Below are 286330 nucleotides of genomic sequence, written 5' to 3' on the forward strand. Positions count from 1 at the left end.
GAGCTATGGAAATCCTGGTGGGCCCAGACCTGGGAAACAATATAGTCTGGATTTGCCAGAGCCTGGCAGAACTGTGAAGAAGAAAGGTTGTGTAAACTGGAGGCTCACCCTGGGCACTGGGGTCCTGAAGGGACAACTTTACCCTCTGGAGAATAAGTTGGATCAGTAAATCTGAGTCAGGACCTACGGGACACTCTGTATTTGTCTCCAATGTGAGGGAAGCCTTCCCTCCGCCGGGGAGAATGGGAGTCTTAGAAGGAATAGCCACATGGTGTGAAATCACTGTTTATTGGCTGTGATTCCCTCAGAGAGAACATGTGAGGCCTCTGACATGCAGGAGGTGCAGGCACAAGGACAGACAGACAGGTAACACATGGGCTATACTAAGCGCTGCGGCCCGGTGCCCCATGCGCTAGGAACAGGATGCAGGGTTAACTCAAGAGAAGGCCATCTGCTCAGAGCTGGCTTTTCAGTTCATGAAAACCAGCCAGAGGTGCAGAGAGAGGCCCAAGTGAGCAAGGTATTGTGGGCCGAGCATGCTTCATCTCTTTGGGCAGAGGGCGTTCTGATTAGTATTGCAGTCTAATTGTTATGGCTTCTCTAAAGAGCTATGTAAGGTCATGAAGGTCAATGCCAAGCCACACACCTGGCCCAAAACTCATGGACACTTAATGCAGTTTTAATGTGGACAGGAAGGGTCGGGAAGACCAGGCTGGCCTTTCTGTCAAGATAAAACTTATCAAATACAGACCTCAATTACCTGAGATTCAACATATTATGATGTAAATTAAACAAATATGAAGAACAATGGCTGCTGGCTGGGCAAAGGGGAGTAGCTGGGTCATATTGCCCTTGGGCCACGCACAGAACAAAACACCACAGCCCGAGCCCAGGAGCTTGCATTTGCGGGCCACTGTCAGCCCTTCAAAGGGGGAATAGTGGAGAGGGTGGGACACGAATCCTGTGGCCCACTGTCTGTTTTGCACATGGATCCCCAGAACCCTGGGCTTTCAGGGAGTGGGGTATTTTGAAGGTAGGTGTCTAGTGGTAAAGCCAGGAGTTCCTTAGGAGACTGCCTGTCCTCCATGAAGAGAACAGGAGGCCACCAGGGAGAGATGGGACTCTGGAAAGTGTGCATTACAGAGGATGTCAAGGGACCCACCCATACGCAATCTATTGCTTTGTTTCCCCTGGCTGTGGCATTCTTAAGAAGCCAAACCTTGCAGAGCAACAGAGAAAGAGACAGCTGGACAAAATATGCAAGGGCCGCCGGTGAAGACTGGGGTGTTACCGCACAGACAGGAAGACAGAGTGAATGGTCCAGCAGGTCCAACAAGTCTAGAAACTGGGGCAATGGGCTCAGGGAAGGGCTGGGGCCCCCAGGCACCCACAGCTCATTCCCCAAGTCCCACCCCACTATGGCTGTGCTCCTGAGTTTAGGCCCTGACTGGTGGCCACCCACGGAGGGATGGCACCCCAGGGGTGGTCAGGGCTGGCCCTCGGGGCCTGACCTTGGGCAGGCTCAGTGGGAATGGTGAACTCAAGATTAGTAAGGAGGGGTCCAACCACCCAAAGGCAAGGATGCACAGCATAGGGGCCTGAGGGTCACACCCTTGCCTGGTGGGGTCAATGATGGCAGTGCGGGGAGGGGTGGCCAGAGGCTCCCGAGGCGCGAGGGGGGCATGGGCAGGACAGATCTAGGACTATGGCTTATTTTTGCAGGGGGGAGGACTGCATCTGCTCCCAACATCCCTTGTAGGGGGGGCTCCGAGGGGGTCTGTACAGTGGGCGGGGCTCCTGGCGCTGACACAGTATCATTATTTCTTGAACATGTCCTGCAGTGGCCCAGGCAGGTACTTGATGACAGTGTCCAGGATGCTCTCATCTTCCTCCTCCGGCTCATCCCCACAGCCTGGTGGGATAGCCTTTTTGGGTCGAGTCAGACTGCCTTCTGAGTTGGCTTCCATGGCTGCCTGGGCCTCTGCCTCACGCTCCTCCTTCTTCTTGATGCCATACTGTGAAGGAAAGGGTAGTCAAGACAGGGCTTGCATACTTCTCTCCCCAGCCTCCAGTCTGGGTGGCATTGATGCAACACCCAGAGAGGTCAGGTCTTTTCTACACTGGAGAAACCAACCAGGGACCCCAAAAGGTGTACTCATGGCTGAGGAAGACTCCAGCTGAGTCCCAGGCTTGTCCTATTCACCAGGGCTCCAGAAGTGATCCCACCCAGGTTTTGGAAGACCACATAGAAAATGGGACAATTAAGAGGTGCTGGAAGAACACCTGGGGTGGCTGGAGAGATGGCTCAGCAGTTATGAGCACTTGCTGCTCTTCTGGACCTGAGTTTTGATCCCCAGCACCAGTGTCAGGCATTTCATAACTATCTGTAACTGCAGCTCTAAGGAATTTGAAGTCTCTGACCCCTTTAAGTACCTGCATTTACCTATGTACCTACACATACCTACAATGTAGACACATAACCCTACACATAATTAAAAACAATAAAAATAAATACTAAATATTTTTTTGTTTTGGTTTTTCGAGACAGGGTTTCTCTGTGTAGCTTTGTGCCTTTCCTGGGACTCACTTGGTAGCCCAGGCTAGCCTCGAACTCACAGAGATCCACCTGCCTCTGCCTGCCACCACCGCCTGGCAAAATACTAAATATTAAAGAATAAAAGAATTTGGGTATGCTACAAGGGAGGAACTGGAGTAGCAGGAGGATGGGGAAAAACACAAATCATACTTTGTTTATAATGGCATCTAACATATTATATAATAATTTAAAAAAACAAAAACATTTAAAAAAGGTGCATGAGACTACAGAGGTAAGAAGAAGCTGCTCACTAGGGTTCCCTGGTGGAGACTATCCTGGGACCCCAACCACCCACACCCACACCCACATCACTAATCCTGGCTCAATTTCCAGTCCCTTTTACTGCGGACCACTCTTCCTGAAAGCCTGAAAGCATGTAAACCCTACAAACGCACACCTTTGTTTCTCCTGCTTATAAGGGAACACAGCCACTCCTGACTTATCTATTTCCCCACCAGCCTCTACCCAAAAAAATCATATAGTCTGTTTCCAGATGGGGATCTGCCTGGTGCTCATCCTCTACTAAAGGCACTTTTATTCTCTCCTGGTGGATTCCACTGTGGCGGAGGAAACAGCCAAATTCAGTCAAGACCAGAGGACACCAAGTAATAAAGGGAGCTCATTTCTTCTCCTTTGATCATCCCTTCAACCTTAACAGAACTGAGAATATAGGCCTTGATGACCAGTAAAGCATGGCAGAGAACATCATTTTCCCCAGTACCTTCCAGTACAAGACAGAGAAGTGATAGGTCAGCTTGCATGAAAGGCAAACAGCACATGAAAGACCCTCCCCACAGCTTCAACCTGGCATGGGTCCTAATGCAGGCCACCTACTGGGAAAACCTTACCCACACAGGCAGAGCCCCTGTGGTACAGAAGAGGAGCATGTGGCTCAGAGTTCTATGGGGTAGTATGTGAGCCAGAAGAAACATCTCCAGAAACAAGGTCAGGTCATAGCAACTTCCAGCCAGGGCAAGAGCAGCAGGCATAGGCCAAGTGAGGTCTATGGGCAATCTGAGAGGCTGAGCTGCCTAAGGCTACACTTGGGAACAAGTGTGTGATCAGAGGCATGTGTAACTATTGCTTTGGTTCATTTTTCCTGAAGGCTAGTCTGTCCACTGAAGTTCAAGGTCATTTTGAGGCTACAACCACTTTGAGCTCTATCTTAGGGAAAGCCATGGTTATTCTGCCAGAGAATGCCATCCAGGCTACACCCCATAGCTAGACTCCACTGGAGTGGCCTGTTACGATCTTCTGGATTCCACTGATAAATGCCAGCTTAACCCAGGCCAGGTATTCATTATGTCAGGTGTGCAGAAGCATCAGTCCAAGGGCAGGACCACAGGAGGTGTCAGTCAGGTGTATTAGAAAGCACACTCCAGGTAGCTTCCAGGGCCAGGTGAAGACTGCGGACTGGGTAAAGAAGGTCTGATATATGGGAGGTAACAGAAGACCTAAGAACATTGTTAAGAAAAAGCCTATAGTGGCTATCAGTGGTAAGAGCCAGTAGCTCTAGCTGGCATGTGCCTGCACACCTTCCATCATCATACAGGCTGAGAGAGCCTAAGTGAGTGCAGAAATGTGGGGGCTAAAACATGCCAGTGCTACACCTGGGCCTGTCTCTTTACCAGAAGGAAAGTTCTGTCTCAATAGTTCACTGAGGGTGGCTGGAAGTGGGCACAAATCAGGTAGTACATGTGAAAACCTGAAGGTGTGTGTGCAAATCTTGCTGGGTGCACAAACAAGTGGCAGAAATATAATTTGGATGGTGGGTCAGCAAATCAAGTACCTGCTTAGATGACTTCCCCCCAATGAATATGGATACTTCTCCAGGAAACACCCCACCTCTTAAGACAATCCTGAATGGCCATGCCCAGTTCTTTACATAGGTTATCTGGGGTCTCACATCATATGGATATGAAAATTGGCCCCATTCTCAGTCTCTTCCCTTCCCCCTGTCCCTGAAGAGCCTTGGAACATCATTCAGCCTTTCAACTTCTGACCTAGGGTACACATAGCCTAGGGAAGGTTGGGGATCCAGTTCTAGTGAGTAGCAGGTGTGGTGGTATTGTGTTCCCCAAAATATTGTGCACCCTAATAAACTTATCTGGGGTCAGAGACAGAACAGCCACTAGATACAAAGGCTAGAAAATGGTGGCACTCACACCTTTAATCCTAGCATTCCAGAGGCAGAAATCCCTCTGGATCTCTGTTAGTTCAAGGCCACGTTGGAAACAGCCAGGCATGGTGACTCACGCCTTTAATCCCAAGAAGTGATGGCAAAAACAGAAAGATATATAAGGCGTGAAGACCAGTAACTAGAAGCATTTGGCTGGTTAAGCTTTTAGGTTTTGAGCAGCACAGTTCAGCTGAGATCCATTCGGATATGAGGACACAGAGGCTTCCAGTCTGAGGAAACAAGATCAGCTGAGAAGTTAGCTGTGGCTTGTTCTGTCTCTCTGATCTTCCAATGTTCACCCCAATACTTGGCTCCAGGTTTGTTTTATTAATAAACACTCTTTAAGATTCATGCTACAAGCAGGACCTGACCAGTGAGGGCTTAAAAGTCATACCGACGGCAGAATTTATTCCTTATGGGAATCTGGGAAGGTGGAGCACCAGCAGCAAACACCCAAGAGTCAGGACTGTTAGAGTCTGGGGTGGCCAAGCAGTGATGCAGCAGCAAGTGGGTGTCTGGAAGCATGACAGCCCTGTACCACCCTGTCCAGTCCAGGCTGAGCGAGGATGGAGCCCAGATTGTCTGGGTATGCCTGGGGCTTTGACTCCAACTTTCTCCTCTTGGGTCTACCCTTCTCGTTTGTACCAGTGGGCTCTATTTTCAGGGGTTCATTTGAATGTTCTCCATTTCTTTTCAATAATCAGCCTGGAACAGGCTGTTGAACTTTCTAAAGCAATAGTTCTTGACCTTCTAATGCTCCTAATGCTATGACCCTTTATTACAGTTCTTCATGTTGTGGTGACCCCCAACAATAAAATTATTTTAATTGCTACTTCATAACTAATTTTGCTACTGTTATGCATTGTAATGTAAATATCTGTGTTTTCTGATAGTCTTAAGTGACCTCTGTGAAAGGGTCATTCGACCCCCAAAGGGGTTGCGACTGACAGGTTGGGAACTGATGTTCTGAAGAATGAATTTCTTCACAATTTCCAGGAAAATATGTGAAAACAGAGAAGTGGAGAAGGTACCCTGTAGGGTCTTCCTTGAATCTTTTTTTTTTTTATAAAAACTGTGAGAGCCTATGTGGGTGGGATGGTATCTGGCAGGGACTTCCTGGGGGGGAACTGAGCCAGGCACAGGACTCCTCTGTATCCAAAACCCAGACCCACCCCTGGACTTTCCAGAGCCACTGCATACCTAGGCATCTAGCATAGCACCCCACCCAAAACTTGCTCTGCCCTTCTTGGATAGCTATTCCCTCTAAGCTCTACCTAGGGAGGGACCTCTGTGACTCAGCTCTCTCTTGCTTCTCTGTCCCTCCCTCTAAACTGTTTCTCTCTCAGAATTACTGTCTGTTTGTCTAACTCTCTATCTCTCTATTTCTCATGTCCATCCTCTTCCTTCCATATTACAGTTAATTTAGGGGTCTGCCACCATGTTGCTCACATGATCAATAGCACATCTTGCTAACCACGATCAGTAACTCACTGGCTATGGAAGGTAGGGTCAAAGCAAAATGAGCAGGCACTTTCTATAGGACCCAGGAAACTGTCCAGTGGCAGTGCTCCAAGGCTGGTGTCAGGTGCATAGCCCAGACCCCATAAATAGCACACTGCACCAAGTGTGGGGTGAGGGTATGTTGGGGCCTTGAGGGCAGAACATAGGTGGAGAGGGGAGGCCAGCCACCCATTTGGCTCAATGTACCCAGACAACTAATGGCTATCTTCCTCTACCCACCTTTAGGGAAAGCTTTCCTTTCCCATGAGTCCCAAAGATCTGCCCCAACCACTGACATGTCAACAGAGAACCTGATGTGGATGCACAGGCAGGAAAGGGGCCTAGAACCTGGGCGGTCCACTCTCCAGCCTAGCATCTCACCAAGTTCAGGACTGGAGGATTATGTGACCCACTTCCTGCTTCTCACCCACCCAAGCCTGCTAAGCCACCCCACAAAGCCAGGAAGGATCTAGATGACATGTTCTCATGGCCTGGAGCCTTTCTTCTGTGTGGGCAATAACTGTCTCCACTGTGCACCTGGCCTGTAAGCAGAGGTCACACAATGTCTACCATGGCTCTGCCCTCCCCAGCAAGTAGAGGCACAGGACAGGAGCCAGGGCTCCACTGCGGTGTCTTCCCACCTGGCTTCTAGCATCAGTTGCACACTTTGGCAACCACTTTGTCAGGGTTCTGCCCAGCCTTCATTAGTGTATGAGCTACAGTAAAGACTGAGGGAGGAGTGAGCAGAGGCCATCCTCTTGAAAGATGAGGCTGTACATGGGTCTCAATTCAGTATTCCACATGGGGCCTCAGTTATTCTACCATGAATAGGCACAGTGCTCTCTGGCTGCTCCACCCATGGGAGACAGTCAGAAGCACCCTTCTGAGAACAGGGAGGCTGCCACCCATCCACCATGTGTGAGTCTAGGAAGCAAAGGTAAAGGGAAACCTCTGGCCCTGATTTTCCTGACCCACCAAGACTTCCTGCTCAACCAATCCTCATTCCTCTCTCAGAACCTTCTTCTGGGCAGGGGCCAAAACTTCAGGAGAGCAACCATTTCTGACATGAGCCTTCAGAATGACCCCCATCCAGATGTGAATATATATAGCCCCACAACAGTCCAGTTTCCAAGGTTTTAATCCCTAAATAAGGAGTAAAAGGGGAGCTGTTAGTCGATGCCGAGGAAGGGGGCTGCTGTTCCTGGTGGGGTCACTATCACCTACAGCTCCTCCCAGAACCGACAGCTGCCCACCTTGTCTCGTATGCCCTGCCGCATGACCTCACGTTCTGCCTCCATCTTGGCATACTTCGCTTTGCGCTCCTCCTCCGCCTGCCGCAGCGCTTCCTGCCGCTCCTCTTCCTTCTTGGCAGCATCAGGGTCCTTCTCCTCATCACCCCCAAGCATTTTCCCCATGTCCTTGGTGGCCCCTAGGAACAACAGCAGAGGTCAGGCAGTAGCATTCACAGTTCCCAGAGTTTCTGCTGGCCATGGGTCCAGTGCTGCCCACCCTTTGAGGGAAACAGTGGATGTGCTGGCTTCTGTGTGTGCACTCACTTGTAAATGTATGTGTGAGTGGTTGTGTTGTAGTTGCATGTTCATATCTGTGTATCTTTTTATGTGTGTATGACCATGTTACTGCATATATGTGTTTGAGAGCACTGATGTGTCTGCTCACTCATGTGCTCCTGAGAGGCAGGCGTGTGTCTTCCCTGAGGCTTGTGTCTGGCAGAGGCTTGGGCACTGGAAAGTGGTGGAAGGAAAATCCAGATGTGCAGATACATGGACAGATGTCTGGTGGGCAGTACTGGTCACTAAAGTAGGCAACAGGCGTGCACCCATGACCCAGACTGCAGACACTGCCTGTCTTCAGCACCAAGGCCCTAATTGCCCCCAAGCTAGGCACCACTTTTCTCATGAGTTCCTGAGTCACAGGCCCTACAGAAACCACCCCAAATGCCTTAGTTTAGCCCATAGGACAGAGGCTGTAATTACATTCTAAAGAACGGCCCAATGTGTGATCCTCAGGCAGTTGCACTCAGATACCGTGTCCCCCGGGATGGGGACCTGGCAAGCCACGTAAGACCTCAGCGTGGGTGCTGGTTCGCTGGTTTTTGTGTCTCTGGAGTACCTGCCAACCCTATGCACCATGACAAGCAAGAGCAAAGCCAGCTGTCCTCTCTCCCCTGCATGATGTCCTCAAGATATTTTGGCTGCCTGAAACTCTACCACAGGTGATAGGGTGTGAAGAGACTGAAGACATTGCTGCTGCTTTCAGGTGGAGACAAGAGAATCAACTTGAAATAGGCATTTGCTGACAGAACAGATCTTGAATCTTACTGAAAATTATGAGCTTCTTGGTCAGTTTTCAGCATCATCTAGAAACTTGCAAAGGAGATTCTGAGTCAGTGACTCAAGGAAAGTTTTCCAGGTAACTCACTGGAACCTCTCTGCACAGCTGTCTCTAGCAGGTGTTGGGGCAGGCAAGGACAAACCTTGCAATCCCGACTGCTTTCATGTAAATTTTATTCCCTACTAGAACAAGCTAATTTACACTTACGTGAGAGAGACCTATAATTATTTCTCCCTCCGAGAAGGTGCTGGCATTCTAAAGCAGATAGAACTGAATCTGGTGTCTATTCCTAGAGCAGTGGTTCTTAACCTGTGGGTCACCAACAGGGGTGACCTTTTACAGGGGTCGCTAAGACCATCGCAAAACACAGATATTTACATTACAATTCATAACAGTAGTAAAATTACAGTTATGAAGTAGCAATGAACACAATTTTATGGTTGTGGGTCACTACAACATGGGGAACTGGTATGTACTGAAGGTTCGCAGCATTAGGAAGGTTGAGAACCATTGCCCTAGAGGAAGATGAACAGTGGCTGGAGTGTAACAGTGAGGGCTGTGTGGCTTGTAGCTGCCTATTTAGGCCTGTCCCACATCCCACCCATCACATAAACTGCAATCTCTATTTTACTGAATGCTATCTATGCGCTACTATGGAGCTGTGTGCCTGTTGGGCCTTCCCTAGACCTTCCTATATGCCAGAGATTCATGGCTGGGCTCTGGGCTCTGAAGGAAGATCTATTTTTTTTTTTTTTTTTTTTTTTTTTTTTTGGTTTTTCGAGACAGGGTTTCTCTGTGTAGCTTTGCGCCTCCCTGGAACTCACTTGGTAGCCCAGGCTGGCCTCGAACTCACAGAGATCCGCCTGGCTCTGCCTCCCAAGTGCTAGGATTAAAGGCGTGTGCCACCACCGCCCAGCCTTGGAAGATCTATTTTTGCTATGAGCCTTCAGACTGTGGAGGCAGCTCTGGAAGGCTGGGTGACCCCAGGCTGTGATGCAGCACATAGTGACATTCACACATCCATATTGACAAATGCATGTGGGTACACACATACATGGATGAGAAAGGTTTTAACAAGTAGAGATTGGCTATACAAGTGCTGGATACAATGTACAAACAGCAGCACATACTGGTGGGAATGCAGATGGCACAGGAGTTGGAGGACAGTGGGTCAATGTCAGTTTGTTCTCTCTCTGCCTTTTTCCTCCCAGCACCTCACTCATGCTAGACAAGCACTCTGCCATCGAACTGTTAGTTTCTCACAGTGTTAAATACACCCATAATGTGATTCAAAAAAGTATAGTCCCAAGTATTTACCCAACAGAGATAAAACAAGGTCACATGAATTCTGGGACAAAAACATTACGGCAGTTTTATCTGTAATAGTAAAAATCAAAATAACTGATCTGTCCATCAGCAGGCAAATGGGCAAGTAAACCATGGAACCTGCAGGTCAGGAGCAGAGTGCTGCTCAACAGTGAAAAGAAGCAGACCATTGGTTGACACACCCAATAGCATGGAAGAAGCTCAGAATCTTTGTTGCTGGATGAAAAAAAAAAGCCAGAAATAAATTAAATGATTTTTATTTAAGTAAATGCAAGTGTGGCCTGATCGATGATGAGAAGGCAACTTTGGTATTGTCTGGGGTGGCAACAGCCTTGGCCCCGTGGGAGTTTGTTGATCACTTCCTGTAGGAGTTGTGTATGTATTTCCTAAACACCAGCCACACCACAATTCAAACGAGTATACAATCTAAAAGACTAAAACTGGAGGTGGTAGAGACCATGTTTCCTGGTCCTGATCTAATCAAACTATCTGTTCTAAACAGAGGATCAAATTTATAGCCACAGAGGCTCAAATGTTAGAAACAAACCTGTAGTTTGCCTTTCAACTGAAGTGGACATTAAAACTGAAGGTGTAAAAACTTTGATAACAGTGAAAAGCAGACACCCTGCAGTTGTTCTCTGGCTTTTAGTGAGTCACAGGCCCCTGCATGCACCTGGTAGTATTTACACAGGGCCTTAGCAAATCCCCCCAGAAGCTGCAGAGAAAGTCTGGACAGTTTCAGTGTAGACAAAGGGATTTTTATTTCCCAAAATCTTCACTCCATGATTTGATTAGCCTAATCTAACAGACTATATGTCTAAAAATAAGCTCTATGACTAAAACTGTTTTGAAAGAATAATTATAGCCTTTAATCATAAAGAAGGAAAAATAAAGTGGAGGGGCTTCATAATCATTCTAAGAAAAAAAAATTAATCCTAGGCGGGTGGTGGCGGCACACGACTTTAATCCCAGCATGTAGGAACTCAGGAGGCAGAAGCAGGTGGATCTCTGAGTTTGAGGTCAGCTTGGTCTACAGAGCGAGTTCCAGGACAGCTAGGACTATACACAGAAACTCTGACTTTAAAAGAAAAAAGAAAAAAAGAAAAAAAATCCAATGTAATATTTTGAGAGATGATCCATAGAGAGAATCAGAACTTATATGGAAAACGAAGAACAGCAGTGAGAAAGTGCTCATATCACGATGAAGCTGCATATCAGATAGCTGCATTGATGTTTTTAACACAGCTTTGGAGGCTCTGTTTCATGAGAAAAATTATAATGTGTATGGCATCCTAAGAAGACACAGTGCTCTCTGTCTCTCCACTTCTCTTGCTGTTGATGCCATACTCTCTAAAACACTCAGGATGTTCCAGCAAAAACTGACCAGAGTTAACTATATAGAAGGATGGTAAGGGATGACATTTACCTAAAGTCAATAGTTTTGCCCCCAAACTGTCCATGCCAGCTGGACCCACATAGGGGAGAACTTGCATTTACAATTATGGAAACAAACTGTTTTTTACAAAGAAATCTTTAGAAACATAAGGTTTTTGAAAGACGTACCAGCTCCCTGCTGGAAAAACTTCTGTGAAGATGGTGGCACCACCGTAGCATGCAATTTTATGCTGTTTGGATGGAATCTCTGACTTAAACTTTGGGGTATCTTTAAATTCTTGATAAATTTATGGCAGAATGAATGTCCAATAATGAAAATACCAAGCCTGAAATAGTGATGCATCCCTGCAATCTTAGAACTTGAGAGGTGGAGGCAGGAGGTTCATGAATTTAAGGCCAATCTTAACTAAATAGTGAGTTGGAGGCCAGTCTGAGCTACATGAGACCCTGGATCAAAGCAAAAGAAAACAAAACAAAAAGGAGTGAAAATACAGAGTCCTGGAGAGTTCCAGGGTGGTCATGTTGTAGATGCTTTTAATGTCTTTGTTTCCATGCTGGGGAGGGGCACAGTTAGTTCTTGGAGAAAGAGGATTAATGGCAGAAGCTTGGGAAAGCAGCCAGACAGTATGCACATCCTCCTCCCTAGCCCTCTCACTCCAGTCATGTCAGAAATGGCCCTTTGTTGGGACATGGGTCCATAGATGTTCACTATCTCAACACAAGGCTAGAGACAAGGGTTGCCTTAGGCATATGGCCATATAACCAGGGAACATCTGGGGCTACAGTGCACTTGGAGATGTGGAACACCCAGGAGAGGACCATCAGTATCCTAGAAAAGGTTGAGAGGCTGCCTAATGCACTATAATAGGTCTGCTATGTGCAGAAAAGTACATCACAGACTCCATTTTTGGAAAGCAAGGAGAAAACCTGATGGACAGCCGGGCATTGTGGTGCACACCTTTAATCCCAGCACTTAGGAGGCAGAGGCAGGAGGATCTCTGTGAGTTTTAGGCCAGCTGCATGCACGCACACACCAAAACCTGACTGACAAAGATACTCATGGTTTCATAGTTCTTTGAGGATGAAAAATTACCAGAGGCTGCATGTCATCCTCCCCCTAATCCTCAGCCCTAGGAAAGCTGTAGGGAATGTTCACTAAGATCCACCAAATGACAGTCTCCACTACACTGAGATATCTTGCAACATACCGAAGCTACGCCCAAATTCCCAAATTATGTGTAATTTTACTTTGTTAAGGTTAAAACCTTCCTTTTTGAAAAAAAATGGGGAAGTGCTGTGGGATGTTCTGTATGGCAAATGTGTTGCTGATTAGTCAATAAATAAAACACTGATTGGCCATTGGCTAGGCAGGAAGTGTAGGCGGGACAAGGAGGAGAATAAAGCTGGGAAGTGGAAGGCTGAGTCAGAGAGACACTGCCAGCCGCCATGATGACAAACAGCATGTGAAGATGCCGGTAAGCCACGAGCTATGTGGCAAGGTATAGATTTATGGAAATGGATTAATTTAAGCTGTAAGAACAGTTAGCAAGAAGCCTACCACGGCCATACAGTTTGTAAGCAATATAAGTCTCTGTGTTTACTTGGTCGGGTCTGAGTGGCTGTGGGACTGGCAGGTGAGAGAGATTTGTCCTGACTGTGGGCCAGGCAGGAAAACTCTAGCAACAATACCTGTTAGAACAGGAAACAGGAAGTATTGGTAAAGATGTGGGGAAAGTGAAACCTTGTGCTGGGAATGTGTAGTGATCCAGCCCATGGAAGACAGTTTGATCGGTCCTCAAAAGGCCAAGCACTGACTGGGACTGAAGAGACAGATTAACAGTTAAGAGCACTGTCTGCTCTTACAGAGGACCTGGTTTCCCAGCACCGGCATGGCAGCTCACAACTGCCTGTAACTCTAGTTCCATGGGATCCAATGCTCTCTTCTGGTCTCTAAGGGCACTGCACATACATGGTATATATATACACTTGCAGGCAAAACACTTACATATACATATATAATAAAAAGAACAAATACAGAATTACCACGAGACCTAGTAATTCCACTTCTGAGTACATACATAAACGTGTTGAAAGCAAGAACTCAAGTAGATATTTCCACCCCTAGTCTGAGCAGCATCATTCCCAACAGCCAGGAGGGAAAGCAGCAAGCATCAGTCCACAGGTGAATGGAGAAAGAAAAAAGTGGATCTGTCCTCACCTTACATATTGTTCAACCTTAAAAGGAAGGAAGTTTTGACACAAGAGAATATGGAGAAACCCTGGGGACATTTTACTGAGTGAAATGCACCAGCCACAAAGGACAGCTGCTGTGAAGCCCTCAGAGGACTCAGATCCATGGAGCAGAAAATAGAAAGTAGTTTGGGGGCTGGGAGGCATAGGGAGCTAAGTGTTTCCCTGAGACAATTTCAGCTTGGAAAGATGAGTACATTCCAGAAGTAGAGGTGACAGCTGAACAATAGTGTCATGTGTTTAAGGCCACTGCTTTGTGCACCTAAAATTAATTAAAATAGTGAAACTCATATATATTATTATAATAAAAAGAGAAATATAATTTTAAATTACTTATAATTCCATCTCCCTGGTAGGTTTCCCAAAGCATACATGAGGCTGGTACCAATTTTTCCAAAGCATGACTGGTAATGACATCACCTGTGCTATGAGGGCTGTGCAAATGTGACCTCCCTAGCAGCAGATGGACTGTGGATATTAGAAGAATATAGTCACTGCCAACATGGAAACTAGAGGTAATGGGGTCATGATATTGGTCCTAGAAAGCAGCTGGCTTGCAAACTCCTGAACATGGTTCCTAAACCCATGAGGGTTTGCAGGATGAGGTATGCCTCTACCTCAGTCCTCCACAGCAAAGAGAACAAGCAAGCCAAAACAGAAAGGAAATTAAAATGTTCAACCATGGGCAGGAGCGATGGCTCCATGGGTAAGAGTACTTGTTGTGCAAGTATGAGGACCTGAGTTTACATCCTGGCACCAATGTAATAAAAGCATGTGAGAGGTGGAGACAGGAGGATTGTTCGGACTTGCTGGAAGCCAGCCTAGCACCAGGTACAGTGAGAACTGCTGTTTAAAAGGAATTAAGTGGCAATCATACAGCTGAACACTCAGCATCCTTCTTTGGCCTCTTCCCACACATACACATATGCCGACACACTCACACACACTAATAAGCAAGTAATAACCAAATAATACATTGTATTTTCTATCCTCATACATAGGAAATCTTGAATGAAATCCATACCTCAAAATAATATACTTATTATAAAAAGCTGAGAATAATGTCTAGGAATTCACAGATGGGATCTTTCAAACATTTAAAAAACAGATAATTCCCATGATATTTAGAATGTTCTTGGAAAAAAGAAGGAAATCCTCTGGGTGATTTTTATTAAATTAGCATAAAAGCAATGCCAGAAGTCATGTTGAAGGAAATGGAAGAATGGAAAGAGGGAAGGAAGAAGAAAGAGAGGAGGAAGGAGGGAGGGAAGAAAGGAGGGAGAGAAGGAAGAGAGAGAGAGAGAGAGAGAGAGAGAGAGAGAGAGAGAGAGAGAGAGAGAGAGAGAGAGAACTAGAGCTTCCAGAAGACTAGGAACCAGCACATGGGCCAGAATAATATTCAGCCAAAGGGAAACTGGTATCTGTCATTTTCTAGATAAACATATAGGAAAGCACAACCTAAGTTCAGTAGAGCTCATTTGCAGAATGTAGAGATGCCCTAGCACCAAAACATCCGTCGTAACTCATATGCCACCCAGAGGCACAGTGGCCATCATGTAACTGTGTCATAAGGTGCGGTTCTGAGTATTTGTGTATTCCCAGAACCTTCCTCTTTCCTTCCCCCACAAACAAGCCAATGGGTTCCTATGTCCTTGGGGTAGCTATAGCTTCCATCCCCTTTAGAGAGGGCCTAGAATAATAGGAACTTGCATCATGTCTGACTACTGGCCTGCCTCCTTCTTCTTGCTTTGCAAACATGTGGCTGAAAGGTGGAGTCTACATACATAGCCACAACATGACCACGGCAAAAAAAAAAAGCATGGGGGGGGGGGGGAAATGTGCCCTGCCACATTGAACCCACTACTAAAGCACAATGGGGGCTTATCAGAATATATAATCTATGAAGCCAAAGACAGGCTTCTGGTAGCCATAGTGCCCACCCTAGCACCCAGATGACCTCATCTTCTTTCCCACAGAAATTGTTTTGTGTTCTCTGGAATTTTAGATCAGTAGAGCCCCACAGTATATAATAGGGGGCTGTCCGGGCTACTAAGTACAATGCTTCTATATGGATAGCTTACTGTATGGTCACACTGTGGAGTAACTTGTCCATTCATAGCCTGCTGGTACACACAGAGAACTGCCTGGGCCTTAGAGACAAGCTTGTGTACTGGTCACTTACCCAGGTACATCCTGAAAGTGACTGACAAACTGTTTAGCAAATTTAGATTCCAGTTGGAAGAAATGGTCAGATCCTGCTAAGGTAGTTCTGTCCCTTACACTTGAATTATGGCAGATATGAACATGTAGCAGGAATCTTAACTGGTCTTATAGTTCTCTGCTGAGGGAGACAGCAGCGGCAGTGAAGGGTAAGGTTTTTAGCTCTTAGCTATTGCTCTGACCTCTTGGGCTTTTTAACTCTGCAATCGGCTCTGTGTTTCTTATTTAAAAAGATGATTACATCTTCATGAACATGGGTCCCCATATAGTTCAATACTGACTTGGTGGCCCTTTTGACTGTAGCCAACCCTGTAGGTGACAGGTGGTGCCTTACTGCAGCTTGTATTTATATTTCACTTCTGATGAATAATTTCGAGTATTATTCATGTGCTTGCTGGTCATTCCTGTATTTGCTTTGGGTGAATATCAATTCAAAGTCTTCCTTCTCTTCCTCCTTCCTTCCTCTCCTTTCTTTTGAGACAGGGTCTTGCTCTGTACCTGGGATTAACCTGGAATTCCTTCTGTAGATAAGGCTGGCCTTAAACTCACAATTCTCTTGCCTCCACCTCCCAAATTCTGGGATTACAGTTGTGCCCAGGATACTTGGCCAAAAGTATATTTTCAGAGTCAGTGAGACAACTCATCTGGTTAAGGCTTTTGCAGCCACGCTTGATGACCTAAATCTAATCCTGGGACCTACGTGGTAGGAGAGAATTGACTCCTGACTCCTGCAAAGTGTTCTCTGACTTCAACAAACGCACCATGACATATGTTCATACACACACACACACACACACACACACACACACACACACACACACACAAACAAACACACACTAAAATGTAATAAAAAAATTTAAGTGTGTGTGTGTTTTTAAAAATAAACCTTTTAAGATGGGTGGTGGTGGCGCACACATTTATCTCAGCACTCTGGGGGCAGGTGGAGCTCTGAGTTCTAGGCCAGCCTAGAAAGTGTGAGTTCCAGGACAGTCAGGAATACACAGAAAAAATCCTGTCTCAAAAACCACCACCACCACCACCCAATCAATCTATCAATAATAAACTTTTTAGCAGTGCTCAGAATTGAACTTAGAGTCTCATACAATGCTAGGCATACTCTGTCACTGAGCTATACTCCAATGCCTAACAAATGTTTTGAGAACAATTTAAATTTACAGAATTTACAAAGGAAAACAGAACAGAGTTCCTGGAAGCTGCACCCAACCTCCTGGGTAACTGATGTCTTCTAGCTGTCAAGCACACGACTCAGAGTGAGCCAACCCAGGGATACTGTATCTAAAATCTGTCTTCTGCTCAGATTTCCTGGGTTTGTGTGCTGTTTGTTTGTTTGTTTGTTTGAAGAAGGGTCTTTATATGTAGCTGTGACTGGTCTAGAACTTGCTAGATAAAGTAGGGTGGCCTTGAACTCACAAAGATCTACCTGTCTCTGCCTCCTGGGTACTGGCATTAAAGATATATGATGCCATGCCCAGGCTTTTTCCTGGGTTTTTAACTTCTTCTCTGTTCAGGGATCCTAGCCAAAATTTGATATGACAGTCGTCATATCTCTCTGGGCTCTGCTGGGCCATGCTAGTGTCTCAGACTTGCATTGGTCCTGATGACCTTGATTTGAGCTTTTTGAGAACTCAGTTGGGACTCTTGGATGTTTTTCCTCGTACTTAGGTGGAACTATGGATTTGGGGTACAAGAGATACTTTTTGTTATACCACAGTGAGTATTCCCAGCAGACACACTCTGCAATGCTGCTGTTAACCCTGGCCTCCTGGTTGAGGCGCTCTTCTACAGTCAAGGTCACGGTCTACAGCACTCACTGTGCAATGCAGACCTAAGGGTCACACTGGCTTTGATGTTTATTCTTGCTTTTTCCTTTTTATTCTTTATTATTTTAGTTTAGAATTTTCCTTTCTTCTTCTCCTTCTCCTTCTCCTTCTCCTTCTTCTTCTTCTTCTTCTTCTTCTTCTTCTTCTTCTTCTTCTTCTTCTTCTTCTTCTTCTTCTTCTTCTTCTTCTTCTTCTCCTTCTTCTTTTTTCCTTCTCCTCTTCCTCCCCCTCTTCTCTTCTTCTTGAGACAGGGTCTCACTATGTAGCAAGGCTGGCTTGGAACTTTCAGTCCTCCTACCCCTGTTTCCTATGCTGTACTCACAGATGTGCACCATCACATCCAGCTATATTCTGAATCTCCATACACATTTAGAATCCTGTATGGAGTCTGTTTTTAAATTGGATTGGTAATCTTATTATTATTGAATAGTAAGATTTCTTTATATTCCACATACAAGTTCTTTATCTGAAATATATTTTTGATTTTTGGTTCTTTGTTTTTGTTTTAGTATTTTATTTTTAAGACAAGGTCTCCTGTAGCCCAAGATGGACTTAAACTACCAATCTTCCTGCCTCAGCCTCTTGAGTGCTAGGATTACAAGCATGTTCTACCACACTCAGTCAATGTGAATCTTATCAATATTCCATCCCACTCTACAGCATACTTTTTATTTATTTTTTTTTCGAGACAGGGTTTCTCTGTGTAGCTTTGCGCCTTTCCTGGAACTCGCTTTGGAGACCAGGCTGGCCTCGAACTCACAGAGATCCGCCTGGCTCTGCCTCCCAAGTGCTGGGATTAAAGTCGTGTGCCACCACCGCCCGGCACTTTTTAATTTTTTAATGCAGTCTTTTAAAAAAGATTTTTTTTGAGACAAGGTTTCTTTGTGTAGCTTTGGAGCTTGTCCTAGAACTCGCTCTGTAGACCGGGCTGGCCTCGAACTCACAGAAATTCACCTGCCTCTGCCTCCCCAGTGCTGGGATTAAAGGTGTGGGCCACCACCGCCCAGCTCTAGCTTCTCTTCTAATAGTTTCATGATGGACATTTCCTTCTAAACACTGCTTTAGTCAGATATGGTGGTGTACTCAGAGGATGAGGCAGGATGATTGTGAATTCTAGACCAGCTTGGACTAGGGAGATCATCTCAAAATACCAGGGAATGTTTAATTTTTCCAGTTTCTTACATGCTGTCTACATAACTATATCCTTCTAGAGTATAGTTAGCAAGTATACTTTTCTCCTATTCTGTCTTTTTACTCTGCTGATAGTTTCCTTTCCTGTGCAGAGGCATTTTAATTTCATATGATAATACCATTTATTCATTTGTCAATTATGCTTTTTTGTTCTTTGTTTGTTTTTTGTTCTCCGAGACAGGGTTTCTCTGTGTAGCCCTGGCTGTCCTGAAACTTGCTCTGTAGACCAGGCTGGCCTTGAACTCACAGAGATCTGCCTGCCTCTGTCTCCTGACTGCTGGGGTTAAAGGTGTGCACCACTACTGCTCAGCTTTTTTGTTGTTCTTTAAGAATACTTTGTTGATTTTACTGCAACAGGTAAATGGGCTGGAAAATAGCTAGAGTGCTACCTGTCTGATCTGCCAATTCTTAGGATGATTTCTTGTGCTATCAGAGTCCTTTTCAGAAAATTCATGCCTATGCCTATGCTGCTCCTCAACAAATGAATGGACAAATAAAACTATGGAATTCCATTTAGTCAGTCATAAGGAAAAAAATCCCTAGTGAAATAATTCAGACTCAAAGAAATAAATATTGAATATTCTCTCTCATATTCCAATCCTAGATTTTACTTTTTATCTGTGTCTGTCTATATATATGTATGTGTGTAGGTCATAAAACTATAAAGTGGACTATGAGAGGGAAAAAACAGGTCTGAAGATGGAGAAAGAGCAACAGAGTATACTTGATGTGAAAGCAGAAAGGTTATTGCATGGAAGAAAGGCAATGTGGGTTGGGGATAGATGGGTGGAGGAAAACAATGAGGAAGGGTGACCAACAAAAACAAAATATGCATGAAAATGCCATTACTTTGGATGCTAAACAAAGAAAACAAAACAAATACAAAGGCAGTTCCAAGGCACTGGGGACACGGGTGAAATGTGGAGCTACAGACACAGCTGAGGGAATGTTTGTGTCCTTGTGGGGGTGCGAATGAATGGCCCCCATTGGATCATATGTTTGAATACTTGGTCCCCAACTTGGGGAACTTTTGGGAAACACTAGGTTTGGATGTGTTGGAGGAGGTGTGCCACTGGGGGTGGGACTTGAGGTTTCAAAAGCCCATGCCATTTCCAGTTGTTTCTCTCTCTGCCTCCTACTTGCAGATAAGGATATAAGCTCACAGTTACTGCTCCAGAGCTCTGTCTACCTGCTCCCTTGGTCATAGTGTCTCTTCACAGCAGTAGAGCAGTAACTAACATAGTCCTGAAAGAAGAGCCCTCACTCACTTCAGAGTCATCATTCAGTCATGTATGTTCTGAAAGAACTGTAGTTCCATAAAGGCGTAGGAGCACACCAGCCAGCTCACCATACATAACCAATGGAAAGCTCAGAGTTCCACACATGTGATCCAGACACCAATCAGTAGAACACAAACATGAAGTCTCCAATCAGAAAAGAAAGTATTAAATGGATGTTAGAGACACAGCAAGACACAGAAGCCAAATACAACACCACACAGCGAAGCCCGTGGGCAGCAACCAGAGACACCTGCCTTCCTGTGTGTCCTTTAACTGTACCAACCTGGTACTACCCTTAAGCAAATGTGAGGTGACCCACACTCCAGAGCTCTTGGAAACTAAAGGTACAAGTACAGAAGATAAAAACTTACTTGAAAGGTTAGAAGATGAAATGTTGGAAATATCCCAGAAAACAGAATAAAAGCTATAGCAATGAACAACAACAACAACAAACAAAACAGAAGGAAGGCCGGGCGGTGGTGGCACACGCCTTTAATCCCAGCACTCGGGAGGCTGAGGCAGGTGGATCTTTGTGAGTTCGAGGCCAGCCTGGCCTACAGAATGAGTTCCAGGAAAGGCATAAAGCTACACAGAGAAACCCTGTCTCAAAAAACCAAAAAAAAAAACAAAACCCAGAAGGAAACAGGGTGGAGTTTAGGGCTGAGTTTTTAGTGCCAGAGAAGGAAAAGGGAGAGAAAAACAAACAAGCAACAGGAAAAAATTTCCAGGAACTGAACATCACACCAGCAGGATGAATGAAACAAGACCCATAGAAATTTCTTAACTCCCAGAAATTCCTGGTACTGAAACCAGAGAGGAAATCCTAAAAGCCTGTGCAGCAGGCTGGAAGCAGACAGATAATGAGTTTACCTAAGACTTCATAAGCTGGACCACCAACAAAAAAATGCCTTGAAGTGTACATGGGAAATTCATTCAAATCTGGAATTTTATACCCAGCCGAACTGTCTCTAATGAGGGAGAGCAAAGATACCCCCTCATCTCCTTGCAGTATTCTCAGAAAGGCCCCAGTGTCCCTACTGAGTAGCTGTCTAGAAATCTACCAATGCAGACAGAAGGGAAGGCTCCAAGGAGAGAAACATGCCAAGCAGTGTATCTGTCGTGGTCACATGGTGACCTGACACATGGTGCTCAGGGCTGCTGGTGGGAGAGTAAAGGACCAAGTGAAAAATGAAACATTAACTACAGAACAAACAAAAGGCTTTGTAAGAAACATAGCACAGTCTTGTTTAGCGCCTCACTGAGCAAAGCTTACAGTTTGTGATGACTCCCCAGGAGCACAGTGCCATATGTTGTAAAGGAAAACCAGAGGTGACAGCTGATCCAGGTAAGTATCTACTTAGAGGTGGCCTGCAGACACCTCCCAAGAAGGTAGCTGCAGAAACATAAATGACACTGTCTCCTCTGGTTAGCTAAAATTGTCACTGACTTCACAGGTCATAAATCTAAAGGACACTGGATTGGAGAAGCTGTTGACTCAGTGCACTGCCTGTGACCCCCCCAGGCCTTTGTCAGGAAGGATACTGCTTCTGAAGCTGGAAGCTTAGGCTACACTCCTTCTGTATCTTAAACAAGTTGAGTGTTTGCCTAAGCCAGCCTACCATGCACAGTTCCTGAATATTCGCCATCCACAGGTGAATGGGTACTCCCAGGAGGGAAACAAGACCAGATTCACATATTGAGAGTAGTGACCAACCCTACTGAGACCAGAGTCCTATTATGGACCTTCCCAGACTTCAGTACCTACCTGTTCATTTGTATCTTTTATAGGTGGTAGAAAGATGTCTCAGCAATTAGAATCATTGGCTGCTCTTGCAGAGGACCTGTATTCAGTTCCTAGTACCCACATGGCAGCTCACAATCATCTGTAATTTTAGTACCAAAGGATCTAATGCTCTCTTCTGGCCTTCATGGACACCAGGCATATATGTGATGCACACACATATGCGGGAGTCAGTTTTTCACATTTCTTCTTCATAGTTGCCTATATTGTTTTGTTACTCTATTTTGATAAGACAATATACTTTTCTTTTAAGAAATAAACTTATTGGCTGTATGTAGTGGTGCATGTCTTTAATCCCAGCACTTGGGAAACAGAGGAAAACAGATCTCTGAGTTCAAGGCTAGCCTTGTCAGCCAAGTCTACATAGTGAGACCTTGTCTCAAAAACAAACAAAGAGGAGCTGGAGAGATGGCTCAGAGGTTAAGAGCACTGGCTGCTCTTCCAGAGGTCCTGAGTTCAATTCCCCACGTGGTGCCTCACAGCCATCTACAGTGAGATCTGGTGCCGTCTTCTGACATGCAGGAAGAACACTATACATAATAAATAAGTCTTGTTTTGTTTTTGGTTTTTTGAGACAGGGTTTCTCTGTGTAGTTTTTGTGCCTGTCCTGGATCTCGCTCTGTAGACCAGGCTGGCCTTGAACTCATAGAGATCCACCTGCCTCCGCCTCCAGAGTGCTAGGATTAAAGGCGTGCGCCACCACCGCCCGGCTAATAAATAAATCATAAAAAACAACAACAAAAACCAAAGCAAAATAAAACAAAACAAATTTAAAGAAATAAATTTATTAGTATCACAAAATCAGATGTGAACATCAAAAATGCTTTTGTGTATGAAGAAAACAGAATGTTAGCTCAACCCTCTACATCTAGATCAAAAGACCAAAAAACCAGGAAAGGATAAGAAAGAATGAAAATACACAGGGAAGTCCTGCATCTGGGAAGTGGAGGCAGAAGGATCCTGAGCTGGGCCAGCCTGGCCTACTACATCATAGTGAGACCTTGTCTTTGTTGGGCAGGGGTTAGGGAAGTAAGTGGGGAAATTTTTGAACATGATGTAATTATTATGTACTACGTACATGTGTGAAAACATAGAAGTGCAACTGTAAATATGCAAAATTACTAAAATATATTTTTAAAAGTACATGGAACCCCTATAGTTGCCTTGGCAAGGACTTGATGATTTCTGACTCAAGCAGATGGGGCTGAAATAATGTTATTCATTTTTTGAAACAGTCTCTCACTATGTTGCTCTTGCTAACTTAGAACTTGGTATGTAGATCAGGCAGGCCTGGAACTCATAGAGATCCACTGGCTTCTACCTCTCACTGGGCCTCAGTTACTGGGATTAAAAGTGTGCTACCATACCCAGCTATTTTGTTTTGTTTTTACATATTTATTTAATCAGGGTATATGTGCGTGTGCGTGTGCATGTGCGTGTGCATGTGCGTGTGCGTGTGCATGTGCGTGTGTGTTTACACATGAGACTGTGTGATATTGTGGGTGTGGAGGTCAGTGGATAACTTTTGAGAATCGGTTTTCTTCTTCCCCTATGTAGGAACCCAGGGATTGAACCCAGGTCATCAGGCTTGGGAGCAAGCACCACTTCCCACTGGTCTACCTCACTGACCCTGAAATAATGTATTTAAAGGGCATGTGCAAAAGTTTTTTGCTTATCTGTTTTTGGTTTTGAGACAGGGTCTCTCACTGTATCCCTGAATGGACTGGAGCTTGCTGTGTTGACGAGGCTGGCCAGCAGCAGTCTTCCTGCTCTGCCTCCAAGGTATGTAGAAGGTTTTTTAAAAGATTTTATTCTCCATATTAAAATGAAATAATGAAACCTAAAGGATGTACCTCTAAAGGTTAGGGTGACAGAGGTCAGGTCCAATACACTGCAATGACATCACTAGTGGGCGCTGGCACTGCCTAGAGAACAGGCCCTGGAGGAACAGCGGCAAAACTGGCTCCAGTGTTTCTGGGTTTTGTTTGTAACTCATATATTTATTGGGTTTTGTCATTTGTTTTTTATTATTTCTTTTATTTTTGAGATTATAATATAATTACATCATTTCTCCTTTCCCTTTCCTCCCTCCAAACCCTCCCATACCCCTTCCTGCTCTCTTTCAAATTCATGGCCTTCTTTTTCATTAATTGTTATTACATGCACACATGTATATATATATATGCATTCCTAATGTAGTCTGTTCAGTCTGTGTAATGTTATTTGTATGTATGTTTTCAGGGATGACCACTGGTTTTAGATGACCAATTGGAGTTCTTCCCTGGAGAAGACTGTTTCTCCCACTCTCAGAACTCCTTAGTTGCCTGTAATGTTGAAGCCTGGCAATCTCCCCATCCTCTTTGACATGTCTATTGTTGTCCTCAGCTGGAGGTTTTCAAATAAAGCCACAGGAATGCCAGGCCAACTAGACAATGGCATTGGTAAATACAAGAAAAAAAATCAAAGTGGACTTCTAGGCAAAAACTAGAGGATGATTGGCATGATTTTATATTATCCATTAGAGTTTTAAAGTAAAGATGAAACATACTGTGCTGGTTTTAGTTTTTGTCAACTTGACATGAATTAGTTACCTGGGAAGAGAGAACTTCAACTGAGGAATAGTTTCCTCAGATTTGCTGAAGAAAGTCTGTGTAGGCGTTTTCCTGATTAGTGATTGATATGGGAGAGCCAGAGCTACTGTAGGCTGTGCCAACCCTGGGCAGATAGATGGTTCTGGGTTTTATAAGAAAACAAGCTGAACAATTTATGGAGAGCAAACTGGTAAACAGCACTCCTCAGGGTCTTTGCCTCAGTTCCTGCCTCCGAGTTCCTGCTTGAGTTCCTGTCCTGATTTCCTTTAATGATGGACTATAAACTGCAAGCTGAAATAAACCTTTTCATTTCTAAGTTGCTTTTAGTCATGGTGTTTATTACAGTGGAAAAACTAAACCATGACAGTCATTTCTCTCTACACAGTGACCAACTCGAGTTAGGGATGCTGTACGAAGTGACCCTCTGCCTCCAGCCACTGCAATTCTAGTTGAATCCCATTCCACAACAGGGCTTCCCCTTCCCTCTTGGCTTCTTTCTGGGACTATCCATTCATCATACATTCTATCCCCACTCCTATGGTACACAGGAGAGGGGGTAGCACATTCAGTACCCGGTAAGGCAGAACTTTTTATCCTTTCTGGTCAATGAATAAACTTTTTTTAGAGGCAGGACTCCAAGGTTCTGGCCTGAGATGCTTGCTGAACATGTCTCCAACTCCTACCCCTCAGTCCACTGGGGATGAGCAATGTTTTAATGTCACAGAAACTTGGCTTTCTGCTCTTATTCTTACTTCTGTGGACATATCCCATGTTTCTCTTGAGTATTCAAGATCTGGTCTGGGGCTGGGTGGTGGTGGCACATGCCTTTAATCCCAACACTCAGGAAGCAGAGGTAAGCAATTCTCTGTGAGTTCAAGGCCAGCCTGGTCTACAGAGTGAGATCCAGGACAGGCACCAAAACTACACAGAGAAACCCTGTCTAGAAAAAAACAAAAAAAACAAAAACAAAAACAAAAAAAATGATCTGTTCTGAAGCCCCTGATTCCATCATGCTATGTCTTCAAGTCAGAGAGGCAAAGAGGCCCTGGGAAGGTATCTATGAGCTGGACTTTGCCCTGACCTGGTCACCTACTTGAGCACAATATTCAGGCATTTGGCCTCATTGGTTCCTTATGGCTTTGCCTTTGGGAAGCAGATTCAGGGTCTTCCCAGGGCCAGTTTTCATTCCAGGCCTGTCCCTAGCCTTGTGTCATAGAAGTCAGCATCTACATCCCATGTCCTGGGCTAGATAGAATGAACATACTGACTTGGTTTCTGCACTGCTTCCTTTGATTGGGACCTGAGACATCAAAGACTGCTCTCTGTACTACCCCTTTCATGGTTCTATAAGCCTTTATAAGCTGGCTGGAGCTCACATGGTTGCCTTACTGGCTAGACCCTTTGTGGAGGCTGGAAAGGCCTGCTATGGGTACTACCACCCTTTCCTATGGAGCAAAGTGTCAAGCAGACAGCAATATCTGATCTTCGCTTTTGGGGAAGGACAAATAGAGAGGAAACAGAGATTAGATGAAGTCACCAATTAGTAAATTCAAAGAGTCGGGCTCTGTGGCAGATGGCCCAGCCACCAGTCTTGAATGTGATTGTAATCCTGGCCCTCTACTCAGTCATTCTGCCAGTCACTAGGAACTGATCCAATCCACTGCCTCTGCCATGTGCTCTCCTCAAAGGACCAGAGGTGACAGTGACGTTGACCTCTGTTGAGGAAGACAAGGGTCAGGGATAGTGAGGAAAGACCCAAGGAAGGGGTCTGGGAGAGTCTCCATCCAGCTTAGCAGCCAGAGTCTGGCATTTACATCAGGTGCAGTCACCTCAGAAATGTCAGTCTGAGACAAAGGCCAGAAGCAGCTGCTGCAGACAGCAGGGCACCGGCCTCCCTTAGAGCCTGTGCTCCAGTGGCTGCTTGATTGACTACTCCTCCACCTCTGGACCTCAGTCTACACCAGCACTGGACACCAACTCCCAGTAGCAATGCTCAGCACCAGTACCCAACGCTTAGCACTAGCTGAGTGCCCCTGACTTCAGAGTCCACCTCTCTTCCCATGGAACCACGGGCTGTCCTCATTCTCCTGAGCTGCTGGTCCTGCAAAAATGAAACAAGAAGCCCTGGGACCTTAGGGACAAAGAGTGGTGGTGTTCACCTTAATCCAGGAGATGGTAAAAGATTTGCTTAGCAGTGCCACTGAGTATTCTTAAGACCACTGGCTGATAAATGAGGATGACATTAGAAACTAAATTATGTGGAGCAAAAGCAGGTTAGGAAAAGCCTCTGGAGAGATGGTGGGACCAACTGGGTACTTTCCTGTCCTCCATCCAGAGTCTTCTTCCTCCAGGGATCTCTTAGGCACACAGGCTGCTCCAAGAATTCCCTGGCTAATAGTGGGAAATCTCAAACTCTGGGTTTCAGAAGAGCAGAGTGTTTACCTCTCTCTACCCACCCTATGGTGGCAGACAGAAGGGAGTCAAAGAAGAGGGTACCCTGTGGGAGAGGTGCCAGGAGAGGAGCCTGCAAAGCTGCCTCTTCTTTCTTGATGACTTTTCCAGCTTGGGTTGGGCTTTGCTAGACTAGTTAGCATCAGGCAGCATGGACTTGGCCCTACTCTGAAGCTCCTATTCTAGTTAACCTCCAGCACTAGATGGCCTGTCACAGCTAGTTCTGCAGTGAGCAACATTAGCAAAGGTTTCTGAGAACTAGTGTCCATTAGGGCTGTGAAATGTACCTTGAGACTCAGCCAAGATCTCTTGCCAACCAACAGGTCAGAACATGAATGGCAATCAGTGAAGTGCTCAGTATCCTCTTCAATCCCAGTCAGGACTAAGGCATTTTCAGTTGATCTACAGCCTAATCAACCAGGAGTATCCTCTCCTAAGGAAAGAGCTGCCTTTCAAGGTTTAGGGAGAGAAGCTGTTTCCCTGAAGTGTCCTTCTAGCCACTGAGAGTTATGGGGCGCAAGCTGAATCCGCCGCCATGCATTGCACTAGTGTCTTCTGAGTGCACAGGAGTGTGGGTATTTTGTCCTCAAGTGTTTGCTAGCTGCCTGCTCTACTGGGTAAGTCAGGAAATGGGGAATTCTATCTATGAAGGGCTTAGCAGGTTAGCAGGCCTGGCATCAAGACTGCCCAGCCAAGCACTGAGAGCTATCCACTCAAGCCCTACCCTGGTTTGGAGTTCATGTGTCTACACTGGCCCTCATCTTTGTAGCTGCTTCAGCCAGTGGTGCCCAGTGGAAAGCTTCCACAAGATTCCATAGAAACATCTGCCAACCAGATGAAGGGCTGTTGCTTAGTTTCTGCCCAGGGTAAAGGAGTGATGCCAGAATAGCAACAGCCGCTTCAAAACTGAGGAGCAGGGTAAGTGTAGATGGGCAAAAAGACAAGGGCAGCAGCAGGTCCTGATGGCATTGCTGAGCCACCTCATAACTCTTTGCCACCCTGACTCCAGCTGCTCTCCTTCTGGCCATCTGGTACTTCATCATGAGACACCTCTCCAGAGCTTCACCTGCAGCCCAGCTCAGTGGCAACCCCATTATCCTCTCAATACAGGAAACCCTGAATGTCTATCTGTGTCCCATACCACCAAGACCAGCAATAGTTTGGGGAACTCGATACACAGAACTCTTGAGACCAGATTCTGACAAAAGCAGGGACAGTGGGAGTGGGTGGAGTCAGCCTCACCTAGAACCGCAGGGTGCCAGACCCAGAGTGGGCTCATCATAAGATACTATTCACACTAAGTCACCCCAGGTCACTGGAACTGCCCAGGTGGAGGAGGGTGGAGAGGCCCTGCTGTCTTGGGTTTGCTCTTAGGACCCATAATGAGGATGTCCCAAGAGTCTCTTGCTACCATCCATGTGCTTATTGCCCCATAGGCCTTTACACAATTCCTTTTCTGAGACTAGAACATGTTACTAGCACATAGGGTGTTATACTGAGAATAATGCGAAAACAAGCAATAATTTGCATCATTTTGGCCAAAATAGCCACTTCTATCTAATTTAGCTGGTAAGAGCCCACACCTAGCATATCACTCCCACAGCTGCCTGATCTCCTCCAAGGATAACTATATATCTGGGCTCTTTGCTGCTTCCTACACTAAGCATTCTAGACAACCTTGAATCACAGACCTGTACAGAGATGGCTTCAGATGTGTCACATTCAGAGGTGACAGCAGAGGTGCTGATCACTGTCTCCTTCTCTCAGTGACTGAGCACTGGCAGTGGTTCATTTAGGGTTGGAGTATCTTGGTAAGTTCTGGAGTGGTCCAAGGCTACAAGGATATTCTTTTGGTATGAATGGGTGTATCAACAGGGGACACTATCTTCCATGATTTGGCCCTAAATGAATGTTTCCTCAATTCTACCTGGCTGGTACAGGGACTCCCAGTCATGCTTTTGTTTGTCATGAAGTAGGAATTTGGTATCTGCTTGCAGGGAGAGAAAAGGATGAGAGGCAATAGGCTGTGCCCAGCTTGTCCTGACAAGGTCTCTAGCCAAGGCTACAGTTGTCTAAACCATTCTCTAAGGGTCTGTAGGATGCTCTGTGAGTCAGGAGGCAGCCATAGGAGCAAAGGGCAGTGAGAGAAGGGGTGATAAGGGACAAAGAACAGTATTGCCCGCAGCAGTGGCTCAGCCTCCAGACCTGAGCTGCAGGTGTGGCACTTCCTGGCATTTCAGTGGTTACTGAGCAAAGACAAGTGCCAGCTGGTGGCGGTCCTGTCTTCAAAATGCCTGGCTCAGACTCCTAGAGGCACATTGGGGCAAAGAAGGCCAGACCCTGCAATTATCAATTTCAGGTGCAAGAATCCCAGGGCCCAGTACCTGGTGTCAGCCTGGACAGGCACAGTGGTGCAGAGGTCATAAAGAGGCTGGGGTGGGGGGCGTCATGGCAAGGCAAGGCAAGTGAGGTGAGGAGGGTGGGAGAAACCGATAGAGAAAGCTGTACTGGTGAGACATGACGCTGGACATTTGCAGCAGACAAAATAGCTGATGGAAGATGGAAAAGACACCCTCCTTGCTCACACTCTCCAGGCTTGCTTATCTCTTCACAAACCATACCCTGGACACTTCTCCACCTGGCCAAAGCCAGTGCACCAGACCTTCATCTGAAATCTTCCTTTTCTCATGTAGCAGGGGCTCCAAGGGCTCTGTCCTGCTCCCAAGTTACCTCATGGTCTCCAGAGAGGATGCTACAGATGGCACTAGAATAGAGAGCCTCTGGAAAGCACCTCTCAGCTTGACTGAGCCCAACTGGACCACTGGAATTGCACACACAACAGAATCCAGGCATCCACATAGCATTTATAGGAAATACCTGAAACTATCTAGAACTTCACAACTATCCAAGGTGAATTTATCTTTGACCTGAAAGTCTGTGAATTTCGGGAGATTACTTACTGTTCCATGGTATTCACACACAAGCCTTGGTTTCTCTGAGTCTCATTTCTAGGATGCCACTGTGGCCCAGACTTGCCTCTTAGGAGGCATTAGGGACATGCCAAAGGGAACAGAGGATGCCAGTAAAGTGCTACAGGCCTTACATGAGTCTTCAAAGTATGGGCTACTGCTCCTGACAGGCATGGGCCTAGAATGGCCAGGCAATGACAAAGTCATGCACCACATCCACATCTAGCCAGATCCCAGACCTGCCCTTCTTTGGTCTAGGGCCTTGTGAAGCAACAGATCGCAAGTTCCTGGACCTGAAACCCTAAGTAGACATGGCCTAGTAAAAGAGCCATACGTCTGTTTCTGGGCTATTATTTTCTTCACTGTCACCTCTTTCTGGGGACTCCCTGGCCCTTTGGCCTGCCAGTTTCTCTATATCTGGGGCTTGATCTGTATCTTGGGCTCTTTGTTGCCTTTTGACCCTTACCTGGAACTCATTCCTCCCTTCCAACCATCTATGTTTGGCTTCATTTTGCTCACACACAACTTAAGACACCAAAGGTGACATACACTAGAGAGAGAGAGGAGCTTGAGGCCCATGACAAGACTGAAAGTGAGCATAGGGAAGACACTACTAGCTCCACCAAACATTGTAGGAGCTACATTCCTATCTCCACAGAATGAATGCAGAGCAAATATGGGGTGGTTTTGATAATGTTCAGCCTAGTACGTGGCTGCTACCCTGTAGCCCTCTGTCTGCTGGTTATCCCCCACACTGCCAGCTTTCACAGCACCCCAAGAAGCACACCCTGTCCCTGGTACAGGAGAAACTTTGGGCTGGCATAGAACAAAGAGGGAATCCAGGCTGGCAATTACCCAGCTAATTTCAGCTATGTAGACAGCCAAATCAGATATTTCAGTTTATTTAAAAGCCCACCTCAGGGCCTGAATTAGCCACCTAATTAATTATCTGTAGCAGCCTGGGACTGTCTGAGTATAACACAGGTCCCTTCTGATGCAGGATGCTGGCTTGTCCCTGAATCCTGTCCTGGTGATGTAATCATTATAATTAGATTCAACCTGAGTCTACCTCAGTCATGAACTCTCAGCAAGCACACTGGGTCTACTTTTCATCACATATGAGTGAAGTCATAGACACCCTCTGGGAGATGCCTATCCCTGCAGACCTCTCTCTTTCCTGGCCCTGAGGCCCCAACCAGCTTCCTCTCTGTAAGCGGTCCCCCTCCCTTCTCCATACCAGTAAAGGATGCCTAACGCGTTCCAGCTGAGACCTACACCAGTCAAGAGGTTCCCCTGCAGGCAACAAGGACTCTCCAATAGTAGAATTGGTGAACTCTTGGCATTGAGGGTGCCGGGGCACCCCGAGCAGGCAGCTCTAAACAGACATGACCAACCTGCCCTGCTGAAACTCATTCAGGTCAAATGGATGGCAAACCCTCAGCTCACTGTTTAGCACCTCCTGGCCAAGAGCTCAGCCCACTGTTCTCTACCAGCCTCTAGTCCTACTGCTGATGGTTACAAAGATGGCTCTGGGCCAAGTGGGGACAGGACTACCTTCAAACAGTGGCTGCCTTCACTCAACAATACAAAAGGGGCCATATTTTCTCTGCAGAAGGGGATTTGGTTACACAGCTATCTTTTCTTGTCCTTTGAACAGTACTGCCTCTTACCTGGGTGAAGCCCATAGGTCCCAGTGCTGCCGTTGTGATCACCCCAATCTTGTTTGTTAACCTGATCCGGGTGCACCTTTTGTTCCCAGAACTGCCACAGTGAGGGCTGTCCCCAAGCTTCCTTGGGGCATCTGCCTTGATCCACGCTGCTTAGCTCTTGATTTGCCTGATGATGACCAGTGGGATTTATTGGACCATGGCAATGGGAGCACAGGGCCATCTTACACAGCATATCCTCCCACATCTTGTCTTCAATCTCAAGGCTTGAGTTCCCAAGGCATTCAAAAGTACTGGACTGGGGCACTGCCCTGGGCTTATTCGGATGATGAGCAAACATCTATAGAGGCTGTGTGTGAGGTCAGAGTGGTCATGCAGCCATGTGTTTATGTGCCACTGCAGTGGTGGAGACATGTCTCTGAGTATCCTGTCTGTGTATCCATAGTGGCCCAACCCCATGTCCCCCTCCCTGCCCACCTCCTACCTCCCAGGGCTTGTTTCATCACGAACTCCATGATGATGGCTTGGTTCCTCAGGAGTCACTCCGGGGTCAGATCTCACATTCAAGTGTGGTCAGAATCTTCTGCCTAGAGAGAGCAGGTGGTCACAGGTACCCTGACCAGGCTTTCCTCAGACCCTCATCTACTCTTTGCTTCCTTCCCCAGTACCCTGAAAATCCAGCGTGCGAGGCTTTGCCCCCATACCCAGACCAGGATGGCAGCGTCCAGAGCCCAGCCAATGCAACAGTTATCTTGCTGCTTCTGGGGTTTCTGAAGGAAGCTTTTAGATGCCACTGCAGCTCACAACTTGGGGCCACCAATTATGGGAGTCTGGCACCAGCCTCCTCAAGCGGGGGCGGAGCCCAGGGGGCGTTTGAAGGTCAATGCTCTACTGTGGCGCCCAGGTTCTGGCTGCTCAGCTTCCTTTGTAGTTCTGGAGCTGTGGGGCAGGGGTCCCTCTGGAGAAGGATTGGGGAGAGAAATCCATGAATGTTGCCCCTCAGGAAATGTCCTTATGACTTCTGACTAGTATCAACTATATCTGTCTCTAGGGAGACTCTGGAGGCCCCAAATGGGCCCAGAGCAGAACTGGCCCCGGATCGGAGAGATGGCAGCGTCCCAGTCTTCCAGTGGGAGTGGAGGCATATTGCCCCCACCTGCCTCTGCATGGGGTAGGATGACCCAAGCCAAAATGTCCAGAATGTGCCAGCAGCATTTGGGAAGGTGTTTCTGTAATGCCAACAGCTGCAGAGACATCCCTCTTGGTAGGGTCTTTCCTGCCAGGGAACCTAGTGCTGGGGATCCAATGTTTCACAGGTTTCCCTTTGCGGAATGAGACCCCAAGGAACTATAGAGGGATGCCAGGCAAGGATAGTGTCCCAGAAGCTAGAGGTTCAGGGGTGCTTTTGCCGCAAAACCAATTGCCTTCTAAACTTCTCTGTCCTCCGGGAGTCGGGGGATGGGGTCTCCGCAGGGCCAGCCGCAGAGAGGTTAGGACGCTGCGGAGATTCCGCAAAGACCGAGGCGTCCAGTTCTCTCGCGGCCGCCGCACCCTTTGCATTGCGGGCGGGCGAGGTGCCCGGCCCGAGCGCGGCCTCGGGCCGGAGCGCGCCTCTCAAAGGAGAAAAAGACGCCAATGGGAGAGGGAACCAAGGGCCGCTTCAGCACCTCGCATTGGACAGCGCCCTCAAGGCTGAGCAACCTTGAGGAAAACCGGGGGCTGAGAAACGAGGAACCAAGAAAGAGCCAGGGAACCCAGGAGATGGGGAGGAGACCCAGGGCTAGAAAGCGGGGAGCCTGGAAGGGAAGCCCAGGAGTCGGGAGGAAGACTGGGCTGGGAAACGGAGAAGAGGGAGCCGGTTAAGGCCGGACCGGCTGCAAGGGCACCGGTTACCTTCCTGGGCGGACGATCAGCAGCAGCGCTCTCTGGGGCCGGCGGGGTCCATGTGGCGCTCTGTGCTGCTGCGGCGGCGGCTGAAGGGCACCGCGAGGAGGGCGCGTCACTCCGAGGCGCCCCCGCCCGCATCCCGCATGACGAGGAGGGCGGGGCGCGGCGGAGGGGGGGCAGCCGCGCCCCCGGTCCCCAGATCCTGGCCTGGCGCGCGCGACGGCTGCATAGGGGCCCCTCCTTGGTGAGGGCTACTCTTTCCACACCGGCTTGGAGACCCTCGAGAAGTCTTCGCTTACGGGCGCAAAGAGAACGCAGGGCTGGGGTCAGCACCCCTAATCTACCCACCGCGTTTTGCTTCTGACCCGGTTGCTTTCGGCTCTGCTCCTTTGCTGGCAGGGCAGGAGGAAGCGAGCAGAGCCCGAGACCCCCCGATAGCGCTGGATAGGCCCATACACCAAGCTTGTCCGGTGTGCAGATCCAAATGTGGCTTTGATGGGATAGAAACCCCAGCCAGTCAGGGACGCCTGAAGGTCACTGCGGACACGGCTGGGCGGGGGCTCCTCCGGGACAGCCGCAGCCCCGCCTCTAGGCCGCCCCTTCCCCGGAGCCAGGATTACAACCCTGCTGAGGAAGCACTGCAGAAGAACCCGGTTTGCCACAAGGTTGGCCTGGCATCTGTGCACGTATCCTGGGGGCTTCTGTGAGGCAATCGGCTCCGCAGAAGGATCCTGCGGGGACGCCTAAGCTGTTCTGGTTCTGGCTAGCCAAGGGTGACTCTTAGCCCGCAGGGGCTAGTGCTGATGGCCATTGTATTAACTGTTACTGTTCCTCCTGGCTGAGTCATTCCTCAGGATTAGGTAGATCTTGACCTTCATCCAATTCAGGGAGACTTCTCGCCTAATGAGTATGCTTCCCTCACCAACATCCCGAGGCTGCTTCAAGGTGCCTGGCAGTTTGAACTCACAGGGGTGGGGTCCATCACTGACTTGCTTTTATCAGTTCCTGTTTCTTTGACCTGGCAGATCCAAAGTAGAAGAGACCAGAAAGGGAGCTGGAGCTGAGAGAGGAAGAGAAAGTGTCAAGCCCCACACCTTCTAGCCCTCACTTCAGCCTGAGGGCCTTGAAGTTAGGGAACTCTGGGAGCCCCTCAATATGGTCTGTTACCATTGGTAAAAGTGCCTGCACTGCATCTAGGCTTATGCCAAGGAAGAGACCATTCAGGAAGTTGGGCCAGTGTGACTCACACTGGCCACAGAAGAGTTAAGTCTCCCAATGCACTTCCTACTGGCACTGTCCAACTCAGTTCACCCTCCTGGTAAGGTTGGTTGATGCCCCAGGTCTTGTGCAGGCCTAGGACTGGTGCCCTGTGGAATAGGGTCATCTGTAGACAGATTTGCCCAATCTGGCTCCTTCTGTGTTTTCAGAGTCTAGGGTAGCTAGCAAAATCAAGGGCCAGAGCAAGACAGACCCATCACTTTTCACTGGCTTTTCTTCTCTCCAGCACTCCACTAGATGGACCTGACTCTCTGGCAGTAATCCCATAGAAGACCCCAGGTTGACTTCCTGAGCCAGAGCAGACCAACCTCATCCATAGCCCATAGCCCCAGACCAGCTGAGGTTATTATAGCAAAGGACCCTAGGACTACCGGACTTCCACTTCTACTTCATCTCTGTTTCTCTCTGGCTCTCTCTTGTCTTCCTGTGTCTGCCTCTGTTTGTGTCTCTATCATCTCTATATTTGTGTTCTTGTCTTTATGTCTCTGTGTATCTCTATCTCCTTGTTTCTCTGTCCTAGCTTTTTTCCCCCTTTTAACTGTATGGGTATTTTGTCTGCATGTCTGTGTACCACATGTGCATCTGGTGCCCACAGGGGCCAGAAGAGGATGCTGGGACTGGAGTTACAGATAGTTGTGAATTACCATGTGAGCACTAGGAATGGAACCTGAGTCCTCTGAAAGTGCAGCCAGTGCTCTTAACTATTGAATCATCTCTCCAGCCCCCTAGTTTAATTTTGCATGTGTGTTGTTTTGGTTTTTTATTTATTTATTTTTTGGTTGTTGTTTTTTGAAATGGGTTCTCATGTGTTGCAGGCTGGCATTGAACTTGATATCTAGCCAATGGATGACCTTTATACTCCTGCCACCACCTTCTAAGTCCTGAGAGTACAGAGCAATGTCATGCCCAGACTCTGCTGATAGAAATAGGCAAGGATAATGACAGTCTCAGATTTGAGTGGCAGAACCCTGGGAGGTAGCAGCTGTTTGGGCCTGAGAAAGCTTTCAGGGCAGTGCTACCTCGGGGAAGAAGGCTCCATAACTGCTTGCCCATCTGGGGTGTGGACCATAGCTAAGGCTGGCTGCTACAAGCTACCTAGATTTCTGAACCTATGATAGGAAGGGTTAACATGACAAGGCCTGTGCCTAACCGACCATCCATTTTGCCACACCTGGAACAGACATGGCCTGAGAGCAAGTAGACCAGGATGGCCTCAAACTCACAGAGATCCTCCTGCTTCCACCTCCCAGCTGCTTGGAATTAAGGGTATATACCACCATTCCTGACATTCCTGACTGCTTCATTACTATTTTAATATTCTTATTTGGGATATCTCTATATAAAAGGAATATTGGAGCTGGAGAGATGGCTCAGCAGGTAAGAGAGATTTCAGCTCTTGCTGATAATTCAGTTCAGTCTACAGATCTCTAGCTGTACAGAGGATCCCAGGAACCTAGTGAGAAAGATTGGTCTGTTGAAGGTCCAGGAAGTGAAAGTTCCAGGGGTCCAGAGGACTTGTCTATTGGGACATGCAGGAGGCAGACAGTGACAGGAAAAGGGGGAAATGTATAGAAGGCCAGGTGAGGTAGTCATCATGGAGAAGCTACTGCTGGAGGAGCAGATTCCCACCAAGCGGTCAGTCATGAATATCATATGCATTTTTTCACAGATAAATGCTGGCTAAGAAACCTGGGACATAAGAGGGGCACCTTGCTCACTTGTCCACTTTACAGGTGCTTCAGAGGCTCCATCCATCAGAGAGCACAGAGTGTGAGGTCTGAAATGGCCACCTAAGGTTGGCAGGAAACTCCTCTGAAGGGTTCTCAAACAGGCCTGAGCATTGTAAACATGGTACTATCAGGTCTTGCCCTTACCATTTCCCTCTTTCCCTTGCTAAACCATTAGATTACATTCCTAAAGTTAGTCCTCAAGATTATTCCCTTATTTGGTCACTTCCTTATGCCTGACTAAAACTCCAAGGTCCAGCTATCAAAACACCAAGGTCCAGCAATCCAAATTCATATTTTGGCTACACTGGCTGACAGATCCAATCAGGATTTACCAACTCACCCTAACACAGACTCCCCTGCCCTCTTTCCCCTTAAAAACCCACTCTTGCCGGGCGGTGGTGGCGCACACCTTTAATCCCAGCACTCGGGAGGCAGAGCCAGGCGGATCTCTGTGAGTTCGAGGCCAGCCTGGACTACCAAGTGAGTTCCAGGAAAGGCACAAAGCTACACAGAGAAACCCTGTCTCGAAAAACCAAAAAAAAAAAAAGAAAAAAAAGAAAAAGAAAATCCACTCTTACAGAAACATCTTCTGTCTGTCTTTGTCTGATCCAGAGACAGCCCTCTCTTCCTCTGTACACACCCCATCCCTCCAGGGTAACAAATCTTCTTTGTGCTAAGAACTTGGTGTCTGGGTGTGTTCTGTACCAACTCTGAGGGTCCCCTTCTCTGCTCCACTTAGGCTCCCCTGCAATGTAGCTTGCTCCAGAGGATGGGAAGGAAGGGCTGCCCTGCTCCAGCCCCATTCTAGTTTCACTGGAAACCTCTGCAGATCCCCGTCTAGGGAGGCTATTCACCTGCCTAGACAGATCCTAAGAGGCAGGTACCCTCCCTGCTCTGGGCCCAGAAAGGATCCCAGAAGAACTTTAGGGTTCTTGGAGTCATCTTCAGTTCTGGTGTGAGGTCTAGCAGTAGAGGACTATGTGGGGAAAGTATCTCTGTCACATGACTGGTTCTGTTCAATGCATTGGTCCAGGAACTTTAAACACAAACTTAATAATTCAGTGCCCTGAATAATGCAGGCCTAGGGCTAGTACCATCTGTGAAGATACTTCTTGCTGGGTTCTGTGATTGTTCAAAAGAGCAACCCGTGAGAAGCAAGGTAGAGAATTGTAGTTTCTCATCTGAGCTGGGAGGCAGTCAGGGCTATGGGTGGAGGGGACTTTGGGTAGAGAGGGCTCTGCTGCCTCAGGGATCTCCATGGGCCTCCTGATACTGCTACCAATCCAGTGGCTGGTTAACAGAGTCCAGCTTCTGGGTCCTAGACGGCTAGATGTCAATGTCTGGGAATTTGTCCTCTGAGATCCCAGGATTAGAAGTAGGGGTGCTGCCCTTACTGGTGGCCTCTTGCCAAAGATCCTACTCTGGTTTCTGCTATTCCCAAATCATATACTTCTGAAACTGTCTAACTTTCAGAAGCATAGTAACAGTGGCTGGAGAGATGGCTCAGCAGTTAAGAGCACTGGCTGCTCTTCCAGTGGTCCTGAGTTCAATTCCCAGCACAATGTCCCAGTGGTGGCTCACAACCATCTATAATGGGATCTGAACCCCCTTTCTCTCTGATGACATCTTTGGTCATGCAGGCATACATGTAAATTACATAAAAATACATGAGTAAAGAAGCATGGTAGCTGCTACCAAGGCCAGAGCCTAGTCAGGGAGGCCTGGGGCTCCACTCCAGGCTTAGAGGCAGAACCTAGTCAGCAAACAGAAGGGACATCTAGCTGGGTGGTGTCCTGAAGCATCTCAAGTCTTTCTGCAGATGTGTGGTCTCAGTACCCTGGCACTTAACACCAGTGGTTACTTCTTCCAATCACCTGATAAACTTTAAGCTGCATACTAGAGACTTTCAAGGACATGGCTCCAAAGGCCTCCTTACAAAGTCCTCTAAGAAGTGTGACCTTCCTTTCCTCCACCCTGAAATACCTTGTCAGCTCAGCCTGTGAACTCAGGGACAGAGCACACAGACAGCTTACAGAAGAGCCACTTCTGTCCCTAGACAACTGAAGCTCACAGATATAGCTGAGTGGTTGCTGAGGATGTCAGTGTGGGGAACTAAGGCTGGATGGATCCAGGCAGCTCCTACCTTTCTGATGCCATGGAGGCCTGGAACAGCCAGCATGTTTTAGCATGATCTGTACCACACCCTACTCCCTTTTGTTCCCTGAGACCTGAACCCCAGTCCCAGGAAGATTCTGAGCTGAAGCAGGATTAAGAGTAGACACTGACACTTGCTGGTGGGGCAGGAAAGCCTGGAGGGTCTGATGCATGCTAAGGTTCCCTGTTCCTGACTGAGGTCTTATCCATTATAGCTAGAACACTTAGCCAGCCCTTTTCCCTACATTACCCACGACTGTCACTCTCTTAATATTTGGAATTTCCAACACTCCATTTCCTCCAGGCTCAGGGCTGACCTAAGCTCAACAGTTTGCCTAGGCAGTAAGGCTGGGTCTCTAGTTGCCCACCTGAGACTAGAGCTTTCAAGCTGCAGGGCAGAACCCTGAGCTGCTTAGCGCTTATCTTGGGGTGCAGTCAAGTAGCCTCCTTGAATGAGGTGATTGAGCTGGCTCTTGAAGAGTAGGCTTCAGGGAGACTCTCTCCAGATAGGATGTGGGGTGGTCTGACTACTGAGCCTGGAGAAGAGTCTGCCTGATGGTGACTTTAGATTGTTTTGGTGCTCCAGGCCAATCCCATAAAGATGCAGATGGGTAGCAGGGTAGGAGAGGTGAGCTAAGCCTTTTTGGAAGGCACATACTTCCTTCTGCTGCTTCTTCTCAGGTAACACACAGTTTGAGGTCATGTCACATGCACGTATTTCTGGACTGTCACATACCAGAGAAGCAGAGAGGGGAGCTATTTTGGCTCTGCAACAGCAGGACTCTCCACAGTCTGCTGCATTCAGATACTGATGCTCTGGCTCAGATCTGGCTCTTCATTGGTGCACATGGACATAGATCTCCTGACTATTGAGCCTCATGTTCATGGCATCAGTTTCTGGATCTAGGTCTTGTGTTGTATTTGGGGTGTGGCCAAGTCAAAGTTGGGATGAATGGGAGGTACAGAAAAGTAGCTTGCTTGGGCAAATGCAAAGGGTGCCTTCCCCAATGAAGGGAGGGCGTCCAATGTTGAGCCCCAGCAGCTCAGCAACTTTAAATTAGTCAGGTGTGAGTCTACAGTGCAGAAGCCAGGGAACAGCACCATCCTGAGCTTTCTTTCTTTTTCCTTGTCCCATAAAGCCAGTTGGTGGTTATCTCGGTATACCACTGACACCACAAAAAAGAATATGAAGCCGAGTTGGAGGAATATTTTTCAGTATTGGATATTAAGTTCTGTGAGGTAATCACTCTACAAACTGTATCCCCAAACTATGGAGTTGGTTAAGAAATTTTAACATAGATTAGCTTTCTAGTAACTGGGATTAATAAAAAGAAAGGTGCTGAGGGAAAGAATATACATCTAAGTGTGGGTGTGGACTTGTTAAGAGAAAGGCATGTTTAAGTGTCTATAATAGCTATACATACAGATAGATAATTTTGATGACTTCTGAAGTTATCACTAGGGGTGGCCAAGGAACCTGCCTCTTTTCATAAATGAGATCATATGGTGGTCCCTGAGGTACACTGGATATGATTATAGCTCATAAAGTAAAGGCATAAGTGACAAGAGTTGCTCAAGGGAATTGTTTTTATTATAAACAAAGTTTATAGTCTTATTTGGGAGATTTGCTAGTTTATAAAAGCTGCAAGTTTATATCTTGGAAATGTTACATACTATATTCTTAGGCATATAAGCATGGTTGTTATTACTTTAATTTTATTATTATAATTTATGTGTATGTATATGTGCCTGTTTGTCTGTATGTACACCCTGGAGGCCAGAAGAGGGCATTAGATCCCTGAAACTGCAGTTACAGTTGGTTGTGAGCTGCCTGATATAAGTTCTGGGAACTGAACCCAGATCCTCTGCAAGAGCAGCGAGTGCTATTAACAACTGAGCCATCTTAATAGTCACAGCCCTTTCATTATCTTTTTAATGAGACAGGGTGTCCTTAAGTAGTGTTGGCTGGCCTAGAACTTTCCATGTAGACCAGGTTGTCCTCAGACACAGAGATCCTCCTGCTTCCATCTTCCAAGTGCTGGGAATTAAGGGTATATACTACCACTTCTGGCTGCTTCATTACTATTTTAATATTCTTGTTTTAGATCTCTATATAAAAAAATATTGGGGTTGGAGCTATGGCTCAGCAGGTAAGAGAGATTGCTGCTCTTGCAGATGATCCAGATTCAGTTTTTGGTACCCACATAGGAGCTCACAAACATCTGTATCTCCAGGTCCAATGGATCTGATGCCCTACTTATATACATGCAGGAAAAGCACTCATACACATAATTTTTTAAAATTAAAAACAAAGTAAAAATATCATTGTCTTTATGTAGGCAAACTTTTGTTAATTGTCCTGGAATTCTTGACTCTCATTTCACAAGGATTTCAACCAGACTCCAGGGTAAAGTATTCCTTTTTACTTCTGTATCTTAGTTAGGGTTTCTTTTCTCTTCTCTTCTCTTCTCTTCTCTTCTCTTCTCTCCTCTCCTCTCCTCTCCTCTCCTCTCCTCTCCTCTCCTCTCCCCTCTCCTCCCCCCCCCTCTCTCTCCAGGGCTTCTTTATGTAACAGCCCTAGCTGTCCTGGAACTAGCTCTGTAGACAAGGCTGGCCTCAAACTCACAGAGATTCTCCTGCCTCTCTCTCCCAAGTGCTGGGATTAAAGGCATGCACTACCACCTCCAGGCTTTAGTTAGGGTTTCTATTGTTGTGAAGAGACAGCAACTCTTATAAAGGAAAAACTTTTAATTGGGGTGGCTTACAGTTTCAGAGGTTTAGTCCATTATCATCATGGTGGGACATGGCAGCATGCAGGCAGACATGGTGCTGGAGAAGAGCTGAGAGTTCTACATCTTGGTCGGCAGACAACAGGAAGTGAACTGTATCACTAGATGTAGCTTGAACATAGGAGACCTTAAAGCCCACCCCACAGTGACATACTTCTTTCAACAAGGCCATACCTACTCCAACAAAGTCACACCTCCTAATAGTGCCATGCCCTATGAGATTATGGGGACCATTTTCTTTCAAACTACCACATTCCACTCCCTGGCCCCCATAAGCTTATAACAATATCCTAATGCAAAATGCATTTAGCCCAATTTCAAAAGTCCCCAAAGTCTATCACAGTCTTAAAAATATTTTAAAGTCCAAAGTTCAAAATATTTTCTGAGATTCATGTAATCTCTTAATTGTAATCTCCTACAAAATCAAAACAAAAAAACAGATCACATACTTCCAACATTTAATGGCACAGGATATACACTACTGTATATATGCAGGGAAGGGAGCATAGTGAGGAAATACTGGACCAAAGCAAGACCAAAAGCCAGCTGGGCAAACTCTAAACTCTGCATCTTCATGTCTGATGTCAAAACATTCTTTAGATCGCCAATTCATTTCAGCTTTGTTGACTGCAACACACTTCTCTCTTTTTGGCTGGTTCCACTCCCTGTTAGCAGCTTTCCTTGGCAGGTATCCCATGGCTCTGGCATCTTCAACTTCTTAGGGTCTCCAAGGGAATCCAGGCTTCAACTTCACAGTTTCACACAATGTCTTCTCTGGGTTTCTATGCATGGATACCCCTGATACATACCTGGCCTCAGTGGTTTTCCTTAGTTGTAGAAGGTGATTCCATAACCCCTTTTTCCTACCCTTGACTCTAAAGCCAGAACCATGTGGATGAAGCTGCCAAGTCCTTGCTGGGGCTGAAACATGGCCCTCTCATTCAATTATAGCTTCATCAGCTTTCAGTTTTCCATGGTTTTTTTCACTGCCTAAGCTTGGCTGTCCTAAAATTGGATCTGTAGACTAGGCTGGCCTCAAACTCAGAGATCTGCCTGACTCTGCCTCTGGAGTGCTGAAATTGAAGGCCTGTACCACCATATCCAGCTCCAAGTTTTTCTTTAATTACTATTCACAAGTAGGAAACTTAGTTGGGTGGGATCTTCAGTCACCACTCCCTTTATTCCATTTCTTAATCTATTTATCTCCTTGAACACAGGATTTAGCTCCATTCCACTTCCTGGTATGTCTTTTCTCCTCAAATTGTACATTTTGAATTTTAGCTGCTCAGCTTGCTCCTTTTCATTATATATCTTTTTTTTTTTTTTTTTTTTTTTTTGGTTTTTCGAGACAGGGTTTCTCTATGTAGCTTTGCGCCTTTCCTGGAACTCACTTGGTAGTCCAGGCTGGCCTCGAACTCACAGAGATCCGCCTGGCTCTGCCTCCCGAGTGCTGGGATTAAAGGCGTGCGCCACCACCGCCTGGCCTCATTATATATCTTAATTAGAGTTAACACTAATAACTACATGGCAGAGTCTATACTAGGCTGTTTTGAGATTTCCTCTGCCAACAGAGTTAATTCAAATTTCTTCACTTTAGCCTCAGGCAGACTCTTTGGACAAGGGCAAATAGCAGCCATATTCTTCACCAAAATGTCACAAGAACAATCTCTAGGCAACATACTAAAATTATTTCCCTCTGAAACTCTTGAGCCAGACCTCACAATTAAAAATTTTCATTCTCCCACTAGTGATTAAAGCATTCCATGCTTTCTTAACCCAAAGTATCAAGGTCCAGATTCCTGCAAACAAAAACATTGTCAGGCCTATCACAGCAATACTCCAGCCCCTGGTACCAACTTCTATGTTAGTTAGGGTTTCTATTGCTGTAAAGAGAAACCATGACCATGCAGCTCTTGTGAAGGAAAACATTTAATTGGGGGCAGGTTTACAGTTTCAGAGGTGTAGTCCACTATCATTATGGTGGGACATGGCAGCATGCAGGCAGACATAGTGCTGGAGAAGGAGCTGAGAGTTCTACATCTTGATCTGTAGGCAACAGGAAGTAAACTGTGTCACTAGGTGTAGCTTGAGCATAGGAGATCTTAAAGCCCACCCTCACAGTGACACAGTTCTTCCAACTAAGCCATATCTACTCCAACAAAGCTAGACCTCCTAATTGTGCCACTCCCTATGAGCTTATGGGGGTCAATAGCATTCAAACTACCACACTGTGTTCCCTTTGTTTACCTCATCTTTCATCTTACCTCACAGAGATGTTTGAGGATCATAACCTTAGAGTGGATTGCTTGGGCCCTGCTCCTACTGGGGCACCCTCCCAGATGTAGAATAATACCCATCTGTCTCCAAAGTCCCTCTAGGAACCTTGGATGATTCAGTAAGGTGGTGGAGAAATTACCCAACACCAGTCTGCTAACTCCTCATTGCCATGGCAGAGCCCAGCTACTTTCTTGTTCTCATCTACCCTATCCACCAGCAAGTGTGACTCAAACCTGCCCATTCAGTCACTCATTCATTCATCAATTCACAGAGTCATACAATACATTGTAGGTGGAGTTTCTCTGTGTCCTGGCAGCTGGCTCCTAAATAACCACTCAGAGACTATTTAGTAATTATAAATACTTGGCCAATAGCTCAGGCTTGTTACTAGTTAACTTTCATTTTAAATTAACCCATATTTCTTATCTACCCTCTGTCATGTGGTGGTACCCGTTCATCTTGCTTCTCTCAGTGTCTCCTTGTGACTCTTTCCCTTCTTATTCCCAGCATTCTCTTAGTCTGGTTCTCCCCACCTCATCTTATCCTGCCTAGATACAGGCCAGTCAGCTTCTTTATTAAACCAATCACAGTGACATATATTCACACAGTGTAAAGGAATACTCCACAATACATTTGTGTCTTTTTCACAATTAGCCTATCCTTTTCAGTTTATTTTAGCAATCCTTAGAAAGCAGAAGGGAAATTTACCTGGTGAGGGCTTCATGTTGGGTTTTTACAGGGTAGGAGGTGAGAGGGAAAGGAGAGGCTGAGTACCTCCTACAATGAGCTGACTCTTCCCATATCACAGCATTGTTACTATGGGTCTAGAGCTCCAGGATCCAAACACCTCCCTCCAGACCTTCAAATGAGTTTCTAGCCACAATCTTTGGGGATGTTTTCAAGCTAAAGCAGGTACAGATGGGAATGGGTTCAGGAACCTTCCTATGGGTCATATCCTTGTAAGACATCAGTCCAGAACTAGGAGAATTTGAGGTCCTCCAACAGGTTCTGGCTTCAAGAAGGAAGGGGACAACCTGGACTAGGGCTCTACCCTACCCCACCCCTCTGCTATAAGCCCAGGCAAGCTGGACTTAAGACAAGTTCAAAATATCACTTGTCCACTGGCTTCTGGGAAACATACAGAGCAAAGAACTCAGACGATGTGAAATGAAATGCCTGAAATGGGTATTTCTGAGCTGGGGAAAGAGGCCAGGCCTATACCAGACTCTAGGCAGGGGAAAGATGTAAAGCTGTTTTCTGCTTGGAGCTAAAGACACTGTCATTCAGACCTGCTGCCATGGAAGTCATGCTACCTGAGGCTATTAGGATGTGTGGCTTTGTTGGAGTGGGTATGGCCTTGTTGAAGGAAACATGTCATTGTGGGGGTGGACTTTGAGGTTTCTTATGTTCAGGATACTTCCCAGTGAGTCAGTTGACTTTCCGTTGCCTGCAAGATGTAGGACTCGGTTACTCCAGCACCATGTTTGCCTGCACACCACCATGCCCTTCATCATGATAATGGACTGAACCTCTGAAATTGTAAGTGAGCCACCCAATTAAATGTATTCTTTATAGGAGTTGCCATGGTCATGGTGTCTCTTTACAGCAATAAAAACCTTTAGTAAGACAGATTGCCAGTCAACCTTAGGAGATGAGGAAGCCTGAATTCTCTAGTCCAGGGGCAATGTCCTTTCCATGTTCTTCCTGAGGACTCAGTTTACTTTCTAGTCACTTTGTTTTTCAGTCTACATCATGTGCAGAGTAAGGCTCAGTATCCTTAGCCTGAGAACTAGGACCCTAGGCTATTCCTACATTGTTGCTCCTAGAACATGGTTTTACTCTACACATCGTCTCTGTTGGGCTTTGTATGTAAATAAAAGAATGTGCAAATGTTAAGTCCAGCAGAGGATCCTCACAGTCTGGTGCTCAGCTGAACTGACATACTCATCAGGTGGGCCCAGACAGCAGCCTATCCCCTCTGCCCTGATTGGCATGGGTGGCACTCCTACCTGGAAACCATTATCACATCCATGCAAACTCGACTGATGGTAGGGTTAGGTCTGGGGTTTTGGGTTGAACCTTTTAGTCTCATTCAAAGGCCTGAGGATCACAGTGGTAGCCTCAGCCAACTGCCCTATGTGAGCCAGAGTCCCCTTCTGGCTAATATAAAGACAACCTCACTTGTTCCTCCTACACTTGGCAAGACCTCAGTGATGTTCTGGTATCCCTGTGCACTTGGCAGGGCTCATGCTCAGGGAGGTGGATTCCTTGAAGCTCAGCAAGGATGCTATGAAGGCTGGACACATCGAGATTGTACTGAGCATCAGACTCACTCATCCTTTTGTCATGAACTGGAGTTCTCTCTGGGCCCTGACCCTTAAGTGCTGTTTGTTGGAGGTGGCAGACCACCAATCAGAGCATTTGTGGCCCAAGACCCTGCCAACAGCTATTGGCCAATCTGCCTGAACTTAGACACCGTCAATGCTGGTACTAGAATCATGAGCTCTACCAGGTTGTGTATTGGCACAGAGATGTGGGATGTCTCAAGCCCAGGGAGGCTGTGAGCATCTTATAAAGGGCTGCTGGGTCTCTGTGGGGGCCAACCTGCATCACCTTTTAGTTCCCATGTTACCAGCTAGTCTGGATATACCCTACCCCACCTTGGGGCTTTTGCTGACTCTGCAATCTAGGCCACTTTCAGAGACCTTCCCACCAGGTATAGCTATCCATCTACTTTTTAGGTGGGCTTTCTGTTCATCCTTCTTGCCTGGAGGCCAGGGTCACAAAAGCAGCCCATACCTGCACCCTAGGTCCCTTAAAAGTAGTTCCCTTAAAATATGGGAGATTATCACTAATGAGGGTGTTTACAAAGTAACGTGAAAGCACTGGCTCTACCCAGCCATGTGCTAAGGCTTTGCTAGACAGGCCTTCAACCTAGAAATCAAAGACAGTTCTTAGCTGGCAATCAGGTAGGAGATTACACCATTCAGGAGTATCAAGAACTTAAGTGTCTGGGCTGTGATTTGTTATCTGTGTACTTTTCTCCACATGTGGGTGCTTCCAAAAACCCATGCATGAGCCCCAATCCCTTTTGGGTTCCAGTCCTCTTGGGTGGAACTTCCTTGTCTTGTCTTGCAGTCAGGATCTCTTTTCTGTTCCCTTCCTCATTCTGCAATGACCACAATCTACAACTCCGGAAGTCTGGGCAGATGACCTGTTTCCCCTTTGTTACAACTGTGGTTCATGCCCCAAATGAGGGCTTCCAAGGGTGAGGCCAGGCACTGTGGGGGACTTGGGTTTCCACCCATCCCCAGGAAGGGGAGGTGTTAAAACCAATAAACTGTTGGAAGAATTTGAAGTCCAACATTCAGGCCAGGGGTAAGAAAAGTTTGGGAGCACTCCACATTGTGGGGTTGGCAGAATGGGAGCTGGGTACACCAGGAGTGGAACAGAAATGCAGATGGACACAAGGCCTGGCACAACGAGGGAACCAGCCAAGTTCCCAATACTGTCCTGTCAGAAACTTCTTCATGGTTCCAAGGACCTCCAGAATCGACCTTTTCCCCACCACTGGAGGCTGTTTGCTACTCACTGGATCCCACTGACTGAGGCCACAAACCCTGGCTTCAGGTCTAGGGTAGCAATGACTACTTGGGTCTGTCTGGATATTCCCCAACACGATCAAGGAGCTCCATAGTGCCTGCCTGAGCCCCACCAAGTCCTGAACTGGGAATCCTGAGCAGCTTTGGCGTGAAAGATCTCTGCACCTATTCAGGCTGCTCATTATTTTTTAAAAGAGCTGAATACTAAAAATAGCAGCAGCACATAGAAAATGGGAGTCATTAAACAAGGGAATGACAGAATGAAGCTTACAGGGCCAGATTAAAGGGGGTGGTGGTTGGTGTCAAGCATTACCTATGGGGCAGGGTGGGCAGTGCCCCCACTCCCAACTTGGACTCTGGGCCTGCATTGAGCTAGGCTGACTGGCAAGGAGAGAGGGCTAGGTCTGCAGAACTGGGGCTCTGAGCACCAACTGATATGGTCATGGAAAAAGGGCCATCATGGTGTTCTGGGCAGCACTGGCAAACTTCTAGCTTCATGGAACTGGAGTCGGGTCCACTTGGCATCCACTCTGGTGGTGGTGTCTAGGATTCCCAACACTATTCTACTAGGACATCACGCTTGCTTCCAGGGTCCTGCGAGCAGTGACCACAGCTAAAAGAATAATATCTTCCCCTGCAGCAGACCCATGAATTGACTGAAGTGTATGACAGACCTGAAATGGAGCAGCTCATGTAACAAAGGACAACCTCTATAATGTACATGCACTTTAACTGGTCACTAGATTGGCAGGGAATGACCCCTATCCCAGTGGGATTAGACCTATTGCCTGCATCAACTAGCAGCCACCTGACCACCTCTTATCTGTTCTTGCTTTGTTAGCCCAGCCATATGCAAACCCTCATTTCTGCAAGTCAAGAGCAATGGACAGGTTCAGCAGCTAGTGGATCTGAAGCTTCAGCCAAACGTACACAAGATAACTTGTACCCTGGAAATGCCACTGGGACTCTCACAGACAAGTTCCCTTACATACACATCTGTTATAATCAAAGGGCTACCATGTTCTACAGGACTTGCATGTTTGTCTGGGTTCCAGCTGGCATCATATGGATTTAATGACTTACATTCTAGATAAAGAGGCCACACAGGGTTGAGGCAAGTGGTCTGTCAACAAGATGATTCCTTTGGGCCTCTGTTGACAGATGCTACTTACAGACCTCCAAAGGAAGGTGAATTAGTCATGTCTGGCTGAAGTCTCATAGCCCAGAAGCCCTGTAGTGAAGCCTATCTGCCTGTGATGGGGGCAGTTGAAGAAATTATGTTTAAATTCCCTGAATCATAATGCAAAGTTCTTGCTCACATCCTGCTCAGATCCAGGACAATCCAAGGGGAAGAGGAACCCTAGTCTTGAAGGCAGAAGGGGCTCTGAGATCTACATCTGTATGGATCCAATTGACACGACTGCAGTCGTGGTGAGGTGTCTCTGTCATGACTTTCCAAGTGAACCTGGTTAGCTTTCTCTGCACAGTTCCCCAACAAATTACAAACAGAACAGATCATCAGAGGGCTTTACAAGCAGACCCTCATAGCAGGAATGTGCCTAATTTTAACATTAACCTAAGATAAACCTGGGACATCCTGGTTTGGTCAGTGTCATCCTAATCAATACACACTTATATACTTTAGACCCAAATCCTGGGATCTGGGGATCTTGCTGCCTCCTTTCATTGAGTCTCCAATAAACAGCATTGCAGTCATGGCTGCCTGCCTGCCTGCGTGCTGGATTGTTCTGAAGCAGTGTTCCTCACTCCAAAATGCACTCTGACCATGGATGATTAGCCCAAGGGGTGACATCAAGCCACCCGATCCATGGCTGTGTCTTGCCTACACAGTGATGAAGGCTTAACATTGTGCTCATACCCATCCTAGCATTTCTTTTGTCAGTGACTTTTAGGCCTGGGCCACTGGCTTGAAGTTTCACTAGAGTCCTTAGAGAAGGAGTGAGATCCAGCCAGGAAATCAAGTGTTTGAGAGTAACATGGCCCAACTCTACAGCCCCTGGAAGGTGGAAGTATCTAACATCCCCCCAAGAACTCTAGTTATGAGCTGAGATGAAGAACAGCAGCATTTTGGAGGGTGGTGTAAGACTCGAGGCCCTGGGAAAGACTCAATACTTTGGACCAGGCTCCCTTCTGATCTGTTTCCAGAACTTTTTTTTTTTAGCAAAGTGTTCAGAGAAGATAGTATCAATGCTGGCCACAGTGGTCTTTGCAGCCAATTCTCGGTCAACTTCAAGATCCTATAATCCATCATGGGTAAAAAACTGAGGAACGTGGTGCATGCCTTTAATCCCAGCACTCGGGAGGCAGAGCCAGGCGGATCTCTGTGAGTTTGAGGCCAGCCTGGGCTACCAAGTGAGTTCCAGGACAGGCGCAAAGCTACACAGAGAAACCCTGTCTCGAAAAACCAAAAACAAACAAACAAACAAAAAAAAACTGAGGAACAAACAGGTTATCAGGTACCAGGTAAGAAGTGCTTTCCAAGCCAGAGACTGCACCAGCCATCAGAAAATAGTTTAATTATGTACAGATGATTGGCAAACTCATTAGAGTAGGGTGTAGATGTAACCCCAGATTTGAAGAAGTGACAGGAGAGCAGTGCCAGCGACATGTGCCTTTCAAGAGGTGACAGTCACCAGACACCACGTAAATCACAAACTGTGACAGCTGTGGAAGGGGTATAAATCAACACTTTTCCTCTGGGACAAGAAAAAGAAAAACAAAACAACAAACATCAGATCTGAGGAATGTTTTCTCTCCCAGCCATGGGATGGTATTTGTCCATGATGAATAGAGGATGGCTGGGAGTAGATGGTCCAAGGCCCTGGGGCTGTATCACCTGTTACACCTGCTATGGTCCCGTCTGTGCATTAGTCAGGCAAGCAGCACTTAGGCTTCATGAGCAGCTCCTGCAGCCATAGCCATCACCGGCCTCAGAAGAGGGGCCTCGAGCCCTGGTTCTCAAACTCAGACCATGCATCATTCAGCTCCATGAAGATCATCTTTGCATACTGCTCATATGGCTGCCCCGTGGCCTGCAGACAATAGAGGAAGAGCCAGACTGATCACTCAGCCCACTTCCCATCAGCTCCTTTCATGTGATACAGTCAGCAGGAAAAAAGCCCATAGAGGATGAAAGGCAGAGACAACCTAACCACAAGCACAGGGTCCAGGAGCCCAAGGCCTAGTATCCTGGGAACTGCCACACCATACACTTACCTTATCTGGATGCACTACCAGCACTGCACGGCGGTACTGCTTCTTCACCTGCTCTGGAGTCACCAAGTCAGCCATACTCACAGGTGTCCAGCGGCTCTCCCCATCCCACAATACTGTGTGCATTGTGGACAGCAGTGCACGAATGTTCCTCTCCTTGCCTTCAATCCACTCCAAAAGCTGCAGACACCAGTGTACACAAATCCTCAGGAAAGAGCTGTAATTTAGGAGACCTCCCTCCCTGCTGTGTGGAGTGTAGGGTGGGAAAAAATCAAGGTAAGCAGCAAAGCAAGTACTGAGGGATGTTCAGAGGCTGGAGAGGGTGGGTGCATCTTTTCAATGGTCCTGGTCCTCAAGGGAAAGACCACTGGTAAGCCTGGGGAGCAAGCTTCTGTGGAGGCCTCTTGAGAACATGGTTTGATACCTCTCTGTTTATCCCTATAAGAGAGCAGGGAAGCCATGGCTCCACCCTACTCCCTACCACCCAGAAGGGCCCCAACCTAGCCCTCTGTTGCAGCACTGGGCCCAACCCAGACCATACAGACCAGGTGGTTCAAGCTACAGCACCTTGTAGAGAGAAGGTACTGTGGACAGAACTGAGACCCTTTTCAGCCAGATACAAAGACAAGACCCTAATCCCTCAATATAGCCTCCTGATCCACGCACAAGGTTCAAAGAGGACAACTGGGTCCCTGGCAACCTTTCAGGTAGTTCTTAAGGGAATGGCCACACTGTGCCCTAAAGAACTGACCACCACACAAACTTAAAGAAATGGATGTATCTAAGATCTACAGTGGAACAACCGGACCATTGTGCCATAATGACTCTTTACTCCACAGTGAGTGCCCCAGGTCAGGACCAAAACCCAAACAAATTGCTGTCCTCAAAAGTCAAATGAGCACCAGGTGGTGGTGGTGCATGCCTTTAATCCCAGCACTCGGGAGGCAGAGGTAGGTGGATCTCTGTGAGTTCGAGGCCAGCCTGGTCTACAGAGTGAGTTCCAGGACAGGCACCAAAATGACACAGAGAAACCCTGTCTTGAAAAACCAAAACCAAAACCAAAACCAAACAAAACAAAAAAACAAACAAAAAAAGTCAAATGAGCAGGGTAGTGGTGGTGCACACCTTTAATCCCAGCATTTGGGAGGCAGAGCCAGGAGGATCTCTGAGAGTTTGTAGCCAACCTTATCTACAGAGTGAGTTCCAGGATAGGCGCAAAGCTACACAGAGAAACCCTGTCTTGAAAAACTAAAAAAAAAAAAGTCAAATAAACCTTGGTTTGGATGGGTACAGGTCTGAGCTATGTATGCCCTCTTGCCAGCTCAAGGCCAAGGTCAAGCATGACCCTGTGTGGTGCCTGCATCCCTCACTAATCCCCAGTGCCCATAAGCAGCACTGTGAAATGCAAACATTAAGTGTATATCAGATTGCCCAGGAGTATGGCTACATGGAGGTCCTGGTTCTGCCCTACCCCAGGAGCCCCCAAGTGCTAGGTCCATACACACAGCAAGTCTGACTGGAGAGACTAGACTTTGCAGTGTGACCTGGGCCCTCGGGGTACCCACCTTCAACTTGAATGGGTCTGTGTCTCTGGCAAGGTCCTGTTTTCGCATCTCAGCCATGGTCTTTGGTCCCTTCTTGTCAGACTTGGAGAAGCCTTGATTAGGCAGCAGATCTTCAAAATCATTTTCTGAGACCTTTGGCTTTTGGGCTGGGGTAAAAATAGATACTTTTTATAGACACTCTGCCTGCTTTTACCTTTCTCCTGATACCTGGATAGTAAAGAAGAAAAACATGGCCTCAGGGCCATCTGTTAAAGGCCACTGAGAATTGGGAGAAAGGCCAGGCCTGCAGAGATGCCTGAAGACACCAGCATACAAATCCAAATCTGCCTCAGTGAGCAGATAAAGCACTCTACCCACAAACCTGTAGGTAGTTGTATAAATCACCAGGCAGATGCAGGACTTACCAAAGCTGGGCACACGGACACCCCTCTCCTCTCGAGCCCCAATCACACTGAAGTGAGACCTTAGCTGTTCAGAGGCTCTGGGGGATGGCTTGGCCTGGGGGGTCCGTGAGGTTCCAGGGGCCGTGGAACGACTTGTCTGCCAGGAGCTGCTGCTTTTGGAGGCTGAGGTGGCAACAAAGCCTCCTGCAGGAAGTCCAGCAGGCAGGCCTGGGGAGACACCACAGGACACTTGTAAGTCACTTAGCCAATTTATGAGTTACTTCATCTGTGGCTGAGGACACTGAGTTGCTGGGACATATGCTCACAAAACAAACTGCTGTCACTTAGTTGATCTGTTCTACCCAGTAAGTAGAGGGTCCTGAGTAGCCAGGGATACACAAGTATTGTGTTGCTCAAGCACTTTCTGAATCAAGGCTAGATGCCAGGATAAGCTACATGCACACCTACAGGAGCTTGGTATCCCCATCTGTTGAATGTTCTAGAGGGCTGTCCCATTGTGTGGACACTTTCTCACAAAGCTTCTCAAATGTGTGGCTGATTCTTTAACTTTCTGTGAAATAACTGTGCTGTGGGATGTCCTGTATGTTGTGAATATATGTTGCTATGATTGATTGATAAATAAAACACTGATTGGCCTGTAGTCGGGCAGGAAGTATAGGATAGGCGGGACAAACAGAGAAGAGAGGCTGGGAGGTAGAAGTCTGGGAGAGACACCAGCCTGTTGTCCAGGGAGCAACATGTAAAGGCAACAGGTAAAGCCACGGAACACGTGGTGACATACAGATTAACAGAAATAGGCTGAGTTTAAGTGTAAGAGCTAGACAATGGTAGGCCTGAGCTAATGGCCGAGCAGTTTAATTAATATGAGCTTCTGAGCGATTATTTTATAAGTGGTTGTGGGGGTCCATGGGACTGGGCAGGACTGGAGAAAACTCCAGCATAACTGAATTTAGAGAAGTTGCAAGACTCATGTCAAGAAGTCTAAAGCACCTTTACATAATGTCCCCAGCCATGAAGTTCCCCTGTGATGGTTGTTATTTTGTCAATATCTAAAATCACCCAGGAGATGGCCTCTGGGCATATCTGTGGGGGATGATCCCCCGTCCCTGCTGCAAGATAGGGTTTCTCTGTATATTCCTGGCTGACTTGGAACTCTATGTAGACCAGGCTGGCCTCAAACTGAAAGATCTGCTTGCCTCTGCCCTCCAAGAGCTGGGATTAAAGGCATGCACCACCATGTCCAGCGTGGAGGATTATCTTAATGTTAATTGATGAGGGAAAATTAATTAATTGATTAATTGATACTAATTTATGTGGGAAAATCCATCTTAATTGTGGGTGAGATCAGTCCGTGAGCAGGGGATCCTGGGCTGTATGGAACAGAGAAGATAAGCTAAGTATCAGCATGCATACATTCATCTTTCTGTTTTCTGACTATAAATGTCATGTGATCAGCTGATTCAAACTCCTGCTGCCTTTTTATTGCCAAGAAAATTTCACAATATGAAAGGGACTGCTGTTTGCTTAACCTTCTTCCACAGAAGAACATCTATTCAGAGTTTATTCCCTTGGCTATTACAAACAGCTCTTCTCTGAACACTTGTTTGATTTTTGTAGAAAACATAAGCTCATTTCTCTGGAATAAACGCTGGGGTCCTATGGTGTTTGCATGTTCACTTTTGTAAGAAACAGACTAGCAGTGGCTGCATCATTTCACAACCTTACAAGTCTGTGTATATATAATAAACTCAGTTTCTATGATCCTTGGTGATGCATGGCTGCTGCCTAAATCTTCTAGCAGCTGATGACTCAACATTGTCTCATGTTCTCATTGGCATGCCAGAATTACTGCTGATGGAACCTTCATCCCTCTTCTCATTCCCCCACCAGATTACCTTTTGTTTTTCCATTACGGTAATGTATTTTATATAAGAGTATCCTTTGTCAAATAGTTTTTGAAAATGTTTTCTTTCCACATTTTGCTTGGTCTTTCCACAGTTGAAGGTCTCAGATCTGTGCTCTCTTCTGCTAGTGGAGCTGTTCTGCCTTACATTCTACCTGCAATAGGCTGTGAGGCTCAGGATATAGCCAAGCATCCTTTTCTTGTCTGTACAAGTCCAATGGTGGCTCTAGCTCCATCTGTTAAAACTTTCACACCTCTGTCTTCCCTGGGTGTATACTTGGGTCCTCTCTTCCAATTCATGCATGGTTGCCTGGCCTTTGCCAACACCAGTCTTGGTTTCTGTGGCCAGAGAGTGTACCTCAAAGTCACGGTGGAGCTTCTATACTACTTCCAATTATAACAAGCCCCAATCATCTGTTTTCTCAAATAAATGTGACAATGAACTTGGCTGATCTACAAAAATCCTTGCTGGAATTTTGGTAGCAATAACATTAGATCTACAGATCAATTAATAAAAGGCAAAGGGGCATCTTTGCTAAGCCAATCTTGTAGTGGGTAGCCATTCCAGCTTTGATCTGGAAGTTCCAACCCACACTGAGACTTCGGTAACTGTCACGCCTACAAGGCGGGGCCAAGGGAGGCGCCTGGAGACCCGAGATCTGGATGGGCCAGCGCTCGCTCTCTGTTCCAGGACCCTGGATGGTGGAGGTGGGCCAAGCAGAGCTCCAGAGAACACCGCTGGACTGTGATACACCTTCCCCAGACGCCGCGACCTACCTATCCCTTAACTTGTAAGTTACGCCATTAAATAAATCCCCTTTTAACTACGTGGAGTGGCCTTAATAATTTCACCAATACAATCTTCTGATCTACAAACATTTGGTGCCAATCTCAAGTGCCATGTTTGTACTGTAGTTTCACCACACTGGCACTATGTGTTTCCTTATGTTTATAGTTAAAAGCTCTTTTGCTGATATTTCTTGAGACAGGGTCTCATGTAGCCAAAGTTTGAACTTCTGATCCAACCCCAGCTTCCTGAGTGCTGGGACTACAGCTATAAATAAGTCTCTACCTATGCTTGGTCTGAAAGCTTCTTTGCAAAAATTGACTATAAATAGTGTTGTATAGCTGTATAATTTTGGTATCCTTGAGCTGTTCCTAGTAAACCTAACTACAACAGACTACTGTTTGGTGATCTTAGGTACTGTGAACTTACAACTATAAAGTTCTAAGCCTTGTAGATTTCCTCTGATCTGACAGGCAATTATGCTACCTGCAAACAGGAACAATTTTACTTTTTTCCTTCTATCATATGCAATTTCTACTTCTTTTTCTTGCCTCAAGTTGGTACTGGGTCTCCCAGTAAGTAGAATGTTATGGGGACATCTGTCTTGCTCCTGGGTTCAGAAGTCCTTCCCAATTTGTCATATCTGATAAAGTTTCTGTGTCTGCTCTGAAGACATCCTCATCATTTGCTGCTTTTTGTTGTTGTTTTTGTTTGTTTGTTTGTTGAGATTGGATTTCTCTGTATAATAGCCTTGGATGTTCTGGAATTCATTCTGTAGACCAGGCTGGCCTCGAACTCAAAGAGATTCGCCTGCCTCTGCCTCTTGAGTGCTGGGATTAAAGGTGTGCGCCACTACCACCTGGCTGCTGCTGGGTTTTAACAATTATCCTTTCAGAAGCACTGGTAGGAGCATGCCATTGTTCTTTGGCTTATAAACATGGTAGATGCTACTCATCGAGTCTGGAAAGGCAAATCAGACTAGTGCTCCTTGAATATGCCCCACTTGGTGGTAGTTACTGCCCTTTAATCCTTTGAAAAATTCTGTGCCCTAATGTTCTAAGGGTCTATGTCTGTTCTTGAGGGGATTGGCTTGAGGCTTTCTTTCCTAAATTGTCTGATTTGGCACTTGCACTTTGGAAAGTCAGTTTCCCCTCTTCTAAGCTTTCTAAGAGATTATGCGGAATTGGTCATATAAACATTTGGTAAAATTCTCCAGGGAACTCATTGGAGCCTGGGGATTTCACTTTTCTGAGGAATTTATTGTGAATTCATTCTTCATAGTGACAAACCATTCAAGTGCCCTGCTTTATGCTGAGAGTTTGGTTGGTAGTGGCTACCTGTAAGATATTTGCATATCTTGATGCTGCCAGCTTCCCAGCACTTGTTTTTATTCCTTCACCACTTACTGTATGTATATTTCTACTCGCAAGGCACTAGGTTTATGCAATTCATTTAAAATGGTAAAATATAATTAAGAAATACAGATTAACAGTCATCTATGAAAATCAAACTTATAGTCATGTTAATTAAGTTTTTTAGGTATACAAAGGTATATTTCAATTAGGTAGGTAATCTTCAAACACTTCAAAGACCTACAGAATATGGCATTTAAAACGTTTTAAGAACTTAGACTTTTCTGGCCAGTGAGACATGTCTGCTCCTGGAAGCACCAATTACTTAAAGGATGATGGGCATTGAAGAAACTCATTATGGAGTTTGTTTTCTTTGTGGCAAAAGTTAGCCACGGGGCGAAAAAGTATCCTTGCCTCGACTGCTTGACAGGATTCTGTATAAACTGGACATGCAGGACCCATAGGAAGGTGATCATTGAACTTTGCAAGGTGAGATGGTCCTTTAGGTTCCTGCTTCACAGAAGAAACTGCCAGACATTCTACAGGACACTGGGAGAAGTGACTGACAAACTTTGCCAGAATGGGCAGAACAGTCCTTAAAATTTCCTGCTTCAGCCAGGTGGTGGTGGCGCCCGCCTTTAATCCCAGCACTTGGGAGCAGAGCCAGGTGGATCTCTGTGAGTTTGAGGCCAGCCTGGGCTACCAAGTGAGTTCCAGCAAAGGCACAAAGCTACACAGAGAAACCCCGTCTTGAAAAACCAAAAAATAAATAAATAAATAAATAAATAAAATAAAATAAAATAAAAATTTCCTGCTTCACTGAAAGCTATGAGAGACTCTAGTCCTGTAGGTTAAAGATAGATGCCCCAATGTTACCCAATGTTACAGAGAAACTTTGGATGACTATCCAGACAGCCAGATGTCCCTATCATTTCTAGAATTATGGAAGTTGCTTGCAATGCACTTCCTGTTTACTTAGGTAATATAATATTCTTCTGAGGTCTTTGATGGAGTTGAAGATCAGATATAATTATAGTTTTCCTTGGTTATGATAAAAGGTAAATTAGATATGAAACTATAGACTCACAAAAATAGGATAGATGATAAGAGTATTTTAATTTTGCCAAATACAAATAGACTAGATATTGCAACTATAATTCTTGATTGATAACTGTTTTGTTATACATAGTTTTACTATGTTAAAGTTAAAACTTTTTGATTAGACACAAAAGGGGAAGTGCTGTGGGATGTCTTTTTTTTTTTTTTTTCCAAGACAGAGTTTCTCTGCGTAGCTTTGCGCCTTTCCTGGATCTCACTCTGTAGACCAGGCTGGGCTTGAACTCACAGAGATCCTCCTGGCTCTGCCTCCTGAGTACTGGGATTAAAGGTGTGCGCCCAGCAAGGGGATGTCTTTCTGTATGCTGTGAATATATGTATTGCTTCCATTGGCTAATAAATAAAGCAGCTTTGGCCTATGGCAAGGCAGCTTAGAGGCAGATGGGAAATCCAAGTGGAGATACAGAGAGAAGGGTGGAATCGAGAGACACCAGCCCACCACCAAAGGAGCAACAAGATGCCAGTAGACCAGTAATGCCACGGCCAAGTGGCAACATATAGATTAAGAGGAACGGGTTAATTTAAGATGAAAGAGCTAGCTAGCAAGAAGCTGAAGCCACAGGCCCTACAAGTTTGTAATTAATATAAGCCCCTGAGTGATTATTTTATAAGCATCTGTGAGACCACAGGTGGGAGAGATTCATCTGGTCCAGGCTACTGGGCAAGGCTGGACTGGAGGAACTTCCGACTACACTTTATAGACCCTGACCATTCCCAACACCAATGGCTTGTGCTATAGTTCCTTTTTGGTTAGTCTCAGTAAATTTGTTTACCACTATTTTCAAAGAAGTGGCATTTTATTTCATTGATTTGTTGTTGAGAAAGAATCTCATGTAGTTCAGGCTAGCCTTCAACTCATTTATGTAACCCAAAACAATTTTTTCTTTCTTTTCTTTTTCCTTTTTTCCCTCAAGAAAGGGTTTCTCTGTATAGCCCTGGCTGTCCCAGATCTCTCTCTGTAGACCAGTGCAGTCTCAAACTCAGAGATCCACTTGTTCCTGCCTCCTAAGTGCTGGGATAAAAGCCTAGCTAGTTCATCTTTTCTAGAGGATGTAACCTACACCCTCTAGCACCTCTAGCTGTTATGTCCCAGGTCCCTCTGTGATGTAAGATGTTTCATTCATTCAAAACACTGCTATTTCCTGGGCCTCCCCTCTAACACATGTGCCATTTAAAGCACTGTTTTCCTTTACCATCACTGATTTTCTGATTTCAATTTTATCTTGTTAAAGGAACCTGCACTTTGTGCTACCAAGTATAGCTGATGCCATACCCAGTACTCAGCAAAGCCTCACCAACTCTTGGACGGTTCCTACTTCCTGGACACACCATAACCATGGAGTTAGCTGGTGCACTCACTGTATGGCCATGAGGGTCATGCAGCAACGTATTTCCAGCAACTCCCAGTTTAGTCTTTCAGTCAGTGGGCATTCAGAATGGAAGCAGATACAAACTCCCTGGGTCTCTGGCCACAAGAGTAGTAGAAGGTGAAAATGAACCTTTTGGTACATAGGGTTGGCCCCTCATTACCTTGGAGGCTAGAGCTGAGATCACTGAGATCAGCAAATGGGTCTAGGCTCTGAGACTTGGTTTGGCTGGGGTGGGGACCCAGAGGGGTTGGGTGACTTCCAGAAGAGAAGAGGGTACCTGGAAAAAGGATAAAAGCCATTAGACTTGCACAGCATAGAATGAAACACAGTCTTCCAAAGTCCCTGATCCTCCCTTTCAATACCAAAGGCCCCACTCAAGGTTTGATAATTCTTTAAAAACACTGGGAGGAATACATTGAACAAACTTGGTAGAGCGGCTGGCTCCAGCATCCACATTGCTTCTCAGGGAAATCACTGAACATTTGGTACCAAGAACCAGAAAATGTCCTCACCGTTTTTAATTCATAGTACCACTTGCTATAATCTATCTAAAATTTAACTGTCCTTTATGATACAGTAATGTAAATTTGAGACTAGTCTAAGCATAAAATCTTGAAATAATTATTGCACAACTACTCAAAGTATTATCCAGTCATTAAAAATGATGACTATGGAGATGGATAGATGGCTTGGCGGTTAAGAGTGCTTGCTGAGTAAAGATATATGGATAAAAGGGTATACTGCATGACTCACTGTGTCACATTACAGCTTCCACTGACAAGATTTTTCTTTTCTTTTTTTCTCTTAAAATTTATTTTAATTTGGGGAGGGAGGTTGCAAGGGCAGAGGGCAGATATGAAGATACAGGGCGATGAATGGGATTGAGATGTGTGATGTGAAAGACACAAAAAGTAAATAAAAAGAAAGTTAAAAAAAAAAAGAGTGTTTGCTGTTCAATCATGAGGACCCAAGTTCAGATCCCAGCACCTATGTAATAACATAAAAATAATCTTCAAAGATGATAGTTATCTATATATAAAGAACAGGTGGGTATCTCTTGAGTTTGAGGCCAGCCTGATCTAATGAGTTCCTGGACAGCCAGAGCTACATAGTTAAGATCCTGTCTGAAAACAAAACAAAACTATTGTGGCTCAGCAGGTAAAAGTGCAATGTAAGCCTGATGACCTGAGATTGATCCCTGTGAAACAGCTAGATGTAGATATGTGCATCTGCAATCCTGGTACTTGGTGACATGGCAAGTAGAATCAGAATTGCTTAGAGGCTTGCAAGCCAGCAGGTGCAGCAGAAATTAGAGACCCTGCCTCATCAAGGTGGAAAGAAATGATTCCAAAAAGTTGTCCTCTGACCTCCAAATGTGTGCCATGGCATGCACATGTGCCACAGCAAGTGTAAATCCACACACACACACACAAATACACACATACAATAATAATGTATTATTGTATGGCATAGTGGATGTACAAGATGGCATAGTGGGTAAAGGCACTTGCTGTCAAGCCTGATGTCCTGAGTTCAATCACTCATGCATCACAATCCCTGGGGCCTGGACAGTGAAAGCAGAGAATGGAGTTATCCAAGCTGTCTTCTGACCTCTGCATGCCTGCCATGATAGGCACACTGCCATTCATAACCCCTTTCTATAAACACAATGTAAAAACCTTTTCAAAAAATTAAAAAAAATTTAAAAGAAAAAAGAAGCCGGGTGTGGTGGCACACATCTTTAATCCCAGCACTCGAGAGGCAAAGGCAGGTGGATCTCTGTGAGTTTGAGGCCAGCCTGGTCTACAGAGTGAGTTCCAGGAAAGGCTCCAAAGCTACACAGAAAAACCCTTTCTCAAAAACAAACAAACAAAGAAACAAACAAACAAAAAAACAAAAAACAAAAAACGAAAAGAAGAAAAAAGAATTCCCAATGTGAAATGGAAATGAAGAGCCAGGCAGTGGTGGCACACACCTTTAATCCCAGTACTCGGGAGGCAGAGGCAGGTGGATCTCTGAGTTCAAGGCTAGCCTGGTCTACACACAGAGTAACCATCTCAAAACGTCAAAAAGGGAGTAAAGAACATGAAATACTCCTGCATAAAACAAAAACAAAAAACCCACAACCAAAAGCATACACAATTACAGTCAGCCTCATTTGTAATACAAGAAAAATGGAACCTGAAAGCACCTACAAGGGCCAGCAAGTGGCTCAGCAAATGAAGACACCTGTTGCCAATCCTAATGACCTGCACCTGATCCCTAGAATTCATATGACAAGTCATTCATCCTGTCAAATCCTACAGATTGTCCTCTGATTTCCGCAAATGCATTGTGACATATGTGCCGAATCATACACACATTCAAATAAATGTACAACTTCTAAAAAATACATACTAAATTAGTAAAATGTTTTTAAATTTATAATCCAACTCTGATGAGAAACAAGATAGGAATTCTTGTTCCTGAGCAAATAAATTGAGGAAATAGTATTCAGAGGGGGGATGTGTATCAAAGACTTTGCAAACAGGACTGTGTTGGATCAGAATGTGCCAGCAAAATAGAACTGTAGGTGCACAAAAAGGTCAAATGAATATTCACAAATATGAACTACTCCTTGTAATCCATGTTATCAATAGGGCATATGCCAGCAGCCATGGCACACATGTGACAGCCTTTCTTAGGGTCCTTCAGAAGACACAGAAAACACAGGAAAAACATGAAGATACAACGTGGGCAAACAGGGTAATTGATTACACATAGGCAAGGAATTATGTTCCAAAACATATTTGCCTTCATGAAAAAGGAACAGCATGGAAGACCAGGTGTAGAGAAAAGGGGCTGGCTAAAGAAACCCACACTGACCCTGAGCCCAGAACTAGGGAAAGATGGCTCAGATAAGGCCAATGAAAGGAACAGTTTGGCTTAAATCAGAGCCATCTCTGCCCCTGGCCAACTGACTTGTAAAACCAACCAATCACAGTGCGAGACAGTAAAATCCTGGCCCTAGGGTTCAGGACCAGGGAAAGAAACACAGCCTGTATTTGGGACCTGAGCCAGAGAAATGAACCAAGGAAATATGCTCTGACTCTGAAACCAGTACCAAAGAAACACTCTTGGCCCCTAGAATCAGAGTCAGTGAATGAAATGTGCCCTGGCCTTAGAGGTGGTGTCAAAAAGCCAAGAAAAGCCAGTGAAAGAAACACTGTTCGCCCCTGAAATCAGGGCCATCTCTGTCCTAGCCCACAAAACTGGCCAATCTCTGGGCAGAAAAAAACTAACCAATCACAGTTAACTCTGCCCCCTGGACATTCTATATAAACCGCCCTGCCTGGTCAGTTGTGAGCTGTTCTCTCCACCATGGTAGAGGCAGTTACTCTCCTGGACTCCTTCTTCCCCAATAAATGTTTCTAAAAGGAGTTTTGGGTGTGAAGACCTTCATTCACTGGTGCACAGAAGAACCTTGCTGAGACGTCCCACACTGGACTGAGTAAGGGGAAGCTGAACAGAAGAACCTTGCAGAGATGTCCCATAGTGGACTGAACAAGTGGGAGCTGAAAAGTAACTTTTCTCCTGAGCCTGAGGAGATTTGCTACATTTTTGCAATTTCTTAGGCTGGAGAAGCAGAGCTCTGCTAAGAAGCCCCCTTAAGTGGGGGCTGAGCAAAGCTCAGTTGTAGCAGCTCTCCAAGAGAGAAGCAAGATTGCTATATCTTGTGGGGAGACCATCCCCCATTACACCAGGTACAGCCTGACTTTCCCCAACAGTCAGGATACACTTCCCTGCTGAAGCAGCTCCAGGCCTGACTTTCCTGAGAAGTCAGAAAAATTTCCCCTCTAAGGTTTGGCTGTCGCTTTGCAGCTCCAGCTGTCAGAGCTGTGCTAAACAGCTCCAGGTGTCCAGAACACCTCTAGGGCAGAGCTGCTCTGAACAGCTTGAGGTGTTCAGGATACCTGGCCCTCCAGGGTTGGGCTGCCTCTTTGCAGCTCTAGCCATCAGAGCTGTCCTAAGCAGCTCAAGGTGTTTCCTGACTCCCAGGTAGTCAGGACACCTCCCCCCAGAGTTGCAAAACTCACACTTTGGTACCAAAACCTGGGACCAAACCCACAAAGTTGCAACAAATTTACTTACACTAGGAGGACCAGACACTGCTGCCACTCAACAAAGGCTGAACAATTATAGAGTGTCTGTGTTGCCATTGAACACACATTGGCTGACTAGAATGTGCAGGAATCTGTAAGCAAGCCCTGCTTCATCCTCTTCTCAAAAGGGCATGGGGAGACTCCATGGCCACAGTTGTAACCATCTTGAATGCCCAGAAACAGTGGGGTTGGTGCTCATACCTTCTGGTACTGGCATGGAGGCTGGACCAGGCATAGCAGTGTCAGCCCAGGTATCCCATCCTCCTAGCAGATCTGGGTGGCTTGACGAACTTATCACCTTGTTGGGCTCGGCTGAGAGATCCCCTGGAAGGAGCCAGAGAAAAGCAAGGTTTGGTGTATGTGCCTTCTCACTTTACATGATTCTTGGGAACCTCTCTCATCCCTAGGCATGAGCAGAGGGCAACCTGCTGACCCAGCATACAACTTGAGGGACCAGTATGGCTAGGCAGTTGAGGCCATGCTTTGCTCAGACACCTAGTAGCTGATACTCTGAACTCACAGGATTGGTGATCAGAATTGGCTGGGCTCAGCCATCATCATATGGCTTCTTTTCTGATAGTCTTGAGCATGTAGCATATAGCCACTAAGCTAAGCAACAGAGGTCAGCAGGCAACATTTTCACAAGGGAGTAATGACAACACTTGTATGTTGCCTTTCTGAAAGGGCATTCAGAGTCTTTCTGCCTTTCTCTAAACCTGCCATACATAGCCCATGATGGGTAAGGTCCTTTACCCACAGCCATATTTACTCCCTGGAATCTAGAGCTCGTCCTTGTGTCCTTTGCTGGTCATGAACCCACCCTAGCACAGCACAGCCGTATGTCAAATTTTCTACCCGTAAGTCATTCAGGGCAGTCAGCTGTCCTCCAGAGCATACCCCAGACCATGTACTCTCTGCTAGGAAAAAGAACCAAGCTTTCTCTCCAAGATATGGCTAGAGTGACAGGCTGGCCTCTCCTTTCCCATCCCACAACTTTTGCCTAAATGGGCCATGCCTGCTGCTCTAACATGACCAGCCTTTATACATACTGTTGCCTCTTCCTAAAGTTGGACTTTTCTGTTCCCTAATTTGTCATTCCTACCTCCTGGTCCTCTCATTCCTAAAAGCTTCTGGCAGAAGTAGCTGTTCTAGTCACAGCCACAGCCCCAAACCAGAGAAACACTCACTAGCAAGGCCTGTAAACAGCAGTGGAACCTGTTCCAGATTTGAGGAGACAGCTTAAGGAGGTGAGAAAAAGACACCAATGTGTCCTGCCAGGCTTTGAGAAGCTCTAGGCTTTTGGAAAGTCACCAAGAGGTATGTTAGGCCTAGTGCACCAGAGCTGCAGTAGACAAAAGGCCTTTATGCCCATTGGTCTATCCCTGAGCCCTATCCCCAGGGGCCTGCAGGAAGTAGGAGCTCCGAGGCCTTTCTGGGCATAAGCTTGTGGCTTCTATGCAATATTTATCATGGCCATACTCACCCAGGGGCAGGAAGGTAGTGCTGCAGGATGGGGGTGGGGCACTGTGGGTGGATGGGAAGGGTGTTGAGGAAGCTACAGAGTCAGGGTTGAGAAGCTCTCCAAAAAGATCAGGCTTGGAGCAGGGTTGGGTGTCCGAGTTGGATGACAGTAGGAGCTGGTCAAATGGGTCCACTAGGAGACAGAGGCAGGGCAGAGACAAACATTATACCTTAGCCTGCATCTTGGGAGCCCTGTTGCCCTGCTCTCAGGCCTTTACTTTCCTCAACAATATGGACTCAGACCATCCAGCAGCACCCCCAAGGATACATTGCTCTCCTAATGACCCACAGCTTACGACTGTCCCATGGACACAACATCACCCCTGAAGCCAAAGCTGGCGGTCTTGGCTTGTGAGCTGAGACCAGTAGGAACTGATGCAGCTATACACAATTTCTCCAGAAGGCAGCTCCCTCCCTCCAGATGTCAATATAACAGTGATGAACCTTTTTCTATACAGCAGGAATGGTTAACCCTTGTTTATTACTATAAAGCCAATTTTCTGCATAACTGAAATGCATACCAGTGTCAGGGACTCTTTTTTGTAGGGTGCTCTGTACCCCAAGAAGAGAAACTGGGCTTGCCAGAAGCAGAGGAGCCTCACCACCAAGCAGGTCACCAGGAGGCCCCACTTGAACAGCATCAGATGATACAAGAAGGCAGCTCAACAGGTCAGTGTTGCTGGAGGGGACCCTGCAAGCCTGCAAGGGGGCAGTAGGCCCTGAGTCTCCCTCAGAGTGCAGGCCCAGGAGATCAACACCCTCTTCCTGCTGTGCAGGCTCCTGAGGGGCAGCCAGCATGCCCACATCAAATATTAAGTCTTGCTGTCTGGTCCCAGCTGCCAGCCTTGGTGTGTCTTCTCCAGACCCTGGCTCCTTCTCCTCTCTGGGGAATGGAGGTTCTTCTTCATCTGACACTTCACTTCCATCTCTGTCTGCAATCAGGACAGTCTGACTCTCCTTAAGAGAGGGATTGTCTGCACCAGACTCTGGTTCTTTTTCCTCTGTGGAAAGAAAACCATCGTTTGATTGACCTACATGCTAGGGTAGCTGTAAGAGGGCAGAACAAGCTGACATAACCAGAAGCCTCAGCAGGGCCCATGTTGCAACCATACAGCCAACACCAGGATCCTCATGCCCCACCCCAGTGGCCAACCTTGGGCCTCAGAGCACATGTCTTGAGGCTTGAAATTCACAGACCACTCTGGAGCCACAATACTGGCTTCTATCCAACAACAAAGAAGCCAAGATTCTAGGACTTTTCTCCCAGTCCCTCCCTGAGCCCAACGTCAAATAGGTCCACCTGCTAGCCTCTCCATCTCTATGGAGAGCCTTGGTAAACCACAACCTAGCAGGGGACATACCATAGCACTTCTTGGGGAAATGTCCTTTGCTGAGTGAGTGGTAGTGATATACCCTGGGATATGTCAAGGAGGTGAGTGGTCAAGGTGAAGATTCTAGGTGTTTAGTTGTAATTACTAGGCTATGAGACATGAAGAAGGGACTAAGATGCCCAGTAGAAACTGTAGGTAGTAAGAAATAAAGTAACTCCCAGATGGAGATGATCAACCACCATGGTTCAGTTTATCCCTCTACTGAGGCCCCTCCTCTGCTCCTTAAGAACCTCTGGGCCTGTTAATAAGACTATGAGTATAGAGACTAGGTCAGCAAATGACTTCAAGTCAATAATGAAATGAAGCTGATATCTCAGGCTTTGTGGGAATAAACTGTGTGTGTGTGTGTGTGTGTGTGTGTGTGTGTGTGTGTTTCTATCTTAAAAGAATATACAAACTGTTCTTAATTTAAGTGCCAGGCAATAGCGTTAAATGTGTAGCTCAATTGTAGAGGATTTGTCTGACATGCATGAGTCTGGAGTTTGATCCTCACTGACACAATTCCTCCCACAACAGGCCAATGTGTAGGGTCTGCAGTCCCTCTAAGGAGACCTCAATTCTGCTTGTCCCCATGAAGTTCACCCTAAGTATCTGATTTCAGCATATGGCCCTTGCAGAATGCTGCAACTGTGTAGTTAATAGAGCCTGATGCCAGAAATTAGTGGTGACAAGCAAGTTCAAGGGCATATGACAGACTAGACCCCATGGAAGAATGAAGGATTGGCTGTGCCCTATGCTTACCCTGCCAATCCAGCGTGTGAAGAAAGTGGTTGGTGTCCGTGCTGCTGCTCTGCGGTGAATCGGACTCTGTGATCTCAGCCTCTGGAGACCCTGCCTCAGCGTCATACTGAGCTGTAGAGCCCGGCTGCCGGGGTAGTTCTGGCTTCCCTGCCAGGAAAGGGCTGGCATCAGGCTACCTGTGCCAGGCACAACACTGGGCAAGGCACAGCCAGAGCAACACAGCAGGTAAGCCATAAGGATGTCTGTACCAGTTCCTTGAAAACAAGGTCTGGCTGAAAGTAGATTTCCACCATCCTTCTATTCAGATGCTGTGCCACACCCATGAACACACACAGCACACTCATTGAACATACCACACACATACACAAAGATGCAAACATATATTCCTTTTAAGAATACTTAATTATCTGCAGATTAAAAACACAAAATGTACAAATCCAGACCATAGAGAAGCTACAGGAAGCAGGTCAAGCCCAACCTGCTAAGGCACTCCATTTTCTGCAGGAACTAGGCTGACATAAACAGAGGAGACACCTATGCTGAGTGGAGAGTCATGCCCAAACCTATAGGTCTTAAAGCTGTCCCACTCTCAGTGTGGCATTTAAACTGTCATGCCCAGAGGATATGACCTGAGTCAGCTTATGTTACAAACCTAACTCTGGAGGAAATCCTTCCCAGTCACAGCTTCATGTTGACCCCAAAAGTAGATCCAAGGCTCATGTACTCAAGAGAGCAACACCTCACTCTAGAGCAGTGGTTCTCAACCTTCCTAATGCTGTGACCCTTTAAGAGTTCCTCATGTTGTGGTGACCCTGAATCACAAAACTATTTTTGTCCCTACTTTATAACTATAATTTTGCTGTTATGAATCGTAATGTAAATATTTCTGGAGATAGAGGTTTGCTAGAGGGGTCATGACCCACATGTTGAGAACAACTGCTCTAGCGTTTGTTTTTGCAGAGCAAGAGCATAGACTTCCTGCTGGGCCCATGTTAGGCCCAGGTATTTCATGTGGTTTATGAAACTATGAGAGGCCTCAGGATCATAGTGTCATGTGTCCCCCTTCCCTGGTACCATAGCTGCATCTTTATCCAACAGTGAGTTCCTGCTACCTTCTGTAGCACCTAGGTAAGCACAGAGCAGGTAGGGGTGCCCAAAGCAGGGAGAAAGGCACCTCTGTTCCTGTAAATCTTTCCTAGAAATGTAAGTCACTAGAACTGGGTCCTGAGCAAGTACACTGAGAGCCAGGGCACATCTTACCAAACTTAGACAGGATGTCCTGTTGCTCTTCCCTGCTGGAAAAGAGGATCTTGGGGTTTAGGCCCCTCAGGCTGGTATTCTCCCAAGGTGGAGCTTCTCGGCTGGGCCTGTCTCTAGGTTCCACCTCCACCTCCAGGTTCACCTGGAACAGATCTGGGTACTTCTCCTGAATGTCACAAGCATCCAGGTCATACCTACAGGTACCGAGAGGGAATGAGAAGTCCTTCAGCATCCACAGAAAGGATAAAAGACTGCTGGTGAGGCAGTGGACACATAACCATCCCTACCCGTGGGACATGGGCACTTATAGCAGGGCTGATGCACCCAGGATCACTGCCCAGCTCCACTAATGTCAGGGCAGGGTTTCCCTAGTTGTTAGTGTGGCAGACTATTGAGCTAGACTTCTGTGTTTCCCATGTCTATGGGAGGGTAGGTGCTCAGAATAAACATAGGATAGCTGCCATAGCATGACTCTAGGAAGACAGGCAGGCAAGCAGGCCCACAGCCCTGACCAGAGGCCCTAGGCCCCACTCCTCACCCGCAAGTAGACACATACTGCAGAAACTTCACTGGTTCAAATCAGGTACTCTGAAATCTTTTTTTTTTTTTTTTTTTTTTTTTTTTTTTGGTTTTTCGAGACAGGGTTTCTCTGTGTAGCTTTGCGCCTTTCCTGGAACTTGCTTTGGAGACCAGGCTGGCCTCGAACTCACAGAGATCCGCCTGGCTCTGCCTCCCGAGTGCTGGGATTAAAGGCGTGCGCCACCACCGCCCGGCTTACTCTGAAATCTTAAATAGATTTTTTTTTTTTAAAAATATGTCCATCTTGGCAAAAATCCGAACTAGATAATCATAAATCCAAGACTTCTGGGATTCAGTTATTAGAAGCTAGGAACAAGACTTGCTGAAGGTCCAGGGAGGCAACCTAGGCTGTGAGAAGAAGGACAGGCAGGAAGCAGGAAGCAGGAAACAGGAGGTCATAAGGTCTTCAGACTTCACAGGGACATGGGGAGCAAGGGATGTTGAGCCAGGCCACCTTGAAGGCAGCAACTTTAATCATTTTACAAACTGTCCCTATGTGGTAGCTCCATACTGCTTTAAGAAATTCTACATTCCGAACATCCCAGAGTCACAAACATATCCTGGTTTTACAACCTATTTGCTATGTAATATCTCTGTACATTATACTAAATTTTGTGCCTATCAATACCAATGCCATAGCCAACAAAATCTACGAAACACACACAGCAATGGCAACCCATTTTCAGGGATGTCCCTGGGTGCCGAGGGAGGCCATGTACTCCTGGTCCCAAGGTTTCTCTGAATCTGTTACTGTAGTTATCAATACCACTGTGTAAGGAAAGCTGGGGAGGAAAGAGTGGTAATCTGGGTGGCAAAGCAATGGTTCATTTTGTTTCTTACCATTATTAAATAAGCATGCAGGTAAGCCTGCAATGCTTAAGACCCCTAGTTTACTACTTCCTGCCTGGGATACAACCCTTTGCATACTGGAGAGCACAGGACAGAGCAAGGTGGCTCTGTGACAGGGGTTTTCCCTCCATATGTGTCTTTCAGTTGGGACATAACTCAGTAACTACATGGAGCTAGACAGAAACAGCTTACATGTAGCTGATGGCTACAGGGAGGAAAGGCCAAAACTTGCCATCAATGAGGATGGAGGGACAAGGCAGGAGAACCCACGGAGAGTGTTCTGTGTACTTGACAGATTCGGCCTCTAAGACAGGTTGATGACAGTTCTGGACGCAGCTCATTTCTTGCTTCCCTGCCCAACTGACCTTGAGAATGCCCAGCCTAGCTAGCAGGGCAGTGAGGGCACAATGAGGGTGTGTGAGTAGGGGGCTAGGAGCTGGTCTTCAAGACAGAGCTCACAGGCCCTGGAGGTTGGATACCAGTATGTCTAGGCTCCAATGGGAAATGAAGGGGATTCTCACACATGTAGTATATTGTAAATAAAAATCTGACTTGTGTCATGACTGTAGTATAATGCACTGAAACCCCCCTGGGACCCTCACTCAATCACAGGACACCTCAGATCTGTTGTGTATTCCACGACCAGACTGACCCACTCAGGCTGATCTGATGGTGTTGCTCCCAATTCTTTTCTACAGGTACAGTTCAGCTGCTCTGGAGAGCAGTCTGCTGTACATTTATGTATGCTTCTCTTGTCAACACCCTTGCCTTACTGCAGGCTTATGTAGTCAGTGTTCTGTGGTCTGAAGTCTCCCCCAAACTCAGGCAACAGTACCATGCACTGGATACCTCAAAGAAGAAAAATCAGTTTTGTTTTGTTTTTTTTTTTTAAAGTTTTTCGAGACAGGGTTTCTCTGTGTAGCTTTGCACCTTTCCTGGAACTCACTCTGTATACCAGGCTGGCCTTGAACTCACAGAGATCCGCCTGCCTCTGCCTCCTGAATGCTGCAATTAAAGGTGTGTGCCACCACCGCTCAGCTGAGAAATCAGTTTTTTTTCAGTTACTGAAGTTTAAAAAACTCGAGTCATTGTATAAAAGATCTATGTAACGATTTATTTACTGTTCTGCTTGCCAAGAAAAGAAATGACATCAAATGTAGTTCCTCCATTCTGTTAATGGGTGCCCACAAACACACGAACACTGGCCTTTCAGCACACCACACTGCTACTTTTCAAAGCACCTCGCCTTGGTCTGCATTAGCTGTTGCCAACAGTGACTAGATCTTTATCCTGTGTTTGTGTGGTAGGTACCATCCCACTACTTTTAGCCTTTTTAGTTTTCACATGTGTATTTCAAAAACATGGCTTTTGGGGTCTTTTTAGTTGGGTTGTTTGTTTAATCAACCTGGTAGCATCATCTTTCATGTGGCATATTTTGTACATCTGGAATCAGGCTGACACACTGGGGATAAGTTTGCTTATTTTCTGTCCATCTCCTCTAGTTCTGTTTCTTCATTTCTCTATTCTGATCTTACCTAAATTAATCATATTCTGTGTTCCATCTTTCTTCTCCTCTATCTTTATTAAACTTTTTATTGCGTTCTGTGGAATCATAACATACTTCATTGGCCTACAATTAGCAGCACATTGCTGACTTCCAGGCCTCAGAGGCTAATGAGAAAACATTTCATTGGTTATCTCTCCTGACTCTTTGGGGCTGCTGTCATGTATTTTACTACAAACAATTTTTTTTTTTTTTTAAAGACAGGGTCTCTCTATGCAGTCCTGGCTGTCCTGGAACTCACTTAGTAGATCAGGCTGGCCTTGAGTCCCCCTGCTTCTGCCTCCTGAATGCTGGGACTAAAGGTGTGTGCCAACATGCCCAGTTCCAAACAAATCTTTTTTTTTTTTTTTTTTTTTGGTTTTTCGAGACAGGGTTTCTCTGTGTAGCTTTGCGCCTTTCCTGGAACTCACTTGGTAGTCCAGGCTGGCCTCGAACTCACAGAGATCCACCTGGCTCTGCCTCCCGAGTGCTGGGATTAAAGGCGTGCGCCACCACCGCCCGGCCCAAACAAATCTTAAAGCCCATGATAACACATGATTTATTATGTTTTAGGTAGTCAACATACAATTAATTTTACCTATTAAAGGACCATCCCAATTTTCCTCATATCTTAATAGCTAGTTTCAGGCTTGCTTCTAGTTTGTTCTGTCTGCCCTTTGGTAATAAACTATCCCCCCCTATTTCCCTGAACACATTTGCTAAGTTAATCACCATCCAAAGGCACTTTCCCTAGATACATAATCCTCATACTTTTCTTCCATCACTCCTAAGATGTTACTGGATTGAATTCTGGCCTCTAGCCCTTCAGTTCACTGACAGATGTTAGTTAACCTTGTCACTATGACAATCATGACATCTGCCTACCATGTGCTTGTTATTGTCTGGCTTTTATCAATTTAACTGAGGTAGAGGTTTCTCTTCTTGTTATTAGAAAGCACTGTGTGGTATGCATAGACCTGACACCTCATTGGCTTAGATGTCTACTGATTTTCCAGGAGCTGAATCTGTTTCTTCTCCTTTGACCTCAGATCTGGCATTTATCTGTCTTTTCGGCCTTCCTTCATCTCCTCTGTGCTCAGTTTGAAGAATACATTCTTTACAATTCACTGTGCCTGTTCTGCTGCCAACACATTTCCCAAATTCTTCATGTCAGCTATGTTTTCAGTTCTAGAATTCACATCTGTCTTGTCTCCAGATTCCTGGTCTGCTGAAATCCTCCACTTTCCCCCCAATTTCTTTTTAAAAAATTCTTTATTATATTTTAATGTATTTATTTTGTATGGGTGTGTATGTACATGCACACGAGTTAGCCTGCAGGAGCTGGTTCTCTCCTTCCACCATTTGGGTCCTTGGAATCAAACTCAAGTCATCAGGCTTGGTAGCAAGTACCTTTACTTTCAGAACCATCTTGCTGGCCCTCCCTTTGATTTCCTGAATGTGTTGTCTTGATTCATTTTCTGCTACTGTAATAATATCATGATTGATTTAGAGAGAATAAAAGCTTATGCTTTTTATGGTTCTGAAGGCTGAGAGGTCTGAGACTGGTGGCTGTATCTTGCTGTGGGATGTTCTGTATGGCAAATGTGTTGCTGATTAGTCAATAAATAAAACACTGATTGGCCATTGGCTAGGCAGGAAGTGTAGGCGGGACAAGGAGGAGAATAAAGCTGGGAAGTGGAAGGCTGAGTCAGAGAGACACTGCCAGCCGCCACGATGACAAACAGCATATGAAGATGCCGGTAAGCCATGAGCCACGTGGCAAGGTATAGATTTATAGAAATGGATTAATTTAAGCTGTAAGAACAGTTAGCAAGAAGCCTGCCATGGCCATACAGTTTGTAACCAATATAAGTCTCTGTGTTTACTTGGTCAGGTCTGAGTGGCTGTGGGACTGGAAGGTGAGAGAGATTTGTCCTGACTATGGGCCAGGCAGGAAAACTCAAGCTACAGTATCTGGTGAGGGTTTCTTGGCTGGCAAAAGCTTTATAGAGTCCCTAGATGGCACTGGGCATCATATGGCCAGACAGAATGTCCTAGTCTAGCCCTTTCCTCTTATATAAAGCTAATGGACAGGGTACTACCTTCATGGCCTCATTTAATCTTAATAGCTTTCCAAAAGCCAGACCCCTCGCTCCCACATCATAGTCAGATGAAGTCCTCATCCTCTTAATAACTCTAAATGGGGATTAAATTCCAGCACGAATTTTGGTGGAGACATTCAAACCATAGCAATACTAATCAGAACTATTAAAAGTTCTTGTTCATTAACTCTAGTACCTGAATCATATAAATCTTTCACCTACATTTTCTTGGTTTTCAGTCATTTGGTCTTAAAAAAAAATTAACCATGCCTCCATTAGTGGCTGAAAATTACAGAAACCACTGTTTGTAAGAAAAAGAATGAGGCACCTGCAATCCCAGCACTTGTGAGAAAGAGGCAGGGGCATCGACATGAGTTCCAGGCTTGCCTGGGCTACATAGTTGGTATGAGCCTAAGCTACAGAGTAAGAGACCTTGCCTCAAACAAATAGAGTGAAGAATCAACATCAAAGAGACGCAAATGCAAGAGATTAGCAAACACACATATATACATGTAGTCTCTGGGGCTGTGACCTGTGGCAGACCAGGTCTAGTGCTTCCCGTGGGCGAGTGGAAAGAACAAGAACACAACAGGCAGGCGGCACAGCCCCTGCAACTTTCTGCTCCCTCCTGGAGCACTCACTTCCTTTCTGCCCAGGGCTGGTGAGTGTGCTCGATGGAGAAGAGAATCCATGAGCAAGACCCACACACCTGACTCTGAAAATACATCCTGATGCTTATAGGCTATACCAACAAGCTTGAAGTGGTAAGTGATGCCAGCTGCTCATCACAAGTTGGGAGCATGTTGCTAGAACTCAATATATACAGCAGTATTCCACAAGTCCTCTGTCAGTCTAAAGGGATATTACTCAGTAGTATGTGTTCATATATTTGTCTGTAAAAGCAAATCCTCAGTACCAGAGGAGCCCTGTACATAGAGCAAAGAATCAAAACATAAGAGTAAATTTTGCCAACTCACTGGTTATGTCACATCTAGATTTAACTAGCTAAACTCTAAAAAGAGATGCATAGGGTCAGTCTAAAGGGATATTACTCAGTAGTATGTGTTCATATATTTGTCTGTAAAAGCAAATCCTCAGTACCCAGAGGAGCCCTGTACATAGAGCAAAGAATCAAAACATAAGAGTAAATTTTGCCAACTCACTGGTTATGTCACATCTAGATTTAACTAGCTAAACTCTAAAAAGAGATGCATAGGGTCAGTCCAAAGGCATCAGGGTACAAAGTGGAAGGCACTTGGGCCCTTTGTAAAGTGTGAGGGGCAGAGCAGGCAAGGGCCTACATCCACTTTTACAATCAGCATCATCTGGCAGGCTTCTCAAATGCTAGAATTTTGTTTTTTTTGGACTGACCCATATGCATGTGTTCAGCTAGTGGTTCTGGGTACCTGTCCCTCTCCAACAGCAGCACAGTGCAACACCAACATACTTTGCAAATTTCACAGTGGTTGCGTTTCGAGGCACGAACCCAGTGTGGAACTGGATCTGGAACATTTTCATGGACGCCATCTACAAGAAGACCAGCAGGAGACCCATTGAGAGTGCATACTAATCCTGGATCAGCATTCTTCCCCAAGAACATAAGCTGCTAGATGAGGTCCAACAATCTGTTCTCACACACAACTCAAGGCACAGGACAGATAGGGGACGTCCAGATAGGGTAACACTATCTGGAGGCTGGTGCTCCCTGTCAAATGCTTGGTGAGAGAAGCATAAGGGTCAGAGCCTTGGAGAAGATGCCTGCATAAGGGTCAGAGCAGCTTGGGTTGAGGCAGGAGAGGTACCAATGCTAAGCACAACAGCTCTTCATGGAGACTACAGCCTATGTTCATGGGGGAAATTCTTGACGTTTCAGGCTAAAATTCCCTCTGGCCAGTGTCACACAGAGAGTATTGAGGACTGGCCCAAATACTTATGGAACAATAGCTTTCAGCTCACTGGATAGTAAGGTCAATCCAGAGGCTAAACACATAGTAAGCAGCTCCAGCAACACTCACCTTGGCCTGCAGCCTCCCTCCTAAAGTGGATCTGGCATGGTAAATGATGATGAGCACATCCCCTTGAACTGTTATGCCCAGGGGAATAACAGCCTTGCCATCCTCAATTTTAAACTCCCTGGAACACATTAAGAAGTCGGCTTATGTAAGTTAAAATAAATAAATAAAACAAGAGTTCTAAGAGTTTACCCAACACTTTCTCTAGCTGTTTGTGTAGATTATTGGCAGAATATTTATTCCAATAAGTCACCATTCTTTTTGTTTGTTTGCTCATTTTTCAAGACAGGGTTTCTCTATGTATCCCTAGTTATTCTGGAACTTGTTCTGTAGACCAGGCTGGCTTTGAACTCAGAGATCCACCTGCCTCTGCCTCCTAAGCACAAGAAGTCACTCTTGCACATACGCTCCTCTTCTCCACCCTCAGCCCAACATGCAGTCATCTGTACCTAGCACATGTCAACACAAAGGCAGTTTCTGCTCCAGAAGTCTGCAAGAGGAAACAAAATCGTCAAGGGGTGAGACATCCCAAATCTGTACTCACTTCATTCTGTCATATTCCTGGGATGTGGTGGTGATGCGCTCCTCCCCAACATAGACCTCACAGAATGGTCGGCAGCCGTTCCTCTGCTTGCTGAACAATGGCACAGGGGTCATGACAACAGATTTCACCAGCATTGGCTTGCTATGGGGTGTGATGGGCTCCTCTGCCACCATGTCACATATATATTCAATGTACCTAAGGCAGACATGCATTTGTCACCCAAGTATATGACGTGTCCTCAGTGGACAGACACATCAGACATTTTTTTCCCTTCTCAAATAAAGTATTTAATGCCATAAATCTCTCTTTGAAGGTTTTAGTTGCTCTTCAAAAATCTGTTACTACATTTTAAAAGTATTTTTAAGGGGCTGGAGAGATGGCTCAGTGGTTAAGAGCACTGACTGCTCTTCCAGAGGTCCTGAGTTCAATTCCCAGCAATCACATGGTGGCTCTTAACCATCTATAATGAGATCTGGTACCCTCTTCTGGCCTGCAGGGATACATACAGGCAGAACACCTGATCTTTAAAAAAAAAAAAGAAGTATTTTTAAATCCCTTGAGACTTCCTTTTTCATCCATGAGTTGTTTAGAAGAAGTTTCATTTTGAAATATTTAGGAATTCTTCTAGATTATGTTGCTGATTTCTAGTTTTATTAACCCTTAGGGCCTGAGGACATATTATTGTATGTATAATTTCAGTTTAATTTTCTTTTTTTAAAAACTTAGGGGCTAGAGAGATGATTAAGCAGTTAAGAGCACTTGTGCTCTTCAGAGGACCCTGAATTAATTCTGTTAATTCTCAACATCCACATCAGGCAGCTCACAATGACCTTTATTTCTAGTTCCAGAGGACTTTGAATACACACATACACACACACACACACACACACACACACACACACACACACACACACTCAAACACACTTATTTAACTAAAGGCTCAAATGAAGTTGCTTTAATGTTCCACATGCATTTGAAGGAAAAGTATCTTTGTATTTATGGTGAAATATTCTACAGCAGCCAGTCAGTGCTAGGGAGTCACTGATTTTGTGTGTACTTATTCTACTGACTACTGAGAGAAGAATGTTGGGAGTCAACCTTACTATAACATTTTTTTGTTTTAAAATTTATTTATTTTCATTTTATGTGTGCCAGTGTTTGTCTGCATGTCTACTGATCTATCCACCACTTGCATATCTGGTACCCTGAGAGGCCAGAAGAAGGTGTTGGATCCCCTGGGACTAGAGCTATATATATATATATATATATATGGTAGTGAGCCACCATGTGGGTGTTGAGAATTGAACCCAGGTCTTCTCTGAAAGAATAGCCAAGTGCTTTTAACTACTTAGCTATTTCTCCAGCATTACCATACTATAAATTTTGATTTATTTAAGAAAAAGGCCACATAGATCAGACTGGCCTCAAACTTCTTATGTAATTGAAGCTGGCTTTGAACTTCTTATCTTCTTGGCTCTAACTTCCAAGTACTGGGATTACAGATATGTGCCTCTAGGCCCAGCTTTGTTGTTGTTGTTGTTTTCCTCTTTTTTTGAGATAGAAGTTTGGTATGCAGTCCAGGCTGGCTTTAACTCTTGGTCCTCCTGGTCCTGCCTTTCTAATTCTGAGATGATAGGTGTACACCACCATGCTTGGCTTGAATCTATTTTGTCTACTGATGATAGAGCTTCTCTGACTTTCTTTTGGGGAGTGTTTCTATATGGGGCATTTTTGTGTCAGGCTCCCACTAATAGAATTTCCTCTGGCAGGGGAGGGGAATGAGAAGCAGCTATCTTCTTCAATCACATGGGTGAAGGGATCTTCCTGTAGACTTGTCTCAATTGCCCAGGAGTCAGGAAACTATAGTAGCAACAAAAAATCTAAGTCTGTGTTCATCTGATGGTTAGCACAAAGGCAAACGGAAATGGAGGCTGCCCACAACTGAGACGGGAAACAGAGCCAAACTGAAGGAGAAACAAGTTTTCCTGGATGTCACTGCACTTAAAATAACCTTTAGGCCTTGAATGGTAGAGCATGCCTTTAATGCCAGCATTTGGGAGGCAGAGGCAGAAGGTTCTTTTAAGAGTTTGAGGCCAGCCTGATCTACATAGCAAATTCCAAGCCAGCTAAGGTTACATAAAGAGACCATTCTCAAAAAAAAAAAAAAGTGTGTGCACACGTGGGCTTGGTGGTACATGCTTTTTATCCCAGCATTCAGGAGGCAGAAGGAGGTAGATAGATCTCTTGTGATTTCAAGGCCAGCCTGGTCTACATGTGAGTTCTAGGACAGCCAGGGCTATGTAGAGAACCTGTCTCAATTCCTCATTGGTGGCCAAAGTTTTCTGACAGTCTAATTCATGCTTTCCTTTCTTGCGAGTGGCTTCCTTCCCTCAGGCTCAGATTCTGTTTTCAGGATGAAGTAGGATGATATGCCAGGATGGTTTTCATATATCTTTTGTTTTTAGTTGTGCTTGTGTACTCAGAGATTCCTGGGCCTGTGGCTGTGGCTGCTGTGAATCCTGGAGATGCTTATGTATTCAGCGTTTCATTCTATACTTTCCCTTCCTTTGGGATTCACTTAGAGGTATGTTTGACCATTTGCAACAATCTGAGAGCTCTTGGGTTTCTGGTCTTTTGTTGGTTTTCCAGGTGAGCAACACCTGGTGATTTGTCTTTCAGATCACTGGTTTATTCCTCTGCTGGCCAGAATCTACCCAAGAGTGTGAGAGTCTCACACTACTTCTGTGCAGTTCTACTAATGTAGAATATCCCCGCCTCCCACAAAAACCCCTCACACACACAATCTTGTTTGCTTTCCTTGCTAGGGTCTTTGGAAGACTCATCAGCTATTTTAAATTTCCTTCTAAATTCCAACATGCTATTTGGTTCTGTTTATTTCCCTCAAGAGAGAAAGGGCTAGACACTGCATATGCTTTCCTCACCTTGCTTTCTGGAGACTGTGGAGAATAGTCATCAAGGAATGGATACTCTGTTAAAATACACCCAAGCTTTACCCATGCCCACTACAGTATTCTGGGTCTTCCCATGTGGTATTCAGACAAATATATCCCGACAACAAATGCAGTATCTCTTTAGTGCTCTTTAGATCTTGGGCAAGTTGATGGCATGAGGGCCCCAGTTTACAATGGGTGTGAAAAGGGCATAGTTGTGAAGTTGTTCCAGTGACTGTTAGGACAGGGTGGCACTATGTCATGGGGCCTCCAGGAGGCCCCAGGGTTCCTGATACACTCCCAAAGACACTGTCTTGTTTTATGCTCCATTCACCCTCTGCAGCTCTGTTGTCCACATCTCCGGCCCAGCAGGCCCCAACATGTGGGAAATAGAAGCACCAATGGCTAAGAGCTAAACATGCTGAAATCCTTCCAGCCTCCCCTAATAGATGCTAGAACAGGGACACAGATGTATAGCCACTCTCCTTATATGGCCTGAGGAACACATTGCAGTCATGATGTTCTACCCACCAGGCAGTGAGCAACTAAGGTGGGTCCCATTCCCAAGGGAATTATGTACCGTGGGAAGAGCACCTACTACTCCCACTGCCAAGATGTAGAACCCTTCTGGCATGGACCTTTGCCTCACACTAGCATCCATGTTGACTTTTTGTTTTATGCTCCACCCACCCTCAGCAGCTCTGCTGTCTATATCAAAGCCCACTCTTTTTCTCAGTAAGGAGGCTGATCCATGTCTTTCCAAGTACTCATTAAGACAGAGGACATTTATGATGGGCAGGGTCTCTCTAAAACCAGGACTTCCAAATGGAACTCTTGCTCTAGGGGAATGATGAATAATAAACACGAGTGGTCATAGCTAGCAAATGAAGTAGCCACATAGAAAATGGACATGTTGGCTTCTTAACCAGACATGACAACTCATGTCTATAATTTCAGCACTAGGGCAGCTAAGATAAAGAGACTAGCACAAGTTTGAGACCAGTCTGCCCTATATAATGAGTTCTAAGCTAGGCTGAGCTTCAGAGTGGGTCCCTGTGTCAAAAAACCAAAAAGAAAAAGTGAATTGCTTCCTTTGCACTGTAGGTGAATGACCTACTCTATGCCAACAGGAATGTCTGAGTGAGTCTTATATGTATTTTTGTGACCTCAGAGCAAGCAGGGTAACACTTTCAAAGTGTGAAGGTTCACAGTGCATTCCCAAATAACCTTCTAAGTCCATACAAGGCTGGATGGCTACACCAAGCTGGATGGCTACACCAAGTTCACACATTTACTGGAAAACCTGGTACCCAGGCACTCAACAGGAGGCTGCCATCACAAGTCACAAGCTATCACCGCTTGAGAGTTCCAGTTGAATGTCAACTGTGGTCTACACTTGCTGGGTACCTGTGGGCACAGGTCTGGGGCTGAGCTAGAAACCACAGTGACACTAACTTGGCCTGTGACAAACTAGAGTACCTGACTTCAGGTCCAACACAGTGAAGGCAGCACCAAAAAAACTGTAGGCATCACTGTCCCCAGCAAGAATCACCTGGTACCTTTTGTGGGATGGCCAAATGCCTGGTGGGCAGCGCTTCATGCTGAACATGTACACAGCAGCCTCTGCAGTGCTGAAGAGACGGCAGAAGCACAGGAATGCGCAGACTGCCACAGCAGATGCAGCTCTCCCGTCCTAGAATGAAGAAAGAAACAGAATTCCTTTACACATAGGGCCCATGCACAAAAAGGATGAGCGCTCACAGCAGTTCCTATAAACTTCCCAACTGTCTATGTGGCTAAGAGAAGGACCTCATATTGGGCTTGTTTAAAAACATATAAATATGCTTGGTGCAATGAGAATTCAGAGCCCAGAAGATAATGAAGAGTCAGTAACAAAGTACACAGGCTGGCCTCCCACTCAGGCTGGCCTGCTGGTCTCACCATGTTTAATCTCTTTTGGAGACCTCTTATCGACACCTTTCTCTTCATTTGTGTTACCAGGAACTGAACCCAGGGTCTCTTATATGCTATGTAAATACTGTATTACCAATACTCTTTTCACTTATTTTGAGACAGGGTCTTGTTAGGTTGTTTAGGCTGGCCTTTACCTTGTGATCCTTCTGCCTCAGCTTCCCAAGTAGCTGAGATTACAGGCCAGTATCACCAGGTTCATCTTACCATTGTTCTCACTGCAATATTTATTAGCAGTTGTACCAGATGTGATGTCACATGCTTTTAATCCTAGCACTTGGGAGGCAGAGGCAGGAAGATCTCTGTGAGTTAGAGGCCAGCTTGGTCTACATAGTGAGTTCCAGAACAACTAGGGGGTATGCAAAGATCCTGTCTCAAAAACCAAAACACAGCTGCAGTATGGCAGGGCTGAGCCCTAGTGTGCTTCCTGTTGGGTGCCACACTGCATGTTGGTTGTCCTAATCTTATCTCTTCACTCTGTGGTTAGGAAAACCTGAGGTAAAAACTCATTTATCTCAAGGTGCTTACCCCTCTCTCAGAGGAGTGGCTTCTTGCTGTTCAGATCACCAAAAGGGCCCTTATGGGTGCTTCTTATCCAATAGAAGCAGGAACCACCAGGGAGCCTGTGTCCATCAAGCCCAAAGCTGTAAGCATAGAGGTCTTCCTCTAGTCAGTGTTCCCCATAGTACTCAGAACCAGTGTTGCTTTGGCTTACTGTATGCAGCCAGCACAACTCACCATGCAGTGCACAACACAGACGTTCCTGTGGTCTTCCCGGAGCCAGGCATGCATGCTCCTGCATAGAGTGTACAAACCACGGAGATGTGGTGCCCGCCTGGCTGCCCAGCCACACTCAGAGACCTGTGGGGAGAGAGTCCACTCAGCTGAGTTTCTGCACCAGCCCCAATGAACCTGGGCTGGCATCGCCACATGTTTACCATGTCTCTGCCTATAAGATTGTCCCTTGTGTGTGTGGTTTTCTCAAGACAGGTTTCTTTTCTTTTCTTTTCTTTTTTTACACAGAGAAACCCCGTGTCTTAGGGCTCAACATCCTTAGTCATCAGAGAAATGCAAATCAAAATGACTCTGAAATACCACCTTACAGCTCTCAGAATGGCTATGATCAAAAACACTAATGACAGTCTATGTTGGAGAGGATGTGGATCAAAGGGAACACTACTCCACTGTTGGTGGGAATGCAAACTTGTAAAACCACTGTGGAAACCAGTATGGCGGTTTCTCAGAAAATTGGGAATCGATCTACCGCAAGACCCAGCCATACCACTCTTGGGCATATACCCAGGAATGCTCAATCATACCACAAAGATACATGCTCAACTATGTTCACAGCAGCATTATTCATAATAGCCAGAACCTGGAAACAACCTAGATGCTCGTCAACTGAAGAATGGATTAAGAAAATGTAGTACATATACACAATGGGGTACTACTCAGCAGAGAAAAACAAAGACAGGATGAAATTTGCAGGCAAATGGATGGAACTAGAAAATATCATCCTGAGTGAGGTAACCCAGACCCAGAAGGACAAACATGGTAGGTACTCACTTATAAGTGGATACTAGCTATAAAGCAAAGAACAATCAGACTGCAACCCACAGTTCCAGGGAGGCTACATAGCAGGGGGGACCCTAGGATGACTGTGGCTTATAATAAGTTTCGGTTTTACTCAAGACAGGTTTCTATGTATAACAGCCCAGTCTGTCCTGGAACTTGCTCTGTAGACCAGGCTGGCCTTGAATTCACAGAGATTCACCTGCCTCTGCCTCCTGAATGCTGGAATTAAAGGCATGCACAATCACCCCCTGGCAACATTGTCCTTTTTTAAACAGTTTTTTTTAACCAGTGTGTGTCCGTGTACACACACACACACACACACACACACACACACACACACACACACACACACACAAGTGCCACAGAGCATATGTACATGGAGGTTAACTAATAAGAGTTGGTTTTCTCCTTCTGCGGTGATATATTGTGTACCCTCATAAAGCTTGCCTGAGGATCAGAGGACAGAGCCAGCCACTAGATTAGACATAAGAGGCACAGTGGTGGCACACACCCTTAATCCCATCACTTGGGAGGCAGAGATCCAGTGAGTTCAAGGCCACACTGGAAACAGAGCCAGGCAGTGGTGGCACATGCCTTTAATCCTAGTACTGGGAAGCACACACAGCATTTAATCTCAGGAAGTGATGGCAGGGCTGAGAAAGGTATATAAGGTGTGAGGAAACAGGAACTAAAGCAGTTCAGCTGAGACCCTTTCGGGTGAGGACTCAGAGGCTTTCAGTCTGAGGGTTCGTGGAAACAGGATCGGCTGAGGCACTGGCGAGGTGAGGTTTGCTGTGGATTGCTCTGCTTCTCTGATCTTTCAGCTTTCATCCCAATATCTGGCTCCGGGTTTTTTATTATAAGACCATCTTAGATTTGAACAACATCAGGTTTAAGAGACTGAACTTCGTTGTCAGACTTGACAGCAGGCACCGTTATCTATTGAACCATCTCACTGGCCCCCCAGAACTGTCCTTTATGAATCATTCCACAAATGTGGTGGCCTAGGTCTCTGAGCATCTTTCTCAGCTGGGGTTCTCATGTGACATCCCTTTCTCAGCTGGGGTTCTCATGTGACATCCCTCTTGGCTATTCACATCTCATGTGAATCATCAGACTGATTCACTGATGCTGCAAAAAGAACTACCTTTCTTGTGCTTTGGGTCAGTTTACATATGTGAAAAGCCCTGTGTTCAATGTCACAAACTGGATTATATGACTGAACAGTCCTGGAAGCCAGGAGCAGTGAAGAGGAGGAAGGCATCCTACTTTCTTGGGAAGCAACAATCTTCCCAAGGTTTTTACCTCATAGAGTGTGTGTGTGTGTGTGTGTGTGTGTGTGTGTGTGTGTGTGTGCAGAGTTCCCTTCAAACTCTGGCTGATACCCAGCCCTGGCTACACCTCTAGCCCTAGCCTCCCTGGCAGCTGCCATGGTCTGCTCTTTGCAGCTGTCTGGCACTGTCCATAGCAGGCTAGTGCAGATCCTTCACTTAAAACTGCACTTCAGTGGGAAAAGAATGGCTCAAATCATAAAAAAAAAATAGTGGTCGGGCAGTGGTGGCGCACGCCTATAATCTCAGCACTCGGGGGGTAGAGGCAAGAGGATCTCTGTGAGTTCGAGGCCAGCCTGGACTACAGAGTGAGTTCCAGGAAAGGTGCAAAGCTACACAGAGAAACCCTGTCCTGAAAAACCAAAAAAAAAAAAAAAAAAAGTTCAAGGCCACTTACTCGATTGTGAAATTTGGAAGCCCGGTATATCCTTGGAGACAGGTTGTAGACAGCATAGTGTCCTGGATGCTTGGCATCCAGAAACAACCGTACATCTTCTATGTTGTTTTTGATTGCTGACTCCACACCTTCTGCTGGGAATGACATCACTGAAACAGAGCAGGCTCAAGTTAGCTGCTAAAGGATTGCCCACTTGGGCTGTGCTTGCCTCCCAGCACGGTAGCTAGCAAAACACAGGCTCTTCTCACCCTCGTTAAGTCTCAGCCTGTGCAGTAGGAGGTGTACAGACTTATAACACAGGAAATCTCACAAATCTAATCACAAACATCTGGGAAAACTTTTCAGGTAACCTGATACATATCATGGTCTATAAGGGTCTACATGGTCTACAATCAGCTTTTCTGATTTTTTTTTTTTTTGCCTAAATTATCTAGTTTTAAATGTGCATGGCCTGATCATTGTATTACTCAGTTTGTACCCTCAGAGTTCCAGTCATGCCAGAAGCTGGGCTGACACTGGCCTTGCCCTTTTCATAGGCCAGGAAATATGCTTGATACAAAACACCTACCCACCACCAATCTGGGTAGTCTCCAAGTCACACCTCAAATGAATCCATGGCTAGCAAAGAGGCAAAAGAGGCACCTCAGCTACCTCTACCAGCCCCTTGTCTAAGTCCCCTATAGATGTCTATTATCCAATTAGACATACCTGCAATCCTGGATGTGATGTAAGATATGTCCAGATCACCCTTTGCATAGCTGGAATGAAAAGAACACTCAATCACTACAGAAAACACTTGGCAGTTATATCATAAGAACTTTAAGTGGAGCCCAAGTCCTAGAATGCTGAGGTAACCTTGCTGGCAGGCTGTATTCCATGAGAAGTGTGTGTGTGTACATGTGCACAAGATCTTGTGTGTGACTTTGCTGTATGAGCTAACAACCAATGAGAAGTGGCATAAAACACCTGAAAGTGGGAGAGAGCAGCCCCAGAAGGGCTTTAACCATCTTTTCTTTCTAAAGTGTTCTCCAAGGCAAAAACATTGAGGGCTGACCCTGATAGTAACAAAGTCAAGGGTGCTGTAGACATCAGTCATTGATCCCACTGCTCGAGGGGGCTGGATAGGAACAGTGGTTGGCAACTTGAGGTGAGAACATACCCTGTGCCCTATACAAGCCTGAAAGGAGACAGCAGATACTTCTGGAGAGAAACAAAGACATCCCAAATGACTAAGATACATCACTGCTCATGGCTACCAAAAACCAAAAATCTCTTAGAAACCAATACCCTAAATTGGTTCACAAAACTGACAAAAATACAGATCAAATCCTAAGTGACTATGCAAGAACTTGATAAACTTATTCTACATACAATTCCTCTAAAAAAAAAAAACCCACTTATGCTGGAACAACCAAGATATCTTGGAAAGGAGAGAGGGGGGTAAATGGTGTTGCATAACTATTTTGAGTAGCACACTATAGCTGGGCAGTGAGGTCAGGATAGGAAAGTCAGAGGCAGTTGAGGAAGGCACACTTGGCATCAGCAGAGTCAACAAGGGGTCAATATAGAGGGTCAGGTGGAAGAAAGAACAGACATACACTATAAATTCACCGACATAAAACCTGATTATGACAATCTCAACAGTTTAAAATATCATTTGAATTTAAGACAGGCTAACTTAGGGTATAAAAGGCTCTCTGAGACAACAAACAGTATGTACTGAAGTACAGCTTTATCTGGTGCTGTGGATATCATTCTGTATAAATAAAACACTGATTGGCCAGTGGCCAGGCAGGAAGTATAGGCGGGACAAGGAGAGAGGAGAATTCTGGGAAGTGGAAGGCTGAGTCAGGGAGACACTGCCAGCCGCCACCATGACAAGCTGCATGTGAAGACGCCAGTAAGCCACGAGCCACGTGGCAAGGTATAGATTTATAGAAATGGATTAATTTAAGCTATAAGAACAGTTAGCAAGAAGCTTGCCACGGCCATACAGTTTGTAAGCAATGTAAGTCTCCTTTTTTACTTGGTTGGGTCTGAGCAGCTGTGGGACTAGCGGGTGAGAGAGACTTGTCCTGACTGTGGGCCAGGCAGGAAAACTCTAGCTACAATCTGGTACTTAAATTTTGGTGGGAAAAGGCAGTTAAACAAACAGGTCACAGATCAGAACTAACTAGTTCCAATCTGTTTCTTCACAAAAACAATTAATAACCCAATAGTAACCAAGATACCAGGTATCAGTGGTAGATGTTTTGATCCCAGTACTCTAGAGGCAGAGGTAGGCAAATTTCTGATCTCTGTAAATTCACAGGCAGCCTGGTCCACATAGTGAGTTTCAAATCAATCAGGGCTACAAAGGTAAACAGAGTGGAGGGTGCAAATATAATGCAGATGACAGCATAAAAATAACTTGGCTGACCCCTCAAGAGGGTAAAAAAGCCCCGGTATCAGGTCAGGTATAGGAAAGCACACTCAAGACACCTAGTGGTGTACAATGGGTACTGAGTATTAGTTAAGGCTCCACATACACTATACCCTAACCTCTAGCCTGTTTAGGGAAAAGTACAGGGGACTGGGCACAGGTTCAACGGTATACACATCAGGTTTGTATCTGACATAGATCAAGGTGGCCCAGATCTTGGTTTCTAAGGCATCAAGCAGCCTCAAGCAACTAAGAGAGCCTGAAGTGGTCACTTTTGCCACCTGTCACCACATTTGGACCTTTTCACATACGATAGAGCCAAAAAAATGAAGGCTATTTGCTGCTAATTTAAGTAAATTTAATAAACACAGGAGTTATGCAACTCTTATCAGTTATGTCTACTTTGTAGCCCACAGGTTACATGCAGCCAAAGATAGTTATGACTATAGCTCAACAAAAAAATCATATACTTACTTAAAACATGTGTTGTTGTTGTTTTAGTTTTAAAGTTTATTATAAATTCATAGTTGTGTGTGTGTGTGTGTATGTGAGAGAGAGAGAGAGAGAGAGAGAGAGAGAGAGAGAGAGAGAGAGAGAGAGAGAAGAGAGCGAGTGCGAGCACCATGCCATTTGAGATAGGCATAGAGGTCAGCAACATGGCAAACAAGCTGCTGTATGGTGGGGAGTGGAGCTTTAGAGAAATGAAAAGGCCCAAAGTACTAAATAAAGCTCTAGAAAACATCCAAAAGAAAAAAGAAAAAAAAAAAAAGGAAAAGTCATGCCTGAGTCTAGACTCAGAAAGGCAGACAGACCCAACAGAACCAAATGGTGATATTGGAGTGACTGCCTTACTAGACTTCGGAGTAAACAACTATTGGATTCTGTCATAAGACAGTCATCACTGGACTATCTGGATTACAGCCTAAAAATCAATATAATAAACTCTGTATAGAAATATATAGTATTCATTCTATTGGTTCTGTTCCCTTAAAGAACCCTAATATAGACAGAGATCATGTTACAATATCAAAAGTTTGGACATGCCTAGTGGTTTAAGCATACATTCCAGGCAGAAGGTATATGCGTATGTATGCTCACATATCCATATTTCTATAATGCAACACATCCACCACGTGTACTCCCTCACTGGCACATGGCACACACATGCAACTGTTAAGGCTATGAACATAAAACAGTCACGACAACAAAAAAATGAAAGGATATTTCAACAACTGCAGAAGTTGGGGACCGTAAGTAATATGATCCAATGGTGCTTACTACAGCGGCAGACATCCTTGGGCAGCAGGAGCATCCACACTAGTAAGAGCCAATGAGACTGCCTAAGCATCTCAGTCACAATTCCCTCCAGAAAAGCTGAAGGAGTAACCTTTAACACAGTACTGTGTTCTGGAATACTCACCAAGGCTCTTGGGCCATGATTTGACTTTCTTAAACATATATTCACATCCACTGTGGCCCAGGTCTCTCATAGTGACTAACTTCTAGTAACCAGAGTATGCTGGAAGGTGCCACTTTGCCCTGCAGTTGCTTCATCTATTTGGCACCAAAGAAAAATAGTGCCATCATGCCTGGTACTAGCGGAGCTAAGGAGATCCTGAGATGCTGCTGTTGCACAAAGCCAGTTCTGTTGGGGGTCCTATGGACAGGGGCCTCATGGTTAGGTTTTTTTTTTTTTTTTTTTTTTTTTTTTTTTTTTTTTTTTTTTTTTTTTTTTTTTTGTCAGCTTGACACAAGCTGGGATTATCTGTGAAGAGGAAATCTCAATTGGGAAAATCCCTCCATAAGACTGGCCTATGGGTAGGTGGTCCTGGGCTACATAAGAAAGCAGGCTGAGCAAGCCATAGAAAGAAAGCCGGTAAGCAGCATTCCTCCACGGCCTCTGCTTCAGTTTCTACCTCCAGAATTTCCTGCTTTAAGTTCCTATCTTGGCTTCCCTTGATGATGGACTGTAACCTATAAGCTGAAATAAACCCTTCCTTTCCAGATTGGTTTTGGTCAGTGTTTTATCACAGCAACAGAAGGCAAACAAACTAAGACAAGGTCCCAGGCTCAAGTCTGTATATGGCTCATCCTAACTGAGGGTGACAAAGTTAACACTGCCTTGGGGAATCTCCATACAGGCAAAGAACAGGATAGGACAGCCCTCACACTTACTTAGCCACAGACTGGATGACCTTGGAGGAAGTATCCTTGAGGTTGGTGAAGAGCCGTTCTGTCCCGCCCCGTAGGATGTCGAGAAACCCACCATAGGGCTGGTCATATTCTGCCAGAGCCAGAACTACAGGAAAGAGCCACAGTAGGTCAAGAGTATGTCCCCAAGAAGCCTCATTGCTTCCCCTGGTTCCCTCAAACCCACCAGTAAACTACCTTTCCCACTAGCAGGTGCTAGCCTGTTGTTTCCAGCCATTTCAGAGAACCAAGGAATGGCCAATATAGGCACAGAAGGCTATGTGAACAAGTCAGACCTAGTTTCTACCTGGAACTGCACCAACAATGAGACAGTCTCAAAAAAGTAACTGCAGGATATGATACCCTTTCTAGAGTGAGTGCAGGTGAAGTCCACAAAAGTGGACTCTGAGACCACAGAGTGACACCCTCAAAGTCTGTGGTGGTAGAGCTAACACAGATGCGACTTAGGCTCTGAACAGCCCCACAAACAGCCCACATAGCATGATGTAAAAGAAGATACCCTGCCCTAACCCTAACCATAACTGCACCACACATGCTGGGACAGAGTAAGAACCTCAAGTACCAGGACACTGGGGTGGCCAATCTTTGGAGACAAGAGCCTCCTCTCTAGGAAACAAAAATCTAGAGAAGGACTCAAGTTAGTCCTTGACATTGCAAAAAGGAGATTAGAAAATGGCTCATCCCACAGTCAGTCCATGATCGTATCTGTTTCAGAGTCCTCCTTTCCCTCATTGGTGCTCTTGAGGTGGCCATTCCACATGAGATGGAAAGCCACTGTTCTGTGGCTTGGTTCTCTCAAGTAGGTTCTCTCAAACCAGTAGGAATAACCCTCAACTCTTCCTATTGCACCCTAGTTCCTATGACTCCCATCTCTGCTCTTTCTCTCCTCCCAGTAGGCACCTCTAGTGCTCTGTGATCTTAAGGTATTATCTGCTAACCTTGTCTAAAGCAGGTTTGGCCTTGATACTCAATTTCTGGAAGGCACTCTGGGAGGTCTTCTCTTAAGAAGGGTCATTTCCATAGGCTTTGAACTATGCAGATGTCCAGGACACAGTATAACCTCCAGAGGAGCTAGAGACTATCATCAACCATGCCTGGAAGACTTATTTCATTATATCTTGAATGGCAGGTGAGTTAACCCTTGCTTTGTGAAGATATATATATTTTGTGAAGCTAATATAACTCCTATGGGACAGAGTTACCGGTGGCTCTAGGTTGGTTTCTTTTGGATCTTTCCCTGACAATCTTTCCCTTGGTTGATTTAAGACCAAATACCCTGTCAAATTCTGTATTCTACCCTGAGCACAATGGCTCAAAAGAACTATGAGTTCCTTGGAATGGTAGAGACAATTACCAATTGAAAATTCCCAAAGAACATGGTTTTGATATCTGCTCTGATGCATATTGGGTACCTGGTAAACAACCTGTGGGGAAAGACTAGTGGTTAGGCTGGAGCACTTACCTCCACTGTAACTGTTATTCACAGGGCCTCCAGGAGGGGGTGGTGCTCGAGAAGGTCCTGAGTTCCCATAGCCACCATTCTGCTCCAGCAGCTATAAGATTCAAAGGCATGGTGTCAGCTTCATACAAAAGCCAGAGTTAGTTTACACCTACACATAGCATTGTGCCCTCAGCTGATGAGCCAGCCTCTATCTGGTTTACTCTAACATGCAAGGATAGTAAGTTCCCAGAAGTCTTGGCAGGGGTAGAAATAAAACAAATAAAACTTCTATTTATAGCTCTAAAACAACATTCAGGGTAACCTAGAGAGTAACATCAGACAAATGTTAACACCCTTATACTATGACGACATATCCAAACCTTTATGGACATAGAATCTGTTCTTTCTACTTCATTTCCTCCCAATCTACTTGACCATCTTGAGTAGACATATCAGGTGTGCAGTCCAGAACCCTAATACCTGTGGTCCTAGTGCTGTGTGTGACTCTTCCAACAACTCCTTGGACCATGCTTGCATTATTCTTTTAACTCAGTCCACAGTGCATATTGTCTAAGGAGCTGGTTAGCCCACAGAAAGTGTTCATGGGCTCTATAAGCACTACAATCATAAAACTCTTGGTGTCTTCACTGGCCAGCAGTACTTCTGTCCTGACACACTATGAAGAACAAGGCCCATAGTCCTGCTTCCTACCTTCCAGTGGTCTCCAAGATAGCCACCAAATGCTTCTGCAAAAGCCCAAAGGTAACAGGAGAGGCCCCAGGTAGCCCTGCCACAGAGCAATCTCCCAATGCCTTTTTTGTCCCTCTGACCTATTTATTACCATCAACTTGATCAACCAAAGAAACTTGTCAAAAAGCATTCATATCATCAACCTGCCATCCTCAGAGCACCTGAATTCTTAAAACATATACTGTTCCTAGTTTTCCTACTCTCTAGTGTCAATAGAAAGGGTATTATCAGCAGGATCCCCTAAAGGAGTCACAGACCTCTTCTACCTACTACTTCCCTGAGGATCCCTATCCACAGATGGGGATTCAGACCAGTATCTCCACAAGTCCTCTCTTCCATGTTGTACCCTTTCCCTTCAGCAGCATAGACCTTAAACACCCTGATAACTAGAGCAGTATCAACAGACCCTGGGAAGTTCTGCTTCTAGGGGTGAAAGGACCAACAACAGGAAGCAGACAAAACTAGAACCAGACATTCAGTATCTGCAGAATGATTCAGAAGAGGCCTCACCTCAGGAATTAGCTAGATGGTAGGACAGCAGAATCTGGCCTGAGCCATGAGCTGTACACAGCAAAGTGGGCACAGATGTTGGATTCTTAGAGATGCCCGGGGACCTGCCTATACCCTGAAGGTGTGGGCTAGACTTATGGCTGCTTTAAGAAAGTCTCCTGAGCCGGGCGGTGGTGGCGCGCGCCTTTAATCCCAGCACTCGGAAGGCAGAGGCAGGCGGATCTCTGTGAGTTTGAGGTCAGCCTGGGCTACCAAGTGAGTTCCAGGAAAGGCGCAAAGCTACACAGAGAAACCGTCTTGAAAAACCAAAAAAAAAAAAAAAAAAAAGAAAGTCTTCTGGACCTCCATACCACAATATTTTCTTGGACTGCCTGCTTTTTGAAAGTGCAGAGCATAGGGTGCCTCAGTCCAACAGTCTGTAAGGCACAGCACTGCGAGCAACTATGTGCACTGGACCTGTGTTGAGCCTGGGGATGAATGCAACCACAAGGCCATGGTTGGGTGCATGCCCCCAGAAACTGTGAGATGTAGATAGTAACATCCAGAAAAAAAAACAAAACAAAACAAAACACACAAAAAAAACCCCAAACAAAGCCAAAACAAAACAAAAAAACAAAAACAACAACAACAAAAAAAAACCAGAAAAAAATAAACCAAACCAAAAAACCTACCAGATGGTATGATAAAGGAAATCTTTTGGCTCATCTAAGTGAGCAGGTCCAGAGTTCGAGACCATCTGAGCTAGGACCCACAGGGGTGCCTGTTGCGGTAACTATAAGCCTGTGAGGGTCTGTGATGTCAGTAAGATAGGATGAAGGTGTCTCAGGCTAATGCCAAGAATACACAATACCTTAAAGGTCTAGGCATGGACAGTTGAGCCTCACGATGTCCTTACCTCTGTGATGGGGGCCTTGGGGTTCACATTCCTGGCTGCTGCAATTTCTTGAAGTTGTTGGACCACTTCAGCAATGGACAGCCTCTCCTCCGGGTTGACCTTTAGCATGGCACCTAAGGCAAAACAACACCATGAATTAGCCCCATATCACCTACAGCCCTGGGCATCAGCTGGACAGCACCACCTGCTATTGCAAAGGTTACAGAACAAAGATCATATACTTTACCCGTAGTGCTGACTTCAGAAGCAAAGGAGAAAATGACAGAGTGACCACAAAAAATTAAACAAGTCTATCAGAAATGGCCACTTAGACTACCATAAGCTCACCAAAGGGGTGAGCAGGTGGCAGTTCCACGGAAAAGCCCCCACTAGAAAGTTGTCAGAACAGCAGCTATGGAGGCGAATGTGGGACCACATGGTCAATGAGTGAGTAGCACCTAAAACCCAACAGGGAAGCTCATCTCAAGTTTCTAAATCAGGCAAATTCATAACATGAACTTACGAATAAGGTCATGGAAGACTGTGTAACGAGTGTCATTCACAGGAATGGAGTACTTCCCGTTAACTATCCGAAGTTTTGCTCCATCCTCAAAAGGATGCTGCCGGAAACATAGTAGGTATAAGATACAGCCCAGCGCCTGTGTGGAAAAAATGGAGAGTAGAGTGTGAGGGACAGATTAAAGACTGAATGAGAATATTCAAGGAGAAAAGAGGTTGAATAAAAGGAGAATAGAGGGTGGGGGAGGGACTATGCAAGGAAAAAAATGGCACAGGCTGAACAGGGACCAGCAGGGAAAGGCTGAGCAGGGACCCAGGAGACAAGGTCATCAACAGAGGGGTACAAAAGAACTGCCCCTTCTTGGTGAACCTTGGAGGGCACCAAACAGGCTGCCGTTCTTTGTTGATTTGAATGAGTCACACATGGGTTACAACATAAAAACATGTCACTTTAGGGGCTGGAGAGGTGGTTGAATGGTTAAGAGCACATATTGCTCTTCCAAAACCCAAGTTTGGTCCCCTGCACCCATGTCTGGCACCTTACAACCACTTGTAATTCTAGTTCCAAGGAGATTTAATTGCTCTGGCCTCCTTAGGTACCAGCACTTACATGCACACAACTACCCTGAGACATACAAATACACACAATTTAAAATTTAAAAAGTCAACCTGGCAAGATGGGCCAGTGACAGCAATTCCTTCCATGGGAAGCTTCCTACTTCCTCCACAAAGAACTTTCTATGTTTCAGCAACAAGTCCTAAGCTCTTGCTATTCAAATCAAAAGGCTCCCATCAAAACTGCATGGTTCTATTCAAACACAGGTTTTATAGATGGGTAAGCACCCTGAGAACCTCACTATATAAGGCACAGCAGATGCCAAGAATTGAGCTCCATGTAGATAATTCCTACAAATTGGGCAGTGTGAAGGGCATAAAGGCAAGCTAGGGATTCCCACAGACCTGACCTCCTTTTATGGTTTGTTCTACTCATCACATCCAACAGTGTGAACAGGGGGTAACTGAAACACTGGGATTTTATCCCCAGGCAATAGCATATACAGAACACCTAGATGTGTCCAGATATGTGGTGAGAAACCCCCTAGGGTGGACCAGGAAATTAATGAAGATGTGTCTTCATTAGTGTGGTTAACTGACTCCTATAAACTTCAAATGTGTAAGGTAAGTCCTTGACAGTGTTTTGGGGGGAGGGTGCTGATAATGCCATCACTGTCCCTGTCTCTAGGGAAATGATGGCTCTGGTCACAACAAGGAGGGCCCAGTCACAACAAGGAAGGCCCAGCTCAGTGTGTAAACAGGGGCCATGTATGAAGTAATATATTTAGTCTTCTTCTATTTCCTACCATATAACTCCTTGAATTGCTGACTGTTGGTCATCTGTATGTAACTTCAGGATGGGGCATGTGGTCACCAGAATGATCAAGACAAAATCAAGATCAGAGGCCTCAACCTCTAAGAGGACAGAGGAAATGAGGGTTAAGCTGACTGACCCTGACCAAGGTGGTAATCAACCACGAGGTCTCCACAAAATGCAAATGTCAAGATTCATGGGAGCTCTTAGACAACTGAGCAGACAGAAGATTTTCGAGAGCGGTGCACCTTGGTGGAGTCGTGAGGCTCCCACCTATTCTCCTACAGGCTCTATGAATTCCTCCATCATATCAGTTATAATATTCTTTATAATAAACTAGGAAATGTATGTAAGTGTGTTCTTGAGTTTTATGAACTGTTCTAGGAAGCTAATCAAACCCCAGGAGGGATTTGTGGGAAGCCAGGCTTCTAGTCAGTCAGTTAGAAGCACAGGCAAAACAACTGTGACCGCTACTGGTGTCCAGAGGGGGTGGAGGTGGGCATGTTGGGCTGAGTCTAACCCTATGGTGGTCTGAAACCACATCTGGCAAATAGACAGCATCAAGTTGTGTGGTGGTATTTTATTTGTACTGAAATGTGATTTTAATTGTATGTTAATAAATAAAGTTGCCCAGGGGTCAGAGCTATTAGAGCCATAGCAAGTGCATGGCGGCGGTGGCACACGCCTTTAATCTCAATACCATAGAGGACCTGGAGGGCTGTACATACAGGCAGTGACGAGGCAGTCACGTGTTTGGGTTTACAACCAATGAGAAGGCAGAACAGCTAGACTATATAAAGACATACACACAGGAAGTAGGTCCCTTTCGGAGAGCTCTCTTGACTGAAGAGGATCGCTGAAGCAGGAAGGGTGAGGCTCTTAGCTCTGACCTCTTGGCTTTCTTCTCTGAATCGGCTCTGTGTTTCTTATTTAATAAGACAGTTGGTTACATCTACAAAGTTGTTAGCAATGTCTTGGTCTAAGAATGCCCCAGGGACATCCTTTTAGGAACTGACTGTTTACTGTACATGGGGACAGACCTGAGGTCATATAGGTCTCCCATGTCAACTGTACTAGTGTGAAAGAAAAGTGGATGCCTGTGGCAGATGAGGATGTAGTCCCAAAGAGGGTTCCTTGCAAGAGACATCCCTAGGTCTGGAATTCAAGACTCCAGAAGTAGAACAGGCACAGAAATTATCTGTTTTGCCATGTGATGCCTGTGCAGACTCAAAGTCATGCTGTTACTCCAACTGCTCAATTATTATTTTTGAAGATTTATTTTATTTTATGTGTATGAATGTTATGCTTGCATGTATTTCTGTGCACCATGTGTGTGCCTTCTGCCCTTGGAGGTCAGAAGAGGGCTTTAGATCACCTGGAACTGGAGTTATAGATGATTGTGAGTCAGCATATGGGCACTTGGAATCGAACCTGGGTCCTCTACAAGAGGAACAAGTGTTCTTAACCACTAAGCCATCTTTCTAGCTCCTCCTCTAATTGCTCTGTTAATTCACCTCTGGTAGGAGTCACAAATGAAACTTGAGAAAATGAAGGTGAAGAGCAGAGAAAAGAATAAGAGAAGGGAGCTGATGGGACATGAGAGCCTAAGAGAGACAGCTGCTAGAGGTCTCTGCAGCTCCTGCCATGACCTAACTGACCAGGCACCAGTACGAGAAGCACTCAGACCTCACCCAGATATCCTGCTTCTCTCCAATGGGGAAGTTGGAATACAGGTCTACAATTTCTGGCGTTCTGTACATGGGTGTGGTATTCCTCGTGATCTGAAAAAAAACAAAAAAAAAAAAACAAAAAACAAAGCAAAACAAATATTTCAGGGTAAGTTACACATAAGCATTATTTTTTTGTTTTACACAGAGGCCCTACAACTTTCTAAGGTCTCTACTGAAGGCTAACAGCAGTGACTTTTCCTCCCACTGTGTTCTGGAGGGACCTCTGGCCACTCATCTGGCCATGCAATGCTGTACCACCACTTTCCTTACAGAGATTGTAATCTCTCATGGTCACCCAGAATTGACTAAAAGAATCAAGTCCAAGTATTAACCCACTGGACTATTTTATTTCCTCAAGGGAACATGTTGTACCTAGCATGAGAAACCTCTTTTAGAGTGATCAAAGAGGCCATTTTACATGATGGGCATTACTCTAATGAGCAAATGGAGGTACTATATTAAAAGAAGCTTCCAGATGCGTTCTAGTGGGGGACATAAGCCTGTATAACCCAAGAAATAATGAATTCTGTCAGCTGGTCATAAATTTAAAAACAGAGTCAGGATCTCAGTCAGTAAAGTGCTTGTTGTACAAGAATCAGGGCCTGAGTTTGATCTCCAGAACATACATTTAAGAAAAGCTGGTATGGTGGAAAGAGCTTGTAGTCCCAGTGCTAGGGAAGTAGAGACAGATAAGATTTCTGGGGCTTGCTGGCTAGCCAGTTTAAACTAATCAGTGAGTTCTATGCCAGTGAGAGACCTTTTCTCAAACAACAAAGTGGATGCCTCCTAAAGAATAACTCCTGAACTTGTCCTCTGGTCTCCATACACATATGCAATACATGTGCACTCACAAATACATGAACACACGCAAAAGCATATTCACATATATACACATACAAAACTAAGACTCTGTAGACTCTCAGTGATATAACCTGTGGTGGTTTGAAAGAAAATGGCCCCCAAAGGGAGTGGTATTATTAAGAGGTGTGACCTTGCTGGAGTAAGTGTGGTCTTGTCGGAGGAAGTGTGTCACTGTGGAGGTGGGCTCTGAGGTCTCATATATGCTCAAGATACTGACTGCCCAGTGTCTCAGATCATTTCCTGTTGCTTTCAGATCAAGATGTAGCCAGCACATGTCTGCCTGCACACTGCCATGCCTCACCATAATAATAAATGGACTATAAGCCACTACCTCAATTAAATGTTTTCCTTTTTAAGAGTTGCTATGAGCCAGGCGAATCTCTGTGAGTTCCAGGCTAGCCTGGTCTACAGAGTGAGATCCAGGACAGGCACCAAAACTGCAGAGAAACCCTGTCTTGGGAAAAAGAAAAAAAAAAAGGGTTGCTGTGGTCATGGTGTCTCTTCACAGCAACAGAAACCCTAAGACACACCACATGGGAAATGGAAAATTCATAGCAAACTCACATACCAATCCCCAAAATATGATTCAAATAAAAGTAAGCCAATATGCTTTTCACACTGCAGAAAGGTACCAAGGCCTCAGACAGGCAATGACTTCTTAGACAGTGGAAGGTGCAAGCCAGTGGAAAGCCAACATGAGAAGCCTCTCTAAGGATGACAAGGAAATCTATGTAAGATACAGTTCCAACCACAGCCTGCAGAAAGGTGTAAAACACCATGGATCCAAGAGATGGAGAGAGATCAGATGAAGAGTGGACAAAAGGTCAGGCCAGAGGCAATGGAGTGTACTGTGGCCAACAAAGGGCCAACACCAAGCCACATAGTATGACCATATACTTTAGGTGTGAGATGTACTTTCACTAAAAACTTGATTTGATATACTTTAGAGCACTGACCCTTTGATCCAGCAAGCTCATTTCATTCCTCCCCAAGTATCCATTCTGAAAGTCCACCTGATACAAGGATACAAAGTGGTTGTTCATGTAGACCTGTTGATATCTACAGCATACTGAAAACAGCATGAGCAATAGAAACATAGATAAAGATACACACTGGGGATGCAAGCAGCTACAGAAACTGAGTAAACTGAGTAAACTAAGGCAGAGTCACTTCAGCAGCATCCAGGAATCGTAAAATAAACAAAAACCCAAAAAGAGCCCCATAAGACCAGAGAAAAGGGAGTAGCTAGCTCTGCCCAGCTCTGGATAAAGAGGCTTAGAAGGGAAAATACTAAATAAGGTATAAGAAGCTGTTGTGAAAAGGGGCATATGACAATTGCTCTGGAAATACTGTTAAGTAAACTCAAATATACTACAAATGAGTAAGGACCATACTAAGGAGAGAATAATCCCAGGAATGTCTGGACACTGTGTCTATTCAGCACACAGAACTTGGGAACAAAAGTTAAAACAAACCCAAACTTCCAGTAGATTCTTTAGTGCTGAGGGCACATGATCCTGAGGCTGACCAGGGAACAGTCAGACTGTAGACAGGATGGCTCTCACTCAAGACACATTTGGGTGGAGATGCTGTGCAGATCTGTAGTTGCCACTCTAAGAATGGATGTGCGCTCATTTGCACAGCTGCTTACACGGGATAAGTAAGTACATCTACTTGTTAGGCCCAGACATAGAGGCCCAGCAGTGACCAACACACTTGTGATCTGACCAGACTCTCTATTCCTTTCTGATTCCAAGGTAGCAAGGCTTCTCAGACAAGAAGCTGAGCCCAGAGCCAGAGCAAGGTAGGCATGTGGTCACCCAAAACCTCCTGTATTATAAAGATACAAGTGCTCCAAAATGATGGCTATCAGTCCATTTTCCATTGCTAATAACACAACACCACAGGCTGTGTAAACTAAGAGAAAGGAGGTTTGCTTTAATTTATGATTCTGGTCCAGAGCTTATATGTGGTAGCAGTCTTTTTTCTGGCACTGTCCCAAGGCAGCACAGGGTACCACATAGCAGACAGAAGTAATGTCCATGTATCTTCTGGTCTTTCTTTTTTAGAAAGCCACCAAAACTTAAACACTAGGCTCCATCCTGATGACCTTTTTAATCCTAATCCTTTCTAAAAGGGTCCACTTCTAAAAACCATAGTTGACTTAAGATTCCACACTATGAATACCCCACAATGAGGATTAAGTTCATTATAAGTCTGGAGAAAACAAACCACATTAAAACCATACCAGATGGTAAATGTGAAAAGAATCCAAGAGCCTTGTGAAGCAAATCTGGGACATTTTTCCACCAAAATAAAGACATACTGAATCGTGACCATGGGAAAAATGGTACCCAAGTCCTTACAAATAACAAATACACGAGCAGGTTCTGGGGCTCCCACTTCAGCGATGGGTAGAGTACTACAGTCAGTAGCAGACAGCAAAGATGGGTTAAGAAGAGTCATCACCACTGAAGGAGACTTGTAGGACACCAGAAGTTAGGAGGAATGAATCGAGCTCTACACACAATAGATGGGCACAATGAAGGGCTGCAGGACTATATCCATACATCACACATAGGCAGGACATTGGAAAAGGATAACTAAGCAAAAGGAACTGGACTGGATTGATGATCCAAATAAATACTGACCTGAATGGTTTTCACTCATATTGATGGTGGCTGACAACTCTGATACACTAAAATTGAATCATACACAGTTGACTATGTAGTGGGACAAACACTGAACAGCAAGGGCAGGGCTTTCTTCCTAAGCTCTGGCCAGAATTCTTCTTGGGCTTCAAACTCTTAACAGTAGTTGAGAATGAAGCCTCATACGGGACTTAGCATGATCTTTGCAAAGATGAGGACCCACTTGGTCTAATAAGCATGGCTCTGATGTGGTGACAGACCTCCAAGTAGCTCAGAAACCCTGCCTTTAATAAGGTCTGCATCATGTTAAGCAATAAACACAACTGTCCCTGACAGCATTGTGCCAGGTAGTTATATCTCTTCCTCCACAGATGCATCCCTAGGAAGCAAGTGTCCTCCCATGAAAGGCAATCTAGCCTTGTAGTAGCTTCATCTGGCAGCACCTGACAGGCTAGAAATGTAAGGCCATCTTTCAGAAACATGGTCCCTCACTATCCTTTACCTATCTTTACACTTTGGGACATTTATGCTGAGCACTGTGGCTATTCCTTTGCTCTGTATTGTTTTGTACATGCAATTCATGTAAATTCTATGAAATGCTAGTCATTGTGGAATTATATATGCATTTTGAGAATGCAGCCTCTCTGCAGGGACAGAAGCCAGCTGACCTAAGCTGTGGGTCTCTCAACAAAGAATATTTCTAAATAATTCTTTTAAACTAGGGATTAAAGTTAGAACCTTGCTTATGCTAAGCAAGTGTTCTTTCAGCCAAATCTTCAGCCCTCTAAATGACTTTTAAAAAATATTTCTAGGCTGAGCAATGGTGGCGCACGCCTTTAATCCCAGTACTTGGGAGGCAGAGCCAGGTGGATCTCTGTGAGTTTGAGGGCAGCCTGGTCTACAGACTGTGATCCAGGATAGGCACTAAAATTACACAGAGAAACCCTGTCTCGAAAAACCTTAAAAAAAAAAAAAAAAAAATTCTAAGTTTAGAATGACAGAAAAATTCTGGAGATAGCTGCACAATAATGTATCTTTTTCTTTTTCTTTTTTTTTTTTAAGATTTATTTATTATGTATACAGTGTTTTGCCTGCATGTATGCCTGTATACCTTGATATCCTCCCTATGCTAATTCCCTCCCAGGTTTCAACCTCCTGAATGCTTAAGGGAAGGTCCTTGTCTGTGTACCCTACATAATGGGTGTTAGCAGCTTAGAATCAAGATTGTAAAACATCGATAGCAAACTTCTGCCCTCCAGGGTTCTCCCATTGTGCTGTAAGCCTGTATTTAAGACTTCCTCCCAGTCGGGTGGCCCAGCACTCCGGAGGCAGAGGCAGGTGGATCTCTGTGAGTTCCAGGCCAGCCTGGGCTACAGAGTGAGTTCCAGGAAAGGCGCAAAGCTACACAGCAAAACCCTGTCTCGAAAAAACCAAAATTAAATAAATTAATTAATTAAAAAAAAAAAGATTTATTTATTATGTATACAGTGTTTTGCCTGCATGTATGCCTGCATACCAGAAGAGGGCACCAGATCTCATTATAGATGGTTATGAGCCACCATGTGGTTGCTGGGAATTGAACTCAGGACTTCTGGAAGAGCAGCCAGTGCTCCCAACCTCTGAGCCATCTCTTCAGTCCTAATGTATCTTAATGCCACTGAAATCTGACTTAAAATGTTAAAATAAAATTTGTTGTACATATTTAAGACAATTAAAAATAATTCTAAGAAATCAACAAGATGAAGACATTTAAAGGCAAGTTGATAAGAAGAACATGAGATCAAATGAATTCTCCATTCTGTTTAAATCTGTGGTCACAAACTAGCAGAATACAGCCAGGAAGAAGATGATGCTCCCAGGATACTGTACCAGGCAATCTGTTAAGAATCTTTATTTATAAAGCCATACTCAAGACTTGTACCTGAAGACTCAGAGGGGATATCAAGAGTATGCGAGGGAAAGGAACTGAGAAGCAGCTTCCTAAGAGTGCAGACTCAAATGCATGCCTCACCTCTTCCTCCACCATTGCTCGCTTCTGGGCGCTCCAGCTGTAGTCAGGATAATGGGAGATGGTTGTGGCACTGCCAAAGTCACACAGCTTAATGGTCCCCTGGTTACTAAGCAGTAAGTTTTCAACCTGCAAAATGCCAAAGGACAGTTCTTATGAACTTAGTGTGTACATGAAACCTAAACCTCAGCAAAGACAAACAGGAATATTAGATCAGTTCCTTAGAAAAACCCTCTGCACCAAGGTCCAGGTTGCTGGTTCCTAGGGGCCATTACAAAATTTCTTAAAGTTTAAAACCATCCACCCAGCAAACAGAAAACCTAATGAAGGACAATGAGCCTTCTGAAAAGTCAGAAGATAAAAGAATAAAATACACTACTTATATCTACATTAATTTAGGAATAAATCTAACAAAGACAGACAAAAGACTTCTCATGTAGAAGGCCTTAAAATATTTTTTTTTTTGGGTTGGCCAGAACTCACTATGTTGACCCAGACTGGCCCTGAACTCACAGAGATCTACCTGACTCTGCCCACATCCCTGCCCGCCCCCTACGCCCCAGATGCTGAGATTAAAGACAAGCACTACTACACCCAGTCAAATTTAAATCCATGACTCATAAAATTACATGCAATCCTAATTCCAGTCAATTGCTTTACTGGCATCCTATTCCTCCTTCTAGGTACTTTAAGTGTCCTATACATTCATCACAGTAGAGTGTCTCAACACAGGTCAGCCAGCCACCTACATTCCTAGTCTAGTTCTCTGCTGAGTCTATCAACTAGCCTGTCAAGGTTGAAGGGTATGTAATACCACAGGCTGGCAAAAGGAAGAACTATGGAGTTCGTGTGCCTCCAGAACACCCAGAGTTAGATGCCTGTACCCTCCAACCACAGAGGATACTTGCTCCATGGATGAGTCAGATGGGATTATTCTCAGGACACAGGCCAGCAGAATCAGCTACAAACAAGGGAAGTAAAACAGATGTGCCACATTGTCCACAGCAGAAGGATAAATAATGAGAAAGTCCCACAATGCATATTCTGTGAGATAAGGCTACACAGAAATACAGATGGATCTAAACATAATGCTGAGCAAAAAAACAGGTACAAAAGAATTCAAATGACACCCACCAGCACAGAAAACAAACTGTGTAGCATCAAGGAAACCAAGAACATGGTCACTGAAAGCAGGCAGTGGCTGCGGCAAAGTCAAATACATACACAAGAGGTATATAAGCAATTGAAGTGCCTGTTTCACAGGAAGAAGTGACTAGAGTAACCAGTTCTTAGGGCTCCTGAAGCAGAAGCTACAGGCTTCACCTGTGTAGACACCTCAGTAGGCAGGTGACCAATTCTCCACTAATTTTATTCTTTATATTCATCTTTTCTAACACACATCCACCTACCACCACCAACAATAACATCTACCACACTGTCTTCAAGCCTAAATAAATAAATATTAAATAAATAAATAAGCAAAGTATTTATTTTGTGTAAAGAGGTACATGCATGCTACAGCATATGTATGGAGGTTAGAGAACAACTTTTGAGAGCCAGTTCTCTCCTTTCCTCACATGGAGCCTGGGAATCAACTCCGAGTTGTTGGGGGTGGTGTTTAAATGAGAATGGCCCTATGGGCTCATATATTTGAATGCTTGGTCTCTAATGGTGGAACTGTTTTGGGAAGGGTTAGGAGGTGTGGCCTTTTTGGAGGAGGTGTATCACTGGGGATGGGCTTTGAGGTTTCAAAATTCTATGTTACTCCCAGTCTTCCCCCACTACCACCTCTGCCTCCAACTTGAGGACCAGGATGTAAGTAAGTTCTTGGTTTCTGTTCTAGCATCATGCTTGCCTGCCTGCGATCATGCTCTCCACCATGATGGTCATGGACTCACCCTCTGAAACTATAAACAACCCTCTCAACCAAATGTTTTCTTCTATAAGTTGCTTTGGTCATGGTGTCTCTTCACGGCAATAGGAAAGTAGCTAAGACATCAGGCTGGGTAGAAAATGCCTTTACCTGCTGAGCCACCTCACCAATCCAGTTTCAGATTTTTTTTTTAAAAAAGACACAACAGGGGAATAAACACTAGGCTATGGCAATATAACTTTAAAGGTTTTGTTCAATAATATACCAGGAATTCCAGTGAGCCAAATATATAAGCAAAGGCAAAATAGAGGGGGAGGGGAAACTGAAGAATAAGGTGCTGGTAGCTATAAATATTCAACTTCATTAATAACAGGAAAAAGTGAAATAAACTCATATGAGTATACTCCTAAGCCAGGCTACACAAGTTATATATAGCAATTCAGACAGGCAGGTGCCACCCTCAGCTAGGCTATAGTACATTCACACTGCCTACAGTTGGAGATACACAAGAGAAGCCTTTCCATGTAAGTGATTCCCCACCAAGGTCAGAACTGCACCTGGATGGCCACAATTCTGTGAGAAAAGGCAACTGAGAAGCTTAGAATGACTGGACAATAGCTGAGCAGAAAGCACTGGGCTCTGTCCAAGCATGAGGGGCACAAAGACTACTAGGGAGTTGTCTCAAGGTAGGAGAACAGAGTGTGAAGACATGCAGCCAGCAATGCAACCCAGCTGGTACCTTGAGATCCCTGTGGATGATGGGTGGTTTCTGCCTGTGCATGTGCTGCACTGCTCTGCATGTCTGGTAGAAGATCTTCAGAATGCTGTCGCAGGACAGAGGGCCTTTACATTCAACTCTCCTGAGAAACTCCACCAGCTGTCCTAAAGGAGACAAGTGAATTTAGTCACCCTGGGGTTGAGAATGCTATACTCCACTTGTTAACAGGTTTGATCTGTCTCTGTGTATGATAGTCCAGGCAGGAGTGGCATTTCTAAGGCCTTAGTCAGGGTGCAGACCCAATCTGTACCACTCTAGCCATTCCTTAAACTTCTGTAGGAAGGCAAATAAAAGGGGGTCCCTATAACTTTGGGTATAAAGACCACCCCTGTTCCAGGGAAGGTAGGAGCAGGGGATGGCTTGGGACATCCCTGGGACAAAACAAGAAGCAAAAACAATCACATGAGAAAGCTTTAAAGGCAGGGGGGAAAGTTCTAGCAGTTAGACAGAGGCAGTGACCAAGGTCACTGAAAGAATAATCACAAAGCAGAAGCTCTAGGCTCATATCCACAGCACAGCAGAGGCAGAACAGAAACCCTCACCCTCACCCTCAACCACAGTTCCTCACCACAGAACTATATCCTAGTAGTTGAGAATTACATCATGTTCTGCTGGTAGCTTCCTTCTGGCTCCTAACTCTTGCAGGATTAAACAAATTCCTGCTACCTCCATACTTGATTCTCAGAATCTATACAAACCCAAGCGAACAGTGGTCCTCCAAAAAAATAGGGACCCTGGTGAAACGGGCAGGCTCCCAGGGGCAGGGGTAGATATGTCCACCTAAGCTCTATGTCTGACTGATCATAATGTTAATTTTAACTGGCCCATTCAATGGTTCATTCTTGGTAAGAATTAAGAGATTTTTATTGTTTTGAGACAGGGTTTCAAAAACTTGCCACCCTCTTTAACTTTCTGAATGCTAGGATTATATGTATATGTCACTATAATAAGCCACAAGACTTTTAAAATTTATTTATTTGGGGGCTGGAGAGATGGTTCAACAGTTAAGAGCATGTATTGCTCTTGAAGAGGACTTGAGTTTGGTTCCTAGCATTCACATGGTGGTTCACAACCATCTATAACTCCAGTTCTAGGGGATCTGATATTCTCTTCTGACCATCATGGGCACTAGCACACATGTGGCACACATACACACAGGCAGGGAAATTGTCATACACACACATAAATTTTTAAAAAATATTTATTTTTATTTCATCTTTAAAACATTTAGTGTGGATATACATGACCATGCACACAGGGAGGCTGGAGGACGTTTTGGAAGTTGGCCTCTTTTTTCACCATGTGTGTGTGTCTTAAGGATTGAATTCAGATGGTCAAGTGTGGCAGCAGATGCCTTTACCCACTGAGTCACTTCACTGATGCTTAAGAATTTTATTTTTAAATTATGTGTGTGTGGGGATTGGTACATATGAGTGCAGGTGTCTCACTAAGGCCACAAGAAAGCACTGGATGCCTTGGAGTGAGAACTACAGTGGTTGTGAGCCACTTGACAAGAGTGCTGAGGTACAAACTGGGATCCTCTGCAAAGCATCAACACTCTTAACGGTGGAGCCATCTAACCTATACTTTTGAATTTTTTTTTTTTTGAAGCCTCCAATTTGCTTAGTAGCTAAGGATGACTTTGAACTTCTGATCCTTCTCTCTACCTCTTGAGTGCTGGGATCACAGGTGTGCATGCCTGTTTTTTTTTTTTTGCAGTGCTAGCAATCAAACCCAGGGATTCATGCATCCTAGGTAAGCACTCTACCAACTGAGTTACATCTTCAGTTTTAAAGTATTTTTACAAATAATCCACATGTGACAGAGCAGGAACTGTTAAAAAAAAAAGTAAAATTAAATTAAATTATACAATAAAATAAAAAATAAATAAAAAAAAAAAGACGCAAAGCTACACAGAGAAACCCTGTCTCGAAAAACCAAAAAAAAAAAAAAAAAAAGAAAAAAAGAAAAAGAAAACCTCTCTTACTTTACTCGGAGATAGTTTAGCCTATTCGTGATGAAGTACGGATTGAGGGCTTACAGTGGATGCAACAAAAGAGATCAACTTAAAAGGTCCATGGCTCAACCTAAGACTTCAAGACTGCCTTTAGTGAATTCTGCACTTGTTATCACACGGAGCGGGATTCCCCAACTTCTCAGAAGTTCAACAACTCTGCCCCAAATCCAGGCAAGCCCTGTCTAGCACAGAAGTGTTCACCTTTAAGCACCTGGCTGCTTATCTGTGTCCTCCCAAAGCATATTAGTTTGTCAGCTGTGCTGGTTAGTTCTTAGAAATTGTCTCCAATAGTTTAGCCCGTAGACAAGTCTGCAGGAACACTTATTTTTATTATTACATTTTGTATTCATCTATTTATTTTATATCCCAGCTGAAGCCCTACCCCCACCCCCACAATTCCTTCTTCTTCTGTCTCCATCCAGAAAAAGGCAGGTCTCCTATGAGCATCAATAAAATGTGGCATATCAAGTTGCATGTAGTAAGACTAAGCACCTCCCCACGTATTAAGGCTGGACAGTATAAGAAGAAGACCCAGTATGAAATTGGGTCCCAAAAACCAGTAAAAGAGTCACAGACAGCCCCTGTTCTGAGGGGACAATTTTTTAAATTAATGTTTGATCCAGTCCACTGTAGGTGGTGCCAACCCTGGGCAGATAGTCCTTGGTTATATAAGAAAGCAAACCAATAAGCAGCATTCCTCAATGGCTTGTGTGTCCAGTGCGGGGGGGCCCCCAGGTTCATGCCTTCAGTTACTATCCTGACTTCCTCAGTGATGGAATGTGCCCTTTCCTACTCAGGTTGCTTTTGGTCATGGTGTCTTATCAAATCAACAGAAACCTACTAGGATATCAGCTCACCCTGTTGTAACGACTTTGGATTACCAAAAAGGAAATGCAGATACTGCTGGTTCAGTGGGTTAAGTGCTTGCCACATAAGCATGAGGACCAGAGTTTCAATCCCTAGAATCCTAGTAAAAGTTGGGTGGGTGTGACAGCCTGCAAAAAATCCTAGTATATAGTGGGTAGAAATGAAATCTCTAGAATAAACTGAATCCTAGGTTCAGTGGCACTATTAGGAGGTGTGCCTTTGTTAGAGTGGGTATGGCCTTATTGGGGGAAGTGTGTTACTGTGGGGGCAGGCTTTGAGGTTTCCTATGCCCAGTGTTTCAGCTGACTTCCTGTTGCCAGCAAGATTTAGGACTCTTAGCTACTCTTCCAGCATGTCTGACTGCATGTCACCATGCTCCCCACCATGATGATAATGGACTGAACCTCTGAAACTGTAAGCAAAAAATAAATTTAAAAAAATAGATAAAAAATTAAATGTTTTCCTTATAAGAGTTGCCATGGTCATGGAGTCTCTTCATAGCAATAGAAACCCTAACTAAGACAGAAGTTGGTATAAGGGACTGGAATATTGTAACAGGCCTGACCATGTTTTTGTTTGGAGTAATATGGACTTTGGGACTGTGTATTAGAAAAGCAGTTGAACATTTTAATTGCTGCTTAATGGGCCATACTAGTAGGAGCATGGAAGACAGTGAGTGGTGCTGAGTATGATTTGATGAGCTGTGGGGTGCTCACTCAAGAGGTTTCAGAGGAAAAGAATTTTATATGTTGCCTAGAAATGGTTCGTGGTATTTTAGTGAAGAAAGTTGCTGCCTTTCACCCTTGTCTGAAGAGTCTGCCTAAGGCTGAAGTGAAGAATTTTAGATTATCTCTATTGGCAGAGGAAATCTCAAAACAGCCTAGTATAGATTCTGTGGTTATTCATGGTAACTCTAATGAAGATTTATAATGAAAAGGAGCAAGCTCAGCAGGTTAAATTACAAAATGTAAATTTTGAGGAGAAAAAAAGCACCAGGAAGTGGAACAGAGCTAAATTCTGTGTTCAAGGAGATGGAATAAAGGGAGTGGTGACCTTAAGGCAAGATCTCACCCAGCTAAATTTCCCACTGGTGAAAGGAACTAAAGAAAAGCTTAGAGCTGGGTGTGGTGGGGCACACCTTTAATCCCAGCACGAGAAAGGCAGAGGCTGGCAGATCTCTGAGTTTGAAACTAGCCTGGTTACAAGGCATGTTTCAGGACAGCCAAGCTTAGGCAGTGAAGGACAGAAAGCTAGTGAGGATGTAATTGAATAAGGGGGTCATGTGCCAGCCCCAGCAAGCAGCAGAACTTGGCAGCTTCAGTCACGTGGTTCTGGCTTTAGAGTTAAGGATAGAAAAAATGGTTATGGAATCTGCCTCTGAGCCTAAAGAAAGCCTCTAAGGCCAAGCATGTGTCAGGGGTCCCTATGTTTTGGAATGGGAATGTATAACCTGTGTTATTATATGTTGGAAGTTATGTGATCTGTTTTTTGATTTTATAGGGGATTACAGTTAAGAGATTGTATGAATCTCAGAAGAAACTTTGAACTTTTAAACATTGTTGAGACCGTGATAGACTATGGGGACTTCTGAAGTTGGACTAAAGGCATTTTGCATTATGATTCTGTTACAAGCTTCTGGGGGCCCAGGAGTGGAATGTGGTAGTTTGAATGTAATTGGCCCCCATAATCTCATAGGGAGTAGCACTATTAGGAGGTATGGCTTTGTTGGAGTGGGTATGGCCTTATTGGAGGAGCAAGTGTGTCACTGTGGAAGTGGGCCTTGAAGTTTCCTATGCTCCGGATACTGCCCATTGTCTCAGCTGACTTCCTGTTGGCTGCAAGATGCAGGACTCAGAAATACTACTCAAACACCACATCTACCCACATGCCACCATGTTATGATGGTGTTCCCTGTTATGATGATAATGGACTGAATCTCTGAAACTGTAATCAAGCCACCCCAATTAAATGTTTTCTTTATAAGAGTTGCTGTGGTCATAGTGTTTCTTCACAGTAATAAAAAAACTAACTAAGACACTTAGGATGAGCCCTTAATTGATTATCCAATACCAGTGGTCAGCCCTGCTTTTACTTTTTCAATGAGTATATGCTCTTTTGTAGCTGAATATAGCAGGAACAACAGGCATCCATGAAGACAAAATGTAGCAGACTGGACAAATCTGCCTCTTACACTGCCCAGCACAGGGACAGTGCTTCTCTGTATCCCAAGAGTTCTAAGCTGGAGACCATAACACTAGAGCTGGCACCTTCCTAGCTTGTAAAGAAATGGCCCAGAGTACCTAGTCCCAGTTTCCAGAATGGAGCTGCCAAAAAAACAAAAGTCAAAAGAAACAGACTCAGACGACTATAACTTAGGGAACCACGAAGGATTTTGTTGGAGGCTGGATGAGAGATTAGAAAGGCATCCGAGCTAATCACACACTGTATACTACATCCAAGATAAGTCAGATGTACAATTTAAGCCTGCAACTTTAACAGAAAAGGTCCCTGCTCTCAGACAATACATATAAAAAATAATTTCTGGTCTTGAGTGGGGAACAGTGACACAGGCCTGTAATCTCAGCTCTCACAAAGTCAAGGTAGAAAGACTGATTCAAGTTCCAAGCCAGCCTTGGCCAGAGTGAGCCTGCCTTAAACAAACAAACAAAACAAAACCACACACACACACACACACACACACACACACACACACACGCACACACACACGCACACACACACGCACACACACACGCACACGCACACGCACGTGCGCACACACACACACACACACACACACACACACACACACACACACACTTACTTCCTGGTCTTGATGTTTGCAGCTTGTCTTTAAAAGAGACAGAGAAGACAGAGACAGAGAAAGATAGAGAGAAGCAAGACTATTGAGAAAGATAAATCAACTATTAGAAAATGTTATAAACTGGCAAATCTAATGTATCTATCCACTGAACTTTTATGTTTTTATTAAATTTAAAACTTTAGAATGAAAAAGTTGAACAGAAACAGAGGAAGAATGGATGGGGGTATGGAGTGAACGTGGGAGGAGGGGATAGGAGGAGAGGAGGGAGGGGAAACTGTGGTCGGGATGTAAAATAAATGAATAAATTTAGTAAAAAAAAGTTGAGCACACAGAGTATCTGTGATATGTCAACTGAGATGCAGTTAATCCACCTTTCTCCCCTGATACAAGTTCTTAGCCCAGGCGGCTCCTGACTTTGTAGCCTCCTGTCCTCTATTCACAGTGGATGACTTTGCCAACAGGTAGACCAGGGTACTGGTAGACTGACAGGGACTAGTGGGGACCTGCAGACACATGAGGACAGAAGTGGGGGAAGCTGGAGGAGAATGCCCTGCCCCAGTAGAGGCTAACATCCCAGGGCTTCCAGCCCTGTGGAAACAGTCTGTACTGCACATTTAGTCTCTTGCTTTTGACAACTAAAAGACTGTATGTGACCTTCATGGATCCCCACCCTCTTCCACTCGGCAGAGGGGTCTTATTGGCTCATTTGTAGCTTCTAAACACACTACACCTCTTCCTATCAGCTAGACATTCCATTTTTGCTCCTTTTGCCAATCTATTCACTCACTGTCCACAGCTTTCTCCTCTGTCCTCATTTGTCTGCTATTGGTCTGCCCCCAGTCCAGCTATCACACCATAGTTTCTCATGATCACTGTGTAGGGACTGGTTCACAGGCAAGCAGTTTTCACATGGTTGGGATTCCCTCCATGGGCTTCCTGCCTCAGTCTCCCCTGCTGCTCCTTTGCGTCTTCTCTCCCAACACTCACTGCTCTAGTGGACACTAAGCAGCCACTTGTACCAGTTTTCCCTCAGCATAGGCACCACATACTCCAGACCACACTGGGAATGACATAGCATTTTGGAAGACATTCATCAGTAGAGCTCTGTGATTGAGTTTGCTATTTTTGAGTGGTCAATTCCACTTAATAGCCAGAGTGTGGAGTTCAACTCCTTATTGTTAGGATTACAGGAGTGCAATACCACATCCAGGAAGGGAGAGACTCAAGCATTATCCATAGTCACTCAATGCAACCATTCAGTCCCTAGAGATCTACCTGAGGTAGATCCTCTCGTCTGCCAGTGGATCAAAGAGTCTTCCTGATGCTTTCTTTGGTTTGACCTTGATAAGGCCACATGCCAACTAAGGGCCTCCTCCATCCCTCTTAAAACAAAGCATTATTTGCACTACCTAAGGACATGCCACTTATGCACCTCTGTTGATCCTTTCCAGTTTACATATGAGGACACTGAGGTTCCATTGCATACCTGCTCATCCTGTTTCAGGAGAAAGACATGATGAGACCCTGCTCTTCAGAATCTGTAGCCTAAGGTCAGGCATGGTAGCACATACCTTTAATCCCAGCTCTTGGGAGGCAGAAGTAGGTAGGTAGGTATCTGTGATTTCAAGTCTAGGCTGCTCTACATAGCAAGTTCCAGGCCAACCAGACCTACATAGTAAAACTGTCTCAAAATATACAAAGAACCTACAATCCATGAAGGACACACAAAAGCATATTCCAAACAACAAAAACACCAGTGTATAGTTGACTGGTTCTTTCAGTCAAGACTGATGTACTTTCAGAACATCTTGGGAGTATTGCTAAAACTATTCAAACATGTCAGAAAGCACTTAAACCTCAAGACACTTTACCTTTACAGAGCTCTGTAAGCAGGAGGAACTCAGCCTGCCCAGTATCCGATTCCTCTTTTCCTATGGATGCTGCAGAGCAGAACTGGACAATATTGGGGTGGCCGGAAAGTTTTTTCTGCATGTCTTGTTAAAGAATAATATGAATAAGTATGTCCACAACTCTGTGTACTTAAAAATAAACATTCACAAGTGTTAAGAAACCAAAATCATGATACTCAAATTGCCTTATGCCTCAGCACATATGGGGACCTGAATAGAATGATGAGGGAGGGGCAAGTAAGGATAGTCAGAAGGTGAATATTGTGGCAGGAAGCTAATGGAAATGCTAGATATGAGCAGGTCAGAGAGACAGGCAGAAGACCTCCAGGTTCCACAACAGGAAGGGGGTCAGAAGTGACTGTGTCCACTCAAAGTTCAGGCAGCCATTGGGCTATCAGATAGCAGAGCCTAAAAAGAAAAGCAAGAAAATTCTATCTGCAGTAAAGACTATGCCTTATCATGTGGTAGAAAAGAATAGCAAGAAAGGTCCTGCCATGTACCACATGTACAGGGGGAGGAGTGCAAGCAGGGCGCACACTGAGGCCCACCAAGATGGTAGCATCCATATAGCTCTTGCCTAGGTCATCAGAGAAGCAAAGTAGAACTCTCCTTGTGATAACTGACCCATCTGTTTGGCACGGAGACCTCAAAGGCTGGAACAGCAATCCACTTCCCAACACCTAGGAAACTTCCACTTCAACAATGAGAATGAGTAACAGAGAAAAATCCTTTGCATGAGAAATGTCTATAGGAAATCTGGTAAAAGCAAAAGGCTGATTTTTTAACTTATCACAGGAGTCTCCTAGTAACTGTGTCAAGCCTGATGGCAAGTTAGTGATGGCAATAACTCTCAGTCCCAGGAAAAGGATACCAAGAAGCAAACTTCCTGAATGATGGCTCTGTTCTTTTCCTCTTCATTGGATAATAATCTCTGTCAGGGAATAGCACACAAGAAGATTGAGGTCTGTTTACCTTCTGCTTAACAGATAAAACACTCTGGAGATTACAGGCAGTTTCTGGGGGACACTGAGTCTCAGGGAGCATACCATTTACCTGCATTTGAACATGTGATCTCACAGAAGCTTAGAAGACTTGAATGACCTTTATATTCCAAAGACCCAAGAAAAGGTAAAAATAGGACAGAATAAAACAAGAAAAACAAAGATATAGAGTATACACCTAGAAAAAATAGGTATACAATGTGGACTGCCAAAACCAGCCTTGGTCCAAGGGTCCACTGGTTATACCCCACCCTTGCCAGGAAAGGACCCCTCCTCTGCTTGCCTATCAAAGCAGAGCTGGGCCTACTGCTATGTCTAACGACAAAAAAAAAAAAAAAAAAAAAAATCAGAGCTGCCTAAGTGGGCATCAAGATCTAGAGACCCCTTCCCACCACATTACTTTAATCCTATTTACAGACATGCTGTGAATGTATCTGATAAGTGGCTTCTGAACTCCTCAAATTCCTGGCCCTTATTTTGACATGTGGAGCAGAATGGATGAAATCCAGAGGGTCACTCCCACTCCTCCCTCCAAACCAGACCAGCTCTCCAGGTCTCCAGGTAGGATAAGAAGCTACCAAGAGCCAGGTGGTGGTGGCACAAGCCTTTAATCCTAGCACTCGGGAGGCAGAGGCAGGCGGATCTCTGTGAGTTCGAGGCCAGCCTGGCCTATAAAGTGAGTTCCAGGAAAGCGCGTGCAAAGCTACACAGAGAAACCCTGTCTCTAAACCAAAAAGAAGCTACCAAGAGCATTCTCAATTTAAGCTGGAGTTGTGGGCATAAGGGTAAGCCCCAAGAACATGGAGAAGACAAGGATTAACAGACTGAAACTGACTGATACACATAGAATAGCAGAGATGCATCCTTGAAAATAGCCGAAGATATCTTTATAATAAACTAAAATTTCGTAAAATGACCATCATTAGTTATTACCTTTAATGCATACTCTCTGCCACTTCCCAGATCTTGAGCTTCATAAACAAATGCGAACCCTCCTGAAAAAAAAAATTGTCAGTCAGTGCTATGACTTAAACTTAGAAATACCTTTACAAACCAAATTTTGGCCATGGATAGTCATTGCTTCCTACAAAAGACTGCAGCCCAATTTCTATGTCATAGCCCTTTACACCTTCTGCTCAGAGATAGGTAGGGAAAGTGTAATTCAGATCAGCAAATAGAAAGAAACAGGAAATCTGCAAAACTGAAATCAAGTACCCTGAAAACAAATAAGTAAAACTGATGAATTCTGTCTGGGTTAGCAAACATCAAAGAAGGCTAATGCAAACAGAAAAAAATGTCAACACCCAGAGGAAGAAAGTAGATTATGTTGCCCTGACATTCAAAGAGAAAAAAACTGACCAATATCACTCATACAGATGGATCAAAGTACTCAGTAAGTTTGTGATGTTTTGGTTTTTTAAAACAGGGTCTTGCTATGTTGGCTCTGAATTTACATTCTCTCCCTCAGCCTCCCCAATTGCTTCATTTAAACTGACAGTCCCATCATAAAATTTAAAACTGTCAGCAAACCAGGACTAGAAAGAAACTTCCTCATCTTATAAAAAGAATCCCTAAAGGACCAATAGCAGCAGTGTTAGTGGTAAAATGAGAACAGGAAGAAGGTCAAGGTGCATATTCACATCACTGATACTCAATACTATATAAGAGCCTTTTGCTAACGCAATCAGACAAGAAAAAGAAAATCAAAGGCATCCAGATCACAAACGAAGTAAAGATGTTTTTATTTGCAGATTAAAGTAATCTTCTAAGTAGCAAATCTGGTAAAATCTCAAAAAGGAAAGAACAGGGAGCAAAGAGAGGAGGACGGAAGGGAAGAGAAGAAAACAGAAGAAAAAAGGCAGACTGGCAAGATGGCCCAGTAGATAAAGGAACTTCCCACCAAGCCTGACAACCCAAGCTCAGTTCCCAGAATCTGCAGGATGGAAAGAGAGAAGTGATTGCTGCAAGTCATTTCTGTGACATCCCTCTGCCCTCCCTGCAAGAAAGAGAAGGGAGAAACAAATGAACTATAACTAATTTAGGAAGGCTATAGGATACAAAAACAGGATACAAAAATCAGAGGCTGGAGAGATGGCTCAGCAGTTAAAAGCACTCTTGCTCTTGCAGAGGACCCAAGCAGCCACATGGGTGGTCATAACCTTCCTTAATTCCAGTTCCTGGAGATTGGATGCCCTCTTTTGACCTCCACAGGTACCATGGATGCACACAGTGCATACATACAGGCACAGTCATACACATAATATAAATTTTAAAAAAATCAGTGAAGACTTAGAACAAATTCCAAAATGAGTAGAAAGCTATCTGGCTTTATGGTTCTGCCTAACAACTTATTTCATACTCCAGCATTAATAAAAACTATGACAACAAAGCATGGTGTCCCATAAACTCCTCTGTGAAAAAAACCTGATATAAACTGATAGGAGAAATTTGCCTACAACGAGAATATTTATTCATTTACTTAGATACATAGCAATATATTTGACTATAGACATTTTTCTCAACCCCTCTTAGCATCCCATGATATAAGGTCATGCCCTGAGTCATCTTTCTGAACTTGAAGAATTGTGAAGCTAAGAGCCTTCCTTATATTCTTATAAGACAGCTTGAATCCCAATGGCCCATGGTCTACAGCCACCGTTCAGGAAACTCGTTTAAATAATCTATGTAAAATACTACAGATTTCTTACTGTCTCAATTCAGAAAAAAACTTAAAATACCACATTAAGTCTAAAAGGAAGAAATCTATGGCTTATAATTGCATTGGTTATTTTTATTTCTGTCTGGGCCAGAGAGCAGACAGAATGAGCTGCTTTTTACAGACAGTAGCTGCCCACACTTCCTGGTTTTTCATCCTGGGTTCTATGTGGCCTGGGCAAGCTTCTTACTTCACACAAATCTCCCTCTCCTGCCAATCAGGACCACCTCACACCAGAGACTGCCTCTTGCCCTCACCCCTGACCCTACAGCTATCTTCTGCTGGCCCTTTCTATAGAGGCAGTCCTCCCAGCTACCCTAGAATTCATATGGTTTATTCTACTGCCCCATCCCCAAGTTGCCTCTTCATTCTAGTATCTGAACATAAGTCTTATTTTGCATTCCATATGAAAGGAAACCAGGTCTGCCTCTTCTCTTCCTCTCTCCCTTCTCAGTTTATAGACTGAATCCAGGGCCTCATACATGTTAAGCAAGAGCTATATCACTAAGCTATATCCCCTGCCCTTTTCACTTTTTGAGACATCATCTTACAAACTTGCCCAGGTTGGTCTTGAATTCTACCTGTAGCTCAGGCAGACCTTGAAGTTGGAATTTTTCTGCCTCAGACTCCCAAGACACTAGGATTATAGGCCTGTGACATCACTCCAGGGCTGAATTTCTTAAAAAATGAAGGTAATTGCCTGGTATCTTTCAGAATGAACAAACCGATCTGGTATCATCTTTGTCATTGCAACATCACATATCATACACACTGTTAGTGGAGGTACTAAATCCATCTCTGAAGGGAAAAGCGCCAGAGGTCTTCTCACCAAATCACATTCAAATCTGTTTACATCCACAGTGGAGAATATATGTGGCAAAGCTTCTGTCTGCCCTACCATAGTAAAGAACGTTGAACAAGTTCCCTGCTCTCATTAAGCACAAATGGCACAGACAACCTCAGCGGGATGATTCTCCAATTCTGAGAGCTACTTCAGACTTGGGTCAGGCCACTTTTCTCCCTGAACCAATTTGGCAGAACATAACTATGTTTAGCAGGCAAACGTCACAGCTACTGAGACCTGGCACACTCCATGGTAATAATGGGAAAAAAGGGCACAGTGGCTGAAGGAATGGCTCAGAAGTGAAGAGTATTTGTTGCTCTTGTAAAGGAGAGGAGCAGCATTAGATTCCCAGCACCCACATGGAGGTTAACAACTGTCTATCCAGTTCTAGGAGATCCAAAGCTCTCTTCTGGCCTCAGCAGGCAACAAATACAGATGATGCCCAGAAATACAGGCAGGCACCCATGCACATAAAAAGAGAGAGAGGGAGGAAGAGGAGGGGAGGGGAGGGGAGGGGAGGGGAGGGGAGGGGAGGGGGGAGGGGGGGAGGGGGGAGGGGGGAGGGGGGAGGGGAGGGGAGGGGAGGGGAGGGGAGGGGAGGGGAGGGGAGGGGAGGGGAGGGGAGGGGAGAGGAGAGGAGAGAAGAGAAATCATAGAAGACAGAACAGGGTTCCACAATACTGATTACAGATCCTGTGTGAGGAACAGAGAGAATGTTCAGGAAGCTACAAACTAGACTGACTTCAAGACACATGACTGTGGCATTGTCTATCAAGCAGGTTCTTAAAGGTTACAGCTACTGGCTTTGCTTCCTGTAACTTATAAGAAGTCACATACAGAAAGATTCCAGAGGTGAGGCAAACACTAGGGCTGTAAGAGAAAACGAGACTACAAGGCCCCACTGTCTGTCCTCTCCCTCACCAAGCTGGGGGAATTGCTTATGGACTGTAGAGTTCCTCAGAACTCAGGAGCACAAGCACTGACATCCCTTGGTGCAACAGCAACCCTGGATATGATATAAAGAATAATAGCTTATGACCCCAGAGTGAGTGGACTCACCACTTGACTCAACCTTTCAACCTTTTGAACTTTTTTATAAGCCCCAGGCACAGCATTGGCCCCAGACAGAGGTGGTCCCTCCAGTTCCAGGCCTCCTTTACTGGACAACCACCTGCTAGCATGACTCTTATACTAACTCTACCCTCCAGGAAGTGTTTAACCCAGACGCGGCCTACATTCAGTAATCACCTCCGAAGGCCCTAACCTACAGGCCCCTGTGGTCACTCTGCCTTGCCAGGTCCCACTCCCACCTGACTCACACCCCAGCAGTGTCGCTCCACAGCGATGACCCGATCCACATTCTAGCAGTGACTATTCCCACTGACCCTGCCCACAGAGATGACTCTCCGAGGCCCTGAAATGACCCACACCGTAGTAATGATTCTCCGGGGCCCAGACTCGATTCATACCCTGGACACGATCCATCTAGCTGCCCCTGCCCAAAGCGGTGACCCTCATGCGCTCTGACTTGAACCACACCCCAGCAGCGACCCTCCCTGGCTGCTCCTGCCTCCCGCGGCCTGGCGACGCCTTACACCTCACCTTCTGCTAGGACCCGCCGCACCCGCAGACGCAGCTCGCCCAGTTCCACCGTCTGCCCCACGAAGTCACTCTGGTCACGGCTAGCAGCTCCGCCAAGAGAACCAGGGCCCGCCAGGAAGTCCAGCGCAGACTGCAGCAGTGACATGGCGACGGCCGCTCAGCGGCAGCGGGAGCCAGGCTCCGGCTCCGCACTGCCGGGTCAGCAGCTGCTGGAGAGCAACCCGGCCATCTTCCGCCCGCGCCGTGACGTGAACCCGAGAGCAAGTTGCGTCGCGACGCCGCGGCCCCACCCCGACGCAGCAAGCGGAAGGGCGCGTGTTTCCGCAGAGCCAGCAGGATGCGCAGGCGCACAGGCTGCAGCCCCATGGGTGTCAAGCTTCCGAGAGGTGCAGAGAGGGGCGGTCGCTATCTGGCCCTAACCTCGTCCCGTCGCTTCTGCTGGCCCGAGTCACGACTGCTTTCGCCGGGTCCAGCCTCCGTGGCTGGGGCGTCGCGGGACGTTGGGCGCGTGCAGCGGACCGTCCCAGAGCCCGCCGCTCGCGCCTGACGCCTCAAGGTAAAAGCGAGGCCTGGAGCCCACCCTAGGGTCGTAATGCCCGATTGGGGAGAGGAGGTTTGTCTATCAGACAAGCAGCCAGCCTGATCCACCGACACGCGTCCTTATGTTTTGGCCCACACAGGTATGGGGGAGGATGAACTAGTTGCTAACATTAAGACTGAAAAACGTTAAGTTTAAAAGAAAAAAAAAAAAAACAACTTCACAACGTGTGTAGAAAAATCACCTGGCAGTACTGGACCCAGAATCCTGTGTGATGTCAACCACCTAGAGCTGCCCACTTTAGGTGAGACAAAGTCATGGGGTTCCCACCCATCTCCTTACCTCTGTGGTTCCTGAAGCCACGTGAGGTTTTAGCCCCTTGTGTAGAGTATGTGTTGTGGGACTAAAAAGTTGATCTTCAAGCTCAAATCAACATCTTAATCTTCCCAGAATTGTATACTATTAAAGATACCTTTGGAAACTACCTGCTCTAAAAGTCAGGTAGAAAAGAAATGAAAGATGATCATTAGCCATAGTGAGGTAGGTAGTAGGTGACCAGCAGTTTCATGAAAATGGTGAAATGGAAGCTGTGGATCACACGTGGAGGAATAAAGTGATGAAGTGGAGATGGTACCTGGAGGTAACTGAGGGGTTTTATAGAGAAGAATGTGGGAGCTAAAAGGGCAGTGTGGTACTGACATGTCCGTAGATGGGAGCCATGAGCAGCCCAAAGGTAGTGAAAGTTAACCCTTCCTGGTATAGTAGAGAAGAGTACTGCCCTTTAGAATAGCAGGACAGTCAAGTCTATACCACTCGGGCATATTCCCAAGGAATGCTCAATCATACCACAAGGGCACATGCTCAGCTATGTTCATAGCAGCATTATTTGTAATAGCCAGAACCTGGAAACAACCTAGATGCCCTTCAACTAAAGAATGGATAATTTCTCATATTTTATAGATTATTTTTTATTTTCTTTTGAATCACAAAAGGTATTGTTGATGAAGCCCAACTTTAGTATTTATTTGCTTATGCTTTCTTTTTTTCTATAGATAGGGTCTCTCTACATAGCCCAGGCTGTCCTGGAACTCACTATATAGAACAAGCTGGCCTCAAACTTGAAGAGATCTGCCTGTGTCTTGTCTCCCAAGGGACTAAAGGTGTAGTCCATCATGCCCAGATTGTTGCTTATGCTTTTTAGTGCCATCTTTAGAAATCTTTGGCTGTAGCGATTTCCCCCAAACTTTCTTCTAAAAGTTTAATAGTTTTTAGCTGTTAAATTTAAATTTTTGCTCCATTTGAATTGATTTTGTTGTGGTTCTTTGGCATGTGGAAATTCAGTTGTCCCTACACTATTCGTTGAAAAGACCATTCTTTTCCCTATTAAATAATTTCTACTCCCTTGTCAAGAATCAAAAATCAGTTAACCATAGATGTTTGATTTTATTTCTGAACTTCGTATCTCTGTGCCAGCACTAGGAAAACATGAGTCTTTTTCTGCTTGTCAGTGGATGAGCCGATAGAGGTACCTTTTACACAGTGGAAGTATGACAGCAGTAAAAAGAAGTGTGTTGTGATGTTCTCAGGAACATGGTGAATCTCAGGTAGCAGAAGCCATACTAAAAAGGTCACATAGTATGTGCCTGAAGCACAAGACATTCTGGACATGGCAAAGTAGCAGTAAATAGCAGAAGCACTAGCATCCGTCACACCAGCATCTGCCAAGTGCTAAGGTCTAGCCATGGAAAGCTTGGAAGGGCTAACTGAGGATGGAGTACCCTTCAGTCTTTATCTTATGAGTATAGATGTTTTGCCTAAATGTGTGTCTGTGCACCATATGCATGCAGAGCCCACAGAGGCCAGAAGAGAGCATCAGAACTCCTGGTACCAGTTACAGATAGTTGTGAACTGCCATGTGGGTCCTGGGATTTGAGCCCTTGTCCTCTGAAAGAATAGCTAGTGCTTTTCAACCACTGAGCCATCTCTCTAATCCTTCAGTCTTGATGGTTGTGGTAACACAACTGTGTGTATTCCTCAGCAACTCAAGAGAACTGCACAGCAAAGGCATGGTTTGACTGCATAATCTAAAGCACTGATTCTCAACCTGTGGGTTGTGATCCCTTGGGAATTGTTGAACTACCCTTTCACAGGGGTCACCTAATACCATAGGAAAAATTCAAGTATTTACATTATGATTCATAATAATAGCAAAATTACAGTTATGAAGTAACAGTGAAAATAATTTTATGGTCGAGGGCCATTGTAATATGAGGAACTATATTAAAGAATCGCAGCATTAGGAAGGTTGAGAACCGCTGATTTAAAGAGTGAGCCTTAAAGAGATACAACAAAAAGCCATGTTGCTACCCAATTCCTGCCCTTGCCATCCAGGTAACCACCTGCTTATCCTGGAGCTAATAAATCTGTTCTTTGTGTTTTGTTTGTAATACATATTTTCATTGTCATGAACAAGGAAGATGACATAGAACTTACCTTTTTGCAACTGCTTTTTTTTCCTTCTCAGCATTTTGTTTTAATTATATCTCTGGATTCATATGTAGGGTCCTCACAACATTAATGGCTTAATAATAACACCTATTTTTTACTTTTTTGTTGTAACAAACCTTGATTTAGTGCAGATTCATCTGTGTCCCCTCAGATTCAGCTCCTCCCCTGTAAGGGTGTTCATTGCGCCTCTAGAGTTGTTACTAACTGCCAGTTCAAATATGACTCTTGTGGTTCCCTAATATATCAAAGTATCCTCCTCACATCCTAGCTAGCTCTTGACTGGGGATCTGTACCATTTTAATTGATACCTAATTGCTTTCAGTTGTGTTTCCTTGATTACTAGTAAAGGTGAATTTTTTTCTTTCTTTTGCAGTGCTGGAGATAGAACCCAGGACATCATATGTGTAAGGTAGGCTATCTCCCACTGAGCTGTACTCAGCCTGAATGCCTTATATATATTTGTTTGCAACTTATTTTTTTCCTATCTGAAAATTGCTAGTTGCCTTCTTTTATCCTCCTCCCCATTTTTTTATGTATCATCTTGGTGAAGGCTTGTGCTTGATTGCTAGAGGAGCATGCCACATTACCCCCTTGCCTCTGATTATGTGGTACCTGATGTTAGGTCAACAGCATCCTCTTCAGAGTACACCCAGTCAGTCATACTTTATGATAACCTTGTTTCATTACTAAAGGGCTTGTGCTTGTGACCACCCTTGCTAAAGCTTCACCTTTCAAGTATCCTGGCTCCTACTTTCCCATCCTCCCAGAGTGTACTGCTACTTTGTACTCTGACTATCCACCTTTCAACCTCATTTCCCCTAACTGTGCTGGTGACTCCATAGTCTCATCTCCTTTACAGCCTCCTTTCTCACCTCTGCTGCCTGAGGCTGTCCTTCCCATGTCTTTGGAAATGTGTCCCAAAGCAGGGTACATTTATGTTGTTGCGCTGATTGGCTTGCCCTCCTGGACCCAAGCATTAACTTCCCTTTTACAGTCTCAGGACCTGCCTTTGCTTTCCCAGTAACACTTCTGTACCCTGCTTGGGCATACTCCACCTTACCCCAGGTCACAGCTTCATCTTTCTGACCATCCTTGCCACACTCCTGTTCTGTCTCTCATGATTGCAAGTGGGGACTTGGAAAATACTTCCCAGTGGCCCACCCTTCCATATCCTGTAGCTGCTGAGTGGTTCTTAGTTTTTCTACCCCTGGGTCCAGTGTAGCATACAGGTGGATTTCAAGGCTGTACTTCAGGAACCCTTTGATCCTGGGGCACAAATATTTCTCCTCCCCAGAGAATGTTTCAGCTGACATCTCACTTGTTTACCCAGAATTGTTTCTGAAAAACTTAAAAACATCCCAGACCCTGTGAGCTAAGGTAGTAATAGCCCTCAGGGACATTACCTTTAGCCAGGAGATGTGCTCAGGCCTGACAAAGCAGCTTGTAGGGGAAACTTGGGGTTAGACTTCAGACCTTCATTGGTATCATGGTATCCTGAGCATCTACCCTGTATCAGTGCTTTCCCACTGAGAAGGAGAATGTATCACCCCAATCACAGAGCTCACTAATGAGTCTGATGGTAATACTCTTAGCCTGTGGCTGGAAATCTGAAGGAACTACCTTGTGAAGTGTCTCTTTCTTTGTCTCTATACCTAGCCCATGTCTCTACATTGAAATGGCTGAAGTCCACAGGGTTGGCCACCTGATCCCACTGATATGCTCAGAGCTACACTTATTCCCAGGCTGCTGTGACAACTCGGTGGCCCCACCATGTCCAGGCGTCAGGCCCAGGAGCAGGCAGTGGATTCTGAGGGAGACTCATCCCTATACAGGAGAGACGAGGAGGGGACCCAGAGCTCCCACCGCATGCTGGGCTTCAGTGATGCACTGCTATCCATCATCGCCACTGTCATGGTCAGTGTTGGGCCCACCTCAAACCCACCCCTGGTTTCTGCAGCAGCGTCAGATGCCCAAGCCTTTCATGAAGGTGGGGCTGCCCAGCAATAGTCAAGAACCCATAAACCTCTGCCTCTGAGGATCCACAGCCCAAGAAGTATCTCTTGGTTATTTTTGTCTTTGTTTCTTTAGATCCTGCCTGTGACCCACACAGAGATCTCACCAGAACAGGTAACAGGAGCAGACTGGTTTGTACAGTGGGCCAGTAAGAAAACCCAACCTGGACTTGGGGAGCCAACCCCCAGATCTGCAGGCAGCAGAGCCCAAGGCAGAGTATTTATTGAGAGGGCAGGACATTTGTGTTTCCTCCTGGCAGAATATGCACTTAGAGTAGGTGGTGGTGGTGGTGGTGGTGGTGGTGGGGCTGAAGCACAGGCTTCTGCAAGGGAGACTTTATTTGTAGCTAGGTGGACAGGTAGTGATATCCTCCACTGAGAGGAAAGGAAGCATGTCTACCCATCCAAACCATCCTGTGTGGGTAGCAGAGAGCTTTTTAAAAGCATTTCCATTTATATCCAACTTTATGGGATTTTTTTTTTTTCTGAGTCAATAACATGTAGTTCTTTAGTGAAGCAACTTTGAGACTTGGACAGCACTGAGGTGCCTTTCTTGGTTTCATCCATGTGATTGGCATGCCACCATACAAGCCTCAAGGAAACAGGTTGTATGTAGCTCTACCCAGCACAACAGTGAGGTGTGATTCTAGCCGTACCCGCAAGTTGAGGTAGATCATTGAGGAGGTCCCAGAACTACTGAGGTTTTTCTTTTGAACTATAGTTACAACACTGGTGTAGTGTTTTGATAAAAATTAAACTTTCAGAAACCTGAGCATCAGACCACACTTGTGCTGTGCTTAAAGCTGTTCTGATGAGAAAGTACCTGCTAGTGGCTGGTACATGGCAACCCCAGGCTAGGCAAGGCTATGTAGTGAGAACCTGTCTCAAAAAACCTAAATAAAATTAAAAAGCATAGTGAGCAGATATGGCTTAGTGGTAGAATGTTTGCCTAGCCTACATGAATGAAGCTGTAGTTTTAATCCCTGGTACTGAAATTTTTTAATTTTGTTTATTTTTTTTTTGTTTTTGTTTTTTTGAGACAGAGTTTGGGTAGCCTTGGCTGTCCTGGACTTGCTCTGTAGCCCAGGCTGGCCTCGAACTCATAGAGATCCTCCTGGCTCTGCCCCCCGAGTGCTGGGACTAAAGGCCTGTGGTACCATACCTGGCTTCTCAATTTTTAAAAAAGAAGACTTAACTTCCAGGCCTGTGGCATTGCTTGTGATCAATAGCTGCTCTGGAGGTTGAGGCAAAAGATTTCCAAGTTCAATGCCAGTATGGGCAACTTAGACCCTGTCTGAAAATAAAAAGAGGAGGCCAAGTGTGGGAATGCACGCCTTTAATCCCAGCACTTGGGAGGCAGAGACAGGTGGATTTCTGTGAATTCGAGGCCGGACAGGACAGCCAGGACTATGTAGTGAGACCCTGTCTCAAAAACAAACCAAAAAGCTGGGCATGGTGGTGCACGCCTTTAATCCCAGCACTCTCAGAGGCAGATGGATCTCTGTTAGTTCAAAGCCAACCTGGTCTACAAAGTGAGTTTCTTTGAGTATGTTTAAAAAGCATAAAGCTCCCCTCTCATGATTTCAGAGGTAAGAGTTCTGCCTTGATTGAGGTTTTTTTGTTAGTACTCTGGTCTCTGTTCTAGCCACAACCCCTTAAGTGGTGTCTATGGAAGACCCATTATGCTTGTAATCTCATTGGGAACTGTTAGAGGTGTCCCTGTCCATGACTGTGCTGGATCTAACCTTGCTATAGCCTAGATGTCTATATCCCTCCAGATTTCACATGTTGGAATTTAAACCCCAAAGTGAATACTTTAGAAGAAAATTAATGACCTTCTAGAAGGACTGGATGCCTTTTTTGCCCTTTGTATCCCTTATGCTGTGACTGTTGAGATGCTTAGACTCTCCCTGGACAGAAGACCTGCTCACAGCCAGGATTTTTTGCCACTTGAGGTGATGGTGTCAGCCTGTGACACCCAGGGAATCTATTGCTTTAGGAAAACTACCTGCAAAAGACATCTTTGAGGGTGGAGGTGGGACAAGTGTAGTAGAAGTAAGATTAGACTGGGAACAGACATAGACTGTGTACACTTTGAGCCTGGTGACCTTCTCACTACGCATTAGGGTAAGTCTTGTTGAAATGACCACTGTTGGGTCATATGTGTTACTTTGTTCTAATAGCAATGTTCTTTTCATACAGCAATTTGACAAAAGTATACAGAAACTTCTAGCTACTAGGATTGCAGTCTACCTGATGACATTTCTGATCGTAACTGTGGCATGGGCAGCACATACCAGGTAGGGAGTCAGACCTTTAACACAAGGTCTTCATTGTCATGATTTGTTCAGGGTAGGCAAAGGAGGGACAGGAGGTTTCCATAGGCAGAGCTGGGCATGTTGGTGTTGCATTCCTGGCTGCAGATCAGCATGATCAAAGGAAATACTCTTCAGAGAATGCTTAAGGTACAGAAAAATCCACAGATCCTAGTAAAGATTTCACTGCTCTGTGTGTGGGGGGGGGTGGGGGTGGGGGGTGGGAGATGAGTCTGTATCAACTAGCCTGCCTCTGCCTCTTAAGTGCTAGGATTAAAGGCATCCAGCTCACTGTTCTTTAAAAGCACATTTAAAAGTGCAGCAAAATGTTTCATGTTACACACTTGTTCCCAGCAAGGTTATGCTGATAGATGGCCTTTCTGTTTTAAGAATTGAAAGGCTTTATCTTTTTGGTCTCCCTTGTTTATGGGTGCCTGCCTGCAACTTTAGCCAACCTTCCCTATACCAGCATCATGATTCGTTCATCAGGGGCCACACCCACTGTGAAAAACATTAACAGAAGGGTTCTGAGGCCCAGGGAGGCCCTTCATAGATCTGTTCTGCATCCTGCTTTGGGTGCTCACTTGGTCTTAGTACCAGCATGTAGGCAGCAGAACTCCTGTTTCTAGAGTTGCAGCCCCTTCTATTTGGCTTATTAAGACTTCAGCTCAAATGAGCCTGTGTCACTGACATGAGCTAGAGGTAGCTTCTAGAGAGAGAATGGCAGTTCAGCTGAGTCCAGGCCAAGAGAAGGCCATGTGCTCAGAGTTGGATGGGTGGCAGCCTGAGCCACAGTCAAAGACTATTGGGGGCAACCCTATTGTAGGGCCCAGGCATTGGAGGAAGCTTTAGGATTCTTGGCAGCCTATGCTCATGTTTCCATGAAGGATGGTACTCCATTTTGTTTTCTATTTATATTGTAGTATCTCCATACAAAACCATCTCTCTGTTAAACAACGACTTCTAACAGGTGCAGTGTATGAAATCTTTGGGGAGAAAAATGAGAAAAGAATATTTCTTTCCTTCAAAATGGATTTTAGATATAATGCCTAAAAAACAAGTGTATTGTACAATAGAACTCTAGCTCCACATGCCCAGAGGCTGTTTCTCACTCATGAGACAGGTAGCTTATAGCCACCCTGCTAGTCCTGCCCTTAGCAGGACCTCCCTGGACAGTTAAAAGTCCCCTGCCTTTGTGCAGAAGTCTTCCTCGAGGCTTTCTACGAAAAGACTGTCTGCAAAAGATTTCTGCGTGTGTGTGTGTGTGTGTGTGTGTGTGTGTGTGTGTGTGTGTGTGTGTGAAAATCAGAGGATAACTTATAGGATTTGGGTCTCTCCTCACGCCATGTGGGTCTGGGGATCAAACTCAGGTTCTCAGGCTTAAAAAGCAACCTTTACCTACTAAGTCTTATCATCAGTCCCACTAGGTAGTATCTTAAATTTGATCAAAAGTGACATCTTTAATGATACTTTAACCAGAAAATACTGTGGGAGCTGCATTTTAATTTTAATATTATTGGAGCCATATTTGAATGATGGCCCATCTTCTCTTTTTCCTAACTTTAGATTGTTCCAGGTTGTTGGGAAAATAGATGATACACTTGCCTTGCTCAACCTGGTGAGTAATTGTTTTGAAAAATGAGTTTATGTATGATTTAGCCCTACTGAAAGGTAGGACAAGATATGGGTCCCCACAACCTGGATTTTGTCCATTCCTGGAAGCTCCTCAGATGGCCCATGGAGTCCTTCTGTCCAGGACAGAGGCACAGGCTTCTTGGGTATATCTCACCCCACAACTCCTATAGATACATTGCTGCCTTCCTGGAGTGCCCCTTACCCTCTAGGCTTTCTGATGACTGTGACCTCCTTCCTTTCCTTTCACTGCAGGCCTGTATGATGACCATCACCCTTCTACCCTACACAGTGAGTAAAGATCATCTCCCTGCATACACATCTCCCTTGAGCACATCTGTGTATGGTAGTCCTCAGAAATGCAGGTTCAAGACCTGGACTGCAAATTACAAAGAGGAGAGAGTTCCAGAGAACTAGCGGTTGGTGTGAGTAGAGGAAGGAGTTTAGGGCTGCTGGAGGCAGAGGCCACTGAGAGTGTCCCCGAAGCCCCTTGCTTCCACCTGCCTCTCTCCATAATTCCCACTAGCAGACGAACAAGCATTCAAAATTCTAATATAGATTGTTGGCCAAAGTATACAAGGCTATAATGCAGATAATTCAGATCTGAGGGATTTTTATATGATAGTGGCTTTCAAGGCCTGAAGCAGTGGGTGGCATTGCTCTGTTGGAGAGCTGAGTATACCCATGCCCAGCCCCATACCATTGTCCCCACACTAGGACAGTTTTCTTCTCGGTGCCCAGTACAGAGACGGGGAAGCTCATTATACACCACCTCAGAGCCTAGTTCTGATAGCCTTTTGGGGGTCTTGTGGGGGTTCTTTTGACAGTTTTCTCTAATGGTGACGTTCCCTGATGTGCCCCTGGGCATCTTCCTGTTCTGCATGTGTGTGATTGCCATTGGATCTGTGCAGGTAAGGACACAGGATATGGATGTGTGTTTGCCATTGGGTGTGCAAGCCTGATCTACATCTCAAGTAGCCCAGTCTTACCCATAAATGCACCTGGGATGTGGCATATCCAAGGCCTCACAGTCTCAGAGTAAAATGAGAGTCTACCCTCTTCTCGACCCCAGCTTCTCAGAACATCCTAGGATAGGAGGCTATCTAGGAGGGACCCTCTTGCTCCTAACCCCTAAAAATGTGTATGTTGGCTCAAGGGTTAACTGATGCTCTGTCTACCTGCTGATGCCCTATAGCTTGTTTTATTGTTTGTTTGTTTTTACCACAGGCACTAATTGTAGGGTATGCTTTCCACTTCCCACACCTGCTGAGTCCACAGATCCAGCACTCTACACACAGGGCCCAGTCCCGGCGGCATATCCTGCGCCTAGTCCTCCGTGGCCCAGCACTGTGTTTTGTTGCAGCTGTCTTTTCACTCTTCTTCTTTCCCTTGGTGAGCACTGGGAACCTCAGAGGAAGTCTTAGCACAGTTGAAAAAAAGCAAGGACAGCTAACAGGAGAAAGAACAGGCAATGCTGAAACAATGTTTTTTTTCAGAGCAGGCTATGGGAGCCAGCTTGAGCAGGGTCATCTTAAGTACTATGAAAGTACATTGAATTTTAAACCAAAGTATCCTAAGAATTTTGAGAAATAACAAATGCTAGTTATTTTAAATGTTTGGTAACAGGCATGAACATGGTCACACATGCATACAAACAAAAAAAATAATAATTAAATGTAATTAAAATTAAATAAGTAAAAATTAGTGAATGTTTGGTTAGCATTTCAAGAACATTCCAAGTTTTAAACAGGTGGACTAATGAAAGCCTGTGAGTGCTGCAGATGCCATCCTTAAAGCCTTGTGAGGGGATAAGGTTCTAGCTGAGTGGGTGGGATCCAGGGAACCCAGAGACTTTAAAACTGGAATAGAACAGAACAGTGTATGGGAAGCATCTAGCCAAGCAAACCTTGGCTGAAGAGTCACAGATGAAGTGTCTTTTCAAGTCCATTCCCATTAATTTCTTAGTTGGAATGCTTACCTTTTGTTGTTGAGCTGTTACTATTCTTTATGTATTCTGGATACTAAATTCTCAGAAAGTACATGACTGGTATCCATTTCTTCTTTATGATAGTCCTTCCTTTTGGGATTTTGCCCTTACACACAGTTAATTTCCATAAAGGACAGTTCTCTGAATTTTCCTTTGTTGCTCCTGTTGCCCCTCTATCTGTGGCAGAAGAGTGGGACCAGACTTGAGGTGTGAGCAGCCCCCGTTCCCAAGGAAACACCCTGACCTGTTATTTTTTCCTGCAGTCATATGTGCTGATGGTGACTGTCATCTTCCTCCCTCATATCAGCAAGGCTACCGCCTGGTGCAAAGACAAGCTCATGGGTAGGTGACCATGCACAGCACTGCAATAAGCATGTTGGAAGGTTCCACCGGATTTCAGGCTACTCCCAAGGACCACTGAGTGGGAACAAGGCATCAATGTGTGATGCCTTCTGGGCTCAGCCCAGTTCTGGTGGTGGGTTTACTGGGCCCTGGCTGCTTCCTGCCCCTTAAACATCTCTACATCATTTCCCCTCTTGGCCTGTATATTCCTGGCCCCTTGGAGAAGACGGCAGTGATAGCCACACTGGCCTGACAGTCTCTAACCTAGGCTAGTTCCTTCTCCTGGCATGTCCACAGGCCACAGGGAGTCTCCAGCTCACAATGTGGAGCCCTTCAGTATTGATCTGCATGCGCCCCTCAGCAAAGAACGGGTGGAAGCTTTCAGTGACGGTGTCTATGCCATCGTGGCCACACTCCTCATCCTGGACATCTGGTAAGGACCCTAATTCTGCTGCTTTGGCCCATCTTCCAGGTGGTAGTATGTCCTTGAGTGTTTTGTCCTTAGGAACTCCAGAAAAGTGTTACTCAGTACTAGCTTCCCCTTGGGTACTTGCAGATTTATGTAGGCCCCCTTCCCTAAAGGTCTCCCATCCGTTGCTCTCAACCTGAAAGCACAGGTGCTAGGCTACCTTGTGTTCTCTATCCCAGAAGTATTCAGGCAGCTCCCTCAGACCTTATCCACTTCCATACTTACTAGGACTGGCTCTTGTATATGGCCTAGCTCTGATACAATACTGTTGGAGCTCTAGTTGCGTGCTCACTTTTATTTCCAAGTGTCTCCTCTACCTCCACCCACCCACCCCCCTTTTTTAAAAGCCCCTTGCTCTCCTCTGGCCTATGTTTCCTCAGTCATATTCCATTGCATACTTATTTTATTAAATACGTTACAACTCTGGTTTTATATTCTGTATCTGACACTGATTCTCCTGATACTTTTGAGTAGGTTTTTCTACTATAATTTGTGAATTCTTATAAGCTAGAAGTAAATATTCATTAGTACCTGATTTCCTGAGTTCTTAGATTTAAAGAATATTCCAGAACAATCTCCTTTTGCTTCCATTCTGCGGCCAGGGCTGAAGGACTCAGCTAAGAAGCCATGGTTGGGGCAGGAAATCAAAGCCAAGAGAAGGCTGCCACTTCCTGCCTGGAGTCTTACTTCATATGACAGCCCTCAGGCTCTTGCCTGCCCCCACCCTATGTCCCTCTTTCTGGCTGATTTGGAGAAAGCAGTGGGTACTGGGGTGTCCTGACGTTCATGTCCAGGTGATGGGTTCCCATTCCTAGACTCTATGCTCCAACACAGCCTGCAAGATTCAGGATAGCTGTGGGGGCTCTCTTTCATAGGTATCCTACCCTCAGAAGGCTGGCCCTGGCCAATGAACCAGAACTATCTGTCAATTCCTGGCTGTCAGATAGAGCACCAGTTGGCAGAGAATATACAGGACTGGTTAAATTTGCATTTTGAGTGAAGAGTAACTGTTTAGTATGCAAAATATATGTAAGTAGCACATAGGGAACATTTGTGTGCTAAGATCATGTTATTAATCTCAAATTCATTTATGATGCTTGGTAGACCCCTCTGGTCCTGCCATCTTTGGGAGGCTATTACATATGTCATCTGTTCATACTTCCCAGTGAGGACAACGTTCCGGATCCCAAGGATGTGCAAGAGAAATTCAGTGGCAGCCTTGTGACTGCCCTGGGTGCATATGGGCCACAATTCCTGGCATACTTCGGCTCCTTTGCTACAGTGGGTCTGCTCTGGTTTGCCCATCATTCACTCTTCCTGCATGTCCGGAAGGCTACACAGACCATGGGGCTATTCAACATACTGTCACTGGCCTTTGTGGGTGGCCTCCCTCTGGCCTACCAGCAGACCTCAGCTTTTGCCCGACAGCCCCGCGATGAGCTTGAGCGTGTGCGTGTCAGCTGTGCCATCATCTTCTTGGCCAGCATCTTCCAGTTTGCCATCTGGACTGCAGCCCTGCTACACCAGACAGAAACACTGCAGCCAGCTGTGCAGTTTGGTGGGCAGGAGCATGCTTTCATGTTTGCCAAGCTTGCACTGTACCCCTGTGCCAGCCTGCTGGCCTTTGCTGCCACCTGCCTGCTGAGCCGGTTCAGCACAGCCATCTTCCACCTCATGCAGATTGCAGTGCCCTTTGCCTTCCTGCTGCTCCGTCTCCTTGTACGCCTTGCCCTGGCAGGCCTTCACGTCCTATGGGAACTCCGGCCAGAGCACCTTCAACCAGACCAGGGTGAACCTGAGGCACAGTCTCAGCTTTTGCCTGCCCCCTGCTAATGCCAAGGAAGCTACACCTGCCCATCCCAGGCATACTGTAAGGGGTCCTATGGAGATGGCTCAGTAGAAGTTTATTGTGACTCTGGGGCTATGGTTTTATTGGCCTGGATATTGTGTACATTGTGAAATGTCAAGATCTATTTCAAGAGTATGAACATTGTTCACATTTTGCAATGAGAGATTTCATGGGAACTAATTTTATTACTTTTACCTATTTATTTTCCTCTTCACTCCCTGTCCCCAACACTGCTAGGGGAATTTACCTGTCTGACTAACCTGAGTAAGATGCTAGGGGCTGTCACAGAGGTCTTGTTTGAGGCAGTTAGCACCTAGCCAAGATGAGAGGACCATCCCTTTTCCTTGCTCTGACCTGCATGTGGCCACACAGTCCACCCTTCTGCTCAGAACCTTTGGGCAGTTGAGTCTGGGCTAAGTCAGGCTGAGAAGTTGCTGTCTGGTTCACATCCTCACAAGTGCAGAGTTTCCCTGGTGGGACTGACAGTTTATCTGCCCATTCCTATACTAGTAGTTGGACAAAGACAAGAGGCAGCTACAGGACAGCACAATGTATTTGGCCCAGATATAAGTTAGATCACATTCAGGTAGTGATAAATTACACACAGAGACAGGACACACTCCACAAAGGGACAGTCTCACTTAAATACAGAGGACATGCTACACTGACCACAATTTACAAATAATTCCTATAGACTGAAATAAAAGTGAAAAACTACATTGCAGTTTCTTTTGAATGTGGAAAATGATGTAAACATGAGGAACATCTATACTGAGAACACAAATGGCTACCTAATGCACTTGTATGCAGTTTTGGCAGAAGCAGGTGAGGGAGTGGAACAATGGTCCTATGAAGCTGCCAGCCAGGTAGATCCCCTGGTCCACACCATAGCCACTTCTGAGAGTGGCACAGGCCCAGTGATAACAAACAGGAGAAGGATCTAGACCCATTTACTTGTTTGTGGGGTATCACAGGACACGTCCCACATAGGTCCTCCCCCATCAGGGCTGAGGCTGGCCTCCTGAACATCTTTAGCCACCCCGCCCCCAATTTTTTATCTTTTTACTTTTCAACAGGGGCTTTAGCTCTGTAGCCCAATTAGGTCTTAAATATGCTATTCTCTTGCTTTAGCCCCCAAGAAATGAATTACAGGCATGCACCACCAGGCTTAGCTAGACAGCTTATTTTTGGACATTATTCCTCTGGGGTCTGATGAATTTTTGGGTGATGGAAGAGACAGCTTTCTCTCATTCTGTGAACCTGATGCCCCAAGCAAGGCCTGGCCATCAGAGCTGCCTTGGTTTCTGTAGGAGCCAGAGCAGAAGCTCTACATCTACAAGGAAGGGCTGCAGGCTGGCAAACAGCATGTATATAAAGTGCTATAAGTTGAGTCTAAGGGAGTTTTAACCACTCCACAACAGCCGATGTTATTTACACATTTCTCAACCAGGTACCACCTGGCCCTGTTCTGATCCCTTCTGGACACAAGGTGCCCACTCCAGGGCTGAGGAGGGACACTCAGGGCCTGGCACATACTCCAGCTGTGACACATGAGTGGCACCTAAACTTAACTAGCCTCAGGTTAGACAAAGATTCCCCTTCCTTGGTACACCTTTTCAGCTTAGGGACACTAGCTGGATGAGACCTTGCAACTAATATCTTAAGCCCAAACTGCTGTCTGGTGATGAGCCCAGGGAACTTGAGGATGCCACACCTACCCAAAAGGGGCAGGAGGAACAAGCAGCATTCTGTATCTGCTAGGCCAGGGCCTAATAGGGCTAACTGTTTTGAAAGAAAACAAAATAAGATCAGAGGGCCCACCTGGATGGCCTGCATCCAGAAGTGTTGGGCCCAAGGGACTCTTTAAGAGAGATTTCAAAGGGAGGAGTGTGACTAACCAGACCAGCTCTACTTATACCAGTCTCGTGTGGAAGACAAACTAGCCAGAGCCTTGTGTCCCTGTCGTATAGACTGGTACTGTACCTGCTCTTAAGTTTGCAAAAGACAGTGGATAAGGATGAGGGATGGAAACATCCCAAGACCCATGAAGATGCTATGGTCAATGGTATAGCTAAGTCCATTTGTTGGCAAGCCAATGTGTGACTTGGAACAGAACCAAAGACGAGAAAGGCTGGGTGGTTGAGACCCTTCATCTTGGCTCCTCTATTAAGGATTGCCCTCAGGAGCAGGCAAGGTGTCCACTCGGGTATCCCTGATGGTGCCAGCCTTCCTGGGCTTCTGCTTGGCCTTCCTCAGCATGTGAACCTGTTCCAAGGCAGGGATGGAGGGTCAGAGGGCCAGAGTGACATTACAAGTGATAGCTCTGGGACCACTGGACCAGTGAATACTTCTTGGCTCCATTCCACAAAAGAGGGGCAATGGCTTCAAAGAGCAAGCTGCTTTCACCAGGGCTTCATGACACCTGGAGTCCCAGAAGGCCAAAGTTTAGACCCACCTGGCCTTAGCTATTGTACAGCATCAGCCTACATGGCTCTAACCTTGACCCATTTTACCTCTGTTCTCAGCCTTGCCAACATACCTTAGGGGCAGTAGCAGAGATGATCATGTGCCCTGGGGCCTGAACCCAGGGCTCACCATCCACTTGTACTGGAGTAGCCTTAAGGAGTGTAACACGGAAGTAGGAGCCCTGGGCAATGCGGATTCCAGAGCGCAGCCCACCCTGGACCTGGCCCTAGGCAAGACAAAAGCTGAGCTAGCTAGTGGGGCCCAAGGGGTATCACAGGGCCTGCCCACCAGCCCGCCAGTGAGTGCTCACCATGTGCACGACACCCGTTACACCCACCACCTCCAACAGCCCGTCGTCTATGCGTGGCTTCTCAAACCTGGAGTCGCTGTCAGAGCCCCACAGGTCAGCCCCCGAGCCCCAGCTGCCCCCAAAAGATGAAAATACAAAGTTAAGCACAGACCAGACACAGACCTAGCACCTGGCCCAAACTGCAGAATCTCTGAGAGCCCAGCCCCAGCACCTGGGGATGTTGATAAAGATGAGACCCTCAATGCTGGGTAGCTCCACCTCCTGCTGCTCCACCTGCAGCCGGATCTCCTTGTGTAGGCTTCGAGAGTGGCTGATCTTCTGCAGCCCAACCCGCACATACACACCCTTGTTGTGGAACCTGCCACAGGAGAGGTAGGCATTCTGCATTACCAGGTAAAAGCTGCTGGCTGCTCTAAGTGACCTGATCCCCCAGCCCTGCCCTACTAGTACCTGCTTGTGAATTTGCCAGGCTCCTCCTCACGTGCCTGGTGGAAGTCTAGGCTGAGTTCCGCATCGATACCAATGCCACAGTAGTTACTCATCTGAACAATCTGGAGACAGGGCATAACCAGGATGCTGGCCAGGCACTCCGGAGTGTCCAAAATTCTGCCAGCCATTCCCAAGTGTCCCAAATTGTGCCAGCCATCTCTAACTCGGTTGTCACCAGTACCCTTTCCTAGTAACCTCTCTGCTTAAATGTCACAGCACCCCCAGAGAGGGCAGAACCCCACAACCCCACAGGCTTCAGTCAGCAAGCTCTTGCTCTGCCTCAGGAGGAAAGACGCACTTCAGCAAAGGGGGAGTCAAATGTAAGATCCTTGCAGGTGCCACACTGGTACCTTGGGGGGCTCCGTGTCTACCACACTGTTCTCTGTACTATCAGTCTCATGAGCATCCAGCAGGATTGTCCAACGATCCATGAGCACAGCATCAGCCTCATCCACAGACACCAGCACAGAGAATGGGTCCTCACCACTATAGCCTGCCCCCCAACGGAGGACCCGACCAAGGTCATTCCCTAGGAGACAGGAAAGACAGCATAATCCACATACCACCATGAATCTCTAGCATAACCCACAGTGGGGACAGCCCTGAGACCCCATCCTTCAAGTTGATGGCTAAGCCCACCTGTACCCAGGGGCAGGATGGCCACAGATGGCTCTGGGCAGGCCAGATGGCGCCTTGTCTCTTCCAGGGCAGCGAGCACCCAGCCCACGGTGCCGTCTCCACCACACACCAGTACCCGAAAACAGGGCACCTGAGAGAAAAGGTGGAACCTGTGTGGGAGACAGTGTTCTGCCACTACCTCCTGGCTGCCCAGGCCAAGACCTAGCCATTCATTCTTGCCCTGGGCAGCCCTTTACTTTTCAGATGTCCATCTCTGGCCACATAGAGGACTTAATTATTCCAGCAGTCCCATTTGGAGTTCCTACTAGCTAGAGACAGGTAGGGGTTGCTTTTTTCACATGCCAGAAAACTCCAGACTCACCCAGGAAGAGGGCCCCCGTTGGTCAGCTCAAAGACCTGGTGTGGATTCAGCAGTTTCCGGAAACTGCAGAGCAGCTCTCGGCCCCTGAGGCCCCCACTCTTTGGGTTCACAAACACGAGGAGGGGGCAGCAGTCGGGAGGCAGCTTCGTGTGCTGAGAAGTGGGGGACTGAATTATGTTGGGGTCAAGGTCCCACATGGGAACTGCTAAGCCATGTCCAGCCTCAGATTCCAAGCCTACTAAGCCATAGCCAGTCCTTCCTGAGGCTAAGCAGGCCACATACTTATCTCCAACTCATTACTGACCTCTCATAGTGGATATGTCCTTGGCATTTGTGCTTAGTGCTCCAAGCAGCTATGGTGGTGCTCTCAAGGGAAAAGATATTCTAACATGTCAAGAGACCATTCCTACTCTCTTATCCATGAAACCACAGGCTCCTGTGGAAATCCATAGGTCCTACCAGTCACCACCAGCCAGCTGGAGTGATGCCTGGCCCTTTCAAAGCTACCAACATACCCCTTGGGACCCGGGGGCTTCCAGATCCTACCTGCCACATGGCAGCCAAAGGGCTCAGTTTACAGGGGTAATCACACATCTCTTGCTGGTCATGGGGACAAAGTCAGTCTTCCCATATAGAATGCCAAGAGACAGTCCCTAGACACAGTAGGCTGGTTCAGGTCCCTACAGTGGTTTTGGGTAACAGGAGACACACAAGCCAGGTACAGACAAAGGGTGGACAGCAGCACAGGAGCTACGTTATGCCTGACAAGGACATACTTGACATGGGGTACTCACTGGATAGGCAGAGCTGCCTGTACTCAACACTTACTCACTTGCCCCAGGGCAGGCAGCTGATAGGAAATAGAAACTATATGGCCTCATGCTTAACTGCCACAGAGCTAGTAATGACAATACCTAGTTAAACATACAGGGAGCCCTATATCTTTAGGCACTGGTAACAGCTACTTCCAGGGCAGGACCAGTGGGCTGGGGCAGGAGGGACCTGTAGGCACTGCCTAAGCCTGCCAGTCTCCCAAACTCATTCCACTTGAATTCTGTTCCTCCTAGACTTGAGTCTGAAGTCAAGATCAGGGTTCAGGATACAAGCAAGCCATGGACACCTGTGGGCACTTTGTGGAGACCAGGCATAAATCCTTCTGGTACTCCTCATACGCAATTCCACTGCTTTCTGCTGCCTTCTGGGTGCACCTCTTCCCAACCATTGCCAGGTCATAAGAGTGGTACCTGAAGTCAGGGAGCTCCACCTAGTAGCCAGAAATAACCCTAGCCACATGGCCACATGGGTAAATGTTGGGGCCAATATCATACTCAAAAGGATAGGGCCTGGCAGGATGTGGTCACAACACACTGCAGGCACATGGTCACAACACACTCCGGCTGTGATAATCCCTGCTGGTTAGAAGTTCACCATTCCTGATGTGAAACCAGCCTCGGTCCTTTTTTTTTTAAGATTTATTATGTATACAGTGTTCTGCCTGCATGTATGCCTGCATACCAGAAGAGGGCACCAGATCTCATTAAAGATGGTTATGAGCCACCATGTGTTTGCTGGGAATTGAACTCAGGACCTCTGGAAGAGCAGCCAGTGCTCTTAACCTCTGAGCCATCTCTCCAGCCCACCAGCCTTGGTCCTAAGCATCATGTCTCACTCGTTCAGAAACCTTGGACAAGCATGACCTCTCTGACCTCTGACCCTCTGATGTAAACCTTGTCAAGGTCAACCTTGTCCCTTTTGGGCTGTTGTAGGTAGGCCAAAGTGGCATGTACCAGCCATCTGGCAATGAGGAGATGGTCCTGAGGCATTAAACTGGTCTCAAAGTCCTGATCACTTACCAGCACATCTGGAAGCACCAGTGCAGTCAGTGGCCGGCCATGTACTGCTGTGTCCCTGGCCAGCATGTATAGCCGCTCAGCCTCCGCGAAGCAGGTGACATCCAGAATTACTGCGCCTGCCACAGGTGAGCCAAACCTCAGGGTAGGTGTCCTATGCACCCCATCCACAAGGTACTCAGTGAGGAGTCCTGTGTATCCTACCCCCAGGTGCCCAGAGAAGGGTTTATTGTGCATCCTACCCAAATGGTATTCAGGACAGGGTCTATGAAATCCACCCCCAAGATATCACACCCACAAAATCTCTCCTGTGTACCATGCCAACCAGGTGCCTAGGTAGAGCCTCCACTACAAGTACCAGCCCCAGCTCTGACCACAGCCAGCACATGTCATCTGACTATAAGTAGCATCCACAGTAAGGGGCCACTTACAGCAAAGTATTCAGGATCCAGCAGTGAGTAAAGAGGCTCATCTCCCTGACCAACCACTTACACCCAAATCTAGTACCATGAGCACTGCATGGTCTCTGAGTATCCTGGGTCACATGCCAAGAAGGATGGCAGTGCATCTGAAACCTTCCTTGCCCCGTAAAAGATGCTGGCTCACAAAGACAGGGACGGGGGACGGGGTGGGGGTACGACACACAGCTAAAATCTCAGCCATATTGTAACAAAAGCAACAGATGTGAACCAGGAAACAAAACCAAGGGATGATTCCAGGCATGTGGATATAGAGAAGACAGTAAAGAGCAGGCTCTTCCACCCGACTCCAGGAACATCCACCAGACATCAGCTCACCTTGTAAGGAGTAGACGTGACTCACAGACACCACAGCAGCTGCACAGACAGTTTGCAGTCAGAGTGGCATATTGAGGCCTGGGCCTGACCTCCCAATCTGGGGCCAGCCTCCCTTCTAAGGGCATCTACATCTAGAGCACAGCCCACCCAAGCAGCCCTGACCCATCCTTTGGGGTCAGCCCCCTGGGAACTGCCCATGCCCTTTTCCCAAACAAGGTCCCTGACTCCTGAATGTACTGGGATTCCCCCCAGAAGAAGTATAGACTAAATACTTTAGGAAACAAGGGGGGAGGACCAGAAGCCTCTCAGTGAGGGCTGTATTGGCTGGCCTGGGGTGGGAACTGAGCATGGGCTTCAGATGGTGCATGAGGAAGCAAGAGAACTTAGGTTTGGCACCATAGTCCCACTGCCCAGTCAGGACCCTCTCCCAGCCAGAGCCCTGGATAGCCCAAGGTCACACCTTTGGTGGCCATGGCCTCATGCAGCAGGTTGCTGTAATCCTGAGGGGACAAGCCAGGTGGCAGGCCACCCACGAACAGGGAGACATGTGGGGTCATGGCCCTGCTCTCAGCCACGTAGAACCGCGTCTGGCTCACCTGGCGCACAGATGTCTGTAGGAAGAATAGGAATGGGGAATGCTAGGCAGCATGGCAGCAGCACTTCTTCATCGCCTCACTTAGCTCTTGAGGAAACTAACTTGGATACTCTAACTAACATGAAGACTCAAGGCCTCCCAGCCACAAATAGGTGATATGTTATAGAGGGTACTGCCAGCCAGGGACATCAGCTGATGATTGGGGAGGGTATAGTATCTGAGAAGAAATGCCCCTCTGGAGGTGGCAAGTGAGTGGACAGCCTTGGTGGCATTCCTCTATAGGACATGGCTAAGGGCTGGCAGTTCCCTGGAAGTACTGTCTATACCCACTGACCTGTCGAATGTCCCAAAGTCGGTCTAGCAGAGGTTCCTCATCCATCAGCACTGTCCTTTGGACTGTAGGATTGAGGGACACAGCATGTCAGCACTAGGCTCCTCCCTTCTATAAACAGCTGCTCTGAGTCTCTGGGACATGCAAGTGAGTCTAGGTGGGACTGATCAGAAGGGCATGGTCTAGCCCCAATGTCCTAGTAGGCCTCCCAGAGCAGTAGGCCCAAGCCTACTACATAAAAGGATCTGAAAATGCAGCCCACTTACCTTGTCTGCTGCTCATGAGCACCTCAATCAGCTGGAATCTCTCCTGATCCTCAACCTATACAGCAAAACATCAGGCCTAGGACAGAACCCCCATATCCACAGGACATTCAGAGGAATAGTAGCCTAGCCCATTGGGCAGGTGACCTCAAAGTTGGATGCGAATGGACAGTGTACATACCTGTCGTCCAAGCAGTGGAAGGACCTCTTGAACCACAGACTGTGCTGTACTCTGTGAGTTCACACGGATGGACACATAGGCCACACCCACCCTGTGGGGGACAGACTCAAAGTATGGGCTTTGGGTCCTCACCCTAACCCTCCCTCATCAGATCTTGTGCTTTGAGTCTTACTTGAGCCAGCCAGGGTAGATCTTCAGGATCTCCTGGGCACGAGGCAGAGACCTGATGACCCAGGCCTCAGGCATGGAATCCCGGGGCCCAGAGCCTTTGTTAGCCTCTTCCTCAGTGGTCCTGGCCTTCCCCAGGGCCTGGGCATTGCCAGACAGTATGGTTAAGGGCAGTGCCTGCAGCTGGAAGTCTCTAGGGTCCTCGTTGATATAGTAGGCTCGAAGTGCTGCCTCCTGTAGAGGGTAGAGCCAAGTATGTGGGGCCAGGTGAACAGGGGACCTGTATGGAGGGCCAGGTTAAGGGAATAGGTGAGGGAGGCAGGTATGAGGAAGCCAACTGTGAAGGGGGCCAGATATGAAGGGCCAGGTAAGCAGAGGGCTCCAGGTATGGTAGTGTGCACCACACCTCTGTGCATAGGCTCACTCTTACCATCACCTCCTCATTCCTAGCCATGCGGGAAACTGTAACCAGGCGAAACTGATTTTTCCTCATGGAATCGTTGCCATCAAAGATCTTCAAGGTTTGTTTGGCTAGGCAAGAGGGAAGCAGCTGAGAATCTTGGGGGCCTGGAACTAGGCAGGACAGAGTGACAACTCAGTGGCATACTTACTGGATTCTGTTGCTGTCTGCATCTCTCTGCCTATGCCTGTGGCAGCACTTCCATCTAGGCCATCGTCTCCATCACCTGCAGGATAGACAAAGTCCTTATACTCAGTGCCTGGACCAGCCAGGGTATACCCCAGTCCCACCTCTATGCCTCACCAAGCTCTAAGGCCATCGTCTCAGGGATGCGGAAGCAGTGCATCTTGCTGAAGTTTCGGGATAACAGGCGCACACATGAAGGAGGCAATACCATGGAACGTAGACGCCCAAACGTACACTCAGGTGTGAGTGCTGTGGAGCACACTGAGTGGGCCTGGTAGGACAAAGGTATAAGTCTGGCACCCTGGGCAGAAAGCTGGCTATATCCATCAGGTTAAGCACCATCTAGATGGTGCACAAAGCCAGAGGTACTACTCCATAACTCAGAAAACAGTAGGATGTAGACAACTTGAAAGAAAGGGACTTCCCCCTCCTCCATCATACACCCTGTCATAGAGCCTACCCCTACCTGATGGCTTCAGCTGTCTTTTGTCCCACACCCAAGGCCCCATTCATCCCATTCCCATGCTCACCTGTACACCACACCACTCGCAGCGTACACCAGCTAGCACATCTGAGGAACCACAAGTCTTCCTACAGACCTCACATCGTGCACCAGAAGGCAGGTTCCCCTCCCGCCAGTGGTGGTGATATGTGTCCTGAGGATGGGGGGACAATCAGAAGCTCACCCAGCCTACCCCTACCAAACCTACCCCAGTACTTGTACTCACATAATCCTGCTGTCCATCCTGGTGGCACTGACGACAGTCGCTGCAGGCGAAGGGCACACACTCGGGGTGAACGTGCAGCTCACACACTGGGGGGTGGGCAAGGTTAGGGGCCTCTTGCCATACCCCTGCCCTCCTCACTGACCTCTCAGCTTGGGCTGGCTCCAACCCCAACCCCTGCCATCCTGAACCAGCTTCTTTTAGACTAATTGCTTCTTGCCTGGTAGACTCCTACCGTTGGAGCCCCCAAAATTAGCCTGAGCCTACTACCCATGCACTGACAAACCACAGGCAGAGGATGGCTGGGCTACCCAGAGCAGCAGAGATCAGGCCCCTTGATCGATGAGCTCAGTTCCAAGGGGACCACAGGCCCAATGGTACCTTCACAGCGGAGCGCAGGTACCTCCAGGCTCTTGCGGCAGACCACACAGAACTTGCGCTTGTAGAGCCCAAGGGAGCCAAAGCAGTGGGCTACAGGGACCTATAGGGGCAGAACAATCCTCAGATTTGGGCCTGCCTGGGCCTGCACCCTTATTCCTGGTAGCCTTGTGAACTGGCCCAGCATCTCCTGCTGGTAACTGCTTGGACAGAGGGGATCATCTCTCTTCCTCCTTCACCTTCACAAATCTGTAGCTCAGGTCCTGCTTGAGAGTGCCTACCTCAACCCAGCTATACTACCATGAGACCTGGACTGGAGCTAGCCTGACTGACTATGGACAGGCGAGTAGAGAAAAGGCTCTTTAACTTCACATCTGTAGTACTGTAAGCACAGGTAATGGAAGGCCACCTGACATCCATTCCTTACTCCACAGGCCAGCAAGACTGCCAACTACCAGGTACCTGTTAGATTCAGGAGCTTCCAAAACCCCCCAGATCTGCCCTCTTGGAGGCAATCACAGTGACTGTGAACATGAGATGGAAAATTGCCTTCCCATGAAAGCAGATTGGAAGGGTCAGGTCTTAACTTGACTGGTCCTTAGCCTAAGACTTAAAGAACACTCAATTAGCAGGACAGAAAAACTGCACACTAGAAGGGTAATCAATGTACATGTCAGGATGGAAGATGATTTTTCTTTTCTTTTCTTTTTTTTTTTTTTTTTTTGTTTTTCAAGACAGGGTTTCTCTGTGTAGCTTTGCGCCTTTCCTGGAACTCACTTGGTAGCCCAGGCTGGCCTCGAACTCACAGAGATCCGCCTGGCTCTGCCTCCCAAGTGCTGGAATTAAAGGTGTGCGCCACCACCGCCTTAAATATCTATATCCTCTGAGAATATTTGAAATCATACTAGTATTTATTTTTATTCTTAAGTAAAAATAAGAAAACATTGAGATCATTTTAAACAGCTATAGCCTCAACATGTTCACAAGGGTACCACTCTGGAAAGCATAGCATCCTGAGACTACAGCAGCCAGCCGCTAGCATCCTCAGATTTTTGTACTCACACCTAGTAATCAAGTATCTCATGCTCACCTGTTTGAACTGTGTCTAGCTATACTGCTGTCACCACTACCATTACTCACAGAAAGGAAGTCTCTGTGCCCTGCTAGGAGCCTCACTGCCCTCTCCTGAGCCCTGTGAAGGAAAGTCAATAGCCAAAACCTACTCCAAGGCTCAGAGGCCTTTTACATAAGCGTTTAATGTTACAACCTCTAGGGTTTATGTGCATTCGTGAGAAACAATCCAGAGATCCCCTGTGGTCTTTACCCATTTTCCAATGTTAACAACTTACAAAACTGGTCAGTGTCATAGCCAAAGCACTGAGAGTGCATGCAGTCCAAGCAAAGTACCCAGCCTCCAGGACCTCTCACTTGGCCCTTTTGCAGCCACATCCACTTCCTTACCTTGAACCTCTGATCTGTGTTCCTCTGGCTTCCTCATTCAGAGTGTTCCATAGATAAGTATGTGCCCTTTGACACTGACTGTTTTCAATATAGTTCCCTAGAGATCCACTCAGGGTGCTCAGGTCATCAATGGCTCCTTCCCTCTGATCATGAGCAGGACTCTGCCCTTTGCTTCCTAACTATGATGTGACTAAACTGCCAATGCAAAGGACAGCTAGAGGTCAGCACTCCACCCCAGGAGAGCCATTGCATTGCCCCACACTTACCCGTACTAGGCTTGGAGCAATGCTTGTACACGGGGTCTTCACTTGCTTCAGGCACTTCTCATGGGACATGAAGTTGCAGACTGCAGGGAGGAGAGCTGTGTGAGTCAGCCCACCCTGCTAAGCAGACCCGTGTACACTTAGGAGGTGAGTGGCCCTAAGACTCAGCCTTTGTCAGCATAATAGGGCATGAGCATTCCACAACAGGGTTAAGAGCCCATCATAAAGAGGCCACTCAGCCAAAGCCAATGGGGGAAGTTCTTGAGCTGGGCCAGTCAGTATGGTACCCTAGCCCTATGCCACTTAGGGGCAGGAATGTCATTCCTGTGATCTCCATCATTATGGAAGCGGGCAGTAACACCATCCTTAAAAGCCCAAAGGCCAGATGCCACAGTAGGACCATGGTGGGAGATGAGTGTGCCCTGCTGTCTTGGGAATGGCCCATGCCTGTCACACTGACTCAGAACTCCCTTGTCTCTGAGGCCAATAGAGGAGCCAAGAGATGAGTTTCCAAAGGCAGAGTGCACATAAACAGCTGTGGGATGGCCCAGGACTTAGAAAACACACCTGGCTTGGGGGTGGGGTGTGTTTCTAGACCTCAGCACAAATAGAGCTTCAGCAGTGAAACAAACTTGGTGATACACGAGGGGATATAAGCCTGTGTAACACACCAGAGCCAGGGCAGGAAAGAGAGTGAGGGTCCTGGGTTGGGTTCCACAGGTACGATACTGTGGATGAGGTTGTAGGAACAAAGGGACATGACCACTAAGACAGCCTGAGGAGACAGGACCTATCCAGAGGGCCCCAGTGGCTGCTTCCCTCCTACTAAGACCTTAGACACCTCAGTCCTAGAAGGGGACAAATAAAATTTTTCCATGGGATGCTCCAGAGAAAACTACTGGAAGGAGACTAGAGCTGGTGAGAAAAGCATGAGAAAGCAGTGACCCAACAAGAGTCTTTCCCAAGCACTCCATTTACTTAACCATGGAAGGTCTTGCCAGCTGCCTCCTCTGTAGGCTGAGGCAGTGCCTGTTGTGTGTAGAACCTTATGTGCTCCTGAAGGTGGAAGGCCTCTGCCCATACCTTTGTGAGGACATCTGCTGGGGTTCCAGCCCATTCCCCACAATGCTGCCTAGAAGAGGCTCTGCACCCTTGCCTGAGGACCAGACTCTAGGACTGCTACACACCAAGATTTTGCTTGGGTTTCTTGACTCCACAGACCTAGCCCAGGGGTCATATCTGTAAGGAGTACCTGGAATCTACCCTTAGACTTCAAGTCCTCGTTTCATTATCTCTTAGTTCTTCAAAGAGCCTAGGTCTAGCCTCTGACCTGTAGGTCCTACCTCCACTACCTTTACCTCCACAGAGATTACACTTAGATTTGAAGCTTTGCTTTCTGTGGTTTTCAACAATAAAGTGAGTCAGAGAACCACCCTTCTACCTGAATCCTTGCCTATGCCACCCTTGTAGATCCTGGGGTATAGCTTCAGACCTGCAGCTAAGTCAGTGTACACACCGCAGCCTTCATCCCAGTGGGACTCGGATATTACAAAAGAGCAGGCAGCTTTGCGCCTTTCCTGGAACTCACTCTGTAGACCAGGCTGGCCTCGAACTCACAGATATCCTCCTGGCTCTGCCTCTCGAGTGCTGGGATTAAAGGCGTGCGCCACCACCGCCCGGCATAATATTTCTTATCTGACAGAGAAAACCAGGTGACCACTCCTATGTCACTGGTGGCCCTAAGGTGCCATGACAACAGCCATTCCCACTAGCAGAATACACTTCTGTGTGAGGAGCACAAGCCTGTCTCCCTGAGCAGGACAGATGCTCCTTAACTGGTCCCACCTTCAGTCCCTGGTCAGAACACACTGTCAAAGGCCCAGATGCCCCTCACAGACTTGGGAGGTGGGTCTCGGGGTCTGCCTCCTCACAAGAGGAAGAACATGAAGAGGGCCAGTCACAGAACTACCTGGGGAGCAGAGGAAGAGGTGCCATCCTCTGCCCTGCCCAGCCGGCTTGGCAGCTGGGTGGGAGCTGTGTTGGGACATGCCACATCTGTAAAGAAGGCTGGGCCTGGCTCTCCAAGCAGTTGAGCCTGAGCAAAGCAGCATTTAGTCCCTCTGTGCATCAGCCTGCACTTGGGACAAGAATGACCAGGACCCATGGTTCAGGCCAGCCCTGCTTGCCCTCTCCTAGTGTCCCGGTCACTTAAAAAGCCAGACACGGAACACCAGAGGGAACCCCATTGCCTAAGGCCTCAGTCCTACCTTCACATCTCTATGCCCTGGCCCAGCAACTGACTCAACACACACCTTGCCTCTTGCAACCCTGCTGGATTCCAACCACAGCATTACACTATGGCGACTCTGTCTCCACCTTCCACTAGGAAATCCTGAGATCTCAGGCCAAGGGGGGCCAGACCGGGGACACCCCTCCTTCCTACCCCTAAAAGCAGGCGTCACCAGACCACTGCCAAGAGGGACAGGGCTCAAAGGTTAGGACAGTGTATCAGGGAGAAGGGCTAGGGCTCTTGGGAGCGGCCTCAGGACACAGGGTGGACTCTCACCATCGCACAGGAAGCCGGCCAGCCCCCAAATGAAGTCCGAGCAGAGATGGCAGAAGGTGGGCTTGGTGAGTGTCACCTTGCGGAAGCTGTGGCCGGGCGCTGCAGGGCCAATAGCTCTGCCAGTCCGCTCCGGCCCTGACCCTGGGCGTGCGCGGCCTGAGATGCCCAGAACCGGGCTGCCGGCCGGGCTGCCGAGACGTGGGGAACCGCTGCCCGGCCAGGTACGGGCCCCGGCCTCGGCTGCCGCCGCCATCCGCAACCCGACCACCCCAGCAGCAGCTGCGCGCTAAAGCCAGATCGGCGATGTAGAGGGTCCTCAGCGGTGCCCGCTCCCAGCTTCCGACTGTGCTACCTAACGCGCAGGCTCGCGTGGGCGGGGCCCAAACGGAGAGCCTGGCTAGGGCCTCCAGAGGGGCGGTGCTGCCCTGTTGAAGGCCGAGCCTTTGCCTCCGACAGAGGGGCGAGGTGGCCCGCACGGATTTGATATGCCCAGCGCCAGATGAGCAAAACAAGGAATGGGCTAGATTTCCCACAGAGAGTCTCAGAATACTGGATATGAGGCCTTTGCTCCTATAAACAGGGGAGAATCTATGGGGACATTCATAGCTAGCTGGAAACTTCAGCGGGACTCTCACAAACCCCCTTACCCCATGGCAAGATCTTCCTTCAGTGTGTTCCCAGGTTGTGAGGACCCGCATGCAAGGGAAGGGCATCCACAGTAACCACAGTTCTGTGTTATCCAGACAGAGCCTGTGACTTTGGACCTACAATTGGTGTACTAATTCTGCTGCCAATGGGCTCAGGTTCATAACCAGATTTTTTACTTTTTTGTTGTTGTTTTTCGAGACAGGGTTTTTCTGTGTAGCTCTGGCTGTCCTGGAACTCACTCTGTAGACCTGGCCTCAAACTCAGAGATTTGCCTGCTTCTGCCTCCTGAGTGCTAGGATTAAAGGCATGTGCCACCACCACCCTACTCTGATTTTTACTTTTATGAACATTCTGTCCTTGTACCTGCATGGTCCATGCCCAGATTCTCATATGGCTGGAGTGGCACAAGAGGTAGCAGGGCACATTACAGTCACTTTAGAAAATAATACTAGACTGTGAGGCATGGTGGTGCATGCCCAGCATTCAAGAGGGAGAGGCAGGAGGATCTCTGTGAATTCAAGGTCAGCCTCGTCTAGTGTCATGAGAGATACATAATGAGACCCTGTCTCAAAAGATAATAATACTAAACTGGTTTTTACATGCAATCATACAAAAATTAAAATGAATACTTCTCTCAGTTGTGTGGAAGACTCCCTAGGCTGTACACTCTGCTGACTGTGGACCCTTAAATTTGTATTCCATGCTCTCTGGTCATATTCAGGGGTATCTCTGATGTCAGAGGACCTTCACCTATCTTAGTTGCTGTGAAGCCTTCACACATCTTACTGTCTCCTGCTGGGCCTTTTGTTCTTACTGGCAGGGGCCTCAGGAACTCAGGTGCTTGTTACCTGCAGTAGTTCAGGTCCTAAAGAACTCATGGATGGATCACTGCAGACCCTGAAAGAAATGCTGCATCACTGCCCTCAGGGGATAGTAAGGTTCTGCTAGCTGGGGTACTTGATTGACACGTGACCTTTTTTCCTGTGTGCCTCTGCTTATAGATACCTTGTTTAATAAGTAACATAGAGCAATTCATTACTTTCTTCTGTGGACTGGCAGTGCTGGCACTCACACCTGAAAGAAGCTAACCTTATACGTCTCTTTTCTCTGTAAAAATGCCACAACTTAGGGGACAGCGACAGCACTCAGCACTGTGCTAAGATCACTTCTGTGACCAGCAGAAGCGAGAAACTGTGGTAAGGCAGATGAACAGGGACAAGCAGCAGGAATCTGTATGTCAGGAGCTCAGACTAGTATTTCCCTGAATGACATAAAAGTGCAATGATACTGACCTGGATAACATGAACACATTTAGGAAATTTGTCCTCAGGCCACACCTTCCTCATAGCAGGGCAGTCCTTAATAGTGCTTACAGCAAGAAGCCCTTTGCTGTCACCAGCTCATGATGTCTCTGGCTCCATCCATGTCTCAGTAATTACACTTCCCTTTCTGCTGAGGGCCCATGGGTCATCCTACAGGACACTTCATGCTCCTGTTTGTAGGAGAATGTGGATAATCACACACATTTTTATCCTGGAGTGGACAGAATAGATCTGGAATGGGAGCACCAGCCATCCAGTGGCCTAATGTTAAATGACAATTTGTCTCCCCGCAAAAAGATGGCTAGGCTAGTACCATAGAACCCATCCACTTGAGCAGCATAAAATGAATGCTTCTCCATGAAAAAATGCAAAAATAATCATTACAAAATTTGGTATGTATTTACTCAGAATTAGAGACTGTGATTTGAATTAATATGGCCCCCATAGGCTCATAAGGAGTGGCACTATTTACAGGTATGGCCCTGTTGGAGTAGGTGTAGCCTTGTTGAGGAAATATTTCACTGAGGGTGGGCTTGGAGGTTTCAGAAGCTCAAGACAGGTCCAGTGACTCACTTGCTCTTCCTGCTGTCTGTAGATCCAGAGGTAGAACTCTCAGCTACCTCTCCAGCACCATGTCTGTCTGCATGCTTCCCACCATGACAATAATGGACTACACCTCTGAACTGTAAGCCACCCCCAATTAAACGTTACCATGGCAAATCTCTGAGTTCAAGGCCAGCCTGGTCTACAGAGTGAGTTCCAGAACAACCAGGGCTACAAAGAAAAACCCTGTCTTGAAGCCCCCACTCCAAAAAAAAAAAAAAAAAGAGTTGCCATGGTATCTCATCACCAATTAAACCCTAACTAAGACACAGACAAAATCACACACAAAAAAATAAGTATTTAAAAAAAGAGACTAAAAGCACAAACATCACAAAAGCCATAAATAGGACTTTTATTCTTTACTGGTTAGTACATTGATAGTTTTTAAATTTTTAATTCAATTTTATGTGTATGACTGTTTTGTCTGCATGTATGTCTGAGTACCATATGTGTGCCTGGTGGCCATAGATGCCAGAAGATTTCCTGGAACTGGAGTTATAGAAAGTTATGAGCTGCTGTGCAGGTGCTGGGAATCAAAACCCAGTCTTTCGTAAGAGCAGCAAGTTCTCTTAACTACTAATCCATCTCTCCAGTCCCTATGTTGCTACTTTTAAAATTATCTCTTCTAACAATTTTGAAATATTATTTTCCAAGAATAAGATAACTTAGCCCCTCAAATAGGTGATTGAACCCCCAAAGTGGCTTATTCTAAAGAACTTGAGCTGTTGTTGCTTTATTAGTGATAGGAGGAGAAGTGTCTTGTTAAGAATGCTACTAAGGGGGCTGGAGAGATGGCTCAGAGGTTAAGAGCATTTGTTGTTCTTGCAGAGGACCCTGGTTCTATTCCCAGCACTCACATGGTGGCTCACGAACATCCATAACTCCAGTTCCAGGAAATCCAGTGCCCTCTTCTGACCTCCTCAGACACCAGGCACAGACATATAGTGTGAGCAAAACATTCATACAGAATAAATAAGTCTGTTTTGTTTCTAAGACAGGGTCTTTCTACATATTCCTGTAGACCAGGGTGGTGCTGGACTCATAGGGCTCCACCAGCTTCTGTCTCTTGAGGGTTGGTATTAAAGACATGCTCCATCACACCCGGAAAAATAAATCTTTTGTTAAAAAAAAAAAAAAAGAAAAGAAAAAGAGATTGCTGCTAAGGGGCTGGAGAGTTAGTTCAGTAGTTAAGAGAGCTGGTGGCTCTTCCAGAGGACCTAGGTTCAATACCCAGCACCCACATAGTGGCTTACAACCATCTGTAACTCCAGCTCCAGGGAATCCAACACTTTCTTTGATCTCTGAAGCCACCAGGAACATACACGATGCATATACATACATGCAAGCAAAACACCATACACAGAAAACAAACAAGCAATGAAAAGACTGCTGTTAAAGTTGAGAGAACACTGCCCAGTGTTGACACAAAAACCACAGCTCTCCTCTTTAAAGGAACAAGAGTTTATTCTGGAGCCATTTTGAGTGACCATGGCCCAGAAACACAGATTTAAGTTACCCCAAATTCCATATTCCATCACGAAAACAATTTCGTGAAGTTGTATAATTTTATGGAACAAAGTAAGTCATAAATCCTGAAGTTTAAAATATATTGGTGGGTAAATCAGCGAGGTGGTTTAAAAACTGTGGGGGGAGGTTTTCTATAAACTTCAGATGTTATATGATGACATTCTTAGCTTTTGAGTTGGTAGAAACTAGTGGTCCGCTAAATCAATAGATTTTTAAAGACTTTTATTAATCAGTCACAGGATGTTAGTTCGGATACAGAGGTGGGCAAGAAATGGCTGCTCATGGGGGTAAAACTAGCCCAAGATAAGGTAATTAGCCTCTGGACCTGCAACATTCCAACCTCTTCACATCATTGCAGTTTTAATCAGTCCATCAGCCTTGGCAGACAGAGAGTCTTTCCAGAAATTCTTGTTTACACTAGTTTTTCATTTACAAGATGGGAGGTTTGGAAATTGACTGTGTCTGAGGTAACCAATGTGAATTCCCTCTGATGCGCCCTGTGATAGCACATCTGTTACTCTGAGTGTTAGTACCCTGTACCACCTTATCTATCAGCATTTTCTGTGGAACCAATAAGACCCTGAACCAAGCAGCCAGCCACAGCATTCCTGGAAGTTATTTTCTGTTACAGAATGCCTGGCCCTCACTCTGTTAAGAAAAGAAATGACTAGAAAGAATGTTATCTCTGCAAAGTTCCAACTGATATCTCTACAACTTAATTTCCTCTTTGTCATGTCATAAAGTGCCTACTTCCCCAGCAGCAGACCAACCAGAGAAAAGTTGGAAATAATATAGACCGTGGGTCAGGATTAGTTATGTTCACCTTATTGAGTTTTACAAAGATATGTAAATATGCAACCAGGGCCTTTTAGGACCTTGGAAGGGGCTTTATTAGCTTCTTAGTGAGTGATACCATTATGGACCCACAGTTTTTCTAGGGGTCCTTTGTCCTTCTTTGCATTTGCAGACTATATCTAGGATGGTCTATGCCCTCAACAGCCCAGGGTGCTAAGAAACTAGCCTTCTCCCAGAGGCTAAGGCACATGACACTTTTGGCTTTCTCCCCTCAACTTCTGGCCATTGGCCCAGCATTCACTTTCAAATCCAGGCAGGTTCTAGTCAGGTGGCCTGCAGCCATACAGACAGTTGTGTGGAAAGACACACAACCTACACTTACTTAGGGAAGAGGCCTGATATGCCAAGCAGGCTCTGGCGACACTAGTTTTGAATGGAACAGAAGTAAGCAGGGGGATGCAGCCCAAGCTTTTGTTTGGCTTCCCAAGGAATAAGTGGGTGAGGTAGGGGCTATAGAATTGATGACCTGCACATCCTACTGGGGCTTTATGGCAGGGTCTGGCATTCTAGAGCAAGAACTTGGTGTGAGTCTGGGCTTTGAAATGTTTAGTCTTTATGTCAAAGGTACTCCATTTGCTGTATGGAATTAGCCAACCTAGGGTATATCTAGGATCAAAGCCCCAAATGTCACATCTAGAACACAGAAAGTAAGAAAATATAGTTAATACAAGCAAGATATATAAAAAGTGGAGGTTAGCCATCTAAAAGAATAAGCTAAACTTTTTGGAAAAAATCTCAAGATTTTATGTAATAGAAAATGAGCAGGGAAGGTGATGACATAGGATAGAGCCCACTGGGAAGAACCGGCAAGGCAGGCAGGCTCCTTGCTTCTTCTTCCTCTGCTCAACTAGAGGCAAGACCAAAGCCCCCAGCTTGGTGACAAAAAGTGAGCCGAGTTGAGTAGAAAGAAAAGATAAGAAACATAAATAGCCTGGGGAGAAAATTTGCCCAAATTTGACTGTTTTTTTTTTAACCTGGAAAAAATTAAAGTGTGTTCTGGTGGGTTATTGTGGTCTGATGCTGTCGTTCCCTCTGTCAAGGCTTCATATCCCAATCTCACATATTAAAAATGGCAGAGTGAACCCCACACACTGCTCATGCATATTCCTCTTCCAGACACTGGTTCATGCTCCCTTTGGTGTCATTTTAACAATGCTCAGAACAGCCTGCCTCAGCCTTGGGTAGACACTCAGCTCTTTGCACTTCCCTTTGGATTCCCATTTGTGATCACAACTTCTTGGGAAAGAGCCTTTCTCCCCTCCTCTCCAGGAGTAGATACAGTATTTTATATAAGCCACGCTCCTTCAGACAACAAGTCCTGTGCTTTGTAATTTTCTTTGGGCTCTGCCAGGAACATATTCCTTGTTTATAAATTGTTTTTCCATGGGCATCTTCACTGGGGCCCTTGAGGCTCTCCACTGTGACTGCTTTGGGCACCTCTCCTCTCATCCACAAGCCCTGAGTCAGGCTCCTTCTGATTTCAACAGTTGTCCCCTCACCCTTTTGAAAGAACCACTAGAATGGTACAGGCCCAGTCACTTGCAAGGCTTTCCTACAGAGAGGCCCTTGTAGACCTTAACCTATCCATCTTCTGCTGCCCACAAACAGGCTTCTCTAAAACAAGATGGAGCCAAACCTGGGCCCTCTGGTGTGTTTGTCTCCAGAAGCAGACAATTTCCCATGTCCAATTCCTTGCCAAAGGCTAGGGTACCCAAGATTGTCCCCTTTGCCTCAGATCTCAGACTACCTGGTGGGACCCTTTGTATTCATGGAATGGATGGCAATGGAAGCTGGCGGATTGCTGGAAGCACTCTGACCAAAATCTGTGATGGCGTTGAGAAGAACTGATGACATCCATCTCCTAGCCAGAATGTTCCCAGTACCAGATGGGCCTACACCTAGCCTCTCTCTAGGCAGTCTCTTAGCACACAATGCCCTCAAATGACACATGGACTTATCCTCACATGTATGATACACTGCTGGGCTGGAAAACTCTGGAAATCTGCCCTCTGGTACTCAAATAAAAATCAAAAGTACATACATGTCATTAGGCCACACAATACCAGGCCTTGCTAGAATATCTTACCTTATTTTCTTTCAGGATGTCACTCTTATGTCTGCTGAGTCCCCACACCTGGCTTATGAGTCTTGGTTTAGTTTTAGGACAATCTTCTGAGGTTACCATAATCCCCTCTTCTGTGTCGCATCTTCTGCTGAACACCGTTGCATCTGGGACCCACTGGATAATCCAGGATAATCTCACATCTCAAGATCCTAATGCAATTATGCCTGCAAATACCCACCCTCACATCATGCAATAAAGACTGCATGTTCCAGAACTATGGCAGTGGAATTCTAACCCTGACACCGACCTCTAGTGCCTGCACCGCTATTACCATTCAGTGTAACTCTCCAGACACATTTGTCTTCATGCCCCCATAAAACACTCCTGCCACCATGGCTTTCTGCAGTCACAATTAATTAGATTTACACAGCTTTTATACCCCTACTTTTCATTCTTTCTGGTTCCTCTGCATCTGACTAGGGATCATTATCTTTCTGCTTAAAGAATAACATGTAACATTTCCCTAATTAAAAAATGGGTGGTTGCCGGGCAGTGGTGGCGCACGCCTTTAATCCCAGCACTCGGGAGGCAGAGGCAGGTGGATCTTTGTGAGTTCGAGGCCAGCCTGGTCTACAGAGCAAGATCCAGGAAAGGCACAAAGCTACACAGAGAAACCCTGTCTTGAAAAACCAAAAAAAAAAAAAATGGGTGGCAATAGTTGTTTTCACAATTTATCTAAAATGTTTCTATTCAACCTTTGGTTTTCAAAGTATCTGTGTATCTGTGTATGACATATAGATATGTTTCTCACTATGTTGCCCAGGCTGGTCTCAAACTTTTAGGTTCAAGCAATCCTCAACTTCCTGAGTGTCTGAGAATTGAAGCATATATCATAGCACCCAACTGGATTTGTTTTTGTGCCAAATTTAGAATTTTAAGTTACTAGTTGCTTATATGATAGCTAAAGTTTTGGCAATGTGATACAAGCTAGGGTCTTCTGGGAAGAGGGATCCTCAACTGGGAAAATGTCTTCATCAAACTGGCCTGTAGGGAAGTCTGTGGGGGCATTTTCTTGATTAGTGACTGATGTGGTTGAGTCCAACCCACTGTGGATAGTGTACCCTGGGCAGGTGGCCATGGGAATCAAGCCAATAAGGAGCTTTCCACCACTGCCTCTGCTGCAGTTCCTGCCTTGAGTTCCAGCCTTGACTTCTTTCGATGATAAACTGTGATTGGGAGGCATAAGCCAAATAAAACCTCCCCCTGCCTTCGACCCAAGTTGCTTTTTGGTCAGCATGTTTATCACAGCAAAGAAAGAAAACTAAGATGCTTATTTTCAGGACTTAGAAGGTTTGTTTTCAGTCTTCGGGTCAGTACTTCTGCTGAAGTCAGTGTTCATTTTATTGTTTGGCTCTTTGAAGGCAATAGGTCATTTCCATTGGCTACTTCCAGTATTACTTTTTTGCTTCATTTCATCTTTTTCCTCTTGATCTTTACAGTTCCCTTTAAATATTTTTTTCAGTGCTGGGGTTCTGCATATGGCTTTGCACATACTAGGCAAGAACTGCACCATTAAACTACAGTCCCAGTTCTTGACTCTTTGAGACAGGGTCTTGTTGTGTAGCCTAGGCTGCCTTAAAATGTGATTCTCCTGTTTCAGCCCCTGAGTGCTAAGATTACAAACATGTACCATGCCAGACTCTTTTTATAGAGCTGCATGCATGTCTGTGTACCATGTGTGTGCAGTGCCTATGGTGGCAAGAAGACAATGTTGGATCCAGTAAGATCCAGTAACTCCTGGAGCTGGAGTTACAGACAGTTGTGAGCCACTGTGTGGGTGCTAGGAATTGAACCCAGGTGTAGGCAGATTTTTCTGTCCATCCATACAGCTCCCAAATCATGACACAGACATATTATTAATTATGAAAGCTTGGCTGATAGCTTAGATTTGTGTCTAACTAGCTCTTATAACCTAAATTAACCCATTTACATGGATTTACTTTCTGCCTCATGGCTTTATTACCTCATCTTTGTATTTCCCATCCTGCTTACTTTGTGTCCAGCTGATGACTCAGCACTTCTTCTTCCCAGCCCTGAAAATGCTGCCTAGCTATTGGCCATTCAGGTTTTTATTAAACCAATCTGAGTGACACATCTTCACAGTGTGCAAAAAGATTATTCAGCAACATTTCCCTTTTTTGTCTAAATAAAAAGAAAAGTTTAATTCTAACATAGTAAAGCTATATTGTAGTAAAACTAAGAACAATTATCAGGTATTATCTAAATAGAAAGGAAAGGTATTAACTTTAACACATGAAACAATAAGAATAATCATCAAGAATTACATTTATAATGCCCAGTCCATTTGTATTTGGTAAATTTAGAGAAAATACTCCATTATCTATCCTCTCTTGATGAGTTCAAAGTTTTGTATCTAACTTATCTTCTATCACAACTAAGGAAAACTATAACTATAACTATCTAGTCTTCAACTCCATCAAAGACCCCAGAAGGATATAATATTACTTGAGTAAACAGGAAGTGCAGTGTAAGCTACTTCCCAAACTATAGAAACAACAGAGTCAACTGGCTGCCTGGACAGTCACCCCAAGATTCCTCTGCAAAGTTGGGGCCTCCATCTTTGGCCCACAGGCCTAGAATATCTGACAAACTTTTCTATGAAGCAGGAATTTCAAAGGACTGTCCTGCCTTCTCTTGGCAAAGTTCAACAGTCTTTGTCCTTTGTGTCCTGCTTGTCCAGTTTGTACAGCATACTGTCAGCAGTCAAGACAAGAGCAGTTTCTTACCCAACTAGCTAGTTTTGCCATATTGAAAGCAAACTCTATATTTAGTTTTTTCAATGCCCATTATCTTTTCTGAAGTAAATTGGTGATACCAGGAGCAAATGTGTCTCATTGTCATACAAAGTCCTATGTTATTAAAACATTAAAATCCCTTATTCTGTAGGTCTCTGAAGTGCTTAAAGACCATCTATCTATCTAAAATGTCTCTGATTGACCTTGAAAATATACCTAACATGACTCTAAGTTTGATTGTTATAGATGACTATTAACATGTATTTCTTTATTATCCTAAATAGCTTTCAAGAACTAGAACTTGGGCTGGAGAGATGGCTCAGAGGGTAAGAGCACTGGCTGCTCTCCCAGAGGTCTGGAGTTCAATTCCCAGCAACCATATGGTGGCTCACAACCATCTGAAATGAGATTTGGTGCCCTCTTCTGGCATGCAGGCAGAACACTGTATACATAATATTATGTATACACTGTATACATAATAAATAAACCTTTTTTAAAAAAGAACTAGAACTTTACATTACATTTTTAAATGAGCTGTATATGTATAAAACCTTAAACAAGAAATAGAAGCATATAACACAGTATAACAAAAATAACCTTACATTTGTATCATTATACAAAAATATTTATGTAAGAGTATACTTACACAAGAGTAGAAACGTATATACCATATAACAAAAATAACCTTAAATTTGTATCAATATACAAAAATCCATACCAATGTTAAATATTTGAGATTAGTCATTGCTTTTTTAAAGATTTATTTATTTTTATGTGCATTGGTATTTGCCTGCATGTATGTCTGTGTGAAGATGCCAGATCCCTGGAACTGGAGATATAGACAGCTGTGAGCTGCTATGTGAGTGCTGGTAATTGAACTCAGGTCCTCTGGAAGAGCAGCCAGTGTTCTTAACCACTAAACCATCTCTCCAGCCCCTAGTCATTTTTTTTTAGTTTGAAAGTAGATACAATAATCTATCCTTTTATCCTATAATTTCTATACCCCCCTTTTCCTTTTCAGAACAAGATTCCTGAATCTAATTTCCTTTACCAAGTATCCTCCATGACCAATAACAGCTGGTGACAACCCCCCCTAAGCAATGACAAACATCCATTGAACAACCAAAAACCAGCCTCTTGGGAATGTGGATCCTGTTCTTTAAATTACTTTCTGTTGTCTGGGGGCAATGGCATCTTTAGGGGACTCTGAGAAAATTAAAATAGTGATCAAGTCCTGGCTAGACTAGTCTGTGAGTTTGGACCATCTCAGCCAGCAGCCTTGAAGCTGTTCTGGATGCAGAACTCTGAGGAAACTGCAACAGAGGCACTCTGAGAGGCTGGATCACCTGGGCCACCCATTTTTATTGGTGTCTGGTCCCCTTGCTCTGAAAACATATAAATATACATATCTATATTAGCACAAATATGGACCATGTGTTGTACTCAAACCAGCCAAAGATGATGTTTTGTTTTATGTTTGAGCAGATAAAATATATGTGACCTATCTTGTAGTTTTTCTACATTTTTTTATGTCTGTAACCAGAATTTTCAGGGGTCTCCCCTAATCAAATCTGATCTTTATCAACCTTGAATCCACAGCCTTTCGTTTTCTGTGGAAACAAAGCATAACCTCTTTTCCAATGTAACATATTTTTTGACCTCCGTTTTGAAGTTAAGACATTTAAAAATATATAGGTTGTTTTAATTTAGTAGTTTTTATAATCCAATGTGTCTCAGCAGCTATTGTTTGCTCATCAGCAATCAAAAAATTTAAAGTTAATACAACACCATACAGGATCCAGACTCCCTGTGTAGTTCCCATATCTACATGGCTTATCCTCTTTTTTATTACTTCTCTTTTTATTTTTTATTTTTTTTAAGATTTATTTATTTATTATGTATACAGAAGAGGGTGCCAGATCTCATTACAGATGGTTGTGAGCCACCATGTGGTTGCTGGGAATTGAACTCAGGACCTCTGGAAGAGCAGTCAGTGCTCTTAACCTCTGAGCCATCTCTCCAGCCCCTACTTCTCTTTTTAAAGACTTTATTTTATTATTGTTAAACCATTATTTCTTATGTCTGTCTATACCATTTTTCTTTTTTTTCCCTTAAGTCTATGCACATTGTTAAACACACTGTAACCTGCTTAGAGGTTTTTTTCATCTGAACCTGCTTTACTGCATATCTGTAACCTTTTCTGTCTGCATGACCAAAATCTTAAACCACTGTACACCTTAGCTCATGGTGCACTGGGGGCTCAAGCCCACAGGTAGCAACCGGGAGACACATCTCTGTACCACAGCCCGCATGAGACTGTGGGACTAGGAAGCTGCACTTGGCTCCATTTTTTTGTGTGTTTGGAATCTTTATTTAAGCTTTCTCAGTTCTTACGTGGACATACGTGCCCCCACATTAGACACCATTTGTAGGCAGATTTTTCTGTCCTGCCATCCTGCTCCCAAATCATGACACAGAGACATTATTAATTATGAAAGCTTTCTTGATATCTTAGGATTGCTTCTAATTAGCTCTTATAAAAATTAACTCATTTATATTAATTTACTTTCTACCTTGTGGCTACATCTCTATATTGCCCATCCTGCTTTCTCTGCATCCAGCTGGCAACTCCACCCTTCTTCTTCCCAGCATCCTCTGTGCCCCTAAAATCCTGCCTAGCTATTGGCCATTCAGCTTTTTATTAAACCAGTCTGAGTGACACATCTTCACAGTATACAAAAAGATTATTCCACAACACCCAGGTCCTCTGGGAGAGCAGTCAGTGCTATTAACTGGTGAGATATCTCTCCAGTCTACACAATGATTTACTTTTAATCTGATAGCTTGATTGTCTCTCTGTGTGTGTACAAATGTGTGTTCATGGAGATAAGAGATCAGATGGGTGTCTTCCTTAATTGTTCTCTGTGTTCTTTAACACTTTAATTATTTGTGTATATTGTGGTGATGTATTGTGTCCCCAATATATTGTGCACCCTAATAAAGTTTATCGGAGGATCAGAGGAAAAAGCCAGCCACTCTAGTAAACATAGAGGTCAGGCAATGGTAGCACAGGCCTTTAATCCTATCACTTGGGAAGCAGAGATCCATCTGGATCTCTGTGAGTTCAAGGCCACACTGGGAACTGTGGTGGTATTTTACTTGTACTGAAATGTGATTTTAATTGTATGTTAATAAATAAAGTTGCTTGGGGGTCAGAGCTATTAGAGCCATAGCAAGAGCGTGGCGGTGGTGGCACATGCCTTTAATCCCAGCACTTGGTAGACAGAGCTAGGTAGATCTCTGTGTGTAAAAGGATACAGCCAGCATTGGAGACACACGCCTTTAATCTCAATCCCAACCATAGAAGACCTGGAAGTCTTTACAGACAGGCAGTGACGAGGCATGGGTTTACAACCAATGAGAAGGCAGAACCGAAAGTCTTTATAAAGACAGACACACAGGAAGTAGGCCCCTTTCGGAGAGCTCTCTTGGCTGAAGAGGATCGCTGAAGCAGGAAGGGTGAGGCTTTTAGTTCTGACCTCTTGGCTTTCTTCTCTGAATCGGCTCTGTGTTTCTTATTTAATGAGACGCTTGGTTACATCTACAGGGAACAGAGCCAGGTGTGGTGGTACACGCCTTTAATCCCAGCACTAACCATAAAGGTCTGGAGGTTTGGACAGACAGACAGGAAGTGACAGAGCTGGGCAGGAAGAGGAAATGATGTAGCTGGACTGAGAGAGGAAATGAGATGGCAGAACAGAAAGGCATATAGGCGTGGGTATATAGGAAGTAGGTCTCTTTGGAAACTGGGATGAAGTTGTCTGTGGCTTGTACTATTTCTCTGATCTCTCAGTTTTTCACCCCAATATCTGGCTCCGGGTTTTTATTAATAAGACCATTTAGCAATTCATCTTACAGTATATATGTGTAGGAGCACTTGAGTGCCACAGCAAGTATGCGGAGGCCAGAGGACAACTTACAGGAGTCAGTTCTTTTTTTCTACCATTCCAGAGATTGAGTTTACGTCCTCAGGTTTGGCAGCAAGTGTTCATATCTGCTATGCTATTTCACCAACTCTACCTGCTTTTTGAGACAAGGTCTCTCAAATGTGGAGCTCTAAATTGGGCTCAAACTCAGGTCACTTTACTAACTCAGTCATCTTCCTGGCCCCTAATTTTCTTAATTCACTTTCAGAAAGGTATCACAATGGTCCTTTCAAATACTTTTTACACTCTATTACCCGTTGTTTCCAGCTGCAAATTTAATCATACCATTAGGCTTTTTCTCTAAGTCTGTCCTGTGGTTTCTGTTAATTTTTTTCTGTGTTTCAGTATTATTGACTCCAAAATCTATCTTCCAGTTCCTTACTTCTTTCTTTAGCTGGGTCTAATTTGTAACTAATCTAATCCATTAAGGTTCTGCTACCTTTATGATCTACATACAACAAAACAGAGCATTTTAAGTAGTGCCATTTGATAAGTTTTCTTGTAGTTTTTGTGTTTTCTTCAACATTTTTATGTTGAAAAAATTTGAAGGAGCTGGAAAGATGATTCAGTGGTTAAGAGAACCTACTATTGTTGCAGAAGACCCAGATTCAGGTCCCAGCACCCACATGGTGACTCACAACTACTTGTAACTCTAGTTCCAGGGCATCTGACACTCACTTTTAGCCTCCATGAGCACCAAGCAGGTACATGGTGCACATACAAACATGCAGACATTCATACATGTACATAAAATAAAAAAATAGGCAGCTGGAGGTGGTGATACATGACTTTAATCCCAGCACCTGGAAAGCAGAGGCAGGATCTCCAAGTTTGAGGCAGGCCTGGTCTACAGATCAAGTTCTAGGATAGCAAGGGCTACACAAAGAAATCTTGTCTCAAAACTACTACTACTACTACTACTACTACTACTACTACTACTACTAATAATAATAATAATAATAATGATAGGGTCAGGCATGGAAGCACATGGCTTTGATCTCAGCACTCAGGAGACAGAAAAAAACAGATGCCTGTGAGTTCTATGCCAGCCTGATTTCCATGGTAAGTTCCAAGCCAGCCAGGGCTACATATGGAGATTCTGTCTCAAAAAATAATAATTTGTTTTCAAATGTACAAAAGAGTTAGGATAGTAGTACATATTTTTACCCTGGATCAACTAGTCATTAACATTTTGCTAAATTTGCTTTACCTCACGTATTATGTATAATCATACTATTACTCTTCGGTTTGAACTTCAAAGTATTTGGACAAAGACCCTTTGATTCCAAATATGTCAGCCCAGACATGAAAGGAACAAGTGCATCTCCATTCCCACTGTGATGCAGTCAAGTCAGTTAACCACCTTGGAATTATCATTGATAGAGTTTTATTGAGCAATATACAGTACATTTTCAGGTTAAGAATTTTTACTAGTGTGTTCTGTGTGATTGATCATCTTTTCCTGACCCAGGATCCATTCTAGTACCAGTTAATAAAACACTGATGAAGCTGGAGCTTCCTGGAGTAGAGGGAATATGTTCTCTTCAATCAGGTGAAGTATACTTACCTTCACTCACTCAGGACATGAGGAGATTTGAACTTTAGTTCAGTTTCTGTCTCACCTTCACTTTCAGGGAATAGTCCTCTAATGCACTGAGCCTGACCTTCAGCTTCTGTACCACAGCTCCCATAAGACTGTCCCAACTTCACAGCTTCTTGGTCCCTGCTTTCCTGATTGAAAATCCCCAGCTGTAAATGCTGTTCTTGTCATCAGAGAAACTGTGACCCCAAGAATCCTGCCATCACTGGTTGTTCTAATGAAGGTTAGTCTGAAACAATCTTGCTCTCACAGCTGTCTCCCTCTTCAGCTTCAGCCTGGAGTCTTTACGATTATTTAAAATGCTCCACTCACCATTTTTGCAGTTGTCTCTGGGGTATTTACCATCTCTGTATTGTTTCTAGAACATTTTTGTGTGATTGTTTTATCCTTGCCTCCTTCACCCCAACTTCTATTCACTACTTGATATTCACTTGATTTCACTTTTGCTTGCTATGTGCTTAATAAACCCACTAATTCAAGATCAAAAGGACAGCTTCTATACATCAGTCTTCATACAGAACAGAATACCCTACCAGGTAGTATCCAGAGGTTGTCTATGGACACTGAGCTTTGAATTTCAGTCATTGCAGAAATGCCACATGGTCTCCTGACTTTCTGATCCTTGAATAGGTTATGACATAAGAGCTTTCATTTCTCTACCTAGAAACCTTCCCTTTACCAACTGTCCTGAGGACCTAAGACTTCAAGTCATCAACCTAAGCGACTATCAACACCAGTTGTTTGACTCCAGGGAAGGTCTCCTGTTGGTGTTGGGGAAGACTGCACGAGAAAGGGTTGTTTTACGGGGTCGTGAAACTTGATTGCTTTTATTGTTGAGGGAACCCCAGAAGTTAAAGGCATGTGCTACCAAGAGTGCCAGGAACTGGAGTCGTTAGAGACTAGTTGATTCTCTTCCACTGTTGCTAATATCCTACTCATCGTGTGTGCACAATTCAAATCTTAAAGACTTGCACTATTGACCCTGCCTTTCACAGACATCCAGGATTGACCTTTGGCTGTCCACTACAAGTGTCCACTTGGCTTCTGAAGCGTCTTTGACCACACGCCTGTTTGTCCTACAGCAGCCCCGTTTCAGGAAAAGGAATAGATTCTCATTGCCAAAGCTCTGGAGTACTCTTAATTTTCTCCGCAAACCCAATCCTTGGAGCAGTCCCGCAGCGCCATCTTCTGGTACAGCTCTTCACCTCCACTCCTCGAGAGGCAGTAGTGTCTGATTTGCTTTTCAGACCTTGTGTAGGCCTCCCGAGAGATCTTTGCGGGCATCGCCAAGAATAACGGCCTCACTGAGACACCCAAGGCCAGTGTTCTCCCAAGCACTGCCAGTGTTCGTTCGGAGTTTGGAGCTTCTGAGACGCAGCAGCCAGGGCGGTACTCGCCAGGGGAAGAGGCGGCGCGCGTTGGGTTCTGTCCTGCCCTGGCCTGGCGAGCGGTCACGTGGGGCGCTACCCGGAGGCGGAACTACTACGACCGAGACCTAAAGGCTTGCAGATCGGGAGCTCCAGGTTACCTTAGTCATGCGCTCCCCGCGTCCCACCTCCGCTACGCTGGCATTTCTAGCTGCGTTCTTGGCTGCGCCCTTGGCTGTGGCTGAGACCCCATACCTGGTGCGTGTGGACGCAGCCCGCCCGCTGAGGCCTCTGTTGCACTTTTGGAGGAGCACCGGCTTCTGGTGAGGCCCACCGCACGTACTTGCCAAGTCCAGGAAAGCCTCTTGCTCCATTCTCTGGGTTTCTCTCATCAGACCTTTGGGCTCTCTGCCCATCATTCTTGGACACTCAGGAATGAAGATCAAACTTCTTCCTTCAGGGTGTGGCGTGTGTTTTCCACTTAGTGGATTTCCCGAGTGCCAGAGCCTCCCTAAATGGTCCCCAGGGATCAAGAGCATGGTACTCAGGCTATAGGCTCATGATTGGTACTTCGGCAGAACCTAGGACTCTCCCAAAGTACCTGACCTCGAGTGTTGGACCAGACCTGGTTTCTGAATGCCTCCAAGTCTTTCTAGGAATTTACAGATCCTCTTCTATGGCAGGCAGATGTCCTATTAGAATATGGTACTGTGTCCTATGGGAACCCACCTCCCAGAGACAAGACTGTAGAACATTTCTGGTGAAAGGGCTACTTTATCATACAATGTGGAGACACACACTGTTCCTCTGCAAGGGCCTGGCAGTCAGGTGCTAAATGTGTAGAACCTGGTCTGCTGCAGGTCCCTGCTTAGGACACTTTACTTCTTTGTCCTGTCCCTAGCCCCCCACTGCCTCACGACCAGGCTGACCAGTACGACCTTAGTTGGGACCAGCAACTGAACCTTGCCTACATAGGTGCCGTACCTCACAGTGGCATCGAGCAGGTCCGGATACATTGGCTGCTGGATCTCATCACAGCCAGGTGGGTGATGCCGAGGTGGGTGCCCTGGGAGCTGCTGGTCAGAGCTTGTCTTACAGAGATGCTGAGGTGGTGGATCTGACCTTGTCAAGGCCAGCTGTGGAGCACAGTGCTGGGCTGTCGGTTGGGAAGCATCATGGTAGGGCACAGGGCCAGGACTGCACTGCCTCCTGTTGGGCAGAAGACGAAGGGAAGGTCTGCTTGGCTATGCCAAGGGCAGCCCCTGGACAGAGCACAGGTGGTTTCCTTCTAAGGGTTTCTTAGAAGTACAGAATGGGGTTGGTGTATACTGTGCCTGGCTTTGTACCATACATGTGCCCGTTGTGGTCACCAGTATAAGCTGTGTAGAGACATCATACTTGAAGGTCAGGTTGGGGTTATATCAGTCACATCATCTTAGACAGTGACCCTGGGCCATCTGTTCTGGAGCAGGTGACTGCCTTTGCAAGGGCCCAACCAAGATGAGCACCAGGCATGAGAAGGCCTTTCAGAAATTCAGACCCTTGCCGCTGGGCCATATGTTCAGCTCATACCTGATATCTGGTGGTGCAGGGGGAGGGAAAGTGTCCTTTTGGCATCTTGGAGGCCACATAATTTGCAGGACTTTTTTTCAGATAAGATGGTAACAGAATGTCAAACTGGGCACTTCCTTGGCTGAGGGATCAGATGTGTGGGTGCAGCCACCAGGGTTGAATAGGCACCAGGGGGCAGCAGTGGTCTCAGGTAGAGGGTCTCAATCACTGAATGTTTGGAATGAATGTGTTCCCTTTCCTAGTTGGAGTTCCCTGGCTTTTCCAGGGCAGAGATGGTCCAAGGGTACATCTCTTTAATGATTCCATCCTTCATATCACTCCTACAAAGGAGCTCAGTACTGGCTTGTGGACATGGGTCTTAGTCCTGCTAGAAAGCAGAGTCAGCAGCCCCCAGCTCCTCACGGCGGGCACGTGCAGCCTCCACGGCACTGTGTACACTGGGGAAGAGCAGCTCATCCTCAGCTTCCTGGTCTTCTCCAAGGAAGCCGCCTTTCCTCAATGTGTCCCTCACTGAGGGACTGCAGCAGGCCAGAAGCAGGGTGATGTCCAGGGCTCTGTAATCTCTGTGCAGGTCCTTCAGTGTGGCCATGCCAGCCACATCCAGAAACAGCAGTGGTGCACAGTCAATGACCACTGTGTGGAAACCAAATGCCAGGGGTACCACCAGCCCAGCCCCACTGCTCACTGAACCCATATCTTTGCCGTCAACAAGATTTCTGTCACTGACACCCACCTCTGGGCCCTTCTCCTTCCTGGTGGCTGAGTGCCCTGCGTCCAGCCCTGTGAGGCTATAGAGTGACCGCAAGAAGAAGTCCTTGTTGGCATAGTATAGTGGGCCTGTGAAACGGAACACTCGCACCTCAGGTGGGGGCAGGAGGCCCTCAAACTCAGAAGCATCCTCATAGAAGGTTGAGTCTCCAATTCGAGCGAGAAGGGCAGCCCGTGGACGCTGTGTGCGGATTGCCAGGCTGAGCAGTGAGAAGAACAGCCCAGCTAACAGTCCAGCCTCGGTGCTGACCAGCACACAGGTGGCTGCAGTAGCCACCCAGACCAATGCATCAGCAGGGCTTAGCCACCATAGCTGTGGGAGGTCCTTCACTTTTCGCAGTGCCCCTCGCAGGCTGACAACAATGATACACGCCAGCACACACCTCTGTAGATCACGAAACAGTGGAGCTAGCACCAGCAGCACCAGCAGCACCACAGCAGCACTGACCACACTGGACAGCTGGGTCTGGCAGCCAGTGGCTATCTTCACCAGGGTTTTGGACAGAGCAGCACTAGTGGCAAAACAGTGGAAGAAGGCAGGCAGCACGTTGCAGCAGCCCACAGCTAGCAGCTCTTGGTTGGCTTGAACAGAGTAGCCATGGCTACGAGCAAACATCTCTGCCAACGAGATGGAGAAGGCTGAGCCCACAAGGGCTAGGGACATAGCATCCAGGGACACACGCCACATTATCTTAGGGTCTGGTACCTGTGGGGCTACAAAACCAGTGGGAATGTTGCCAGCCACACTCGAGCCGAACCGAGTATGGAGCTGTCCAAAGTGCGACACAAGTGTGGCCACCACAATGACTAGCAGCTCTGTGGGTACTGGCACCTTCAGGCAGTGTCGGTAGCGGTCTGAGAGCTCCTTAGCTGCTATTAGCACTCCTAGGCACACGGCACTGGTGATCATGTCACACATATTGGCCTGTCCCACACTCTGCAGCAAGCTCAGCCATGTGCGGACCACCATGCCTGGGCCCTGGTGCCGAGGGATCCGCACACCCAGCAGGTGTTTAGCTTGAGAAGTCAAGATGGTCACAGAGGCTCCCATAGCAAAACCGTCGAGCAGTGGTTGTGAGAGGTAGGTAGACACAAAGCCCAGCCGGAGGACACCCATGAGGACCTGTAAATGAAGTACAGTCAGTTTGGTAGGCCATGAGGCAGGAGCTAGCATCAGTATAACTCAAGGGGTTACAGCACAGAGCCTGGTGTCTACCCTTGCTTACTCCCCTGAATGGACTCCTGCTGTTTCCACATGCATAACGGGACAGAAGACACAGGGGCACATGGATGTGGCAGTTGGCTGTGGATGTTCACTTCACACACTCTCACACATGCAGAAATTGGTTTTATTTCAGAATCAGGGCTGCAGGCATAAGGAGGCAAGCCCTTCCCCTGTGCCTTGTATGCAGCACACAGCTCCTTCCACCCAGGTCCCTCCTGGGCAGCCATGGAACAGACAGGAGAAACAGAGAAGACAAGGTCAGCAGAAAAGGTCTAGGTGTGGGGAGGCCAGGGGAATGCCTAGGCCCTGCCTGGGCCAGAAAGCCAAGATGGACATAGTCTAGCTCATCTGAGCCATGGCCATATTTGGCCCAGTGGCCCTTCTGAGACCACAGCTGGCCCGGCCAGCCCACATATCCCTCCATTCTGTGACTTAAGTCCCTCTGGTATCTAGGCCTGGGCCCCACCTTGCCCTTGCTGTGCTGTTTTCTCTCTGAACCTGAAGAATTCTTCCTCCACATGCTTCCAGGCTTTTCCTGGTGGTAGTGGCAACCACCTTCCGGTGCTCTAAGAAACTGAGTCAGCAGCCCGCTTGCTAGACAGCTAACTCCTTACCTGATAAAGTCCCGTCACCAGAGTGAGAGCGGTGGCAATTCGAATGGCATGGCAGTCCCGTCCACAGTCCTGTAGCCCAAGCACCAGTGTTGTAGTTGAGTTGTTGAGGGTGGTGCCATTGTCCCTATGCCCCAGAGAATCCTGGGAGGGGTCAAAACCAGCGAACTGGAGTTCTCGGTCCACCACCTGACCTACCATGAGGCACAGCAGGCTGAAGATGCCCACATTAACATGGCGTGAGGTGCCCATGAGGAAGTAGATAAGGTTGGCAAAGAAGGAAGTATAGAGGCTATAGATGGGCTGCAGCCCAGCCAGCAGTGAGTAGGCTATGGCCTGTGGCACCAGGATAATGCCAATGACCAACCCAGACATAACATCACCTGCCAGGTACTCTTTTGGGCGGTACTGACGCAGCCAGTGTATGGCAGGAAACAGATTCTGCACCAAAGCCTGAGCACATGGCATACTGCAGGTGCAGCTCTGCTTCAGCCTGGCCTTCAGTGTTTCCAGCAAGCCCTGGGACACAGGGGGTTGCCGTCGGACCAGCACCAGTGTCCCATCCTTCTGTTGGGGCTCAGGAGAAGCATCCATCCTGTCAGACCAGGCTCTTTGGCCAATCTGCAAGGGAGAATGGGCATGGTTAGGAGCCCAGGACCCAGCTTCACAGTGAGTGTTTGTCCACCCAAACACACACCAGACATCAGAGATTGTTCTTCCATTAAGCATGTGTTCTTCTGTGTGGATGGATGTAAGGCCTTGAGCTCCAAAAGCTAGTTTTATGGTGAGAGGTGCTTATGACAGGGAGCTATTCTACCCAGCCTCACCCCCAGGTGTGCTCTGTGTTTGTCTAGTTCAGCTCCTCTGTGAAGTCCACTTAAAGCATTCTGAAGATCACCCACCCAAGACAAGGGCTGGACTAGACCCACATATGCCCAAGCCAGTGACAACAGAGACAGATGTATGTTTGACTGAGCTCCAGCCACTCCCCTTCTATCTGGACGGCAAGGGGCTTTGCCAGTTACCCCATTTCCACATGAGTTCTCCCAAGCCATCATCATCTGTTCTCCTCTGAATACCATGGACCTGGAGGTTGGCAGAAGGCCTTGCATATTGTGTGTGCTGAGGCCCCTGGTCTATGACACCCTTCCCCATGAGTTTAGAGAGTGCCTCACCAGGGACCAGTGTGCTCTGGAACCAGTGTGCTCCTTGCTCCGAGTGCTGAGCCTCCTAACCTTTGGCCTAGCTGTTCTGGCCCCTTCTGACTTTGCCTTGGTACTGAAGAGTCTCAGGCCATGCTGACCACATGATGACCTTGGGTCCTGTTTACAGGTTCCAAAGTACTTATTTGTAATATTAATCAAACACTCTCTGTTCTCATGGGACTCAGGACACAGTGGTGACTGTTGGAGCCCATTGTGCCTGGCTTGGGTATTGGAACAGCAGCTTCCCTGCTAGGGTGGTGGTCTATCAGGCATCCTAGCTCTTGAGAAAGATTATGAGAACAATGATACACAAGTGAAACTGAGCGCTCTGAGGCTCACCCCAAGTCTTTGGGGGCTCATGTGTGTGGAGGAAGGACTGTTAAGTGTCATCTTCCTTGTATCTGAGCAATCCCCAGAGAGATGGCAGTCTAGGTTCCTGTCTCTGCCCAGTAAACCACATCTCCTGGGGCCTGTTGTATGGGTACAAGGACAGTTCTTACCTGGGACAGTTGGCCGGCTCTGTAAGGCTTTACAATATCCAGGGACTGCTGTGGGCTGAACCTCCAGTCACTCTGGCTTCTGTTAACAGGCGGAGAACAAGGTTGGCAGACACCTCTGAGACTGATCTGTGGGAATACTCCACTGGGCTCGCTGTTAAATTATTTACCCCCAAAATAGCTGAGTCATGGGTTTCCCCTGTCAAATGAGTGTTACCTGAGCAGCTAATCGGGTGAGCTAATCCAGCGAGTTGTACTATAATCAGAGGCTCACAAATAATTATGGTTATGTGGGCCTCTGATAAACTCCCCTTTGCAGAGGGGTGGGTGCTCCAGGTGCAACAGCTTCTGTAATGTCAGGAGGAAGAGGAGGTGGGGACAGGAGTGGCTGAGGTGCTTGAGTGTGAGGCCCCAGAGGAGCTGAGTGAAACACTTTAGCTATGAGGTTCTGGGGTCATGTACAGCTGACTCCACCTACCCAGATGCTGGTTATCTTCTCTCCACCTTCATGGAGCCTGTGCTAGCTGGGGCAAGCTGAAGCTCAGACTTTGTTCCATGTCCCTGTGTGCAGTATATGCATAAGGTTACTGCTGTGTGTGCACATACTTGTGTGAGTGAACACATGCCTGTGTTGTGCACAGCCCAAGGACTGTCAGCATCAAGATAGGTGTGTTCAATCCTGGATTGGCCTCAGGTCCTGCCCCAGTTCTTTTCCTCTCCTCCCTGGTACTGACTACCAGTGGTCATGGTCAGGTACTTGGCCCCCATGTACCTCTGTAGGACATGGGACTTGCCTTGTAAGGATTGCCTATAGATAAATGGCCCCTTAACATTAGCATAATTAACAGTGCCCTCAGACTTGATGTATGCCTCCAAGTTCTGTAAGGCTGGTCAGAATCTCAGGTTCACTTCTTGTAGTGAGCAATGAGTCTTTCACATTGTGCTTTGAGAGTAAGTAGTTTTGTGCTAACAGGCCTTGATCTTTTCTGTGGGCTGCTGTATTCTGGGTACCCTTCCATCCCGTCCCCTTCATTATTGCTGGAAGGCCCAGCTAGGCTGGTCTGTTATCTCTACAGGCCCAAGCACAGTGGGCAGTTTGCCCTGGGACTGGGCAAAGTGAAGCTATACGCTTTGCTCCTCTTATCCCCAAGGGTCTTGGGAAGGGGCTTAGGATCAACAGTTGTCTTGCAGAACCAGCTGGGACCCTGAGGCTCCATTCCTCCAGGTCAGGAGATAATAATTCAGAGTCCCTTCCAGTTCACAGGTTGGACAGTCCTTTGGGACATCTGCAAGCCTTGTCCAGTTCCTGGCAGCCATGGGTCTGACCACCACTTTGTGGGTGAAATGAACTGGAATGTGGGTAGAATGGCCAGAGCAGGAAGCCTGACTGTAAGACTAGGCAGGGCTGGATGCTCTGTGGCTTAGGCATTCCTCTACTTTTGCTCTCTGGCTCCCCACTGGATGCTGTCCTACCCCTCCAAGTAGGTCTGCTGTTCCTGGAAGAATCTATTTAGTGTCCCAGGGTCTTAACTTACTGCGCCCTGCCTTTGTAGGGCTGGGCTTCCTTTTCCCCTTACAACAAGCCCTGAGCCACTGTTTGCACAGCAGTTGGGAACTGTGGTTTACAGGAGCAGTTACCCAGTGGGTGTGGTGGGGCTAGTCAGAGCAGCCCCTCTTTTGTCAGATAAAAGGCTCCTCTAGTGGTGGTGGGGACAGCTACTGAGGGTGCCGCCTAACCAGTTACCCACAGAGAGGCCTCTGGGGAGTGTACTGTTGCTACATCTTTGAGAAGGGCAGAGCTGAAGTTGTGGAATGGATGGATCTGTAAACACAGAGGTGCTGGGGTGAAGGAGAGGGTGAGAGTATTCAACTTCCCTTCGAAGCAAAGAAAACCGCGTCGGAATGATCCCTCCCTTCTCCACCGCCCTGGGTAGGAGGGATTAAGCCTTACATCACACATCCCCCATCCTCCATCCCCAACCCGCCCTGCCAGTGCCCACAGCCAATTGAAATGTAGATGAAGTCATGTCTTCCATGACTTGCCATGAGTCCCCTGCCCCACTCATTCTTCTGCCTCTACAGCTCTGTGCACTCAGGGTGGTGCTGCAATTGGTGTGACCAGGCCCACTGTCCCACCATAATGTGCTATTGAACTGCGGGCTTCTTGGCTTGCTACTGGACACATATAGGGCAGGGGTATGGGGCCGATAGGGCTGTTTGGTCCTATGCGGCTCAGTGATTTCCTTCTTTTATCTCTAAATCCACCATTTAAATCTTGAATACATTTTATTTTGGAAGAAAATATACCCTGTCCAACAGTGGAAAATGATGAGCTAGACAGGTTCCAGGACCCGATCAGAATTTCTTCCCCAAAATTAGTCCGGGTGCGCACCTTCCTGAGGCTTCAGCAGGTTCTCCCGAGAGATACCGTTTCCGCGCTCCACGCACCACCCCCATCCTGCATAGTTGGCGGTGTCAACAGACCGTGTTCTCTTCGCCGCCCTAGACCTCCCAAGCCTGCTGCGTGCATTGGCCCTGGTGCTGCCGGGTACTGCTGCACTCCTCTGCAGGCGCGTTCCGCCTCCCCGCCCGCTCAGGTTCACCCGCGCTCACCCAGGCACTCACCAGCCGCTGCGGCCTCATCCTCTAAGCGCACGCGCTCCGCCTCTAGCGGGAGGCCTAGAGCAGTGCGACCGCTGCGGGCTAGAGTGAAAGGCCCTTGTGTGCTGCCATTGTGCTTGCCAGTGTGCTGCATTTTTCCCTGCCGCAGCTCAGCTGGGCTATGGCTCAGGCCACTCTGCAGGGAATGGCAGACTTCCCTACACTTCACCTCACTGACTTGCCCTCTCCCCTGTTTAGGATTCTTTAACAACAACACCTTCCAAGGCAGCAGAAAGGAACTAATTCGCAGTGAGGACAAAGGACTGTTCCCTGGGTTTCCTGGGCATGGGAGGCCCTCGAGGTATCTCAATGGTCTAGCTATAGAGGCTGACAGGGGTGACAGGCAAACAGTTAGGTCCTTACAGGGTTGCAGTCTTGGGACATCTCTGATGTGAAAGACTGGCCCAGGAATAGCCCTTTTGCTGAGGCCTGCTCCATGAATTGTGTACTCTGCTTAGTTTGTGAAGACAGGGAGCTGGTGACAGCTTCTGACCAACCCCAACAGCTTGGGACTTTGGAACAAGCGTTTAATCTTTATCCAAGTGCTTGTTTGGCTTTATTTATTTGCAACTGTTTTTGACCGTTGGGTGGGAAGCCAAACAGGTCTGTTTTGTAGCTTTAGGCAGAGGCTCCAGTCCAAAAGCACAGAGGGCAGGCTGGGAGAAGCAGGACCTGAACTTGGGGGCAGTAGCCAATGTGACCATATAGGGTGAGGGATTAATGTGGCTAGAACTGCTGCTTCTTGTTGAGGTGGTTCTACCACCTAGTGTGGAGGCTGTCTCTGACCTACCATCCCACTCCAGACAAACCCATGAGCTGTCTTACATATCTTCTGGAGCTACTTGTTTTTAGCAAGCTCTCAGAACCTGCAGGACTGAGACTGTACTTGTTAGCTGGTGCCTTCAACCAGTGTCAGTTGCAGATTCAGCCCTCAGGGCTGCTCTTCACCCCTTCCCCGGAATTGTAAGCCAGAGACAGCCCCAAGCATCAGCGTCCTGAAATTCATGCAATTGTCCTGTACATTGCTCACAGCTCATCTCAGATCTGACAGTAGACACTGTCATGGCATCTCTTCCTTCATGCCCATTGATGTCTCCTGCTTTCACCTCAATTAACCACTACCAAGATTCTTCCAGAATGTAGTGGCTTTGCTCTGATCACCACCTTACAGGTCTCCTGTTTTGCTCTGAGTCATGTGGCCTGAATCATGTCCGGTATTCATGTGGTCACAAGTCCCTGTGTAACCCCACTCACGTCTCTGTACCTTTGTTCTGCTCCAGGCCAGCTAGCTGCCTTTCTCCTGCCTGACTGCCCTTAGCTTGCTCCTTTTTAAGGGCCTTTGTACCTGCTTGTTCCCCGGATATTCTCATCACTGGTTCATGCCACCACTTGGCAGACCTTTGATGTTACCCCTTTGGTGTAGATGTATCCAACCTTCTTATTAAATAAGAAACACAGAACCAATGCAAAGAAGAAAGCCAAGAGGTCAGAGCTAAGAGCTAAAACCTTACCCTTCCTCCTGCGGTGGTCCTACCTCTCCAAACCAGAGCTACCCCTGTGTTAAAGTCTTTATATAGAGTTCCTGTCCTGCCTTCTCATTGGTTGTAAACCCAACCACATGACCGCCTCCTCACAGCCTGTCTGTATAGGCCTCCAGGTTTTCCATGATTGGTATTAAGATTAAAGGCATGTGTATCCAATAATGGCTGTATCCCTGAACACACAGAGACTTACCCAGCTCTGCCTACCAAGTGCTGGAATTACAAGCGTACGCTACCACTGCCCTGCTTTCCTATGGCTTGCTAATAGCTCTGACCCCCGGGCAACTTTATTTATTAACATACAAATAACATTTTAATACAAATAAAATATCACCATACTTTGGAGTGGTTTCCTCTCCCCATCATCTTCCCCTTTCACTCTGACATTTCCCTTTTTCCAAACTTGTGATGTTTTAATAAAGGTCCAGGCAATTGTCTAATGACTCTTTTCCTCTCAGAAACTGAACCCTATGAAAAAGACCCTGTGTGGAATTGAGGAAGTCCTCCATCTTCTTTTCTTGTCCATCCATTTGTTTCTCAGTATGGAGAGAGGGAAAGGGACTTCTGGGTCAAATTTGGAGCTTTTGGTCTCTGAGAGTGTATAGAATGAGGGTAGTGCCTACTAACTTCTGCTCGACTTCTGTCCCATACCCTGTTCCATGTCAGCTGTCTTTAAGATGCCTCATCACCTCCCCACCCCATCCCTGTCTTGTACCTTTCTTATATGACTTGCCTGTCCCTCTCACCTCAGTGTGGTGACTGACCCGAGCCTGACTTGAATCTCTTTAAAGGTTTCATGCACACACCCATACTCATTCACATTCCACTGTGAGTGACAGAAGCTTCCATAGTACCGTTTTCAGTGTCTTTAAGGCTTAGTGTGGGGTTTTATGTGCACATACTTGTACATAGTGTTTACAGACTTGTACACTGTGACAGACTTTCACAATGCTGGTCTTTTCCAAAGGGAAAGCCCATCTGAAAGCCTAGATCTCCCTGGGAACTTGAGGCACCCACATGCTTAAATGTGGCCCTAGTTCTAATCTAGAGTGTAGAGAAATACCGCTGCTCTCCAGCACTGACCTTCCCTTCACAGGAAGTCATCTGGGCAGGGACTGGTATACAACTTCACCCACTTGGATGCATTCCTGGACCTCCTCATGGAGAACCAGCTCCTCCCTGGTGAGTAGTGGTTCTCCTTTCTCCCACCACCTGCTGTTCTATGTCCTGGTAGGTAGTGTATCTCAGCACAGACTGAGGTGCTGTTGAGGTGTAGCCCAGCTGGGCTTGGTGTGTTGTGTAGTGGGGCAGCTACCCCTTTGTGTTTCAGGATTTGAGCTGATGGGCAGTCCTTCTGGGCATTTCACAGACTTTGAGGACAAGCAGCAGGTGTTCGAATGGAGGGACTTGGTTTCTCTGTTGGCCAGAAGATATATTGGTGCATAGAAGGGGGAAATCCTGGGGGCTACAGTGGGCTGTCCTGGGGAGGCTCTCTTCCCTGATCACCCAGGCCACCTCCTGGTCTTCTTTGCCATAGACATCCCTATACCCCAGCCAGAGATGCCTGATGGGTGAGGGATTCACCTATGGGGGTGGAGTACTTACTTGGAGCCAGATAACCCCTATCAGTGGAACCCCACCCATGGGACCCAATCCCTAGGAGACACCAGATAGGCTCCATCCCCAGACCTGAAGGTAGAACTTCCATTGTGTAACAACAGAGACTCTTTGCAGGTAGGTATGGGCTGACACATGTTTCCAAGTGGAACTTCGAGACTTGGAATGAGCCAGACCACCATGACTTTGACAATGTGTCCATGACTGCACAAGGTGGGCAGCATTTTTCCAGGTCCTGTTGGGTGGGCTGCATGAGAGGGAAGCATGACAACCCCAGACCTTCAAGACCCTTTTGCCCTAGGCTTCCTGAATTACTATGATGCCTGCTCTGAGGGGCTGCACATTGCTAGCCCCATGTTGAGGCTGGGTGGCCCTGGGGATTCATTCCACCCCCTGCCAAGGTCACCACTGTGCTGGAGCCTTCTGCGTCACTGTGCCAGTGGAACCAACTTCTTCACTGGTGAGGTGGGCGTGCGTCTGGATTATATCTCCCTGCACAAGAAGGTATGTTATTCCCCCACCCCTACCTGCCTGCTTTGAGCTGAGCCTGCACTGAGGTATATGTTGACTGCAGGGCGCAGGCAGCTCCATCTCCATCCTGGAGCAGGAGGTGGCAGTTGTGGAGCAGATCCAGCAGCTATTCCCCGAGTTCAAGGACACCCCTATTTACAATGACGAGGCAGACCCTCTGGTGGGCTGGTCACTTCCACAGTCTTGGAGAGCTGATGTGATTTATGCAGCCTTGGTGGTGAAGGTGGGTTCTTGCCATCTGGCCTCATCCAGACTCAGGAAGACTTCCTCTGGTGGGGGTGGGAACAGTATGGGTGGCCAGAGGTACAAGTCCCAACTGCTCTGATGTCCACAGGTCATTGCACAGCACCAGAACCTGCTGTTTGCCAATAGCAGTTCCTCCATTCGCTATGTGCTCCTGAGCAACGACAATGCCTTCTTGAGCTACCACCCACACCCTTTCTCCCAGCGTACACTTACTGCCCGCTTCCAGGTCAACAATACTTGCCCACCCCATGTGCAGCTTCTGAGAAAGCCAGTCCTCACAGTCATGGGGCTGATGGCCCTGCTGGGTGAGTAGTGACCCAGCTTCTGCATATGCTGGGTCAAAGTGAAAATACCACGATAGCCTGGCATGTCCTGAATTGAGTGAGGACCAGCATAGAAGGACCTGGGTTGAGAGAACATGGAAATGCTGGGCAGGGACAAACATATTTCCTCCAGCTGCTGGGTGGGTTTCTTAGACTTGTTTTCCAAATCTCCACCTTATTCCCTCCTCTCATTCTGTGGGCTGAACAGTATGGCAGGACCTCTCAGTATGCAAATGGTGGGAGCCAGGCATTAGGGTAGGAAGCCAGGTGCTGGGTATGAGGGAGCCAACAGCCCCAGTCCTCTGCCTGTCCTGTAGACGGAGAACAACTCTGGGCGGAAGTGTCACAGGCTGGGGCTGTGTTGGACAGCAATCACACAGTGGGTGTCCTGGCCAGCACCCATCGCCCTGAAGTCTCCTCAGAGGCCTGGCGTACCACAGTCCTGATCTACACTAGTGATGACACCCATGAACACCTCAACCACAGTATCCCTGTGACGCTTCACCTTCACAGGGTACCCCCTGGCTTGGGTGAGTGGGGTTCTGAAGGAAGTTGAGAACCCATCAGGGGTGGGACAAGAGAGATAAACCATGGTGTCTGGGTCCACAGGGCTTGTCTACGTAGTACGCTACCTAGACAATCAACTGTGCAGCCCCTACAGTGAATGGCAGCACATGGGCCAGCCAGTCTTCCCCTCTGCAGAGCAATTCCGACATATGCGCATGGTGGAGGTTTGTGGGCAAGTAGGGAGGGAGAAGGGGTTCCTTAATTACTTAGTTACTGTAGAGAGTTGCCAACCACATGCCCCTCCCTTGTCCCCAGGACCCAGTGGTTGAGGCACCACGTCCCTTCCCTGCTGGAGGCAGACTGACTCTACACCGGAAGCTTTCTTTGCCATCACTTCTGCTGGTGCATGTCTGCACACGCCCCTTGAAGCCACCAGGGCAGGCAAGTGGCAGCTTCCCACCCTACCTGTGAGGCTGCCTTGCTCACCCCTTCACAGCTACTCCCTCCTCACAGGTTAGCCGGCTGCGTGCACTGCCCCTGACACGTGGGCAGTTGGTTCTGGTCTGGTCAGACGAGCACGTGGGCTCCAAGTGCGTGAGTGGGGGTGGTTATCCTTCCCTATGTCATTACCCTTGTAGTCATTCACCTCCCTCCTCCATTGCCATGTGCCTTTGTGCTCTATACACACTGCACAACACCTGCACAGATCCACTTGTGTCTGAGTTGGAAATCACCTACAGTGGTAGTGTCCAGTGCTCTCCCCTCACTGTGGCCTGTCATAATTTTGAGAGTACCTAGGGACCCTAGAGGTGCCAGGAAGGGAGCTGAAGAGTATAGAGTTGTGGGTCCACCCTATCCCGCCCATCCAGGCCAGCTGGTCCCAGCTTCAGTACTGATCCAGCCCTCCCCAGGTGCCTGTGGACATATGAGATCCAGTTCTCCCAGAAGGGTGAGGTGTATACTCCAATCAGCAGGAGGCCATCTACTTTTAACCTCTTTGTGTTCAGCCCAGGTACACCCAAATGGACCTCAGTATAATATGGTGTGGGGTGGGTCTGGGGTTTTGGGAACTTCAGAAAATATGTGCTTTTGTGTCTGCAGACACAGCTGTGGTCTCTGGCTCCTATCGAGTACGAGCACTGGACTACTGGGCCCGGCCAGGCCCCTTCTCAGACCCTGTGACTTACGTGGATCTCCCTGCCTCATAAGAGCCACTGGCTCCTAGTGACTGGTGAGCCTGTGCTGACTAGTGAATGGGGTCAGCCAGGTTGAGCTAGACTGCCATTAGCTAGTTAGTTGACTATCATCTCCTTTTGTTGTTTCCCCATTTCCTTTGAAAGTATCTTTCTCTACCTCAGTCTTGGGGTCTGCTTTGTGGATGAACACTACAGAGGGCCCAGCGGGAGTAACCTTTGCCTGCTTTTCTCCTTCTTCCCAGCTGTTCAAAGTTTAACTCTGGAGTTGGGAGGACGCTCAGTGGGTACAGTGCTTGCTGTGCAGGCATGAGGACCAGAGTGCAGACATCTATTCAGAGTTTACAGATTACTCATGTAAAGGCTGGACATGGCGATGTATGCCTGTAACCCTAGTGTTGGGGGGAAGGACAGACACAGGCCAGGCTCTCTGGCCATCCAGTCTACCTGGAACTGCAAGCTCCAGGTTCAGTAAGAAATCCTGTTTCAGAAAAATCAAGTGGAGAACTATAGAGAAGATACTCAATATTGACCTTTGGTCTATACACACACACACACACACACACACACACACACACACACACACACACACCTCACATACACAAATACACACCCACCCCTCAAACACACCACAGATCACACTATGCACACACAGTCTAAATTCTGTCCCTTTTCTGAGACTCAAGACAAACTCTTAGCTTGAGATTCTGTAATATCAAAAAGAAAGTTATGTACTTCTGAAATACAATTGCACAGGGTAAATATCTCCATTTCAACAGGAAAATAAATGACAAGGAAGGATTTAATTGAAGCAAGACCAAGCATTAAATCCTGCAGATACATTTCCAGAATTGGGGCACATGTTATTGTGATATGAACTCTAATGTGCTAGACAGTTCTATCTTTGTGGTGTTGCCATTTACAGCCCTTGTGACCTTTCTCCTAGGCTGGTGTCTTAGGTTTTCCATGCTGTGATTAAACATGATGAACATAAGCAACTTGGGTAGGAAAAAGTTTATTTCACTTACATTTCCACATTACAATCTATCATCGAAGGAAGCCAGGGCAGGAACCTGGAGGCAGGAACTGATGTAGAAGTCATAGAGAAGTGCTGCTTACTGGCTTGTTCTCCAAGGCTTGCTCAGACTATGTTCTTATACACCCCAGGACTACCAGCCAAAGGTGGCACCTCTCACAATGGCCTGGGCCCTTCCACATCAATCACTAATTAAGAAAATGCAACACAGACTTATTGCTCATAAGTCAATCTTGTTAGGGTGTTTTCTCAGTGAGGTTCCCTCTTCCCAAATGACTCTAGCTTATGACAAATCGACATAAAACTATCCCAGTCTTGCCACATATTACCTGGCCTCCCAAGTCTTCCTTTGAAATCTGGCCAGAAGCCTACATAACCCTGTAACTGTAATTCTTGTATTCTGTCTTCTAAGCCAGCATGCTGTGGATCACACAAAGGTCTATTATCAGCTTGAATGGTAGTTGAGGACCCTTGAGCCATCCATGACTGCTGTAAACTTGGAGTGCCTTGTTGCTTAGCCCCATGCACTTGGGCAGAACATTATGACGATGGTAACTTGTAGAGGGGAAGGCTGTTCACCTCATGGGGAACAGGAAGCAATATAAGGATAAAATTAAGTGTAACCATCAAAAACACTTCTTCATGGACCTGCTTTGTCCAACTAGGCCCTAGCTCCTAAAGTTTCTAGAATCTCCCAAAACAGAACCACTACCTGGAAACCAATTGTTTAACATGTAAGTCCTTGGGGGGTGTATTTAATATTCAAAATTGGCTGGATATATCACCTTGGTTCTGGCCATTGGAAAAACCCTCTCTCTTTAAGTACCAGTATTAAGTGTGCTAATACACAGCTACATCCCTTTCCAGGTGGCCTGCTGGACACATGTGTCCTTAATTCATTCTGCACATTTTCCTTCTCTCCAGCATCCCATGGAAGCCCAACATACAGAAATTTGTGCTGCAGCCTAGGCCTGCTGCCAAGCTTTTCCAAGTTAGCATTACCTACTGTCCAGGAATAAGTCTGAATGGAATACTTGTATATACTTCGTGACTACATCCAAATTGAGAGTTCCTCTGGCCCTGTGCCTCTTAGAAGTGGGCAGAGTGAATGAAATACAATGACTTTCTGTAGTGCTTTTTATCCCTTTGTGGACCTTAGGCTGGCCTTGAAATCCTGATCCTTCTATCTCAGCCTCTGTAGGACTAAGATTATGGGTATGTACCATCATGCCTGTCAATGACCCCTCACTTTAAATAAAATATGACATTTCCCACTGCCGTGGGATCACCACAGGCTTCCCTGGAGGATCTTGAGCTTTTCAGAGCTTGTCTTCCACCTCTTGGAAGTATGTTTTACTAAGCCCTCCAGGGCATGTAACTTCTTGCCCACCAAGCCCAGTGAGCATGACTAGCAGGTTGCATTAATTTTGGAAGAGTGATGTCACCAGGCAAACTTGAGGTGTGCTGACATCCATTATGAGAAAGTAGACTGCTCTTGATGAGATAAAGAGTGCTTTCCAGTGGACAAGCTGATGTGTCAGGCAGCCAGCCCTCAGATAAAGTGGGTGTTGACATGGTCATGTTTCAGCAAACCACCAACATTTAATATCCCTGGGGCAGGTTATGAGGATCTGGAGGGAGACCTCTCAGTCTCCCACTCTGTCCTGGAAACTGGAAAGGGGCCTAATGGGTGGTCTTCAGTACAAGCCAACGTTGTCTGCTGACAGATGTCCCTAAGCCTCACTGACCAGTAGGCCACTTAGTTTTCAGGTAACAGGACTGCAGCCACTCAGACCTATTATCTAATCACCGTAGGAGTTCATCTTCCCTCTTCCAGGTGGGACCTAGCCTTCCTTGTTCTAGGTTCTGTGTCTGTAAAGTGGGTCAGGTCAGTAATTAATATGAGGCCCTGGAGCAACATTGTGATAGTTTGTGCTGGCAAAGGTTCCTGTGGGCCCATGTCCAGCAGCACTCTGCAGCCTATACTCTGTGGTGTAGGTAATAGCTCAGGCCCTCTCATCTTGTTGATGGTATTTATCTTACTGGTCCCTTCAGTGTCACAGACTTTTGCAGGGACATTACTGTGTAAGTACTTGAGCAATACCCTTATTCAAGAGCCAGCTCAGAAACATCCCATCTGCCTGTGGTGTAGTTGCTTCCAAAGGGCTTTGGATATTGTTTGGTACACTGACCATTGTCCCTGTGTACATCACCAGCTTCCTAGCCACAGTATGTGCAGGCAGAGTATTGTCCAGGTCCCTCATCCCGACTTTTGAACCCTGTAGGTACTCAGGTATACACCACAGACTTCAGACCCTTGATACTCTAGACAGTCAAGGCAGGAACTATTGAGGAAAACAGCTTACTGGTTGCTCTTCATGGCTTGCTCACCTTGCTCTCTTATTCTAGACCGTTCCACCTGACCAGAGATGGCATTAGCCACAGTAGTTTTAAGTCCTCACATCAATCATTAATCAAGAAAATGCCCGAAACTTGCCTACAGACCAATTTGATGGAGACAATTCCTCAATTAAGGTTTCCTGTTCACAGATCACTCTGGCTTGTGTCAAGTTGACAAAACCTAATGGTCTATGTCGTAATGTCACTTCTGACCCCGATGACTGGGCATAGTTGGTCCTTGTCTTTTCTCTTGGTTTGACTTCCATATCTCCTTTTCCTCTCTTGATCCCCTTCACTCATGGCCCAGTTCAGTTTGGACACTTCCAGATGCCTCTGGCTGAACTCTCCCTCATATCTACAATAAAACCCTTCTCCTCAACCATACCTTGGAGCAATCATGTCCTCGTTTTCATTCAGGTGGCTGTATTAGTTACTTTTCTATTGCTATGGTAATACACCATGACCAAGGCATCTATGGAAGAATTTATTCTGACTTAGTTTCAGAGGGATAAAAGTTCATTATGGCAGGAAGGCATAGCAGTAAGAAGCAGGTATGGTCTTGGGAGCAGGAAACAGAGGTCATGAATCTTCAACCACACACACAAAGCAGAGAGAGTGAGCTGGAAGTTGGGTGAAGGCATAAATTCTTAAAAACCTGCCTCCAATGTAGTCTCTTCTGAAACTCAAGACAATCTCAAAATAAAAAAGGAGTACTACATTATATACACATATGTATGTATGTTCCAACATACAAGGACACAGAATATGCCTTAGCCTTTCCAAAGGGGAGCAATGGGGGTGCAGTGGGAAAATACTGGACCTAAGTAAGACTGAACCCAGGAGGAAAAACAATAAATCCTATAGCTCCATGTCTAGTGCCAAGGACTTCGGATTTAAAGTACTTAGATGGGACCCCCACCCCCTGCTTTGCTGCCTGAAACATACATATGTCTTTTGGGGATGGTTTCAATGCCTGCCTGCAGCTCTCTTTGGCAGATGCCTTATGGCTAAGTGTCTCCAACATACTGGGGTTCATTTCAACCCAGCTTCACTGTCACAGCTTCATGCAATGGCCTCTCACAGCCTCTTCATGCATGGACTCCTCTTCCAAATACTGCCTGACCTCAGTTGGAAATAAAGCTGCTGTGAACATCTGTGCATATATCTTTTGTGGACCTTCATTTCTGTTGGGCATGGGTCTGGGAGTATGATGCCCGGAGCATATGTTAGATTCAGGCTCAGTTATTCAAGAACCTGTGAAACATTTCAGCTAGCACATGTGACAGTTTGCTGTACTTCTTGCTGTGATGGATCTTTATATTGTGATTTTCTATCTTGCCACCTTGCCAAAAATGCACAAGTCATAGTGGACACTGAAGTGCCCACACAGTTGGCTTTGTCCTTTACAAATAGGGTATGTTCTACTTCTTCCCTCCAATCTGGATCTCTCACTTGCTTTTTGTTTTGTTTTTAGATAAGGCCTCACTATGAAGCCCAAGTTAGCCTCAAGCTCATAATCTTCTTGCCTTAGAAAGAGATCATAGGTGTGTAGCGGCATGGATATTTCCTGTGATTAATGCACTGAGTAAGGACCAAGGTGAAGGACTAAACAGAAGACAAGACTGAACATAAGCATCTAGTGCCTCATTTTAGGGGAAAGTAGTAGCCTTTCACTTATGTGTGAGGCTGACTATAATTTTTTTCTTTACATTTTAATTTACTTTGATAGTTACCTTTTGCCAAGCCAAGGAAATTCCTTTCTATCCCTAGTTTGGGAACAGTCCATTCTGAGAGTCAGGAAGGAATGCTGACCTGTTTTGTGTTTTTCTGTGTCTCTGTGACCATCACCTTGGCTTTCCTGAAGTGGTTGGTTTTTTGAGGCAAAGCCAGTTTTGTAGCTGTAGAGAAAGAAACCTTTACTGATCATGACATAATGTTCTTTCTTACATTTAGGAGTATGTGTAGAACCACATCACCATCCAGAATGGAACCATCTGGGCCTAGGTTTTTGTTTTGTTTGTGGTGTGTGTGTGTGTGAATATTGTATGCATATGTGCATGTGTGAAGGTTTTAATTAAAACTTCCAATTATTTAATAGACACGGGGCTGTTAAAGTTACCTTTTTAAAAAATTTTCTTGAGTTAGTTTTGGTGGTTTCTGTCTTCTAAGAAAGCTGTCTATTTTGTCTGAGTTGTCAAATCCACTGACATAAGATGATTTTTATTCTCTATTATTCTTGTAATTTCTCCTGCAGGGCTGTTTGTATCTGTTAACTTTTGTCCTTCCTCTGTGTTTTTCTTTGTCAATTTTCTTGTACTTTCCAATGAATCAAGTTCTGATTTCCTCTTCTTTCTCTACAGCTTTTCTGTTAACTTCTGTGGCATTACCATCCCTCCCTTCTGCTTCCTTGGGTTCTACTACTCTGTGTTCCTTGTTCCTTTAGACAGAAGCTGAGCTTGTTCATTTGAAAGTCTTTTTTAATCAGTATTGCTATAAAATTTCCTATAGTATCCCCCCTACCCCTTTCACTCATGCATACTGGGCAAGTGCTCTACCACTGAATGACACCCATCTCTATTGTTCATTTTTGCAATAATTCCATTGGGATCAGAGAACATGCTCTGCATTATTTGAATCCTTTTAAATATTTGAGACATGTGCCCTGACCCCAAGTGGTAAACATTAATTATGCTAAATAAATTGACATTGTTGTCCATAAAGTTATCTTCTGGGAATGCTGAAGTCTCTCAATGTAATTGTAGATTTGCCCATTCCTCTGCTTAGTTCTATTAGCTTTTGCTTCAGAGATGTTTGTCTGTTATTAGGGTTTCATGTACTTTTACAAACGCCAATTTATTTTTATGGAATGGCCCTGCTGACCTCTGGTAATATTCTTTGTTTTGCAACCCACTTTGACTTGTCCAGATTCTTTTGACTAGAGTTAGTATGATTTATCTTTTTTCTTTTTCTTTTCTTTTCTTTGGTTTTTCGAGACAGAGTTTCTCTGTGTAGCTTTGCACCTTTCCTGGATCTCGCTCTGTAGACCAGTCTGGCCTTGAACTCACAAAGATCCACCTGCCTCTGCCTCCCAAGTGCTGGGATTAAAGGCATGTGCCACCACCACCCGGCCTCTTTTTTCTTTTTCGTTTCAACCTATTTGTGTCTTTTTTTTTTTTTTTTTTTTTTTTTTTGGTTTTTCGAGACAGGGTTTCTCTGTGTAGCTTTGCGCCTTTCCTGGGACTCACTTGGTAGCCCAGGCTGGCCTCGAACTCACAGAAATCCGCCTGGCTCTGCCTCCCGAGTGCTGGGATTAAAGGCGTGCGCCACCACCGCCCGGCTATTTGTGTCTTTAAAGAATTTTTTTTCCTAGATAGCATATGGTTAGGTCTCCCCCACTTCCCAATCTGGACATTCTCTGCATTTTATTGTAGATGTTTAGAATATTTACATTTAATGTCATTATAGATAAAACTAGGTGTATATCTACCATCTCTGTTGTTTTTTTTATTTGCTCTTTCTTCTTTGGGATGATGTTTTTCCTTTTTCTCCTGTATCGCTCCATTATGTGAAATTTTTGATGCTTCAGAGAATTTATACTAAACTTACTTTTTTAGATAGTCTTTCTATATTACCTGGGACCCAGTCTGAACTCCTAGGCTAGAACTACAGAGAATGGTGTCGTCAAGCTCTGCTCCCTGTTAAGCGTTTTTAGCCTGTTGCAGTTTAGCTTCAAATGGCATTGTATTACCTCATAAGCAGAAAATTACAACATTATATTTCCATTTTTCTTTTCAGAGTTTGTGCTGTTGTGATTATATATTTTAAACTTTCATGTAAGTGGGGTGTGGTGGTGAATACCTTCAATCCCAGTACTTGGGAGGTAGAGGCAGACAGGCAGGCAGGCAGGCAGGCAGATCTCTGAGTTTGAGGCCAGCCTGGTTTCTTTGGTGAGTTCCAGGCCAGCCAGAACTACAAATTAAGACCCTGTCTCAAAAACAAAAATAAAATAATCTTTTTTTATTTAAGCTCTTAAATGCATTGTTATTTCTTACTGTAAACAGTTGTCTTTTCTATTCTTTTTGAAACAGGGTTTTATTATATACCCCAGGTTAGCCTCAAACTTATGATCCTACTACTTCAGCCTACAGAATGTTGGGATTACAGAAATATGCTACTATGCCTACCTTTAAATAGTTACCTTTTAAAGAGAATTAAATAAGACAAGCATTACTTATATTGATTTACTCATGCAGTACTACTGTGATCCCTGTCTCTCCTAAAGAAGACACACAACTTGTGTGTCTTCATCTTCAACTTCTTTAGAACAGATCTGCTGGCCACAAATTCTTTCAGCTCCATATTCTTAATTTAGCCTTTTCTTTTAAAGGCATTTTGCTGGCAAAGAACACTAGCTTGATGGGTTTCTTACCCTTACTTTTGCAATTATCCATCATCTTAATTCTGGGCACTTAATTTCATACCTAGAAATTGGATATGCAGCTGCAAACCCCACCCCCATTATTGTAACATCTCAATCTTCCCTGTAGCACTCCTCCCATCCTCCACACACACTCTCACTCTGTAGTCCAGGCTGGCCTAGGACTCATGCTCCTTCCTCAGTCTCCTAAGTGCTGAGATAACTGACCACTCCTGGCTTCTTGCAGCATCTAAAATACAGAAATAGTCACAGAATGTGATGTTTCTACTTTCTAACTCTGCTACCTGTTGCTTCTGATCAATTTTGAGTGACTGCCCACCTTCCCTATCTGAGTTACAACTTTACATTTCTTTTCATGTTTTTATAGGACATCTGGAATTATGCTGAGTATTTCTATTTCTGCGCATGCTTCTGTGATGTGACTGGGTTACTTGGAAGCTGGGAGATCCTCTGGGTCTTGTTTTCACACATCAGGAGGGGGCAAAACTCCTTGGTCTGAGTGATTCTCCCCCACTTCAACTGAGGCAGGCTCCTTTTTATATTCTAGCTACTGCCACTTGAGCTTTGAGGTCCAACTTGGGTGGTGGACACTGTATCTGACTGACCTCAAGTCGCTCCTGTTCTCCTGGTATTTCCCTCCCATGCCTTCCTTGCCCTCTCCGGAGGCCTTTGTGCTGGGTGGGGTTCTCTGAAGTCTCTGGAGCTCTGTGTATTTTGTCTTCTTGCCTTCTATCTGCATCTCATCTGGGCTCTGCCTGGGCGTGATAAGGACAGCAGTTGGCAGCCATTTTCCAAAAGGTGCTGTCTGTCTTTGCTACTATGTCTTCAGTGGCTTTCATATTTATTTGTCACTGTTACTGTTTCAGGTGAAAGTGCAAATCTGATCCTTACTACATCTCAGTTCTCTGCAGATCTTTTTGGGGGGGCATGTGTACTTTTCAGTCTCTGCAGCTGATAAGAGGCCATCCTCGCATTAGACTGTGTGCCTTATTCAGCCACACTGCTAGGCCATCACTGAGCCTGGTCTTACCAAGGCTCAGAGAATGAGGATCACAGAAAGAGAACTGGGGACTGCAGGGACTTACCTGTGCCGGCAGATGCGACAAACAAACTCAAACCGGTGATGGTACCGACTGGGATTGCCTACTGGATACATAATAGCCAACCGCCTAGGTTTCACTTTTAAAGGGGGCAGGGCTTGCATTCAATATCCCAAACTCCGGTTTCGGGTTCCAAACGCAGTGAGGCGAGGCGAGGCGAGCCAGGTTCCAGAGCTGCGCTGCGGTTTCCGGACAGCAGGAATGGGCACACTGTGGGCTCCAGCAGGACGTGGCGGGGCGGGGTTGGTTAAGTTCCCTCGGGAGCTGCTGGACCCGTCACCTCCGCCAGGTGGCAGCGTGTTCTTGTGCCGGGCAGGGGTAAGACAGAGTCTGGGCAGGCCACCTGGAACAGGTGCAGGGGAGCGGTCTCCCCATCAGGGAACAGTGAGGGTGAAGGGGGACTGGAGGATTCTGGCTGGAGGCGGTGACTAGGGAATTAGGGCCCTGTGGTGGCCAGGAACCAGGAGGGAGGCAAAGGGTTCCTGGCACACCTGCCCTGACACCTACTTCTTTGAACAAGCCTCACCCACCTGTGGTCTCTGTACCTTCCGAAACTCCTCCCCACTGCCCATTTTTTCCTGCCCCTTGGGCTCACCTCCTGCTTTTAACCTCCCCACACTTCAGAGCCACCTTGACACACACCTGCCCTTGGCAGCAACACACCTGTTGGAGCTCTTCATGCTTCAATGGCATCTCCTCACAAAACTTTCTGTGGAGCTAGGGCCTACTCAGAAGAGCCAGGACCACTCTATCCATCTGTTTTGAATGTTGTCTGTGACATGAGTGCCAGGCCAAGTCCTCTGGTAGCCCATTGAACGTCCTGTGGGCTGCTTCCGAGACAAAGTTTTGGAGGTGAGATGACTACTAGATGGGTCCCTGGGCCTTCATGCAGGGAGCAGAGGGGCACAGGAGCCATGATAGGCTCACTTCCACTTGCCCACCAGGCCCAGAAACAGAGTTTAGAGCTAGCGACACTAAGGGATTCCTCGGTTTCATTTTTTTTTTTTTTTTTCTGGAAGGCTTCCTAGAAGAGGGGGACTTCTTAGCTCAGAGAGGCTGTTTGGATCAGGGTCCTTGAGAGCAGAGCATAGGGGTGATCTCTTGGGAATGGAGTGCTCCTGGGACCTGTTGGGTAGCTAACTCCCAGACGTCTAACGCCTCAAAAAGGATTATGGGTTTTGTATTGAGTGACCCATGTTTTGATGAATTTTGGCTCTGGTGAGTGAGGGTAGGCAGGAAGCTGTGGTGTGGTTGGTCAGAGAGCTGCTACTGGAGAGAGCTGGTGAGGCCTGGGAACCAGATGGTTTGTCTTACCCCATGTGATCATGGATAACTCACCAGTCTTTTCTGACTGTTTGATGGGGCAGCAACACACCTGCCAAGTAGCAAAGACAAAAGGGTGTATTGACTTATCCACGTCTTGTGAATACCATCAAAAAGCAAGTGAGGTGCAGAGAAGCCACAGGACCCTATCTGCCCTCCTAAGGTCACTAGGTAAAGAAAGCTAGATGCTCAAGTCAGGGTCTCTTTGGACTTCAGCAGTGGAGACCTGCCTCTACCTCAAACCAGAGCAGCCCAGCGACCTTCTCTACTCACAAAAGCTCCAAGGGTCGCAGATTTCAAGCCTAGTAGTGTTTTGGGCTGACCACTTCTCTTCCTCCTGGGCTACTAGGCTAGAGCCAGGGCAGTAGCGGCCAGCTCTAGGAGCCAGGGGAACTCAGAGTACAGCCTGCTGGTGAGGGTATGGAGTAGGCTCCGCGGCCATCAGCTGGTCTCGAGGCTAGCGAGGCGGCGCGTTCCCAGAGCACACAGGGACCGGGTGAGGCCAGGCAGACTAGGCGCGCTCCAGGGAGCCGCTGGTGTGAAGGGCAGAAGTACTGCGAGGGTTAAGCTGCGAGCCTGGCTGGCACGCGCGCGGATTGGAGCAAAGTTTCGGGGAGGGGCGGGGCACAGGGAGGACTGGACTCGCAGATTGGCCGGAAGTTGTGCGGGGCGGAGCTCACAGCTGCTCCGCGCTCGCTCCGGGAGAGTTGACAAAGCCCCGCAGGGAAGGACGCCTCGCGGCGCGGCGCCCCGGGCCCCTCGCCCTGCCGCCCCTCGCCCCGGCCCGCGCCTAGCCCCGCCGTTTATCCGCGTGGACAGCGCGCCCCGCGCCCCAGCCCGGCCCCACCCGCCAGCGCCCAGGTAGCGCCGCCCCGCCCAGGCCGGGCCCGGGGGCGCGGGGGGCGGGATGCGGCGCCCGGGGCAGCGATGACCGCGGCGCTCTTCTCGCGGGCCCGGCCCTGACCCTGCTGCCTGCCGCGCACCGCGCGCCGATCCCTGTCGAGGTGAGCCGGACCGTAGGTTCGCGACCCCTGGAGGGAGGGCTGGAGTGGGTCGGAGTGCGGGGCGCGAAGGGCAGGGCCGCGATCACTGTGCGGACTGGGGGCCGGGCTCGCGCCGAAGCTTCTCCTGTGGAGCCCGCGGCCCTGCCCCGCGCCCCGCCCCCGCCCGCGCCCCACGTGGGCCCCCCAGCGCAAATTTGTCCGCTAATGGCGCAGGCGATTATCTGCGGGGCCGCTCGGTGTTGTGTGTCCCGCGGGCAGGGCCGGAGTTACAAGCGCCAGGAATCCAGACGGTGTTTGGAGAGGGGGCGGCGGGGGCGGCTGGTAATTAGTGTAAACCCTTTGTCTGCCTTTGATACGCTCAGCGTCTACGCGCCGCGCTTCCTTTGCCTGGAGCTCAGCGCCGAGGGGGGCTGGACCCTGGCTCTGCGGCCGCGACCTGGGTCTTGCTTGCTTGAGCCCTGAGCCCTGAGCGGCGTCCACTCCAGCTCCCAGTGACCGCGTCCCTACTCCAGGTTCGACCGGCGAGATGACGCGGACCCTGGCGCTGCTGCTACTGCTGCCGCCGTTGCTACTGGGGGTCCTCCCGTCGGCTGAGGCGGCGCGAGGTGAGTCCTGGCGCCCAGTCTGGCGCTCTGGCCTCAGCAGCGCCGCCCCTTTCCCGCCAGCCCTGAACCCTGCCACAGTGCCCTCCTGGCACACTCCGCCCCTCCTTGTCGGCCCCATCGCAGCGGGCCCCCACTCCTGATCCTTAACCCGAAGTCCTACCGGCTTCACATGCCTCCAGCTCAACTCATGGGGTTACATGGCTCACACTCTGGTACCCCCCAACTCACCCTCCTTGGTTGACACCTCACCTAAAGGGCCCCAGAATAACTTAACTTGTTGGCCAAGTGTGATCTTACCTAGGTCCCCTTCAGGATATGCACACAATCTTGCATACACATACTTTAAGGTGGAGGGCAGGTGGTCACCCCATAGACTCTTGGGGAGTAGACTCAGTGGCCACAGAAAACCTGATTAGGTCCCTGGGAACCTTTAGAGACTCACATGGTGGCTAGCTGAATATAGAGAATGTTGGTGACATTTTGGTGATTGGAGCTCTCCCTGATCCAGCCCTCAGCTGACCCAGCTCTGGACCCTTGGCTTGCTTGTCTATTACAGGTAGCGTAGTGTAGAGGCTCTGGGGAAGGGGGCCCCCAGAGCACAGGGCATCACTGAACAGTGAGGGTTGGTCTCTGAGGAAGACACTTGAAGATATTAGACCTCAGGGCCACACACCACTTTGTTGCAGCATATACCACACTACAGCTTGGATACAGCCTCACCCATCTGATGTCCTGTGGAGAGCTCTGCCCTAGACCCAGCCCTGGCAAAGGGCATCCATAACTGATGAGTGATACATGCCTGTGGATTTTTGCCCACCGTGTTCCAGTGTCACGGGGCATGGTGCTGGCCTCCCCTATGGTTAGGCAGGACTCATGGCCAGGCGGGCCCTTTGGGTGTGTTGACCATTCAGGATTGTCCTTGCTCTGTCCACCAGTCCTCTGAGGCTTCGCATCTCCTCCCCCCGCCACCAGCGCGGGCGCACTGAGCCCAACCTGGCCTTATATGGCCACGTTTGGTGTTGGGCCGTAGGCGGCGGCCCAGGTGGGCCTTATGCCACTATAACCCCCCCTTCTGCATGGGGACTGGCAGGCTGGAGGGTGGGGGCTGTCCAGGCACAGCTGGGCTGGACAGTGTCTTGGGCATGTAGGCGCTTGGGCCATGCTGAGTGAGTTGTCTCTTCACCCCCAACCGGTGGTCCAGTCTTTGATTGCTCTTTTATCTGTTTGGATAACTCCCATCCCTGCACCTGCCTCTTCTTTGGCTGCTCAGCCAGGGAGACTCTGAGGGCCTCTGCTCTGCCATGATCACTGGATGGGACCTTAAGGCTGATTGATGGGTGACCGTGAGCAAGCAGCACCCTACCTTTTTGCTGATGGCCCTAGAGGGGCCACCACTTCTGCCTTTGTCTCCCTTGGCGACAGCCTTTGGACTGAGCCTTATATCTAGCCCTGGCTGTGCTAGTGAGGCCTCTGGCCAGCACTAGGGAGTTGGAAAGAACTGCCTTCCAAGGGCAAGGGCCCTGTGGTTGGAGTGGAAGAATGGTGTTTCCTGAATTATGCTGACTTCTTCCTTCAGGCACAATCTGGACTGGAGGGGCAAAGTTATTCCAAATGCATTCCTTCTCTAGTGGTTCTTCCGTGAGTAGACCCAATTTTGATCTTAAGTTGGGCCAGAGAACTGCATGTAGAGTTTGGGCTGTTTTGAAATTCATTTCCCTGGGGTGTCACAGTTATTGGAATCCGTACATCTCTAGATTCAGATCATATTTTAAAAGTTCCCCTTTGCCCAAAGTTTCACAACGTTGGTCAGTTTGCCTTAAGATATTTCCCCCCAAACTTGGAGAAAGATAAGTTTTGGTTTACTCTGTTGTATTTCTCACAGTGAGAATGTAAGTTTCAGAACAGAATACCATTCTCAAAGATGAGTCTGCAGTGTAGGGCCTTCTGAGAAATGCCACCTCTGAGCTTTTATAAGGATGGCTCCAGGATTAGTCTCTGAGCAGCCAGCACAGGCTTCTCTCCTGTCTTTTGGACCCAGCCTTGTGTTTGGAGTGAGCTGGGCCTTGATCAACAGTTAGAGTGCCTGCCACAGCTGTCCAATGCAGCAGGGACAGCATAGTCTCAGCAATTTGCCTAGAGCACTGTGGTGTGGAGAAGAAGGATATGTGATGCTTAGGAGATGATGACTGGCCATTTGTGTGGAGGCTGACCCTGACTTTTAACCAGGCTGTAGGAGGCCTCTATTTTTCACAGACTGTGGCTGATCAGAGTGTGGCTGGAGTGAGGTGGATGTTCGGGAGCCAGGCCTAGCCCCTGTGAGGTAGGGATGTGGGCCAGCCTCCCATTCACATCTGGGGGCCTATTCCTGGAAGGGAAAATAAATCACTGTCCCCCTGGGGGTGGGGAGGGAGCTGTGAACAAAGTCGCCTTTAGCTAGGCCTGGAAATACCAACCACAGGCTCCTTTATCCTTTGTGCAGGATCAATGGGCCTCTGGGCTCTCAGAGTTGCCTTTCACTCCGCCTGCCCTGTACTGTGGCCCCTACTAGGGAAATGTTGGTTTTTCCCTAGCAGAGGCCTCTAGTCTCTGGCTTTCCTGGCCTTGGCTCAGTCTTTGCTGGTAGTGCCGGGGGCAGTTGGCTGTGGCCCAACAGCCCTGCTCCCCCTACTGGCCACTTGCCCTCTGTATAGCTTGGGCCGGATGCTTGGCCCATGGTGGCCTCTTCTCTCTCGTTTTGTCTTAATGTGGTGACTCCAGAATACATAGGGGTTAAGGTGCGTCTAAGCCCTTGTTCCCATACTTCATTGACACTCCCCTCTGCCTGCTACCTGCTCTTCTGACCAGTACTCCTGCCTATATCTCAAGGGGGAGATCAGGGGGTTGCTGGGAGTGGGGTGGGGTGGGGTCTAGAACCTCAGGCTGGGGTACAGACAGAGTAGGCTCATTGGGAGTGTGGGCTAGATAGGCCTAAGAGAAGTAGACAGAAGGTGTATGCCATTGGGCAGCTGTTAAAAGAAAGAGCTTCCCCCTGAGCAGGAAGTACAACCCCTCTTTCCACCAGGAGTTTATTTCCTGAGAGATTTCTATGGGCTGCCAAGGGCCTGGAAAGCTATTTGCTGGTGCCTTCAGCAGTGGGTGGGAAGCGAGCCAGCTGCTGTTCTGACTCAGGTGTGGGGCTGGACAGCAGGGGAAGGTTCCAGCCCTTGATGACAGTCCAGGGCTACAAGGCCAGAGCCTTCTGCTGAGCTGCACCCATACTCATGGAAGCCCACTATTTAGCTTCTGATGGTAGCAGTGTGATTTGGGCTAAGGCTCTGTACCACATATTGCTGCAGGCAACTGGGACCCCTGGGGACCTCTCAACACCCTCAGTTCTGACCTGAAGAAATCCCTTTGTCAGCAGTGCTGTGGGTTTTGGATGGGTTTGCCTGGACTATTTGGTTTAGGCCGTCCCAACAACCCTTCAGTCTTTGTAGGGGCTAGGTAGCACGTTGCCTTAACACTTGACCTCTGCCTCAGGAGCTTTGGGTTCCGGAAATAGACTTATTGACAGTTTTTGAGGTATCAGGGGCTTCCAGGATCAGAGTCAGGCCTTGTTTAGGGATGGGAGCCCTCTGGTTGCCCTGACTTGAAGCTAGACTATTGCCCACCAAACTAATGTTTGTAAGAAGAGGGTCAGGGGCTGGGTGTCTAGGTGAGTCCCCCTTAGTGAATCCTGAGGCATTCACCTTCTATGGATGTTGTGTGTGTGGTTCCTATAGGGTGGTGACCTTAACTAATGATACCCATGCTACTATATGTGGTCTTGGTGGGTCAGAGAGTGTCTAGGAACTAGCAATGTACAGATGTGGCAACTGAGGTATTCCAGAAAGAGGTGCAGACCCAGGGGACCAGGCAGTGCCCCCAGAGAACCCCTCCCCACATCCTGCTGGCTGACCTAATTGCCAGTGCTGGGCAACAGGCAAACTAGCTCCACTAACTAGCTTGCTGGAACGTGATGTCTTTTTGGGGTGCCTAGGTGGCCTGGTTTCTAGGATAGCCACCTACCTGGGTCTTGCCAATCTTACTGCAGAGCCTATGGGTCTGGCCCTTGGGTGCCCTCAGTTTTTTGCTAAGCCTTACTCCTCTCACAACACTGGGCCTGTGTGTTACTGGCCATGAATGTACATGCATGGTTTGTGTGTGTGTGTGTGTGTATGTATGTGTGTGTCTCCATGCAGTTATATATCTTCAAGGATCTTGACCTCAAGACGAGACAGAACCTGGCCCTGAACACCTAATGGGCAGCTGGACTTTGTGACTGTCACCTGTGCTCTTTTTCATGAGGGACATCTCTACTATTTCCTGGGCTTTGGCCTCCTAGTATGTGCTGGCCCTAGAGGACTGTCTCTGGATTTCTTACCTGTCCCTGCCCTGAATCTCCAGCTGTATTGGGATATATGTCCTCATAGCCAGGGGCCAGGGCAGTGCCTTGGTGGGGGTGTGCCATACCAGTCATAGAAAAAGCTACACTACCTGTAGCAGTCCTAAGGCAGAGTTTGGGGAGGTGATGCCCCCATTGCAGTTGAGCTTCAAGTCCTTAGTTTCCTCACTGACTTAGTAGGGTGGATGGCTGTCCAGGTAGAACAAAGGGGACTGTGTTTCCTGAGTTAAATGTAGATCCAAGGTGGCTATATCATGGCCCAAATTCCCAGAATTCTAGGGACTGGACTTTCTGCTGAGGACAGGGTCCTTATGTGGGTCTCGGTAACAAGCCTAGAGGCCCAACCCCACAGTGGGGTATAGTGAAACCCAGGTGGGGGCAGGGCTAGCAGGGTACTGTTTGCTTTAGGATAAGGCTGGCTCCTCCAGCAGTATGTGCAGGCAGGCCCCAAGGACCAAGCTTCCGGCCATCTGGTGATCACTTAAGCCCTATCCCTCAGCAGTGGTCATGGCAGGGCTCCTGCCTCTGAGTGCCCCCTCTTCTAGTCTTCACTCCCTCTGTCTGAGGCCAGGAGGGGTAGTACTTCCTGTAGGCATAGTGAGGCTAGTTTTCTCTGGAGACCTTCCTATGTGGTGTAGGGTGATAGATTAGTCTGGCCATTGGGCATTCCCCAGGTATGCCTCCAAACACCTCTAGGCAACTGAATGTATGTGTATATGCTTGCATATATGAGTCTGTCTGGGAGGCACCAGATACCAGGTTGATTGGGACCATGAGGCTAGGCAGGGCTTTGACCAGTTTCTCATTGACCTGAAGTGTGGGAGGCACTGTGAATGGTGAGATTTCAGACAGTGACAGATGGTGGGCAGAGTTTGCTTGGGAATGGGGCTGGGACCTATGAAGGTATAGGGAGGGGATCTCAGGAGGCCCATGTGCTGAGGTCCCAGGAGCCTCTAACACTGTCAGCTGGATGCAGGAGGAGAACCTTGAGACAATAATACTTGCATTGCCCTGCTTCCTTAGGTGTCTATGGACAGAACAGATTAAGGGAGGGGTGGGCTGACAACCCTTTTCCCATCTCTGCTCTTTCCCTTTCCAGAGGGAGCCATGAAGAAAGGTGAGGAAGAGGGCTGATGTTGAGATCTCAGTTGGTAGCAGCTTCAGGCCTAGGGCAGGGATGAGAGGAACTGAGTATAAGGGGAGATGGGTCTTGGAGAAGAGGGTCTCAGAAAAATGGGAAAGGGTTTGTGCAGTGTGGATATAAGCAGAAGTGTGACAGGACCTATTCGTCCATAGCTCTTTGCCTCATTGAGCAGGAATGATATCTTGGAGTTTCACTGGGAGATCTGGCCCCCTCCCCTTGGGCTGACTATTCTTCTGCCTCCTTAGAGCCTACCTTAGTACTTCAGGGTGGGCCCTAAGAGGTAGATGTACCATAGGAAGTTGGAAAGCAGCCTCTGGGAGTCTGAAAACACCCACAGAAGCACACCTGGGCTGAAGGTAGCCGCATAGCTAGGGTAATTGCACGCTGAGGAAGTACCAGCTGATTATAAAAAGCTCATGTGCCCCCAGGCCCTGTGCAGCATCACACCGAGATTGCAGAGACTTCCCATTGTCACCATTGTGCTCAGCTGACCTTGCTTTCTCTTCCCAGGACCATCCTCAATAGAACTGGTTGATGTGCTGGGTAGATGCCTCTCACTAACAGATTAGAGATGTGACATGTGGGTGGGCTAGGGGACTATGGATGCCTCTCTTTATTCAGAGGTGACCCTGGGACAGTCTCTGATGCAGTTCCCACCAGCTCACCCTCCCTCATGAGAGCACTTTTCCTTCAGCCCTAACCTTTTTGATACCTGCAGGCTTTGTGTACTCTGTACTCATCCTCCCAGCTAGGTGGTCACTTTCTGCCTGCTACACCCAGTCACACTCCTGTCCCTGCACTCCAATCCAGAGATAACTTGATGGCTGGGGCTGAGGAAAAGGATTCTTGGTGTGGGTTGGTGAGGTTGGGAGTATGTTTCTGATGGCTAAAGTTGTGGGTTCCAGGAATTGGCCTTTTCTGGGATGGTGGTCTTGACTTGTGGAACTTGAGCCTCTGCTATGGGACACTCCTGTGAACATCCTGTTGGGGGGCTATCTCTTAAGGCCAGACTACCTCCCAGGTATGACCTAGGGGCTGTCACCCACATGGACAGGACCCAGTGGGTTCTTCTTTATGAAGCAGGTTCCCTGAATGGAATCCAGCTAAGGTACCAAGTACCGGTGCCCAGCCCTTGCTCACCTTGTGTATCTCAGGCAGCTCCTAAGCTCTGACCCTCTGGACACTTTTCCTCTGATCCCATGGTCTTGGGATTGTGTACCTGTGAGGTCCAGTCACTTGGCAGGCCAGGGCTCCTGGGGCTGGCTGACAGCCCAGAGCAGATTCTGTCCATGAACTCAGATACAGAGCACACAAGTAGGACAACCAGTTCATAGGTGGGTGCATGCACATCTGTCCCTCATTGATGGGCATATATGGCAGTGAGTGCTGGCAGGTGCACACCTAGCTATTTATCCTGGGTGGTTGCTCCTGCTGACCCATTTCTATCTGAAACAGGTGTAAGGTGGCTGTCCCTTGCACTATGTGCAGCAAGAATGTAAGATATCCTATGAGGCTGTGTGTGCAGGAAAAGACTAGCCAAAAGCCATCCTGCCGTCCTGTTCATGTGGTCCCCTCCTTTCTGACCAGGGAACATGTAGTTCTCTCTGGTGAGACAAAGGGATGGCTCTGTTTTCTTGGTTTGAATTTTTAAGTGTTATTGACTTAGGCTGTGTCCTCACCCCTCTGGCCTCTCCATCTAACTTCTCAGGGAGGCTGCCTGCCATGGTGATGCACAGCAAGGTGCTTGGGACTGACACAATGGGATGTGTTGGACATGACTACTGTGGTTGGGAAGTAGGGCTCATGTTTGGGGCCTACTCTGCCATACCAAACAGACTTCCTTAGTGGGGTCCAGGTTGGGTTCCCAGCACTGGTGTCAAACCTTTGCTCCCCTCATGTGTTTCCCCAACCAAGCCCTTTAACTCCTGCAGGACCCCCAAGAATGGCAGACAAGGTGGTCCCACGGCAGGTGGCCCGCCTAGGCCGCACTGTTCGGCTACAGTGCCCGGTGGAGGGGGACCCACCACCATTGACCATGTGGACCAAAGATGGCCGCACAATCCACAGTGGCTGGAGTCGCTTCCGTGTGCTGCCCCAGGGGCTGAAGGTGAAGGAGGTGGAGCCCGAGGATGCGGGTGTTTATGTGTGCAAGGCCACCAACGGCTTTGGCAGCCTCAGCGTCAACTACACTCTCATCATTATGGGTCAGTTGGTTCGTGAGTCAGAGGTTATGGTGGGGCCAGTATTGATTGGGCATAAGGTGTACAGCAGGTACACCTGGATTCTTCCACCCTGTTTGTTCAGACAGCACCAAATCCACCTAGACATAGACAGGATCCAGGAGGTCCTGTCCCCATTCCCAGCCTGGGCCCTAGGGCAGCCTAGGCCCCCTGTCACTAGGCCAGCCTTAGGCCTTTCCTTATAGGAGGTAGAAATGGATAGAGTGTGGGGAGTGTATGTGGGGACTCAGGCAGTGGTTCCACAGAAGAGCTGCTGGGTGGGGTAGGGTGGAGTGGGGTGAGGACTTGGCAGGGCAAGCCTTGGCAGCCATAACTCTGAGGCTCAGATTTCAGAGTTCAGAGGGGCCGCAAGAAGTGAATGGTCTCTGTTCTCTTCTGTCCCTGGTGCCCAGTCGGCAGGGAATGGGCAGGTGTCTTTGGTGACACACCCTCCATACATTGGTAGCAGGCATGGCCCACCTTCTTTGCTGGGCTCTGTAGTGTGGGGCCCTGGGCCAGGATGACTCTCTTTGCAGTGGAGGTCTAAGGTAGTGGCCTGGGACGGCCTGGTCCTTGGTCTCGAATTGGGTGGAAGAGGCGGCTGTCATAGGGCAGCAAGGGGACATTCCTTATCACACCCTGCCCCCCTCATCACTGCCCAGTACAGGCCCCAAGGCCTTCTCAGGGTTTGGAATGGGAATATTGCGGCTGTCCACCCTCCCTACCCCCATCCTTTCAAAGAGGATGATGACCAGGCGGTATGTAAGCCATGTCTCTGCACCAAGCATTCGGCCCCTTGATGTGGGCTAGGGTTACTGCAGCTGCTGGCTGGGCCTGACCCCCTCCTCCCAGGCCTTGTAGACCCCCCGGAGCCAGGGTGGGGGTGGCTCTCCAGTCCCACCATGCCTGTCAGGGTCACCTGCACCCAGGGAGGGGGCTGGCAGGCAGCCACTGCCCAGCTGTCCCTGAATCCTGACATGTGGGTGTGTCCATGGCCTTTGCTTGGGTTCTAGGGCTGTCTCAACCAGGCCATGCTGGGTACTGGTTAGTGGCTCCCTTGTCCCCCTCACCTGGCCTCCTTATGACATGTTTCTCTACAGATGATGTCAATCCAGGGAAGGAGAGCCCTGGACCAGGTGGTTCTTCTGGGGGCCAGGAGGACCCAGCCAGCCAGCAGTGGGGTATGTATGGGGTAGGGAGAATCTTTGTGCTTGGAATAGGGCAGTGACCATCCTCCTGGCATCCTCACATATCCTTTCCCACTGACCTTGATGCTGCCCTGCCCCACAGCACGGCCTCGCTTCACGCAGCCCTCCAAGATGAGGCGCCGAGTGATTGCACGGCCTGTAGGTAGCTCTGTGCGGCTCAAGTGTGTGGCCAGTGGGCACCCACGGCCAGACATCATGTGGATGAAGGATGACCAGACCTTGGCACGGCCAGAGGCCAGTGAGCATAGGAAGAAGAAGTGGACGCTGAGCTTGAAGAACCTGAGGCCTGAAGACAGTGGCAAGTACACATGCCGTGTCTCCAACCGGGCCGGTGCCATCAATGCCACCTACAAAGTGGATGTAATCCGTGAGTGGCGGGTCTGGGGTAGGACAGGGGCCTGTGGTGCCTAGAACTCTACTGACATGTTGTTTGTCCCTGCCATAGAGCGGACCCGCTCCAAGCCTGTGCTCACAGGGACACACCCTGTGAATACAACAGTGGACTTTGGTGGGACAACATCCTTCCAGTGCAAGGTTCGCAGTGATGTGAAACCTGTGATCCAGTGGCTAAAGCGGGTGGAGTACGGCTCTGAGGGTCGCCACAACTCCACTATTGATGTGGGTGGCCAGAAGTTTGTGGTATTGCCCACGGGTGACGTGTGGTCACGGCCTGATGGCTCCTACCTCAACAAGCTGCTCATCTCTCGGGCCCGCCAGGATGATGCTGGCATGTATATCTGCCTGGGTGCAAACACCATGGGCTACAGTTTTCGTAGTGCCTTCCTCACTGTATTACCAGGTGGGTACGGGCTGCCCACCCCCTGCTCACTCTCAGTCCCTACCATTGGTTTGGGCTGTCCTGGGGGTCTCCAATGTCCAACTCCAGGTGGGGGCTCCCTATCCTTTTCCCTTTCTTGTGGGTCTTCCTTGCCTCATGGGGAGTCCAGGTGTGCTATCCATGTTGTTCACACTTGGGGTGGTTGTTTCATTAGTGTACTGACATTCCCTTCCCTACTCTTTTCCTTGATCTCTCTTGCAGACCCCAAACCTCCAGGGCCTCCTGTGGCTCCTTCATCCTCGACCACAAGCCTGCCATGGCCTGTGGTGATCGGTATCCCGGCTGGTGCTGTCTTCATTCTTGGCACTGTGCTGCTCTGGCTTTGCCAGGCCAAGAAGAAGCCATGTGCCCCTGCATCTACGCTCCCTGTGCCTGGGCATCGTCCCCCAGGGGCATCCCGAGACCGCAGTGGGGACAAAGACCTGTCCTCGTTAGCTGTGGGCCTGTGTGAGGAGCATGGATCCACCATGCCCCCCCAGCACATCCTGGCCTCTGGCTCAACCGCTGGCCCCAAGCTGTACCCCAAGCTGTACACAGATGTGCACACACACACGCACACACACACATGCACACACACACTCTCATGTGGAGGGCAAGGTTCACCAGCACCAGCATGTCCACTATCAGTGCTAAATGCAGCAAATCTCCAAGCACTGTGCCCTGAGGTAGGCATATGGGGGCCAAGACAACAGGTTGGGAGGATTGAAAGCAATGGAGGAAGAATATCCTAGGGCCCTGTGGTAGGCACTCACATATTTGGCCATATAGATGTATGTACTGCCAGATGAACACACATCCAGACAGCCAAACCCACAAACAAACATTTACAAATGCAAATGTGTGCTCATGTGCACACACAACCTGAGAAGCCTTCAGGAGGATTTGTTGTGTGACTTTGCAGTGACATGTAGTGATGGCTAGTTGAAGGAATCTCCCTCAAGTCTTAGTGGTCATGGCCACTCCCCCACCTCTGACCACCTGTGTCCCTGCCTGGCCTTGGTGGCTACTTTTGCCTCTGTGTATGCTGGGTGTCTAGGAGTCTACTAGCAACCTAGGTGGGGTGAGCAGTGTGACCATGCCTGGAGGTTTGAGCCACCCTCCCCTTGCTAGAGAGAAGGGCCTCAATATTTATATTTAAGAAGTAAAATAATATTAATAATGTTGTAAGGATGGCTGGGACACAGGAACTCTGGCCTGCCCTAGGGCCTAGGACCTGCCTGACCTTGTGGTTACATTGGGTATCTTCACTGTCCATGGCTGCCTGGCCTCTGTAATTTTATATAGAGTTTGGGCTGAAGCCTCGTATATTTAATTTATTTTGTTAAACAAGAAAGTGCCTCTTTTTTTTCATTCTGGTGTTTTTACCTGGGGTTGGCCTGTGTGTATTTGCCAGTGAGCACACACTTGTGCTCTATTTGTGTCTACTTACATATATTTACTGGTGTGTGTGTGTGTGTGTGTGTGTGTGTGTGTGTGTGTGTGTGTGTGTGCATACATATGTTAGCTTGCATGTATACATGTGCTGATGCTGTGCCTGTGTGTCTTCCCTCTAGCGAAGCTCCTGCCTTGCCTTTCCTAGGCCTCAGGCTTAGGGTTTCCCAGGCTTTGTCTTCTGTGAGACCTTGGATTTCTGAGCCTCATGGTGTACCAGGAGTGGCTGCAGCCGGTGTGTGAAGTGTGTTCCCACCACTCTGGGGTCTGTTCAGAGTGGTGCTCTACACATCTGGCTGAGTGCAGTCACCTCTGTTCTGTGCATGCCCCTGCCCTTAGTGGGGAACCAATTTTTGTTGTTCCATTTTATGTGGCTTTATGCTTAGAACTGGGGTAGGGCCAGGCCCAGGTCACTGGGACTCCAGCTGAGTGCCCTCCCAGGTACTTGTGTGATAATATGTGTGGCAGTTGTTTTTGTTATTGTTTTGTTTTTCGATACAGGGTTTATCCTCTGTGTAATAGTTCTGGCTGTCCTGGAACTTGCTTTGTAGACCAAGTTGGCTTCAAACTCAACAAAGATCCACCTATCTCTGCCTCTCGAGTGCTGGGATTAAAGAGGTGTGTGCCACCACACCCAGTGGCAGCTGTTCTTTTCAGTCAGGGAAACTGAGGCTCCTATTCACCTAGCCATTTTGGAGGCTGGGATATCTGTCTATCCCAGTTTCAGAGCTCCCTAAGGCACAGAGGACTGGGCATATATCTCAGTAGTAGAGTGCTTGTCCAATATGTCGGAAATCAATTCAGTCTCTAGTATCACATGCATGCACACACGAAGATTCCGCATGCACAATCTAGCAATGTATTGGTACAAAGGTCTTACCATGGTTCTAAGCTTCTCCCTGAGAGTAGTCACCTTTCTTAGCATCTATAGACAACAAGTGGCCACTTAGTTTCACCAGGGTGTCTTCCATGTGGGCCCCTCAGGAGTAGGGTTAGTTACTCTGGACATTTCTTATAGGACCCCCTCATATAGGACAACTCCTCGCCTTTGACCTCCTAGGGTACCCACACTGGGGGGGAGTCCTGGCTGGTAATGATGGATATCTCTGGCTGCCAGATGCTGGGGAGGCCCAGATGCATGTTCAAGGCACAGTGGGGCTCCAGGTCCACAGTTGGTGATAAACAGATGTTCCCCAAACAGGATGGCTCAGCACTTGGTCAAGTTTGTCTAAAGTATGGGGGATTGGGAAGAGAAGAGACCTTAGGCAGTAGGCGATCTGTGCCGTATAGATGTACTGCTCCAGAGAACAGGTAGAGTTGGCATCCTGAGGGAGAAGAGACCCAGATCTTGAGCCCTTGTCCTTGGCCTAAGGTCAGGAGCCAACCAATGAGGAGTGAGTACCCTCTCACCCTGGCTGCCTCATGAGCAGGATCTGTCCGGGGAGAGCAGGTGTCAAGTAACAGGCTAGGAAAAGGGCCCCAAGGTAGACAAGACAACCCACCTGCCCCTAACAGGGCCCCTGAATACCCCTAAATAATGACCCTGGAGCTCAGAGCTCCTTGTCTACCTCAGACCTCTGTGGCTGTCCCAGCTCACATGTAGTAGCTAGGAGCCCATGTCCCCAGCCCTGAGGCCTTTCTGTTCCATTTCCATCTCCAGCTCAGCTCTGGCAAGACCTCATGTGGATACAATTGGCTTGTCCCTGTAGAGGTGCATGCTGGTCACCCCACTTGATGCCCCAGTTGCTTTAACATTTTCAAAGAGGAAGTCATTGTCTTTCCCACGTGTCCAGGAGTCTGCTGTGCCCCAAGTGCAGGAAGAAATGGCCTCTGTGCCTCTGAGGGTGGCCTGACAGTGGCCAAAAGACGGTGCTTTAGACCTTGGCTGTACTGCTAGGCACCTATCTATCCATGTACATGCCCATCTCTTCCCAGGGCCTCTGTCACCCAGACTTTTTCTACTGCTCGGACTAGAGGGGATGGACATGTGTTGAGTGTGGTGTGCTGCTTGAAAATAGGGCAAAATCCTTGCTAGGATGAGACGCTGTGGGTCCAGGAAGAAAGGGGCCTGAAATAGCTGTCCCCTGCCTGCTAAAACACCTCATATGGACAAATGCACATGTCCCTAGCCTTCCCTTCTTAGAGGTCAGGAGGGGATACTGCTGTCCTTGGGGTGACCCACAGGCCAGGCCAGGCATAGTGGCTTCTGATTGGAAGTCATATAGGAGGAGATTCAGTGTCCTGGTTGAGGCTTGATGAGTGGTGGGTGTGTGAGGGATGCAGTAGGGAGCCATGCCTGAGCCTTCATCTGACCCATCTAGGCAGTGATAAGCTGATTCACTGGGAAAGCCGGCAAACTTGAAAGGTTGGCCCAGACTGACACCCTTGGGTGTGACACCCCTCCCTCCTCCAGCTTCAAAGGATGTCCATGAGCTGTCCTGCAGCTGTCCCCGGGGGCAGGGAGGGGCTGAGGCTAGTGCCCAGGGTAGGTTGGTAGTACAAAGAAGCGGGACATGGGTTGCCCCACCCTGCAGTCAGAGGACCTGGCTAGAGATCAGAGCCTTGTTCCAGGACTGGGACATGGCCACAGAGGACCTGTGACACAGAAGAGAGGCATGGGGTAGAGATACCTCCACGGCACAGACTTGGCCAGGATACCAAGCAGGGCTCAAAAGAGCTGCCCTGATCTCTCTCAGACATCACAAGGCTGGGCCATATGTAGCCAGGCTGGTCTTCAGGCATCAGGGACAGAATGTGGTGACCTGGGCTGCAGTGTGTGTGTGTGTGTGGCAGTGGCGACGGGGGTGGGGGTGACGACGACGATGATTCCCTCCACAGCTGATGGTAGCATACCATGCAAATGCTTCTTGTAGAACTCTCTAATAGAATAAGAATCTTAGTCCAGCTTTGTGGTGTAGGAGCTGTGGTTATCAAGTCTAGGAGGGCTTGGCAGAACCCTTCTGAGATTTGTGTGCGTGACGATGCAGGGTGGAAGACCCAGGTGTGTTTCTGTAACACCCTATAGTCAGTCCCAGAGATGACAGTTGATATTGTAGCCTCACAAGTCTCTTTCTGAGGAGAGATTTCTGTGAAGGGCATTCTTGCTTCAGGCCATGGCTGAGGCTGACCAAGTACCTGGCTGATCATTTAATTCCTCCGTTGCCTGAGCCAGTACCCAGGTACCCGGTGGTGAGCTTGGGCAGGATAGCCATCCCTGGTGGTCAGGGTTCCTCAGAGAAAGAGTGGGAGGTCCCTGAGAGGGACTCCTGTGACAGCAACTCCAGCCTGCATAGGAGCTCTTTTGATCTGAAGAGGAGGAGGCTCCAACAGAGTTGGAGACAGGGTCTGTGAAGCAGAAATGGATGCTAATCTGGTCCCAGTTCTGGGCCTTTGAAGACTGGGAGCTGTGGGATCCTGGTTCCTCCTGGGCCCTTACAGATATCAGGGCTGAGCCAGTCCCTGATCGGTGTCTCTGTTGTAAATGGAAGGCCTACAGGAGGGTCCTCACCAGACTACTTACCCCCTCATGAAGGGACAGGGAAATTGGCCAGTTAATTGTTTTATTCTTCCTGAGAGGGTTCTGATGTTCAGTGCTTGCCTCCAAGTAAGGTCGTGGTTCCCTACTTTGTGCAGTAGGACTTGGAGTAGAAGGGTGAGGCAAAGGGCCCAAAGTCCTTGGCTGCTGAGAGAGGAGTTGACAGTTCCCAGTGGGGTTACCCTGAATGTTTACACAGGCAACTCTACCCTGTGACTTGGGGTCATCCTTTTAGACTGCCTGCAATCCCAGTACTGCTGGGTTTGGATACTGGATTGTGTTATGTATCCTTCCACCAAAGACCACGCTCCTTATCGATCTTGCCTGGCCCTCTCGCATGCCTGCAGGATGGGAGAGGAGCCTCAAAGGCCCAGGCTGCCCAGGAAGGTAGGATGGGCACAGGGAGAGATATAGGCAGGTGATCCTGTTCTCTTTTGGGTGAGCCAGCTGCTTTCTTCAGGCAAGGTGTTTCCTTCAAAGATCTCAACTCTGGAGTCTGTCTGATGTGGACAGGGTAGCACATTAATTACACTAGGCTCAGTGGCCATCACAGAAGCCTGAGAATTGTAGCCCTGGGAGATCCAGGATCTCCTGAGTGAGAACACTCTGACCTGTCCCAGATAGGAGGTAGGACTCCCTGATTCCCCCTGGTAGCTCCTCCCCTTGTTGCTCAGTTCAGGAGAGGCTGATAGATGGACCCATCAGCTGCCTCATTTTGCCCAAGTGAGCACTGGGTGAGCATTGGATGGGAAAAGTAAGATGACCACCCACATCCACATGCTTCTCTGACTAAGGGAGGCCTAGTATCCAGAAATGGGATCTCAGCCTGGGTCTGCAGTAGCCTTAAGTACGAGTAGTAGAGGTAAGTGAGAAGGGCTGAGGCTCTCATGCCCCGAAGCAGCTGCCCCCTGGCCCCCACTCTGCTGCAACAGCCGTCAAGCATCTGGCCTTGGGCCGTCAGGTGGTGACAGCTGCCAACAGCTGGCAGAAGAGGCAGTGGTATATCTGGGTTTCAGGGCTGGGTTCTGGCTGGGCTGGAGCTCTCTTCAGCTGCATGGGAGCTAGTGAATTCCATGCAGGAACATGGATATCTCTGTCTTGAAGAAGCATTTCTCCCTCCCCGTAGAAAGTCAGCGTGTAGAGCTTCTGCTAACAGGACCCAGAAGGAAAATCATAACAGCTGTACTGGGTCTGGAGACTTTGTGAGGCTCATCTGTCTCCAGGATCTAAAGATCTTGGGACTGTGTCAGAGAGCCAGTTAAAGGATCATGAACAGAAAGCTGGAGTCCTGGCTTCCAGAGGAGCAGCTAGGCAGCTTTTTGCTAGGCAGTGTGCCTACCCTAGCCCACCTGGAACATTGCGGAATTCCCAAGCAGGTCTCTGTACCTAGGTTACCTCACCTCCCAGACTGACACTGGGGAGGTAGAGGCAGAATACCTGGCTGATTAGCTAAGCAACTCATCCTTCTAGGGACATAGGCTCCTGTTTCTCTACTCCCACCTACCCCTCTCCAATCTATCTTAGCAGCTAGTTCAAGGAGCCCTTAGCCCTCTCCTTTCCAAGGTCCTCCAACCTTCTTGACAAAGGGTGGAGGGCTGTATGTCCAGGGGACAACCCCTGGCCTTAGTGGGGATCCAGTGATCCTGCTAGGCAGGCTTCCTTAAGGCTAGAAGTATTGCTACCAGCCTTCATGAGGACTCAGGCCACATTGGGTCCAGTATCTGACCCTTCAGTGAGGCTATGTCCAGTTGTGAAGCTGGAATTTGCTGTTCTGAAGCCAGGGAGCATAGCCTCTAGAACCTCATTGTTTTTTGTTTGGATTTGCCAATGTCCAGGGCTAGCACTCCTGCCTGAGTGTACAGGCAGGTGCTCTGGGGTTAGGAAGTCCTACTGTGAGATTCCAGGAAGCCACCCAGATTCCATGTCTCAGTGCACTCTTACATGACAGAAGCTGGCAGGAGCCAGCGGTGGACACACAGAGGGGACACAGACCAGCTTAAGAGAAATTCCTTGTCCATTTACAGCTTTTTCTTCAATTTTTTGCTCTTTCTTCCAAAAGCTATCCTCCATCACTCCTTTTGGAGCTTCTCCAAGACAATCAGCACCCGCCTCACAGAGTACAAAAAGTCTTTTACAGAAGTAGCTGGAGCCAATGTAACAACAAGCAGAACACGAGCAGCCACGGGAGGACCAGTGATCAGGGTGCGGGTGGTGGGAATGTGCCTCCAAGATTGACCCTCAGGTGAAGCCTAGATCCTCCAAAGGTCAGGAGTGAGCATCAAGCTAGGATCCTACCACCATGATGAATATGCCTGGTTCTGGCTATGACATTGGTATTCCTGCTTCCTGGTATGAGGCTGGGTATCCTGAGCCCAACCCTATATTTGGACTCAGATATCCATAGCCTGTGTTAGGATACAGTCCTGGCTACCCAAAGGAGTGTTTTGCTGCCTCCTTGCTTAAGCCCTGTGCAGCCATTCTTATCCTCAATTCAGATATACCCCAAGTTGTTCTCTATCCAGCCAGTGACTGGACTGGAGTCCTATTGGGGCAAGAGGAGGCCTCTGCAGCATGGATTCTAGACCCACACTGGGTGTGTGGTGATGGGAGCATTTGTGTATCATGGGTACTCTGCCCCACTGGGAGGAGGCCCTGTTTGGCTCTCCAGAGTCTCCCAAGGCCAACACTGAGCACAGGGCACTCCCAAATCCACATGCCAGGGATGTCTGACTGTGAATGGTCAAATAGAGGTTCTTGTTCCTGATTCAGGGCAGAAGGGCTGGGGGAAGGTTGTAGGATATAGAGGGTCCCAGTGTTTTGGGGGCTGGGCTAGTTGTCCTTGGCATAGATGGAGACAGGAAGTTGTTGCACAGGGATAGGCACTGGAAAGGCACAGCTAGGCAGCCCAGCCACTATCTTGAATTTCTGGAGGTACCTGGGGCTGGTGTGTCCTAAAGCCCTGTTCTTGGAGCCCACAAGAATTGTCCAGGGGAACCTTAGTTGGCTGGAAGCACAGCTGTCACCTACAAGCCCCTGTAGAGGCAGTGGCTATACTGAGGAGCCTCTCAGGCTCAGGGCCAGTATACAGGCCTGAAGGAGGCACAATCCACCCTTTGTTTCCAAGGCAGCCGAGCCTTCCAGCCAAGAGGAAATGAGAGGAGCAGCAGCCAGCAGTCCTCGCCAGCCTGCCTGGGCCTGGCGGCCAGAGCCCAGCCCAGCCTAGGAGCTGCAGGGCCCTGCTGTGGGGAGGGGCAAGTCATCATCCATGTCTCTGCACAGCTCAGCCTTAGCTGGCATACCTGTGAGGCAGTAGAACCTGAGGGAGCCTCAAGGTCTCTGAGACTTGCATACAAATGGTAGAGAATCTGGAAGGGCAAGACAGTGGCCTGAGACAGGTGTGCCACCAAAGTCTCCCCAGGCCCCCGCTGACACTCCTGAAGAGCCCTTTACTGGAAACCCTGGAGAAGGGTCCCAACTACATGGTTCTAGCTCCTCATCAGCCTGTAACCCACCCTCAAATCCCAGGGGCATTTATGGGGGCTTGCTCTTCTGAATCTGCAGGGCTTATGATCTGGACTCCTGTTTTGCATGTTCCATGTGTGCTATGGCCAGGTTTGGCATATGGGTCCTCCTAAAACCTGCCCTCCATGTTGAAGACATCCCTTTCACTATGACCCCCAGCCACCCATCCCACGTTCTTGCCCCTATGGTCCTTGGGTCTTTCTTGTTAGAGTTGGTAGAAACCAGTTAAGGGTCTATGGGATTAGGTGCCCTACCCAGCTGTCTAGAAAGGTTTTGCTTCTGCTACCTCCACCTCTTACCCAGGGACTGAAGTGAAGCTTCCACAGGGCATCTTCTGGCTACTGCTCTGTGCTCACTGAGGAGTCGAGTCTGGAGAGCCAATTTTGGATGTAGCATGAGGCATCTGGCCCCAGGCCCACCTCAGAATCCCATCTCCACAGCTACTGATGGAAGTGTGCATATGTGAGTGTGTACATATATAATACATATATATGTATTCCTGAGACTCTGCTGTCCCCTCTGTCACATTTCCTTCCTCAGCAGCCCCCTACCTACATGTGGCTTGGTCAGGAGGACAATGACAAGGCTGAATTCACATAATGGTACCCTGGGCCCTATAGCCATAAGGTTGTCCACCGAAACCCCTCACCCCCAGACAGCAGGGTCTCAGACAACAGCTAGGCAGCCAGATGTCACCCGCTATTTCCTATCTTGTGGCACACTCCAGATTGGCTAGCTCAGGGCTGAAAGCAGAGCTCTGAAGACTTGTCCTGGCTCCATGCTTATATCCTGGGTTCAGTTCTTTATTCAGCTGCCCCTGCCTTTGATTCTGACAGGCACAGATCTCCATCAAGGCCCAGGAACCCTAGGGGACCGGTGTCACCTAGAATACAAAGAATTCTCATGTCACCAGCCCTGGGGACTTAGACCTCAACCTTTGTGACAGACCCTCTGGAAGGTCCTGGGACCTGAAGCTCATCTAGAATGTGAGGGGCCTGAAAAGCTACTCTTGAGGTCCAGAGGTCATCACCTTCCCCAGAAGTTCTGGGTTCAGCTGTATGGCTGAGTGCTTGCACCCAAGACTGCACCATATGGGCTTGAGTAGAGCTCTTGGACTCTGTGGGGCCCTGTCCAGGGAGTAGGAGGGTGGTCAGTGACTAGGGGGGTCCACTTGGTGAGGTCTGTCTTGGCCAGGAACTAGGACAGGGGTTGGACCCTTTGAGCCAGCATGTTGTCTAGGTTAGGAGTAGGGAATGTGGTCTCTATTATCTGGGGCCTTGTATATCCACCCACAGGAGAGGAAAAGTGTACCTGGGCTTGAATACCCTAAACCCTCAGGCATGTCTGTGCACTGCATGTGCATGTGCATGTGCTAATCCTGCCAATCATTAGTCATCAGGGGCCTCTCAGACTCATCCACAGCTCCGTGGCCTTGGACTGTGTTGCCAGCAACTGTGGGCAAACACCCAGTCTATGGGTGGGATAGGGCAGTAGTTCTCTGATCTGTGGAGAAGGGTCCACCCTTACATTTGGTGGTATCCCAAGTGTATCTGATCCTGTCCTGGTTCACCAAATGGCCAGGATCTTCCTGGCTATTATCCACCCCACTTTGGGTGTAGCCAGCTCATGGAGAAGAAATTCTTGGGAGCTCTGGTCACCCTGAATTCCTATAATATGCCACACATCACTAGCCCAAAGCCTGAATTCTGCTAATCAGCTGCAAGTCACTAAGGTAGGGTTGACTTCTGGTGTTTCCATTGAGGCTTAGTCTGCCCTCTGCCCAAGAATCTCAAGGCTCACTTAGGAAGTTTGCCAGAACAAAGCTCAGTTGGCCAGGAACACAGGCCCAGGACTGGCTGACACCAAGGCTGCTTGCTATTCATCCAGCCACTGCCTGGTGGAAAGCTTCAGGGTGCTGCAGTCAGGATAAAGGGACATGTCACATTGTATGAGAGCTTCAAGGCAGGCACCAGGGACCCATGTATAGATCCTGGTCTGGACAAGGTTGTGAAGAATAGCTGGATCTCCTAGAGGGCTGCATGTGACAGGGGATGCAGTCTTGCCACACACAGGACATAAAACTTCCTGGAAAGATCCTACTGAGTGGGTTGGGTAGCTTCCCGACACAAGCCTACTTGCTAGCCCCTATACAAGACTCTGTACACATAGTGATTCCGTAGTGGACACTGGGTGCTTGCTGGCTGGGTGGCTCTAGGTTCTGAATTATTTGTGGATGCTGCATCTACAGCATCCAAGCATGGCTGGGCTTGGAAAGAGAAAAGTTCCCAAGGCTGTCACTCTAGGGATTCAAGGACCTTATGCTCCCAGTGACCAGTGGGCATGTCAGTCCTGAAGGCTGCAGTTTATATCCAGAAACAGCATCACAAGCTGGGCAGGGCCCACGTCTGGGTGTAAAAACAGACCCTTGCCCTGGGTTTCTGCGAGCCTTTGACTGTGATGGGGATCACCGCTACTTTCTTTGGAGCATAAGTTTCTGAAGTGAAGATTGCTCAGATGAGGGGCCCTAGGTCAGGATAGGGCTTAACTGGGAAAGCTGGGAGGCAGAAAGGCTGACCCCACCCTGTACCACCCAAAGAGCTCCTCTGATATTTTGCTGGATGCACAGGGCCACCATGTACTCAGTTCCCTCCACAAACATGGCAAGCACCTTCTGTCTTCCAGAAGTTTGGCTAGGGGAGGGCTGCAGAATCAACAGCTTTTGTCTTGAGCTTTATTTATCCAGTGATGGCAAGGTCGGGTGGCTGCTTTCAGGAGGACAAGTAGCCACAGGTTTGTCAGCTTGGTGGATGGAGATTTCTGCCCCCACAGGAGATCTCAGAAGCTGAGAGAGTGTGTGCAGGACAAAAGCATGTCCCTGCCAAGTTGCCGCAGTGCCTGCTGCATACCTCTGCTTTGGAGCTGTACTGCTTCTGGTGTTAGTCTCAATAGGGGCCTTCAGTTTCTTCTCCTTGGCAGGCACCCCACCTGCCCCTCTGAAGATGAACTCTGTCCCTGTCTGGGTGGAAGAAGCTGGCTTATCCTGGCCCTGTAAGGGTTGCCAGCCTCAGGTGTTGGAGGTGTCTCTTGGAGGATCAGCACAAACTGCTCTGTGCTGTTGCTTCAGTTTCCACTGGAAAACAGCCCCCTGGAGTGCTGGCTCCAAGCTACGCAACAGTTGCCACTGCACTGGCTTCTCAGTGAGGAATCGCCTCTCCTGCTGGACCTGCCCCGGAGAATGCCTGTCCACCTGGTGAGACAGCCTTTAGCTTGTGAGGGACAAGAGAGTCACTCAGTCCTCTGTCTTAGAAATTCACCTATGTGTCCTAGAGTAGGCAACAACAAAAGTAGCCCCATGGTCAGGTCAGGAGTCCACCTCCAAAGTAAGCCTTACCAGACCCAAATGTCCCAGATACCATTCTGTGTGCCCTGGTAGCCAGATGTCCATGCACATGAATCTGTATATATGTGGGTGTATGCATTAGTGTGCACCTGCATGGGTAAGTGTGCTCAGTGTGAATTAACTCTACAGTGCAGGGTCAGAAAAGAGCCCAGTACTTATGCAATCATGGATGCATGAATGGGCTACACTGGGTAACAAAGGGCAAGCTCCCTGTTTGTCCTAGTGTCCTTAGCAAGGAGGATCCTAAGGTTGAGCCAAACAGCTTCCTGCTGGGCTGAGGCTTCTTGAGCCTCTAGGCACTAACATGTCAAGCCAGGCCCCTCTTCTGCCAGGGCTCAGGGCTTGTGTCCACCCACCCAGCACAAGCCTCCTGCCCCTGACCTGTTTTCTTTGGAAGGCGGAGGATACTCTTTGGTGCAGTATGATTGATACATCAAGCTACAAAAGGACCCACTGGGTAAACTGGAGGCCCCAGAACCTGAGTAGGCTGGACCCTACTGCAGAGGAGGATCATTCTGCTCTCACCCAAAACATCTAGAAGCTCCAGGGACCAGAGTCATGCTCTTTCTACTCAAAAGTTCTGGTACCTGAGGAGGACCACAGGCTAAGAGCTCTGGAAGCTGAGGTAGAAGGAGTTTCTTGAGTAGCACCTGGTAAAATGCTTGCTCTGCAAGAATGAAGAGATGAATTTGACCTCAACACCCGCATAAAAGAAGTTGGGCATGGCAGCATGAGCTTGTCATCCCAGTGTTGGGAAGGCACAGAGGGATCCCTGGGGCTCACTGGCCAGGCAGCCTAGCCTATTGATGAATTCTAGGCCAGTGAGAGACTGTTTTTTCCCCCTCCCCAAAATCAATAGCACCCAAGGAATGACACCTTTGGCCTCCATGTGCACATGAACATCCATATATGTGTATCCACACACATACATATGTACCTGCATATGAATGAGCATGTAGAAACACACACGCATGCACGCACACATACACATACACACAAATAAGACTTTTTGAGTAGCTTAGAACCAAGCACAGAGGTGCCTGCCTACTATCCTGTGATCAGACAGATGGCCAGCAGGCCCTTCAGTTCATGTCCGGCAACTCAGGAAAAACCAGTCCAGGAGGCAGGAGATCGAGATGGGTAAAGGTGGTGATGTAGAGAATTCTAGAAGTCACAGTGTATCCTGCCCTATTCTCAGAGTATGGGATTCTGCTCTACCAGAGTGGGCAAGGGGAAGAGAGTAAGGGGCCTCTTGGCTCATCAGCCCCAGGGGTCGTGTGAACAGGGCCTCCTGTGGGCAAAGCTTTTGTGCTTCTTCACAACAGGAGAACTTGATGCCTCTTCTCATGTTTCCTGCAGTGAATGTGTGCAAATGCACACCAGGGCTACCTCTGCTCCTGCTGCCCCAATCACAGACAACAAGAAGGGCCTGGGTGGATTTTACAGCTCAACTTTGCAGAGAAAACAAACTTTAACAGAAGGGCCTTCTCTAATGCTCCAGGGCCGTGTACTCAAATCATTAGCCAGTCTGTCCTCACAGAGGTCTTGGCTCAGAAAACTCCTGTGGCGAATCAGTTTTCTGCCAAGTGTCAGTCTGAGATGTAAAAACAGAGAAACTAGAAGCATTAAAACTAAGCAGGATGGGAGGGTCGTCTCAGCAGGAAGCAGGTCTGAGACATGTCTGTGGCCAGGCCAGCAGCAGCCTTCCTACATGCACCTCACTGGAAGCATTTAGCCAGTCCCTAGGGGAACTGCAGTGTCTTCCCTTTCTGTAGCCTGGGACCTGGTATAAGGACCAAATTTCCCAGGGCCAGAAAGAGTCAAGCAGCAAAAACCATGGCCTCTTGGTCTGGGGCCAATTGCATTTTTCACATCCTCCTTGTTTTGAGAGTGGGTTTGAGAGTGATCCCCAAACAGAGCCCATCTCTCTTTGCACACCACTGGACACTAGATGCCAGGACAAAGTCAGTGTGCAGGCTGCTCCTACAGGGCCTCAGGTCCCAGTGTAAGTGTGTGGTATAAGAAGATTGCAGGCCACATTCTGTGGGGTCAGCACATAAGCAGCAAAGGGAGCCAAAGGGACCCTTCTTGGGAGAGACAGGCCATGGGGTATGGCCTACAGGCTGTACATAAGGTAAAGCTTCAATTTCCCTAACTCTGGAGCCCAAACCCAGACATTTTTGTGCCTTTGGGTCACCAACTCTGACACCCTCAGATCTGGATTTGGATTCTTAAGGATGACTCATGCCTTTTACTTGTCCCCATATCAGCTTGGGGGTGGTGGTGGTGGTGGCTTCTGTCCATCCTAGCCCCTCACAAAGGAGTGAGGGTTATGAAATGATGCAAACCTGTGTAATCAGTGTACTGTCTCACTCCACCCCATCCTTGGCCCCAGAGCCTGAGCTATAGTTAGGCAAAACAGCAGAGCCCATGGGGAGGGGATATAGGAGGGGCAGAGATAGAGATGGTGAGAAGATAGTCTACGGGGTGCCTGAGTCTTGTCCCTACGCCTTCTGGTTCTTCCCAACCCTCATCCTAAGTCACCTCCTCTGCTGTCCTCCCCCGTGGCTGTCAGGCTTGGTCACACCTAGACCTTCCCTTCCTGGTGTCTGGCAATCCCCTTGGGCACCCTTCCATTACTATCACACCCTGGACATTCCCCTTAATACCTCACCTCAACAGGGCCCTGAAGTCTAGGCCTTTCCCATACTCAGCTCAGCAAGAGCTATGGAAGGCTCACAGGAGTTCAAGGTCATATTTCTCAGTGTTTCTATGGTGGGAGAAAAGATACTTCCTGAAAACAGATTCCTGAGGTTTCTAAAGGGCCCTAACTCCAATTACCAAATTCCTTCCTCCTCCCCCCCCCCTCCTCCTCCTCCTCCTCCTCCTCCTCCTCTGAGAGGTACACAGTGCCCTATATCATAGAGAATACACCTCAGGCAGCAGCTACAGGGGAAGCATTGGGGTCGTGGGTCTCCTTCCCATACCCCTAGGCAGCTAGAGTCTCTTCTAGGTACTCTGAAGGTCCCTTGGGGAGGAAAGCTTGGGTTCCTGGCTGGACACAAGGCTCTGAGGCCCTAATGTGCTCTGTAGGCTGACAAGACACTGAGACTGGTATGCTCTGCTCAGATGGCACCCTTTGAAGGAGAATCCTGTTACACTGTGTTCTATGCTGTGTGGTCAGGGGAGCTCTTCTGGAGGAAGCTTTCTGAATAAATGTAACAACAAATGACCTATTGCCTTCAGAAAATGAGGTGACATTATCCCACAAACCAGCCATTTTATCAGCAGTTTTTCAGGAAATCTTTGGACTTACCTAGTCCTATTCATGGATGTTCACCAATTCATGCCCATCCTGATCATGCAGAACCTGCAGCTACTGTCCATGGTGGTGGGTATGTGAATAGCCACCCAAAGCCTTAAGCTCCTCACATAGTGTTGATCTGGGGCTGAAGCTCATAGAGTCAGGCAACTCCCAAGAGCCTGCACAGACCAGGGTGGCCTCTGCTTCCCCTCATCTAAGTTGTACCCCATTTCTGTTGGTCTAATCAGTCCTTACACTCTGACTGTGGGAAACTCCAGACTCTCAGAAACCTCTGGTATCTGGCCTGGTGCAGGTAAACTCCTATCTGCTCTTAAAGCTCTTTGCCAGTCTTTCAATTTCCCTGAGGTTGAATTGCATGGCAGGGCCCAGTTGACCCTGGGTGAGAAGAAAAGGTGAGAGCTGGTAGATGCTCATATCTGTGGCAGTAAAACTCTTGTCCTGACAGTAGCAATAGAAGCTGACATGCCCATAGACAGGCCAGGAACAGAGCAGATCTTATGACTAAGGGCCTTGTAGCACTGGCCTAAGTTGCTCATTGCTATGCCTAGTATAATATTTTAATTTTTTTAGATTTAAAAAATTTGAGGGCCAGCAAAATAGTTCAGCAGGTAAAGGTATTTGCTGCCAAGTCTCATGACCTGAATTTGACCCCTGAGACTCACATCATAGAAGGAAAGAACCCACTCCTGCAAGCTGTCCTCTGATCTCTATAACATACACTGTGTGTGGCACATGCACTCACAAACCGATATAATGAATAAAAAAATATGTAATACAAAATTAAAAAGAAAATTGAATGTGGTGCTGAGCAATGCGCCCAAGTTTTTGCACATGCTTTATCACTGAGCTATAGCTATAGCCCAACTCCAACAGTTAGTTTTGTATATGATGTATGTACTTGTGTATGTGCACAGGTGCACGTGAGTGCACATGGATGTGAACACATTGCATATGGAGGTCAGAGGCCAATATTAGGTATCTTAAAACTACCACTCTCTCCACCTTTATTTTTTAAGATACTGCTTTTCAGGCTGGGAAGTGGTAGCACACAACTTTAATCCCAGCACTCGGGAGGCCGAGGCAGGCGGATTTCTAACTTTGAGGCCAGCCTGGTCTACAGAGTGAGTTCTAGGATAGCCAGGGCTAACAGAGAAACCCTGTTTTGAAAACTACCACCAACAAAAAAGAGTTTTTCACTGAACCTGAAGTTTGTTGATTCAGCTATGCTGTCTGGCCAATGAGCTTCAGTTAACCTATCCCTTTAGAGCCATAGTTACAGATATGCACCACCATTCCTGTCTTATATGGGTGCTGAGAATCTGAACTCAGATCCTCATGCTTGTGTGGCAGGCACTTTACCCATTGAACCACCTCCCCAGCTCTCCCCAATAGTTTAATTTTTGAAAAGAGAAACAGGAATTATGGGAAAATGCATTAAAGCATAAAGCAGAAGAAGCAGTGTCCCCTGACACACCAAGACAGTTTACCCTGTGTTTCCCATAAGTGACTACATAAGGACACACCCCTGTTAGTGACAGTGTATAGTCAAGGTTAAAATCATGGGTCCTGGCATGAATGCCTTAGGTTGAAACATGCCACACTCTTGAGAGGCTTGAAAATATGTATTTCACTGTCTCTTGTGTAGGCTGAACAGCACTCCCGGAAGCCCACAAGACCACAGCTATCCACAGCTGCACTCTACCTGTACCATAACTGTGGTACCATCTGTCCCTTCTTTGGCCTTGTAGCTAGGTGACTGGTAGGCCAGCCAAACCAAAGCTCTGTGTATCCTGGTTTTTCTGGGCCTACCTATTATCAGACTTGGTATTTTTCCTGAAGAAGTAAGAGTTCTGTGTTCAACAGAGTCTTCCCAGGTGACTCCTGTGTATGTGTCCACTGATGGGAAACCATATGTGTATACACTGATGGGGAGCTGTATATGTGTCTAGTGATGGAAACCATTTGTATACCTGAGGGAGAACCATATGAGTGCCCACTGAAGGACTACATATGTGCCAAATAAGTAAGTGTCCACTGACAGGAAACTACACATGTGTTCACTGAAGGGAATTATGCAAGTGCTAACTGATAGGGAAATAGTTGCTTGCAAACTGAGGCAAACAATGACAGTAAATCTTGATAGGCAGAGGTGTATATGCTGATGGGATTTCATATACCTACTGCAGACTTGTCTTTCTCCTCAGCACTACTTTTGAGGCTTAGTCTCGTTGGTGCATTTACGTCTAACTCAAGGGTATTTATAACATTGCATATGTGAAGCCAGTCTCTGGTGTGCCTGTCTGTGGACACTCTGGGTTGTCTTTGGTGCAGATGCCATCTTCTGCCTTTCCAGCTCTGTTCCCAGTGTTCCCAAGACACTTGTGTGTCCAGAATCACCAACGAGTATGGTGGGGACAGGGTGGCTTCAGATGAGGGGCTATCCTGTAGCACATAGCCTAAGAGAGTTAACCTGCAATGGATACAGACCCAACTCGGGATTCTTGGCTCAACCCCCACAAGGAGGTTTTCTCATAGCCCTAGTTGGTTCAGTGAAGGGTATAAGTAGAGATACTGATGCAAAGTACATGGGGTGGAGAAAGTGTTCCATCAGGTCCTGAAGCCAAACTAGGGTTCTTCAAGACTGTCTTTTGGCACATAGCCCAGCTGCTGCTCAGCTCTGCACAGCAGGTGGGAACATGTACAGCATGGACATTCACTTTAGAACATTCTATAGCTCAAACCTGTCCACAGTTTTACATTAATTGAATCTAGTAAAGAAACTGTGAGATAAGCAGTTACTAGAAGGAAATGGGCCTGTACTTTGTATCTTAAAAGATTTGTTTAGTAAAGTTTTCAACTATATTTTACCTAAGTATCACTTTGTGACAGTCTAGAGCAAAAACTTTTGTCAGAATGTAGGCTGGTGCACATTCATCTGGAGTTAGCAGGTGGTTATTGCCTTGAGACTAATGGATATCAGAGTTTTGGGCATTCTTCCTGTGGCTGCTGTGAGTCCTGAGAAGTGTTCTAGGTTAACTAGCTAACACCTGTGAGAATTCACCACATTAAAATTGAAGCCCAGCAACTAGCTTAAAGAAACAGAATCAAGATCTGCTAGTCCCTCTAGGATTACACTCACATTCATGTATTTGTAATTGTTATGTTTAGAAAAAAATCACCAGTAGAAAGGGCTGAATCTCTGTGTTCACCAAAGGAAGACATTCATGAAAAAAAAAAAAAAATCAGGCCTTTGTCTAAAATAGTCAATGTCAGAAAACAAAGGCAAATTTGTGGAAATGTTCCAGATTCAAATTCACCAAAGAGGCACTTTATGCAGCACAAGTTCCAGACTAGACTTGATCCAGATGTACCAGACCGGGCAAGCTGGAACACAGTCCTGGGAAGAAACTAGTTTATGGCTGACCTCAAGGTACACGAAACCTGCAACTATCAAATAGTTCACAATAAAGTTGTGTATATATGTAAATGTGGGCAGACAAGAGCAAGCATATTTGAGTATATGCAGGAGTGTGTGTACTGAACATCATGTGTGCATATACAAATATATACTCAGTGGGGTGTCAAAAGCTGGTTTGTTTTGTATCCACATCTATATTGTAAATTTTCTGCCACTGTGAAATTAATCTCAAACTGAAAGGTAACCATAGGCACTTCTGATGAAAGGGCAAGTGCAGGTGCGACATGATGGCCTAGGGAGACTCAGGATAGCAGTGATGCATGGCTTTTGATGTGTATGTGTCCACTATACTCTGCCCAGTTCCTTAGTGGGCATTCCTCTCTGGCGATGTAGGGTATCTTTTGGATTTTGTAGACCAATTTGCACTGATACAGGAAGACCTGGAGTGGGGCTTGGTAGGGGTAAGATTGGTGCCAGGGCAAGGTAGAACTTTATGGATAACAGGTTGCAGGCCTAACTTACTCCCAGGCTCTCCTTCCTCTGGTGCCATTTCTACCCAACAGAATGCTCAGTACCAATGAAGTCGGTGTGAAGGCTTGAATTTACCACACAAGAATTTTAGGAATTTCCTCCTAGTCTGAAAACTTGCTCAAAGCATCCCTTTGTATTTACAATTGCTTCGGTTTTGAATTTTTGTCCTGTTCAGAGAAGCCCTGGCTTCTTAAGAGTTTGTGTTTATGAGGATCAGGATTCAGGCTGTCTAGCTGTGCTCCACTCTATTTGGTGTTCAGGCTGGGTCAGTATCATGGTGCTGTCTTAGGGAGCTGGCCAGGAGGAACACTACTGCTTGGAGGGCCAACTAAAGGTGACTCAGGCTCAAAGGAGAGTGTCTTGTAGTGACAGGTCAGCAGAGGGCTTTGGCCATTTGGCTAGACCCATCTCCTGCATGTTGGTCTACTTCCTGAGCCTGTGTCCTAGGTCTTCCTGTCTGTCTTGGGGCTTCTGGATTGTTCTTTCTAATAAAGTGCTCTGTTGGATGGGATGATGCAGGGGTCCCCACACTATTATTCTTCCCAGACCCACCTTATGATTTCTAGATTCTCAATGATAGGCCTACATCAACAACTGCCTGGATGCTATGGTCAGGAAAGGCACAAGTTTAGCTGAGGCTAAGTACTCTGGTCTCTCCAGAAGCATGCCATCAGTATGTGGCAGTGGTAGTGGCAGTTGTGGTGATATTTTGTTTGTGCTCTAACAAATAAAGCTTGCCTGAAGATTAGAGTGCAGAGCTAGCCACTAGGTTAACCATAGAGGCCAGGCAGTGGTGGCACACACCTTTAATCCCAGCATTTGGGAGGAAGAAGCAGGAAGATCAGGAGTTCAAGGCCACCCTGGGCTACATGAGATTGATCCAGTCTAAATAAAAAACAGAGCCAGGCGGTAAAAGCTCACACCTTTAATCCCGGCATTAGGGAGGTGGAGACAGGAAGTGATATGGCTGGGCAGAGAGAGGAATATAAGGCGGGAGGAGGCAGGAGGAGACAGGAGCTCCGCTCTTTTCAGTCTGAGGACTCCTAAAGGTAAGAAGTCTCTCTAGTGGCTGGTTCCTTTACTTCTCTGATCTTTCAGCATTTACCCCGATATCTGACTCTGGGTTTTTATTAAGACCAATCAGAATTTGCACTACAGTAGTAGATTCTGTTTGACACTGGGAAACAGTGCTCAGAAATACCACTCATTTTTGAAAAGCATGTTGTAAGGTAATTTCTACCTTCACAGTCTGTAGCTAGAGTTTTCCTGCCTGGCTCACAGTCAGGACAAATCTCTGTCACCGCCAGTCCCACAGCCCCTCAGACCCAACCAAGTAAACACAGAGACTTATATTGCTTACAAACTGTACGGCCGTGCCAGGATTCTTGCTAACTGTTCTTATATCTTAAATTAATCCATTTATATAAATCTATACCTTGCCACATGGCTCATGGCTTACTGGCATCTTCACATGCTGCTTGTCATGGTGACGGCTTATCGGGGACTATGGGGGTCCAGCCCCTCGATAGTCTCCTCCCAGGGTCCAGGAAGAATCTACAACCAGCTGATAATTAATCTTTGATGAGAAGAAATGAATCTGTGTACATGAAACTCCTTAGTTCATACACTTTATTATTCTGTGATAGTTTTCTCTCTACACAGCTTCTATTCTGCTCTCATGTCTAGCTCCTCTCTTGCCTGATTTCTCTATATTTATCTACTGTCCCCTCTAGGTTCTATCTTAATTCCTTCATCTGGTTCTGTCCCTTCTAGTTTCTCATCTATCTAGTTCTTTCCCCTATCAGCTCCTCTCCCGTCTCCTTCTCTCTCATCTGGCTCTTCCTCATCTTGTTCTTCCCCATCTGGCTCTTCCTCATCTTCCATCTCGTTCCTCTAGTCCTCTCTTTTAGCCCTTCAATCTAGTTCTTCCCCATCTCAGTTTGTTCCTCCAAGTTCTTACCTATCTAGTTCTTCCATTCTCTTTTCTCTTCTCTGTCCTCCTCGTGCCCTGGAAGTCCTGGTATATATACACTTACAAGTAGTAGTCCCTTGGCAGTGCAAAACCAGGCTTCCAGGGTCAAACGGAAGGGTGATAAGAATCACATAGGGAGGCAATAACCGTTAATTATCATTTGCAACCCCAAAGGAAGTGACCAATGGGGAAATGAATTAACTAAAGGCTAAATTCAGGTAATATCTAGAAAGAGGGATCTTATGTGCTCAACTATTAAACTCTTAAACGTGATTAGTAGAAAATGTTAAGAATCTATAAGTTGCTAGGTCAGTGGGAGAAAATAAAACTGTCTTCTTTTTTCCTGTGGCTCCTATCTGTCCAAGCTATCTGCCATTTTTCTGCAGGGTGGGGGAAAGTGTGCTCAGTCACTAGGCAACTTGTGTACAGCTAGATGCCTCTGGTGATAGTTAAAGGGAGATCTGGAACTACAGGTAAGGTTTGGGAAAAGAGGAAGTAAGGCTTAATTGGCACATCCACCAGGCCTTCTCAAACAGGTAGCCTGGATGCTTAAGTCTGTTCTTAGAGAGTACGGAGGTATCTCTGATAAGGTGCTTTCCTCCAACTGGGGATGGACCTGGCTGGTTGCTGCCAATGATGATAATTACAGGGAGGCTTGAACTGGGGTTCTGGCTGAGCATAGCTGTCAGTGCAGAAGGTTATCTAAATATTCCTAGAAGTGGTTAGGTAAAGAGTTAGTGGTCTATAAAGTTAGTAAGGCTGTAAGAAAGGGGGGTCCAAGCTGAATTGTGTAAAGCTATTACTTAACGTCCACCTGACCTAGGTGGTGTCTCCTTGTGGAATTTACCTTAAATCAGGAGACTTGCATGTGGACTGTTATTACTGCTAGTCCTTGAAAGTGGCCAAGGGAGATATCTGATTCCAGAGAAAGCCTTTCCTGAGGCTGTTCTCCAAATACCTGGAATGTGTATGTCCAGAGAGTGATCAGTCCACACTGTTAGCCCTTCTTAGGGAAAAGTCAATTGGGAAAACTATGAAGGCACACATGATTTTCACAACAGAAGACAGCTGATATATAACAAGCCAAGTAACACCAAAAACTCCTTGGGATTTGGCTTCCTCTGGAGGAATTCCCTGATTCCTCCAGGTAGTAACTTTGCCATAACCAGCTGAGTTCTTACGATATATTCCTGCGGCCTGCAGCAGCGGCTGGCAGTGTCTCTCCTCGCCTTCCTGTTCTCTCAATTCTCCTCTCTGTTAGTCTCGCCTATACTTCCTGCCTGGCCACTGGCCAATCAGTGTTTTATTTATTGATCAATCAGAGCACATACAGACCATCCCACAGCACTTCCCCTTTTCTTTTTTTTTTCTTTCTTTTTTTTTAAAAGGAAGGTTTTAACTTTTACACATCTCCAAAGTCAGCTTGGTATATTTGGGAATTTGAGAGTAGCTTCTCTTACTACTTCCTGCTGGAGGGGGGTGCTGTATCTTATGGGGACACAAAGAAAATTTTAGGATTATGGAGTAGTCCGTGAGGGTGTATTGTCTGAGCCAGTTGCCTTGAAACGGTTCTGGATGTTGGATCATCTGGGCCATAGTGTCATCAAAGACATTTCAGGGGGTCTTGGCTGGTCAAACCTGAGTATCTTAATCTGGAACAAATCCATAGCCTCTTGCTTTCTGTGGAAACAAAAGCAGAGCCTCTTTTCCAAAGCAACATATCCTTATATCCAAATTTTGAAGTCAAGGTACCTTTAAAATATACATTTTGGCATAACTCAACAGTTTTTGCAATCAAATGTTTTTCTTCGGTTATGAATATCAAAGAGAACATAATCCAGATTCTCTGTGTGATAGCCATCTTTACGTGGCTTATTTTTTATATTACCTTGAGCCTATTGTTTTAAACTGCAGCATTCTAAGACTGAAACGACGCTGTGGCTGCTGGCTCCGCCCACTTTAGCTTCCCAACATGGCGGTGGTACGTTTTTCCGCCAGCTCTGGGAGCCATCAACTCTCAGAAATAGTGGGTCTATGCATCCATCAAAGCAGCGTGTAGCCCAGAAGCCTCTTTTTTTGTTTTGTACTAGCAAAGGCTAAATCCACCACGCAGCTTAATGTGCCACTTGCAGAGGCCTCATTCCCGCCATACTGCAGGTCAAGTGCGCACGCCAGGAACCTGCCATAGTAGGTCAAACACGCAGGTTGCCACTAACTTGAAAGAGACAACTAGGAACTGTTTTTTAGCTCCATTTTAGTATCTTTTTTCTCAGGTTTTAGGTAGAAACTCTTGCCCCACGTTGGGCACCATTTGTAGCTAGAGTTTTCCTGCCTGGCCCACAGTCAGGACAAATCTCTGTCACCCACCAGTCCCACAGCCGCTCAGACCCAACCAAGTAAACACAGAGACTTATATTGCTTACAAACTGTATGGCCGTGCCAGGATTCTTGCTAACTGTTCTTACATCTTAAATTAATCCATTTCTATAAATCTATACCTTGCCACGTGGCTCATGGCTTACCGGCATCTTCACATGCTGCTTGTCATGGCGGCGGCTGGCAGTGTCTCTCCCTGCCTTCCTGTTCTCTCTATTCTCCTCTCTGTTAGTCCCGCCTATACTTCCTGCCTGGCCACTGGCCAATCAGTGTTTTATTTATTGACCAATCAGAGCACATACAAACCATCCCACAGCAACAGTCTTTATCTGTGAAAAATTTAAAGCCAAAAATGCAGTCTCTGCCAGAAGTCAGAGAATTTTGAGTCTTAGAGATGGAAAGTCAAGAAAGGCAGAAGTTGAGGCTGAACTTAGGATCTGGTCAGCTCAGCAAAGGCACATGAGAACGGACAGTGCTAGAACCATTGGAAAAACAGGTATTCTGATATGGGAACCATGAAGTTTATGTTGGGAAAGAATGTTTCTCCAAGCAGTGTTAGGATGCCTTTGAGATGTTTGGGGGCCGGGCACTGGTAGCACACATCCTTAATCCCAGCACTCCAGAAGCAGAGGCAGGTGGATCTCTGTGAGTTCAAGGCCAGCCTGGTCTACAGAGTGAGATCCAGGACAGGCTACAAAAGCCACACAGAGAAATCCTGTCTCAAAAGTGAGGAAGTGAGGGAGGGAGGGAGGGAGGGAGGGAGGAAGGGAGAGAGAGAGAGAGAGAGAGAGAGAGAGAGAGAGAGAGAGAGAGAGAGAGAGAGAAATGAAGAGCAAAGTAGGGGTTAGAGGTCTTAGAAATTTTTAGTAGGTAGATCTGACTTCACAACCATGTATGTGTATGGAATTGTGAGCACACTGAGATGGAGAAACAATCCCTAAAATGAGCAAAAGCATAGTGCTGCTGCTTGTTCATCTGGAGGTTTATCTACATAAGGTCTCCTATAAGGGTACCTAGAGAAAGTTGCTGGTGTAGGAAGAGAACAAAGATGTGACCTGTCACCTACTCACTGGGCTTGGACTCTAAGCTGAGTCCTAGATGTAGATATGAACTGTTTTGTAGTAGGGCTTTTCTTCACTAAGCCTGGCCACAGCTTTGAATAAGACCATTAGGTCAGCAGACTGCCACCCTTCCCTCTGAGCCTCCTTTAGAGCAGTGCACTCAGCCCACAGCTCTGTGGCCACCCTTGCCTTCCTGAGCCATTCTCATTGGTGTGGGACATTGCTTATGCTCCCCTTGGAGTTCCTGTCCACTTCTAGGGATATTCACCACAGTCTCCCAGTCCAGTCAGCAGCACTTGTATGAATCTCTGACCCTCCTCCATACTCAGGACTTCTTTAGCTACTTACTATTAGCTTTGTTCCCACTGTGCAGAGACGTGACAGAGACCTATATCTCTACTGGAGCCCTCAGCTGGGTCACCCCATCCTGTCCTGTGTTAGAAGGCCATTGTGAGAGCCCTGATCCCTCGTTCCCTATATACCTGTGGAATCCTTCCCATCTTCTGGGCCTGTCTGCCGTGTGTGTGTGTGTGTGTGTGTGTGTGTGTGTGTGTGTGTGTGTGTATGCATGCACATGCACGTGTATAGCACAGACCTCCAAATCTCCCTGCCTCAGTGCTGAGATTAAGGCATGTGCCACCAAGCTGGATTGAAACAGATTTTAAAAAAAAGATTTACAGCCGGGTGGTGGTGCTGAACACCTTTAATCCCTCCTAGCACTTGGGAGGCAGAGCCAGGTGGATTTCTGTCAGTTCAAGGCCAGCGTGGTCTACAGAGCGAGATCCAGGACAGGCACCAAAACTACACAGAGAAACTCTGTCTCGAAAAAAACAAACAAAAAAAAAATTTACCTATTATTATTTTGTATGTATGGGTGTTTTGCCTGCATGTATCTGTGTACCACATGCATGTAGTTCCATCAGAACCAGAAGAGGGGAGTTGTTGGATACCTTGGAACTGGAGTTACAGACTATTGTGATCCACCATATTGGTGCTGAAAACCAAACCTGGGTCCTCTGTAAGAGCAGCATGTGCTTGTAACTGTGGCCAAAAACTCTGGGCAGATTCTTAAAAGGACTTATGCTTGTGACTTGAGGGGGTTCAGCTGTGCCTCCTGTACTCTTAGTCACTTGCTCTTGTATGTACAATGTGGTTATAAAAGATGGGCTATAAGGTGTTATCTTGTAATAAAAGTTAGATAAGGAGCTGTGGTGGTACACACAGCATGGACTACACAGCAGGATCCTGTCTTAAATAACAAACAACTGGGGTTGGTGGTGATGTGGAGTGTGCACTCAAGAAGAAGGACAATGAAGAATAGAAGACAGACAGTTATAGTGGGTAAGGGTAAAATATTTACTCAGTACCTATTGGGTGTGCTATGGTTAAGGAGATTAGATATGAGAAACAATGCCAGTATAAGACTGATTATCTATTAAATAAGAATCTAGTGTGGAGTAACCTAAAGCTGTTGGACTCTGTTCCATTTTTTTTTGGTTTTTCGAGTCAGGGTTTCTCTGTGTAGCTTTGCGCCTTTCCTGGGACTCACTTGGTAGCCCAGGCTGGGCTCGAACTCACAGAGATCTGCCTGCTTCTGCCTCCCGAGTGCTGGGATTAAAGGCATGCACCACCACCGCCCAGCACTCTGTTCCATTCTTGAATGTTTAGTGATAGTCTTTACTTTTGGGCTCACTGTCCTGCTTTGTACATAGAACACTCCTAAGATACCCTAGCTTTTAGGGACACACGGTTGCTCCCAGTGTGTCTCCCTGGTGTCATTGATAAACTTGGTTTAGTTAGACCTTGAGGCACACACACTAGAAAGGAACCAGGGAACCTCTGCATCTGACCTCATCATCCCATTTTTCCCTTTGTGAGTTTCTTCAGTTGCCTAAACTTTTCACAATGCTACAATGAATCGACAGCTTGTTTTTCTATGAAATGAATCCTACAGGGACTCAGAGCAACTCCAGCTAGCATGGTCCGGCGCCCCCTAGTGTACCAGATGGTACTGTGGCAGAGCCATGTCCTCCTCAAGAAGGCACTGCCCCACATAAATGGATCTGTGCTTTGAGATGACTGTTAACTTGTAATTACTTTACCTGTCAACTAGTTAGTTACCCAAACTTTCTTACACCACACTTAAAATGACTGTCTTTCCATTCATTTTCATACAATATCACTAGTAACAGCAAACATCTGAAAGGAAATGGCTTGCCCAATCTGAACTAGAATTACGTCATTATCCTAAAGAACATCCCACTAGCTCACTCATTCTGGCTCCAGTGAACAATCTGGCAATGGTGAGATGGCTCAGCAGGTAAAGATGGTTGCTGACAAGCCTGATGACTGAGTTTGAACTCTAAAACTCACAAGGTAGGAGAAAACTAACTCTTGCAAGCTCTCTTCTGACCTATATGCATGCATACACACACATAAATAAATTAAATTAGAGTAAAATAAAAAAAACTCTTCAGATTTTATTCCTCTTGGTCATTTCTTTCTAGAGTATTTCCTCAGAATTTCACATGGCAATGACATTTTCTGTTATTATATTATTTTTAGTTGTAAAGATTTCCTCCCCCTTCAAAACTCAGAAACTTAGCAAAAGAAAACTGACAAGTGTGTTCATTTCCTGGTCATGTGTGACATACACTGAGACTGTGAAGCACTTGTAGCTCTGCTTCCCTGTGTCTCTTACAAGGGCTTTTCTTGTTGGCTGAGAGCGATGCTCATTGGAAAAAGGGGCCTATGAATCTGTAAAGTTAGGGAGGAGCCAGAGGGACTTCCGAACTCTGCTACATTGTGACTTTAGGAAATAAAAGTCCATGTGGTGGACAACATGTGACCATCTGACACAGCATGCCACTGAGCCAAAGCTATTCTGTTAGATACCATGGCAAGTCAAGGCCAAGGCAGAACTCAGCTGCTGAAGAACTGCAGGTGGGACTGTGGCAAGCAGGAAAGGTACTACTCTTCCAGGGTTAGGGTAGGTGGGACAGGGTGCTTCCTCACCACCCCCACAGTCTTACTTCTCTGCTGCTCACACCACCCACCACTGGCCCTTGACTTCCACACACCTTGCCTCTGAATAATTCACACTTCTATGCTGCTGTTGGGGGACGAATGTGGGCTTCCAGTATTGATTGGTGACACCCAAGAGCCCCATCTTGGAATGCTACCACCTGTGTAAGTAGCAGGGTTTGGGCAACTACCTACATGTTTACTTAAGTGAAAATTATTGGAAAAAAACAACAGATGGACTGGGGTTAGTGATAAGTGCTGATAAAAGGGCCGACAAGGGTAAACATCTCTACTCAACCAATGTGCCCTGGAACTAAATGGCTCCCTAAAGCTCAGTTGAAACTTAATAAAAATAGTGTGCAATGCTAAATATTATGCTATCAAAATTTATGTGTAGAATGTAATATAAAGCAATGGAAGAAACTGTAAAAATTTAAGATTATATCTGAATTATCAGACCCTGTGATCTAGAGCTCCCCTGAGGGAAGAATGTAGTGGGGTGAGATGCACCTGTTGGATTCTTCAGCACTGTTTTCAACATTATTTCCCTGAGCAACACTACAGCAATGAGTGTGGAGCTCAGTCTGCTGTGCCCCTTTGCACCTGACCCATGGGTTAGGGTTAGGCTCAAGGTTCATCTTGAGGTATCATAAACACAGGAGGTCATTTATATTTCACATTTATCTGACATCTTAGCATTAAGTAATCATGTTTTCATTATATGACAGAAAAACATTTCTATCATAAATATGGATTTTATAACATTTTTTAAAGTTATGGGAATTGGAGGTGTAGAGCTGGCTCAGGAATTAAGAGTGCTTGCTAGTTGGGTGTAGTTGTGCATGCTTTTAATCCCAGCACTAGGGGGGAAAAGGTAGGCAGATCTCTGTGAGTTCCAGGCCAGCTTGGTTTATATAGTGAGTTCCAGGACAGTCAGGGTTATGGGAGAGACCCTGTCTTAAAAAAACAAAAACAAAAGCAAAAAACCAACACCCTGCCCCAATCCAAACTATACCAAATAACAACAAGAAAAAGAATGTTTGCTGCTCAATCTTGAGGATTAGAGTTCAGATGCCAGTACCCATGTTAGGTGGCTCACTATTGTATATAACTCCAGCTCCAAGGGATCCAATGCCCTCTTCTGGACTTGGCAGAGCCCTGCTCCCTCACATGTACAGATACTCACTCAGACACATACACATAAAATAAAATAATGTAAATATTTTTAAAGAGTAAGAGTAAGTGGTGACTATGATCAAACACATTGCATGAAATTCACAAAGAATTTATAAAAATATTTTTATAAACATTCTGGGAATGGAAGCAACTTAACACAGGTATATTCTTACAAGATTTCTGAACACCCATCACATACTTTTAGGATCAAGCACACTCCTGAGAGAAAGCTATGCCTGGGTCATATAGCCTTCTTGGACAGCAGAGAAAGGCTATTTCTGCTCAGCAGTCCAAGCATCATTTCCCAAGGGCTGGGGAGGTGCAACACTGGCAACAGCATTCACAGAGGTCACATACCACTGGAATAATCCAGTGTGCAGTCTGCCTGCATCTCAGCTCATCTGCAGAGTGGGTACTTACTTCTTTCGGCTGTTAATGTCTTCTACAGAACCAGACAAGTTCTTTGACTAATTATAGGCAAATAGAAAATAAAGGATTAGCCCTTTTCCCAGCCCTTAGGGTGTTGAATTATGAGAGACACAGGGACTGAGGCTGAGGCACATGACACTTACCTATGAGTGCCAAATGTCTCCCACAGGAAGGGTCCATTGTCCACAAAGCAACGGGTTCTATGCCCTTAGACCTTACCTGCAAGGTCTCTGCAGAGATCTGTCCATGGTACATAGAACCACACACTGGCTGGCACAAGCCCTGCATAACAGAACTATGCCACTGGAAACCCACAACACATGCAGGAAATGGAATCACCCTGAACTGTTGGCTTCCCATGGGGTATGTTCTGTGCACATATATTATGTTGTGGCACAAGCCTGGCACACCTGAATCCCAGTGAGCTGCAGCTGAGGATCCCTGACAGTAAGCCCCAGGTGGCTGCTCACGTTGCCTTCACAGCCAATTTAGGAGAGTTTTACAGTGTCAGGGAGAATATAGCTGCCAAAAAAATCCCACAAGGCTATCCAGACACTACTTTACCAGAAAGCTACTTTATTTAGTTACACCATCTCTCTAGAGTAACTGTACAGTGATATTTACCGAGGAACACACACATGCCAGGGGCTGGCTGCAGAGCATAGATTTGCAGGTGTGGAGGGCAGGAATGGGTTCATCTTTTCACTGTCCATCCCCCCAGGGGATGCTGACCCTGTAGGAAGCATTAAGAGATGTAAGGAGTGGTGAGCTTTGAAATGACTTCTTAATTCTATACTGCTGAAGAAAGTGAATGCAAACATCAAATAAGAAAAATAAGCTGAAAAAAAAAAACCATAAGAGTTTACTGGCTTAAATATATGTTTTTAAAATTTCATGTCAGGTTAGTTCTCTCAGAGTACTGATGACTAATGAAAAAACTTGTCATGGAGACAGGAACCAGCACTAATGGGCTTCTGAACTACTGCCAAGAAACTGAGGAGTGTGGGGTTTTGTGTTTGCCCACACCACATGTGTCTGCACAAACATCTCATGTATATGTTCTTCTCAGAGCAGCCTTGGTGCCAAAAAGCTGGCTGAGCACTTGCCTGCACACTGCCTCTGCAGCAGGCCCGAGATGCTGATGGGCTGTCGGGGTAGTCCAGTCCATGAACTACTAAGGCTGGGGGAAGGTCCTTGTGCTGCTCTGCTGGATAGCTGTGATGCTGGAGCTGGTGATAGTTCCTTGTAGGGCATCTGCAATGGTGGGACTCTAACAATAAATTAAACAAAAACATTCACAAATGCTCTTCATATTTCTAGTAACGTGGTCATCTAAGCACTGACTACTGTGTGGCCTTAAAGGTCATCTGTTGATAAAAACCATGTTCTGAATACCTAGGATGAATAAGGCCTGCTCTAGGCTGAGAAGGTGGTGAACAGGACCATTCAGGAAGCTGCCCTTGTTCTGTCTGCTATCCTAGGGACTTGCTGAACAGATGCTGACCAAAGTCAAGAGGCATCTGCACTTCCCCTAGGGTCCGTGACAATGAGTAGCTGAGCAGGAACAAAGGGAGCTAGGGTCTTTAAAACTTCATGATCTGCCTTGTCACCACAGCCAGCTTCAGCCCATATCTACCTGTTCCTAGAAGCCACCTCACTCCACCTTTCCCAATCCCTTCAACAACTCTAGGCAGTTCTAGCATCTTCTCACATGTGGTACCATCAGGCCAGCCTATAGCTCCTCCTCTCATCTTTTAGTCACCAAGGGCTCCAGGTTCGATTCTCAGCATTCTGAAGGTTATAGAAGCTTCCTTGGCAATTTTGTCCAGACAGTGTTTTTGACTATGGCCTCCAGAAAGATGACTTTTTACTCATGTGTGCTGCCCAGGCTCACCTTATAGGCTGTATTCAGTATGGTGTTATCATCAGCTGACTGAATTCCCCTTCTTTGCTAATCGCTACTTTTTCTAGATTTTATGGGTTTTGGACATCCTGGAACCTTGTAGTTCTTGGGGACACTGCTCATCCTGGGGCAGCTAACTTCGGTAACTCATGAACAGCTTGCCTGTGGGCACACTTCTCATAAGCAAACCTACTTGCCCACACCCCTATCTTCCTTTTTCAAATCCACACACACCAGCCTTTCTCTTGCCTATACACTCTGGATGAGCAGGGACTGCCAGTGAGCCCAGGGTCTACAGAGTTATCCAGAATAAACAATCAACACTTCTTGCCTTCCACAGAAAGCACAGAACAAGTTTATGTTCACTTTTCCCTACCCTTTCTGCAACAATCTCTAGACAGTCATCTCTGTTGCCTTCTTAACACAGATGATTCAAACAGAGCCAGGGTACTCGGCAACATACTTACCCTGTGTGTATAACCATGTAGTTTAAAGGAGTCAAAAAATGGATGCTGGGGTTGCAGTAACAAGATAATATACCACCAACCAGGGGAATCAAAAGCCAGTAGAGAGTGAGGTGAGGTTGGTGCTTCAGGGTGAACCAGCGTCAAGGAAGGGGGATAAAGTCTCCAGGGTGGGCAAAAACCTTTTGTCAGGTTCTTCAACCAACAGACAAATGCACATAACCTCAAGACCCAAGAGGCAGACATGGCTACATAGGCCATGTGCTTACTGCAACTGGGTTAGCCGGAGGTAGGCAGTAAAATACAGACTTGATTATAGCATTGTAGGATGTTCAAGGGAAGCAGCTGAAAGTGCAGGGCTTGCCTTCTGGAGGCTAGCCTTTGAGTGCTCAGAATGTGTGTAAGAGACATTGGGAGCTGCCTACCTGACCATGGAGAAAGGTGTGGCTGAGTGAAAGATATGTCTTTAGAGTTGTCATACTATAGCTATAGGCTAAGCCAGCCTGTCTCTGCTTCTGTGAAGTATTTTATGGGGCACAGTCAGCCTGCAAGCTTCTACTCCTCCTCACACAAAGGCAGAGCTGAGGAACTGCATGAAAAGTAAGAATATTTACCTCTTGGCTTTTACAGGAAACATTTGTGACCCTAGCTTACTCCTTTAAGAAGTTACTGTGCAGCCATTAAGTAGTTCTTTTTGAGGTCTCTAAGTCATACCTTGGATTAAAAAAAACTCTAGCTATAAAATGAAACATATAATACAACATTCTCCAAACATGGACACATAGGATTAAGAGGCAACCTGTCAGCTTCAACACTGGCTGGAGGTTTGGTTGGCTTATGTTTTACCCTAACGAGGACCTACCTGATAGCCTTTGTCATGCTTGCATGGCTGGGTGTCAAGCTGAGATGCTGGGATCCCCGGCAGGAGACACTGCCTGTGGAGGGAATAAAACACACTGTGTGGTATTAGTGTGTCACAGTACCAGATCATACCTGCTGCTGCTTCTTTGCGGGTATGGTCATGTCTCCATTATGAGACCAGTATCAGGTGGCATGTGTACCCACAGATCATCTCTGACTCTAGGCAGTTCTCTGAGTGTGACTACTGACCCACCATGCACCCCAAATCCTTCCCATTGCCACACAAGAAACATGTGTCTTATCTTCTATTTTTCACCTATGCCCCTTTTCAACTTGGAGATAATGTGAACAATTCAAATAAATTGGCAGCTTGACATCAGTGGTTGGGACCAGAATCAACCAGGCCAGTTGAATTTCAGCCTCAAACAGTTGCTCCTGAGCCATGGAGACTTCTCTGATGGCCAGTAGTTAGTCAGCAAGGGCCAGACATACATGCCTGGTACACAAGTGCTCAGTGAATACCAGTAGCCACATATGAAGGCCTGGAAAGCATCTCCAGGAGAATGCCCCATTTACACTTAAAACGAATGTTCATTCTGCTATTGTCAGGTGATGTCTATATATGCCCCCCCCCCCCAGACAGGGTTTCTCTGTGTAGCTTTGCGCCTTTCCTGGAACTCACTTGGTAGTCCAGGCTGGCCTCGAACTCACAGAGATCCACCTGGCTCTGCCTCCCGAGTGCTGGGATTAAAGGCTTGCACCACCACCGCCCGGCTGTATATGCTTTTTTTTATAAGTTAATTTGGCTAAATTTCTTCGGTCTTCTAACTTCTGAGCAATTACATATTCAGTGGTTTATCAATTATAAGGATTTGGATGTTGAATTACCCAAACTATAATCTTTGAATTTCTTTTTAACTCATCATATATTTGGGTTTGTTGTCTATACACAGTAATTGTTTTAGCTTCTTGTATAGTAAACATTTGGCATCATAAAATGTCTCTTTGTTACTAGTAATATTGTTATCTTTAAATTTACTTTGTCTATTATGAATAAAAGTCACTCTAGTTCCTTTCTGGTTGCTGTTTGCATGATATCTGCTCTGTAGGTTTTCCTTTGCCTATTTGTGCCTTTGAATTGAGTATATTTCTTTTTTTTCTTTTTTCTTTTTCTTCCTTTTTTTTTGGTTTTTTTGAGACAGGGTTTCTCTGTGTAGCTTTGCACCTTTCCTGGATCTCGCTCTGTAGACCAGGCTGGCCTCGAACTGAGTATATTTCTTTTTTTTTTTTGGTTTTTCGAGACAGGGTTTCTCTGTGTAGCTTTGCGCCTTTCCTGGATCTCGCGCTGTAGACCAGGCTGGCCTCGGACTCACAGAGATCCGCCTGCCTCTGCCTCCCGAGTGCTGGGATTAAAGGCGTGCGCCACCACCGCCTGGCTTGAGTATATTTCTTATAGACAGAATGTATATAGAATTTTTATGCCAGTCTGACAATCTCTGCTTTTTTGCTGGAGCATTTAGTCCATTCCACTTAAGGTAACTTTTGATGTAGTTGGATTTAGGTCAACCCTCACATATTGATAATGGGAGACTTCAATACCCCACTTTCACTAATGGACAAAGCATCCATACAAAAACTGAACAGAGACATACTGGAACTAACAGATGTTATGACTCAAATGGACTTAATAGATATTTACAGAATATTCCACCCTAACGTAAAAGAATATACTTTCTTCTCAGCACCTCATGGAACTTTCTTTAAAACTGACCACATACTAGGTCACAAAGCAAATCTCAACAGATACAAATAAATTGGAATAACCTCCTGTATTTTATCAGACCACCATGGCTTAAAGTTAGATTTTAGCAACAACAAAAATTACAGAAAGCCTACCAACCCATGGAAACTGAATAATGCTCAACTGAATCACCAATGGGTCAAGGAAGAAATAAAGAAATTAAAGACTTCCTAGAATTCAGTGAAACTGAATGTACAACATACCCAAACTTATGGGACACTATGAAAGCAGTGCTAAGAGGAAACTTCATAGCACTAAATGCCTACATAAAGAAGTTGAAGAAATCTCACACTAGTGACTTAACAGCACACCTGAACAAAAGGAAGCAAGCCTACCCAAGAGGAGTAGATGGCAGGAGATAATCAAGCTGAGGGCTGAAATCAATAAAATAGAAACAAAGAGAACAATACAAAGAATCAATGAAACAAAGAGTTGGTTCTTTGAGAACACCAACAAGACAGACAAACCCTTATCCAAACTAACTAAAAGGCAGAGAGAGAATATCCAAATCCACAAAATCAGAAAGGAAAAGGGGGGTACAACATCAGACACTGAGGAAATCCACAGAATCTTTAGGCCATACTTTAAAAACCTGTACTCCACAAAACTGGAAAATCTAAAAGAAATGGATAATTTTCTTGATAGATACCACTTACCAAAGTTAAATCAAGAACAGATAAACAATTTAAGTAGAACTATTACCCCTAGGGAAACAGAAGGAGTCATTAAAAGTCTCCCAACCAAAAAAAGCCCAATCCAGATGATTTTAGCACAGAATTCTACCAGACTTTCAAAGAGCTAATGCCAAAACTCCTCAGATTATTTCACAGAAGGAACAATGTTAAATTCATTTTATGAGGCCATAGTCATCCTGATACCCAAACCACACAAAGATTCAACAAAGAAAAAGAATTACAGACCAATTTCTCTCATGAACACAGATGCAAAAATACTCAATAAAATACTTGCAAAGCAAATCTAAGAACACATCAAGATCATCCACCATGATCCAGTAGGCTTCATCCCAGAGATCCAGGGATGGTTCAACATATGAAAATCAGTCAATGTATTCCACCATAAAAACAAACTGAAAGAAAAAAAACCCACATGATCACTTCATTAGATGCTGAAAAAGCCTTTGACAATATCCAACACCTCTTTATGATAAATGTCTAAGAGAGATTAGGCATAAAAGGAACATACCTAAACATAATAAAGGCAATTTACAGCAAGCTGATAGCAAACATCAAATTAAATTGAGAGAAACTCCAAGCAATTTCACTAAAATCAGGTACAAGACAAGGCTGTCCACTCTCTCTATCTCTATTCAATATAGTATTTGAAGTTGTAGCTGGTGCAATAAGACAACTGAAGGAGATTGAGAGGATACAAATTGGAATGGAAGAAGTCAAAGCATCATTATTTGCAGAAGATATGACAGACCCCGAATATTCTACCAGGGAATTCCTACAACTGATAAACACCTTTAGTGAAGTGGCTAGACACAAGGTTAACTTAAAAAAAAAATCAGTAGACCTCCTATCCACAAATGGCAAATGGGTTGAGAAAGAAACCAGGGAAACAACACCCTTCATAACATCCACATATAATATAAAATATCTTGGGGTAACTCTAAGCAAGTGAAAGACTTATGTGACAAAAACTTCAAGTCTTTGAAGAAAGAAATTGAAGAAGATATCAGAAGATGGAAAGATTTCCCATGCTCAAGAATTGGTAGGATTAACATAGTTAAAAATGACCATCCTACCAAAAGCAATCTACAGTTTTCAATGCAATCCCCATAAACATTCCAACACAATTCTTTACAGACCTTGAAAGGACAATACTCAACTTCATATGGAAAAACAAAAATTCCAGGATAGCTAAAACAATCCTGTACAATAAAAGAACTTCCAGAGGTATCACCAGCCCTGATTTCAAGCTGTACTACAGAGCTATAGTAATAAAAACCTCATAGTATTGGCATAAAAACAGATAGGTTGATCAATGGAATCCAACCAAAGACCCAGACTTAAATTCACACACCTATGGACACCTGATTTTTGATAAAGAAGCTAGAAAGAAATATACAATAGAAAAAAGAAAGCATCTTCAACAAATGGTGCTGGTCTCACTGGGTATCATCCAGCAACTGATGGGAGTAGATGCAGTGACCCACAGCCAAACAAAGGATTGTAGGAGCCAGAGGGTTTGAGGACACCATGAGAACACTGCCCACACAATCAACTAAGCAGGGGACACAGAGAATGAAGCAACAATCCTGGAACCTGTATGAGTCTGAGCTAGGTCCTTTGCATATATGTTATGGTTGTGTAGCTGGGTGTTCTTGTGGGATTCCTAACAGTGGGAGCGGGGGGTGTCTCTGACTCTTTTGCATGTTCTTAGAACCCTTTCCTCCTACTGGGTTGCCTCATCCAACCTTAAGGGTTTGTGTCTAGACTTATTGTTACTTGTTATGCAATGTTCAGTTGATATCCCTGGGAGGCCTGATCTTTTTTTTTTTTTTTTTTTTCCTTTTCTGAAGGGAAACAGAGGAGCAGATCAGGGAGAAAGGGGAGACGGTGCAGGTGGGGAGGGGCTGGGAGGAGTGGAGGGAGGGGAAACTGTGGTTGGGATGTAATACATGAGAGAAGAATTAAAAAAAAAAAAGAAGACGACTCCTTCCTGGTATGGCTGCTTTGAATTAAGGACTGTCAGTCAAGCAGGCAGTTGGACTACTCTTATGTGAGCACTGACTGTCCTAAATACTCCATGGATGTCTTGTGGTAGCTACATGACAACTAGAGCTGCTTGCTGCTGAAGCACTGATCTAGCTCTTGAAGGCATGCACGCCATTGCCACAATGATTCCAAACAGCTGTGCTAGACTTTGCTATCACAAATTTCAGTGAAGTTTTCACCCAAGCCAGAGGGAAGCATGTCCCCTGTTGATCTAACAGAGGGATTGTTAGATAACTATATAAATGGACAATGCCATAACTGGTGAATGCAGCAGGCCATTTACATGATAGTGGCTGTTATTGTTGCAAACTTCTTTGTGGCTGTATAAGCAGGCTGTTCAACTCACTTTTGAAGCTAGCCTGGAGATATGTTCTTACGCTGTATCTGGGTACTGAAACATTAGGCCCAATAAAAGTTCTCTCTCAAGTATTTTTCTTGCCTACTTTAGATTTTCATAATTCATATAGCAGGATGAGCTGGTTAACATTAAGAAGGAAGTGGCAGCAGTGGCAGGAACAACAACTGTGGAAGCAATTTCAGTGGGAACCACAGCAGCAGCTGAGTTGCAGCTAGAGTCATGGCAACAGAGACAGCTACAGTGGGATAGTGGCAAGAGCCATAGCAGTAACTCTAATTCAAACAGCAGCAACGGCAGAGGCAGCAGAAGTGTCAGCAACTGGTGTCTATGGGCTTTCCAGGAAGTCCTGCCCTGCTCAAAAGTAAAGGAGCTGGTGGCTGTGGGCATTGTGGGATGGCCCTTCTACCTGGTGTACCATTGATGCACAGTTGTCCGATCTGGAACCACAGATTTCTCAAATGGGAAATACTAATACTGACTACACCCTGTGGTTCATGTCTGATAAGTATTCCACTTTTGCTACATGATTGTCACTCTGCTCTGAGAACTCAGCCTTGTGACACCTAGTGTCTAGTGGTGGCAGTGATAGTAGCAACAGCAATGAGAGGCAACTGAAGTGTTGTGGAGATTGGCCAAGCCCTAAAGCCAAGGGTCTCAGACATCCTAGGCCTGAAATCTGGGGAATCCTGATGTCTTAGACACTGAAGCCGTAATGCTAGCCTACATAATCACTATAATATTTTTACCGAACACTGAGGGTACTAGTGAGGCCTGCACATAAACCATGATACTATAGAATGCCACCTGCTCCTGCCTGTAGCCTGGCTGAAGAAACCAAGGGTTATAAAAGCTGCCAAAGCTCAGCACTGGCAGAGCTTTTCCTCACTTACTCACCATTCCCAACCAGGTAGAGCAAAGGACACCAAACAGTGGCTGGTAACATTTTATGAGCCATGTTGACTGGGTGCGTGCGCGCGCACACACACACACATTCTCTCTCTCTCTCTCTCACACACACACACACACACACACACACACACACACACACACATGCATGCACACACACACCTAGAGCCAAGGGGTTAATGTTAGGTATTTTTCTCTATCACTTTGAGATATGAATCTTGCCAAATGCCAAATCTGAAACTGGCCAATTCAGCTGAACTGGCTGGCTAGTGAACTCCAGGGATGCAGCTCTTTCTGTTCTCTCAGCACTAATATGTGCACTGTTGCACCTGGTTTTCACATGGGTCCTTATGCTTTCACAGCAAGTACTTTATTCACTGAGCTTTCTCTCTACCCGTGACCAGGATGGAGCAGGGGGATTGGCCATGGGCTCTACACTTCCTAGAACTGTGAGGAAAGACTATAGGTTTTGGGATTTGATCTGTTGGGTAACAAGAGCTCCCACAGCCAGAGCAGGAGGGCTGTGGATATTAGGAAGCCCACATGAGAAGAATCAGGGTCTGGAAGGATCATTGGACAAGAGCCACCAGGGCAATGAACCAGCAACCCAAGTCAATTACCAGCAAATAAAGAGGCAAAACAACTTTTGATTAAACTACAAGCAGATAGTAAAACAAGATCAGTTTTTTCCATGGTGCATGATCCCAAGAGCTTCTCCTAAAATGGTTCACAATATTTCTGTTGTGGTAAACCCAAAATCTCCCAGTCAGCTAGTGGAGGGCAACCCTTAAGTAAGTAAGAACTGACAACTTTGGTGAAATGAATTTGAAGTAAGATCACAGGAAATTTTACTTACCCATGCGTCCATCCTGAGGTGGACTAATCAGAGAGATTCTTGAAGGGCCTGCTGCCATTTCAGGCTACATATGCAAAAGAAAACAGCCAGTGAAATTTCCAAACTGCCACTTTTGAGGGTCCAATTTTGTTCATCAGGACCCATGTCCGGAAGCTCGAGCTCTGCAGTCCTGTCACCTCTGACAAACCCCCCTGCTCACTGGATGACAGCCTCATAGGCTGAGACAGAGCAGGGCAGGGCAGAGGATTGCCTCTGTTCTCCCTGGCTCTGAAATAGTAAATGATGCAGGACCCTCACTAAATTCCTTTAGGAATATCAGGAGAGTAAAGGACAAGGAAGATCTCAAGTAATCTGGTTGGAGCTGCCTTGCTGAATCCTGCTTAGGGCCCCTTTTCCCAGAGACACTAGGAGCCCAGGTAATGTTACTATCCTTGCTTGACTTGGAGAAGACTTCTGCCTTGCAAAGTTTAAAATGTTTACTAACTGCCCCCTTTCCAGATGTCTGCCTATGTGTGGTCTGACACTTCACTTTGGAGTTTCACTCACTGAATTCTGTTTTTTCCAGCTGCAATGTATCAACTGTGCTTGTTATCTTCATTATCTCTAGCTCACCCTAACTGCTTGGGTGCTAAGGAAACCTGAAGCTGAATGACCTGACCCCCTTCCCCCAAAATAAGGGTTCCTCTCCACCATTAATATGGTGGTCTGGAGAACCATGAGTACACAAGTTCTCAGGTAGAAAGGTGGAAGCAGGTGTCTAGCCTCCAAGGAGCTGAGATATATAGCAGGGAATCTGTGAATGTCTGGGAGGTCTAAGGTAGGGAGCAAGGGAGGTGGAGGTGCCCAGGGTATGGTGGGCATACACTGGAGGAAGTGAGCATGTACAAGAGGTCAGCTGAGTAGGGAGGGGCAGTCTGTCTTTGTGCCAACTGCCAAAGACCTGAAGTATCTCCTCCTCAAGGCATGAATAACTTCTCATTCCCTGCTAAAGTCTTACCTATCTACTCTGAAATCTAGATTCCTTTATAAGCAGGTTCAAGAGATTCTCTTAGAGATGGACATGATTTCTGATTAACAAGTCTACACACTGGTGTCTACCTTGGAGGGTTATTAGGAGAATGGTCCTCATTTACAAAGCATTTAAAACAGTGCTAGTAGGCAGGCAGCTCTATTAAAGGCCCTTGAAGCAACACACAATAATAAATTCACACCAAAGAAACAGTATTAGAGTGTATACAGTCTCTGTCTGCTTCATCCTACCGGTTACAGCCTGCTTTGTGAAACATCTCTGAGGGTCTCATGTTTGAACAATATGGCATGCACAGAATCCAGTTCTGCCTGAACTTGGAAGGTGACCCTCTTGGTGCATTACTAGGTTAGGTTTCATTTCCTCTGTTTTTGTTTCTCTCCAATTAACAGTTATGCTTTTGTTTTTTAGGTCTCACATTTCTGGCCCATTTATTTTTATGGGCTGATAGGGTTCAGTTTATAATAAGTACTTCATTCTTTTTAGATTATGGCCAAGGGCAGGTGAAACACAGGGCTATGAGCCCTGCCACTTTTACAAACAATGCATGGGACCCTGTTGCCCTTACCATGGCACAACCCACCCATTAACTCTGGTGTCAACACAGTAAAGAGCTCTGCTAGAGACCACCATGTGCCTTGAGCAAATGTGGCAGCCTAGGCATACTTACCTTTCTTGCTGGAGGAGTCAGGTCAATTTCCATTGATTCTATTCTGTTAAACAGTGAAACATGCTAATGAGACTGAAGATTTACTATAATTTTAAAACATCAATTTAAATATCCTTGCATGTAATAGGCAAAGAATGAATTTCCCAGCCCTTTCATGGGGTTGTCAGGGTGTGGTCTGATATGTCTGCTACTTCCTGTGTATCCTACTAGCTGTTCATTGACTCTAAATTAGTCATAACTTCTCCAGAGTAGAGCTACATCCCCCACATCTATTTTTTAGTTCTTCAACTGTTGCCTAGTACCACTGACTAGACTAGCAGGAACATTCATTTACTGCTATTAACACATGTGGCTAGCCCACATGTTACAGCATTCATTAGTCAAAAAGTAGACAGGGAAACATCAGCTGGCTTTATTTTCAATTTGGCCCTCCCCTGGCCTGGCTACATGATGGTAGTGACCTCAGAGCAAAGAGATACTAGAAAACTAGAGTTTTCCTGCCTGGCCCACAGTCAGGACAAATCTCTGTCACCCACCAGTCCCACAGCTGCTCAGACCCAACCAAGTAAACACAGAGACTTGTATTGCTTACAAACTGTATGGCCATACCAGGCTTCTTGCTAACTGTTCTTATAACTTAAATTAACCCATTTCTATAAATCTATACCTTGCCACGTGGCTCGTGGCTTACCGGCATCTTCACATGCTGCTTGTCATGGTGGCGGCTGGCAGTGTCTCCTCCCACCTTCCTGTTCTCTCAATTCTCCTCTCTGTTAGTCCTGCCTATACTTCCTGCCGGGCCATTGGCCAATCAGTGTTTTATTTATTGACCAATCAGAGCACACATTTGACATACAGACCATCCCACAGCAAGATACCCTTTCTTAACTACTCCAGCAGGAATCCCAGGATAGCTCATTAGCTCAGCCTATATACAGAGTTGCTCCAACATCTATTTTACATTTAATTTTCCTGGACAGGGATGTCACCTCAAAATTGTCCAGATTCCTACCTTCCTCTTTGTCTTCAGTGTCTTCAATCCAGATATATATTCTACATAATATTCTCTACGTGACTACAGCTAGAGACAGTCTGCTTGACTGGCCTGATGTCTTTACACTCCACAAGAAGGCACAGATGTTCTACAGTGACTACTAGAGTAGTTGGACATCCAGTGAACTGTCCATGCTATTAGTTAATGGGTGAGATTTGGAGACTTGGAGGGAGAACCAGATAGGAAGAAAATGTAGACGTGTCCATAGATATGACTATGGGTTACTCAATTTTCACAAATTCTTACACCATCCCACCAGGCCTACACACCTGTCAGGAAGTGAAGAGTTGGGTGGCAGCAAGAGATATCCATTTGGCTTTGCTGAAGGAACAATGATAAAAAAAAAAAATTAGTCTTTACATTAGTGCCTACTTTTTATGGCTCAGCAGCAGGTATCTCTGTATTCTCCTTTATGATATTACTTCACTTACTTGAAACAGAAGTTTTAATTGTGTTGAAAGCTGCTTGTTGTGATGACCTCATACTAAATAGATGGAGTAAAGTTATTGGATTAATTAATGAAATTGATTTCTCCCTCATTCATCCCAAAGTATAAAAAGGCTTGGAAATAGTTAACTGCATGAATTTTTACACATTCTCTTGGCCTATTGCTTTATTCCTTCACAACTAGAAAGCAAAGAAAACCAACACTGGCTACCATGTGCACATAACTGATATTTGTGGTTGCAACTATTATAATGATGGGTCATTGGCAAGTTATGTTTTAAATGTATGAAATTCAAATGCAACAATAAGAGATACTAATGGCTAATCAGATTTAATGGCTAACAGGAGAAATGGAGACAAGTAGATGAGGGTTCTGTTTTTTTTTTTCCCCAGCAAAGCAAGCCTGGATTTCTGTGACAAAAGGCAGAAGAGACAACCTTGCCTGAGGTCTGATACCTAATAATCCTACTCAATGTCTGCTGCATGCTAAGCAGTCTGTTCACAGTAGGATGCACCCTGGGACCCTCTGTCTGCCTGGCCTAGCTTAGTAGATATGGAATATTTATGTGAATGTAGGGCAAAGCATATCTGTTTCCTGCTGTGGGATGTTCTGTATGGCAAATGTGTTGCTGATTGGTCAATAAATAAATCACTGATTGGCCAGTGGCTAGGCAGGAAGTATAGGCGGGACAAGGAGGAGAATAAAGCTGGGAAGTGGAAGGCTGAGTCAGAGAGACACTGCCAGCCACCATGATGAGAAACAGCATGTGAAGATGCCGGTAAGCCACGAGCCATGTGGCAAGGTATAGATTAATGGAAATGGATTAATTTAAGCTGTAAGAACAGTTAGCAAGAAGCCTGCCACGGCCATACAGTTTGTAAGCAATATAAGTCTCTGTGTTTACTTGGTCGGGTTTGAGCGGCTGTGGGACTGGCAGGTGAGAGAGATTTGTCCTGACTGTGGGTCAGGCTGGAAAACTCTAGCTACAAATAGCGTCCAACGTGGTGGCAAGAGTTTCCACCTAAAACCTGAGAAAAGATTCTAAAACGGAACTAAAAACAGCTTCCTAATTGTCTCTCTCAAATGAGCGGCAGCTGCCGGTTTGAGCTACTGGTGGGTTCCTAGCGTGCGCGCTCGACCTGCAGTATGGCAGGAATGAGGCCTCTGCAAGTGGCACATTAAGCTGCATGGTGGATTTAGCCTTTTCTAGTACAAAACAAAAAAAAAAAAAAGAGGTTTCTGGGCTACACGCTGCTTGGATAAAGCATAGACCCACGATAGCTCCCAGAGCTCACGGTAAACCACCGCCATGTTGGGAAGCTGAGGTGGGCGGAGCCAGCAGCCACAGCTGCTGCAGTTTAAGGCAATAGATTCACAATAAGACAGATTCAGATGTAATAGTTTACAATGTGTGTAAAATATATGTAGGCTTGAAAGAGACAAAAAAAAGGTGATATATACAGTTATATAAACAAATACATAGTTTTAAAAAATAAAGTCTTTAAAGAGACAGTAAAATTAATATAAAAAATAAGCCACGTAAAGATGAATATTACACAGAGAATCTGGATTGTGTTGTCTTTGGGATTTTTAACTGCAGAAAAACATTTGATTGCAAAAACTGTTGAATTATGCCAAAATGTATATTTTAAAGGTACCTTGACTTCAAAATTTGGATATAAGGATATGTTGCTTTGGAAAAGAGTCTTTTGTTTCCACAGAAAGCCAGAGGCTATGGATTTGTTCCAGATTAAGATACATCAAGTTTGACCAGCCAAGACTCCCTGAAAGGTCTCCGATGACACCATGGCCCAGATGATCCAACATTCAGAATGGTTTGAAGGCAACTGGCTCAGACAATACAGCCTCATGGACTATTCCATAATCCTAAAATTTTCTTTGTGTCCCCATAAGATACAGCGCCCCCCTCCAGCAGGAAGTAGTAAGAGAAGCTATGCCCAAATTCCCAAATTATATGTAATTTTACTTTGTTAAGGTTAAAACCTTCCTTTTTGAAAAAAAAAAGGGGGGGGGAAGTGCTGTGGGATGTTCTGTATGGCAAATGTGTTGCTGATTGGTCAATAAATAAATCACTGATTGGCCATTGGCTAGGCAGGAAGTATAGGCGGGACAAGGAGGAAATAAAGCTGGGAAGTGGAAGGCTGAGTCAGAGAGACACTGCCAGCCACCATGATGAGAAACAGCATGTGAAGATGCCGGTAAGCCACGAGCCATGTGGCAAGGTATAGATTAATGGAAATGGATTAATTTAAGCTGTAAGAACAGTTAGCAAGAAGCCTGCCACGGCCATACAGTTTGTAAGCAATATAAGTCTCTGTGTTTACTTGGTCGGGTTTGAGCGGCTGTGGGACTGGCAGGTGAGAGAGATTTGTCCTGACTGTGGGTCAGGCAGGAAAACTCTAGCTACAGTTTCCACAGACTCACAAAACATGTATGAAAATGCAGATGAGATACTGCAGCCTAGTCTGAATTAAGTTAAGATAGTGCTTGCAATCAGCCCAGTCAGACCAAATAAGCTAAGAATAGGCATTCATCAACAATTGTGACTTGGACCTCTGTTATAAGGTCACTTCATGGAGCTGTCCATAGTATTCATTTCTTTCCTCAGTACCATTTCTCATAACAGCACATGTCCCTGTCTGACATATAAGTTAATTTATTGCCCTCCCTCAAACAAAAGCATCTGAGCACAAGCAGTTGACATGCTTGGCTCACATGAACGTCTGAAGTCAAGAATGGTGCCTCTCAGGTGCCCATGGAGGCCTGAAGAAGGCACTGAATTTCTCAGAACTAGAGTTATAGGCAACTGTAAGCCACCTGATGTGGGTGCTGGGAACCAAACCATGGCCCACTACAACAGCAGCAAATGTTCTTAACTGCTGAGCCATTTCTCCAGCTCCTCAGTTTTTTTGAGAATAAGGATAGATAAAAGAGGTCCTTTTTTTCAAGATGGAGGCAAAGAAGAGGTTAGTCAGGAGCTATAACAGGTACTCACACCTGCCTCTCAGTTGAATTCCCAGGCCCAATATGGCCATGACACCTTTAGGTGCTTGGTTGGTCAGGCCAGTCAGGTGTCCACCAGGTCAGGTGTCCACACAACTCAGGTTAAAAAATCAAACTGACCATTTCACACATAAAAGCTTCACAGGAAATTGTACCATTATCTCAGAAAAAGACAACCACCACTGGACAAAATATAAATCATGTCTTATATCACGGTGTTGTCTAAACTATGGTGTGTTATGGAGTCCATATTTCATGGACATTTATCTGTGCAAATAAAGAGTTTCACAGTTCCAGTATGGTTAAGGCATTGTCCAAAACAGACAACAAATGTTATTTTCCAGATAGTGAAATGTAATATACTTCTGATTATTTATAGCACTTTGAGATGTGCCTCATTATAATGCATGACTATGTGGCCCATATTAACTGCTAACTTGATAGGATTTAGAATTGCTTAAACCTTTGTCATATTAGTGTGCAAGTTTCTAGGTTTGAGTTGACTGAGTTGGACAACTCATTCTAAATGTGGGTGTGGTACCATGTAGTAGGACAGGCCCATAGGGTCGAGGAAATTGGTCAAACTAGTTGCCAAGGCATGCACATAATGTACTTCTTTATGAGCCAACCTGGAGTCTGCCTGAGAGCCTAGCAACAGGCACTGTCAGAGTTCCCGGTTGCTGTCAGAGTTCCGGATCATGCCCAGCCAATGAGGGACGACCATGCAATGCCACCAGACTGGGACACAGCTTGGGTGCTGGGAGGAGGGTATATAAGGCCTTCCCCATTACTGAATAAACGAGTCTGCTGTTTGCCTTCAACTGATTCCTGGTGTCTCTTGCTCCTTCTTACCCCCTCCCCCGAGGGAGCTGTTGGGATCCACCAACAGTACCATCCAATGGGCTAAGAGGGTCTAGGAATAAAAATGAGAAAACAAGCTGGCCATCAGGTTTTATCTGTTTCTTGACTGTAGAAGCCGTATGACAAAGTGCCTCATTGCTACTACCTCCATGCCTTCCCTACCACAAAGGACTGCCACTTCAAAATGTGGATAAAAATAAACTTATTTCCTTAATAAGTATATGCTTTTGTCATAGCCATGAGAAAAATAATTAATATAGAAAATTGGTACTGAGAAGTGGTACTGTTACTGTGATAAAGCTGATCATATGGTTCTTAGGCCTTGGAAACTAGTTTTCAGGGAGAATGTGGAATAGTTCAGAACTTCAGGTTAGAAAATTCTTAGATATAAAACCATAAGCAGAGCTTAATGGGCCAGTCTGGTGGGAGTTTGGAAGAATAAAATGCTGACACAAATGTAGACAGTGGAGGCTTAGCTCATGAGGTTTCAGAGGAGAAGGATTCTATCAGATATTAGGCTAGAGGCCATTTGTGTTATGTTCTGGCAAATAAGTGGCTGCATTCTACTCATGTTCCAAGAACTTAAGTGAGGCTGAATTAAAAAGAAATAGACTAATTTGATTGTGGAGCATATTCCAAGATAGGATAGTACTCACTGCTCTTACCTCTTATCCAGGTATGCAGGAAGAAAGGGCAACAGTAGAATGAATAAATAAGTAAATTGCCCCTTAGCAGGGAAAGGGCATAGTTTAAAGTTTCAGATAGACAAGGTGGGTGGTGAGAAAACAGCTGTACTTGTTAAACTCTGCACTGGGAAAATAGGATAAGAGCTCTAGACAAGACTCTAGACATTAAAGGCTCCATCTTGTGAAAGCCAAATTCTTTTGAAAGGAAAGAGTCTAAACTGAGAATGACTGACAATCACAGCCTAGGGAAATGTTTCCTCAGGATCAGCTTGGAAGGTACACACAGAGGTTGATGCATCTATGGTCCAAGGGGCTAGGCTCAAGCTGGCAGCATAATTTGGTAGCCTTGTCCATGTGGTGTTGGTTCTAAGGAATGGAAGATGAAAGAATAAGGGAATCATAGAGGCTTGTATTAAGATTACAGAAGGCCACTGGGACCAAGCAATGTGGGGTATAGTTGGCTTCTATGCAAGGGGGTCCTGAGGAACTACTGTATGAAGAGGTGAAGCTGAAGCCCAATGGAGACCCCAGAACGCTGGAGATGCCAGGATCATGGTACAGTAGCAAGGAAAGCTGTAGGCATGGAGTAGGGCCATCCCCAAAGAAGAGCTTTATGCATTGGAGTGATGGGCTACCCAAGTCCTTTGGAGCTGAGATGATTCTAGCAAGACCCTTGGGTGCTAGACATGGACCAATACAATTTGGTGTTTTCCTTTCTTGGTATTTAGTCTCGTCTACCTTTGTTTTTCCCCTATTATTTCCTTCTGGAATACAAATGTTTAATTTGTGTCACTGTATGTTAGAAGTACATAACTTTTTTTAAAATTTTATTTTATAGAATCTCACAGTTAAGATATAGACTGTGTCTCATAAGAGACTCTACATTTATACTTTTGAGCAGTTTTGGAACTATTAAAGATTATGTGGACTTTTAAAGTTGGACAGCATTTTTCATTGTGAGATGGTCATGGTGGAAAGTTATGGCTTTAAAACAATGTGCAGGTATGAAGTTGACAAAGGGTAGACTGGTGATGACTAATATCAACTTTACAGAATCTAAAATTTCATAGGAAACAAACCTTTGGGCATATCTATGAGAGAATTTATAGGTTGAATTAAATGAGGTAGGAAGACCCACCCTGGGTAGCACTATTCCACGAACTGAGGTCTTGGACTTAATAAAAAGGAGAAAGTGAGCTGAGCACCAGAATTCATCTTTCTCTGCTTTCTGAATGTAGATATGATATGATCAGCTGCCTCAAGCTACTGCTGCCATGCCTCTCCCACCATGATGCACTACTGTACCCTCAAACTGTGAGGCAAAATAAATCCCTCCTTCCTCAAGTTACTTTTGTCACAGAAATGAGAAAATTAATACAATGATTTACTCAATATAAGTGCTTTGAAGAACACATGCCATGCCAAGCTCTCCCTCAGCTGGCTGCCATGTCATGCACAAGAGACTGCAGGTAACCACCATTTGCATTATGGTCACTGTAATTCCTGGCCCCTTAACAATGTCTTGGGAATCATTTTTAAGCCTCTATGGGGACCCTTCATCTCTTCCATCTGTTTTTGTCCATTTCAGTGATATGGAGCTAGATGACTGTCCCCACAAGGCACTCTTACCTTTGTAGTCGCTTGATTTGTAGCACTGACTTTCTGAGGGACTCCTCCAACTGAGAAATCTGAATATAAATATGACCCCATTATTAGACAGACTATTCCAAGAAGCAGTTCAGAGAACACACTTGGTTTGTCTACAAATGTGACATTTCAGCAAGCCTGGCTCATCAGGACCTTTGTACAGAGCTGGGTCAGGTCAGAGCTCTAGAGACACTCAGCTCAGTCTCTACAAGGCAGTGGATCTGAACTAGCCAGTAGGACCCCAGAGCATGAAGCTCTGCTAGGTACTCTTTAGAGAGTCCGATGTCGAGTCTGAGACATGTCCTCCTCTACACAGGTGATTTCAGAATGCAGCCTACAATATATTAGGGTTTAGATCTTGCTTTCTCACAAGGCACTAGGAAATGTCAAGGGGTAGATTTAAAGTCTCCTAATTTATAGTGCTGTATGTAAAACCTCATGCAGACAGAGAGAGAGAAAGAACTTGAATTATAACAATATGACATTGAAATGACAAGATCAGCCGGGCGGTGGTGGTGCACGCCTTTAATCCCAGCACTCGGGAGGCAGAGCCAGGCGGATCTCTGTGAGTTCGAGGCCAGCCTGGGCTACCAAGCGAGTCCCAGGAAAGGCGCAAAGCTACACAGAGAAACCCTGTCTCGAAAAACCAAAAAAAAAAAAAAGAAATGACAAGATCAAACAATTCAAGAATCAAGAGCTTGATTTCGTTTACCTTTTCTCGATAGAAGGCCACCAGTCTCCTCCTGTGTTTTTCTTGAAATTCTGAAATCTGGTAAGACAACACATTTTAGCGATTGAGGGCACAAAGTCATGGCATATCTCTTGTGGGAGTAGAAGGTTGGTAGGAACTTTAAGAGTGGGTTGCAGCATGTTCTGTTTTACATGTACTCCCCTAGTAGACTTGCATTTCCTCCCACAGGGACAGTCACAGATTCCTTGGGTTTGCTTGTGGTTCATGTCTGACCAGAGTGGACAGATAACTTAGATATTTCAAGAGGGACAGAATGCCAGAAGGCTATAAAATGCAAAGGCAGGTAAGCTTATCCAATGTGAACTCTAAACAGTAAGGCTCTTTGTCTCTCCAGCAGTCTTCCTGTTTAAGATGCTCTAGTGGCATGCTTACTCTTGTGGTAAGTAAGACAGAACACATGGTCCCATTTTGATTGTAGTGATTATCCGAGGAAGGCCTTCTGTCCAGTGAGTGACATGGTCTAGGGCAGTGTTAGAGAGGTGGAAAGAGTTGAAACAAGGAAGCCCAGCATGGTGAGTAGAGCTGGTAGATACCAAGGTAGCCTTGTATGGACTGTTAGACCCAGCTACATCTGAAGCCAGCACCATCCTTGTCCTCACACTCACAGGAAACCCCATGTATCCTATATAATTGGGTTTCTGAGAAATGGCAGTGTGAACAAGTGAGCAGTGGTCTGAGGCTCACTCAAAGAAAGAAAGCTTGTTGATGGTTTGAGTAAATAGTGTCAACCATTTAGCTGAGACACTAAACTGTCACTCCTTTAATCTAATTCTGCCACCACTTAGTGCTGGGTCCACAGGTACAGGGTGATTATAGGTAACATTGATATTTTAAGGTTCCATACACCCCTCTAGGTAATAATAGCAGACACAAGGATGGTCTTCATTCACCATAGTTGGCTTCCCTTGGATCATAGTAGCATCAGCTTCTATATACCTTCCAGTAGAGTCTGTTGTGGAAAGCAACAACTCCACAGAGTATGCAACTCATCCACTATGAGAGCCTGCTCCTAGAGATGGGACTATATAGGACATGAACCTTCAGGTCAGCAGTGACAATATCATCCCTATACCTGAGCTCGGGCTCTACATTTTTCATGTGGCATAAGTCTTCGAGTCACCAAAAAGAATCACAGCTTTTGAAACAAGACAGGGACAATCGAATGACTACTGCTCATATAGGTAAGTATAGACTCCTTTGAGGCCATCCCTGTAGGAATTCTCATTGGAGTAACAGTCAATATCCTTGAGCATCTTCCTCAACTGTGTAAGCAACTCTTGCCCCTCAGAGCCCAACTGCAAGGGCCTTGTCATGAACCCCCTCTTTGTCTGCAGGGGTAACCCTGATCTTCCAGCTCTTAACACTCATGGTAGATTAGTGATAGATCTTCCTTCCCTGACTGTGGAAGTCCACTGGTGTCATGTTTGAACAGGTAAGGCTCTGTCTGGGGGATTTTCTTTTCCTTCATTTTCCTCTTCATACTTGTTAAGGTGCATGACATTATCCATGCTCTAAATTTGACCTAGGGGCCAGGTGGAGCCGGGAATTGTTCTGGCAGCAGACTGATGTCTCCAGTTTCTGTTAGTAACTAAAAACTTGCCAGCTGCCTGTCTTCTGCCCTCTTCCTCAGTGTATCCCACACTGGTAACAAGAGAGAAAACTTAATTTGCTAAGCTACTCTCTCAGGGACCCACATTTCTGTAGCAGGTGTCAACCAATCAGAATGTAGGCTCCCAGTGGAATGAACACTGGAGTCTGGCAAAGCCTGTTGATGGGGAATGCTCCCCTTGCCAAGGCATGGTGATTTTTGTATAAGGACCCTGGTAAGAGCAGCTTTCAGGCTATGGATGATTGTCCAATGTCCACAGCTGCAGATTTGGCAGACACAGCTTGCCCCTAGGATAGAGCCAAATGGAAAGCAGCACTGGAACTCCGAATCTTGTCATGGTGATGGGCGAAGGCTTCTTAGAGAGACAGGCTTGCACTGTAGATGAGACTAGTCCAGAGAGCCTCTTATAATGGGAGCAGGTGAGACCCCAAGCATTTGTGTCACTGAATCTTTAGTCTGCCTGGACTTTCCCAGGTCTGTAATCTCAGGTTGTCTAGGAGTTCTGGCTTGTGCTCTAGAGACTAGAGTGATAGCAATGGCCTCACAAAGGAGATTTCATTAGTAAAACAAAGTGAAAAAGCACTGTGAAACCTGGGAATGGTAGCATGCAACTGTACTCCAGCATCTGGGAGGATGAGGTAGGAGAATTATGAGTCTAAAACCAGTCTAGGCTGTATAACAACTTCTATGCTAGTTTATAAATAATGACACCCTGTTGAGAGAGAGAGACAGAGAACACAAAGGAATTATATGGATTGAGACAGCGGAAAAGGCTAACCCCAATGCTGAGGAAGCCCTATGCTAGACCATTGGACCAGGTCTGTTTCAGAGACAAGAGCAGCACAGCTAAGAAAGAGAAGACAGGAGGATGGACTGAGGGTCAGGGAAGGATGGCTTCCTCTGAAGATTAGCATACCACAGGTTGTTCAAAAAAAAAAGCTAAATGACATGGAACCGTGGGCTCAGCATAGGGGACACTGACACATGATGTTAGGGACAGAGGTCTAGTGAGAGTGTCACTGACTACAAGAAGTAGCATATAGCAAGTATGTCAATGGAGAGAAGGGTAGGAAGGAACTGATAGAGAGGCAAGTGTCATAAGAACCAGGAAAAGGATCCATGGAGCTATATGCCATTTTAACAGGAACAAAGCAGGGATGTGCAGCCCTGGGTGACTACCCACAAAGGATAGTCTCAAGAAGAAATCTACTGATTGAACTTAACAGAGCTCCACCTAGGTGGAAACTGGTCTTCCAACTGAAATTATTAGAAATATAGCTGGTATCTGTGGGGGAATAATGTCTAAAGAAGGGTAGATCTAAATTAAGTTGAGCTCACATGTGTCTCAATGTCACACAAAAGCACAAAAAACAACATCGATCAGGCAGATAATGTCAGCACTGAAACTTTTATGTTCAACTATTTTACAAGTGAGATGGTTTTAAAAGAAAACTCAGAGTAGGAGAAGATATTTTCATACTCACCTCTGCAAGAGACTGGCCTCCAGAGCACTTACATCACAGGGTCTCTGAGGTAATGTGCTCTGGGCATCACCAAGTTAAGCCTCAAGCTCACAACTCACCTGAGAGGTCTCCTGAGAATACTTCTTACACAGACCATCTATGCCCAGAAACAATGTCTGGATATTGGAGTTAGTCTGAAGAGAAAGCAAATGACTATGTATAAACTTCTGGCCACTAGTTAAAAAATTGTCTTTCAAGATCTGCAATTAACTATACATAACACAAACAGCAATTCACCCATGTGAAGGTAACCACACCTCTAAGGAGCATGCAGGGCTGTGGTAGTTCCTCTGGACCATATGCCCCTTTATATATATATTAAAAATGTGCTTCAAAATGAAGGTAAAAGGGGTGACATTTTTCCAGACCACCACCACCACCACCACCACCACCACCACCACCACCACTAACAACAACAACAACAACAACAAAAGCAAAACCAACCAACCAACCAAACAAACAAAAACCCAAGAGGATTGTCACCAACAGATCAATACTAAAAGTAAAAATAAAGGAATTCCCTATGGGTAGGAAATGATCATTGACAGACCACAGAGTTTGGGAGGCAGCAAAGAGCAAGACAAGAGGAAGTATGGGGAAATTCAACCAATTAGCCATGTGTGGTAGTGCTGGGTTGTCGATTTAGCACAAATTAAGAGCCAATATTTCATCTGAGAAGGGAGAGGATGGTAGAAAGATCAATGGACTGAAACCACCTGAAGTCCATGCATGGTCAGGAAAATCTAACTTAGATGAATCTTTAAAAAAAGATTTCATTTTTATTTTAATAATGTGTATAACTTGTGTGTCTATGTGTAGGTATGTTCATGTGAGATCAATGGAGTAAAAAATTAGCTTTCTGAAAATGCTGAAATGAGTTCATAGTACTTAATACACATTTGGCAAGGTTGCTCAAGAAAAAAGGACTCATAATAGTCACTCAAAATTAGGGGGGTGGGGGAAGGAGCCATATGTGGAGGGAGACACATGACTTTAATCCCAGCACTTGTGAGGAAAAGGCAGGCAGACCTCTTTAAGTTTGAAGCCAGCCTGGTCTACATAGCGAGTTCCAGGATAGTCAAGACTACATAGAAAGACTCTGTCTCAAAAATCCAAAGTAAGTAAATAAGTAAAATAAAAGAAAAGAACACCATTCTAGACCTTATGGACATGTTTTGAGGTAAGTAAGCACATAAAAATGTAATTGATACTGAAAGTATAAAACCCTAAGTGAGTCTCCATGGCTTCAGAATTTTAACTTTACAGAAAATCATTGAGATGTATAGTTTGGGGATGGGTTTGAGCGGCTATGTTAATCTAGCCATGTAGTGTTTCTATTTGTGAGTTCATTATAATAAACTTATACATGCATATGTACATACATATGTACATAAATACATACACATACATATCCAGGCTGGTCTTAAACTTGTTATGTAGACCAGATTGGCCTAAAACTCCAGTCTCTGCCTCCTAAGTGCTGGAATTAAAGGCATGTGCTACTGCTCCCTACTCTAAGAACTTTTATGAAGTTATAAACTATGATTCATCAAATTTGAATATATAATTCAGGAAAGGAAACTTTCAACTACAGCTTGTATATGAACATGGGTGCAAGAAATTCCAAGTGAAACAATAGCAAACTGAATCTATCTGTAAAAGCTGAAGTATGTCATCACAAGTTGACTCTATTCCTAAAATCTTACATGGGTTTTTTAATTTTAAAAGTAAATGAAGGGGTTGGAGAGTTGGCTCAGTGGTTCCTAGAACCCATGTTGGGCAGTTCACAACTGCCTGTAACTCTAACTCCAGGGAATCCAATATCTCTGGCCTCTGTGGGCATGGCACTCGTGCACATACCACATACAGACACGTAATTTTTTAGAAAATAAATGTATTTTTTTAAAAGTAAATGTATTCTCCATCCCAGAAACAAAATATGGTAAAACAGAATATTATCAAGAGTTACAGAAAAGTAATAAATATAGTTATATTGATTGTATGTCATTCATGATTTCAAAAATATCTTTAGCAAAAAGTAAAATAAAATAAAAATACCTTTAGCAAACTAGTATACACATACTTGGTAAAATACTAAAACACTAACCATGAAGTTAAGAGAGAGACAAGGGTGCTTGCTGTAGTCAGCATTTCTACACAGCACCACACAGGAGTTCCTGCCAATGACTCCAGACACTACTGCATATACAAATATTCTAGAATAGGACCTAGTGAATAGCAAAGTCACTGGTGTAACACATTTTTAAAAAAATTTATTATTTTTTTCCATACTGATCAGTTTCCCCTCCCTCCTCTCCTCCCATTCCCTCCTTCCCACTTCTCCCTGCCCCTCCCAATCCATTCCTCCTCTGTTTCTGTTCAGAAAGGGGCAGGCTGCCCATGGGTATCAACAAAGCATGGCATATCGAGTTGCAGTAAGACTAAGCACCTCTCCTTGTATTAAGGCTGGGCAAGACAATCCAGTATAAGGAATAGGTTTCCAGGAGCCAGCAAAAACATTAGGGACAGCCTCTGCTCCCATTGTTAGGAGTCCCACAAGAAGACCAAGCTACACAACTGTCACATATATGTAAGGGGCCTATGTCGGTCCTATGCAGGCTCCCAGGTTATTGGTTCAGACTCTTAAGTTCCTATGAACTAGGTTAGTTGTTTCTGTGAGTTTTCTTGTAATGTCCTTGACCTCTGGCTCCTGCAATCCTTCCTCCCTCTGTTCATCAGGATTCCCTGAGCTCAGTCTAATGGCTGCTATGGGTCTCTTTTTCATCAATTACTGGATGAAGACTCTCTGATGATAATTGGGGGTAGTCGCCAATCTGATAATAGGCCATGGCCAGTTGAGGCTATGTATCCCCTATTACTAGGAATCTTGGCTGGGGTCATCCCTGTAGATTTGTGGGTATTTTCTTTGCATCAGGTTTCTACCTAACCCCGAAATGCACCCCCTTTCCAGTCATCTCTTTTAGTACTCTCTCCCTCCAACCACCCCCAACCTGATCCCTCAAGTTCTTATCCCCACCTGCCCCCAGTCCACCCAGGAGATATCTATTTCCCCTTCCCAGGGAAACCCATGCACCCCCTTACCTTGGGGCCGCCTTGTTACCTAGCCTCTCTGGGTCTGTGGATTGTAGCATGGTTATTCTTTACTTTACAGCTAATATCTACCTATGAGTACATACCATGTTTGTCTTTCTGGATCTGGGTTACCTCACTCAGGATGATGTTTTTTTCTAGTTCCATCTATTTGCCTTTTAATTTCCTGATGTCATTGTTTTTAACAGCTAAGTAATACTTCACTGTGTAAGTGTACCACATTTTCTTTATCCATTCTTTGGTTGAGGGTTTTGTTTCCAGGTTCTGACTATTAAAAATGAAGCTGCTACGAACATAGTTGAGCAAGTTTCCTTGTGTTATGATTGAGCATCCTTTGAGTATACATCCAAGAATGGTGTATCTGGGTCTTGAGGTAGATTGATTTCCCATTTTCTAAGAAACTGTCATATTGACTTTCAAAGTGGCTGGATAAGTTTGCATTCACACCAACAATGAAGGAGGTAACACAACATTTTTACATACTAATAATGAATGCTTAGGAGATGATATTTTCAAAGCTGCTGTGGTAGCTCTTTAAAGCAGCCAATACCTAAGGACGGGGCTACTACAGTTTGCAGACCTCCAAGGAGAAGCATTTGTAATTTACTGAGAGGTGAGAGAGCACCTGAACAAAACACACCCCACATTCATGAGCTAAAGGAGCCATTACTGGATAGATGTCAATTGTACCTTAACAAGTATAAAATAAAAATGTCAATGAGGGAGGGGGAAGGAGAAGGAGAGGTATTTTCATAATCAGATTATTTGAAGTAGGAAGACCTACCCTAAATCTGGACCACATCTTCTAATGGCAGTCCATAAAAAAGAACATAGAAGAAGGAAACTGCTTTTTGCCTCTTGGCAAGTTCATCTATCTTGTTGCTAAGGCATTCTTTCACCAGTATTAGAACAAGGTTTTTCATGATTCCTGCATTGATCAGCAGCTCCTCAGGAATCCTCCAGGACTACAGTACCAGATTTGGACTGCTGAGATACCCAGCCTTGTGGACGGAACAACTACCAGATTCTCAGCCTTTCCATTGTGAGACAGTCATTGTTGGACTATTCTGGACCACAGCTTTCACAGCAAACCATTCCTCCAGTGGAATACCCTGAATGTCACTGCTACTGTCTATGTCACTGCATAGGTTCTCAGGCAACTTGTAGTCCTTTCTTTCAGGTCCTGTTATTATCTGCAATTTATGAACTAGAAACATAAGGAATATTTTTGGGCCCTCATCATGGCCCAATATCTAATGGGACCTAGGTAAGACAGTAAAGAAATGCTTAATGGACTAGAAATAGAAGGACACAGGCTTCAGGGGGCTCATTTTCTGCAGAAGATCTTTGCAAGACCCTCTTTGCCTTCTGAAGCACATTTGCCTCTTTATCTCCAGCCATGGTTCTGTCTGTTTCAGGGCTCTCCAAGGTTAAGGAGCACAAGGAGTTTCCCTTACCCAGACTGGTCTTTATTATTACAAACATGACTATATTACTTGGAGTCTAAAAGGCAGAGATTTTCCAGTCTCATTAAGCATCTGTCTCCTTAAAGTTACCTATTCTTTTCTACCTCTAATTGAAAGCCAGTTAAACTTCACTTGGACTCATTCTTCCTTGTGGTCCATTAGGGAGGCAAACATCCTTCTGCTTTGCTCTGAGGTCATGAGAGGCTTTCCTTCCAGAGGCCCAGTTGCCCGCTGCATCTTGCAGGTATCTGATTTACTGCATTGGTATTGTATTTCATGTGTGAACTAGTAGTGGCTCATTTTAATGACAAACAAATCAATACACAAATATGTCTCCTGTAAGAGTATTGATCCAGGCGCACCTTTTGAATAGTCTGGGACATTCCTGAGAAAATCTGCTTATATAACAGATTTGAAGGAATAGATCAAACTAGAAACCACCAGAGGGCACTTCCCTAGAACTTCCTAGACTTAAGCACAGGTACAGATGATACATACTGAACACATTACAGAAGCCTTCCTACTGCAGGTCATATATTTGTTGAACATAGATACACATGTTCAACTAGGGGTAGAATTGCTGGGTTTCTGGAGTATGCTCAAAAAGAAATTCTGGTGGTTGAGCGAAAAGTAGTCTGGGGTGAGAGAAATTCAGAAGGTGTGCAGCAGGGCATGTTACATAGAACAATAGAAATGACAGTTACAGAGACCTAACTTGAATGCTGTGGGGGACAGACTATGGCCATCTGAGAAAATATTCTGGAAAGAGCAGAAAGACCAGGCATGAGATAGAGTCATCCTGCTGGAGAAGTAGCACCATGTTGGAATTGCTGACCTGGAGACCAGGAGGCCCCCAGAGGCCAGGCCACAAGAGCCCTTTGACTTTTTCCTAAGCAGTGAGACTCATAAAAGTGGGATATGCTCTACATACAAGTAGATTTACTGGCTACAGAATGAAAAGCAGGAAGGATTGGCACCTGTGGTAGGGTACAGCAGTAGGGAAGGAAGACATGGGTTCCCAAGAGATTGCTGAAGGAGAAGCCTACCATGTGTTGATGGCTTAGGATATAATGTGGCAGCAAGAGCAGAAGGAATGGCCTCAATGTTTTTAGCAGCTTCACTGCTTGCTAAAGGTTCATTTGCTTGCTCTCTCATACACAGAAAAAAGAAGATATGCTTTTTACAAGCATCCACAGAACAGCCATAACTACCATATATTAAAACATAATAAAAGGGGCTGGAGAGCTGGCTGATCTTCCAGAGGACCCAGGTTTGATTCTTGGCACCTTCATGGTGGCTCATAACTCTAAGTCCAGTTTCAAGAGATCTGACACCATCTTCTGGCTTCTGTGGGTACCAAGGTACATATGTGGTACATAGACAGAAATGCAAGCCAAACAACCATACACATAAAATAAAAAAAAACAATTTAAAAAACACAATGGCCGGGCGGTGGTGGCGCACGCCTTTAATCCCAGCACTCGGGAGGCAGAGCCAGGCGGATCTCTGTGAGTTCGAGGCCAGTCTGGGCTACCAAGTGATGTTCCAGGAGAGGCGCAAAGCTACACAGAGAAACCCTGTCTCGAAAAACCAAAAAAAAAAAAAAAAAAAAAAAAAAAACACACAATGAAAATCCTGATTAACTAAAAAAAAAAAAAATACTTTAAAGCCAAAACCTCTGGTCACATGCTATAAAATAAAATTTCAGCACAAAGGTGATGGTGGAGCTAAAGTCTAACCATTTAGAAATTAAAGATGTTCCTATCTTTCTTCTCCTCTCTCCCTGCCTCCATTCCTTCCTTTCTTTCACTGTAGCCCAAGCTGATTGTGAACTCACAGCAATCTTTCTGCCTCAGCCCCCCAAATGTTAGGATGTTTGGCATATGTCACCATGCTCAGTTCTGGAGGAAGAGCCAGGCAGATCTCTGTGAGCTCAAGGCTAGCATGGTCTACACAGAGAGATCCTGTATCAAAATAAAAAAAGAAAAGAAAGAAAAATGAAAGAAGGAAGAAGAGCAAATTATAGACTGTGGAGATATCTCAGTGGTTAAAGGATGAGGATCAGAGTATAGATCCTCAGAACCCACGAAATGCCAGGTGAGCATGATAATCCACCTGTAATTCTAGCACTTAGAAGGCAAAGGCAGAGGATCCATAGAGCAAGCTGGCTAGCCAGACTAGCCATATTGATGAGCTCTGATGAACAAGGTGTTAAGTGATTGATGAAGACTCCTAGTGTCAACCTTGGGCCTCCATATGCATGCATGTACATACACATGCACTACCCACATGCACATCAAACACGCACTCATAAAAAAGAACACATTATAGCTTATTCAAGAATCAGGAAGATTTGATACAACTGACATCCAGGCATATCTACTTTAGTTCTATTTATAAAATACATCAGATTAACTTATTCTTTGGTATAAACTTTCACATGATTCCAGGAAAGCAGTCCTCAAGACAGTATAGACATATAGTACATGGAAGGAAATGGACAGCTTAAATATATTTATTAATGTCCTAGTTAGGATTACTATTGCTGTGATGAAACACCATGACCAAAAAAGCAATTTAGGGATAAAAGGGTTTATTTTGCGTATACTTCCAGATTACAGCCCATCATTGAGGGAATTCAGGGCAGGAACTCAAACAGGCAGGAACCTGAAGGCAGAAGCTGATGCAGAGGCCATGGAGGGGTGCTACTTACTGGCTTGCTCATTGTGGCCTGCTTTCTTTCTTTCTTTTTTATTTATTTATTTTTTTGGTTTTTCGAAACAGGGTTTCTCTGGGCAGTTTTGGTGCCTGTCCTGGATCTCGCTCTGTAGACCAGGCTGGCCTTGAACTCACAGAGATCCGCCTAGCTCTGCTTCCCGAGTGCTGGGATTAAAGGTGTGTGCCACCACTGCCTGGCTCAGCCTGCTTTCTTATACAACTCAGGACCATTAGCCCAGGAGCTGTGCCCTTTCTATCAATTGCTAATTAAGAAAATGTCCTACAGGTATGCTCACAGCCTGATCCTATGGAGGCATTTTCTCAATTGGGTTCCCTCTTCTCAGATGATGCTAACTTGGGTCAAGTTGACATAAAACTAGCCAGCACAATTAAGAATCAAGAAGGGGCTGGGCATTGGTGGTGCACCTCTTTAATCCCAGCACTCTGGAGGCAAAGACAGATCTCTGTGAGTTTGAGGCTAGCCTGGTCTACTGATCTGGTTCCAGGGTAGCTCAGGGATACACAAAGAAACACCGTCACAAAAAAAAAAAAGAAAGAAAGAAAGAAAGAAAGAAAGAAAGAAAAAAAGAAAGAAACAAGGGAAACAAGTGGCCTAAATATTCAATCCAGGAAGCTGGAGAAGGGTCAAGGTCAGAGAGGTTCTCTTTCCAGATTAACCCTGGCCTTATGGAAGAAAAAGGCTGCATAGCTACGTAAACAGTAGAATGTGGCATTTACAAGGAATTCAAACTGTTAAGTGTGTTAAGTGTTTAGAGAAAAATAAGGTACTTTCTATTAAAAGTTAAATATTTTCCCTTTTTTCTACTTCTAGGAATTTATGCCATATAAATACTCTAGCAATTTTGGACGGAAATTGGTAAAAATGATGAGTGTAAGGGAAAACAAACAGACAAAAAAACCCACAATAAAAAAGATTGTTTAAAAGGAAAACAGTAAGATATTATGCAATCATGTAAAAAGAATGTACTCCAAACATGGTATCACTTAGAGAACATTCTGTAAAAAGGAAAGTCATAAGATACATGGACTAGGTGCCACTCCTGGATGTTGTCATCTTTTGAACAGGATCTGGGGATGGCTATATTCTCTATTATGACTTTCTATATTGTCTGAGTTGTTGGGTAACTCTGTTTTTGTTATAAAAATCATGACGTTTAAAAATAGTCCAAATATACATTTGGAGAACAGGCATAGAAGAGACAAATCATTTGATAAGAAGTTTATACCAAAGAATAAATTAATCTGACATATTTTATAGTTAGAACTAAAGGCACTGGTTTAAGACAATGGAGCAAATAATTAATTGACTTTAACTTACATTATGAACAATGCTCCTAATTATTCATTATAACTTTTATGAAAAACCAAACTTGCCCAATTAGGAAGCCAGTATTGTACAAAGGAAATCTAACCCATTTTCATTTCTAAGGACATAGCACAATCCAATAAACTGTGAATAAGGCCAACCTGGGTAAGAAGGAAAGCATAATGAGGTTTTAAAACCAAATCTTGATTGATATGGAGGCTCTTGTCTGTAATGTCAGCACTCAGTAAGTTAAGGCAGAAGGATCTTGTGTTTAAGGACATCCTGGATGACACAGTGACAAACACATGACAAACACATTTTACTTAGCAAAACTAAACAAAAATAAAGAAAATTAAAAACAAACATCAATCAACCAAAACCAATCAACAGTAAAACTGAATCACAGAACAAACAGCAAAACTAAATCCTGTTATGCTTTATTACTCACAAGTCTCATTAGTTAATCTAGCAAAATGAATAAAAATTTTAGATATTAGTTACTAAAAGTTTAAACTCAAGTTAAAAGGAAATAATACTATAATGAATATTCAAATTCTAGAGATTTCAACTTACATGTTTCGAAAGTAAAACTGTATGACAAGGAACTTGACAGATCAAGCATTCATCCTTTTTACCTATCAAAGAAAAACAAATGTTTGATTACATTATACTGAACAGTGCTGTGAAATATGTGTGAACACAGACTGAGTTAGAATACAGGATTACAATGTCTAAATGTTTTTATGTTCTTATGTGATGAGGCTGTGGACTCAGTGAAACACTTTATACAACCATTTACTTTTCTGCTTTGTAAATGTGCCCCCACAACAGTGACCATTAAGTGTCAGCAATACTTAAATTAGATTTTACAGTAGTATCCTTTCTCTCTCCCCACACCCAGTGCACTTGTGTGTGTGTGTGTGTGTGTGTGTGTGTGTGTGTGTGTGTGTGTGTTTCATGCAGAAACTCACATACACATAATGTTCTACCATTAAATTTTAGCACCAGCCCTTTTAAAATTTTCTTTTTAGGGCTAGGCATGATGGCATACGCCTTTAATCCTAGCACTCAGGAGACAGAGGCAGAAGGAGCTCTATGAGATGCTGGTCTATACAGTGGACTCCAGGATAGCCAAGCCTACATAGATACCTTGTCTCAGCAAAACAAAACAAAACAAAAAAACGAAACAAACAAATACCCCCCCCCAAAAAAAAAACCCAAAACTTTTTGAGACTGGGTCTTGCTAAGTTGCCCAAACAGGTTTTGAGCTTCCAATCCTCTTGCTTCTACCTCTTAACTAGATACAAGGCAAGCACTACCACCTGGTTAGTGATTTTAATATAAAAATTTTAACAATTTAAAATGAAAATAACTCCTTTAAGCCTCTATAATACCTCTAAAGGTCACCATTACATCACCACTGTGTTCCTGCTACCTAAAGAACCAGTCTCAGCTGAAGCACAAAAGGTTTATACACCTGTTTACCTTCAAGCATGTAACTAATTCACCTGCCCATGCTCTAGTTCTTTGCTGACCACCTAGGGGGATTCTGTCCATACTTCACTATCCTCTTCTCCATGAAACTGACCTCTATCTTGGCTTGAATCTGAACTCCATGGCTAGCTCTCAATACCAGCCTTGTTATTTCATCCATTCTTATAGACACACTCTAGGCCCCTTATCAGCATCTCTGTGGCTACCAAGTCCTGGACCTCCTTAGTACCCTATGTAAAAATGCAGACTTGCCACAGAATTTCTTATAATTAAACTCCCTATGTTGAGATAATTGTATATTCTCTCTCTCTCTCTTTCTCTCTCTCTCTCTCTCACAAACACACACACACACACACACACACGGTAGGGGGTGTTGAGGGTGAGCAAATGCAAGCACATCAAGGTCAGAGGGCAATTTCCAGGAGTCCGTTATCTCCTACAGTATGTTCTACAGATTGAACTCAAATAATCAGCCTTTACAGCAAGTATGGTTAACTGCTGATATATCTTTACCAACCCCTCCTTTCTTCTTATAAAGGCCTTCAAGTCACCTTTCCCCACCCCTAGCACCCACTTTCCACAAGTTTCTATTCTCTCTCTTACTCCATGTTCTATTGCACTCTCTCATAGAGATGCTGCACAGTAGATGATTACAGAACAGACTCACAAGTATTGTGCTGGGGAAGGGAGATTGAGAGGGGAAGAGAGGAAATCCCTTGCAGCTCACTGCCAAAGTGGCTGATATTTAATATATACTGTTTATAAGTCAACTAAAAATAAATACTACACTAAAAGGCTGTTAGAGGACCTGAATGAGCAATCAGCAAAAAGAAAAGAGCCAATAAGTGTATAAGAAAACTTTGGCCACTCAGGAAAAACACACAAGTGAGGAGGGCACATCAAAGCAGGAATCTAGATAGGCAGTGCCTCTGTGGCGAGCAATTTGGCCTACTTTAATGTGCACATCCACATTTTAGCAGTTCTACCCCCAAGTGGAAAACTGTTTTAATAGTCAAACGACATAAAACATAAATGTCTTCTGGTAGGGAACAACTTATAGTATAGTAACTGAGGATATTTACAACCTTAAAAATAAAACAGACGTGTGTGTGTGTGTGTGTGTGTGTGTGTGTGTGTGTGTGTGTGTGTGTGTGTGTATGTGTTTTCGAGACATGGTTTCTCGACATGTGTAGCCATGGCTATCCTGGAACTCTCTCTGTAAACCAGTCTGACCTAGAACTTAGAGATCCACTTGTCTCTGCCTCCTGAGTGCTGAGATTAAAGGCATGCTCCATCACTGCCTGACTGAAACAGACTAATTTTAACAATGAAGGCAATCTATGCCCTAGTGAGCAATAAAAGCAGTTTACTAAATAGTATACATATTATATCATTTGTTTTAAAAATCTGAAATACCATGGCCAACAAACTAGTTCAACTTGAGTAAAAACACTTGCTACAAAGTGTAATCCACATGGTGGAGAGAGAGAAACAACACCTACAGATAGTCCTTTGAAATCCACCCCACAGTGTGTGTGTGTGTGTGTGTGTGTGTGTGTGTGTGTGTGTGTGTGCGCAAAATTTCCATCAAGGGCTGGATAGATGACTCAGCAGTTAATAACACTAGCTGCTCTTCTAGAGGACCTAAGCTCAATTCTCAGCACATGGTGTCTCACAACCTTCTCTAACTCCAGTTAAGAGTCAATGACCTTGCAGATACCAGGCACAAACACGGTGCACAGGCATACATGCAGGCAAAACACCCATACATATAAAAATAAGTAAAAAATTAAAAAAAATTGTATTACCTGAAAAAGTCTGGGAGGATATCAGATTTTAACAAGAGTGTATGAATAAGAATCACTAGAACTAGCTAAGTTAAGACTCTGTCTAGAGGCTCCTATCCTTTTCCTCCAACTTTTTTTGTGTGTCTCTGGGGTTGATATACTTCCAACATGCAGTACCTGTGGTTTTTGAAAGAATAAGTTCAGGGTATTGCAACCTATGTAGGCTTCATGATTCAAGAGCCAGAAGTACCTTGATGTGCCCCCATCCAAGACCCTAAACTAGTCACCCACACCAGTGTTGGGTGGGGCCTTGTAATTTGCAACATCATGAAGGCACATACATATCTTTAGGTTATGTGCTAAATTGTTTTAACTTTATTTCAAATCATTGGTGACTTTTATCACTGACCCAGTAGATATTTTCAAACACTGATTCTTTGACTTCAGGAGAAAATCTAGGACATCTACACACCTCTACTTCCTTCTTTACCTAACATCTTTCTTCTGTTTCTACTTACAACCTACAAACTATACTTCCCAAGGTGGTAGTATTTTCCAACTGCCTTATCCTTTGGCACTTACTTCCATGTTACTGACTCACCATTAACATTCTTGACTCTTATGAATTTCAGATCCCCAACCAGGACTACCTCCTGTCTCCTCCCTAGCCAGCTCCCACAAGATAGGGTCTAAAGCAGCAGTTCTCAACCTGTGGGTCGTGACCACTTTGTGGGTCAAAGGCCCCTTTCACAGGGGTCGCCTAAGACCATCGGAAAACATATTTACATTACGATTCATAACAGTAGCAAAAGTAGTTATGAAGTAGCAAAGAACATAATTTTACGGTTGGAGGGAGGGGTCACCACAACTTCAACTGTATTAAAGGATCGCAGCATTAGGAAGGTTGAGAACCAGTGTTCTAAGGTGAGGCTTACCAGCTTTGCCCTCCATTCTGCTGTTCCCTGTCCAGCATCCATCAGCAAGAGTTCAGCTCCTTACTTCCTTGAATTAAATCTGTTGAATCTGCTTAGCATTCCCCAAACCCATTTCTCCTCATCCCAGGGCTACATCTTGTTTATCACATTGCTTCTCACAAGTCTCACTACACAGTTTCTACTGAATTTCTCTCATTACAGACTACTTTTCACACCAGGCTTCCTCTTAGAGCATACACCAGAAAACCAGGAATTCTACCCCTGGTTGCATACTTGTATCTACAAATACACAAGCCAGAATTTTCACAGTAGCATCATCTGTCACATATCTGGAAACCACTATGTTAGTTCAACTAATGAATAATTTGGAGTGTGACCACACAGCAGAGTTCCATGACTGTGACACCTACATGTACAATGCTCACACAAAATACTGTGTGTAAATCCCTAGACAATTAAGGTAAGGCTGGGAAACAAAATGAACCCGAAGTTTCCGAGACTCTTCCGTGGATTGGTGGTGTACCTGTTCCTTTACTTGCCAAGTTAAACATGTCGGTCACTTTGTGAAAACCCACTGCTTCTGCACCCCTCCACCCTCTCACCCCCCACCCCCACCCCCGCCGCAGAAGCTTTACTTCAACAACAAAAACATTCACATCTGACCAACTGGCCGCTGCAAACCAGCTTCCAGGTATGCAGCAGCTGGCTTTCTGCAGTTCCAGCTCTGGATCCCAGTGGGGGTTCGGTGGTCCTGGAGCCGTGCAGGCCCATAGAGGTCTCTCGCCTCTGCCCCGCCCGTGGGAGGAAACCCACGCTGTGAACCATGGCCAGCGACCCTCCTTTGCCCGTTTCCTCTGCCCACGCACCTTTGCGGAGGCAAGAGTCGCAGTACACGTGCCCGCAGCTGGTCAGGCTGAAGGACGACTTCCTGTGCGGCGGCTGGAAACAGCGATTACAGAACACCCAGCTGGCCATGACCGCAGGCCCACGTGAGGCCCACGTGAGACCCTCGCGAGGTAGGCGAGGCCGCCGAGGTAGGGACGCACTTCTAGAAAGACAGCTCTGCGCCTGCGCTCATTTCACCGCATGCGTACTAGGGCGTGACTTCCCGCGCAGACACGGAACCAACCTTGGAGCGGATCCAGGTTTCCTGAGGAAGCCAGTACCAAGAGCTCTGAGGCAAGGAAAGGCCGCTTTCTTGGTGATGGAGGGAAACCTGACAGTGTGGGCCAGGGCAGTGGTTTCTGGTACATCATGAGGAAGTTGGTGAAACTGGACATCAAGGGAGACTGGGTGGATCAGACCTCAGGGTAGAGATAGGCCCAGTGACATCTGTACATGCCACAATGGAGATGAGGGAAAACGGGGAACCACTGAAACCAAAGAGAACCATGCTGTCCTAGCAGGGCTGGAGGAAAGGACTACCAGGAGGATGGGGCATGGAGTTATGGACCAGGCTAGCAGGGCCGGAAGTACCGAGGGAACAATGGTTGAGAGATTATATCAGGGCAGGACAGGAATCCCTGCTTGCCACCAATATGTACACAAGAAAGGGCTTAATTTAAGGAAGATCATTTTACCTTTGAAACAAAAGATAGTGGAAGGGGCTAATTTCTGGTGATATTAAAAGTTATTTCAAAATTAAAAACATTTTTTAATAGTTGTGTTTCTTACATAATTCTGGATACCTTTCCTTCCCATTTCATAAGTCTGCAAGGATTGGTAGAGGCTGTATGAGAAAGTTCCTGGGCTATTTACATGTATGGAGAAAAGTGTAATGTCTTTTAAGGAATTAGGAAAAAGTAAAGATGGAAAAAGATGCATTTGATCTGTGCAGAACTGTATTTATTTCATCAAGCCCTTAAAATATGGCTGGTCGAAATTATGCTGTTAGCATAATATAGAACCCAGGTTTACAAACTTAGTATGAATAAAAAGATATAAAATATTGTTTTTTGTATTGAGTGTACATTAAAATTAAAGTAATTTTGTTTCTTTGTGTTGTATATGTGAGGTCTCTGTGGTGGTTTGAGTAAGAATGGCTCCCATAGGCTCATATATTTGAATGCTTAGTCATCAGGGAGAGGCACTATTTGAAAGGATTATAAGGATTAGGTGGTGTGGCCTTATTGGGGATAGTGTGTAACTAGGGATGGACTTTGAGGTTTCAAAAGCCCATGCCAGGCCCAGTGTCTTTCTCTCTCTGCTCTATTGATCTCTCCCTGATCTATTGGTCAGGATGTAGCTCTTAGCTACTGCTCCAGCACCTGCCTGCATGCCACCATGGTTCCCACTGGTTAATATACTAAATCTCTGAAACTATAAGAAAATTCCCAATTAAATTCTTTCTTTCATAAGAGTTGCCTTGTTCATGGTGTCCCTTCACAGCAATAGAACAGTGAGTAAGACAGTCTCCTTTTGCTGCCAGGCTGACCTCTACTTGGGGGCTCTAGGGATCTTCCTGTCTCAGCCTCCTTAGGAACTAACATTAGAGGCCCATGCCACATACCCTGTCTGATAGTATTTTGATATGTTAGATTAAATATATACCATAAGGGTTAAAATTGTACCCTTTTGTAAAATACTTTTTAAGTTCTGACCAGATAACTTAAAATTGCATCTATAGCTCATTGGTTGTTGCTGATTTATATAAAGCTTAAAATAAAATGATGTACTTATTTCGTTACATTATTAAAGTAACATTTTTACCAGGAATGCCATTCTGTAATATTAACTTCAACCTTTAATGTCTTTTAAAGCATAAAATAAGACACATATATGCATATATTTTGGTTTATTGAATCAAACATTGTGCAAATTATTTGCTTTCACTTATAATATTTTAAACAAGCTTCTTAGCTATGGAGAAATCTTTACGGTGTGTCATTTGAAAAATTCCAATTGAGAAAAGATTAATATTTGTGCAAAGCCCACCATAAAACATTTCAATTTGCATCTTCACTGGTCATACAGAACTATTTTACACAGTCCTATTCAGAAAAGAAACAAATAGCTTTAGTTTGCTAAAGTGCTTTGTGTGTGATTTTTGAGGGGAAAGTTGCTGTATGTGTTCTTAGTATTTAATATTATCCAGTTAATATAAAAAGTTGAATATTATTTTCTAAGCTGTAACTTGTTATTTAATCAAGTGCAAGACAGCAATTTACTTGATCTATTACTTTATACATATTTTACCATCAGGCAAAACAAATATTACTTAAAGTAATATATTTTCTTTTTTAACAATTTTTTAAATTCATTTTACATACCAACTGCAGATCCCACTCTCATCCCTCCTTCCACTCCCCCCAGGCTTCTTCTCCCCAGCCCACCCCCCACCCCCCTCTAAAAGGGTAAGGGCTCCAGTGGGAAGTCAGCAAAGCCTGGTACATACAGTTGAGGCAGGACCAAGCCCCTCCCCACTTTGTCAAGGCTGAGCAAGGCATCCCATGATAGGTAATAGGCTCCAGAAAGCCAGTTCATACACCAGGGATAGATCCTGATCCCACTGCCAGGGGCCTCTCAAACAGACCAAGCTACACAACTGTCTCTGGTATGCAGAAGGCCTAGACTGGTCCCATGCAGGTTCCACACCTGTGGGTCTAGAGTTTGTGAGTTCCTATGAGCTTGGTTCAGTTGTCTCTGTAGATATCCTCATCATGATCTTGACCCCCGTTGCTCATATACTCCCTCTTCCCTCTCTCCCACTGGAGCTTGGCCTGGTGCTTGGCTATGGATCTCTGCACCTGCTTCTATCAGTTACTGGATGAAGGCTTCATGGAGGTCTCATCTGTTTTCCCTTCTCAAGGGGATCATGTGTCCCTCTTAGGGTTCTCCTTGTTTTCTAGCTTCTCTGGAGCTATGGGTTGTAGTCTGGTTATCTTTTGCTTTACATCTAGTATTCACTTATGAGTTAGAACATACCATGTTCGTCTTTCTGAGTCTGGGTTACCTCATTCAGGATGATACTTTCTAGTTCCATCCATTTGCCTGCAAATTTTCATGACGTCATTTTTTTTTTTAGGCTGAGTAATACTCTCCACTATGTATATGTACATTTATTCATTCTTCGGTTGAGGGGCATCTAGGTTGTTCCAAGTTCTAGCTATTAAGAATATTGCTGCTATGAACATAGATGAGCCAATGTCCTTGTGCTATGATTGAACATTGATGTGCCCAGGAGTGGTATCATTGGGTCTTGAGGTAGATTGATTATGAATTTTCTGAGAAACTGCCATACTGATGTCCAAGGTGGTTGTACAAGGTTGCACTCCCACCAACAGTGGAGGAGTGTGTGTTCTTCTTGCTCCACATCCTCTCTTCAGTGTTTTTGATCTTAGCCATTCTGACAGGTGTCTTAGATGGTATCTCAGAGTCGTTTTGATTTGCATTTCCCTCATGACTAAAGATGCCAAGAAATTCCTTAAATGTCTTTCAGCCATTTGAGATTCTTCTGTTGAGAATTCTGTTTAGCTCTGTAGTCCATTTTTAAGTTGTATTGTTTGGTATTTTGATGTCTAGTTTCTTGAATTCTCTATAAATTTTGGAGATCAGCCCTCTGATAGATGTGGGGTTGATGAAGATCTTTTCCCTCTGTAGGCTGTCATTTTGTCTTATTTACTGTGTCCTTTGCCTTACAGAAGCTTCTCAGTTTCAGGAGGTCCTATTTATTAACTGTTGCTCTCAGTATTTGTGCTATTGGTGTTATATTTAGGAAGTGGTCTCTTGTGCCAATGCATTCAAGACTTCTTCCTACTTTCTCTTCTATCAGGTTCAGTGTAACTGGATTTATTTTGAGGTCTTTGATCCACTTTGACTTGAGTTATGTGCATGATGATAGATATGGATCTATTTGCAATCTTCTACATGTTGACATCCAATTATTCAAGCACCATTTGTTGAAGATGCTTTCTTTTTTCCATTGTACAGTTTTGGCTTCTGTCCAAAAAATCAGATATTTATAGGTATGTGGATTAGTGTCAGGGTCTTCAGTTTAATTCTGTTGGTCCACGTGTCTGTCGGTTTTTATGCCAATACCAGGCTGTTTTTATTACTATAGCTCTATAGTAGAGGTTGAGGTCAGGGATGGTAATGCCTCCAGAAGTTCCTTTATTGTACAGAATTGTTTTAGATATCCTGTGTTTTTTGTCTTTCCATATGAAGTTGAGTATTGTTCTTTCAAGGTCTATGAAGAATTGTGTTGGGATTTTGATGGGGATTGCCTTAAATTTGTAGATTGCTTTTGGTAAGATTGTCATTTTTATTATGTTGGTTCTACCTATCCATTAGCATGGGAGATCTTTCTATTTTCTGATATCCTCAATTTCTTTCTTCAAAGACTTAAAATTTGTGTCATACACATCTTTCACTTGCTTAGTCAGAGTTACCCCAAGGTATTTTATATTATTTGTGGCTATTGTAAAGGGTGATGTTTCTCTGATTTCTTTCTCGGCCTGTTTATCATTTCTATATAGGAGAGCTACTGATTTTTTTTTTTTGAGTTAATCTTGTATCCCACCACATTACTAAAGGTGTTTATCAGCTGTAGGAGTTCCCTGGTAGTTTTTGGGCTCACTTATGTATACTATCATATCATGTGCAAATAGCAAAAGTTTTACTTCTTCCTTTCTAATTTGTATCCCCTTAGTCTCCTTTTGTTGTTTTATTGCTCTAGCTAGAACTTTGAGTACTGTGGTGATATATTGTGTCCCCCAACATAGTATGCATCCTAATAAACTTATCTGGGGTCAGAGGACAGAACAGCCACTAGATAGACATAGAGGCCAGAAAATGGTGGCACACACGCCTTTAATCTTATCACTTGGGAGGCAGAGATCCATCCGGGTCTCTGTGAGTTCAGGGCCACACTGGAAACAGCTAGGCATGGTAACAAGAACCTTTAATCCCAGGAAGTGATGTCAGAGGGCAGAGGGGTATATAAAGCATGAAGACCAGGACCTAGTGCTGGTTAAGCTTTTGGGCTTTTGGAGCAGCAGTTCAGCTAAGATTCATTCTGGATGAGAACTCAGAGGCTTCCAGTCTTAGGAAACAGGATCAGCTGAGGAATTGATGAGGTGAGGAAGCTGTGGCTTATTCTGCTTCTCTGATCTTCCAGCGTTCACCACAATAACTGGCCTTGGGTTTGTTTTTATTAATAAGAACTTTGAAGATTCATGCTACAGAGTACTATATTGAATAGATGTGGGGAGAGTGGGCAGCTTTGTCTTGTTCCTGACTTCAGTGGAATCACTTTGAACTTCTCTCCATTTAATTTGATGTTGGCTGTTGGCTTGCTATAAATAGCCTTTATTATGTTTAGGTATGTTCTTTGTGTTCCTGACCTGTCCAAGATCTTTATCATGAAGGGGTGTTGGATTTTGTCAAAGGCTTTTTCAGCATCAAATGAGATGATCATGTAGGTTTTTTTTTCTTTCAGTTTGCTTATATGGTGTATTACATTGACAGATTTTCCTATGTTGAGCCATTTATGTATGTCTGGGATGAAGCCTACTGGATAATGGTGGATGATTTTTTTTATGTGTTCTTTGACTTGGTTTGCCAGTATTTTATTGAGTATTTTTGCATCAATGTTCATGAGGGGGATTGGTCTATAATTCTCTTTGTTGCATCTTTGTGTGGTTTGGTAGCCTCATAAAAAGTTTGGCAATGTTCCTTCTGTTTCTATTGTGTGGAACAATTTGAAGAGTATTGGTATTGGCTCTTCTTTGAAATTCTGGTAGAATTTTGCACTGCAACCATCTGGTCCTGGGCTTTTTTTGGTTAGGAGACTTTTAATGACTGTTTCTAGTTCCTTAAGGGTTATAGGTCTACTTAAGTTGTTTATCTGTACCTATCAAGAAAATTGTCCATTTCTTTCAGATTTTCCAATTTTGTGTAGTACAGGTTTTTGAAATATGACCTGATGATTCTCTGAATTTCCTCATTGTCTGTTGTTATGTCTCCCTTTTCATATCTCATTTTGTTAATTTGGATGTTCTCTCTGCTTTTTGGTTAGTTTGGATAAGGGTTTGTCTATCTTGTTAATTTTCTCAAAGGACCAACTCTTTGTTTCATTGATTCTTTGTATTGTTCTCTTTGTTTCTATTTTATTGATTTCAGCCCTCAATTTGATTATTTCTTTGCATCTATTCCTCCTGGGTGAGTTTGCTTCCTTTTGTTCTACAAAAGGTTTCAGGTGTGCTGTTAAGTAGCTAGTGTGAGATTTCTTCAACTTCTTTATGTAGGCATTTAATGCTATGAAGTTTCCTCTTAGCACTGCTTTCATAGTGTCCCATAAGTTTGGGTATGTTGTACATTCAGTTTCATTGAATTCTAGGAAGTCTTTAATTTTTTTCTTTATTTCTCCCTTGACCCATTGGTGATTCAGTTGAGTAATTTTTGTTGTTGTTGAAATCTAACTTTAAGCCATGGTGGTCTGATAAAATATAGGTTATTCCAATTTATCTGTATCTGTTGAGATTTGCTTTGTGACCTAGTATGTGGTCAATTTTAAAGAAGGTTCCATGAGGTGCTGAGAAGAAAGTATATTCTTTTGTGTTAGGGTGGAATGTTCTGTAGATATCTATTAAGTCCATTTGAGCCATAACATCTGTTAGATCCCTTATTTCTCTGTTAAGTTTCTGTCTGGCAGTAGGATGTTGAAGTCTCCCACTACTAGTGTGTGGGGTTTGATGTGTGATTTAAGCTTCAGTAATGTTTCTTTTACACTTGTGGGTGCCCTTGTATTTGGGGTCTAACTGTTCAAAATTGAGACGTCATCTTGATGGATTTTTCCTGTGATGAATATATAATGTCCTTCCCAATCTCTTTTGATTGATTTTAGTTTATAGTCTACTTTGTTAGATATTAGGATAGCTATACCAGCTTGTTTCTTAGGTCCATTTGATGGGAAAGTATTTTACCAACCTTTTACTCTGAGGTAGTGTCTGTCTTTGAAGTTGAGGTGTGTTTCTTATATGCAACAGAAGGATGGATCCTGTTTTCATATCCATTCCATTAGCCTGTGTCTTTTTATAGGCAAATTGAATCCATTGATATTAAGGGATATTAATGACCAGTGATTCTTAACTCTTGTTATTATTATTATTATTTTTGGTGGTTTGCTGCTGTGGGATTATCTATTGCCTTTGTTTTCCTGGCTGCATCTAACTTCCTTAGATTGGGGTTTTCCTTCTAGTGCTTTCTGTAGGGTTGGATTTGTGGATAGGTATTGTTTAAATCTGGTTTTGTCATGGAATATCTTGTTTGCTCCATCTATGGTGATTTAAAATTTTGCTTGGTATAGTAGTCTGGGTTGACATCCATCCAACATCTGTCCAGGACCCTCTGACTTTCAGAGTCTCCATTGACAAGTCAGGTGTTATTCTGATGGGTCTGTCTTTATAAGTCACTTGGCCTTTTTCCTTTACTGCTCTTAATATTCTTTCTTTATTTTGTATGTTTAGTGGTTTGAATATTATGTGGCAAGAGGACTTTTTTGATGGGTCTAGTCTATTTGGTGCTTTGTAAGCTTTTTGTATCTTCATAGGCATTTCCTTCTTTAGGTTGGGAAAGTTTTCTTCTATGATTTTTGTTGAATATATTTTCTGTACCTTTGAGCTGGTATTCTTCTATCCCTATTATTATGTTTGGTCTTTTCATGGTGTCCCAGATTTCCTGGACATTTTGTATTATGACTTTTTTGGCCCTAGTGTTTTCTTTGACTGATGAATCTGTTTTCTTTATTGATATCCTCCATTCCTGAGATTCTCTGGAAATCTCTTGTATTCTGTGGGTTATGCTTGCATCTGTAGTTCCTGTTTGTTTACTCAGATTTTCCATTTCCAGCATTCCCTCAGTTTGTGTCTTCTTCATTGCTTCTATTTCAATTTTCAGGTCTTGAACTGTTTCTGTCACCTGTTTGATTGCTTCTTCTTGGTTTTCTTTGAGGGATTTATTTATTTCTTCCAATTTTTTCTTTATTGTTTCCTCAATTTCTTTAAGGGAATTTTTCATTTCCTCTTTAAGGGCCTCTATCATCTTCATAAAGTTATTTTTACAGTTGTTTTCTTCTACTTCATCTGTGTTGGGGTGGTAGGATCACTAGGTTCTGGTGGTGCCATATTGCCCTTTATGTTGTTGAATATATTCTTACACTGTCATTTACCCATCTGGGTTTGGGATAATTATAGGTATAGATGTTGCTTCTTGTGATGTCTCTGTTGGATGGGTCTTTTGTTCCCTTATTTTCTGTTTCCTTTATTGCCTTTCAGCCTGAATGGCCAAGCATTCTGGTGATTGGCTGGTTGTCAGGTTGAGTAGGGTTGTCTCAGCTTAGGTTTGTAGGGGTTTGGGTGCCTAGATCCAGAATTCCTGCTCAGGGATTGGTTGGTTTTGTGCTCAGTTGGTCAGGGGTAGTGTGTGTTTCTTTGGCTCTGTTTTCAGGGCCAAAGTGTGTTTCATGCACTGGCCTTTTTTAACCTCTTGGCTCTGGTTTCAGGGACAAGGTATGCTTCTTTGGCTCTGGTTTCAGGGTCAGGGTGTGTTTCTTTGGCTGGCCCTTTTGCCCTACATGTAGGGCTTCATAATTAATTTTTCTATAAGCTTGCAGGTACAAACAATATAAAAATGGACATAATAATGTTTGAACAGATTGTTGACATCAATTTTTTTTCTACAGAATACTGTTGTGTAACTGAATGCAAGTGTATTGGATAAAGATCTTCCCAAATAATAAGAAGCTCTCATGATTTTTTTTCAGGTACTCAAAGACTATTGTAATATGTATGGCTTTAACAGAATGATGTTACATAAAAAACTTTACTCCTGTATAAACTGCAAAACTTTACCACACTGACTACATTTACAGGGTTTCTCTGCAATATGTCATTTTCTCATGATTTCGAAGACTACTGATACATGCAAAGGCTTTACCACACTGATTACATACATAGGGTTTGTCTCCAGTATGTATTCTTTTATGCACTTGAAGAGTACAGTGCTGTGCAAAGGCTTTACCACATTGATTACATTCATAGGGTTTCTCTCCAGTATGTGTTCTTTCATGCCTTTGAAGATAACTATGACATATAAAGGCTTTACCACACTGATTACATTCATAGGGTTTCTCTCCAGTATGTATTCTTTTATGCATTTGAAGAGTACAGTGCTGTGCAAAGGCTTTACCACACTGATTACATTCATAGGGTTTCTCTCCAGTATGTGTTCTTTTATGTACTCTGAGATTCTTGTCATGTGCAAAGGCTTTACCACATTGATTACATTCATAGGGTTTCTCTCCAGTATGTGTTCTTCTGTGCCTTTGAAGAGTATTGTGATGAACAAAGGCTTTACCACATTGATTACATCCATAGGGTTTCTCTCCAGTGTGTGTTCTTTTATGCACTTGAAGTTGATTGTGTTGCACAAAGGCTTTACCACATTGATTACATTCATAGGGTTTCTCTCCAGTATGTATTCTTTTATGCACTTGAAGATTAGCATGATGAGCAAAGGTTTTACCACACTGATTACATTCGTAGGGTTTCATTCCAGTATGTGTTCTTTTATGTATTTGAAGTTTATTGTGTTGTGCAAAGGCTTTACCACATTGATTACATTCATAGGGTTTCTCTCCAGTATGTGTTCTTTTATGTATTCTGAGATTCCTGCTATGTGCAAAGGCTTTACCACATTGATTACATTCATAGGGTTTCTCTCCAGTATGTGTTCTTTCATGCACTTGAAGATTAACATGATAAGCAAAGGCTTTACCACATTGATTACATTCATAGGGTTTCTCTCCAGTATGTGTTCTTTTATGTATTCTGAGATTCCTGTTATGTGCAAAGGCTTTACCACATTGATTACATTCATAGGGTTTCTCTCCAGTATGTGTTCTTTTATGTATTCTGAGATTCCTGTTATGTGCAAAGGCTTTACCACATTGATTACAAACATAGAGTTTCTCGCCAGTATGTGTTCTTTCATGCCTTTGAAGATGACTGTCAAATGCAAAGGCTTTAACACATTGAGTATATACAGAAGGCTTCTCTCCACTACTACTTCTTTCATGCCTGCAAGGATAATTGGCACATGTAAAAGCATTACCACATTCAATACACTGTTGAATCTTTATATCTGTATGAATTAATTTCACTATTTGGTCCAATTGTAAAAAGGAATCAGATCTTAAGGTTTTATCACTGTGTTTACACTCGTGTTGTTACCCTTCATTAAGGGTTGTTTTGTATCTTTGAAGATACCTGTGATGGTAAGATCCTTTATTACACGGTTTACATTTACAGAATCTTTTTTCTATATGAAAATTTTCACATATTTGAAGAGAACTGGAAAAACTCAGAGCTTTACCACCCTTATTGCATTCATAAATTTTCCTATAATGTGAGTGATACTACATGTGCAAAGTGAACTAGGAGAAACAAAAGTGTTTACATAGTCCTAGTACTCATAGCGCTTTTTTTGCAGTATGAGTTTGTTGATGTATTAACAATGAAACTGGAAAACCAATTACTTGTATATTTGAATCAAATTCAACAAGTATACTCAACGTGGGGACTGCTATACATTTTCTAATTGTTCTTAGAGAGAGGTATGTTAAAATTTTCCATATCCCTATGCTTATATGGCTTTTATCCAGAGTGACATATCATATGCCTAGTAAAGGGAAAATAATGAATAAAAAGGTTTCTACATTGAATTCACAGTTTGACTTTCTGTTCCTCTAGGCATGTGGTATAGGTAGTAAGGTTTCTCCACAACAACTTTCCCTTGACTCTTGACTCTGACTGCCCCTCTCACTAAATTTAGCACAGTCACAACAAGTATATGAATTACACTAGCTTTTCAATGGACTATTTGCTTATTAGAAGGTTTTGGAGATATACCCATCACCTCTTCAACATGTATAGCTTCTGTAATATGAGTGGTATGAAACTAAATAGATTGGCAGTTCTACAGCCTAGCTCCCATGGTGTTATGATTCAAATGGTGAGATCTGTTAAGGCATAGTTTCCTTGTCTTCTGTCTTAAAATAATGCCTTGCAAATGCAATTCACCTACCTGAAATTGAGGTATATGGTTTTGTGAGAATTTAATAATCATCAATGCACATTAAGCTGTGCTTATTTACACTGTTGCTTTTGTTTAAAACTTCCAGGACACATTAAAATTTCTTCAGAGGCACATTGGTATGAGCTTGCACATGAAAATTACCTTTCATGTCTTCTGGAACTTTGACAATGTTCTTCAATATTATGGTCTTCCCAACTGTATCCTAAAATATAGTACCAGAAAATGTATGTTATGCTATTGAAAACTGTGCAAAATTTAAGTTACTGTCTTCAGGGTATCTTAGAACCATGCCTGATTTATTCACCTCACGCTTCTTAATCAAATTACAGAAGAACATAAAAAACAAGAAACAGTTGTCTCCTTATTTTAAAACTTGAAGGAAAATTCAATCTTACCTACAGTAGTGAGGTTCCAGTAGGTCTCCAGCATCACATCTTTGTAGAGATTCTTCTGGGAAGGATCCAGCAAAGTCCACTCTTCCCAAGTGAAGTTGACATGCACATCATCATAGGTCACTGTATTCTAAAATATCCCACACATGTATACAACAGAAAGCATGATACTGACAACATTGTAAATGTATACTTCTTTGATAGTATAGTCATGTAATTCTGGTGCTCCCCACACTTATTCCATGACATAGACATTATAATGTAATCACCAAGTCATTTTAGAAGGAAACTGAATAGGAAGTTCACCTCTGTCATTTCTGTACCCTGTGAATGGAATGTCAACTTGCAATAGAAAATACCTATTAAAAAACATAGAGAGACAAGTAAACAGATCAACAATACAGAGTACACATGAGAGAAATTGTATGAATAATTACTAACTGCAAAAAAGAAAAATAAGATGGAGAAGCTGGGTGTATTGGTTCATACCTTTAACCCCTGCACTCAGAAGTCAGAGGCAGGTGTATCTATCTCAGAGTTGAATGCCAGCCCAGTCTATGCAATCAGTTACAGAACAACCAGAAGTACATATTAAGGCCCTGTCTCCTGTGCAAAAATCAGTCAAACAAACAAAAAAGATAGAACTTAGAGGTTTTTTACTAGAGTTCTTACAAAGAGTTATGCATTCACTCCACTTCTGTATTCATCTTCCACAAACCTGAAGTGCCTCAATTTAAACTGTAACATCAATAAGATTTTACTAAAAGGCACTGCATGATGAAACAGTTACAAATGGATGGATGAAAGCATTAGCAATATAAATGTTGATTATAACACAGGGCAGAAGAGATGGCTCAGTAGTAAAAAGCTCTTGCTGGTCTTGCATACAGGTGGGGTCAATTGCCAGTACTTACTTGGGGGATCACAACTATCCATTATTCCAAGTTCAGGGTTTCTGAGACAATTTTTTGATCACTGTGAGGATCAGGTACCCATGTGGTACATATCCATGCATACAGGTAAAGTACTCATTTTTATTAAAAAATTCAAAACAAACACAACAGGCAGGAAGAAGGTGATGTACCTGCAATACAATGACTCAGAAGGCTCAGGCAGTATTAATACCATGAATACATGTCATCCCGGGAAACAGAATGATACCCTCTGCCAAATTTTAAAATTTAAGTTATGAGTAAAGCTCAGTACAACAGCATATACTTGACATGGACAAAAACCTACATTCTAGGCCCATCACACAATAATATAAAAACAAAAAAGCAAGAATGTTGGCCCACCTTTAATCCTAGCACTTGTGAGCCAGAGTCAAGGGGATCTCTGAGTCTGAGGCCAGCCTGGTGTATAGAGCTACTTTCAGGACAGCCAGGGCTACACAGACAAACCCTGTTTTCAAAAACAAATAAATAAATAAAAAAAAAAAAAACCAGAAGGGTAGCAAAGTGGTAGCAATGAATATCAATTGCTTCTACTGAATCTTATGTGATTTAGGGATAGTCTATAATGGTGGTGAAGGCATGACAGGAGAAGGAAGCTGGCTGATTAGTTTCAAACACAACACAGTAGACCCAAAGAACAGGAAGTGGGCTGAGTCTATAGATACTCATATCACATCCCCAGTGAGGATTTCATCAAGGAAGGCTCCTCCTACTAAAGGTTTCAAAAACAATTGATAGAAAGTCTTCAAAGAGAGACACATGTTCAAATACATCATCCTATCTGGGAGGTTTTTTATTCAATGCATTCTGATCCAGGTCACTATAGGCTCATGGTCATCTATGAAGAAAATGCATTTAGTCACTTCAATGATCCTCATAGTCTGCATCAACCCCTACACTGTTCAAATGCCCAAAGTCTCTTCTGACACCCAAGACAATCTCTTGACCATGATATCTTGTAAAATCAGAAAACAAGTTACATCTTTCAAACATACAATGGTACAAAATACCATTCACATTCCAAAATAGAGAAATCGAGACATAGTGAGAGAAGATTGGACCAAGGCAAGACTGAAGCACAGCAGCACAAACATCAAATCCTGTAGCTCTGTCTCAGATTCATGGAACTTCAATTTCAAAGGGCTTAGATGGCCCTATCCCCAAAACTTCTCATACATCTCTCCCTTCAGTTACTTTGACTCCCTATATGCAGCTAGCTCTCCCTGGAAGATATCTCATAGGTTAGTTATCTCAACATCTTGTGGTCTCAAAATGCAACCCAGGCTGTTATAGAATATTATTTTAAGATGTATTATATTTGTTTATGCCATGGAAGATTTGTTTTAATGATGCAAAGATGTGTTGCATTCTTTTATGTTGCATTTATTTAACTCTGTGAAGTTGTGATACTTTGCCTGTCTAAAATACCTGATTGGTCTAATAAAGAGCTGAAAAGCAAATAGTTTGGCAGGAAAGGATAGGTGGGGATGGCAGACAGAGAGAATAAATGGGAGGAGAAATCTGGGATGAAAAAAAGGAGAAGCAAGAAGAGGACAATGGGAGCCAATCACCCAGCTACACAGCAAGCCATGGCATAAGAATTAAAGAATGGTATACAGAATAGAGAAAGATAAAAGCCCAGAGGCAAGAGGTACATGGAATAATTTGTTATGCTGGCTAGAAAGAAGCCAAGGTAAGGTCAGAAATATATAAGTAATATTAAGACTCTGTGTGATTGATTTGGTAGCTGTGTGGTGCCCCCCCCCCAAAAAAAAGAATAAAGAACAAAAGAGCTAAGAGCAAGAATAATAACAACCAACAACATTTTGGCATACCAACGTAAGACTTGACTTTCACGGCTCCTTTAAGAGTTTCTTCCTTACAGAAAGTCCTCAAGCAGCAGGTATATTAAAAAAAAAAAAAAAAAAAAAAGGAAAAAGGAAAAAATGCCCATGGCAGTGCAAGTATCTGCATTCTACAGCTAGGAAGGTTGAACACAGTTTTCTGTCACACACCTCCTATTGGGCTGCAAGCTTTAGGCTTGGCTTTCACAACCTGAGAAGCAGACAGAGCCAGTCACCAAAGCCACAGGCAGAGGACCCAGCTGTTGCTTAGCAGTTTAAAAGTTTGCTCATGTAATCAAAAAAGACTAAGTGATATGCAGTAAAAGTGGATCAGATGGAAAAAACAAAACAAAACAAAACTGTGACCAGGTTCCAGTGTGTTTCTCAAAGAAAGAAATAAATGGATTAAAAATAGTAAAGTCTTTAAAGAGACAGTAAAAATAATATAGAAGAAAGAAGCCATGTAAACATGGGAAATACACAGAGAGTCTAGATCCTATATATTACTGTGTTGATTTTGAATTTTTTGAATGTTGATGAGCAAAGAACAACTGCTGGCAGACATGGGATTGTAAACTGGACTGCAAAACTAAACCAACCTAGATACTTTAGGGCTATCTTAACTTTAAAATGGAAGTAAAAAAATATATGTGTCAAATGGAAATAAAAAATGCTTTGGAGAAGAGTTTTTGCTTTTATTCCTATAGGAGATGAGAGGCTGTGGATTCCCTTCAGGGATGAGATGGATCATATTTGATCAAGGGACACTTCCTGAATATTGGCAGGTGATATCTACCAACAAAGATTATCACCTGTCTTCCCAGGACTTGGCCATTACCTCAAATTTTCTCTCTGCGACCCTAAAGATGCCTTCACCCATAGACTACAGGAAGCAGTTTGGAGAACATGGTACCCACATTCCCAAGAGGGGTGTAAAAGGCTTTTGGTTATTTGGTGAGTTATGGATGTGTGTTACTACTTAGGGGAATATAGGATAAAAAAACCAACTATTAATCTCAGATATTTTACATTGGCATGGATTTTGGTATATTGATAAAAAAATTAAAGTTAATTTTTGTTACACTCTCTATGTGTGTCTACTCTTGTTTGGGGTATTGTGCTTTACACCTCATTTAAAAATGCAATGTATAATTAAGAAATGAGATTAGTAGTTAATCTATAATAATCAAACTTGTAGTCACATTAAGTATTTTTCAAGGTTAAATAGGTATATTTTAGACAGATAAATGGTCTTTACACACTTCAAACACTTATAAATGTGGCATTTAAAATGTTTTGTTAACATAAGGTTTTTTCATGACAAAGAGACACATCTGCTCCTGGCAGTACCAATTTACTTCATAAAAGGATGATGAGCATTGAAGAAACTCCATGGGAGTTTGCTTTCATTGTGGCAAGATTAGCCATTTGGGAAAGAAACTGCTTTTGCCTTGACTTCTTGACAGTGTGCTGTGCAGACTGGACATGTAGGACACAAATGAAACTGACTACTGAACTTTGCCAAAACAAGGCAAGACAGTCCATTGAAGTTCCTGTTTCACTGAAGAGTCTGTCAGATATTCTGCAGGACACAGAGGAAAATGACTGAGAAACTTTGTCAATACAAGGCAGGACAGTTCTACAAACTTCTCACTTCACTGGAAAGTCTGCCAGATACTCTAGGCATGTAAGCTGAAGATGGATGTCCAAATGTTGTAGGGGAAATTTGGGTGACTGTCCAGGCAGATGTCTCTGTTGTTAGGTATTATTAATTCCTTCTGGGCTCTTTGATGGAATTAAAGACCAAATAATTAGAGTTTTAGTTTTCCATAGTTATGATAGAAAGCAAATTAGGTATTAAATTTTACAGTCACTAAGATGGAATGGATAATGGAGTGTTTTCTCTGAATTTGCTAAATACAAATGGACTGAATATTGTGAATGTAATTCTTACTTGATAACTGTTTTGTTGTATATAGTTTTATTATGTTAAAGTTAAAACCTTTCATTTTATTTAGACAAAAAGGGGGAAATGTGGAATATTATTTTAAGATGTGTTGTATTTGTTTATGCCATGGAAGATTTGTTTTAATGATACAAAGATGTGCTGCATTCTTTTATGTTGCATTTGTTTGACTCTATGAAGCTGTGATACTTTGCCTATATAAAATATCTAATTGGTCTGATAAAGAGCTGAATGGCCAATAGCTTGGCAGGAAAGGATTGGCAGAGCTGGTGGACTGAGAGAATAAATGGGAGGAGAAATCTGGGAGGAAAAAAGGAAGGAGGAGCAATAAATGGAGAAGACACCAGGGGCTAGCCACCCAGCTACACAGTAAGCCACAGAGTAAGAAGACAGGTACACAGAATAGAAAAAGATAAAAGCACAGAGGCAAAAGGTAGATGGGATAATTTAAGTTGAGAAAAGCTGGCTAGAAACAAGCCAAGCTAAGGCTGGGCATTTCTAAGATAGAATAAGCTTATATGTGTGATTTATTTGGGACCTGGGTCACCAGCCCCCAAAAGAGTAAAGAGAAACAACAACAACAAACATCTGGCTGCATCATTACAGCTTTATGCAATGAACTCTCAGTCTCCTCACTGGGTTTCTGACTCTATCAGACATAGACGCCTGCAACAATGCTGAACTGTAACCACAGACTAAGAATCTGTGACTTTAAATTTTGATTCTTTCTTGTTTCCAGGATCAGCACATGATGGGTGATCCTGCAAAGCTTGACTTCTTAATTGGGATGGACACTAACACACTTGGAGCACAGGTGAAGCAGGTTTTGTGTGAAGTTGCTTCCTGGGGCTAGAAATCACTTTGCTTACTCCTTCCATAAATTGAAGGTTTAGCTGGATGGAGTCTTACCCTTTGGCTTCAATTCCAGCACAAGGGCCTTCTCTATAATAGTGATAAACTCCTTGAAATTTTCTGCCTGTTTCAGCACTTGACTGCCATCTGAAACTACCTTTTAGTTTTCATTTATTTCTGCCCCACTTGTTTTTTTTCCACTGTAGATCTGAATGAATCATCAGTAATACCCATCTAACAGATTCAATATTCCATTTAAAAATTTTTCCCATTTTTTAAAATTTTTTATTTTTATTTTGCAATACAATTCAGTTCTCCCCCCTCCCGCCCCCCTCACCTTTCCCCCAGCCCACCCCCCCATTCCCACCTCCTCCAGGGCAAAGCCTCCCCCGCGGACTGAGATCAACCTGGTAGACTCAGTCCAGGTAGGTCCAGTTCCCTCCTCCCAGGCCGAGCCAAGCGATCCTGCATAGGCCCCAGGTTTCAAACAGCCAACTCATGCAATGAACACAGGACCCGGTCCCACTGCCTGGATGCCTCCCAAACAGATCAAGCCAATCAACTGTCTCACCCATTCAGAGGGCCTGATCCAGTTGGGGACCCCTCAGCCATTGGTTCATAGTTCCTGTGTTTCCATTCATTTGGTTATTTGTCCCTGTGCTTTATCCAACCTTGGTCTCAACAATTCTCGCTCATATAAACCCTCCTCATTCTCGCTAATTGGACTCCCAGAGATCCACCCAGGGCCTAGCCATGGATCTCTGCATCCAGATCCTCAGTAGTTGGATGGGGTTTCTAACATGACAATTAGGGTGTTTGGCCATTCCATCACCAGAGTAGGTCAGTTCAGGCTGTATCTTGACGATTTCCAGCAGTCTGTTGTGGGGGTATCTTTGTGGATTTCTGTGGGCCTCTCTAGCACTTTGCTTCTTCCTATTCTCATGTGGTCTTCATTTACCATGGTCTCCTATTCCTTGTTCTCCCTCTCTGTTGTTGATCCAGCTGGGATCTCCCGCTCCCCCAAGCTCTCTTTCCCTCGACCCTCGCCCTTCATTACCCCCACTCATGTCCAGGCTGTTCATGTAGATCACTTCCATTTCTCCATTATTGGGCGATCCCTGTGTCCTTCTTGGGGTCCTGTTTTCCAGGTAGCCGCCCTGGTGATGTGAGTAGCAATCCAGTCATCCTTGTTCCACATCTAGTATCCTCCTATGAGTGAGTACATACCATGTTTGTCTTTCTGAGTCTGGGTTACCTCACTCAGGATGATTTTTTCTAGATCCATCCATTTGTCTGCAAACCTCATGATGTCATTGTTTTTCTCTGCTGAGTAGTATTCCATTGTGTATATGTACCACATTTTGTTTATCCATTCTTCAGTTGAAGGGCATCTAGGTTGTTTCCATGTTCTGGCTATTACAAACAATGCTGATATGAACATAGCTGAACAAGTGCTCTTATGGTGTGGTTGAGCATTCCTTGGGTATATGCCCAAGAGTGGTATAGCTGGATCTTGGGGGAGATGGATTCCCAATTTTCTAAGAAAGCGCCATATTGATTTCCAAAGTGGTTGTACAAGCTTGCATTCCCACCAGCAGTGGAGGAGAGTTCCCCTAGCTCCACATCCTCTCCAGCATAAGGTGTCTTCAGTGTTTTTGATCTTAGCCATTCTGACAGGCATAAGGTGGTATCTCAGAGTTGTTTTGATTTGCATTTCCCTGATGATTAGGGATGTTGAGCAATTCCTTAAATGTCTTTCAGCCATTTGAGTTTCCTCTGTTGAGAATTCTCTGTTTAGTTCTATAGCCCATTTCTTAATTGGACTGTTGGGCATTTTGATGTCTAATTTCTTGAGTTCCTTATATATTCTGGATATCAGTCCTCTGTCAGATGTGGGGTTGGTGAAGATCTTTTCCCATTCTGTAGGCTGTTGCTTTGCCTTGTTGACCGTATCCTTTGCTCTACAAAAGCTTCTCAGTTTCAAGAGGTCCCATTGATTTATTGTTTCTCTCAGTGTCTGTGCTACTGGTGTTCTATTTAGGAAGTGATCTCCTATGCCAATGCGTTCAAGACTACTTCCTACTTTCTCTTCTAGCAGGTTCAGAGTAGCTGGATTTATGTTGAGGTCCTTGATCCACTTGGACTTAAGTTTTGTGCACGGTGATAGATATGGATCTATTTGCAGCCTTCTACATGTTGATATCCAGTTATGCCAGCACCATTTGTTGAAGATGCTTTCTTTTTTCCATTGTGCACTTTTGGCTTCTTTGTCAAAAATTATATGTTCATAGGTGTGCGGATTAATGTCAGGGTCTTCAGTTTGATTCCATTGGTCCACATGTTGGTTTTTATGCCAGTACCAAGCTGTTTTTATTACTGTAGCTCTATAGTAGAGCTTGAAGTTAGGGATCGTGATGCCTCCAGAGGTTGTGTTATTGTACAGGGTTCTTTTGGCTATCCTATGTTTTTTGTCTTTCCATATGAAGTTGAGTATTATTCTTTCCAGGTCTGTGAAGAATTGTGTTGGTATTTTGATGGGGATTGCATTGAATCTGTAGATTGCTTTTGGTAAGATGGCCATTTTTACTATGTTTTTCCTGCCTATCCATGAGCATGGGAGATCTTTCCATTTTCTGACATCTTCTTCAATTTCTTTTTTCAGGGACTTAAAGTTCTTGTCATATAGGTCCTTCACTTGCTTGGTTAGTGTTACCCCAAGGTATTTTATGTCATTTGTGGCTATTGTAAAGGGTGATGTATCTCTGATTTCCTTCTCAGCTTCTTTGTCCATTGTATATAGGAGGGCTACTGATTTTTTTGAGTTGATCTTGTATCCTACTATGTTGCTCAAGGTGTTTATAAGCTGTATCACTTCCTTGGTGGAATCTTTGGGGTCGCTCAAGTATACTATCATGTCATCTGCAAATAGGGAAAGCTTGACTTCTTCCTTTCCAATTTGTATCCCCTTAATCTCCTTATGTTGTCTTATTGCTCTGGCTAGAACTTCAAGTACTATATTGAATAAGTATGGGGAGAGCAGACAGCCTTGCCTCATTCCTGATTTTAGTGGGATTGTTTTGAGTTTCTCTCCATTTAATTTGATGTTGGCTGTTGGCTTGCTGTAAATTGCCTTTATTATGTTTAGGTATGTTCCCTGTATTCCTGATTGCTCCAAGACCTTTATCATGAGGGGTGTTGGATTTTGTCAAATGCCTTTTCTGCATCTAGTGAGATGATCATGTGGTTTTTTTCTTTGAGTTTGTTTATATGGTGTATTACATTGACGGACTTTTGTATGTTGAACCACCCTTGCATCCCTGGAATGAAGCCTACTTGATCATGGTGGATAATTGTTTTGATGTGTTCTTGGAGTCTGTTTGCCAGTATTTTATTGAGTATTTTTGCATCAATGTTCATGAGGGAGATTGGCCTGTAGTTCTTTTTCTTTGTTGTATCCTTGTTTGGTTTAGGAATCAGGGTAATTGTAGCCTCATAGAAGGAGTTTAGAGAGTATTGGTATTAACTCTTCTTTGAAGATCTGGTAGAATTCTGTGCTGAAACCATCTGGTCCTGGGCTTTTTTTGGTTGGGAAACATTTAATGACTGTTTCTATTTCGTTAGGGGTTATTGGACTATTTAAATAGTTTATCTGGTCTTGATTTAACTTAGGTATGTGGTACCTATCCAGAAAGTTATCCATTTCTTTTAGGTTTTCCAGTTTTGTGGAGTAGAGGTTTTTGAAGTATGACCTGATGATTCTCTGGATTTCCTCAATGTCTGTTGTTATGTCCCCCTTTTCATTTCTGATTTTGTTGATTTGGATGCTCTCTCTCTGTCTTTTGGTTAGTTTGGATAAGGGCTTGTCTATCTTGTTGATTTTCTCAAAGAACCAATTCTTTGTTTCATTAATTTTTTGTATTGTTCTCTTTGTTTCTATTTTATTGATTTCAGCTCTCACTTTGATAATTTCCTGGCATCAATTTTTCCTGGGAGACTTTGCTTCTTCTTGTTCTAGAGCTTTCAGGTGTGCTGTTAAGTCACTAGTGTGAGATTTCTCCAACTTATTTATGTGGGCATTTAGTGCTATGAATTTCCC

At 45.6% G+C, this 286330-nt stretch overlaps 8 protein-coding genes across 56 annotated transcripts in view; 3 read left to right on the plus strand and 5 right to left on the minus strand.

The window, feature by feature from the left end:
- Positions 1-269: 269 nt before the first annotated feature.
- Cplx1 (complexin 1) lies at positions 270-33637 on the minus strand. Its single transcript, XM_052735748.1, has 4 exons — positions 33503-33637; positions 32094-32196; positions 7529-7704; positions 270-2015 (listed from the first exon to the last, which is right to left on the minus strand). Exons 2-4 carry the CDS (start codon positions 32122-32124, stop codon positions 1818-1820), a joined length of 405 nt encoding a protein of 134 aa, XP_052591708.1. The 5' UTR covers positions 32125-32196; positions 33503-33637; the 3' UTR covers positions 270-1817.
- A 16200-nt stretch (positions 33638-49837) lies between these two features.
- Gak (cyclin G associated kinase) lies at positions 49838-117999 on the minus strand. 9 transcript variants are annotated; one of them, XM_052735751.1, is made up of 28 exons: positions 117742-117999; positions 113513-113574; positions 112450-112509; positions 111540-111654; positions 103925-104067; positions 101316-101441; positions 95754-95843; positions 92698-92833; positions 92196-92308; positions 90062-90152; positions 88564-88687; positions 84675-84724; positions 83967-84115; positions 81402-81524; positions 80252-80385; positions 75742-75936; positions 75201-75318; positions 74633-74712; positions 68113-68306; positions 66853-66990; positions 65242-65721; positions 64683-64853; positions 63401-63523; positions 59218-59334; positions 52530-52736; positions 52126-52271; positions 50564-50740; positions 49838-50379 (listed from the first exon to the last, which is right to left on the minus strand). In XM_052735751.1, exons 1-28 carry the CDS (start codon positions 117884-117886, stop codon positions 50278-50280), a joined length of 3909 nt encoding a protein of 1302 aa, XP_052591711.1. In that variant the 5' UTR covers positions 117887-117999; the 3' UTR covers positions 49838-50277. The 9 variants fall into 9 exon arrangements, with proteins under 9 accessions (XP_052591711.1, XP_052591712.1, XP_052591709.1 ...); XM_052735752.1 differs by having other exon boundaries at positions 65323-65721; positions 66853-66999; XM_052735749.1 differs by having other exon boundaries at positions 66853-66999.
- Positions 118000-118114: 115 nt separating this feature from the next.
- Tmem175 (transmembrane protein 175) lies at positions 118115-131573 on the plus strand. Of its 18 annotated transcripts, XM_052735767.1 has the most exons (14): positions 118118-118297; positions 118422-118583; positions 119332-119439; positions 121161-121196; positions 122444-122774; positions 122876-122914; positions 125002-125099; positions 126681-126732; positions 127002-127037; positions 127574-127657; positions 127974-128138; positions 128997-129075; positions 129373-129508; positions 130711-131573. In XM_052735767.1, exons 5-14 carry the CDS (start codon positions 122463-122465, stop codon positions 131375-131377), a joined length of 1668 nt encoding a protein of 555 aa, XP_052591727.1. In that variant the 5' UTR covers positions 118118-118297; positions 118422-118583; positions 119332-119439; positions 121161-121196; positions 122444-122462; the 3' UTR covers positions 131378-131573. The 18 variants fall into 18 exon arrangements, with proteins under 18 accessions (XP_052591738.1, XP_052591733.1, XP_052591735.1 ...); XM_052735778.1 differs by lacking the exon at positions 119332-119439 and having other exon boundaries at positions 118115-118297; positions 122530-122701; XM_052735773.1 differs by lacking the exon at positions 118422-118583 and having other exon boundaries at positions 118115-118297; positions 122444-122701.
- A 355-nt stretch (positions 131574-131928) lies between these two features.
- On the minus strand, positions 131929-146257 carry Dgkq (diacylglycerol kinase theta). Of its 5 annotated transcripts, none has more exons than XM_052735759.1 (23): positions 145883-146257; positions 143320-143399; positions 141596-141695; positions 141218-141303; positions 141020-141145; positions 140607-140760; positions 140455-140529; positions 140274-140374; positions 139848-140077; positions 139676-139766; positions 139498-139552; positions 139235-139296; positions 138766-138916; positions 138306-138344; positions 137512-137627; positions 135659-135810; positions 135298-135446; positions 135009-135187; positions 134620-134720; positions 134381-134527; positions 134170-134281; positions 133933-134085; positions 131929-133658 (listed from the first exon to the last, which is right to left on the minus strand). In XM_052735759.1, exons 1-23 carry the CDS (start codon positions 146133-146135, stop codon positions 133560-133562), a joined length of 2811 nt encoding a protein of 936 aa, XP_052591719.1. In that variant the 5' UTR covers positions 146136-146257; the 3' UTR covers positions 131929-133559. The 5 variants fall into 5 exon arrangements, with proteins under 5 accessions (XP_052591719.1, XP_052591721.1, XP_052591722.1 ...); XM_052735760.1 differs by lacking the exon at positions 131929-133658 and adding an exon at positions 133665-133815; XM_052735761.1 differs by lacking the exon at positions 135659-135810 and having other exon boundaries at positions 135298-135427.
- An 11545-nt stretch (positions 146258-157802) lies between these two features.
- Positions 157803-181768, plus strand: Idua (alpha-L-iduronidase). 4 transcript variants are annotated; one of them, XM_052735788.1, is made up of 14 exons: positions 157804-162994; positions 163573-163713; positions 173848-173933; positions 174082-174189; positions 174486-174581; positions 174670-174872; positions 174943-175122; positions 175234-175450; positions 175786-175998; positions 176078-176199; positions 176291-176416; positions 176489-176565; positions 176845-176987; positions 177077-181768. In XM_052735788.1, exons 1-14 carry the CDS (start codon positions 162840-162842, stop codon positions 177181-177183), a joined length of 1974 nt encoding a protein of 657 aa, XP_052591748.1. In that variant the 5' UTR covers positions 157804-162839; the 3' UTR covers positions 177184-181768. The 4 variants fall into 4 exon arrangements, with proteins under 4 accessions (XP_052591750.1, XP_052591748.1, XP_052591749.1 ...); XM_052735789.1 differs by having other exon boundaries at positions 157805-162994; positions 176887-176987; XM_052735790.1 differs by lacking the exon at positions 174082-174189 and having other exon boundaries at positions 157803-162994.
- On the minus strand, positions 162988-171193 carry Slc26a1 (solute carrier family 26 member 1). Of its 2 annotated transcripts, none has more exons than XM_052735786.1 (4): positions 171175-171193; positions 168553-168631; positions 166851-167468; positions 162988-166134 (listed from the first exon to the last, which is right to left on the minus strand). In XM_052735786.1, exons 3-4 carry the CDS (start codon positions 167439-167441, stop codon positions 164611-164613), a joined length of 2115 nt encoding a protein of 704 aa, XP_052591746.1. In that variant the 5' UTR covers positions 167442-167468; positions 168553-168631; positions 171175-171193; the 3' UTR covers positions 162988-164610. The 2 variants fall into 2 exon arrangements, with proteins under 2 accessions (XP_052591746.1, XP_052591745.1); XM_052735785.1 differs by lacking the exon at positions 171175-171193 and adding an exon at positions 170942-171050.
- A 6566-nt stretch (positions 181769-188334) lies between the features above and the next one.
- Fgfrl1 (fibroblast growth factor receptor like 1) lies at positions 188335-199650 on the plus strand. Its single transcript, XM_052735792.1, is given in 8 exon segments — positions 188335-188469; positions 188832-189074; positions 196573-196845; positions 197961-198041; positions 198151-198435; positions 198514-198867; positions 199108-199457; positions 199459-199650. Coding segments are annotated over 7 exon segments (1503 nt in total). The 5' UTR covers positions 188335-188469; positions 188832-188995; the 3' UTR covers positions 199540-199650.
- Positions 199651-228662: 29012 nt separating this feature from the next.
- The window catches only part of Rnf212 (ring finger protein 212), a 77549-nt gene continuing 19881 nt past the window's right edge, over positions 228663-286330 (minus strand). For 2 of the 16 annotated variants that reach the window (XM_052735795.1, XM_052735796.1), the window contains 4 exons: positions 276926-276978; positions 276623-276749; positions 276369-276429; positions 267474-275209 (listed from right to left, as the gene is read on the minus strand). In XM_052735795.1, the coding sequence (XP_052591755.1) occupies positions 273997-275209; positions 276369-276429; positions 276623-276749; positions 276926-276934 (1410 nt within the window). In that variant the 5' untranslated portion in view covers positions 276935-276978 and the 3' untranslated portion in view covers positions 267474-273996. Of the gene's footprint in view, positions 228840-229212; positions 229377-231335; positions 231430-237996; positions 238061-239693; positions 239737-241016; positions 241071-241178; positions 241232-247395; positions 247455-248125; positions 248183-251355; positions 251431-260079; positions 260201-260491; positions 260554-265000; positions 265285-267473; positions 275210-276368; positions 276430-276622; positions 276750-276888; positions 276979-277108; positions 278021-286330 lie in introns of those variants that run through there. The other 14 variants (XM_052735801.1, XM_052735802.1, XM_052735793.1 and 11 more) reach the window with 12 other exon arrangements.

The sequence above is a fragment of the Peromyscus californicus genome, unplaced genomic scaffold (genome assembly GCF_007827085.1).
Source record: "Peromyscus californicus insignis strain IS unplaced genomic scaffold, ASM782708v3 Scaffold_13__1_contigs__length_99412109, whole genome shotgun sequence".
Taxonomy (NCBI): Eukaryota; Metazoa; Chordata; class Mammalia; order Rodentia; family Cricetidae; genus Peromyscus; species Peromyscus californicus.

Coding starts and splice junctions, on each gene's coding strand:
- Tmem175 (XM_052735767.1), top strand. CDS start 122,463: ATGGCTGAAGTCCACAGGGTTGGCCACCTGATCCCACTGATATGCTCA. Junction 125,100..126,680: donor GCATGGGCAGCACATACCAG/GTAGGGAGTCAG, acceptor TCCTAACTTTAG/ATTGTTCCAGGTTGTTGGGA. Junction 127,658..127,973: donor TTGCCATTGGATCTGTGCAG/GTAAGGACACAG, acceptor TTTTTACCACAG/GCACTAATTGTAGGGTATGC.
- Dgkq (XM_052735759.1), bottom strand. CDS start 146,135: ATGGCGGCGGCAGCCGAGGCCGGGGCCCGTACCTGGCCGGGCAGCGGT. Junction 141,146..141,217: donor AGGATGGACAGCAGGATTAT/GTGAGTACAAGT, acceptor CCCCATCCTCAG/GACACATATCACCACCACTG. Junction 140,530..140,606: donor GACGATGGCCTTAGAGCTTG/GTGAGGCATAGA, acceptor TCTATCCTGCAG/GTGATGGAGACGATGGCCTA.
- Idua (XM_052735788.1), top strand. CDS start 162,840: ATGCGCTCCCCGCGTCCCACCTCCGCTACGCTGGCATTTCTAGCTGCG. Junction 175,123..175,233: donor ATGCAGCCTTGGTGGTGAAG/GTGGGTTCTTGC, acceptor TGATGTCCACAG/GTCATTGCACAGCACCAGAA. Junction 176,200..176,290: donor GACATATGCGCATGGTGGAG/GTTTGTGGGCAA, acceptor CCTTGTCCCCAG/GACCCAGTGGTTGAGGCACC.
- Cplx1 (XM_052735748.1), bottom strand. CDS start 32,124: ATGGAGTTCGTGATGAAACAAGCCCTGGGAG. Junction 7,705..32,093: donor GATGAAACAAGCCCTGGGAG/GTAGGAGGTGGG, acceptor TGTTGTTCCTAG/GGGCCACCAAGGACATGGGG. Junction 2,016..7,528: donor GGCAGGGCATACGAGACAAG/GTGGGCAGCTGT, acceptor TTTCCTTCACAG/TATGGCATCAAGAAGAAGGA.
- Gak (XM_052735749.1), bottom strand. CDS start 117,886: ATGTCACTGCTGCAGTCTGCGCTGGACTTCCTGGCGGGCCCTGGTTCT. Junction 101,442..103,924: donor TCATCCACAGGGATCTCAAG/GTACCAGCTGGG, acceptor GGCATTTTGCAG/GTTGAAAACTTACTGCTTAG. Junction 81,525..83,966: donor CTTCCAAATTTCACAATCGA/GTAAGTGGCCTT, acceptor CTCTCCCCACAG/GTCTCTGAGTGTGGCTGGGC.
- Slc26a1 (XM_052735785.1), bottom strand. CDS start 171,006: ATGGGGGTGGTGCGTGGAGCGCGGAAACGGTATCTCTCGGGAGAACCT. Junction 168,632..170,941: donor CCTGCTGAAGCCTCAGGAAG/GTGCGCACCCGG, acceptor GCCTGTTAACAG/AAGCCAGAGTGACTGGAGGT. Junction 167,469..168,552: donor GAGCCGGCCAACTGTCCCAG/GTAAGAACTGTC, acceptor TCTCCCTTGCAG/ATTGGCCAAAGAGCCTGGTC.